This window comes from Eulemur rufifrons, chromosome 1, assembly GCF_041146395.1.
Source record: "Eulemur rufifrons isolate Redbay chromosome 1, OSU_ERuf_1, whole genome shotgun sequence".
Classification (NCBI taxonomy): domain Eukaryota; kingdom Metazoa; phylum Chordata; class Mammalia; order Primates; family Lemuridae; genus Eulemur; species Eulemur rufifrons.
The window spans coordinates 15,039,939-15,328,296 of NC_090983.1; the positions used below are offsets into that span (position 1 = coordinate 15,039,939).

The 288,358-nt window shown below is 39.2% G+C and overlaps 1 protein-coding gene across 1 annotated transcript; it reads left to right on the forward strand.

Moving 5' to 3' along the window:
• The first annotated feature begins 54,536 nt into the window (after positions 1-54,536).
• Positions 54,537-193,232, forward strand: EPHA4 (EPH receptor A4). The gene is made up of 18 exons (XM_069466889.1): positions 54,537-54,627; positions 57,772-57,839; positions 61,900-62,563; positions 119,208-119,363; positions 134,797-135,135; positions 160,545-160,669; positions 161,692-161,851; positions 163,061-163,172; positions 171,516-171,574; positions 173,479-173,592; positions 174,102-174,287; positions 178,241-178,302; positions 178,755-178,964; positions 181,025-181,174; positions 184,654-184,847; positions 187,662-187,817; positions 188,141-189,065; positions 193,122-193,232. The coding sequence occupies exons 1-17, from the start codon at positions 54,537-54,539 to the stop codon at positions 188,253-188,255; spliced, it is 2,961 nt and encodes a 986-aa protein (XP_069322990.1). The 3' UTR covers positions 188,256-189,065; positions 193,122-193,232.
• The last annotated feature ends 95,126 nt before the right edge of the window (positions 193,233-288,358 follow it).

The following is a 288,358-nucleotide window of genomic DNA, read 5'->3' on the forward strand; positions in this document are numbered from 1 at the left end:
TTGCACTATGATGTTACAATGGCTATGATGTTGTAACCGGCTTCACGAACAGAAATGCTTTTTTGCAGTTCGCTTATGTTTCGAGTTCCCAGGCCCGTAAGATTTGCTGACTAGAACTTTGTGATTTTCTGTTTCACTGATCCGCTCCGTTTTGAGTCGTTTTTCAGAAACGGGGGAACCCTCCGTGCAGCAAGGAGATAATCACAAGGCCTTACACTACCCGTTGTTCAGCGAAGTCAAGGTGAGTAGTGTTCCACCACAAATCTTGCCCAAGGGCCCACTAAGCAACCCACTCCCCCTACCCGCATGCGCACCAGGCTGAAAGGATGACCGGTATTAACCCCTAGCCCGTTACACTACTAAGATCTCTGCCCTGGGAGGGGCTTACCCACAACTTTTTGATCAGGCCACGTAGGTGCGATTTCTCACTGCGCTTGCCTGCCTTGCAGTCCACCCCAAACGTGTAACGCTGCTCACTCACTTCAATGCGTTATTCATTTCACCTCTAGAAAAACCTCTGACTCCATCAGGCGGGGAGGCGGATTTGAGGCATTCCTCCCACTTCCTGGTTGATATCCTCCACAATAAATTTCCTTTCTTCCTTGACAAGCCTCATTGTCTCGGTAATTGGCTTTCTGTTAGGCGAGCAACTGAGTCTAGAAATAAAAAGCCCTTTTTCGGGTTCCTTAACAATGTCGCTAAGTGATAGCCGCTTTTCAGCTTTTGTTGTAATCTGTGAGACCACCATCCTATATGCTGTTCTGTCATTGCCTAAAACGTCATGTGGCACATGGCTATATACATGTGTGTATATATACAGGCAGTCCCGGTCATGGACGACTCAACTTACAGTGTTTTGTGCTTACAGACAGGATCCCAAGGCTCCCCATAAGGATAATTTATAATTAAATAATTAATCATTTGGGAACTAGTTTCTTCCGTGCAGGTAAACAAACCCGCGGGGCATAAGCAGTTCGTTTGTGCAGCATCTTTACACCATCAGCTGGTCTCACAGATAGATAAACAGCTGACAGAAGCACAAGAACATGAAGAATCAGAAGATCCAGAGCAAGAAAGTTTGTGACAAAAGAATGAGCTGAAACCTTCCGTCTCACTGAAGCAGGATTTGCTAAGTTCAAGGAGCAAGATCCTAACACTGAGCGGTTTACAAAGGTTTACCATGCAGCTAGTGAGAACATCAGCTGCTACAAGGCCATTTAGGATGCAGAAAAGAAAAGCTGTACAAGGGCCGGGCGCGGTGGCTCAGGCCCGTAATCCTAGCACTCTGGAAGGCCGAGGAGGGTGGATCACTGGATGTCAGGAGTTCGAGACTAGCCTGAGCAAGAGCGAGACCCTGTCTCTACTAAAAATAGAAAGAAATTATCTGGCCAATCTAATACATAGAAAAAATTAGCTGGCCATGGTGGCACATGCCTGTAGTCCCAGCTACTCAGGAGGCTGAGGCAGTAGGATCCCTTAAGCCCAGGAGTTTGAGGTTGCTGTGAGCTAGGCTGATGCCATGGCACTCAGCGAGACTCTTTCAAAAAAAAAAAAAAAAAAAAAAAAAAGAAAGGCTGTACAAACAACCCTAGATATCTTTTTCAAAAAACTGACTTCAGTGGTCAGCTCTCCTCCTCCAGCGACAGAATCAAATCCTGATTCTCCAGCACCCACTCTCTCCTCTCCAGCACCATCTCCGCCAGCATCTTCCCGTTAATGTCAGCTACCTTCTTGCCTCAGAAATGCCCCTTCCAGTAAGTGAGACATCGATGCAACATTGAGTATTAACCTTTAATATTCTTCTTTTAAATTTCTCCCATCTCAGGCCGGGCGCGGTGGCTCACGCCTGTAATCCTAGCACTCTGGGAGGCCGAGGCGGGTGGATCACTCGAGGTCAGGAGTTCGAGACCAGCCTGAGCAAGAGCGAGACCCCGTCTCTACTAAAAATAGAAAGAAATTATATGGACAACTAAAATATATATATACAAAAAATTAGCCGGGCATGGTGGCGCATGCCTGTAGTCTCAGCTACTCGGGAGGCTGAGGCAGGAGGATCGCTTGAGCCCAGGAGTTTGAGGTTGCTGTGAGCTAGGCTGAAGCCACGGCACTCACTCTAGCCCGGGCAACAGAGTGAGACTCTGTCTCAAAAAAAAAAAAAATAAATAAATAAATAAATTTCTCCCATCTCCCATCTGAATTTTTGTGTGAGTTTGTTTTTATGTTGTGTGTGTTTGAATTAAAAGCAAGAGCATAATAGTTTCTGTAACTTAATTATTACAGTACCAGGGTATTATCATTACCATAATTATAATATTACACTGTATTATTATTACCACATATGAGCCATTATTTTATTGCTATTATTATTTATTACTGTATATGTGCTGTTCATCTTAGTTGCATGCAAATCCAATCTAAAGACGTTCTCAGGAACATATCTCATCCTTAACCGCCACCTGTGTGTATATGTCTGTGTGTGTGTGAATTTATTATAATAAGTAATTGGATTCCAAAAGGAACTGTGTCACATGATTATGGAGGCTGACTAATCACAAGACCTGCAGGATGCGCTGGCAAGCTGGGGACTCCGAAGAGCCAATGGTGCAGTGTCAGAGTCCAAAGGCTGGAGACCAGGAGAGCCGATGGTGTAGTTTTACTCAGAAGGACGGCAGGCTGAAGGCACAGGTCAAGCCAGTGTGTCAGTTTGTTGGCATTCAGGCAAGAAGGCTTTTCTCTTGGCCTATTTTGTTCTATTCAGGCCATCAACTGATTGGATAAGACCCACTGGTATTAGGGAGGGCATCACCCTCACTCCATCAGTATATTTAAAAGTTAACTTCACCCAAAAACACCTCAAAGAAACACTCAAAATAATGTTTGACTAAGTATATGGATACTGCACGGCTCAGTCAAATTGACATATAAGGTTAACCATCGTAACCTCAAAATAAAATAAATAATGAAATATATCAAAATAAAAGGTTTAGTTTTTTGCAAGTGAAAAGGAAACCAACTCTAAATTAAGAGGAACCAAATCTGACCTGATATAGAAAATGAGGTCCTGGACTTTGAACTTGATACCATGATTAGATAAGACTTTGAAGGCTGTAGGATGGGGGTGAATGTATTTTTCGTGTGGGAGGGATGCAAATAATTGTGACCAAGAGTGTGAGAAGTAGTAGATTAAATCATTGACCCCAGCTCTTCACTCCTCTCTGCACCCACATCCTTTGCCATGTGGCTTAGCAGTAGCTCTTTCCCCTAGAACCTGAGGATTCCCTCTGCTTCTTGTCTTTGGCCTTGGCCATGCAACTACTTTAACCAATGGAATATTAGAAAATATAACACAAACAGAGGCCTGAAATATGTTTGCAGCAATGACCTGAAAGTTGGCCATGTCTTGGAGCCAACCCCAGCTTAGTGGACCCTCAACCAGCTCACCCCACTGACCTACAGGAACATGAGCAAGAATAAATGTTCATTAAGCCATAGAATTTGGGGCCAGCTTGTACCATAGAAAACTTACCTGATCCTTCTAACTTAAAATACTTCTTAATACCATGAACTGTTTTATCTGCTGAGGATAGGATCATAAATAAAAGGAACATGCCACTTGATCTAACAGAGCTTACAGTCATGAGTCTGTCATTCTTTATGTTAAAAAGAAAAAGTATTCTTTTATATAGCCAATCATTTCCCTCCGTTATCTACTGCTTTTAAAGTTAAACTCAATTCTTAAAAAACATTCCTGGCCACAACATTTAAAGAAAAAAAGCTATGGTGTATAAACTAGACAAGACACTGAGGTTTTGTTTTTTGTTTTTTCCTAGACAGAACAGTATGGATAGGAAATATGGTGGCTGAATGCAGTAAATAGCACAGTAGCTTTCTGAGCATATGAACATTGTGTGTGTGTGTGTGTGTGTGTGTGTACACACATATGCATTTAGGAAATCTCAGTAAATGGTGTCATCATCTACTCACTCAAATGAAAAAACTACGAGCTATGTTTGACTCATCTTTTTCCAAATTTTCCTACATATATCTTGAATATGTAAACTTCTCTTCTTCTCTGTCATTCTATCATCGTAAATGAGCCATCACCATCCACCCCCGGGAATATGAGGCAATAACATCTTAACAGGTCTCTCTGTCTTCTCTCAGTCTTTCTCTGTCCATTCTACATCAGAAAGATCTCTCCAAAATATAAAACTGACCCTTAACTCTCGTGCATGATGCCCTTTGATGTTTTCCTGTTGCTATAGAATGAAGTCCAAACTTCACAGTGCACCAAACAAGACTCTCCATTATCTCACTCTGGCTACTACATCTCCTACCAGCCTCTGCATCAAATCCATTCAGCAGTAAGTAGACACATCATCAAAGCAGGGCTTAGGATATGCAAGCAAGGGGTCTATGGTGCAAAATTTATAGAGTTACTGACCCTCAGGATCATAGAAGCACACTTGAGAATGAATTATCCTTTAATCTTGTGCTCTAAGCACCACACTTGCTTCATTCTGGTCTCCACCCTGCAAAAATTCATGCTGTTTTGTATCTTCCACTAATTTGCTCATCCTGTTGCCTTTACTGAAACACCACTTTTACCTTCTTTTTCCTACTAACTCTAATTCACCTATTGTAGATTTGGTTGAACTATGCATTTCTTGGGAAGCAATATCTGACCTCCAGGCTGGCGTAAGTTTACTCACATCTTCTGTGCTCCCCTAGGAGCTCTGGGCTTACTTCTACCTTAGCATTTAACATTTTAGGTGGAAACTGCTTATCTTCTCACTCTCCCTTGACTATGAACTCTCTTAAAGTGGGGTCTTATGTTATTAATCTTCATAGCACAAAGTGCTAGTCTAGTCATCTTTGAAACCCTCTCTCCCCAGTCCCTCATATCTAATTCATCACTAAGTCATGTGGTCATTACCCTCTAAACACTGCTCAATGCCATCTACCTCTCTGCATCCCTTGCTGCAACATTACAATAGCCTCTCACCAGGCCTTCCAAAGTCCATATGCCCTCCCCTCCACCCACTTGTTCTTTTCATTACAGCCTTGGTAATTTTTGTCAAATGTAAATATGAGCATGTCACCACCTTTTAATGGCTTTAATGGCTTCTTATTGTGCTTAGGACAAGAAATCACATCCTTAGGATGGCCTAAAGCCACCCAGGCATGGTCTGGCCCAGTCTGACCTCTATAGCTAATCTCACTAAACTTGAGCCACTGTTTATATTCCAGTCATCCTTTAGTTCTAGAATATTCCATACAGTTTCCCACCTAAGGGTCTGGACACAGGCAGGTACCACTGCTCAGAATGCTTCAGTCTCTCTGTTGTTTCACTGGAATAACAGCTCTTCTTCCTCATGTCAGTCAGGAACTTTCTTGATGGTTCAGTCTGGGTCAAGTTCCCTGCTACGCATTTTCTCAGTTCTATGGTCCTATGAGTATATTCCTTCAAAACTCTTGCCTCAGTTCATAATATTTCATGTTTCTGGGCAATCATTTTTATTCAACAGCATCTAGTTTTTTGTATGTTCATAAAGTAAACCATTTTTCTATAGAAATTTCCGAACATGCACAAAGGAGAGAGATAAAATGAACCCCTGTTTTCTTCTTCTTGCTTTAACAATTGACAACATATGGACATTTTATCTTTTGTATCTTTTTGTCTCACTTCCTCCTCAAATCTTATCTTTTACCCTTAGTTACTATAGTCTGTCTCTCTAAAATACAATGATTCTTTCTTTTAAAAAAATGCACAAAATATTTTCACATTCTCACACTTTCAAAAATGAATGAGTGTCTTAAAATTATCAAATATCCTGTCAGCGTTCACCGATTATTTAAGGTTTTAATTTAAGTCTGAATTCCCATCACACAGAGAACAGAGACTGTCAGCCCAGCACGATGCACGCCACACAGTGGAAAATAAATATTGCGGCGTAAGTGATTGATTGAATGAATTGCTGCTTAATAAATATTTCTGAACTAAACTGGACACAGGAGCTCAAAGATATCTGGGGAACATGTCCCAGAGAAAACCAGGTAAATAAGCTGTCATTCTTTTCTTCACCCCAAATGGGCCGAACCTTCTCGTCCGGTGGCTATTCTTGGCCTTTGGAGCAAGACGGTGCATTAGGACATACTTGGGGCCAAGGAGAGGTGTCAAAGCTTTGTCTCCCCAACCCCGTCAAGGCTTAGTACACCCTGCTCTCACCCCTGAGCAAGACTAAGGGATGCCAGTGTCCTTCCTGTCACTGGGGGTTTTACTTTCTTTCTTCCCTTCGTTCTCTCTTTTCCGTTCCCAGAGGGCGCTGGGCAGCTGCGGGTAGCATCCTCCAGTCAAAAGGGGCTGGACTGGGCATTGCAGGGATTGGCGTTTTGTCAGGAGGCTCCAAGTCTCCGTACAGATGCTTGAACACAGGCTGGGTGTGTTACCAAGTAATTCAAGGTTTGTCTGATTTCACCACCAGAGAAGAACATATTTATGGTCAAATCTCATCATGGGGTGAGGGGAGTTTTGATGCTTATTACTCCTACTTTCTTGTATTTTTATTTTTAAAAATATGTAATTTATATAATGTTTTATTATAAAAATAGTCCTTATTCCTACTTGTGATTTTTTTGCTCTTTCATAAGCAGTTTTCCATGTTACTACAAACCCTCGGTGTACATTATCTTTTACTGTATAATATTCCACTAAGTGGTATTTCTAAATTTCCTTTAGTGAATATTGCTTCTAGTTCTGAATTATATTATAAATAATGCTTTGATAAATAACTCTGTCCATAAAGCTTTTTCTGTATCAATGATAATTTTTAGGGTAGATTCCCAGAAGTACAATGACTGGGTCAAAGAATATGAATAATTTTAAATCTTATAGTACATGTATACTACCCCATTGCTTAGAAAGCATTGTTGCTCATCTATAAAATTAACTTGCCTTTAAATTAAATTTAACTTTGAAGACTTTTTATTGCATTTCTATTGCATAAATAGTGCATATTCATTATGGAAAATTTAAACAATACAGATATGTAACAAGAATGAAATAAAAATGAGAAATACCATTACTCAGATTTATGTGTGTGTGTGTGTGTGTGTGTGTGTGTGTGTATGTCAAGTTCTGTAAGGTCTCACCCAAAAAGAAACATCACAGACTACTTTCCATATTGAGGATTTATTTCAGGGTGCACAGGGACATGGAATAAAAGGTAAGTGGTTGCATCAGCCGTATAGTCACTCCACATCCAAGTGCTTCAAAAGCAAGGATTTCACCAGGCCAAATGGAGAAGCGGATTGAAGCCTTCTCTTTGTATATCTAATCCAAGTTTATTAAATGCTTTAGCATTTTTAGTTCCCTTAGAAGACTGGATTGGGTCTGTTTGCTACCTTTGTATCATTTTTATGTAGAGTTATCACAAACTGCCTCCAGACCTGTTGTCCTTTATACACAGCCTGTATATATATATTTATGTACTTTGTACTATTGCACGGAGTCCTCCAATCTGCTGTGAAGAGATGACTGGTTTACTCCTACCAGGCAATTAATTAAGCAAAGATATAATTCAGGCCACTTCAATATCCTTGAAGTACAGGATCCAAGGAGGATAGATATTTTCAAATATCATTCACATTGGTGCTATACCAAACATTCAGTATAATGTTTTGTAATTCATTTTACTCACATAACACTGAATCTTCATCTCTAACTCTTTGCATTCCATCCTGTGACTGTACCATAAATTATTTAGCCAGTCCCCTGTGGCTGGATACCAGCTTGCCTCTGATTTGGGCCTATAGTTTTCTTTTAAAGAGAATCTTTGCAGATAAATTATTTTTATTTTCTTTCTATCCTAACATATATTTGCCCATCTTTTTTATTTGAACTCTTGTAAGTAATTTTATTTTAGGTGTGTATCTCAAACCAATCTGAAATTTAGGAGAACTTGACTTATTCACATTAATTTTAATATCTAAATATGTATTGCCAATTTCATACCTGCTTGTTTTATTGCTTTCTATGATCCCTTGATTATTTTTTCCTTTTAAGCTCATTTGTCATATTGCTCAAGTTTTATTTGGAAGTAATACATTCTCTGATTTGGAAATAATACATTCCATTTTTCTGCTAATTACATTTAAAGCAAATATATACATATATATATTTAACTAATGAGAAATAGTATCTTTTAGTACCCTTCATAGAGGCTAATAAATTTAGAAAAAAAATTAATTCCTCTATCCCTTGAAACTACCTGCCATATTATACAGGAATCAACTGCTGAGATATGGATCAATTATGAATAGATATATTCTGGTTCTCCTTGCTCAAGAATTTCAAGAAAATGTGGGAGGCCCAGGTCGGAGGATCGTTTGAGCTCAGGAGTTGGAGACCAGCCTGAGCAAGAGTGAGACCCTCTCTCTACTAAAAATAGAAAGAAATTAGCTTGACAACTAAAAATATATAGAAAAAAATTAGCCAGGCATGGTGGCACATGCCTGTAGTCCCAGCTACTTGGGAGGCTGAAGCAGTGGGATTGCTTGAGCCCAGGAATTTGAGGTTGCTGTGAGCTAGGCTGACACCACGGCATTCTAGCCCCAGCAACAGAGTGAGATTCTGGCTCAAAAAAAAAAAAAAAACAAAAAAAAACAAAAGAATTTCAAGAAAATGTAAAATTCCAAGAATTTTAACATTTTTATTAGGTTTTACATTCATTTTCTGTTATTTATATACAAATTAAGATTTATCATGATCATTTTAGATATCTTCTTCTTATTCTATATTTCCTGAGTACTTGCTTCTTTCAGAATAAAGAATTTCTTGATTTGACCTTCTAATACCTAAATTGGCTTTCTGCACTAGCCAATCTGCTATTCAGTGCCTCCACTTCATTTTAAAATTTAATAATCATACTTTTATGGAAATCCAGCCTTTTCTGATTTCACTTCTTTTCCTTTTTATTACTCATTGTCTTAAGAAATTATATTGATATACATTTAACAATTTCTAAATTTTATTTTTTGTTTCTTATAAGTTGTTTCCATACAGAGACATTTAATCTCATTTCTCAGATCAGTCTTTCTATTTTGACCTTCAGAGTCTTTTCAGATGATGTGATTCTTTTCTGTATTCTCAATTTATGGGTGATAGACTGCATGTAAGTATGCATACATAAGTGTGTAGGGGGGTTGTCTTTATATCTTCAGTTCTAGGAGCATAGATTATTTCTTTCATTGATTCTGTAGGGCCCTGCAAAAACACTGTTTATGCTCAATTAGGGAAAAAGAAAATTTTACATTTGTACCATGTACTGTTGTTTGTTTCTGCATCTTTTTATTTGCTTATTTGTTTGGTTTTGTATTTAATTATTTCCTCAAATCATAGTTCAGAGCTCAGGTTGTATGTGGAGATTAAATGGTGCTACAGTCCAAGGCAGACCTGGTAGAACCAGTGAAAAAAGTCTTTTATTCTTTTTTTTTTTTTTGCATTCTGCAGTCATCTGGGGCACTCTTTTGAATATTTTCTGTCTATCTCTTTTCTACATTTTGTTTTTACATAGGCTTTATTTTTTATGGATTCAAACCTGTCAAGTTTTTATCTTTTTTTTTTTATTCTGCTCCAGACTGTCAACTTTTTAATGAAAAAATAATAAATTTCTTATCTGGCTTATTAAGGCCCCGTCTACCTCAACATTTAACAAGTATTTAGTTATATATTCCTCTGATATTTTAAATTTTCATGGATAGTCAATCCTTCTGCAAGTTATTTTTATCTATTATGAGACAGAAATCCTTCATTAGTTTCTCTCAGATAGCTAGTCAGTTGTTCTGATGCTATAATAAATCATTTTCCATCATTTTTCCATTGGTTTGTGGTGCTAACTTTGTCATGTAGGTCTCCATATAAACTTGAATTTATATCTGTACTGCAAATTTCAATGATGTCTAGATTATAATGATATATTTTGCTAATCCTCTGCCAACATCAAACTCTTCTGATTATAGTTGCTTTTAATTCAGGGTATTATTAAGTTTTCTCTTAAAGTATATCTATCCTTTTATAAAAAATTATTTTTAACACATATTATAATTTATAATTGTCCATTTAAATTTTACTGTACATTTTACACGATTATTCTTCATTTTTTTTATATTGTCTTCCCCCATTTTGAGTTCTTGATCTGACTTAATTTTCATTTGGCTGAATTAATTTCTTAGGACTTTGGTAAAGAGTTCTTTGGTGATACACTTTCTGAACTTCTACATATCTGAAAATGCTCTCCTTTTTCCCCACAGGTGAAAGATATCTTTACTGCTTATAGAAATCTTGGGATTTACAAGTGTGTACATGTTGTTTCATTGTATTTTTAGCTTACAGGTTTAAAAAAAAAAAAGAAAGAAACCCCATACTTTTCTGATTTTATTTTTTATTTAAGTAGCTACTCTTTGTTGTTGACTTATTTTTTTGTCCATAAATTACTCCCCCAGGCCAAATCTGGCTGGCTGCCTCTTTCTGTAAATAAAGTTTTATGGGGACACAGCTATGGCTATTCATTTACATATGTCTGTGATTCCTTTCTATGCTACACTGGTAGATTTAAGTAGTTGCAACAGGGATCGGAGGGCCTGTAAAAACCTAAAATATTCACAACCTGGCCCTTTATAGGAAGAGTTTTCAGACCCCTTCCCTAACCCAAACCACAAGAATAATGCTTCAGCAAGAGCTTTTCAAACCTGACAGGAGAGCAGTGGAAAAGAAATTTTGTAGTTTACTAATCTTTGGATGGTGCCCCTAACATCCCACCATGAATGTGGCCTCCTGCAAATATGAGAGACAAACTTTGTAAACACATTGCTCTAAAATGAAGAACATGCCAAACATCTGATCCTGAGATAGGTCTGCTACCAGCTATAATTCAAAATCACCTGCTGGTGTCAATTTCATTCTCTCTGAGGAAGGTGGGAGCCAGGGAGAGAGAAGAGGATGACCTTTCTGAATGGCTTTGTAAGTTCTGTGGCAGATCCAGCTGTCATGTTATTGAAGCCACTTATTGCCTGAGATCAACACTTCCTTTAGGGCAGAGCAATCTTGCTAGTGGAAGAGGTTTAATTTATAAGCAGTCTAATTTAATTTTCTTTGTTTGGACAAGCTGTAATTTGGTGCTAGAAAGAAACCTTTGGAATAGCTTTGTTGTCTTAGCTGACAATTTTGCAACTTAAGTTGCTTTACCTCCCAGACACGTTACGCACATACACTTGGCAGATTTACATTCTTCTTCTCTTTGGGTGCTATTTCAAATCAGCGCTTGGGTGATAACAACTTAGGTAGACAAGGTAGCTCATCTAATTCTACTTACGCCAAATTACATTCGGTACAAGAGAGCAGAACGTTTTAAATCACAGAATCAAAAAAATACAACTTCTTTTAGAGCTCCTAATTGGAAAAGGTAACATATTCAACAATACCTGGGGCCGGTAGAGGAGCTAATTTGTCTCACCAGAAGGAGCAATTATTCGCAAAGACCAGTGTCCTTAACTCACACCAGGCAGGACCAGGAATGTGGGAAGGAACTGGGCTTTTTAGAATACCTCATTTAATCTAAATTTTCTTTCTGTTCCATCTACAAGAACTTAACTTGCATAAACCACTGAGCAAGAAACATGACTTTCAAGACCATTCTGTAGTTCACTGTTTTCCTATGTGTCTCGAAATAGTCCACCAAACTTAGGAGGGGAAAAAAATGAAGCCCATCTGTTTTGGAGACTCAAAAAAGCTCCCTTTTTCCATCAAAGCACTGCGAGCTATGCATAGAGTTGGGAAAAGGCAGGTTTATTTGGTTTCAGATTCTTATTTATTTTATTTGACAAACACTGGCACAGTGCTTACTAGACATCAGGCACTGTTCCGCACACTTGGCAAACATTGAAATATTTAATGCTTACAGCAGCCCTATGTGGGCAGGAACTATTATTAAAATCCATTTTACAGATGAGAAAACAGACACAGAGAAGTTGAGTAATTTTCCCAAGATCCCAGAAATGGGACAAATTAGGATTGGGATTTGTATTCAGGAAGCCAGGATCAGAGTGCAGAGCCCAAGCTTCTCACCACTATGCTGTTCTGCCTGTGTGCCATTCCACCAGCATCCCTTGCCACGGAAGGAAATACTAAAGCATCCTCAGCTCACCGCTCACCCTCATCCAAGATGCCAAGGTGGCACCTTCCCTCACCATCGAGAGCTCTTCTACCACGAAACTGCTATAGTATTTATCTGTTCCCCTGGATTTCGCCTGAGGATTCTTGTATTGTTAAATTGCACTTCAGATGTATGCTATAAATCTACTTACTCTCTAAATTTCTTGGGGAGGGCACCAACCCAGCACTATGGCCAATAAATACTTATGTACCGACTTCCACATTGATCTTTATTGTTCTTGGAGTTAGACTCTCCAATTATTTTATTTACTAAAAATGAAAGTGTCCTTTTGAGGTATGTTTTGCCTGGGGCAGTTTGCTCATGCAGCATTATAGACACCTCTTAGAAAGGTGAACAGATCTCAGGCCAAGGTATTTTTCAGGGCTTTGGGTCCTCTAGCTTTAGAGGCCCTTGCTATTTTTAAGTGGACATCTGTAGTTATGATTATCTATTGATGAAATTCCATAATTTACAATAATGTTTTTTCCTGTTAGCATGAACTAGAATCCCATATGTTACAAAGCTATTGCACAAGAGAAAGGCAGTTAACTAGAGAGAGACAGAGAGAGAGAGAGAGAGAGAGAGAGTTGCCCATCAGCCAATTCTTTTGATACAGCTCTGTTGATCTCTTTATTCAACATAGGGTCTCATGTAACACTCACAATGTGCTATGATAGAATAATTACTATGACCACTTTACAGATGAGAAAACTAAGAAAACTCATTGTGTACTGGTTATTTGCAAATACTATTTTGGAAGATTATGAAGGTCTCAAGAAATAATCTTGGAAAATATCAAGATTGCATTATAGTTAGCAATTCAGAGATTGATTCTATGATAGACCATGAATTTTCAAATATGTTTACAGCAATGGAACTTCTTCTAAATGATATTCTACAGGGAGCCTCAAAACACAAAACGAATAAGAACAGAACCCCTCAATTTGGCCTCTGTAGACCCTACAGAACACAGTCTGAAAACTACTGCTGCAGGTCCAGGGGTAGCTACCAGTTTTCAGTGTTGTCAGTTAGGCAAGGGGCAGGCAAAAGCTGGAAGTAAGCACACACTTCATTTTTGATGGCTTTGTGAGTATGTACCTTATATTTTTATTGACTACTGTCATATGCAAAGCTGCCAAAAGCAAAATTTGTTGAATTTGCTCAGATTCCAACTTAGATTGCCACTTAGGCATTTATTTTATTCCTACTCAAATTAGATGTTTTTTGTTTGTTTGTTTGACTTGGTTTTTATAGCACAGACATGAATTCATGCTCTTTCATTGGGAGTAAATGCTAAAAAGAATTCATAATAATCCAAGGGATTTCCACTCAAGATGGCTCCATAAATTCATGATTTGAAATATCCCTCTACCCTCTGATCCAAATGCTTTGCAAAGACTGATGAAAAGCAGACAGGGCCCTGGGGAAGCAATGAGCAGAGCTGAAGCCTCTGGTCTGCTAGACTCTATTGCTAAAAACCTGGCAGTCCAATTTCTGAAGGAGAATGGGGATTAAAAATACAAAATGGGACTGGAAGTCAGTGCCTGGACATAGGAGCTGAGTGAGGCTTGCTTGCATGTAAAGAGAGACTGAGAAAAAAAGCTGCCCAACTGAGGTCTGGGATTAAGCCTTTCAAAGGAGTTATGCCCTGACAATCTTATGACCAGGAATCAAGCAGTTCACTGCCTTGGATCTTGATATATCTGATATTACTGAAGAGCAGGTACCCTAAAATTGCATTTTAGGACCTGGTTCTAAATTGGAAGCAAATGGCTTTGGTGGAGGAAACTCAAAATTACAAAACTGCTAGAGAAAAAGATAGACAAAAAGAAAAAAAAAAGCAGAAACAGAAATTTCTCTCAAAATGAACCTGAAAAGCAAACTTTCAAACCTAAGGAGAAAGTTAATGCTAAGAAAGGCAGACAATAAAATTAACATAAGTTTCCTATTCTGTCTCATGAATTTCACAGTCTATCCCTTTACCAACATCACACTCTCTTAATTATATGCTTTGCCATATGTGTTTTACAATATAGAACAAGTTCTCACTCCCTTACTATTCTTCTTCAAATTGTCTTATTTTTGGCCTTTAGTGATTCCATCATAGTTATAAAATGAGTTTGCCACATTCTGTTAAAAGATGTGTTGGGATATTTATTGGAATAGAATGGAATTTACAATGAATTTGTATCTTTATTATACATATATAAGGATATGTATAGTTATACATATCCATGAACATGGACTATCTATGAGGTTATACAAGTCTTAATGCTTTACAGTTTTCTTTAGAAAGGTCTTATGCATCTTTGTATCTTACTTTTAAGTTAACTTACGATTTTTATTACTACTATGAATGAGACTTTTAAAATAACATCTTAAATTAGTTATAAATGTTGTGTACTTTACCTTAAATGAGTGACAATTATAGTGACAAAGGACTTTTCATGAACCATAACAGAGAATCTGGAGGACATTATGCTAAGTGAAAGAAGCCAGACATAGAAAAATACTGTATGATCTCACTAATATAGGGAATCTAAAAAAAGAAAAAGTCAAATATATAGAGGTAGAGAATAAAACAGTGGTTACCAGGAGCAGTACAGGAGGAAGAAAATGGAAAGATGTAGGTCAGAGGATACAAATTAGCAGATATGTAGTATGAACAAATTTAGAGATCTAATGTACAACATCAGGACTATACTTTATGATATTGTATCATACTTGGGAATTTTGCTAAAAGAGTAGATGTTAGGTACTCTTACCACCCCCCCCCAACACACACACACAAATAAACTATGTGAAATGATAGAAATGTTAATTTGCTTGACTATATTAATATTTAAGTATACATATATCAAAACATTATGTTGTACAACTTAAATATATACAGAGGCTGGGTGTGGTGGCTCACACCTGTAATCCTAGCACTCTGGGAGGCAGAGGCGGGAGGATCATTTGAGATCAGGAGTTCAAGACCAGCCTGAGCAAGAGCAAGACTCTGTCTCTACTAAAAAATAGAAAAAAAATTAGCCAAGCAAGTAAAAATAGAAAAACTTAGCTGAGCACAGTGGCACAAGCCTGTAGTCCCAGCTGCTTATGAGGCTGAGAAAGGAGGACTGCTTGAGCCCAGGAGTTTGAGGTTGCTCTGAGCTAGGTTGATGTCATGGCACTCTAGCCTGGGTGACAGAGAGAGACTCTGTCTCAAAATAAATAAATAAATACTTACATATATATACACTAAATTAAAAAAAATGAAAGGATGGAAAAGATATTATATGCAAGTAATAACCAGACGAGACCAAGGTCGCTATAATAATATCAGATAAAATGGACTTTAAATTTTAAAAAAGCATTATAAGAGACAAAGAAGGACATTAAAAATTAATAAAAGGTTCAATAAATCAAAAAGATACAACAGTTATAAACATTTACACATCTAATAAGAGGCCATCAAAATATATGAAACAAACATTGGCAGAATTGAAGAGAGAAATAGAAAGCTCTATAATAATAGTTAAAAACTTCAACACTCCACTCTCAATAATGAATAAAACAGACAGAAGTTAATTTAGGGGATAGATGACTTGAACACATAATAAATAAACTAGACCTAGCCCACATATATGGAGCTCTACCCAAGAACATTAGCATACACATTTTTCTCAAGTGCATGTGGGACCCTTACTTAACACCACAGACAAAAATTAACTCAAAATGGATCAAAGATCTAAACAGAAGACCTAAAACTATAAAACTCTGACTTCTTTCTATTCTTCACCATATAGACTGATGAAATTAACTATGCGACATCTGCATACTTTGATTTCAAAGACCATTTCTCCATGAAGAGACCTGAGCCTGGGGACACAGCAGGCTTATGTGACAGTTAAAATTCCCACTCCCTGTGTCATGGGATAAAGTCTCAGCATCTGGTAATCTGAGATGTCTCTGTCAACCCGAAAGAGCCTAATATGCAAAGAATACCTCTTCTCCCATTTTCTAGCGGGTATTCATACACATCATGCATTATTTTTTGAAAAATGTTAGCCAAAACTATTAGAAGAAAACATTATATAATGTAAACTTCTGAGGATTCTGGATATTGAAAGACTAGGTGTTTATTGTATTATTTTTAGTACTATTCTGTAATTTTTAAAATTTTCCCCCAAAAGAGAAATATTATGAGACAAACAAATATTGTATTCTCCATCTTACAGATGAGACTCATAAGCCTCTAGAGAGGTCAAAATAACCTATCCAAAGTCATAAAAAATTACTAATGAGAGCAATGAGCTCTCTCCCCCATTCTCATTCAAGCCAGACTAGCTGACAGCCCCAAGGTAGAAAGCACTTAGAAATAGCAACTTCTTCCTTGCTTCCAAGAAGGAATAGCTTGGTTTAACTGCCTTTATAGAGAGGTCCCCCCCAAAAGAAAACACTTAATTCCCTCTGGGACTGGAAGGTGGTGGGCGTCTTTGAGGAAAAGTGCCTTAGAATAGGCTGGTGCACAGTAATGGCACAATATAGATTTGGCAAATTGAACTGAACTGAACCCAAGTCAACCAAGTGGAATTAAACTATTGGTCATGAAAGGAGACATGGTGCAGGGAGTCTACTTTCTGCACATCACAGAAGAAACAGGAACTATTCTCTAGGGCTGGTAGAACTCAGGCATCAGCACCCCCAACGTAGCTATAGTTTTTCCAGCTCTAGTGAGTTATGCCTGCTTGAGAAAAGCAGTCCTCTTTCTAATTTAATATGGAACAATGGAACTCAGAAAAATAAAAAATAAAAATGCACCTGGGACACTTAGTCACTTGAAAATTTAGTTTATTCCTCCTCACCACCTCATACACTCTTTATATCCGGGAGCAAATGTGCCAAAGTGTTTATTATCACAGGTTCTTTCATTCTGTTCCAAACAAATTAAAGAAATATTTTTCTTCCAGAAAAATACACCTTAGGTAAGTTCTGAATAAGCATCAGCAAATCCTCACTTTTATCAGAATCTTCCATTATTTTCTAGTTTGCCCTTCACTGCCTATGTACATATTGCCTTTAACATGTCACTTTTCCAGGTGACAACTGCCCTAAAGAGACCAGTTTCCCACAGCAATATGTCAGAAATGATAAGCTTTCTTTGGTTACACACAGCTAAACTTGGACTTTTAAACACTGGTCTTTCCAGTCTTCACATGCTTACAAACCTTTGTTTTGCTGTCACTCGAGGGAAAAAAGTGTACAAATCAATTGGGCTAGGATTTTTTTTTCCTTTGAATTAACTAGTGAAACTTTTCTCTTCTCTATTCCTTTTACTTACACAACTCGAAGTCCGTCTTAATTCCTCCTAATGGTACCAGACAACTGCATTGCATGGTCCTTCAAGTTGTAGTAGGCGCAATCCTTGGGGCCCAAATCAATCATAGCTCTACAAATGAGAACAAAGTACAGAACCCATGCTAAAGTAGCAAAGCAAATTGTCCCTACTTTTAATAATGGAGCACATAATGGCCTTTAAATGAAGAAATTAGTTACATTTCCTTGATGTCTCACATTCTTATTAGCACAACTGGCATACTTCCTTGACCTCCTTATAATTATTCATGAAACATCATCTTACATGAGATGTCTCATTTTCCACTAATTTTTCAGTTTTTAAAAACATTAAATATTATCATTATTGGCATTAAATGGCATATGCCCAGCTATTTATGTAAAAGAAAGAAAAAAAAAGTCTTTGCTATGGGATCGAGGCTGGTAATTATGCTCTGCTAAGCACATCACGGACGCCCAGCTGGCACAATTAAAGAAATAGCTGATCAGTTCCAGTTATTGATTCTGCTAACATGTTTGTTCATGGTTGCTTCTTGTCTAATTAGTTTTTTCTGCTTTCTTAGTCTAAAAGCATACCTTTCCAGACGGGGCTATTTTCAGACAGTAGTGAGCAAGGCTTCCTTTGGTTGCCTTCTAGATTTTTTTTTTTTTTTTTGATGCAATAGTTTGCCTATTCATTTATTCATTTAGCTAGGAGGAGATGGCCTGAAAGCTAGACTTTTCTTTGAATTCCTTATTGAATTTCAAATCTGGATTTTACATGCTTCTCTTTTTAAATGGATATCTTGGTAGCGTTGGTGCAGCCACATTTGAAGCTGTTGTCATCAGGGAATGACGTGGTACTAGCTGTCTCCACAAATTGGGACAAGCTTGAAACTGCCTAAAAGATGCCTGCTGCCAGTCGTATTTGGTGAGGCTTGTTAGAAGCATTCATTCTCCCTTCTGCCAAAAAGGAGAATCTAACTCGATGTAATTTCCATTTCCTAAACCTAGATTGCACAAGAAGTGAAAAATGATTTTGCTACTAGAAAAATCAGGGGGAAAATGCCGTGGTACTTTCCAGGAATGAAAGCTTATGGTTGTAGTCCTGGAAATCTGACCTGCGTGGTTGGAGGAGCAAATGCATAATCTTTGCCTCTGTCAAAGTTTGCGGAATAAAGCTTTAAAAAATATGGCAACAGATGCCAGTGTGAAATGGAGGCAGGGCGTCTGTGGCCCAGCAGAGCAGTTTACCGATAAAGCCTGCCCTGGTTCTACGGCTGTGCTCAGTGGCAATGGCAGCTGTCAGGAAGCTCGAAGCTCGGGGATGCTGGGACGCTGTCAACATTTTAATCACTCCTGAGCAGGCAAAGACTAAATGTTGCTCTTTTTTTGAGCACCGCTAATTTCTTTTTCCAATGAAAGATTTAGAAGCCAGGGCATTTGTTTACCTAAGCATTAAAAAATGAGACAGAAAAGGACTTTTGAGTATTCCGATTGGAATTTCTATTGTCTCAGTAAAAGAGAATGGAATCGATCCATTTTTATCCGGTGGTTTTACTGTTAATTGCTGATTTAGTGGGTCCTGTTGCTATAAACCTTTCAAACCATGGAAGATGAGCCAATTTTCCTTCTTCAACAAAAGAGCATCTTGCAGATTATAATATTCCATTAACTTTACAGTTTTACTTTAGTACCATATAGAGGCATTGGGACACTTTGATTCAAACAATAGAAAATTAATTTTCACTTTTTTTTTATTACATTTGCAGTGGAAAGCTACTGATGACATAGCTGTTATAGCATAAAAATGACACAAGAAATAATGGATTTTATTTCCTTCAGGGAAAAGAAAGTGGACAATTAAAAGCCTTAACTCTCTTTGGATCTATCCTAAAAGTCCACAGAAGACTGAAATTTGTGGAAAAAAAAATGTTGAAAAGTTTTAACATTTAAAAAAAATTCTGCTGTTAAAACCATTAGATTTTGTTTTAAAGTGTGATATAGAATAGGAGTAAAAATGAATTATATCTACTCAACAAAAAAATAGTTGCAAGTAAAAGAATACTCAACAAAGGCAGATTTTAAAGATGATACTATAATGCTGAAATTGGGCAACTCTGGCTTGAGGTCCAAATCTGGCCCACTGCCCATTTTTGCAAATAAAGTTTTATTGGAACACAGCCACACTCATTCATTTATATTCTGTCTATGTCTGCTTTTGCACTACGACAGCAGACCTGAGTATACATAGCCTACATAGCCTAAAGTATTTTTACTATAGGAATGTTTACAGAAACTGTTTGTCCACTCCTTGTATAAAACATAAAATATGTAGTTATTTTGTTCCTTTGAAAAAAGTAGAAATAAGATGGAAGCTCCCTTGCTCTTTTTTTCACATAAAAAATAGTCAAATGTCCAGGAAAATAATCCTGATTTAAGGTACCAGGTTGTGTCTAAAAAGGAATTCCAAAGAGAATCAACACTTAACGGGAAATTGACACTTGGGAGCATCCCTTAAGAAATGAATGTACTGGGACATTATTTACTCACATATTCAGAAAACAGTGTTAACTAATAGGGGATCCTGTCTCCACATTTTTTATTCAGTTTATTATCAATCGATAATACTTTCTCTTCTACGAGAGAGCCTAAGTTCACTCATTTCTCTGCCAACTGCGTACTCTTCTATAGCTTTTTCTCACTACCTGGTTTCTGTCCATTCCATTTGGTTAACTCGATTAGCCCCGCTTGTTCATATAGTCCATGTCCTACTATGCTGCCCCTTGGGGTGAGTGTACCTTTGGTATTACCAACCCCCATGGTTCTTGGTCTCTCTGCCTGTCCCCTCATTCCCACCTCAATCATTTAGTTATCCTAGGTTCTCCTTTTATTCCCCTTCCAAACATATTTGCAGGAAAGGATTCAAACTGCTTTTCACATAGGTATGGGAACCGATAAGATTAAGAGCACACCACGTTCCCCTCCTCCAAAGTCATTTGACTTTATTACAGGAGATAGGCACATCAAGTGCACCTGGCAGCACTTCAGGCTTCTGAGAGTGGGAAACCCACCCTGGGGAATTCTTTGCTCTACAGGGTGGGCTATAGAGGGTGGGGGGGTCACTGAGGATGAGGATGAACCTTAGGTCATGGAACTAATGCCACTCACAGCATGTGACCAAGTTACTGCTCACACTTAAGACCTTTTTGCCAACCATTTGTTTTCTCTGTTATGTCTGCTCCCAGCCTGACATCTCCCTTTATTAAGTGGTACCAGGAACCAAATCCTCCAATAAACTAAATCCCTTGAAAAACAAAGACGGTTTTCACATTTTACCACGGTATCCTCAACACTCAGCACAACATCAAGTCTGAAACACAGGTCACGAAATATTTGAATACATGAGCAGATTTCCACTTCACAAAATGGCCCAGTAGCTGCTCTCCTGACTCAGAGTAAAACCCAAAGCCCTCAATAGGGCCAAAATGTCCCAACATGGTCTGGCTCCTATTTCCTCTCTGCCCTTTTCCCCTCTGCTTCTTCCCACTCCTCTCTCTGCTGCAGGCACACTGGTCTCCCCTCTCCCAGTTCTCCATGTTGCCACCTCAGGGCCTTTGCACTTCCTGTTTCTTCTGCCCAGTGATACCCATGGCTTATCACCCTCATTTCTTTCAAGTTTCTGCTCAAATGTCATTCTTCCTCATCACCTTCCATCCTCTTAAATATGCTGTATTTTTTCCATGGCACTTGTCATCCTCTAAAATAACATATACCATACCTATTAATTTTTCTTGCATTGTATCTCTCTCCATTAACACATAAACTCCACAAAAGCAGAAAATTTGTTTTCTTCATTGTTGTGTTCCCGGGTTGTAGGTCAGTGGCTGATACAGATCAGGCACTCTGTAAGTATTTCCAGCATGAACTGCATCCAAAGCATGTGAACAAGAAACACATTCACCATCACCTGCTCTTTCTTTTCCTCTTTGCTCCACATTGCGCACATTGTTAACATGCACAAACAATGGCTCATTTACAGAAATGTGCCTCTTCCTCCCTGACCTTATTGTGTCTCCTTTGCCATGGGCTTCATCTTACTTTCCCTCTGAAGTCTTCTCTAATTAAAGAGAAAGTCTTCTCCCATCCCAAACTTCATGTGCATTGAGACCCATGTTACAATGGACTCCTTAAGCCCACGCAGCATCGCTGCCCAGCTGCCTGAAAAACCGCAGGAGCTGCACTGTGGGTGGTCCTCTTGGCCTGTCCCCACTCGGTCCCAGATGGCACAGATCTTCCAGACAGCAAATCTAATATATGTAGTCTGAACAAGCCACGGTGCTCTGTGCTTACAGAGCAGAGAACCTCCACAGAGTGATCATCATTATATAGCCATATGACAGTCCTCTCTCCTGACATATGGGCTGGGAATTAGAATGACTGTCACCCCACTTAGTTCCTAAATTGCTGAAGGGCAAAAGAGCATTTCTTCAGACCAAGTAAAACCTCACAGTAGCTATCATGATGCTTTTTTCCAAGGAAGTGTTTGGTGCAGATATACTGATAGACAATAGAAACGAGGAAACAAAAGAGGAATAAGGCTAGAGCTTAGTTATTTGTCTAGAGCTATGTCCTCACTGAATGTAGGGATCGGCTCTAGTAGAAATGTGGCCTGGGTGCACAGGAGGAGCTGTTTGGGCAACATGTGCAGTAAGTACACAGAGGGATGCAAACATGAAGAATGCACGTGCACAGAAAGACTCAAATACTTTCACATCCCGGTGATTTCATGGTCTTTTCTTGCAACATCCAGTATGCACCAAACAGTCGCAGGAAAACTTATTCATCCAATTCTGAAATTTTTTGTTTTTATACCAAATTGAAGTATGTGCTTTTCCAGAATTAAATATAAGATGTACCATTTCCAGAAGCAGCTTCTAATCTCATAATTTCCAAATAAATTCAAATGTAATTAAACTAATTCATCTCTTATTTGTGATGTCATGTATTTATTGTTCAATTGGAAAAAAAAATAACCACATTACCACGGTTCCTGATTAAAGAAAGAAAACACAAAAGTATAAACATTAAAGGATTCTGTGAGTTTACTATGGCAAGCATGGGGCTGAAACGCCCATTTAGGTGTGTCCGGGATCACAGGCCCCGCTGCATTGCTGCAGAAATGCAGTTTTCCCTGCTTCTGCATCAATTCCTTTTCCTCTAGCTATTGCAGACCCCACAGCTCTCTTTCCTTGTCATTCTTTCCCAGTCCTATGTCTCCTCCACTGCCCCCAATACCCTCCTTAACTTGTCAGGGATGGCAGGGAAGGTGGGGCAAGGGAGGAGGTGCAGGCTGTCCTGTTGCCACTGTTCCCGTGCTGGCCCTGTGCCCTGGTGTGCCCTCACAACACACTCATCACTCGAGAGTTCCTACCCTGGTTTCTACACTGACAGCATAAGAATCCCTCATCCCAAGCTCTGGATCATCTTCGTCTGGTCACAGGAAACCCCACCAGTTGCTTCAAGCCTGCAAACAGCACAGAGGAGGCAGAAAAAAACTCAGCTGTCTCTTGCAGGCCTAAGAGCCTCCACGTTCCCGGTATGGACGCTGGCACCGGGAATTGGAATCTTTGGTACCATACACAAAAAGGGCCTCAGTGAGTCAGTGGGAACAGGGGAAGGGAGAATAATCTCCACAAACCCTCACTAACACTTCAAGTTCACAGGGAAGGGAGAAACTTCACAACTGTTGGAAACTCCCAAAGTTGTCAAGAATAAACAACCCAGTTAAAAACTGCTAGCCTGAAGTTTCTCACGAAACTTTTTCTTTCCCCCTTCGGTTAAGGCTCTTTTGTATAGATACTTGCACCACTACCGTCAACTAATCTGCAGTCTACACCTCTTACAGCGTGAATTATATCCTCCTGCCATCTCCCGAGTTTGTATGTTGAAGTCACAATCCACAGTTTCTCATAAAGTGACTGTACTCCAATCAAAATGAGGGCACTAGGGTGAGCCCTAATCCAATATGTCTGATGTCCTTACAAGTAGAAGAGATTAGGATTCGTAGACACACGGAAGGAAGACCATGTGAAGACCCAGGGAGAAGATGGCCATTCATAAGCCTGGAAGAAAGATCTCAACAGAAAGCAACCCTGTTGACACCTCTGAAATATGAGAACGTAAATGTCTGTCGTTGATGCCACTTACCTGTGATATTTGTTACAGAAGCTCTAGCAAACTAATATAATGCCCCTAAACATTGTCATTGGCTTATAAATGATATGACACTAATTATAATCTAAATATAGCTAACTTTGTTTCCTGGTGAAAGTCTTATGCAAGTCCTTAAGCCATTAGAGAAAAAACCTTTTCAAATGCTATTCCTTCCTGTTAAAGACTATTACCTGGAAGGGTAGAATGTTTATAACAGCATTAATTATACTAACCCCAAACTGGAAACATACAAATGTCCATCAATAATAGAGTAGATGAACAGATTGTGGAATGTTCATACAACGAAATACCACACAGAAACAACACTGCTACACAGAACGACATAGATGAATAATAATACCACAAACGTAATATTGAGCAACAGAAGCCAGATAGAAAAGGGTGGAGAAATTTCCGGACTCATTGCACCAGGCAGCTCTTCTAGCCTAAGCAAATTCTGGGTTCTAGTAAATCCTGGCCAGTTCTTCCCTGTTGCTGCCTGAACCTTTCATGATATTAACACACATACACACACATGCTAGTTGAATGAGGACATTGAAGATTTAAACAAAGACAAATTCTTCTACCTAATCTAATTTAGCGAAATAAAATAGAAGGAGAAGCTAAGTAACACATTATCATAAGGGAGGGAAACTTTACAATGAGCAAATTTGTAAGAAACAAGTTAGTGGGTTTTCGATTAAGTTTCCAGTGTCTGCACTGCAAGATCAGGGCTGCAGTTGATCAACAAGAGATGATCTGGGCAAACGAATGTGTTGGTAACAGACATAGAGAAGAAAGGTCTTACTAAGAAGTAATCTGAACACAGAGTAGGAAGAAACTCATGCTTAGAAAAGCGAGACTTTGCAGCTAGATGACTCTAGGTTCTAATGTGGGTTCCGCAATTTATTTATCTGTAACTTCCGGCAAATTACTCTACTTCTCTAGGCCTTATCTGCCAAATGGGGAGAATGATTATTTCTCTCTTGTAGCGATGTTGTGAAGAAAAAATGAGGCTACAGAGTACCTGGAATATACATAGTACTCATTTTTTATATATATAATCATTTCTGTGGTTACTATCAATTTTATTATTACCATTATATGCACTGCTTAACACAGATAATTGCCATTAAGCTACATGATTCATTGTAATTCTACTTTGCACAATATATCAAGTGCTTGTATGATCAACAGTACTGAATCTTAGGAAGAGATTTAATATTGAGATTTATTAACTGAGGTTCTTATAACACTTGGAATAAGTTATATTCTGGTTGTCTTTATCCATTCACATGGTCTGAGTTCCCTTTAGAGGCCTTCATCCTACTATACAAATATAAAACAAACAAAATGCCATTTGACTTTTGCCTACCAGACCATAGAGTTGTTTGAATTCCCTTCTGTCACTGATTCTATGGAACACAAACAAATTAAAAAAGAAAACAAGGACAATTATCCAGATAATTCAAGGACCAAACAACCGGCTAGAAATGAATTAAAAAGAAAACTGTATTGGATTATATTTTCCACGATGGGGCTCAACAACTGTTCAACTTAAAAATTTCTTATAGTTACACCACCTTTCTCTGCCTTCTAATTCTGGTTTTACTTGCTTCCATGAAGTGATGTTTAGTGTTTGCATAAATAGGCTCCTAAAATACGGAAATCTTGTTTAGAGACATGGCTTTATACAGAAATACCTGTGATAATGCTCACAGTCTAAGATCTCTAGGAACAAAGAATCTTCTGGCTTGCTACAAATTGGAAGCCCTAATCTTACCCTCAAAGAAAGGTGTATATTTTGTTATTGCAGTCTGGATTTATAGACTGTTTTGGATTCTCACATTTCTATAGTCATTTGCATAGTACTGAAAACATATTACATAAGAAGTCAGTCAAGCTAAATTATAGGCAGTTCTTTTCAATCAGGCCACTGCAGCTCTGTGTTGCTCAGTTCAGCTCCCTGTCTCCCACTGCTCAAATGTTGCCATGGTGACCAATTTTTGTCATGTACATTCCTAGGTCCCATGCAGCCCCCTTATTCATTGCACTTTGCCATTACTACAGCGACCGCTAGCTGTTATCTTATTATTTAATCTCCCCTTAGTAATACATATCATCTTTAAGCTACCTAGGTGAATTCTTGAAACCTGAGTATAAAGGATACATTATACATAAACAAGAAAATAAATTTATATTAAATTATATAAGAATGGCAATAACAAATAAATAAGACTCGTTAAGCCATCCATAAGCAGGAGCTCTATGGATTTATTCCCTTACTATTCTATAGCTATATCACATCCAGATAATTGGAAGACCAATTTTATTCTTTTAAAATAAATGGAATAACAAGATTGCAAAACTGTCAAGCTGAATTTGATCGACCATATTGTAATCTATCTGATTGTTGAGATTTCCACTGTTATGACAGCTAAAAAACACAAATTATCAGTATATTGGAAGAAGGAGCTGAGAAGTACAAAGACAGCCTAATTTATCCATATGCTTAAAAAGACAATGTCATATGGATAAACTAAATGTCACCTTTTTTCCTTTTTAAATATTGTAGGCTGAACGTCTTTCAAATAAAAACACAACCTTAAAAAATCACAAGAAACCAGATCAAAGACATAAATAGAACAAAATATGCACAAGAGATCTCATCCAAGATCAAAGATGTGAACGTAATTGCCATGAATAAGAAGTGCAGAGCTCACCAGAACAGAATGTCTTCAGTGAACAGAGAATTATACCCAAAAAAGAAAAAGAAGAAAAGGAGAAAAAAAGTCTCTGGGAAATCAAGCCCTCCACAGAGCAAGTAAAATGTCTTTATTTTCCGCTTTGTAGTAAGCGAAGTTTCTTTGCCGTTCCATTGAAATGACCAAATATGGGGTAATGCTTGCCAAATCCGAGGGAGAGAAGCACATCAGAACGTTTCCATTTTGTGGGCTAAGTATCTTTTATGTTTTTCCCTGCCAAAAGCCACCCCTAAAACTTTAATCTTTCAAAATGTTTCCCTGTAAATCAACCTGGTACGGAGAGAGTTTTTAAGAATGTGAAATATTGAGGTGGCATTTGAGAGAGCAGTTTTGCTTGTTAAAATGAAGTAATTAATTTAATGGATATGGGGAAAAGAAAAAAATGGTAGAGGGAGTTTCCTTTATTAAATATTTATCACTGGCGCTCTGGGTGGATGCCACTCCAAGAAGCAATCGTTAAAGACGGGACATTGATTGAAGTGAATATTAAGTAATGTTCTACACTAAATAACGATTGCTGATTTCTTGAAAAGAAAGTTCTTGAGATTCTTAGACACTGCTGTTTTATAGTGCCTCACCGCATGTACTTAATTTTAAGTAATTCAGTCTTTTAAAACGTGCCTCTGTCTCTGACCTTACAGAACTTTCATCTCCTTCAAGTCAATGGACCTAACTCTCTCCTACTGCTCAATAGTAGCAGGATACAGGAGAGAGAGGAAGAGGGAAAGGAAGCAGGAAACAGAGAGAGAGAGAGAAAGAGAGACAGGACGTGAGAGCAAGAAATGCATGCTCTTACCTGCAGAAAGAGGAGAAATTGTAGATTAATAATCAATGATTCCATTCTAGGGGAAGACAAATTTATTATTCAAGGTAAAATCTGATCAGATGTTAACACTGAAGTAAATTTTCTGAACTTCATTCTTTAAAGCAAAAAATCATTTGCAAAATCTAAGCAATGCATTTCCTAATGATATTTAGACTTAAATTTCTACATTAACATAGGCACACTTTTTTCACCAGTAGAATATAGATATTATAATTGCAAATGCTTTTTTGAAAAAATAATACAAATTTGGGACAATCTATTTCTATGATGCTAATATCTGCAACAAATGTACCTGCATTTGTTTTGAGACTGCTTCTTATATTGTAATATTACTATGGAAAACAATATTTTCGTATCTTTCTAGATCCTGAGTATTATCTGACATTTATTTTGACCCAAGGTCTTTACATGTTTAATAAGCTAATTTCCTGGGCTCACTTCACCTGAAAGCAAAATTCAGCCTTCACCTGCATGAAACAAAGCACTATTCAAGGACGTGGGATTCCTTACCGCAGCAATTTCCATTGCAGTGTGAAAACAGAGGAAAACCACTGTGATATCTAGTGGAATATGCAAAGGACAATATTAGGAAAGAGGGAAATGCAAGATTTTATAAATAAACACAGGATGTTATAAATAAACCCTGAGAGACAGAGGGGCTTGTGCCTCATATTGTGAGAAAAACCAATTTGTCCAGAGGAGGGAAGTCACCTCCCAGTGGCAATATTTTTGTACTGTTTGTGGGAAGAATAAGCATAGATTATTGAGGAAGTGTGTCCACCTCCTTCAGCTTCTGCAGTTTCTAATGAAGTGGTCTTTTCCCCCCAATCATCTATTCATGTTAACATTACTATGAGTAGGCTGCTTTCTATTTTCCAGGGCTTTAGAAATGTCAGGATAAGAAAAAAAAAAAAAAAATGAACACGTCTCATAGCCAAAAAGAACAATGTTATACTAACATTGATCACAAGCACATTTAGGACCACTTTCTTGACAAGCCAGTAAAATGGGTCTGGTAAAATGAGATCACATTCCTGTGAGTGATGTTCACGCAAGAGAGTATTTCCCAGCCAGAGGTGATGCTCCCGCCCTCACCAGGGGGCAGGTGACAATGTCTGGAGACACTTGATTGTTTATTTGTTCGCCTCTGTCCATTTCTGTCTGCTGGAGACATCTTTGATTGTCACACCTGGGTGGGTAGTGCTGCAGTCATGTAGTAGGTAAAGAGCAGCGATGTGGCTTCTCAACACGCCGCAATGCACAGGACAGATCTCCCCACCCCCAAGAAATGATTACTCCACCCAAAATGTCAATAGAGCCAAACTTGAAAATGCCCACAATAGAGAGTCCCTTCCATTTTTTTTTTCCACTTATTCTTTAATTTCATGGGAGAAGTTTTACCAGGAGATAAAGTTGAGATTCTCTTTAAGAATAATCAACTCACAGCTTTGCTTAGGTAATAACAATGTATTCATAATCCATTTACAGTAATGATGCTTATGGTGTCTGTAATTCATGAATTGAAAAATTCAAAGTTTTATAAATATTCAGCTTGAATTTTGGACTCATAATTTAATGACTGGGCTTAAGCCCAGACCTTTTGTTGGGATGAAGTAATTCTCCACACCGTTTTACTTTTGCATTGCTATGGTGAATAGGGGTCTGGTGCCCAGAAATGGCTTGGCAGCCCTGCAGCCCATACTCCTATGTTTTTCTCTGTGTGGTGACTTTTTGGAAGCCAGACATACTACAGATAGCATGTTTTCTTTGCAAATTATTTGATTTTCATAAATATGGCTTTTATAAAAAAGAAGTAATTTTTAAGCACCTTTGTACCCCATTTTCTTTTGTAACAGAAAGGTGGACTGGTGATTTTCTCATAAAGTGCAAATATCTTTTTTGAATAAGTGACTTGCTGTAGTAGGAAATTCAAAAAAATCCTTTTTTGTAGTCATTTTAACTCATAGAGCTTTACTAGTTCAAGTCAGACTGCTATATGATTTGGAATTGCTAGGGAAGGAGGCTGTTGAGTTTGCCTATGTGGTTTAATGTGGCATCACATTAGAATGAAATATCCTTTCAGATCTTTCATTGTTCGGTGAAGGAAACACACTAGGCACTGTCATGGCCACAGAGACCAGCCGTGGTCCACAAAGTTCTACAAAATCCACTGTGCAGTCAGTCATGAATTATCAGTAATATGCAATGTACTAACTGCAAGTTATTTATTTCTGAGAATTCTAACCAAGACAGATTAGGCATGACTTTTACTTGAAAATTCCTTTCATCTATTGTCAAGCTACTCTGTAACTTTAAGCTACATTTCTTTAATGATATTCTCTAATCCAAGGTTTTCATGCAATCATTCAAAGATAGGTATTGAGTGTACACTGCCTAACATATATATTATATTATGTATACATATATACTATAAACTTTTGCTCTGCTTGCTTCTGAATGTGGAAGTATGATCTATAAAGGCCAAAATCTGGAAAGCCTGTTAGTTTTTCTGTAGTCAGAATTTTCCTAAAATTTCTGAAAATAAAAATTATCACAATTGCTCATTAAAAGAAAAGGCTCTATGGCCCAAGATCTATGTGAGAGGGTCCTAGGAATCTGCATTTTTAAATAGCACTCAAGGATTCATGTGCTTTGGCAGTTCGCGAAACAATGCCTTGGGAGAATGCATACATGCAGGAGACTGGAAGAGACACTATTTTAAACTATTAATTGATTGGGTATCCTTCAAAAGATTGTTTGATACATCCAGAGAATTTAGAAAAGTGTCGGGCATGTAGTAAGCTCTTAGTAACTGTTAGATATTATTATTTTCCCTTGTCATACTCAGTGTTAATAAGAGTTGTCACTTTCCTAAGTCAACCTTCAAAAGCCATTAGCCCTTCTCAGTCAATGACCCAGAGGTCTGTGTTTATTAGGTCCTTTTGTCTCCTGACTCAGGTACTTGTCCAAATTCCTGTCTTTTTTTTTTTTTTTTTTCTAACTTCCTTTTTTGGTTGCTTTCTTATCTCTCCTGTTAAAAGTCCTCCTGATACGGACTTTTCCAAGAGTCTTTTAATGTTTTATCTGTGCTCACAAGGAGTGCTTACTGGGAATTTTAACATTCCATTGATAACCATCAAGGTATGTACCTTGATCCTACCTTCTAAGCCCAATTTACCTGTAACCTGGCGTCTGAGACTGATTATTTAAAATTAATCAGAGATTTCCAGGGATTTGTGTGGCTTTTGCCCTCTATAACTAGTGTCGCTTCAGCCCACAAATGTTTAAAGATTACCTTGGGGACTTCCATTACCTTGAGGAGTGTAAACCACCTACATGCTGCACATAGCATGGAACACGTGTTGAACATGGTAGTACCTGAAGGGCATATTACTTTTTTCTTTAATTTAGAAGAAAATCCCTGTGCCCATTCGCTGGCTTACCTGTAACTACAGCTCATGTTCACTTTTAGCATAATGCCTGGGACAATCACAAGAAAGGAAGAGGAAAGGCTGTGTATAACCAATCTGCTCTTTTCCACATTAGTCATCATTGTAGCTTTTTCTAAGTAAAAACATTTACTTCATAAATCAGACATGTAAAATCTATATCATTGAGCTAAAAGAGGGGGAAAAAAGGAGAAGCTATAACTTTGGCCTGCTACCAATTTATGTATGTTTAACCTCTGTACCTAATATGAATTATTATATTGTCAGGCTATATTTTGCAATTGAGAGATCGCTTCACATTTTGTTAAGAATTTATGTGTGAATATAAATGACTTTACTCACAAAAATAATATTTTTTTCTTGCTAAAAGATAATTTAATTCCAAAGCAGGTAGAAGAAAATAGCAATTGCCTTTATTTAAGCTACTGATTCTATCCTTTCAGATCTTAATGAAATATATTTGTGGCACCTCAGGAAATTCCTAAATGGCCAGAGTAACTACCATTACTCTGTGTTAGAAGAGGTTAAACTGCCCAAAGCCATAATTTCAAGTCTTAATTGAATGCTAGCAATTCAACCATGAGCAGCATCCCCGAAGAATGGCGACGTTCTCTGTAGGCTTCACACAATGGGAATGCGTGGGCAGATGCCATCTGCAGCTCAGAGGTGGAGGAACAAAAAGACATTTGAGGAAGAGGGAATTTCTTACAGATATGATATAATGGGAGAGATCTGAAAGTCATCCATCATGCGGGTGACATTCATCACACTCAACAACAGCCAGAAGCCACGAGATGTCACGTACTGCCTGCAGCGTGTCAGTCCTTCCTCATCAGCACTTCTGTGCGTCCCGCCACCTCCCCTTTGTTGGGCGCTCGGCCGCCCGGCATGGGGAGGCCCAGGAATGCCTCTGCCGGCCCCCGCCCCCGCCATGTGCTAATGCAGGCTTTATGATCACACAGCCCAACAGGCACTCAGGACACATTCATCCGGTGACACGGAGTGACAATCAGAGTCCAACGAGGATGCCAACGCCGCCAGATGTTGCTGCATCTCATAAGTCGGCTTAGCGCAACCGCAGTGTTCCGAGAGGGTGGGAACAACGCGAGCCGGGCGAGGGCACACGGCGGCTGGGAAGGTCTCGTGCGGGCAGCTGCTCGGGGACACGGAGAATAGGCCAAGGCTGCCACCCATTTCCTTTCAGCTTTCCTAACAGGCCTTTCTGTTAAGTCAGTATCTCAAAAAGTAGAATACAGATTGGCTTAAGAGGAGCAAGAAAAATATACAAGCTAAGTTTTTACATCACTGTGCAATAGCAACGTGCCACTTATACCCAAGGGCTGTTTGATTTCAAAGCACCACGTGACATGTATGCACGCATGCACATGCACAGATGCAAATGCATTTAACATTAGAATAAGTTATAATGAAAGTCTAATTATGTTCTCTTTCTTTAATCTCTGTATACTATTTGTTTTCATTTTATCTTCCCAACAAAATTACAATCTCCAAGTGCAGGCGCCGTGGGTAGCAGTTTCCCTTTGGTCATCACAGAGCCCAACATCGATTTAATACAATATCAAACACACACTAGTTTCTTGATGACTGATTGGTTTATTTTAGCAACTTTTGTTTGTTTGTTGGGTTTTAAAATATTTCCAAAGGCCATATAAGCAAACTGAAGACGACTTACAGAGTGAGAAAACCAACGTTGGAAATTGTTGGCTTGGGTTAGACTAGAAAATATGAAGCCAAGCAGTTAGATTTTATCACTTGAACTGAGAATATTAGTGGCCTGAAATTCCCATGCTTGTTCCAAATGATTTCTCTCCAGGTTAATATCCTAAAAATTGTGCCAACATTTCATGTTCCACACTTGTTTATAACTACAATATAAATAAATAGCCCACTTGCAGCTATATCTAGGTGCTTTGGTTACCAACCCCTAGAAATCCATAAAATCTACAAAAAAAAATGACACTTATCCAAGGCAATAACTTCATTGAGTGTAAAATAATTGGAACTCTTGCTGACTGAATGAATTGAAGTGGTTAGAAAGAACCCTACAAAAATACCAACCATATCCTGAAGCAGGGACTTCAAGTTTAGCTGGGAAAATCCATATTATTAATATCTAGGTATAGTGTCCTGTTTTCCTATCTATTCCAATATCCTCTGTATTTGTCCACAGTAATTACTTATTCTTAGATGTTAACTATTATTGTTTCTTCTAGCATTTTGTGAATCTTAAGCACATACATCATATCTGTTCCCAAATATATTCTCCTGTTTGAGTTCTATGCATTGCTACAATTTTTAATATTGTGTAGCATTCTGAAACAACATTTATTTTGGGGCATGGATACAATAAAAATATTTCATATTTACCATATATACAAATGGTAGAGATGTCCTAATGGAAATAACAAGTTCTTACTCTGTTTGGTGGAAAGTTTACATTTAGTTCCAATTTATAATTGTGGACCCAATGTGGGTTGTGGAAGATAACAAAAACAAAGTCAATTGTATGTTATTAGTGATTAAGATTATTTAGAACAAATTTGATGTTATTTAAGGCACAGTAAAAATAGTGTATCCAACCTGGCTCTTAAACTCTAAGTCAAACAAAAAATGTGAACCTAAGGACAGTAAGGATTTACTCAATGTATGTTTCCATTAAACAAAGTTTACATGTTAGAATTAAGCTATAATTTAAATAACTAGATTTAAATGCAGGCCCAAGATTACATTAAAATAAATTGTGTTTTAAATATCTATTTCTTTTTAATTAGGCAATTGGAGACAGACATTTTAACTTAGGTGAGTAAAGTTTTGTTTTAATTCAGCATAAAAAGATACATGGAAATATAATTTATATATTACATATATAAACACAAAGGATATACCAGAGAACATATAACATATATGCATGTATTAATACCACCTTTTCCAAATGGCCTTCTCTGACATTCTATTTCTGTAGCAGCAATAACCTTTCTCATTTATTATGTGATTTGATCATTTGCATTTTTGTTCCTCTCTTGCCTTTAGGAGGACAGAGATTTTGCTGCTTCTGTCCTTATAGCAACCCTAGCACTTAACACAATATCTAACACTCAAAAACTATGCCTGACTGAATATATATGGGATGCATGTGTTCTTTTGCAAAAAGATAAAAGAAAAAGAACACCAAGAAGGCTCTGCATGTGTATAATTGTGCTCTTATAATGTCAATAATAATATAAAATATTTCATTCAAATTAAATGCTTTACACAAATTATTTTATTATAGAATGCATTGCATGAATAATCTTTTTCAGTGAATCATTTACAATAAGCACTTTTCCACAGAGCAACTGAAAAGGGAATATGAAGGAAGTTTTAGATAAAACATAATAAAGCTTTAGAATAAAAATTTCTGAAATTCTCAAAGTATTATTCCATGACTCAAGAAATAAAGGCCCATAAAATCAATTAAATAAAACCAAGTTCGGCATGTTGTATTCGATACTTAGATTTTCTGAATTTTATAAAAAGTTTGTTTGCCAAAAAGGATATATTATTTATGCCTACATTAAATTTGCTGGTGGTAAGCAACTACAGTGATGAATGGGGAGGTTTTCTTGATCACTGAGAGTAGCATATGTGCTGTTTTAAAAGTTCCAGTGAATGTGTGTAATTTTAGAATAAGTTATAACAATTAACAATAATCTGGAATTTTTGTATCTGGTAAGCACCTCTGATTCTAATGTTCTTTAAATGCATAGAAAAATGGAAATGTTGATAAAAATGGAAAACAAATTCCATAATGAAAGATTTTAGCTGTTGAAAAGTCTTTCCTTTGGGAGACTCAAGATTATATTTCCAACAAACTAAAAAAAGTGGATGATCCCATAGACTTAAAATACACTTTTCTTATAAATTGTCTGAGATATTCCCCTCAGCTATACTCCAGCTTCAACATCCAAACAACTGACTGAGGCAATTGGCAAAAGACCAATGCTAGACAGTCTCACATTCACAGATAATGTGTTTTAAAAATTGTGAACCAATTTCACTAAGACGTAAATTTGTATCTTTGTTTTCTGTTCTATGGCTTGCTTTTGGGAGCGTCCAGGAGGAGGTGTTTTCATAGTGATGCTCATCTCAGAAGTTCTGCCTTCTCGTTTGAAGGATCAAATCAGGGTCCTTGAACTTTCTCCAAGACCCTGGCCCTCTCAGTTGCCTCTCAACGATTCCTGATTGTCTTTCCCAAAACTTGCTTTTTTTTATATCTTAAAAAGGCAAATTTGCCCTTTGTGATCGACCTAGCCATTTTCTAATTGCCGGTGCCAAAGTTCCGCAAAGAATAATCCAGCCAGCCTTCTCTTCATAACCATCCATTCGTTCTTTAACTTTTTGAAATTTAGTTTTAACATCATCACGCCCTCCCCCCCACCTCCACCACCAAGAGAGCTTAGTGTGATTTCTCTTTCCAGAATCACTGAGACTTGCTCCTCATCCTAACCAACAGTTTCTATCAAACTTGCTGTTCAGTTGCTCCTGGAACTGCAGGTTTTCTCTTCCTGCAGACAGCTCTCTCCCGTGGGACTGATCACATTGCCAAACCTGGCTTCCTTCCTCTTGTCCTCAGGACACTGCCTCTGTCTCCTTCTCTGGTGGTTTTTCTTTTTTTGAGTTTCCTTTATTCCAGAGGTTCTATGCTTTTTTTGTTCTAAACCCCGACTTCAGATGCCTGATCCACTATTGCTCCTTTACAAGATAATACAAAATCTTCAAATCTTCATGTTCAGCTCTGACCTCTCTCTCTCTCTCGCTGGAATTTCAATTATGCACTTCCCAGTCCTTCTGGGTATGTTCACGTGCCTGTCCCAATACTATCTCAGAGTCTACTAAACTCATAGTCATTTCCCTAAACCAGTGTTTCTCAATCAAGGGCTATTTTGCTGCTTTCCCTCCACCACCCATCTCCACAGGGGCCATTTTGCACTGTCTGGAGACATTGTCACACTGGTAAGTGGTGCCACCAGCATTGAGTGGGTAGAAGCCACGGGTGTTGCTCAGCACCCTGCAATACACAGGGAAGCAACAAAGAATCATCTGCCTAAAATGTTATAATATTAATGTCCAGGCTGAAATTCTGTCCTAATCCAATTGCCACTGAAACTTCCCTTTGTCCATCATTTCATAACTTTGGCAGAAAATCCTGGATTTAATCCTAACTTGTTGTTCTTTTCTGTTTTCCTCATTTCTCCCACTCCGTTCAATATCCAGTTTCACTTGGGTTTTTGTCTTGAAAGTTTCTGTTCACTGATTATTTTTTTCATTCCTACTACTACCATTATTACATGCATGCACTTGGGTAAAAAACTATAGTTTAATTTATCTCAATAACTCATCTCTTTCCTTTCCTATACTTATACTCTAATGCTAAATCAAATTTCCTCAAATACTGTTTTCCTCACATCAAAAGCTTTCATGGCATCCTTCTGAAATCTTTCTGTTTTAGGATTCCTTGGCAGTTGGGTCCTTATCAACACCTTCCTCTTATGCTCTACATGAACCTTCTATTCCAGCCAAAGCAGCCTATTCATTATTCCGGTTATTTTTGTTGTTGTTGTTTTTGTTGTTGTTCTAAATGTGATAGTCATATTAAATAATTTTACTATACTTATTAGTAGTTCTACTAGATAGGAAATGGTCAGTCAACCATTAATAAAGATTGGTTTATCTTTTTGAAGGCTCTATCCTTGATATCTTATAATACATATCTGTGGATTCTGGAGCCAAACTAACAGGGTTCAGTTCTTAGCTCTGCCACTTACTAACCTGGGCAAGTTACTTTATTTCCCCATCTGTCAAATGGGCTAACCATAATGCTTACCTCATAGAGCTGCTGTGCAACTTACAATAGTCCCTGGCATATAGTAAGCACTAGGTAATTAGGCTGTTATTCCAAAATAAAAATAGTGCTATATTATGTTTTCTGTGAACTCATATTTGAATGCCATATATTGATATATATTGTTAATAATATTATCATGTCTATTGGTATGGTAGCCAAAGTGATGTACCCTCCAACACATGTCTAATTGTTTGGTCTGAATATTTTCTGAACATATCATCGCCATATTTTTTCTCCTCTATGTATTATTTACCTATATATAAGTATATATATATTTTTTTTTTCTGAGAGACCCAGCAAGATTCTGGAAACTTAAAAATTCCTAAAAGATGCAAAACCTTCCACGTGCAAATTCCTACAAAATGCAAGACCTCAGTATACACACTATTCACTATTCCCGTTATCCATGTTGCCAGGATTATCAAGTTTCTGAAGTTCAATATTCAACTTGTTCACTATTAATTACAGTGTGGCTCTGAACAACTTGGGGAAAACTGCAGAAAGCAATTGAGAGCAAATCAGAACCAAGAATAAAGGACAAGCTTTCTGTCTCCTTTTTATCTTTTCCCAGAGTTTTGATGTTGTTTACTGCAGCTCCCCATGGATGGGCTGGAGGTAGAGCAAATCAAAAGAAATTTTTTTTTTTTTAAATGGGGGTGGGGTGAAGGAGGGAAGGTAGTCAGCATTTCTCCCCAAACCTGTGCTTTTCCTACAGAGTTGCTGTTGTCTCTCTGTGCTTTTCCCTTTTTCCCTTGGGTGGTCTCTCTCCCCCTGAGTGATGGTAACAGCAGGCAAAGCCAAACAGATGTAACATGTGAATATGTAACTATGTGACTTTATTGCCTGGTATATAGTCTCCGGATAGTCATTTTATTTTGGAACTCAAGTTCTTTCCTTTCATGATCTCCTCTGTGCAGTATCCAACTCTCCCCAACTCCTCTCTCCACCACCACCCTCTTCAGTGGAGTTAATAGAACAAGTGAGGATCTGCCTGTAATTACTGCTTAATTCATTTGCATGTGGATGTTCTCATTATAATGTCATTAGCATGGGGAGGGAGTCTGGTTGCCAGAGCAACCAGGAGTGGGGCAGGTGCAGTTCAGCCTCAATTCGATTCTCTGCTCCGTTTGGTCAAACTCCACCTGTATTCCTGGCACTTCTCACTCTTGTGACTGCCAGTACGAAAACATTCCGCAGCGATACCCTCTTTATTTTGGCTGTGTCTCTGGAATTTTTTGGTAACCTGTACAGTTCAGCCTGATTTTGCTAATAACCCCTTTTATTTTAACTAGCCATGCTTGGGGACTTGAGCTTCTCGTCTGTGCTGTCCAATGTGGTAGCCATTTATCACATGTTGTTATTGAGCACTGAAAATGGGATTAGTCTGAACTAAGATGTGCAGTAAGTGTAATATACACAGAGGGCCTCAAGGACTGAATATGAAAAAAAGAATGTAAAATATCTCATTAATAATTTTATTAATTTTAAGTCTACATTAAAAGGGTAATATTTCAGATATCTGAGGTAAAATAAAATATATTATTAAAGTTAATTTCACCTAGTTTTTTTCACTTTTTAAGTGTGGCTACTGGAACATTTAAAATTACATATGTGGCTTACATATATGGTCCACAGTGTATTTTTACAAGCACTGTCCTAGATAACGGATTCCTCTTCTGAATCTCTCCTCTGATCGGTACTGCCTTTTTAATCCTTATAGACATTTTCGATAGCTGTCATCCTACGCAGAACTTCCACATCTAATTCTTTCTAGACTGCCTAGCAATTTGCTTATTTTAGTCATCATTTCACAAATACTCTTAGGGGTTAAGGAATTCAATTTTCCCATCAACACAGCAATTCCTTTGTACAATGGTGCTGTTAGATTGTTAACCAAGTCCTGCTTAGGGGCCACTACTTAACAGAAGAGCAGATATAGAAAAACTCAGATGCTAAGAAGGATTTTCCTTACATTGACAAGAAATCTGCTTTCTTATAAAGCTATCTGCTGCTCTTAGTTCTGCCCTCGGAACAAAATAGAGTGAGGGCGCTCGTCTTCCACATGACAACTCTGCCTTTGCTTGAGGACCTCCGTCATGGTTTGCTAAGCTAAGCTTCTCTTTGTTAAACATTCCCCACTCCCTTCCGCAATTTCTCATAAGACATGGCCTCGAGGCTCAACCATCCTTGCTGCCCTCCCTCAGATTTTCGTCATTTGTCAATGTCCCTGTAAAAATGTGGACTCCAGAAGTGGACACTCAGCTCCAGATGTGGGGCTGCACACGGTGCAGAGGACAGTAAGACTATTCCATCTCTTCATCTGGACACTGGAGTGGTTTATTTGTTATAACCTAAAGCTGCATCTGATTTGTCTTCTCCTCTATCCTATTGTTGACAGATGTTGAGTTTTACATCCACTAAACTTAAAGATCTTTTTTTTACATAGTGATATAAAGTCATAACTTCTTTATCATGAGCTTATATAAATGAAAATTTTTAAAGTCTGAACCCAGGACTTCATGTTTATCTCAGTAACAATTTTACTTTTAGGCTTTATTCCACTGTTCTAGTGCACCAAGATAATTTTAAGTCTAGTTCTTGTTCAGTGAATTAGCTATTCTTCTCAGTTTTGTATCCATTAAAGACATGATAAACTTGCCTTTGATGTCGTCTTAATCACTGATAACTGTGTTGAACTAGACAGAGCCATCTTGTCCATTAAGATACGAGATAAGTCAACTCTCTTTCTAAGATCAAGATACGCTACGGTGTTATCTGATCTATTACTCCATCAGAAAACAATAGCAGTTAACAAGTGTGCCTACTATGTGCCAGAATTTGTCTTTGTACCAGGGTATGACTTGAATTTGGTGAAACAGTTCCGATGCCTAATAATCACCTCTTCCTTCTCTACATGTTCCCAAAGCTGTCTGTTTAACAATCTGTTACAATTGTTAGGACATTTTGCCAGAGATGATCATTAATATCACTGGTTTATAGTTTCTGTGGTCCAGCCTTTTTACTTTCCTAATAACAAGATGCCATTTCTCATTTCCCAATTTCTTCATATCTCTTTCATTCTCAGGATGTCTCAGAGACTATCAACCATGATTCCTCAATCGCACCTGTAAGTTATTTTGTTTTCTTGGGAGACGAGTTGGACTGTACTTGGAGATTTATGGTTATTTAAAGTTGCTCTCTATTTCTTTCTTTTCTCCCATCCTGGAGAAATTGTTTCTGCCTTAGTCAACACCATAGCCTGGCTTCTAACACAGGGCCTGATTTTTGACTGCTTCAATTTTGAATCTTTTTTCCTTCCTTTCCCTTTCCAATTTGAAAGTCATTTTCTTCATCTCAGTGAAAAAGAAGGAAAATAAAACTATATAGGTCTTCTGCCTTCTCTCTTTTGATATTAATATTAAAGCATCTTTTCGCAGCCATGATCAATGAATCTATTCTTTGTTCATTTTCTGAAGAAAAAAGGTACACCTAGTTTTATATATGCAATTTTCATCAAGACAATGAAACTAGATTCCAGGGGGAATCTTTTAGTTTCTACACCTGGGTTTACTAATAGATCATGTGGAGGTTTTGTATAACTGTTTATTCCTCTCTGTTCTGTGTTTCTAACTTATAAAAATGTAGTCATATAAAATGAAAATTTTAAACAAATTGCATTTACATTTACTGTAGAAACATTCCATTGAATTTCCAACTTAGGACTGATGGTTTTTTTGTTGTTCCTTCTGCAGAGGCATATAATAATTTGACATTAATGCATTTTGTTAAATGGACTAATAAAATATGAAAATCATAGTTCATGTAATTATTTGCTCTATGTTTGTTTTGTTACCTATATTTCATATATGCATACGCCACAGTAGTTGGCAGTAGTTGCATGGTTACAATGATCTAGGGTCATACATTAAAATCTTTGGTACAGCAATGCTACCGAGTCTCAGAGGAAAAGTTCTAAACAGATGCTTTTGAAGAAGAGGATGATAAATTGTTACTACCTGTGTTGCCAAAAGGTAAGTGATTATATATAATTGGATGAATCTTGAAAGGTACTGTAAGCTATGAGTTTAGAGTTCTGCATTTATAAATGTTACATCCACACTTAGATTGTATCTACTCACATAATGAGAAGGCAAACTGTGAAAGAGTAATTTGACTAATTCAGTCAAAATTATCATATCAATCATTTGAATATTTCAGAGGAAAGTTTTAAGTGCCTGGATTATTGAAATAATTACTTCATTTCTCCATTGCCTTTACACTATGCATATGAAGAGATAATCTGATAGACTATTTTTTTTCTTTTTAGAAAAAGATAGTCATTTCAGATCGGGAACCACCCAGTATAATCTCTGAAAACCTTTCACAGTTTTGCATCTGGCTTCTTTTGATAGTTATTATCTTCTCATTTTTACAGCACTCTTTCCAAAACAAAGAGCATCTTTTCCCAAAGTTATTTGTCAGTATAATGCAAATTAAAAATTGAAGCACAATATTATAGATTCTTTCCTTACAATATTGCAAAAACAGACTTGAATTGGATCATACTGACTTACTTAACTCAGTTAAAATTGGTATACATAAAAGAAACTAGATACTGATGGCAATATTATTCATCTCTCAGGTTTACAATAACCTCAAATTATTTTGCTTGATTTGTTTTTCCACCAATAATTTAGTTTAATTTATCACTATACAAAATCTGAATAGGTTATTAAGATATTGAAATATATAATTCTTTTAGGAAACCTGTAATTCTGAGATTGTACTTATATTTCCACCCAATGAAAGATTTTGTTACAACCTGCAAGAGAATTTTCTAACCAAAAGTAGCAATGGATTGACGAATTAAAAATGCATCCATCTGTTGGTTTGTTTATTGCCTTGCTGTTCGAAACATGCACATCTAAGTGGGCTGTTTTACTTATGAAGACCTTCTAACTATGAGAGTTATGAATCCATAAGCTTGCATTCGTAAACACAGTAAAGGTTAACGTTATAACAAAAGTTAAATATACCGAGCATTTCACCTTATTTAGTAGGTTTGAGTTTTAAACAAGTAATTTTGGCAAACAGACCTTTATTACATCAAATTCAAAATAGGATTCAACTATTCTCCTTACAGAATTTTTATGGAAAATAAGGGGTTTACATACAAGAACATTAAGTTACCTATGACCGGTTCGATTTTACTTTGTCTATGAGTAGTAGATAATTACTTTGAAGTGATTAAATATGAACTTTTATTCTTTCCCAAGGAAAAAATGGGGAAATTGCCATAACTAGAATGATGTTATTTTTGAGTTGAAAAGGACCATCAAGATGATCTAGAATGGAAGCTAAGGCTTAAAGAGATGCAACTACTTGTCCAACATCAAACAACACAGAATCCAGGGCTCTTGCTTTAAAATACGATGTTCCTTTCATTGCTTAACATGTTTTTGTAATACCTTGAACTAAATTGTTTGATTTCCATGCTCTGCTTTGTTATATTATAAAGAGAATATACTTTCTATTAATTGAGATTGCATTATCTGTGTTTGGAAGAAAGCAATTTTGGCTGATATCTGTGTTTCCATGTAGATTTCAGGTATGAGAAAGAAGGTGTGGCTCACACTTTGTGATAACATGTGCACACACACACACACACATTCTGCAGAAGATGAGGCCTAATGTACAAAAAAAAATTTTATTTTTTTAGAGACAGGGTCTCACTCTGTGACCCAGGGTGGAGTACAGTGGAATGATCATAGCACACTGCAGCTTTGAACTCATGAGTTCAAGTGATCATCCTGCTTCAGCCTCTCAGCCTCCCAAATAGCTGGAACCACAGGCACATGCCACCAAGGCTGGATAATGTTTTTTTTTAATTTTGGGGTCTAACTATGTTGCCCAGACTGTTCTTAAATTGCTGGTCTCAAGCCATCTTCCCATCTTGGCGTCCCAAAGTGCTGGGATTACAGAGGCATGATCTACTGTGCTCAGTCAAAATATCTAAATATAAAAACAGATTAATCTCTGCAAGAGACAGTACATAGGAAGATGGTTCCGTACGGACTAACAGTTCATTCCATCTCTGAATTTAAGACTACTGACAATGTGGAGAAAAGGGAACCCTTTTCCATTGTTGGTGGGAATGTAAATTAGTAGGCCGCCATTGAAAACTGTATGGAGGTTCCTCAAAAAACTAAAATTAGAAGTTCCTTATGATCTAGCAATACTACTTCTTTCTGGCTATTTACCCAAAAGATGTGAAATCAGTATGTCAAAAAGATATGCATTCTCATGTTTATTGCAGCACTATTCACTAACACAGGAGTCAACCTGTGTCCATCAACAGATGAATGGATTAAGAAAATGTGATATATACACAAAGGAATACTCTGCAGCCTTATAAAAGAAGAAAATTTTATCATTTGTGACAACATAGTTGGAATTGGAGAACATTATGCTAAGTGAAATAAGCCAGGGACAGAAAAATAAATACTACATGTTCTCACTTATATGTGGACTCTAAATCAATCAAACTCACAGAAGCATAGACTAGAATGGTGGTTACAGAGCCTGGGATGGGGGTGAGGGAGTGGAAGAAATGAGGAGATGTTGGACAAATGGTACAAAATCTCAGTTAATTAGGAGAAATAAGGGTTTTTTTTAGATCTATTGCACAGCATGGTTAATATAGTAGATAATAGTGTATTGCACATTTCAAAATTGCTAAGAGAGTAAATTTCAAATGTTCTCACCACAAAAAATAAGTATTTGAGGCAATAGATATGTTAATTAGCTTGATTTAATGATTCTACATTGTATTCATAAATCATAAAATTGCATTGTACCACATAAATATATACAATTTTAAATTGTCAATTTACAATTAAAGAAAAAAAGACAATGACAAATGAAAACAGTACTCTTTGGTAGAAAAGTACTTGCAAGGCTCTTTAAAAATATCTTTCAATTCTATTAAATAATAGAATGTATGGTCTAATTTTATTTTAGTTTTTAAATTTCAGAATATTATGAGGATGCAAATATTTTGGTTACATGACTTGCTTTTGTACAGTTTGAGTCAAAGTTATAAGCGTGTCCGTGTGTCCATCACCTAGATAGTGTACATTGTACCTGTTAGGAGTGAATTTACCCATCCCCTCCCCCATACCCTGCTTGAATTCCGTGGAATTCTACTACCATGTGTACACATGAGTGTTGATTAGTCTAATTTTAAAAAATGGTTTACTGAAAATATCTATGCACTTATTCATTGAACAAAAAATTAACGTGCAATCATATTTACTGCAAAGAATTATTTTGTGCCAGGCACTCTGTTTATAGCTCTATATAGGGTGTCTCAACTTCTATAACAATCCTGAGTTAGGCGCTACTATTAGCCCATTTTACAGATGAAGAAACTGAAGCTCTCTCTTAGGCATACATTTCCATCCTAGAATACAAAATATGTAAAGAGAATTACTGTGCGTGACATGAGCAGAGAACATGAGAGCTGAGATGAGTTGAATTTGAGTGGTCAGCTAGGGTCCTTCAAATGTCTCCCTTCCCTGTTTTTAGTCTTAAGGCACTTGAGTCAAATTTGGATTTCAATAAAGTTACAAATCATGTCATGGGCAATCAAGGTTACTCTCACAATGGTCAAAACTGCCAACATTAAATCTGTATATGAGTCTATTATACCATATCCATGAAACAATAGATTTTTACACAATGCTTAATTCCAACAATATTTTTTTTAAGTTCAGCCAATTCTAATTTACCTTTGATTCCTGGAAAAAATAAGAACAAGTATAAAAATTTAAAAGCACTAGTTTCTCTAAACCTCGTTTAATCCCCAATTTGAATCTTCTAAACCATCAAACTTTTAAGCACTGTTGCTAACAGTGAGCTAAGCTATTTGTGTTTGTTTTGGGTTTTTATTCCTTTCCTCTCTTTGTTGGGGGCAAATAATCAGCTAGATGTCTATGGCTTTGGGAGACAACCTTCAAGCTTCTGAAATCAAAAGCTGACTGCAGAGACAATGGGAAATGTCACGAGATATTCTGTTTATAGAAGTGGGCACGTTTGTCCAATATGGTCTAACACAAGCCATGCATTCTGCTGTGGCAGCAAGTGAGTAATTGTGTGAAAATTTACATTTATTCCCCAAATGGCTATAATGAATGGGCCCCATAAAGAGAGTCCATGCAAATCCCATGTGATCACAGAAAAGAAGTAAATCTTCTAAGGCTTGGGGAAATTTTTCGCCATCTGCTAGTTCAATTTTATTTCATGGCTTAGTTATATGCTAATCATTTATGAATACATATATAGGAAAATACTATTCCACACAGTATACATTCTGAAATTTATTTTTATGGTTATTATTTCCCTAATAAAATACACTGAACATACATGGAAAATGTATGTTTCCTATCGTGAAGAAAGAATTAAAGAGAAATTCAGTAATATGGACTTAAAAAAGAAAATCAACAACTTATTTTTAGTTTTAAAATGCTAATTTTACACAGGTGCTGACTTTTAAAGAGTTTTTTTTTTTTTCATTAACAATCAATATACTTCCCTCTCCTCCTTAGAAATTGCTTTTCTTCTGAGTTAGAAGAGAAGCAGTATTACTTAGAAGGCATATTCTTTGGAAATAACGAATCTCAGTGACTTAGAGAAAGTATTTCTGGGATTGTGTGAGGTTGTGCCTGTGTGTGCATATGTGTGTGATATTTGTACAGATAATCTCCAGGTACCACATTTTGTATTGAAAGACACCAAACCAACCCAAATTGAATTCTAAAGACCAATATTATTCTTGACATTATCTTGCTAAGAAGACAATTTACTAAAAGCTTGTATCTATCCACAACCAACTGTAATTTATTGGGGGTTTTCAGAGCTTTAAAATATTAATTCTGAGTACTATTTCATTTGTTCTCACCAATTTCATCATTTTGAAAATTAATCAACTGTCAAAAAAGTTGAACTCTAAGTAATATTAAGTTTAAATTATGCATGCATTTTATCAGACTATGAAGAGCAAAACATATTACAGAATTATAAATAGGTAAATTATCTTTGAAGAAGAATCTGTGTAAGATGAGAATAATCAATATTATGGCTTTAATTTTAAAAGTTGAAAGCTTTATACCTTTGCAACACTGCAGTCCTCTGTGTGTGTGTGTGTGTGTATATACACATATTTCCCAGACTTCTTTACATTTCTTAGACTTTCTCTATTTTTATACTAACTATCAGAAAGAAACACTGTTTTTGAAGATTAACTGTGTTCAGAAAAAAAAGAATCACAAAATTATTTTTTTGGTAATTATTAGCTTTCCACTTAACAGGTTGAAGGCACTGGTCAATCCAACATTTGCCAAACATTCCCCATGGATTTGCCAAGCATCTGTGTTAACATCCCAAATAAGCTCCAGGGTTATAAAGTTATTTGTTCAGGTTTATTGGCTACACTCTTGCAACTGCTGCTGCCTCTCGCCTGTCTAGATGAGTAACCCAGTTTTTACCAGGGACACTGCTTCTAGACAGACAGCAAAACAAACAATGTATATAGGAAGATAAACTACAATATTCAAATTTATATCATTCATAATTTTTACTTTTATATCTTCTTATCTCCAATAAAATAAAAATAGAAATAGAAACTACTAGAAAAGTAAAACTTGAATATTGCTAATGTAAAAAGTAAATTTTAATGCATTATTACTTTACAACATATTAAATATTTTGTGTGACAAGTACCTTAATTAAAACAGACACAAATATATTTTATTTATAGCAACAAGGTAAAAATTGTTTTTTAAAGAATATCAGGGTTCCTGGCGGTTTTAGTGTAAACTTGGAACATTTTGTTTAAAGATCCTGTAACTTTAGCTGATGAAGAATATGGAGTCAAATTTAAGAGACTCTATAATCAGAATGCAGATAACACAAAATAAAAACAAAATAATTCAAGGCTCCTTTTCTAGAGATCAAAACCCAATCTGTGTTACTGACCTATCTGACTTTTCAGGGAAGTGATATAATAGAAATGTCTTAATAGTGTGGCTGCATATTATAGGATGCAACCTCCCTTCAATATTAAGACATTACGTTATACAGGGTGAAATCTGTACAAAGTAATAAGCAGAACATTCCTGCAGCTCCTCTCCAATTAGCAAAAACAAATGTTTCCGAGTAATTTTAGGAAGAGACGTTAATACTTACAGGTCAGCTAAGAGTCAGTCAATCCAAGAAAGGGAAAGCTAGATACATCTGATCACTCACACACTAGGAGAGAAGCTAGGATTATTCTTGGGCTGCAAACCCCCTTGCTTTATTCTTTGCCTCAACAAGTCTTGGAATGCTTGACTTCACAGGGTGATTTTACATTATATTGGTGCTGGGCTGCTGATGTGGGGGTTTGGTATATGTGTTTGCATTTTTGCGTGTATTTGAGAAAGCAGTTTCTGAAAAAGCTGTGCACCAAAACCCTCCTACCAGTATTCTCCCACCCCCAGCTTTCGAAGAATCCGTTGTGTTCCCCCCTCCTTTTTCCATCTAAATGTAGAGCGGGGCCTCAGGAGGCGGTGGCACACAAAGCTTCCATCCAAGGCTGTCACTTGACTGACAGCAAAAAGGTTACGGGGAAATGGACAGCTGTGTGTAGGTGGACATGGAAAAAGCAGAGGACGGAGCAGATTAAATCAGAATACAGCAGGAGGAAGGTTCTCAATCACAGACCTTTCCCCTTCGAGCTAACCATGGGAAGTATTTAAGTATAAGAGCTTTAAAGCCTGCTAATCTTTTTCTTAATTTAAGTCAGGTTTTCAAAACAAGTACCCAAGTTTATAAATAGATGGCTATCTATATAACACATAAATACATATTGTAAAGTGGCAAAAGAAGTGTATTGGTAGAAAACGCTAGAAGAGGGAAAACCCAAAGCATCCTGAATATCCTCATCACCTTTGCAGTCAGTCCCCTGTGATTTTTACTTTTGCAGTGATTTCTGCATTGCAAATTTAGTTCAATGAGTAACTTAACCGGGGTGACCAAGCTAAACAGTATGGACACAACTAGGCATTTATCAAAGTGTTTTAAATTGCAACAATCCGAGTGAAAATTATACAAGTTTCAGATGAGAAAATAATGAGACACACAGAGGAAATGGGACCCAGCTTTACTGAGCAGCAGTAAACTGACCATTTAATGGAACAGACTTGATTAATTTCCTGCTGATGTTAAATTACCTCTGATAGGTGTCTAATGTAATATAAATAGGCAGGCTGAAGTTGTAGCAATGGGACCTTATTCTTAAAGTTAATATATGTTGGAGGCCCTCTCCATAATCACCTGTGAACATTTTAGTTCAATTTTTTTTTTAATTCAGAGCAATAGGAAATGAAGGTGATGCAGACGTAAAGAGTGGTTACATACATGTTATCCCACATGTTAATCCCGAATGTCAAAATGAAGCATTAAATTCCAGGAGACAAATCCTGTAATATTAATAATGTACAAATATTTTACAGGAGAAGGATTTATCCCAAATTGAGACAACTCAGCCTCCAATCCAGCTAGAGATGGTTAAATGTATTCTTCTTAAAAAGCTAGTTTTATATAGAGCCATAAATTTAAAGGACAAATACTGTAGAAATATCATTCTCTGTATTGTAAGCCTAATTTTTAACTCCTTCATTACCCAGCAAAAGAAAACCCTAGAGTGCATATACACACAGAGTTGAATACAAAGAAAAAACAAATGGTTGAATTGATATACTTTACATGTCAGTTTGAGTCAAATGATCCGTTACTAACCGAATTTCTTTTTACCTTCCTACTTCAAATAATACATTGTTTGCCTGAATTAAGCCAGTTTATTTGTGCAGATATAGTCAAGGTCTAAGAGAAAGTGATTCCACATATCACTAAGTTTAACAGGGCTGCTTAGTACATTTTAAAGTTGTATGACAAATGTTTGTCTATAGACTCCCGAGTTAACACTTATTTTACGTAAATTCTTCATTGTTCTTAAACATAATATTCCTAGAAAGTCCACCAATAATGCCAATTTTAACCAAACCATATTTATAAATCTCATTTTTGTATTTCTTTATTTAGGGAGTTTATTTATATTCAATTGATTTTAATAAGGTTTCATTAATTTACAGTGAAGCCAAGTACTATATAATTTAGAGAAAAGCTTATCCTACGTCCGTTGGAGTTTTGACTGAGCTTCCTCTTTAGTCCATTTGAATAAATAGTCAAAAGTCATAATCTTTTGTAGGGAAAAGGCTTTTTTAATTTTCAGCTGGCAGAAATAGTTAGGTTAAAGACATAAAATATAAATATAATTTCAAAAGCAAGTTTCCTCTATAAACACACTTATAAAATTCCATTATTGAAACAAGCATTTAAAGGATTTGTGTTGTACATAAAGAAATATATTTTCTGTCATTTTAGACATCTTTAGAATATTCAGAGATCTTTTGAAATTATAAAATAAATGTTTGCAACGTAAGTGCTGTGCAAATACTTTAGACTATGATGGGGGAAGGAAAAGTTAGGTTTCCAAACTTACATTCCCATTGTGCAGTAAATCATAAAATTATGTTCATGGTCATATTATTTTCTTACAACATTTCATTTTAATTGCACACTGTTTTTCAGAAGGCTGTTACAGTACTTCTATAAATTGGTGCTGCTCTGACCAGATAGTTATTTTTCTCTTAAAAGTAGCTAAAAACATTGTCCTAGATTTATGTTATTCACATATATATTATCAATAATTTTTCATTCTAAAACAACTATAATTCCAAAAGCTCTTTTGATAACTATAGATTTATCTAGGTATTAAATATTAAAGTATTTAATAGCTAAAATATATAATAGCTGTGACTTGTAGCTTTATGTTAGCATTTTGAGTTAGAATGAATGAATCTTATTTCATAGCTCTGGTATTGAAAGTAAAAAGCATTTTATGCTTCTTTTGGGGCCTGGGTTTCATGCCTAAAAAATAAAATAGTTCTGATGTTTAACTCATCTTCCCAATGCAGCCAAAACCAGATTCAAATTATCTCCTCTAATTTCTCCTCCAGAAAGACTCATTGTCTCTGCAAAATGTTCCTTCCAGGGATTCAGAGATGTTGCAGGACTGAACTGAACATCTTGGCATGTGTCAGCGCTCTCTCTCCCTTCCCTCTTGGGCCCCAGGGCATGGAAAGGTTCCTGACAGTTTCTGCCTGGCTCCCACATCCCCATGTATCGGGCATCATGAATGGTCAGGGTTTGTAATGTCTTCAACATGTGGTGTTTGGTACATAGTAGGCATTTGAAAAATGTTCGCTAAAATTGAATTAAATTCAAAGACAGCACCAAATGAAGTTTCAGAAAAGTCTTACCCCCTTAAGAACTGCTACCTTCCTGTCTGCCCCTTTCCTCCTCTGGCACTTGGAAGGCCTCTGGCTTTGTCTTACTCTCTCACCTTCCTGATCTACCAAAATCTGAGCTCTGTGGCCATTTCTCCCACTCTGGTGTAAAGGTCTCATAAGAGTCCTGCTTCTTATTTGCATAAGAAACAGCATGAAAACCTTGACATCAAAAGCTGCAGTCTTCAACTGGGTTTCCTGGAGGCTTCAGCGAGCCTACCAAATGTTGTGTCAGGCTACCATATTACGACAGTAGCTTGTGGTAGGAATGTTTTCTAACAAAGGAAGAAATTTCATTAGGTGAAGCTTTGGTGATTTGTTATCACCTGCTTGTGGGACTTTTGATTCCTTACTTCTTGTTTCACTTATTTTTGAAACTATTTATTTGAAGACAAGTACAATCTCTAGGCTCAAATCCAGTTGAATCATCTAGGAATATAAGAGTTGGATGTAAGCTGTCATAAATCAACAATGAAAGAAAGGAAGAATTTAGAATTATGACCCTTCCCTACTCCAGGAGTTGATAAAATAAAGCTTTCTCTTCTTACAGAGCACAAAAGGTAAATCACAGTGCTTGGTTTCCTTGTGTATGGGATAATTCAAGCCGAATAAATGATTTCTCCTTTAATTATGTTAATAATTATTAATTACTTATTATTTGAGGGGAATAACAGCTGTCTACCACATGCCAGATACTATATTGTGAGCTCTACAAAATTCATTCGATATTCAGAAGAATCATATAATGTTAACTAGCTATAATTTATAGGTTAGAAAACCATATCCCAGAGAGCCTAAGTTACTTACTCAAAGACATACAACTAGTAAAAGGCCAGCTAAAATATTAAACCATGGTTGTCTGAGTTGAAAACCCTGGTTCTGGAAGAGACAGGGAGTCACTGGAGCATTATGAACATGCTCTATTTTATTGATAAAAAGACTGATGTCCAAGGTAGTCCAGGTAAACTAGCTAAAAAATCTGCCATAGTGTCTAGAAAAAAGTAGAGTGGATTCATCTTCTCATTCTCACCTTCTCTTTGGTCTTCCACACACCCTCTTTATCATCGCTCATTTGTGCACAGGTCAAAGGCCCCTTTCTCATTGCTTTGGTGAAACTGGCCCTCCACGTAGAGGTGGAAACCCTGAGATGCTTGGTGCTATTTAAAAATGTGTTTTACAGATTAGAAATACCTTTGAAATTCAATCTTAATTCAACTCAGGATTTACAATGTACTTTGTAGCTCAAGTCTTTGTGGTAGGCACTGCACACAAAAAAGTATACCAACGTTTTCAAATTATTTATTATAATTACTATTTTCATTAAGCTTATAAGCAGATGTATTTTGACATGCCTCCTACTGCAGTCAAAGTAACCTCGAATTCTTACAGCAGCGAGGGACTTGTTTTACTCAAGAGTCGAGCTATTTTGTTTTAAAAGTAAGGTGATTTTAGGTACTTTTTGAAAGTATGGTATTCTTTTGTACCCTTCTGACTCCACTGATTTATTGTGAACATTTCCAAACATTTGAAAATTCCAGGGTATTTTCCGACAATGGGGGGGGGGCAGCATTCTGCATTGATGGTGGACCAGGGCTACCATCTTTTTTAGAATTTTTTGCCCAGTTCTTAGAAGGACTCCTGTCTGTTAGGTTACAACGGTTTTACTGCAGGTAGTCACAATGGATGGAAGCATTTTCAGCAGCTCATTTCTGATCCACAGCCCAGAAAAGCTTTACAGAGGAAGCTATAGTTCAGTTTTTCCAAGTTAGCATTTCCTGGTTCTTGGTTCTGCTGTTTATTGGGCTGCTTTGGGGCCCGAAATGAAAAATAGCAAGAAAAAAGGGAAAGTCAGGGAATGTACTCTAGCAAATGATACCTTGTTCTCAGGCAACTGTGTCTGCAGAGACTTTGTTTAATATTCAATGTGCATATGCTAGGGGAAAAAATGGTACATACTTTAGAAATTTTATTGTTTTTAACAATTCTGGCAGTCAGCTTCCCATTTCAACCACAGATACAAGCAAAACTCAAGCTCCTGCAGAGCGGCAACGAGCATCTATTGTTTAAAATGGTTTTAAAAAGAATTCGATTGCTCTTTTCTCTTTTGAATCTGTGTGCCAAATGACAGGGACCGATATTCATCTTCTTTTACTGTAAAACTCAGAAAGGCACATGAAAGAACCTAGAAATGCATTTCTTAAAGGGACTTAGTGCAGTTATTTTAAATAATTTATACACACACGTATACACATACATAAATCCCCTGAGTGCACATTGTTCCCCCCTTTTTACTTGTGTAGTATCAGTAGCTACAATAACTGAAATCCAATTCTTAGGACGGTGACATTTCAGTAGGTCTTCCACCTAGAAACCGAAATGTCCAGAGCGGCACAAGCTGTCCCTCTGGGCCACCGACTCACACAGCTACTGGCCCAGAGCGCTCGTCTTCTGTGAAAGTGAAAGTTGCCCGTGTTATTAGCCCGGGTCTGAGTTTGCATAAGAAACCAAATGCAGCCCTCGGGCCAAGGGGGAGCACGCTCTGCTGCGGAGGCCAATGCCCTGAAACCGCGGCCAGGGACTCGCGGTCTCCTCTGTCCTCCACGCTGTCCTACACCCTGCAGCTACCCACGCCAGCCCTCCCTCGAACATTGACTGGAAGGAGTTTCTCCTTGAAACGTTTTCCGGGTCCATCTTTCGCAATCCAGCTGGCGAGAGGCTCTACAGACTTCCGGGACCTCCTAATTGCCGCCCGCCACCACCCTGCAGGAGAGGCCCTCGTGCGCGGGACGTGGGCGGGTGGATAAAAAGATTGCCCCAGACACGTACCACCCCTCTGCCGGGCTGTCGGTTGCGGTCTTTGTCCATGCGTCCTTCCTCGGGGCCGCGCACTCCCGCGTCTGGCCGGCAGGTGGCGCGGTTGGTTCACGATGAGCCACTGCCCTGGCTGGCCAGGCGCTTCCACATCCCCGCGGTCGCCCTGCCGTTGGGACCCAGGCTCGCGAGGAAAACCCGGCCCTGTCCTCGAGGGAGCCAGAGGAGGGGAGGTCTGGGAGGGGGCAGGGAGGCCTCGTCACTAAGAATCAGAGCACCGAGTCGCTTTGGGGAACGGTCCCCGGGATGCCGGCTGAGTTGCCGTCGCTGGGCAGCGCTCAGGTGGCTGCGCCCGTGGCCTGGGCATCGGGGAACAGATCGCGGCGAGATGGTGCCAGCGCCCGGAGAGGTCGTCAATGACACCCGCGGGGCCTGAGCGGGGGCAGTCGCGCCGGTTTCTGCGGGTCCTGCCGTTCACTGTCGCCTCCTGGGGTCGGGAGGGCTGTCCCGACCGGCGGAGGGGAGCGGTCGGAGCGCACGGCTTAGGCAGTCGCTCTGGGCAGGTCCGAGTCCCCTTGTGCGTCGTCTGCGAGGCTGCAGGTCCCCGCACTCACACTTAAGCTCTCCGCCCCTACCTCCTGCTGCCCGGAATTGCTAGGCCTGGTTCCAGAGATCCCCCTGCCTGTTCCCCGGAAAACACACAGTTGGTTCCCCGCGGCTGAGGCTGTCTTGGGAAGTCTGGCGAGCGGCGGGAGTCCCGTCCTGGGCCCGCGCAGGGCGCGCAAGGCGACGGGGCCAGCGGGGACTGCCTCGCTGCTAGAAAGTCATTTGTTCAGTCTCTGGAGACAAGGCCTGAGCCCTCCTGCGGACTGGACGTTGGGGATCGAGTAAGTCCCCGCTCTCCAGGCGGCTGAGGAGCCAGGGAAGAAACGAGAGAGATCGAGCCACAAAACTCCCCGCAAAAACCGACTGGGACAGAGGAACGCCATAAAGACACAGCAGGGCACGGCAGCAGCCGGTGGCGGTGGCAGTGCGCGTGCAGCCCTGGCCCGGCCGCGCGGGACGCAAACACGTCGGCCCCCAGAGAGGAGCGACAGCAGAGGGGCAGGTCAACTTTACACTTATTTTATTTCAATAAAAGAGCCTTTTCCTCCATCTCGAACCTCCGGTGTGTGTAGGGGAGCGGTTGCCAACCTTTTCTCCGGCTCCCCCCAGTCAATTCACAGCCTTTCGAAGCTGCCTTTGCCGTCCAGGGGTTCGACCCCTGAAGTGACGTGGGGGACCCCGCTGGCCTCCTCCCGCGGGCTGGGGCGGGGGACCCGCGGCGCTCGTCCCCTTCCAGCCTCGGGAGACCTCGCGCCCCGCGGAGCCCAGAGGGGGCAGGACCTGGGGGCGGGCTCTGCGTGGTGGAGGCGGGGCCGCGGCCGCCCCGTCTGCGCAGCCATTGGCCGCGGGCCCCGGACTGGCGGGCCTACGTCACCAGCCGGGCCCACCCCCTTGGCAATGTCTTCAGCCTGCTGCACTCCTAACTTAAGCATTTATTCCACTGGGATAGAAGCGGCAGGAGCAGCGCTGGCACCAGCGAACCATGGCTGGGATTTTCTATTTCGTCCTCTTTTCGTTTCTTTTTGGGATTTGCGAAGCTGTCACCGGTTCCAGGGTGTACCCCGCAAATGAAGGTAGGAGTCGGGTGGCCTTTTTGCGGTCGAGGTCAGAGAGGGGACGATCCGTGGGCGAATGGTCCACGGGAGCGCGAGGCCGGCTGGTGTCTGGAGGAGCCCGGTGCGAGCGGCGGGTCCCGACTCCAGAAAAGGGGGTCACAAAGGGGAGTGGGGACCCGCGAAGGGGAGGCGGGGAACGACCAGGCGGCTTGCCCCAAGGCGGTGACCCAAGCAAACGGGTCTACCCAAGTTTGTAACGAAAGGCCAAAGTTTATCTGCATCCGCTTGCGAGGCCCGCTTGAGGCTCCCCAAGGGGATGCACTGGAGCCAACTCCAGGATTTAAAATAAAAATAAAAAAATCTATGGACCATGTCCTTCCCCCCACCAGGCCCGGGAGAACGGGAAATGCAAGCCTGGAGAGGAGTGAGGGCTTGGTGCTCCGGTGTTTTAGCGAAAGCCTCCCGAGCTCAGGTTTCTGCAAAGTTTCCCGAGCTCTGAGCTTCCCGGGACCCGGCTGCGGGGCCTCTGCAGCGCAGCGGTCGTGGCTCCGCTCTCTGGGGGCCAGTGACCTGATTTCTAGCACCCAGCGTCAGACACCTTTCTCCTCGCCGAGCTCCGCACCCCGGGGGTGTGATTGCGGGCTAATGGGGCCCGAGCTACTCAGATCACCTTGCAGACCTGGGGAACCCTCCAGCAAGTTGAACGTAGTCGAGTTTTCGTTTTTCGCCCCAGAATTGTACACTGGGCTAGTTTGGAGGGAACATGCAGGATTGACCGGACCCGTCTGGGTGCTCAGTTTTCTGCGCGTCTATTCAGACGTGCTAGGAGGATCGTATGTGCCTGTGTGTGTGTGTGTGTGTGTGTGTGTATGTGTGGAGAGGGCGATGATCATTTAGTTTGTGATGAGCCCAGAGAGAGGGTAGCTGTGTGTGTGTGCGTGTGTGTGCGTGTATCTGTGTGTGCGCGCGCGCGAGCGCAAATGCATGCATGTAGGTGCACGAGTGCCTGCGTGGAAACGGACGCGGATAACTGTGTGTTCGTGAGCGAGTGTCCTGAATGTGTGCGCGTGTGTTCCAGCTTATGTTCATGTTCTGGCCTGTGTGCATCTAGCCTTGCATCCATCTCTCGGATTCTTACTCCCTCCCCACATCCATCCGTCTATCCATCTATCCATGCATTTATCCATCCATCTATCCGTCCATCTATCCATCCATCTATCCATTCATCCATCGCTCCATCTCTCCAGGCATTCGTCCATTCATCCTTGTGTAATCTATGGTTTTCCCTGTTCCGAAGGAGGGAGCCAAAAACCAACTTAGCCTTGGCTGGGCAGCCGGTACCCAGAACTCTCCAGAAGGAGGCTCGGAGAGATTCATACACCTGCCCACAGACATTGCTTAGGAAGGAGGAAAGGGGCGCTGCGCTCTCTCGCGCTCTCTCCATCTCCCCCCTCTCCTTCCGACGTGGCTTCTGGTCCCATCTCAGCCGCCCGCCGCCCCTCGGTCCCTAGAGTCATTCCCTTCAGCATAATCGTGGATCCTGCGTTCTCCTGGCTGCTTCGCACACTTGTTAGGACGTCCCCTGAGACCTCTCTCGCCCCAGACATAGAGACTGTTTTCTTTATTTTTACCTCTTTTTTGCTTTTCCTTTTGGAAGCAAAACTTGGGAGCCCCAGACAAAAAGCGCCGATGGAGCTGTAGGCAAATGTTGAAAGAAGGGGGTGTCTATCTTCCTCCCCGACCCCACCTCCCCCTTAAAAATTAATTCATTTTGTTGCTTTTTATTCCCATCACGTTTCCTTTTCTCCCTTTTACCCTCCCTTTCTACTCCCTCCCTTTTTTTGTAAATTGGGTCTTATTGTTCCCTTTGTGTCCCTAATCCACCTTACATAAATCCAAATGGATGTAGCTGGCTTTTCTCTAGGGACCGAGAAGACAGAATGGGTGGGGGCGGCGGGGGGGATCCAGGCGGGAGCGACCCGGGGAAGGCTCTACATTTTAAAATAATTAACAGTCCCCAGGAATTCAGGCTCTTCGGGAAAACCAGCGGAAAGGGACTGATTTTTAGCTCCATTGACTTGGGGGTGAAATGAGAAGGGAGGTGGGCAAAATTCAGGGTCCGGGGGTAAGATTGAGAGTTGGGGTGCGTAAGAGCAAGGATAGAGGCTTCCCATTCCCACCCCTCCCCCCACACTGAAGAGACAGCCTCCTTGATCAAATTAATAACCCAGTGGTTCCTTTGAGGTGGGCCTTTCGACCCCCAGGCCTGCAGATCTCGGTGGGAAAGGCAATGTGGCGAGGTTTCGAATGCATTGCGTCCCTTTCAGTGTCGTCTGTACCTAGCACAGTTCCAGGCTAAGTTGAGTATGGCAGCTCTGTAGGCTCCCTTTCCCTTCCCCCTAAGCTTTGACGCACAGTCTTAGGTGAAGCACAAACGCACTAAATCCATTAGGCAGCACTCCATGCCTAAAATTCAAACCAGTGATTTCCACAGGGCGGAGGACGAGTCCCGATTGTCCTCAAAAAGTCCTGGGAAAGAGAGAATACTTTAGTGCATTTGCATTCTAATTCTACACCTCTGGCATTATTATTCCTTTCTGAAACGTTGATATTTAAAAAAGCAGCGCATGCCTATCTAGAGACTATTTATTTGGTGGTCGAAAGGGGAAAAGTGTTAGGGGAGAGAGCCTTTTTGTGACCCTTCAGATACTCTCTGATAGGAGATAGAATTCACTTGTGGCTCTGTCACCATGATGAGTTATGTGGTCATCTGAAACTTGCAAAAACAAATAATTCTAGTAGATGCCAGACAGAGATGAATGCAACTTTTGCTCTGGAGTGTAACTGCCCTACATAGATATATTTATTTTTTTTGAATTGTACTTGAGATTCTCTATTCATCCTTTTTGGAAAATGAATCAACTGAGTCCTGGGATGGAATTTTAAATGCTAAGCAAGTTAAATAAATAAGAACCTTCAGATTTAAAGAGGAGAGAAGATCAAATGAGTAATGATTATTTACATAACTGAGACCAAGTTTAGGTTTTGATCAGAGTTGGATATGTGCGACCTCGGCACATATGGAAACGCTCAGCCAAATGGTTTTTGTATTATTGGCTTTTTACAATTGGAAATTAATCTATTTTCTTTGTTTTTTTGCAGTTACTTTATTGGATTCCAGATCTGTTCAGGGAGAACTTGGATGGATAGCAAGCCCTCTGGAAGGAGGGGTAAGTTCTGAGTTGCTCTCTGATCCAAAGGGTGAAAAAAAGGCGTGATTAGCAACTTTCTGAGAGTCCTAATGGCTTGATTCTCCTTGATTGTGGAGAGGGGGTCAGATTTCTGCTGTGGCCTATGAAGTGAATTACGCTTTGTTGGAGAAATCCTATACTCCCTTTGGATAGCTCTGTCATGGAAGAACTGGAAACCAAAAGGGCAGAAAGGAGTTTCAAAATTAGGAGATTGGTGGACTTAGATGCCTATTTAAAGCTAAAATACCCACAGGAAATATGATCGGCGGACCAAATTAGAATTTATACCTATTACTGTGATGGCCATGAAGTCCTGATGGGGTTAATTTTAGAGCAATTGTTCTGCTTCCAGATGAGAAAACTGAATAAATAAGGATACCAGAGAGAAAACATTTCTAATTGTACCTGAATAAGCAGCGGGGAGGCTCCTTACCTTGCTGTCACAACCTTAAATCAGCTGCTGTTCTCTTCTGCACACTGAGAGAAAGCCACATGAACTTGTGTCAGGGGCGTACTGTATGCAGAAAATCCCAAAGCTTGTGCGTTGTTGGTGTTAAATGGGAAAAGTTTAAGTGTTTGGAATCCTGGATCTTTGAGGCTCCAGGAGGCTGGATTATAAAGTATGAGCACATCACTGTTCATTTCTTCTCAGATTTGTAGCACTTACCACAGCTGCCCCCATGGGAAGATTCAGAGAATATTACTAGGTCAATGGCCACATTCTCCTACTACCCTTAACAACAAGTCAGAAAAAATCAATTTTGGCAAGAAATCAGTACATGTGACTAATTTCTGCCAAATTGAAATAACTCTCGAATTCTTTAAAAATTAAGCAAATCATCCTTCCTTTACACGCTTCATAGTTTATGACTGAGTCAGTTGATTAAAAACAATGGGGATAAAAGATTAGGAGTCTTATTAAGCAAAAATTATAATGCTGGCACCCAGCATGGTGCTCTGTATTCATCCATTGAATAAATAATAAAGGATTAAAAAAAATAAAGGTTCATAGAAACTGTTATAGAGGATGTGTTTCAAAGATAAAACTAGGCAAGAAAATAGTCATGAAAATAGAGAATTTTAGGCTGTCTTGTTCCAAAGCAGGTTTTGTAATCCATCTGGAATAAAACAAAGATTGCCCTGCCTTCCTGTTTTTCTGCCTGAACTTGACTGCCCATTGGTTTGGTCTCTGCTGAAAAATTCTAGTCTGCCTTGAAAACCATTTTTTTAAAGGGATGGGGGAGAGTGATTGGCAGGCCGCTGGCAGTGTAGACAGGCTGTATTCACCACTGATTGCAGGCAATTGCCCTCATCCTTTGAATGTGAAGAAAGGTACAGCTTTATCTTGGTGAGAGTCAGACTCATTGTTAATCCTATACCCTGGAAAGGTCACTGATTCAGGCGAGGCTTTCCCAGGCTACACCAGGGATATTGCTTGGGAGGTGAAAATGTATTAGAACTGCTAGCAAAATTCAGGATGGAGGGTATCAGTACTTAATAAATTTAATGAGCCTGGTTTTTCTTAGGTTCTTAGGTTCTGGCTGATCTTGGGTTTAGAGAGAGAATATGTCTAGTACAATTTTGAACCTGATTTGTTTCACTAAATATACATGTGACCTATATGAAAGCAAGGAGTGACACATTTTAGGGTATAAGGTGGTCTATCTAGTTTCTGGAAAGCCTATATTACAATTTAATATGCTGTAGACATTTTTTTTCCCCTCTCCAGAATTGCTGAAAGAGCATCTGATCACGTTTTCTAGACACAAAACTTCTTTTGGTTGTCTTGAAGTCTGTTAGGAAATACTATGCATAGCTGATTGTATACAACCCAGAACTTTTTATGGGCTGGATGTAGGCAGTTTTTTTCTTTTCCTTAAATATTAGGCATATAACATTTTACATATTATCTTAAGAGGTTAGCAATAAAATTTTATTTGTCTATAAAAAAATGAGTCATTCCAAAATACATAGTAGCCATTGAGAAATTGTATGTCAAATTATAAAATTTGATTTCTAGATTTTATAATTGAAGAGGACTTTTTCAAGCTCAGAGTGAAGGAATGAATTGAACATTTACTACCAAGAGGTGGATTGATTATCTTTAGAAAGTTCTTTCTAGCTAAGGGGAAAAGCATACTGAGTCTTTTGATTATTCTGAAATCTCTACTTGTAGTTATAACATTTCACGTCTTTTTTGGCTGAAAACTCGGGACAATAGTTTGTCTGATAATGACATTTATTAGTTGTTACTGTTGCTATTTTTAAAAAGAAAAAGAAACCTGATTTGACATTACTACCAAGTAAATATGAAAGAGTCAGAGACAGCTGACTGTATGAACAGCTAAACAGGACATGAGAATAGGGGAAAGTGGTAGCTCCTGCTGGCAACACTGTAGCAAAAGCTGCTGACACTGACTGTAAAATATAAAACTAAGGGAGGATTTGTCATTGTCCCAGTGAATTGATCAATGTGGTTACACAATTAAGTTCAGGCTGAAATGTTCACATTAGACCTGAATTATCCTGTATGAACCCTGTGGAGATACCCCTATGTGCCTTCATTTACATTGATAAATGTGTTTTTCCATATTCCCTTTGTTCTGAGAGGAGAAGCATGCTGAGTAGGTTTTTTTGAAGGTGAGGATCTATTTTTGGATTTACATGAATTTCCTAAAATAAGTAAATTACTGGTGATTTATTGCCTACTGGATAAAAAGAAATTCTAATCACCACAGGGCACTTACCCTTCCCAGTTCCAACTTTTATAATGGTAGCAGATGAAAGGGATGCAGAATTTTATGCATTATGGCCCTTCACATAATAACATTTCCATCCATTAATAGTTTTCCAATGCACAGATGGGAAACCCGTTAAAAGATACATTATGATTCTATGTACTTCATTGGATTGAATGGAGCTATAAGTGGAGCCATTACAGAATACAAATTTTTTAAAACTATCTTTTTTTCTTCTAATTATATTCATGTGTTAAATACTTAAACTGATTTATACCAGATCTATATCAATGCATTACTGTTGATGTTAATGAAGAATTGGAGGCTGCCTACTAGCCTATAGCAGCCCCAAAATCATCTGCTACTTTCAGGATTATTTTTAAAAGTTGTAACGAGAGAAACTATTACTTTAGTCACAGTGAATTCTGTGAAATTCAGACCGTCCCACCATAATACTCTTGGTGTTAGGAAGTAGAATGCAAAGAAAACACTATCATCATCCTTTAATTTTCTTGGGCCTTCAATCCTAAATACCAATTACTATTTTATTTTTCATATCCACAGAATAGTTAGAAGCAAAACATATATGCATTCGTGTTTTGCTATGTGTCTATGTTTTAAAAATAAGAATGTGTACAAACTTTTTTATTGAATACATGTTCTTGAAAAGTTGTCTACTGTTACAAATGATAGCATATTTGAGAAACACAACCATAAAATTTACTCCCTATCATCCCAGGATTACCAAAACCAGAATGGTGGGATTTTCTTTTCCCCTTTAAAGAATAGTGATGGTGCCAAAAAAATCAATCACCTTTTTTTTGAGGTATTAGAGAGCAAAGTTCTGACAGGAGCACCACTAATTAACTGATAATTGTCTTCCTCTGGCAAGCTCTACTCTTCCTGCCCTTAATTTGCAGGTTTGTGTTCAGTAGTTGAAACAGTACACACACTAGTTTTTCATTTGTGAGTAAATTTGAACTGTTGCCACTTGAAATTGTAGCTGTTGTAATAGGTGAATCTGAGGTTGTTAGACCACCACCAGGAACTGCTGAGAACTCACAAGCAGTAAATCCACCATTGCCTCTGGATTTTAGGCAAAAGATTGAAGCAATTAAAAAAAAGAAAAAAAACACTTCCTCAATAAAATAGTGCCTTATCACCCATAATGTGCTTTATTAGTGATGATTGATGCTGAGTAGTTTTTCATTATTGAAAGAAATATAATCAGTGTCCTATGAGAGTAAAATTACCATATGATGAAACTTTGTAATTGATACATTTCCTTTGGATCTTTGCAGTGGGAGGAAGTGAGTATTATGGATGAAAAAAATACACCAATCCGAACCTACCAAGTGTGCAACGTGATGGAACCCAGCCAGAATAACTGGCTACGAACTGATTGGATCACCCGAGAGGGAGCTCAGAGGGTGTATATTGAGATTAAGTTCACCTTGAGGGACTGCAATAGTCTTCCGGGCGTCATGGGGACATGCAAGGAGACGTTTAACCTGTACTACTATGAATCAGACAACGACAAAGAGCGTTTCATCAGAGAGAGCCAGTTTGCCAAAATCGACACCATCGCTGCTGATGAGAGCTTCACCCAAGTGGACATTGGCGACAGAATCATGAAGTTGAACACCGAGATCCGGGATGTAGGGCCCCTGAGCAAAAAGGGGTTTTACCTGGCTTTTCAGGATGTGGGGGCCTGCATTGCCCTAGTATCGGTCCGCGTGTTCTATAAAAAGTGTCCACTTACAGTTCGCAATCTGGCCCAATTTCCAGACACCATCACAGGGGCCGATACATCTTCCCTGGTGGAAGTTCGAGGCTCCTGTGTCAACAACTCAGAAGAGAAGGATGTGCCAAAAATGTACTGTGGGGCAGATGGTGAATGGCTGGTACCCATTGGCAACTGCCTATGCAATGCTGGGCATGAGGAGCGGAGTGGAGAATGCCAAGGTAAGAGGAGCCATATTGTACTTTTTTCATTAGGGCTTAGTGCACGTAATTAAATCAGAGATGAGACTAAATGGAGTAAAGCCAGTAATTAGCAGCCCCTGTGGGATGTGGTGGGACAGAGGGGTCTAATGAGTAAGTGCTATAGCTCCAGGTGGCAAGGCTAAGACGTTTCTAATACTGACAAAATAAATGATGCTGCTGTAATCAGCAGAAAGCCAAACACATTTGCTAACAGGCACTTAGAACTGAACTGGCTTGATGCGCCCTCTGAAATGTAAATGAACAAGCTGAAGAAATGGCCTTGATTGATCCTTACTTAAAGAGGGCGGACACATTTTCGAGCCATAGTTTTCCTGTCTATAGACTTGGTAAAACGACAAAGATGGTAAATATCTCTTGTCTTATGTATGTGTGCATGAATGATGTAAATGTGAAATTAGGATTGCGTTGTTCCAGTTTCCTCCCACTGATTAAAATCGAGCTGTGTGAAGAAAGTCCATTTTTTTTTCCTGCCTTGTGCACCAGTGGCGATGTGGTCCACAAAGTGGAGTGACAATGTTTCAAGTAGCTTCTGTTCCCTGAGTACTCACTGATAGGGTCTCTAAGTGAAATTAATCTTGACAAAAGACCTTTATTTCTCTCAGGAGGTGATAATAGAGCTAGCAAGAGTCTTATTTGATCAGTGGTCAAATTGGGTCACAATTTGCTATTGATTTTGGTTATTGAGTTTCTGAAGAAATCAACATGAGAAATATTTTTAGCATGTTAATTACCATTTATCAGATTACTAAGGTGATTTTTTTTCTCACCTAAAGTTTAGTGTGTGCAATTTATTCCCGCCTTATTTCTCCTTCCTGTCAAAATACTGGGGAGTTTGTAAAGTCTTTTGCTTTATAGCAGCTTTGTAGCTGAGTAAGGGATGAGTAATCCATATTTATATGGATCATTCGTGTCCTGTGTGGATTAAGGCTTACAAAAAGCAGTTATCCCAAGTTTTTGTCTTGATTGGTATTTATTTTTAGTGGTTATCAATAGTCTGCTGCCTCCAGTACTGTTACGGTTACTACTAAACAGTTACAGTGTAACTCCGATCTCATTTGTGGAACAGTCAGAGGAATCTTTTCTCAGGGTGATTGTAGACTGCATTGCCACATGGTTCATCAGATTTGGTGATTAAAGAGCCTGAAACAACTGACTGCCAAACTATTTGTCTGGCATTTCAACCATCTTAATGACAGGGTGGGATTAACTACGGGGCAATCCACTTGATTGACTGGAAATCAACAGTTATAACCTAAAGAAAATTGCATTTTTAGTAAATTGGTGTCATAGAGTTATGTGTTTCTTCTTTTGTAGTTTATACTTTCCTAAAGTGTCATTCCCAATTTGCTACAGTTATTTCTGCGAGTAGTTAACAATGAATGTCCTTTAATTTCATTGTAAATAAAAGAGAATAAAGACTGGCTATCTTTTCTGTTGACCTAGAGTAAAAAAAAAAGAAAAGAAAAGAAAAGAGAAAGAAAGTTGTAAACTTGAAAATGTACAAGTTGGAATTTAAAGTTTTAGAAAAAGATTAATGTCTTGCTTTTTTGTGTGCTCTTGACTTAAACTACTCGATAAGCTTTACTAAATTGAAACCCTGAAGTATATTCTGGTATTAATAGTAGAAAATATGTGAGTGCATTGTTATTGGCAACTAAATTACAATGATCATAGCAGGAACAGCGAAATCAGCAGGGCAATGACACGCCATCACATTTTAGAGTAAATTATTCTGCCTTTCTGATTTTTATAAGATAGGCCTTGCACATCTTCACATGTCAAGATTCTTATATATGTTTTTTAATAAAACACCATTGGCTTCCATTTCCTGCTAAAATGTTCACTCTTTTAGCATTAGCACATCTTCGTGTATCTAACGTCATTGATTTTCAATTGTCACAGAGCCTAGTAACTCATACATTGCCAAATTGTGAAACTCCTTGACGTTTTTACAACCCAAATTAGAAGGAAAAGAGAAAAAGATGGTGGGAGAAGTGAATGTAAAGGCAATTGAACATTTTAGTGGTTTAGTTTATGGAAATAATCTTGGGAATCCAGTTAATCATGTGGTTCATGGCAGGGAAGGAAGAGCTGCATGTTTCAGGTCCGTTTCTGAGCACACTGTTAGTGGAAGGGGAAGCTTGAGCCTTTTTTTTGAGAACTGTCAGTGTTTTCAGGCATGCTACGCAGGTGTTTTGTTTTGTTTTGTTTTGTTTTTATTTTTTGCTGCCAATAAAATGATTAACTCTTTCAAGACACATCTTGCACAAAACCTTGCACTTTGTGTGCTTATTTATCTTTATTATTACCAAGTGAGAATTTCTGATGAATTTAGGGACGAAGGAAAAAACGCGAATGACAAGGGATTCTCAAACTCCAAACTTGAAGGAGACTTTTTAAAGACTACTCAAGACTCTAAAAGTCTTAGGAGTAATAACAATGGTAGATCCTATTTTTGACATCGTTACTGGTATCAGAGAAGCATCCAGGTATAGTGGAAAGAATATGGAGACAAGAAAATGCATCTCAGTTTGGTCCCTTAGCTGTATGACCTTGGCACATTTCTTAAGCCCCCTGAGCTTTGTTTTGTTCCTCTATAAAATGGGATGGTAACAATTATACTTAGTTTACAGACTTGCTCTGAGGACTTGATGATATAAGATTGTTAAAAATCATCTTGTAGATCATGAAACTCCTTAACACTAGCATTTTTTGTCTTCCCAAGGTCATAGCTGTTGACTTTTAGGAGTGTTGAGTTGAAATAATAAAAGGAAAATCCATCTCCTGACCACTCTTTGAAGTCAAGGCTAAGGATAGGAAGCATCCCTATCGTTTGCCCTAACTAAGAATAATATACATTTTCACACTTCATATTGAAAGTAATATTTGGAGAGTGTCATTTTTTCCCTCCTCTGTAGGAAAGAGAACTTTCTTTTGAATGAGAAAAAGGCGATTTGGGGGTAGAACAAGAAAGAGGGTGTAAAGAGAGCTTAAGAAGGAATATAAAGGAGAACTGGCCAAGTCTTCAGAACTCTGGCAGCAGGTTCCTCCCCAATTGTCTTTTCAATGGTTCTACTGTGGCAGGACAAATAGAAGAACAGGTGAAAGGTCACCTACTTCCTCATCCATCTTCCTTAGGGTCTGGGAGGTCAGAGTGAAGATTGATTAAGATCTTAAATGTTTGACAAAGGATCCTTGGGCAAAAATGGCCAGGGCGGGCGGGGGCCTGGGGTGTGCTGTTGTTTGAATCTAACCCTGATCATCCTCCAGAGTCTTCAAGGGACCTTGGGGACAGAACTACACTTCCTCTTGCAGTTTTTACCCCCAGCAGTGCATGCTAATGGAGAGGAAGGATGAGGGATGGGCAAGGGTGGGCTTGCCCTCTGAAGAAGCTGCAAGTTCATTCTGCTTTTGAGTAACATTTTCTGAAATGATTTGGTTTGGTCTCAGTAAGACAACAAAGAGTGTTACCCACTTATCCGTCCTCTCAAGGAGAATGCAACTGGAGTTAGCAGCCCTTTGAACTTGCCTAGTGACTGGGTGCAGAGGATAACTAACGTAATCACTCTAGTTAGTTTGATTACCAGGCCCCATAAGACTTTTGGAAAAAGAAACAAAATCCACTTCAGATATCTCCTTCCCTGACACAGTGAGAAAATGTTTTACTGGGTTGTTTTCATTTCCTCAAAAATATTAAGCAAGAAGAAGAGAGGAAAAGACTCTTCATTAACTATTTTTTTTTTTTTTTTGCCTAATTAAAAAGCTGAAAAATGAAAGGAGAGCTCCAGATGTACTCTTTGGGAAATATTAATCAGCAATATTTTCAGAGAGTATATGTAAAAATAATACTAATAAAGAGAAAAGATTCTGAAGGAGTCATTTTTAAGGCCAAATAATCACAAATGTGACAAAGTTAAGCCAGGTAGGAATCAAGCCTTGCTGGAATATATAATTTTGCTATAAATTGAGGTCATAGATCTCTAAAACCTGTGTTGTATATCATCACATATATAATACATTCATATCAGCAAAAGGTATGTTATTAAAAGTTCTTTTAAGAAAGAACAAAACAGAAATGCTTCGATGGCTGTAAAATAGAGATATTTTAAATTCATGCTCTGAAAAGAGGGAGAGAGCTGTGTCAAAAAAAAAAATGATTACTGGTTTTCAAATATACTATAGAAGGACCTTGGGAGAAAGAAGTAATGGAAAGACAGCATTTAAAATATAGTTCACAGAGAAGCTGTTTCATATTCTTTCCACTTTTGAAATTTTTCTTCTACCTTTGAATCGTGTCATTAAGAATCAATTGCTTGAATCACATGACTGCTTTTATCTCCGGCTTTGAAGCATGGCTGTGATCATTGAAAAACGTAATTCTTTATCTACTAGAAGAGCAGAGTTTAATTATTGTCCTTTTTCTGTTGTACTTTTTATTTTTTTCTTCTTTGTGTGACTAGGCTTCTTTTGTGAGTGTGAATCATGCAATGGTCTCTATTTTGGGTTCACCAAAGCATCACATGGGAATTATCTTAGGGATTTTTTAATATGATATTCAAGATTTGATGACTTATTTTAGTCTAACTGAGCTTCCTTGTACCTTTCAAAAATGAATTAAGACGTAATTATTCTGTTAAGACTTAAGCCTCTAGGAAAAAGACTGATTAAGTGGTTTTTCAGTTACTGCTGTGCAAAGCAGAAGTGGTCATGATATAAGTTTGACTTTCACATCACTGAACTTCACTACTTAATTTTTGGGGATTTTATCGATGAATTTCACATTACCAGAGAACTGCATGCTTGTCAAAAAAATTTCCAATGCAGAATTGTGTAAAGGAAAAAGCGTAAGTCTGCCACCCCATCCATACACACACTGTTTTCAAAATCTTACTCCAACTTTTTATAAATTACCATTTTTCACAATTTTTCAGGCAACTCAAATATACTATAGGCCAGGCATGGTGGCTCATGACTGTAATCCCAGCACTTTGGGATGCCGAGGCAGGAGGATCACTTGGGGCCTGGAGTTCTAGACCAGCCTGGCCAATACAGTAAGACCCCATCTCTACCAAAAAAGTAAAATAAGTAAATAACAAAATAGCCTGTAGTCCCAATTATTTGGGAGGTGAGGCAGGAGGATTGAGGCAGGAGGATTGAAGCAGGAGGATTGCTTGATGAGGCCTGGAGTTGGAGGCTACAGTGAGCTATGATCATGCTACTGCATTCCAGCCTAGCTGACAGAGTGAAACCCCATCCCCCCCCCAAAAAATCTTATATACATGTATTTAAAAAATAATAAATGGAATCATCCTTTTAATTGTCATCTTGTTTTTATGATGCTTGACATTTATCAGGGACATACATTTATGTTAGAGAATATAACTTCTGTATTCTTTTTAATTGAAGATTAATATTCTGTAGGATAAATATACTGTACCATATTTAACTTTTTCCTTATTAGTAGATATCCTGGTTGTCTCACTATTTCCTAGTAATATTTTAAAACAAACCTTTTAATTTATAAATCATGCCTGCACACTTAAAAAAAAATTGAATGATTAACCTTGCTTTTTTATTTTTGTGGCTTTATCTTGGACAAGTGAGTTTAGGAAACTTCCTTATCATGAGAATGTGAGTGGAGGAGTGCAGTCAGGCATAACTCAACTAGTAAAGACGAGTGATGATTATGAAAGATATGGGATTTCATTAAATATTTATTGAATGAATGAATGAATAAATGCATAAGAAATTGTGGCCTGTTTCATACTAAACATTTATTTGATGGAGTTATGTTTCATGGAGTCAACATGATACATCCAAATCTTTGCATGTGCTAAAGGATTAATGAGGTCCCTGCTTATAATTACTTCAATTGGGTCTTAACTATTTTTTTCATGTTTACCAATCATCTCTACATCTGAACATGCAAAATTCTCCACAGCACATGAAGTTAACATAGAGTCAGTACAAAATGTCTAAGAACTGCCTTTGGAATTTGAGACTTGGTTTTAGTTTCTAGTTGAGCCACTTAACCAGATATGTGATTGTGGATACTAACTTAGCTTTCCTACCCTCAAGTTCACGTTTGTAAATTGGTGATAATAGTATGTTATTATGGATGATATATACATATAAGCATGCATGCATAAAGGGCTTAAACTTAGCACAGTGCCTAGAATCATCCACCACTTAGTAAGTGGAAATTGTTACTTTTATTTTTATTGTTGTTAGGTAGAAATACGATGATAATATGGGTGTTTGATTAGTGTCTATCCAACAATGAAACTATTTCATTTAGGTTCCAGAGTAAAGGGGTTTTTCTGTTGTTTTTGGGTTTTTGAGGAGGCAATGGTGACAAATACAGGGGAGAGAGAAGGGGTGCTACAAAACGGCTGGTCTTGGCTACGTTGATCAAATCCTCTGTCCCCCCAAGTCACTGTCCTAGGGCAGTGGTTCTCAAAATATGGCCCAGCTGGGTTCCCCAAGACCCTTTCATGTGGTCTATGAGGTCAAAATTTTCTTAACACTAAGGTGTTATTTGCCTTTTCCCTCTCATTCTTTCATGAATGTACAGTAGAATTTTCCAGAGGCCCCCTGATGTATAGTATCTTATTAAACAGAACACAGAAGCAAATACGGTGGTCCCCCCTTAATCGCAGAGGATGCATTCCAAGGCCCTGGGTGCCTGAAACCCCAGCTAGTATCGCACCCTATACGTATTATGTTTTTTCTCTACACATATATACCTATGATAAAGTTTAATTTATGAATTAGGCACAGTAAGAGATTAACAATAATAATAAAACAGAACAACTACAACAGTATCCTATGATAAAACTTATGTGAATCTGGTCTATCTGTCTCTCTCTCTCTCTCAAAATATCTTATTGTTGGGAATCATAAAAAAAAAATCTTACTGCATTGTACCTTGGGTAGCTGAACCCATAGAAAGCCAAAGTGTGGATAAGGGGGGACAACTGTATGAGAATCCAATTGTCCTCTAGGAAGCCAGACATTCGAGAGATATAGGGAAAAAAAATAAATAAATAAAACAATGCCAGTGTTCTCACTAATTTTGTTTTGGATTATATAGTGTTTTTTTTTTTTTTAATTTCTTTTTTTCCAGTTTTTTTTCTTTTTGAGACAGACTCTCACTCTTTTGCCTGGCCTAGAGTGCCGTGGCATCAGCCTAGCTCACAGCAATCTCAAATTCCTGGGCTCAAGCAATCCTTCTGCCTCAGCCTCCTGAATAGGTGGGACTACAGGCATGTGCCACCATGCCCGGCTAATTTTTTTCTATATATATTTTTAGCTGTCCAAATCATTTCTTTCTATTTTTAGTAGAGACTGGGTCTCGCTCTTTGCTCAGGCTGGTCTCGAACTCCTGACCTCGAGCAATCCTCCCGCCTCGGCCTCCCAGAGTGCTAGGATTACAGGCGTGAGCCACCGCGCCTGGCCTGGAAAATATAGTTATTTTTTAATTAAAGTATGCTATTTGTGTTAACAGGTAATGGGTTTATTATTATTATTATTTTTCAATGAATTAAAAATACTTTAAAAATTTCTCAGTCTCAATTTCTAATGGTCAATATTGATAACTCACATAAACTAAAGCTCTTTAGCATCCTTGACAATTTTTAAGAATGTAAAGGGGTTCTGAGACCAAAAAGTTTGAGAACCACTGCACTAGTCCATCAGCCTTTTAGTGTCTCCGGCAGGGAGCACAGAGTCCACTTCGGTCGGTTACTTACATGCTTTAAAATGAAATGAGAGTACTCTGAAAACTTTTTCATAATCTGGGAGATTTAGGTAGTTTAGGAGAATGACATTTTATTTACTCAACCCTTAAGATGATTCTATAAATTAGGCAGCAATTTATGGCTCTTGGTTTTTTAAAATTGGTTATCTGTGTCCAATAACATGGCTCAATGCTCTCTTTAGTTTTATTGTGCTTGTGAGAAGGAATGATTAAAGAAGGCCTCAGCTGTCCCCTGGACCCTGAGAGACTGTATTTTTTTCACTTAGGGTGTAAAACCTTTCTCATTGTATCTTGTTACAGCTGGTACCTCTGAGCTGTTGTGGGGAGGGGAGCAGGTGAAGTCACTGGGTTCCATGATCTTCAGGGTAATTAATAGTCCCAGGACTAAATGGACATTTTATTAATATTCAAGGTCTATTTCATCTTTCTGGGAAACAAACAAGTTGGTACCGTTTCGTTTACAGCTCCCTTTGGAGACCCTGAGCATTCTCTGGGTGAATGCAGGTCGTCAGCTGTCTGCCTGGCATTGCTTTTCCAGGCAGCAGATTCCTCATTTGCATATTCTGTATGCACCCTCATGCAAAACAGCACACCCATTTCCCCCTTTCACAAAGCCAATGAGGGCTTCCTTTGGAAACCCCAGCCAAAATCTCCTTCTGTTTATGCAGAACCCAATGATTTAGACACCATGCAAATTAATTCGGTTTTGATTTGAATGCTTCCAGAGCTTGGGGGTGGGAGGTGGAGGAGAGTGGACTGTTTGCACAGGGCTCTTTTTATGCACACACCCCCTGCCCCCGTGTGGCTGGTTGTCACTCCTCCGCCCCTTGCCCCATGCCCCCATGCAAAACAACCCCGGCCCCTGCTGCTCATTTCATTTTGACCCTTGGAAAAGGACCCCAGCCTTGGTGAATCCCTTGGCTTGTCTGTTTAGTGACAGCTTCAGCTGGAATCTTGCTGTTCTTTCTGAGGTGGGAGGAGATGGCACTATTCAGATTATGCCAGGAATGTCTAGAAGTGTCCCAACAAAGGGTGTAAAAAAATTGTAAAGTAAGAAGATAAAATTCTTTGAAAAAGAATTGTCAGATCTCAGGAAGTCCTGAAAATAGGCTTTAGGTCACTAATGGGCTGGAATCCATTCACTCCTTCAACAAATAGGTATTGAAAGTGTATAATGTACAAATCACCACGGGTATTTTCAGTGTGTTTCTACATCTACAAATGAATACATCAGTCTTCTTCATACCTAGAATCACAATTAAAATCTGTTATTTTCACTCGTGTCCCCAGATAAGATTCTTTAAGAGGCGTATTGACTATAATTCTGTTCCTTATGACATTTGTGTGTTCACTTTTGGTTGAATATTGTCATTTGAATTCCTGTCTCCCCACCAGGCCTTCCCACCCGCTCCAGTGCCTCCAAATTTACTTAACCTTTACTTTCTTCCTTCTAGAATGCAAACACACTGCATATTGTGCCCAAAAAACTTCACTCTCTGCTTGAAAGCAGCACTATCTTCAGAAAGGCCATGATCATATGCATTCTATAAACTGGAAGAAGAGGACTTTGCATGAAATGTTTTTGAAGTTCAATTAGTCTTGAGTTCAAACTAATTTCACAGGGCAGAAAACGGGCATAGGCAGACATTGCAGTGTAATTAAGTGGGGGCAAGGTCAGTTAAAACATCTAAATGTGGAGGAGCTTGGTTTTTGCTCCACACGGTCTGACAAAGTTTGATGACGCCATTCAAAGTCCATTTGGGATGGATTATTAGGATTAAAGAGCAGCAGAATGCTCTGTTCTTGGTGTGTTCTCTGGTGTCATTAGTGGATGAGAAAATTCAGCTGCTTATCTGGCTCTTGTTTCTAAGGATGGATTTAAGCAGACCCACACTTCTCAAAGGTGATCTTCCTAACCTCTTCTTAATAAGTTACAGATCTCAAATTGCTCAAAATCCTTAAAATACCATTTGAAGTAAGCTGATTGATAATTATCATTTCCCTTACGTGTACAGATATTTTCTGCACCAGTACAAAGCTGTGGTACAGTTTCTTAATTACCCAGATAATCCTGTTTGCTTGTATTTTTAAACTATGAAGTACTGGGTAATTATTCAATTCTTAATAGAAGGCAAATGGCAATGTAAACAATAATTAGGATGTTAGACAGACTAATGTGCTTCAAAGCAAATTGGATTTTTTTCATACTGTTCAGCATGAAGTCCCATAAAGCTAACAATTTAGAAGCAAGGCGAAAAAGGTTCCATTTTGTTCATATTTTATGGCGTTATCTCTTCATGGCTTGTGTCTGTGAATAGCAGTTTGCCCCAATGAAGCTGGCTGTGCCCAAGCCAAATGTTTCTGTAACAATCGCCTCCCTGCTGTTTGACATTTGGCTGTGTGCTCCCAGGGCTCCAGATTGGGCCTTTGTCTGTTTTAGACCCCAAGGGTCAGAGGTTAACAGAATACTGATTTCCTCCCATAATACCCATGGCAGGTAAATATGGGCCAACCTCATGATCAGTTAAGACACAGCTCAGTTAGGAATGCTTTTCTCTCCGGCTTTTGTCCTTAAGAACTTGCCTGATTTAAGACTTCACGTTTCCCAGCTATTGCTTTTCACAGTGGCTTCTTCATGAGTGCTGCCCTCACTTTTGTGTGACTTCTTCCTTCACAACCAATAGTACATCCCCAGATATGCATGACCTGAAAACTAGGAGCAAATCATTGCTTTTGATGAATTAATTTTACAAACTTAATATGGTAATACTTTGCAATCTTTAGACACTTAATTATGTCTTGTAGTCTTATCTGTACTGTATGTTTCATTGATGAAATAATAAACTGATAACAAAAGCAGTAAACAAAGATCCTCTAATAACGTGGCAATTCCCCAACCCCTCCTTTTTCTTGTCTAGCCTTCATGATGTGTTGCCAGTTAGAAGTGCAATTAAGTGAACAACCAGCTTTATTTTTCATTTTCATCATTTATGGAGATGCCCAAGCATTTATCAATATCAATGTTATTAATGTTTTACATCAGTTTAATTATATCAGCCTTCATTTTTCTCCCAAAGATGAATGTATCTCCGTAGGTTACATCCTAATTGGTTATGATGCACACACGGCCTTTAGAAGTTTAAAATATGTTTCAAACTTTCAAATTTCTAGTTACCATTGATTAATTTTAGGCCTCCTTTTTATACATTAGCTATCCTCTTTCTATTTGGCCAACCTCTTTCCCAGTGCACTGTGAACTTGATGCTTGGATTCATTTGTTTTCAGATTTAAGTGTTTGAAAAAGACATCCCCACTTTGAAAAACAGTTTCCTTTTGAAGTGTCCGACTTGGCAATGACTGAAGCAGCCCCAGGCAGATTAGCATGTTAAAAGAATGGATCAATACCTTTCTGGCTCCTCTACCCTCCTTGCTCTTTTCCAAGGGAGAAGAGTTTTGAAGAACCCTAGGAGGCCCTTGACGGAGGTGCCAGGAGGCTTCAAGAGGACTGTGGATACCGAGTGGGGGGACACTGACAGCTTGATCTAGTGCCCAGACCACTTCTCCGCTGGCCATTTGAAAATAGATGCAAGAGGAATTGACAGCTTCAGGGAGGCTCTAGCAGTTCATGTAATTATGGAGAGGATTAGAAGAAAAGTGTTGGGAGAAATAAGAGATCAATACAAGGGCACTCGTTGACTGGACTCACCTTTAGGTGTTAGAGCACTCCCTTTTGTAACATTAGTCTGTGCTTGGAGAAGAATATTTTACAGGTTTTTTTTTTAAAGGGATGTGTAAACTTGTACATCAGGGAAAAAAAAAAAACGATAGAAGCAGCCACTGGTTTTTGAGAGCAGACTTGTAAGTAATTAACAATATAATGCTTCTAGTCCTTAAGATGTAAAAGTACTAATTAATTAATAGGAGAAATTGAGATTTCATTACTCTGTGTTCTTTAACGAGGTGCCAGCAAAAAAGTGCCGCTGAAAGTAATATTTGAACATTCAGGTTTCCTTTTCAAGCACTTTCTTTTGGAACTGCCTCTCTGTATCCTAGAATTTAAAATTAGCACTGATGCAGGGCTACAGTAAAACGATATAAGAGTGTGGTTGTCTTTGTACAAAAAGGAACTCATGTTGATGGAAAAATGAGAATGCTATCTTTGCATGAATGAAAAGAAATGCATTTTTAAAAAGTTTGAAGTAGACCATGACTTCTGGAAGTTTTTCTCCATAGGACAAAAATGGCTACTGTACTTAGCTAAAATAAACCCAAGTACCTATTTTATTGTAGCCTTCATAAATGATTCTGGGATCCTCTTTCACAAAATGTTGTAACTATAACTATTTCATTAGTTTTTAAATGGTTACTGGATATGGAAAAAATTCTGCACTATGATTTCAGCAATTGTACAGAAACTTTTTAAAAAAGCATTACTAGATCTTTTCTTTCTTTCTAGTAGAGAAGCATAAAGTCTTTTACTGAAGAAAAGTAATATCTTACCTTATAAAAATCACAACTATTATTGCAACTTAAAAAAATAGATACACCAAAAAGCACCCACTCCTCTTCCCAAATAGGATTGTTGACTCCTGCTACAGATAATGATTGATAAACACAGATCCACTGAGTTTTTCCAATATTTTCAATATTTCCAATATTTCCATTATATCTTCTAGCTGGTTATCACTGATCTATAGAAAGCAACTGATTTTTGTATGTTTATCTTACATCCAGTCGTTATATTGAACTGTCTTGTGACTAACAGGTTTTCAGTTAATTCTCCAGGGTTTTCTGGAAAGCAAATAGTTTCAATGGCAAGCAATTACATATGTTCTTCCTTTTTCCCAAAATTAGAACTCTTATTTCATCTTACAACATTGGTCTGAATTTTCAGACCAGTAATAAATAAGACCGTAGACTCTGAATATCCTTATTTTATGCCCAATTTTAGTGGGTATAATTTAACTATGATATCAGATCTATTTTCTTAATATCATATTTCCAATTTTAAAATACTTCTCAGAAAGAATGAATGTTAAATTTCGTTGAATTACTTCAAGTATTTCTCTTGGTTATGTCACTTTGTTTGGTTTATTTATGAAATCTAATATATTAGTAGATTTTTTTCTGATAATAAACCATAAACTCTCTTTCCATTTGTGGAATAAACCCCTACCTATTAGATGGCAGTGAATTTTGACAAAGTCTCTTGGATTGGATTTGTTAATTGAAAACAGTGATTAAGAGCGAGAACTTTGGAATAAGATCTGAATTTTAATCTCAGCTCTGCCACTCACTACTTGCCTATGGGCTAGTTACTTCACTTTTGCAGTTTGCTTTTTCCCTCCGTAAAATGGGAATAATGATACCTACCCCAGGGGTATACTTTATATTAAATAAGACAATATATGTAAGACTCATCTGGGAAGTGGTATCTATTAGGTATTCAGGAAATATATAAATTTTTATTGTTATTTTATTTTGAATTATTAACAAATATCCATGTGACAGTAGCCTGAATTTTCTTTTTCTATCTCTTGCCATGTTTAACTCTTTCTTTCTCTCCTTTCTTTCCTCAGCAGGTCTTAGCAGTACAGTTGATTCATTAAAAATTAATTAAGATAGTTTTCCATTTTTTAAATTAACATCATAGAATGTTAATGTGCATGAGAACTATGGAACTCTTTTTTCTTTGCAAGTAGCTCTGGACTGTGCACTTAGAATTTGGGCAATTTTCAGTATATTTCTTAGACTTCGATAGAAAGTGCAACAGCCATAATGGTAAAACTAGCTCTGGAACCTTGTTCAGGTGGTTTTCGAATCACACAAATGCATTTTCAAGCCCGACATAGTAGACGTGTTCATTGACTTTGATTTGGGCTATTCTTAGCCTCTATTGACTTCATAGTGAACAGCAAAGATACCACGTTGCTCTCATCCATAATTATATTATTGAAATTTCTCATTACTTGTGTAGATCTTAAACATGTGAGTTAAAGGTAATGGGCTCGTTAAACGCAGAATTAGTTCATAGGCATGGTCGAGCTATTCATTAATCGGGAGCCTGGCTGTTAATGAGAATCTGGTTGAGAAAATATTTAATATCCCATTAGGGAGAGCTACTTTTCACTGCAGAGTGAATGTGGATGCAGCCCCTTGGAGCTCTCTCTCTCTCCTTTTTTATTGAGAGAGAGAGAGAAAGAGGAGATATGAAATGGCTATTTGGAGAAACATCTGGTGTTCCTTACATCAGCAACATTGAAATAATAATTTGTAAATATTTTACATCAGTTTTGAGGCTTGGTAAGTTTCATTGTTCACTTAACCAAATAGACAAATGATTCTGTGGGCCACAATGGGCAGCATAAACATCAGAGAACAGATACTGCCTGGAGGAAGTTAGGAAGAACTTGTTTAACATTTTGAACTCGATGACAGTGGAATGCTATGTCTTTGAGGCGGTGAGTTCAAATTTTTGGATGTGTTCCCGCTGGCTGGTTGACACCAGGCGCCTCAAAGCAAAGGGATTAAGGGCCCTGTGTTTCTCACAAGGGGCACCATTGGTATTTTGGGTGGGATGATTCTTCATTGAATAATACCTCTACCAAGTGCTGCAGGTATGTCCTGTGCACTGTGGGCATACACGTTGTGAGGCAGCTTGTATCCCTAGTAGTCCCTGGGCCCTAAGTGCTGGTGTCACCCCCTAGTCATTGTGACAGGCCAAACCTCCCCTTGCATTTCCAAATGCTCTAGAATGGACACTAATCTCAACTGTAAACTTCTAGACTAGACAAACTATAAGGTCACTTACAACTTTAAGATTCTAAGATAGTAGAATTTGGGGTACTCTGTTTTAAATATTTCATATTTTCTATGGTAGCTAATCTAGGTCTAAGATCATATAACATAAAAAAAATGGAGAAGCCCTTTCAACCACAGCTTGCAACCTCTCTATTTTTATTTTCCTTAAATCTAAGTATACACCATAGCATCTCAAAATCAATATCGTGTTTCCCTGATAAACATAAATTGAAGGAGAAAAAGAATGTCTCTGGAAGCAACTGCTAACATTTTAAAAAAGCATCTGTGATGATGGCCATCAGCCAAGTACTCTAATGGCTTTAATTTATTTAATACTAATACTGCCTTGTAAGTCAGGTATTGCTATTATCCCCATTTTATAGGTGGGAAGGCTGAGATACAAAAGGATGCCTAGGGCCATGTGGACTACTTAAGACAATTTGAACCTAGATAGTCTGGCTCCAGCCTCCACACTTACCAACTCTGTTATCGTACTTTTCTTTGGTAAGAACTTAGAATCTTCTCCCCCAGTTAACTAACAATCTAGGATCTGACTTGTATTCTTACAAAATAAGAGGAGTATTTAAAATGCCTGAGTGACAGACTTACGTTAATAGTGTTAATAGTGCCCTGTACTTATGTACTCCAAGATTTATCAAATATTTTTCTGCCAATGAGTGGCCTTTGAATTAGTTTGAATGGCTTTGCAAAAAGCAAAATGTAACTGTGAAAGGCTGGAGACCTTGTCATAGGGTATATTACTGAGCAAGTTGTTCTTATTTTGACTCTGTGTCAAAGTAGAAAGGGGTGGTAGGTTTTTTTTTTTTATTTTATTTTGACCTTGACTAAGTAATTGGAAGGTTATAAGCATAGACCCAATTTTACAAAAGGTAGAACATCATCTCATCCTAACAGGAGGACAGCCTAACCAAATGAGAAGTTTTTGATTTCTCAAATACTTGTACAATAAATGTAGAGATTTAGAAGGAAAAGCAATCTAAAAAGAGGGTGAACTTTTAATAATGGAAATGCTGGGTACATGATTTTAAGCTGATTCAATTAGAGTGTTTATTTGCAAAATGTGTACAGAAAAAAATGACAATGAAACTACTTGGAAGGCAATTCATTTATGTAATAAGAAGAAGGGAAAAACAATAGAGTAAAAAATTGCAAACGAAGGTTAAGTCCCTTCCTCTAGCATTCACACATACTTTCTACCCTTTCCCTGTTGTGTGGCTGCTACCTTGTGAATTCAGTGGAAATGGCTCACCTTTCAGCTCCTTAAAGCCAGTTACACCCTGAATTGTTGAGTTGCATGAGCCACAAAACCTCCTCCTTTTTTCCTCCTTTACCATTTAGGGTCAGATTTTTCATTTCTTGCAGCACAACCCTAAGGAACACAGAAGGTCAGGCAACATTATTTTAACATGCAAACTAGTATTCTATATACTGATGTTTCACATATGGAACATAATGTTTGCTCAGGCTGAGTAGCTCTTCTCGAAAAAGGTTTCTGTATAGTCCTGTAAACAATGGGGACATTTTAAATGGTTAATTATGCTCTCTTCTCAGCCTGATGGCAAAATGGAATAGTTTTGAGTTCTGTTTTAATACTAACAGAGGCAGAGGGAAAGCCTCTTCCTTACTGTGGCTTAGATGTGGAGCATCTCTCTTCATAGCATTGGAGAATATTCAAGTGAGAAGCACCTTATAAATTCTTTCATTAGTTCATGTTTCTCATTTACAGATGAGGAAACTGAGGTACAAATTAATAAAGTATATAATAAATTAATAGATACTTGTGCCTGAAGTCTAGATTTTTTGAGTTTTGCACTGTTCCCTTTCCAAAAGATCATAGTCTAAGGCAAGTAGACCAATCTATAAAAATGTTTATAATATGTGATAAGTAAAGTAAGCTCAGGTGAGAACCTGGAGGAGAGAAATGCTGAGTCCTACCAGAGGTGAGGTATACAGGAAGGTTTTTGGAAAATTAAGCAGAGTATTGAACGGTAGTTGATTTCAACCATAAACAGTTTTTAAGTATCTACTGTACCCAGGCATTGGAACGTCAAAAATGCATGGCGTGGCCTTCAAATACAGAATCTTTTGGGTAAGCAAGTACATTCCAGGTCTACAGAAGAGGGGACACATCGTGTAGGGGTAGGTGTGAGTGTTTGTTTTAGGTGAACCCGTCAATGGACATGGTGGCCCATAGGTTTAGGGGATGTATGAAAAGGAAAGTTTTGAGTAACTTCTAAGCTTTAGGCTTGGTCCATCAGTACATGGCTTTCCATTCTTTGTTTCAGGAAATTCTAGAGGAGGAGGTAATTTTTAAGGAATGGTGTTTGGCATGGCAAGAAAGAGGATCAGTTTAGTGCTCAGGATAGAGGATCAGTATAACGTTATGCTTGCTAAAAGTCAAATATATGAATAAATGAGCGTCCAGGAAAGGAGGGTGATTATATTTTTATTTGCTTTTTGATTCTGAAAGTTTGACTTTTTAGAAAAACAAGTTTTTTGAGGTTTTAGATTGATACTTATTGGAAGATGTATCAGTCATCCTGGGCTGCTGTAACAAAATACTAAAACAGGGCTTTTCTAGGTGTGTGGATTTTGTAGAAATCACTTAATCCCTCTAAGCCCTTGTGTTCCCCATCTGTGAAATAGAGATGTATTATATCTATCAATCTTTGATCTATTTCAATTGATTAATATTTCACTAGACTGTAACATAGTCAGATTTATCATAAATAATACTCTGGCTTTATTGTATGCATAGCTGCTAAGTATGGCATGGAAAATCCTACTTATTGAATCATCTAAATATGTTTTAAGATACATTCAAGAATCCCACTACTAGGCATCTACCCAAAGGAAAAAAAACATTCTATAATAAAGACATCTGCACTCAAATGTTTGTGGCAGCACAACTCACAATTGCAAAGATGTAGAAACAACCCAAGTGCCCATCAATACATGAGTGGATTAATAAAGTGTGGTATATGTATACCATGGAATACTACTCAACTACAAAAAACAGTGGTGATCTAGCACCTCTTACATTATCCTGGATAAAGCTGGAGCCCATTCTTCAAAGTGAAGTATCACAAGAATGGAAAAACAAGCACCACATGTACTCGCCATCAAATTGGTACTAACTGGTCAACACTAAGGTGCTCATGTGGTAGTAATATTCACTGGGTGTCCGTCAGGTGGAGGGTGGGGGTGAGTAAACTCACAACTAACGAAGACAGAGTGCACTGTATGTGGGAAGGGCATGCCTCTAACCCTGACTTGGGTGAGGCAAAGGCATTACTTATAACCAAAATGTTTGTACCCCCATAATATTCTGAAATAATTAAAAAAAAGATATATCCAAGGGAATTTATGAATCACAATGTTATTGGGCTTAGAAAAAAAATAACAAATTCATGTTATTTGTAGAATATGGGAATAAAGGCAAGTATCAAGATGGGCAAAATCATGTATAATCTCACCCCGTAATGAGAGCCGTGCTTATCATTTTGCTTTTTAATGCTTCTAGACTTTCACTGATGTACACATACACACACACCACTGAATGAGTTAATGATCATGCAGCATGATCATAAAATCTTTCCAGATCAATAAATATAACTTCCTAACATTATTTTCTAATGGCTTGCAGAGTTTTCTGTTCCTTGAATGCACCACGATATCTTCGGCGATCCTTTATTGTTAGACATTTAGGTTGTTTTCAGTTTGGTGCTTTTAATAACGTTGCCCTGAATATCCTCAGCAAACCTTAAACCATAGCCTTAATTATTTTCAAATAATTGCTGCGTTGAAAAATATGCATTTTTAAAAAGCATTAGTACATGGTGGAAAAGGCTCAGTTGTGAGATATATGCTTACTGAGCTTGGAACAAGCATAATGAGAAATAGCATACATGTGGGGTCAGTGTATGTTAATTTCTATGCAATACTCATTAATGGAATGAACTCCAAAGTGGAGATAGTTTTACTCATTAGCACTTGTATGTGAGAAAACTTCTTTTAAGGATTTACCTTCTCAAGGTTTTTACCATCAAAGCCTTTCTTTTCATTCTACAAACTCAATTAATTTTAAAGCTTGTTTTAAACAAATGTAGGATCCTTTGCCTACCTGCGACAGCTGTTGGCAGCTGCCCTTTAATATAAAGGATTATATGTGTAGATGCTTGATGCAAATTATTACCTCTAAATCTACTGCAAGTTTTCCCTCCCACTAGTTCAGGAGCATCACTGCTTTTGAAACCCAGAGGAAAGCTGCTTTTCAAAAAGACATTGTTAAAGCAAGCTGGATGAGGCAGATTGTTTTTATATAATCGCTTGGACACTGTTGTCTTATAATTTTACAAAACGCCTTTAGGGTTTCACTAACTGGAAAGGAAAATGACTTCATGGTCTAAATATGGACTTTAAAATACCTACACATAAAGAAACCAGGAGTTCAAATCCCTGTAGAGTTGGCTGATTCTCCTTCTTCATGAGTTAAATACATTAATTGCTGTGTAATCAAGTGTTTCTGTGACCTTAAAATTCATCTTGTTACACTTCGGAGCTCTTCCACCTTGAAACTGGGTCATTCAAGTGCCTGTAGTAACATTCCATATACTTATCTCCCAGGTCCTACTTAATCACCGTGGGATATTAATTATCCAGTTAAATTTTGCACCTTCGTCTTCTTCTTCTTAAAACAAATTAAACTTCTTGCAAGTTATTTTTCCAATTGTGTGGGCGGATTGTAGAAAAATACTTCACTCTTTCTTTCTCACATCCCCTACTCCTTTTCCCTCCGCCTTCTCAGGGAAAGACCCTGGGCCACCCTGGCTCTGATCTGGAAGACCTTGTCATTTAGAAGCAGGGTAGCGTTTCCAAGGATGGTAAAACCGTGGATATATTTTCTTGAACTGAAAAATGTTCATTCTGCTTTCTATAACTCTTCTCTTAGCAGTAAGAAATATAAAATCGTATTATTTTTTGAAACTTTTTCCTATTAACACACTTTGCTGTTCATTGTAGAACATTTGAAAAATGCAGAGAAGAAACACTGCCCCATACCAAGTAAACCTGAAGTCACATTTGGTAACATCCTGGTACCAATTCCCTGTCTCGTTATTGCCCAAGCCCAAGGAGAGAAGAGTTTTACTCCGCTTGGGTGGTGGCATTTGCCATGTCCTCTCTCCTGCAGGTTTAGACCAAGGAAAATGGTTTGTTGCTAACCTCAGAATCACCTACTCACTGGGTAAAGACTTCATTTGCTGTTGTAGGTTGCATTTCTGTTTTGCTTGGGATGAATATTGTCATCTACATGCCTGTGGAGTTACAGCTTCCCACACACTTTATTGGCCCAGAAACTACAGCTACTTCTCTCTGCCTCTCTCAACATTCCAGTTCTCCACTGGGACCTGCACATTTGGCTGTAACCCCGAAATCCTCTGTGAATGAGCTCTTGCCGTTCCCTTCCCCTAGGGTGCTGCGCCCTGTTTCTCAATCCCACAGAATCTTGTTCTGAATCACCAGGAACTTGAATGTGGCTTACCGATCTGATGCTAATATGCTGTGTTCCTGGGCCGCCCCCCAGCTGCTTCTTCCCATTGGCTGGAAGTCCTGATAGTTTGATGTTTTCCTAAATGAAGACTTAGTTTTCTACAACACTTTGGACTCTAATTTGGCCCTACATCCGTTTTTCTTAGATCTAGTCTCCTCCCTCCCCCCCGCCCCTGCCCCAAATTCCAGTTTCTTCCCATCTCCCTCTGTTGCCTATGTCCCTGAGGTGTGTACATGCCTGGACAGCCACCCCGTCAGAGATAAGCAGTAAGCTCCATGTCACGGAAAGTATTTAAGCAGCAGCTAGCAGAGGTCTTTAATAAAAGGAGCATCAGCATGTATGTCTCCCTGGAAAGAGGGACTGGAATAATGCTCTGGTCCCTTATAATTCTGAGATTATTATAATTCAACAGTAGTTACCCTTCCCAGCTCACAGAGTCAGTAAAAACTCTCTTACTATATTCCCCGTCCTGTGCAGTGGTGAGAGCTTGATTGGTGCAGAAGGTGGTGTTGTGTGCTCAAATGTAAATTCAAATTTTAAAAAAGTTTATCAATACAAAAAGTGGGGCAGAAAAACAAATTGATCAAAACCGTTGTGTTTGATCATTTAAATGGTACTGACCAAATTATTTCAGTTACCTAGGGATCCTGTTTATTCTGTCAGATGGTTTGACAGCTGAGGAAGATGCTTGGATTCACTGGTGACGATGCATTGCTAGCTGGGTGTATATTTGTTTTGTTTTGCACGTGGAGACGTGAGTGGTCACAAGAGGAGCAGCAGGATATTTTGCTGTGAATAGAGAGAAATGATTGAACTGAATTGGAGAACTGGCTTGTAAAAATGCCCATAAATGAAGTAGTGTTGGTGTTTAATGGTAAATCTCTCCTCTTCTGTCTGCACCCTCCTCCACACCCTTCCAGCCTTCATTGTAGGGGGGATTACAAATCCTCTCAAACCTGATTGGTGATCCTGTGATCACTCCTACTCTGAGACCACCACTGGCTTTTAAATATGGCTTCGCAAGAGGACATCTCCAGGCTCTTTTGTCAATGTCCCTTCAGAGCTCTAAGCTTCCAGCTGCTGTGCTTTTTCCTACCCAGTGAACCCTGCCCCAAATGCCTTTCTGCTGGTCACAGTTTTACACATTCCACAAGGTCCTGCCCAAGCATCACTTTCTTCTCCTTTCTAATGCTTACAAGTATTTTGATGGCCTTCCTTAATGTCATTCATACTTTCTGATGACATTTTATCTTACTTTTCAGGGCACACGATAGTGTATTACTTAATGAGTAAATGCTCTGCCCCTTACTAGCCGTTTGACTTCAGGCAAATCAATTAGTGTTTCTGCATTCAGTTTACTCATATATAAAGTGCAGATAGTAATGGTACCTACTCCAGCAAATTGGTGTGTGAATTAAATAAGTAAATACATGAAACACCAATGAACCATGCTTAGAACATAGTAATCACTCAATAAATATTAGCTCTTACTACTATCACTACTGCTACAATTACTGGATTGTTGTGGCCCTGTGTAAGGGCCCTAAGTTTGGTGACAAGAGCTTAGGCTGCGTTTTAGACCCCCTTTCTCCTTTAGTTGGATACCCTTGTTCAGTGAACAGCCTATACAATTGTATATTGCAGTTCTGCACCAGAATCTATAGGCTTCCCAGGCTAAATCTATGTTCTATTTATCTTTGCATCCCTGACGATGCCTAAAACAATATGGTCCACAAAGTCCTATTCAGTCCTGGCACTCCGCGTTTGATCATTAAAATGAGTGAGGAAATGAATGTAAAAAGAACAATGTAAAAATGTCAATATGGTTTTGTTTATTTGTAACCAGTCCATTGATTTTTGAAGCACAGTCGCAGAATGTATCATGTATTTTCAGTAAGAAACCAGTATTTGTCACCATCCTATTGCAATACTGGATATGTCATAAATTTAAAGAGTAATTGAAGCTGAATTTTCTGCAGCTTTATTTACTAGATCAAAGAGTGACTTCAACTTTCAGCACGTATTTTATTTGCCAGCATAAACTTATGCGTTCAGTCAAGTGCCAAGAAAAAAGTTAATCTTCTGAATTATGCGGATTCTGACAAATCGCTCTTTCTTTTGGGGGGGGGAAAGAGAGGGAGCTTTGAGTTTTTATCTTCCTTCAGCAAATCCAACTGATTATAATAGTGAGAATAAAACTCTGACAATTAATCTAATAGCTCCAGGCTGCTAATCATTCCAGGAAAGTGACATTACCCAGAATATACTGGTTACCCTTATTGCATGTCATTGATATATAATTCAATTGATTTTCACACTTTTTACGTTCAGAAATGAAATACAACTTTTGTCATGTCACTAGATTGGAATTCTTTGACAATACATTAACATGACAAAAATAATATTGCACACAAGAATAATGTGGAAATAAATTACAGGTAGAGCTGTATCCCTAAGGAGGTTTTCATTTGTGTCTTAGAACAGAAGACTTATAACCCTACTCACACATCTATTTCATTCCAGTGTGTTTTAGGCTCTTAGTTCAATTCAATAAATTACTCATTTTGTGCTTGCTACATAGCCAGCACTGTGTCAGCTTTGCTGGGCTGTGCACTTACACAAAAGATCCTGTGTAACTCTAAAGTACCACACCATTTTTTTTTTTTTAAGAGCAAATACAGAGATTTTTTCATACAAATAAATCCTTGAAAAGGACAATTTGTGGATGATTCTAAAATTCCTACTGCTTTTTTGGAACTGTCTTCTTCAAAATGTCTAGGGTCACCTTTTTAAATGTGCTTAGTTCTGGAAGATTTTGTACATTTTAAAAGTGGATTAATTTTTGGAAATCTGATAATTCATAGACCAACTTTTTGATAAACGAGAAGATGAATCATGCTGTGTAATATTGGGTTTTAGTCAAGGACAATGAGTGATTGCAAAGTAACAGACTGTTCTTATGAGTGACTTTTAACTTGCTTTGAGTGCAGCTTCAAAAGAAGTATTGGAACATCAGAAACACAAGTGGAATAAAGATGTGATGGATCTCCCTCATTCTTGGATTTAACTGTCAATTGCAATGTAACCTCCATGAGAGCAGGACCTCCTTGTGACTTGGTTGTTTTCTCAGAGCCTAAAACTGAGCCTGACACATAGTTGCCATTGAAATGTATGAATGAGTGATTAAATGCTTGTGTGAATGAATATTCTCAACAGTTCACAAATGTACTCAAAGGCCCATGGGTGAACAGTGGTTTATCTTGGCAACCCCTAACCCTTTTTTCTGGCATTAATTTAATTCATTTGTGTTGAGGTTGCTATGTACTTATCTGATGAAATTTTGGCTTTGTGCTAAGGTATTTCATTATAGTGCCACAAATTGGTGAAAAAGTGACTGTTTCATTATCCTCTTTTCATAGATGAGGAAACTAAGGCTCAGAGAAGCTAAGCAGCTTGCCCAAAGTCACACAGCTAATAAATGAGGAGTCTGGATTCAACTGGAAAAGTCTGGCTACTGACCAAGCCTACACCCTTAACCATAATTCTATGCTATCTATCAGTGCATCTTTGTTATTCTAATTTGGTACAGGTTCTCACATTTATGCTTTCAAGTATTCTAAACTAGGAATATAATAACCCCCCTTCAGAGCTAAGAGAATTGACCAAAGCGCATTCTGTAGAGAGATTTTCCAATCTGGGCTTTAATGGGGGTTTGGGGCAAGTATTCTGAAGGGCAGCCTTGGGTGAAAGGATAGGCACTAGTACAAGTATTAAAAAGTCATTTCTCATTTAAAGCCTTGGTTTCCAAAAGGCCTATAGTCTTCTGGAGGAGAGGAGTATGGTACATTAGGGTCCAGAGCCTGAGTTTCTAATCTTTATTCTGAAAACATCTCATTATTTGATCATGGCCAAGTTCCTTACTTTCCCACATCAGTTTCCTCCTCTAGAAAATAGTTAACTGGAATAGGTCATCTATTAGCTCTTTTAGCTCTTTAAGCTCCTTTTAGCTCTTTAAGTGTCAACATATATGATATGATAAGTATTCTTTTCCTGAAGATTGTGAAGAACTCTCTATCTTGACTGCAGTTATCTGGAAAGGCTTCCAAGGAGAAGAGGAACATGATAAATGGCAGATAAATAAAGATGGTAAAAGAGGAATGAGCCTCCCTTGAGCCAGGAACTGGAGTTATCAGCCTCACCCCGGGGCTGAAGGGTTGAAGAGTAGCCTGGGCTGGATTTTGAAAGACTCAGGAGCAGAGGACTTTGGTCTCTTCCCCCTGACTCATTTATCAGATATTCTTTGATTGCCCGCTGTCTTATAGCCATTGAGAGACATTGATCATGGGAGGTTCTTTCTGTACTAGAATTGGGAAAGAAAATATTTCATCCAGCCCAAGGGAATGTGCCATTGATATGATAATTTGTAATGTTTACCAAAAATCTTTGTTCTACCACTTCAGGCATGCAAAAGGAAGATAAGGAAAGCCTCAGAGTAAAGTTTACTTGAAGGTTATAGTTAAAGGATGATTGGCTTTGTTTAAGCAAAAGGGGAAAATAACTAATCAGTTGTTTGAAGAGCACAAGAAAAATAGTGCCTTTGATTTGGCATGATTGATGCTGTATTATCTTGTAGATAGGTGGTTTAGGGTAGTGGACCAGAGAGGATGATGTTTATTTAGTTTTGGAATTTGGAACTATTCTAGAAAGTCAACACATGGCTGTGAGATTCTGTAGGTGTAAGGATGGCCTGAGATAAATTGGTGGGAGGTGAGTGTTTTCTGGGTTTTTCTGTCTGATGAGCCCTAGTGGTTCCAAAAATGAGTTTGTACATTAGAATCACTTGAGTTGCTTGTTATAAGTTGCTTGTATGTTTTTAAGGTCATGTCTCAAGAATTTGGAGTTTGGAGTTTGTAATCTGCATTTTTCACAAGCTTCCAAGTGGTTCTGATTAATTTTGGCTGAGGAATAGTATTTGGAAGCCACTGGTAAACTATTGCCTATACCAGTGAGATATACCACTAAGATTAAAACTGGATGACACAGAACTGAAAGTCATTTGTGGGTCTCCTTGCTAAGTATAAGATCCATGGGCGATAATAGTGCCACTTGTTTATTTTTAACCTGATAGGAATAGAAAGGTCTGTGGATCGAGAGGGATGGAGAAGTGCAAATCCTGCACCCTGAATAGCTGATAAAGTCAATCCCACATAGGTAGAAATTAGCTAGTACCACAGATGTTTAGATTGGATGCTGCGAATAATACGCTTTTTGGTCAATAAAAAATTAAATCATGTAGATACTCAAGTGAAGAGAAGTTCAGTCTAGTGGAGAAGTGCGAGTTATTTACCTTTTCTCTTTCTTGGGAGGGAAAAGTAACCGGAGATACAACTACACAGAAGTGAAAGACTATTCAGTTTGATTATAGGCATAAAATTAAATTATCAGCTAAATGTGGCAGCCCTGGGAGAACAAAGAAAAACCAATCAAAAAGTTACTGACTATTGAGACAGAGCTAACAAAGTGACCACGGTTTCCAGGGATAATCACAGCCTGGAGCTTGTTTGTTCTCTTCCTTCCTTATGGTAGGGAAATTCACACAAGCCCAGCTACTGCCCTGGATGAAAGAAGGAGGCCAATTTAGGCTGTTATCAGGCAGCTGTGAGAGGCAATTTTTCAGCTAAGGGAGGAGATCCTGCCTAGGTACCAGTGTTAGAACTTGGAGCATTTGCAGCTAAGGAGTCTCATGATCTTCTGGAGTTAGTACAGCATTCTGTTTGAAAGGAAAACTTGTTTAGAGGAGGACTGGATGTGGATTAGGCCAAGAAGACCAATAAATCAAAATAGAATCAGGGCTGGTGACAGAGGTACCACCAGGGCAGAGAAATTTTCCAAAGCCACCTGTAACTGGAACACCAAAATTTACTAATAATAGGTATATTTTTGCACAAATTGATTATTTTTTTTCTTGAGACAGGGTCTCTCTCTGTCATCTGGGGCTGGAGTTCAGTGTCATCATAGTTCACTGCAACTTCAAACTCCTGGGCTCAAGTGATCCTCCTGCTTCAGCCTCCTGAGTAGCTGGGATGGCAGGCACAGACCACCGTGGCCAGCTAATTTTTTAAATTCTTGTAGAGATGAGATGAAGTCTTGCTCAGGCTGATCTTGAACTCCTGGCCTCAAGTGATCTTCCAGTCTCAGCCTCCAAAAGTGCTAGGATAAGAGGTTTGAGCCACCACGCCTGTCCACAAATTCATTCTTCAGTAAACAACATACAGTTTATTCTACTTGTGGACCATTCTTAAATCATCCTTATAGGTATCCTTTTAAAGACACCACTTAAAATGATCCCTGCGGATATCCTTCAAAAATCAAACCTGGGTTAATTTTTGAATTGAGTCTTTGCTCACCCAGATTGGACTGACCAAATAGGAATTACCAGTAGATTACAGTGCCCCACCTAGGGCTGTTGTTATATGTATATTTTATTTCCTTAGTTGTGAAACACCTGGAATGTCACACAGATGTGGGAAAAGGTAGTCCCACAAGGGCCTTTTGCCAGGAACTCTTCTGGCAGTGTCCTGTCCTGCTGGCTCTTACAGGATGTCCTCAAATTGGCAGAGAGTCTGGGAGTGGGAGTGCAGGAGCTCTGGAGAAGGTTGTTCTGATTTTCATAAGGAAGAGATGATCATCTCTTCAATCTATACAATCCAAATCCTCCCCTCACCGGCATCTTTTTGACAGTAGTCACAAAACTAAAAGTGAGGATGCATTTGAAATCAGACTCATTTCCTTGGAAGAGGCACAGCCAGCCCCAGGTACCATCATTATTATATATTTTTTGAAACTTCATAGTCTGGAACTCTGTCCATTGTCCTATAATCTGTGTTTCTAGAAGTGGTGTTAACTTTAGGAGTCACAGATGGGTGTAGGCCAGCATTTCACCAATTGTCTTTCAGGGACACACCTTGGCAATTGTGCTTTGAGCACATCACCTTCCTCCTTCCTCTCAGTCATCGGCCCCTCCGCCAAGTGCACTTCTGTCCCCATTATTGACACATGGGGCAGGAGAGAGGTGGTTACTACCACTGCCTCCATCTCCTCATTCAACTATTAGCAAAGGGCCCCAAATAGAAATAGAGAAACCAACTAAAAAAAAGGCAGACCTTTTGCTCATGATGGGCTGTAACATATATTTAACCAAATAAAGTGTTTGGTGATGTGGAGCTGCCTGAGAGTACGATAAATACTGTTTTTTTTTTTTTTCATAATGTATGTTCATTATTCAATGTAACTTTCCCATAGTTTATATGTCAAGGCCATTTGTGTGACTCAGATGAAATGCAATAGATAATTTTTTGTTGTTTTTTATTTGCCTTTCTCTTTTAATCCTCTCTCTCTGTTCCACCTCTAAAAAAATTAATTAAACACAAGGGAGCTCAAAGAGCCAGGGCAAGCCCACCCAAGGGTAGCAGGACTCCTCCCACAGGGGCCAGAGTCTGGGCACTGGGGGTCTTTACTCAGAGCTTGGTACCTGGTGCAGAACGAGCTGGTTCTGGAGGTTGGCAGCAACCTGACCCAGAGGAACTTTCTGCAATGGGGCACTCTTAACAGTGCCAAGCTGTGTGAGAAAGGGTGTTTTTTGGCCTTGTCAAAGAGCTGCTTGCAGAAGCCATCCAGGAACTGGGTGCCATGCGCCCCTTAGGAGGCCAAGCCTAAGGCACCTGCTCCAGACAAGGTGCCCAGATGGCAGGAAGCAGCCCCTGGCTGGCCACGGGTAACACACAGTTTTGACACGACTGCTTTGACTTTCATCTTGGTTTTCCGGAAGCTCATAGAGTGGCTTCAAAATGTTGGTTCCTTGAACACGAACTAAAAGTTTATAATCAGCCCTTGTGATGACTAGGAATTTGGTTAGTTCATGTGCCTGCTTAGCAAATTACAGTGGCCAGCAATCAGAACCAGCTTGTTAAAGCTCAGCTGATCCAGGTTGTTCTCATCTTTCGAGAGGATAAATTGAAATATCTCTGTGACAATTGGCCAGTGTTTGAAATGCCCCCTTGCAAACACCCCAATATGTTTGGTTTGTCTCAGTGGGCTCCCCTTTCAAAGGGCACTGGCCACTCCCTTGATAAAGCAAAGGGGTCAGTAATGTAGCTGTAGGTCCCTGCTCATGACACATGCTCATTGGGGAATTCAGAACAATGTATCTTTTCACTTATTCCTCCCTTTGCTCAGCAAACATTTGTCTTCCAAAAATCTCTGCTTCTCAGAGGGCAAAATCAAGCCGTGGCCTTTGCACAAAGGCAAAATTCTGTTTGAGTTTGAATAGCTGTAGTATAAAAAATAAAATAGACATCTAGATAAAATGTTTTGATCTAGATCTAGTTATGTAGAAATTATTTAGACCAGAAATAGGTATGATACAGATAGGTGAATACAAATGTTGTTATCCTATTTATGTTGGCTTTTTTTTTTAATTTTAAAAAAGGCTTTTTATATACATCAATGAAGAAAAAGGATATGATCTGAAGTCAGCCCTGAGCTGGAAGACAAGTGTGCTTATTTGTATAGGAAGTAGATTTGCATATTTTCCCTTTCTTTCATGATTCAATCTTGAATTAGACTGTCTTTTATTTTTCTACTTCCATTTGTGATTACTATGAAATTCCTGGCTAAGGACTGCCAGGAATTTTGTAAAATTATACAATGCAAAAGTTTTTTGAAAGAGGATTTTGAGTCCCAGGCATGCTGACTCTTTAAGCTCAAAAAGTACGCATGGCTTTTGCAAGCAAAAACAGGTTTAATGCTTTGAAGAATGTAAAATATAATCAGTATTTCAGAGGCATTGAAGTGGTTAATCTATTAATCTATACTAGAGTAATAAACCCACCAGTATAAACAGCTTCTAACTAAACTTTGGTGTTCCCAGCTTACCTTAGAGAGAAAATTTAACCTAATTTTGCTGTTTCAATACTAAGCACAGGTTAGACTTTTCTAGTAATAGTCCTTGCTTTCTCCAGTAGTCTTAGAACACATTTCTTTGCTGCAATTGAAGCAATTATAGTCTGGTTCTTAACTTGATTGTAGCTGGGTACACTTGGCTGATCATGTGATTCTAAATTAGCCCTTATAAGTTAATTCCCAGGCCTTTGAGGTGTCAACTCTGTCTTTAGCCACTTACAGCTGATATTTTTAAAGGACTTCCAGGGTCCTTGGGGGTGGGGGTGGGATGGTGCGTAAAGAATCCCATTTGCCTACGGCACAAGTGCAATCTGGGCTGCGTGTAGGATGTACAGCTTTTTGAACTACACAAAGCACTATCCCCCTGCAGACCACAATGTCCTGCTGTAATTCTTCCCTTCCTTGGCTGGAACAGGGCTACAAATACACCCCATGGAGCTGGAGAACAGAAGTCCCTCTGTCCCTCATTCCCAAATCATATACACAAAGCTCTCAGCCCTCAGATTTAAGAATTCCGAGGCAAGCTGATTTTCCTGGTGGTTACTCTGCTCCTGAGAAGGATGTTTGGGGGTCCACGTGACCTGGTCCCCTGCCCTCCACTGGGTTTTGCCTTGTATCAGAGCCACCTCTAGCTTCATGCCCTGCACAGCTATTCGCCCGTCCCTAAGTCCTTCAGCCCACGGTGGTTACCCGTTGCTGGTTTGTTCCATTCTAGAATTTGTTTCCTACTGTGCTCAAATGTTCCATGTTAGAGAACGTTAGCTGCCATCTCCTCTGTAATGGATATTGCTGAACATGACTGCAGATGAAAGTAACAGTATGATCACATCTTCTCTCTTCCTGTTCTGAGTCATGAGTCAGTCTGCTTGCCTTAATGTTTACACAGATCCTTAATAAGAAATAACAGCTGATGGTGACTTGCTGAGACACGTACAATAAGGAAATAAATTGCAAAGTAAAAGATTTGGACTTTGTCCCAATTTTTTTTTTTTTAAAGAAAGAGGAAAAAAATATAGGCAGGGAGAGAGAACCTTGTTCTAATACCAGTTTCTGTAACAATGTTCCTTTTTTCCAACCTAATGAGGTCTGATCCCCATAAGTATTATGATTTATTACCTGCCCTTACTGGACTGTTTGCTTTTGGTGTTTATTATTTTGATATTCAGTTAACATAACACTTGAAATAATTTCACTTTCTGAATCTGCTTTTCTCTCTTTGGGTGAGTGGTTCTGTGGTAGGTCGGACTTCGTCACATGACGGCAGCAGTCAACATGAGAACACCTTTTCTGTACCGGTGTTCTGTCTTCGCATCAAGGAAAATATACTCATGGGTTTCCTCAAATGTAGGGGCAAAAAGGTTGTTTGGTTTGTGTCGAAAAGTTCCCTGGTGTAGCTCCTAGAAACCTTCACAGTGTTTGTGATGAGTGTTTCCTACCCTCATCAGTCATGTTGCGGAGGCTGTTGCTGTAGAGATGCCAGAAGTCAAAGAGCTTATGTGCTTCAGCACCGGCTCAAATTTTGTTCTTAAATCCAGGCTTAGTGATCGTATGTGATGACCTCTCCGATCATTTGCAGTCAAAGATTTGATACCAGAGGGATCTCAAAACATTAGGACAAAATAATTAGCTCTGGTCTGCAGAATAATCAACTCCCTCTCTGACCGGATCCGAACCACTGTTAAACTTGTTTTAGAAGTTAGGCATTCTCTGTTAGTACAAGTCAGCATGCTCAGGTGTGGGCAGGGGTGGCTGCTTCCCAGAAGTCGCGGTTGCTGGAGGAGCGAGGAAGCTGTCTGCTGGGCTTCCCTCCTGTGCTTTGTGGAGGGTGGCCGCCGCCCTCCCCCCTCCTTCTCCACCATCCTCCTTGGGACTGGGCAGAATCAGCCTCCTGCCTCACCATCCCTTTCCTTCCTTTCTCAAGAGACTTGGCATTTCTCAGTGCTTTCATGGCTGAACATTTTTTAAATCACTTTTTTTTTTTCTCGTGTCAAGCAGTGTAATATATGTTAATTATAGAAAATTTAGAAAGTACAGAATGCTGCCATGAAGGAAACCCCTCACAATTCTATTACTCAAGCAGAACCACTATTACTATATTGTGTTTATCCTTGGCGTGGTTTTTTTTTTTCTATTATCTTTTTTTAATGTTTTGCATTTGAACACATTTCTTGGATCCATACTTTTGATGTATTTGAGACTACAAATGCTAATTTGAGTCTTTTTCTCATTATGTCAGAGGGCATATCTGACCGAGCCTAAGGGCATGCCTTTAGTTGTGTGGGCATTTGAAAAATATTTAAAATCTGGAATGTGGCCTGATTTGGTGATGACACAGAAGAACACAGGACCCAGAAGCCTAGGACAGAAAAGGAAGGGTATGGAAATGGCTACTGAAGCGAATGAAAGTGGTGGGATAGGAGCAGCATTGGCTTTAGCATCAGAAAATCCAGTCCCTGCTTCCGCTGGCTGGGTAATCTCCCTGAAACTCAGTTTCCCAATCTGGGAAACAGAATAATTACTACTTAACTGGGTTGTATTGATGATTCAGTTCATTAAATGAGCTACTGTTTAGAAAAATACTTTACAAACAGGCACTGCAAGAATCAGATAATAATATTATAATGAAAAAGGTGTTCAGACTTGGCCATCATGATTCAAAGGGAATGAAGACACAGTGAGCGAGTGCTGGCTAGGAGTTGTATGTGCCTGAGCAGAGAAAATGTATAATTGGCTGTTTGAATTTTTGGGAGGGTTGATGCATCTAATGGTTAATTTATACTTTCAGTTAAGGTGTTTATCCAGCCTGGAAATAGAATTATGATTTATATCCGGGAGGCAGCTTAGGAAGGCGGCTATTTGCTATTTTGTGCTGGTCACTCTTTCTTCTTTTTAGCCTGTGTATTTTTAACTCAATGAGTACATTCTCCTGTAATGCTAATATGTTTGCTCTTTCACCTAAGAGACTCTTATCAGACTTTTACTACGGATTACAGGCCTCCATGGCAGGAGTCTGGCTGCATTTACCCAAGAGAGAACAGGATAGGCATAACTCTGTGTTTTAAACAACAGATAAGGTTTGTCTGTTGTGTTGTGTGTGCAGAGAAGGGAGGGGAGGGGAAATGGGGAGTAGCTGAGGAGGGGTGGGGCCTGGGAAAGATGTATAAACACCTTTAACTTGTGAAAGAATTTCTTTGTCTGTGCTCATGAGCCTCAGAAATTGAGGAAATATTAAAAGGAAGGGTTTGTAGGGCAGCACGGTGAGCGCAGGAGTCAGATTGCCTCAGACTAAAGCCTGCCCCACCAGTTACTTAGCTGTGTGACAGATAAGTTGCTGCATCTTTTTGTTCCTCCATTTCCTCTTCTGTAAAATGGTGATAATATTATCTACCTCACTGGGCTACTGTGAGATAAATATAAATCATTGATATCTTCAGGACCGATCCATGCTAACTTTGCCTTGAATCCTTATGAAGGGCATGAGAAAGTGGCCCTAAGAAAGCTTGGACGCCCTGCTCCCACCCCAGGGTCTACAACTCTGAACACATCTGAGGGTCGAGCAGATCCATGTGGACCTTCCTTGCTGGGGCTGGGGGCCACTGTACCCAGATGACAATGGCTAAGTGGGATTAAGAGTGGACGGGCAGTGGGTTCCACCTCAGACTCTGCAGCCTCTGTCCTGTGGGGCTGAATCGTTGTCCTAAATCGGGAGATTGTGAAGGTCAGTCCAGGACACTTTTTGAGGAATGTGTCTGTCCATTTCAGCTACCTCTTCCCAGGGTCATAATTTTACATTTCTCCTCTTTTGTTCTCTTCCTCTTTAATGTTTTCTGATGAGAGACCGGGCAGGTGGGCATGTGCACATGGTCATTAATCAGAGACACTTGTCATTCTGAGGAGGACCTTGAGAGCGAACAGCCTGATTAATAAGAAGCCTCTGAACCAAGAGAAGATGGGGGAATGTTGAATTTATCCTATTTCCACAACCTTCCTCTATTCTTGTATTATTCTGAAGACAAACTAATAGACTCGGACTTTAATATTCTCATTTTAAATGTGTGTGTGTGTGAGTGTGTGTGTGTGTGTGTGGGTGAATTTTTCTTGACCCTAGATCCTGTGATTTCCTGAGCCCACAGAGGAAAGGTCGGGCTTTAGAGGTGCGTGCGTGTGTGTGTGTGTGTGTGTGTGTGTGTATTATGCCAGTGGTTTTGGAATTACACTGCCTACATTCAAATTCTGACTCTGCCACTTACTAGCTGTGTTTACTCAAGCAATCACTGAACTCTACATGCCTCAGTTTCTTTAATTTACAACGGGAATAATGTGTTTCCTTATTTATAAGTTTGCCTTAAGTATTTAGTAAGATTAAGCATGTGAAGTGCTGAGCCGAAATCATTTAATAAATATAAGTTATAATTATTTTTGGAACGTGATAAACCTCAATTTGACTCTTGTGTTGGCCATTTAACTAGTTGGAACCTTTGCAGAACCTCAGTTTTCTTATCTAGAAAATAAAATGTGAAATACAGTATCTCATTCAGAATTGTGAAATGATCGTACACGAGATATACCACCGTGGAGACAGCCCCTAAAGTGCTCCATACGTTCTTTTCTTCTTCTGTGTCCTCTCCTAGCCTCTTTCCTTGGCAGCATTGTTTTCAAGGAATCTCAGTTTCAAGAAGAAACACTTCTATATAGAAGATACAGGCTCTGAGTTCATGTTTCCTGGAGAGGGCCTTGAGGCACTCGGGTAGCGGTGTATTGTGAGTGCTATGCCAAGTGCTTTGTGGGCAGTTTCTCATTATTCCTCACCCAGTGTCAACCCCATGTCACTGAGGAGGCTGCAGCTGAGAGCTCAGTTTCACTGCTTTCTCAAGGGGTGGCACCATCGTTCAGTTCAAGTCTGCCTGACTGCGGAGCCCGTGTCTAGCCACGGAGCCATTCTGCCTCCACTGATGAGAGGCGGGGAAGCCGTGACCACGAGCATCCCCACTGCCGGAACTAATGGCGCTAAATAAAGGACGTAGCCCGCTCTCCCTCCCTTATCTTGTCTAACTGAAAGGTAATTTACAGAGCATATGATAACTCGTTTTCCTCCACAGCTCTACTATCCAGACCACGAGTTGGAAAATTAACCTTTTAACTTAATCTATACGTTGTACATTGAGTTTAGCACCAGTCTTCATCCGCCTAAATGGGCAGTTTCACGCAGCATAATAGATGTCCTCTGCATGCACACGTTGCTGGGGACAGATGACTTGCAGCTGCTTTGCCCTGAGGCCATTGCGAATGCCACCGGCCTTGACAGATTGGTCTAGTTTACATCGTCAATTTTTATCACACTCTTTTATGAAACAGAAATTTCTATCACGGGCATGTAATTTGGTGAGCATTGAAAATAGTAAACTCTTTCAAAAGGCTATAAAATTACATATTTATAGATTTATAAAATTTGCCTGTTTTTTTTCCCTCTCCCCAGCACTTATTCCAGGCAAATGAGACAATAAATAGACATTTTTGAGAACTTAACAGTTGCAAAAATATGATTATTACTTGGAAAACTTAATTTTAAATCTCTGAATTGGGAAACACATATCTTAAATATGAACATGTACATCTTAGTTCATGAGCAGTAGCCAAATCAAGGTTTTGGATGCTAATAGCCTAGATCACGTGGCAGCTGATCCAGGTTGTGTGTAGTGATCGGAATTTGCACTTGACATGTTGAGGGTACTGAGAAGTTCAAGTACAGATTTCTTATATGTTGTATCTTCCCGGGTTAAGTAAAGCCATTAAGATATATTTAAACTTTATGTAGTTAGTTAAGCATTTGGTAAATTCTGAAAGGTCACTGAGTACAATATACTTCCTGGCTGTCTTTTCGAGTTTGCCTTTTCATGTGACATAAGCTTCATTAGGAAGTTACCAGTGTACTTCCCAGCTAACACTCTTCCTCACATGAGACTGATTATAAGTGTGGCTCGGTGGGTTATGACGACTTACACTGAGACTGAAGGTGAACTAACTATTGCCTGCATTCTCATTCTCATTCCTACTTCAGCAAAATGCTCTGAAAAGATAGGCAAACATTGTGGGAATTATAAGATATGTTTAATTTACCACTTGACTCATTGACTGTATGTAGGTGATTATGACTCCTCAAGTTTTAATTTTTCTTTCTTGTAGCCAGAAGCCTGGCTTTAAAGTGTGCGCAGGCAGTATCTGCTGTGTGTATTACTCATCCGTCGTGGAGTGCTGGTGCTAAGAAGTGGAGTTAGCCTCTGGCAGGAGAGGAGGCAGCAGACAGAAGCGGCTGGAAGCCTTTGCTCTGGAGCTGTTCTCTCTGCCTCTGACCTCTGCTCTGCCACTTAATAAACATGGCATTGCCCCCTGTAAGGCAAGCACCACTTAGGTGCCTCCGTTTTCCCAGTTGAAACGTACCTTCTTATTTTCCCTCCTTCAGAACACTTCTCACCACATGCCATGGTATATATTTGTTTTGTCTTGTTTGTTTCCACTCCCCTCTGGCCCCATCAATTTAACAAAAGGGGGTTTGATTTATCCCAGCACCTGACACATACCAGGTGCTCAAAAAATATTTGTTGAATAAATAAGTTAACCACTGAATGATAGCCCCCACTTCTTAGGATTGTTGGGAGGATCAGACGAATTAATGGAAGTGCACATAGAGAGCCCCAGTGACTACTTGCTGTTCTTACGACCCGAGCTATCACCAGTGTTTCTGTGAGTCTGGGAGCCATATGGCATAACTGGGGCTTTCAAAATCTGCATGGTGATAGATAGCTTAAACATTTTTTTTAATAACTAGGATTTTAATTTAATCATTGCTTTCAATTTATTAAAAGGATATTGACTTTTAACTTAAAAATATCAAGAACATAATTGAACTCTTAGAAGGTAAAACTTGTGAAAATGAAACATAAATAAATAAAGCGTGGGAAACCCTGCTTAAGCCATGTTTTAGGGTGAAAGTGGAGTTTATTGAGTATGCCAGTTTGGTTTCAGAGGACCTAATTTCACCCAATGTTCAAATTTCTGTAATGAAGAACTTTGCTGTGACAATAGTCTATTGCCTTACACCATTCCTAGAATGGTCATTGCAATAGGTACTTTTAGCTAACATGTTGATTCATTGTGCTTTATCAACTGGACCAACTCCATCAAGAAATGATTTTCTTTTTTTTTAATTCTTTCTTTTTTTTTTTCCCCCTTGATTTGAGAACAAAAGTTCGACAAATGGTTTTCATTTGTTCATAGTTACCAAGTCATGGGGGTGGAATCAGAGATTACATGACTTTTCAAAAATAAGATTTGAGGGAAGAGAAATTAAAATGGAAAGTCTCAAAATACTTGGCTATTACGTTTAAAACTCCTACTTCCTAAAAACATATCTATTACATTTAAGATAGTGGGTACTCTGTGTGTGTGTGTGTGTTAGAGGGGATACGTCTTATCCTCCGAGTCTGCCAGTTGCTTGCTGGATAATAAAGTAAATAAATACTATATATGTTCAAGTAAGCATAAAAGCAGAAGTATTGTGCATACAGAAATAAATTTGAATTCTTATTCCTGAATATAGTAATGCCTGATGAGAGAGGTGGTAGCTGACTTTAGGCTTTGAAGAAAGGATAAGATTTCATTATTTGTAGGTGATGAGGAATGTGTGAACAGTACAAATGAGCACAAACGGTGCTCAGTCTGGTTGGATTGAACTGTAGGGTGCTTGAGGGACAAATTGAGGCTGGCTGTGCGGTCCCTTGAGTTTCTCTACTCTTCTCTACTCTCCCACATACACAGTGGGAGCCATTGACAGGTTTGAAACACAGGAATGACACGATCAATATGAACATCATGTATTTTTTTTTTTATTACACAGGATGGGTATTTACAAATTAACCTTAAATTTAGATAATGGCCAATAACGGAAATAGGAAAGGAACAAAAGAGAAAAGAAGAGAGACAGAGAAACTGAGCAAGCAACTACAGAGGAAGTAAAAAGATCTTGGTCCGGACAGATAGGAAGGCCAGGCTGGCAATCTGCAGGTTGTGTTAGAGGTAAACTGCTATTCTTTATTTGGGTTGTGAGTTAAGAATGTTTCTTTACCTTGCATTTGAAAGGCTGATTTGGTTGTTCTACCACTATGCACAGGTATTTTAATATTCATTATTCCTAAGCCCTGAGAGGCTCCCTTCCTAGGGAATAGTTAGTTGTAGGATTGACTTTGAGTGGCAGAGCCAGGACCAGTCTCCTAGGCAGGATGTCTTTACAGTTGGAGCAGGAATTCTGTCGGATTAGCCTGAAGAGCTGAAGGAAGGGAGATGGGTTTTTCTCACTGCTGAATATCCCTTCCTCTTCTCCACCTCACTCTTTTCCTCAGACTCTTGCTTTGGAATCACCATCTGTTTTCCACTCCACAGAATCCTGGGATTAATGTCAGCTCCGTTGTCTCTGACTTAAGGTCCAAATGCCCCTTTTTAGAAACTGTGCATCGTTTAAAGTACAACGAGGAAACTTGGGCTTCCTCTGTGGTCGTAGGACCCTAGTATTTGCAGATTTCCTATGGACCATGTTTTGTTAGATCCTGCCCCCTTGAATGCTTTTTTAAATTTTTTGTATAAAATTACATTTGTAGCCACCCTAGCAGTTAAACTGCACTGTTTTTTGGTTAAAACATGCACCTGCTTTGTTAGTAAAGGAATCTTTGCCAAGTGAATTGTATGTGGGAGGGTGTGACTAACTCTGCAAAGGGACTTATCTCGTATCCTATCTGCCTGGGCTCCCAAGGCTGCCTTTGATATGAGTTATTTCTTCCCCCACCAACCCCACCCTCTCTAACTTGTACTGTTATCATTTCTCTGAAAAGCATTTATATCTAAATATTTTAACTTTTCAAAACGACTCTGCTCTCTGGATTAATTTTTTGTCGAGTGATCTGAACCCCTCTTCTGGGGGGTGGGGGGCAAGTGCTTCCAAGCAAGAAGGCATTAAAATTCTGCCTCCCCTCTCCTCCGCCCTTTCAGTATTATCAGCAGACCCTCTTGCCTGCTCATGGTAGGATTGTCCTGCTTCCCTTTTGGCAACATTCAGCAGAGCTTATAACGTCGCAAGGCTGTTTGAAGGGAAATCTAAGTCACAATGGCAAGGGACAGGAAAGGAAACCTGAAATGGTCTTTGTACAGCTTGGTTCACAGCAAGGGGTGCTCTGAGTTGCTGTCCGTGTCCAGACATTTAGATGCTTAAAGGCAATTGTGTCATTGCTCATTCACTCACCCATGTATTTAGTCGGTGTATTTATAGTGAGCAACTACCATTACAAGACACGGTACTAAGTGCTAGAGGTGTGTTGGCAAACAGGATAGGCATGTTTGCTGTTGCCACTGAGCTGGGGACGTGTTCTACCAGGGAGATGGACAACAGACCCCTAAACACACAGTTCATGACTGAACCGCAGTCGTGCAGACGGAGGGGTAGAGAGTGGGTCTGAAAGGGACAGACTTGTCACCGAGGCTACAGGTATCAGGCAGGATTCTCATGTCTTACAAGCTGGAAATGAGATTTTGCCCTAGAGGAGCAGGACTGAGTTCCATGACAGCTGGAGCAATCAGGAAAAAAAGGATTGAGCAGTTTCAGATCTGAATTAATCCACTCAATTTCTCAGTTTTCCTGGAAACCAGCTAGCTGCCTGCTGCCTCCCAATTAGGTCAAATTCAGCTCTCTGGGGAAACAGGAAAGTGAAGACCTCACTTGAAAAACAGCACAGCACTGCCCACACCAGCAGCTACCTAACGTCAACTTGAAACCTAATAAGTCTTCGTTTACATCTGTTGCTGTTGACAAATTCTTTTCAGCTGCACTCTTAGATCCGGCTTGACTCACCCTCAGGAATCTGGCCCCTGGGAGGGCTGCTTGGACTCTGTACAGGGTGCTGTCAAGCAACTGCCGTCAAGGAGCGGCTGGCCCACCTGTGAGCCGTCAGGACCCAGGGCTTGGTGACCAGCCTCAGCCTCGTAAAGGTTGTTGTGGTGGCCCATGCGGGAGGCGTTTCTTGAGCTGTAATTAGCTGTGGAAGTGACGGCCCCGTCTGCTCAGGTAGATCCAGACATGACTCATTTTGAAGGAAAGAGTCAAGGAGAAAAATCAAAATTTGTTCCCATGTCACTTGTTTGGAATCTTAAGTCCACTTAAAGGAACACCTTGTGACCGTGTCCCTCATGTCACTTACTTGGAACCCAACTTTCAGCTCCACCTCCTCTCCCTCTCCAGGTGACCATCCTCTTTCCCCTGGACCCCATCAACCTCCTAACTGGTCCCCTGCTTCTAACAGTACTTCCTATGATCCATGAGTCCCAGCAGCCAGAGGGATCTTTGGAAAATCTCTAGGAAACCACATCGCCACACTGAGAATAAAACCCAGACTCCTCACAGAGTTCGGGTCCTCCGATGCGTCCCAGGATGTCCTGTTGGATCTCGGTCTTGGTATTGCTCTTGCAGCATTCCCCAGCGACAGTCATCTCCTTCCTGTCTCTCTAATACATGCTCACCACATGGCTTTGGCAATGTTCTCTTTTTCCCTGAATGCTTTTCCCATATGACCTTCACCTTTGCTGGCCCTTTCTTAGTTTGGGTCCCCACTCAGGTGTTACCTATGAAACGCCTTCCTCGTCCCAGCTTCAGCCCCTTTCACATCACCCGTTTTATTCTCCTGTTAATTCTATCCCTGCCATTAGAACATGAGCTCCGTGAAAACCAGACCTTGTCAGTCAAATCTTCCCTGCATCAGGCACATACATGTAGGTGCTCAGCGACACTGGATGAACGAACCTCGGCACCACAGAGAAAAGACATTTCTTTCCCTCGCTTTCTTTTCTGATCTGGTTTTTAGTAAGTGGCACAAAGAGCACAGGAGCACTTGGGACTCTCTGCTGAGACAGGTAAGAGAATGTTCAATAAGGAGTTTGAATGTAGGGAATTTACTAGAGAAGAAAATTGTGTAGATATGCCCGTAACTCGGTCCCTTGCTCGCAGTCCCAGGGCTGGTAAGTGGTGGGTCTCAGACCCTGAGTCCTGTGACGAGTCCACACCAGACCTGGAAGGACAGAGACAGGTCCTGGACTTGTCTGCTGAAGAGCATTTGGAGCCAATTGGAAGTGACTTTGACGTTTATTAAAACATCTTAGGTTATTTCAGATTCATTGCGTCTATCAGATCATGGGAACAGTATAGACTTGGAACTTTAGAGGTTTGAAAAGAGATATGTTAAATTATTTAGTCTGGTGCCGTCAGAGGAAACTGAGGCCTAGAAACTATAAATTGTTAAAAGCCAGGACTGGAATCCGGGTCCTCTCCCTGTTGGGCCCAGGCTCTTCCCATCCTTGGCGTTTCTGGGATTCACTTCCTCTGCTTCTACAGATGCGTGGAATGGATTCTTGAGTGTGTTTTTGACAGGACAAGTGTAACCTTAACACAGCCTTGAGGAAAACAGCTATATTTTGTTCACGGAGATGATCATCCACCTGCCAAAATTGTTACTGCTATTTTTTTTTTCTGGGGAAAGGAGTTATGACTTCATCTTCCTCCCCACTCCAACCCCACAGTTTCAAATCTGAGCCTCTTTCAGAATGATCCTGCCTCAGGGGTAGAGGAAAATAATTTCTATTCTAATAAATAAAATGCAGATCTTCTTATGGTGTTAATTTTTCAGACACAAAAATTCACTTTTGATGGCTGACTGGAAGGGCTTTTTAAATGATTTTCAACTGCTTTATGATGTACAGAAAGAAACAGTAATTAGTAAAGAGATAGCAAGTGATGTTCCCTTAATCTAGGTAGGTTATATCTTGGAAATAGAATCCTAGAAAAAGTTTTCAACTTCCCACGCCTTTTGTAATTATTTTTGAAGGTTGGTCTAGAGATCTGTTTGGAGTGACTAAAACTTATGTACATAATTTTTATGAATTTAGGTTGTTAGTAATATGCAGTTCTTTTGTGTTTGATGAGAGGCCTCATTTGTTCCTTTGCTTTCTTTAAATGGTTCGGTTCTGGTTTCTATCTCATCCCTATTTTACAAAGGGCAATTGTGCCACTTTTATTTCCTTCATGACCGCAACACTTTCAGAACATGTCAGAATTGTGTTCTGGTCTTGTTTTTGTTGCTGTTACTATCAGTTTTCCTCCAGATTGTTCATGTTTAATATTTGGGATGAGATATGGACAAAAGGGCAGATATGACTTGATATTGCCCCTGCATCCCCGTTTGTGATTGATGATCTATAGCTGGAAGAGATTTACTGACCTACCTGATAATCCTTCCCAATAAAAGAAAAAAAAAACAAAACACACTTACACATCATCAGTGTGTGTCAGATGCACTCAAAAGGGACAAAGAATTCACCTGTAAGCACTTTTGGCTTCTTGCCCTTTCCCCTGAAATCAAACTGCTGACAGAGAATGCGGAAGCTGCCAAAGCAAATCCCCTAGAACCTCCCAAATTCCCCCAAGGGTGGGACCAGCTCCACCTGCCACACTGTAAGGAGATCTAGAGACCAGCCTTTTGTGTTCTGCAAAAGCAGATCAATGGAAGCAAGAAAACTGTCATAGTGCTTTGGAGTGCAGGCCTTAAATGAGCAGTTCCCTTCCCTTCCCTTCTGTGCATGGGGTCCTATAGAAAGCTTGCAGGTGAGCCTGACGAGTTGCTAGGTCATCCTTGTCAAGGTGGGTGCAGATGAGCTCTCCACCATCATGCTGCATATTTCTCTAGCAATTTCAACCAATTTCTTGGGACAATGTTCCATCAAGCTGATGAGCTAAGAATGCATTGAATAGATTTTCAAGCCACCCCCACCCCTGCACCCCCACCTTGCAGAATTGTAACTGAGTCAGTGGGAGAGGGTGGGTTGGTATTAGCACTATTTTGTGTAAAAGCAAGATCATCATATGTCATCCCAAGTATTTGGGCTGCTGGCCTTTGCTACCATCCCTGGGACTTCCTCTGTATTGTACCAAAAACAGACAGTGCAAATTCCCCATAAATTTCACTTGGTCTAGACTTGGTTTCTTCAGGGAGCTCCTTGAGAATTTTTATTTTGTTCTCCTCAGGCGTAAGCAATGTTGTAATAGTCAAACACATATAAATGCTGGCAGAAAGTTATATAAAATCATTAAGGCACTACATGCAATACAAAAAACAGATGTTTAACCTGTTCATCTCTGTTCACTATAAATCACTTTTTTTTGTCATGCGTACTCAGAATTTTAAAATTCTCTTTCAAAAAATTCTCAACACATACGACTAATTTTTAAAAAGTAAACCACAAGGGGACCCCTGATCAAAAACCTCAGCAGAGAATCACAATGCATGGCTAATAACCGTAACATTGGGGAATTCAGTCTTTTAAAGCTGTTCTCCTTCTTCTTCTTCTTCTTCTTTTTTTTTCAAATTCTCAGGCTCCATCAACATAACAAAAAGGAGAGGCACACTGAGCAGTTATTACTCCAGTCATTTCAGCCACATAAATCACGATTCCTGACAAGTCAGGCTATAAAGTCGTTTGGATGACAATGACTAGCAACGCTGCTGGAGTTAATCAAATAATTATTTAACACGTGTTTCTCTTGGTCTGGTCCTGGCTTCAGAACATATTTCATTCTTTCCCAGTCTCACGTACGGCCTTTATTTCTAAATAAAGAGAGGAGCTGAGCAAGTAAAGGATATGCATGAAGTTAATGACGGAAATATGTATGTCTCCAAGTGGGCTGTGATCTCCCTATAAAGAGGGTCCTTGTCTAAACCAGTATGGTAAATACCCACTGTGCCTGCCACAGCATATCGCTCTAGGTTGGCGGTCACTAACTATTATTGTAGCTTCTTCTGGGTGGAACCAGCTTCCTGGCTAAACTCTTTTACTTCTGATCATACTCAGGGGTCACCTCTTCTTGCAGATGGTTTTGTCTACAAGCAGACAGTCTGGGTTAGGTGCAAAGGAAAGATCCCCATAAAATTCTGCAGGCACCTCTCCCAGAGGGTGCTCCTTAATCTGTGAGAGGGAGCAGTGATCTGCCCCGTCCCTGACGGCAACAGCTGCGTATTCTCAGCCTCTTAGATCTTAGTATGTGCTCAATAAATAGACACTCTCATTATTGCTATTACTATTATTATGTAGAGGCTTAATAAATGTTTGCTAAAACATGAATGGCCCAATGAATGAATAAGTGCACATACCTAGTAATGGATGAAATTTTTACATAATGATGCTAATCTGCATAGACCCACATAGTAAATTCAGATGGGGTAGTGTGAGGAGTGGAAGAAAAGAACAGCTGCTTTATTCAGTGCTCTGACCTGTTATCTGTAATCAGTGGCTGTGTAATGAGCCACTAGTCTTTATGTACCCCAAATATCAAAGAGCGAAGAAGACAATAGCAACTCATCAGAAAGCCTGATCCTCTTGCAATGTCTTGGGTAATCAAGTTGGGTGTTAATGGCTCCTGATTTGCATCCCACGGCTGGGATTGATGTGCTGTCTGTGGCGAGGATTGATAGTTTATATGGCAGCACTTATTTAAATCTTTCAAAAGTATTTCCAGATATTTTCAGTAATTTTACATTCAAATTAAAGGCAGGGATTAGTTTTTTAACAGGATTAAATGCTTTCTGCATTTAGCTCATTTAAAATATTTGGTTTTCTTGGTTTTGCTTTATATGGTGGTCATTCGTGGTCTTTAGTTTTCATTCGTTTCCATTTCTAATATAAACTTCAACATATTAGGCATGAGGCAAACACGTTCACATCTTTTTTGTGACCATAAAACATTACTATAGAGTCATTCAGTTAAATTCTGCTCAATCCACTTGAAGTTATTTCTGCAATAGAATTAATAAATTTAAAAAACTCAAATTAATATTTCTTTGTTTATCAAAGAAAGTCATACTCATTGTGATGTGAAATTCAGGTATAAGGGGAAAAAAGGGGGAAAACAAAATTAGTAGAGCTCTAGGGATTAGACCATTTCCCTGAATTTATTGTTTTCTAAGGCAATATTGAAATCCATGATTTTTTTTTTATGTATAGCAAATTTTCAATGCCTTAAGTGAGAGAATTGGAAGAAAGATTAGAACAGGAATAAAAGATCTTTAAGGAAATACATGTTTGTTAAAAATATATATATTGTGATTACAGGTTGCTACTGCCTTCTATTTTTAAATTGTCATCTCTTATCAAATTGAAATAATTTATCTATTTCTAACAATGCTCTATGTCACTTATTACAAATTCATATTAGCTTCCACCTCAGACACAACTGCAATGATCAAACTAAGTGAAAGTTTCTGTCAGCACTCTTCTCAAACCCAGCAGCAACCTCCAGGCTTCAGAAGAGAAAGCATGCTGCCTTTTTACTTGTCCTATCCATCATGTCCCTGTAAATTCAGAAGCCTCATTGCCTTTGTATGGAGCCCTGATGAGAGAGGAGCCCAGGACTACCAGCCAGAGACAGGAGCTAGTAATCTTCGGTCCCATTACCTTTACATATGTATGGAGCAGGGCTGCTTTTAGGCAAGAGTTTCTGACAATGGAATTAGGTCTTGTAAATGTGTGGAGTCTACTAATTAATTTGCTTCTCTTCGTCATCTCGTTGAACTTTGTTTGCTTTGAAACCTCTACTGTTCAAGCTCGCTCCCTCCAAAGTCACCAAATAGCTCCTCAGATAATTAGACTGTGTGTTTTAAAGGCAAGAAGGAAAAATAGTAAGTGATCTCTCCATTACATTCTTTTGTTTTCATTCAATAATTTTTACGGAGTTAATTTAGATTGAGCAGGCTTTATGTGAATTTGCTTCTAGAGGATTTACTGTATCTTTTGTGAAAGCTATCTACGTCTGACATTTTAGAATTACCCACCCATTTCTGGAATTATACTGTAATTCTGGACTTGAAAGAGCAAGTCAATTTTCAGCCTGGTTTTTTTCTGTCATTTTCCCCCTTGTCTGTGCTTCTGAAAGCTAGCTCCAAGGTAAGAGGGGAAACAATGGAACAAGATGGAAGGTGGAAAATAGAACTGTGGCTTGCTGGAGGAAGAAACCTCAAAACCCAACCCAATAATTCATTTAATTTTAATGATTGTTTACTTTTTTTTTTTTTTTTTTGAGACAGAGTCTTGCTCTGTTCCCCGGGCTAGAGTGCCATGGCATCAGCCTAGCTTACAGCAACCTCAAACTCCTGGGCTCAAGCAATCCTCCTGCCTCAGCCTCGCAAGTAGCTGGGACTACAGGCATGCACCAACATGCCCAGCTAATTTTTTTCTCTATATATTTTTAGTTGTCCAGATAATTTCTTTTTATTTTTAGTAGAGACGGGGTCTCGCTCTTGTTCAGGCTGGTCTTGAACTCCTGTGCTTAAGTGATCCTCCTGCCTCTGCCTCCCAGAGTGCTAGGATTACAGGTGCGAGCCACCACGCCTGGCCAACATTTTTTAATAAAAATAAATTTTTACCTGATACTCCTCTTGCCTATGGTTACTAAATAAGCCACGGATGCTATGAATTCAATCTTGGATTTTCTTCCTTGGAAGAAGGAAAGAGGAAATAAAAAAAATAATGGATAAGGTATAGCAGCGTGTTTTAGAAATTATATCCAGTTTTATTTAAAAGCAAAACAAGAAACCTGAGATTTAAAACAAAAAAATCATGGCTTATTCCCATCTTCATCTCATGCAGCCATTTACACCAGGCTGTAGTAATATCACAAGTAATAGTGCAAGTTGCCCTTTTAGTGAGTAGCTAATACACACCACACACTGTGCTTCATCGTCGTGTGGATTGTTCTGTTGAATCACCACATCAGTCCTGCAGATGAAAAAAATTGAAATTCAGAGTGATAAATAGTTTGTTTACACACCTAATAAATGGCAGGGCTAAGAACCAAATTCATGTGTGTGACTCCAGACCGAAGTTCAGGCCATTTCCATTATGTGTCCCCCTGCCCTTGCTATAAATTATTATGCAGTATAAAAAGAAATCAGACAGTGGGTATGAATGTTAGATGGAAAACAACCAGTGATTTGTTTGTAGTTTATTTTTTGCCTTTGTCATTCTTTTTTTTTTTTTTTTTTTTTTTTTTTTTGAGACAGAGTCTCACTCTGTTGCCCAGGCTAGAGTGAGTGCCGTGGCGTCAGCCTAGCTCACAGCAACCTCAAACTCCTGAGCTCAAGGGATCCTGCTGTCTCAGCCTCCCAAGTAGTTGGGACTACAGGCATGCGCCACCATGCCCGGCTAATTTTTTCTATATATATTTTTAGCTGTCCATATAATTTCTTTCTATTTTTAGTAGAGGTGGGGTCTCGCTCTTGCTCAGGCTGGTCTCGAACTCCTGAGCTCAAACGATCCGCCCACCTCGGCCTCCCAGAGTGCTAGGATTACAGGCGTGAGCCACCGCGCCCGGCCTGTCATTCTTTACTTACATTCTTGCTGTTGTTGCTTATAAAACATCTCTGTTCTAAATATCTTAACCTTTCTAAATGTGTGTGTGGTATATTCCTTTACAAACTTGATTAAGGTAACCAAAAAGGAAATATTTAAATTTTATGTGAATCTTTCTGTCTCCACCATCTCCCCTAAAGCCATTTAAAATAATATCCTGAGGATTCTAAAGACCAGCATCAGGTGAGAGCCCTCAAAACAACACAGTACATTTTTTCAAATTTCTCAGATGTTGGATTAGAGAAAGTAAAACTTTGTATGAATGGGATAATCTTGAATTTCTAGTTTTGCAACTGTCTTTTGAAAAATAGTTTCTGCAGAGGGCAAGAAAAATCCCAAAATGATTAAGTATAATTACTTAGTATTTTTTAACATTCATCAGAGTTTATCATCCTGAACTTACAGAAAACAGAGGAAGAGTGTTCTGAAATCAAATAAATGAGAGTTAATTGTGCCATTTAATAAATTGTGAAACATAGTATCAAAAACCAGCAATGATCAGTTCACAGTGTTGGTATCAGAGGACAACTTATTTGAGACATGTTAGTTTGGTAACTTTTCTTTGAATTTTACAATGTAGCCTTTAACATAGCAGAGTTCTGTGTGTGAGTCTTGTCTCTTTTCCTTTTTCTTTTAGAGCAATCCATTTTTATAACGATATTCTACCCCAGGCTCTGTTCTATAATGTTGGGGGCACTATAAGGAGTGCTTATATTGATTTGAAGAATAATTTAAGTTTTATAAGGAACTCATTTATTCTTTATATTTCAAAAATGTCAGATTTCTGACTTTCCCCCTCCCAACTCCAAAACCAATTACTCTTCTCTTGATAATAATTTGGCCCATGGGGGCCAACCATGGTGGTGCACACCTGTAATCCCTTTGGGAGGCCGAGGTGGGAGGCTCGCTTAAGTCAGGAGTTTGAGACCAGCCTGGACAACATAGTGAGATCTGGTCTCTACAAAAAATAGAAAAATTTGCTGGACATGGTGGTGTGTGCCTGTAGTCCTAGCTACCTGGGAGAAGGAGGCAGAAGGATTGCTTGAGTTTAGGCATTTGAGGTTTCAGTGAGCCATGATGATGCCACTGCATTGCACTTCAGCCTGAGTGACAGAGTGTGACCTTGTCTCAAAAAAAAAAAAAAAAAAAAAAAAAATGGCCCTGTAGCATTTGGATATTGGAAAAAGGATGAAGTGGTTTGAGCCTATTTGAGACAAAGTGCACTTTAATGCTTTTACTTAGAGATAGGTCTCTGTACAGTTTCGTAGTTGTTCTCAAAGTGTGGTCCCTGTGGACCAGCAGCATTGTCATTAGCCCGGGAGTTTATAAGAAATGCAAATCCTCAGACCTCACCAGGAAATTATCAATTCAGATTGGGACCCAGCAATTGGTCTTTGAACAAGTCCTTCAAGCCATTCTGACGTATGCTAGAGTCTGAGAAGAAAGATCAGAAGCTGCTGAGATTAGAAGTTTGGCATTCTAGCTAAATTTGGATCCAAGGCATCTCTAGTCTAAAGGCTCTTCTTTTAGTTAAGTATGACCCAAACGAGAGCTTAGGCCACACTTGGAATGATCTGAGAGACCAGTCACATCTTTCAAAGCTCTCAAACACTTTTTTTGTCTATGTCTTTATCCCTCACTTGAGGTTGGGAGTAAACCATCTTCACAGGCAGAATGTTATGGCATCATGTGTCTGTATCAGTCATCGATACAAAGCATTTTGACTGCTGTTATAGTTGTTCCATGAGCTTAGTGGCTCAGAAACCAAGGCTCAGTGGCATTCTCTTATTTCATAGATTAAAATGGTTCAAGCTCGAGATTTCCTGGGAAGAAAAACCCTAAAACAATGTAAATGTAAAATTAATCATAATATATAATTGCAGAAATTTGAAGTCCCTAAAATAAATTCCAAAAAAAAAAGTGGTGTAGGAATATCACTCAAATCATGCTACATCATTTAATCAAGAAAAAAAAAAACCACTTTAAAAATGGTTTTACTTATAATAGTACTGAGTCACATCAGTTTTTCCAGTAGGATGCTTGATGGAAAGTTTACTCTTTTGCAGCAATGGTAAGAAAGTGCTCTTTATTAAAATTTGTCATTCAAAACTCAGGAAGGCACTGCAGGTTAACAGAGATCAAGGAACTATGGATTCCACACTCGATCCTGGCATAGCCATAGAGAGGAACTGTGGACAAGTCATTTATTTTGAAAATGAATGTGTCCAACTAGATCAGTGGTCAGTAAAATATGGCCCTGGGTCCACTGTGGCCAGCCACTGGCTTTTGTATGATTTGAGAGCTAAGAATGTTTTTTAGAGATGACATTTGCAGTTGATTTGGTAATAGTGAACACTTTCTTTGAACCTCCATTAAGTGAAATGTTACCTCTCAAGTAAAAAATTCCATTCTCCTCATTAGTAAATCTGTATTACAAAAAATAATTAATTACTATTATATTTTGAATTCCATCACTAAAGCAAATTGTGAAAATTATTTTCTCTCTTGTTCCATGAGTACCCTCATAACATCCTTGGTCTTCCTCTTGGTCTCTGGTTCTTTATAGAAATATTTGCCAATCCCTGGACAAGATGATATTTAAGTTTCCTTCAACAATGACATTTTTAATGATTCTCAACACATAGCAGTAAAACCAGATGTGTAATACAAGCAATTTACACAATATGGGTTAGCCAGAGTTTGGCCACATTTTGCTATTCCAGAGTTGACTAGAATCATGTAAGTCCAATAACAGATCCTCATTTTTCTGTAGCAGTTGTCCATCTTCACTCTGTAGGTTTGAAAAGTAAAAAAAGAGATCTGTGTATATTGGTTCAAGCAGCATTGCCTGGGTTAGAAAATCAACCCTGCCTTGGGCAAATCCTTAGTCTCTCTCTGCCTCAGTTTTCCCATCTGTGTTATGGGAAGTCTATTAGTTAATGTTCATAACTTCCCCAAAGATGGCTAGGACTTCTACATTTTTACAAAAACTTCAAAGCAGCACCCTCTTTGACAGATATTTCCTATTATTTTTTCTTATATTATTAATATAATAAATAGTCTAACAAGTGAGCAATTAATCAGAGAGCTAATTAAATAATGACCATTAAGTGGCTTTGATATTTCTAAAATAGATTCCTAAGCATACTGGATATACTATGTATCCAGTACACAAAAGGCAGAGTTCTCAATCAAACCTGTTTGGAAGTGTGTACCTAATATCACGCCCACAAGATAAGGTTGGAGAGACATATAAGCCCCCTTTGCCAAATATTTCTTGGAGACCAGTTTGCATAAATGGTTCAAATTCCCCAGTAGAGAGACACTGTCAGAATTTCAGTTTTTACCTTTAGGAGACTCCATGTTAAAACACAGATTTTTTACCTGGGAAGGTAATTTTTAACTCCCCATTAATTAATGTCTATTTGTTAGAACTATAGCTCAAATTAGGTTTTTCAAGTGAGGAGTATTTTAAGAAAAAATGATATTCTTTGAGGTAGGCTCAGGGTAGGTTTTGGGAACAGGTCCTTGGGTGATTGTGATACGTCTCTCAGCACATTCAGTTCCTGCATTTGCAGGAGTGCACGTGTGTGCACACATGAGCACACACACAAGACTTAATGCTCTACTTTCTAGAGCAGCATTGCCCAATAGAAATACAACCCAAGCCACATAGGTCATTTTAAATTTTTTATTAGGTCATTAAATATGAAATGTCCGATTTCAAATCAAAAGCATAGTTTATTATATCTCAAACAAGAAGCAAAGCAATTAATCAAAGTATGTGCCTAAACTATTGGCACAGTTTTGCCATCTTAATGGTAGCTTGTTTATGCCAGCAGCAAAGAAGCCTGGAGAGCAAGTGGTGATGAAATCACAAAAGGTGTTTTCCACAGCTTGTTGAGAATTGAATAGTTTTCCTTGCAAGAAGTGGTCCAAAGCCTGGAAGAAGTGGTAGTCAGTTGGTGCAAGGTCTGGTGAATACAGTGGATGACAGAGGGTTTCCAAGTCCAGCCTCTGTAGTTTGAGCAGCATTGTTTGTGGGACATGTGGTCGAGCACTCTCTTGGAAGAGGATTGGCCTGTCTCTATTGACCCATTTCTGCTGCTTAATCACAAGCATCCTGACCATTTCATCCAATTTGGTTGCAGTGGACATCCATAATTGATTGACCAGGTTTCATGAAGCTGTAGTGGGTAATACCAGTGCTGGACCACCAGACAGACACCATTAGCTTTTTTGGATGAATATTCAGTTTTGGATTGTGTTTTGGCACTTCATCTTTATCCAACCATTGTGCTAAATGCTTTCGATTGTCAAAAAGAATCCCTTTTTCATCACATTGCTTTTGTGTTGTGACAGCAAAGAAAGGCAAGCTGTGAGACGATTTCTCTTATGATGCTCATTTAATTCATGAGGTACTCATCTATCAGCTTCTTTACCTTGCTGATTTGTTTCAGATGGTCCAATATTGTTAGAATGGTGATGTCAAACATTGCTGCTAATTCACATGTAGGTTGAGATGGATTGGCTTCCACTACAGCTTTCAGCTCATCATTATCCACCTTGGTCTCATGTCACCCGTGTGGCTCATTATCCACCTTGGTCTCAGGTCACCTATGTGGCTCATTTTCAAGATTAAAATTACCAGAAAGGAACTTCTCAAACCATCGACATACTGTGCCTTTATTAGCCACATCTTTCCCAAACACTTCTTTGGTATTCCGAGCTTTCCGCGCTGCATTAGTTGCACCAAGGAACTCATATTTGAAAATAACATGAATTTTTGACTTGTCCAGGATTTCACAAAAATTGTTATAAAAAAAAATTGAAAGATATGGTTTTCCACCTATTTACATGCTCTGTGATTTCCTTCCTCAGTGTTTCATAATTCTCCCTATAGAGGTCCTTTACCTCCTTAGTTAAATATATTCCTAGGTATTTTATTTTCTTTGTTGCTATTTTGAAGGGTATTGAGTCCTTAATTTGGTTCTCCATTTGACTGTTATTGGCATATATGAATGCCTCTGATTTGTGTGTATTGATTTTGTATCTTGAGACTTTACTGAATTCATTGATCAATTCCAGGAGCCTCTTGGTTGAATCCTTGGGGTTTTCTAGATATAACATCATATCATCAGCAAAGAGTGAGAGTTTGATCTCTTCTGTCCCTATTTGGACTCCTTTGATTCTTCTCTCTTGCCTGATAGCTCTTGCAAGGACTTCCAATACTATGTTGAAAAGTAATGGGGACAGTGGGCAGCCTTGTCTGGTTCCAGTTCGAAGTGGGAATGCTTTCAGGTTTTCCCCATTCAGTATGATGTTGGCTGTGGGTTTGTCATATATGGCTTGTATCATTTTTAGATAGGCCCCATCTATGCCTATTTTGTTAAGTGTTCTTATCATAAAAGAGTGTTGAATTTTGTCAAATGCTTTTTCTGCATCTATTGAGAGGATCATATGATCTTTATTTTTGCTTCTATTTATGTGGTGAATTACATTTATAGATTTGCGTATGTTAAACCATCCCTGCATCTCTGGGATGAAGCCCACTTGGTCGTGATGGATTATTTTTAATCATAAGCCAATACATGAGTTTGAAAGACTTAGGATGTACCTTCACAATAAAAATAAAACAAGAAGTGTGAAAGTGAAATGTCAGAGGTATCAACTGCCAAACTTAGTACTTGAGGAATTTGAATAGTTCATTCTTAATAATCTAATAGTAGCCACACTGAAAAATAAATGTTTAAAAAGTCAAAATTAAATTTAATGATATAATTTCTTTAACTTTATTCAAAATATCATTGCTTTCAATATGTAATCAATATAAAAATTATTAATGAGATGTTTTACTTGTTTGGCTCTTAGAAGTCTTGGAAGTCTGGTGTGTATTTTACCCTTACAGCTGGTCTCCATTGACCAGCCACATCTGCAGGGCACAGTAGCCACAGGTAGTGAGTAGATACTTGAATGGACAATGCAGCTCTGGAGGGCGTTGAACTGGAAAGTGGATCACAGATAGCAGAGTGTGGCTGATGAAGGCAGCAAGGGGATGGGCTGAAAGGGAAGGCGAGTGGAACTTGGGACCACCCCTCCATTATATCCAAGCCACATTTTTGCTGAAGGTCAGTCCTAACCCCGTGCAACAACTTAAAAGTATGTATATAAAAGCTTTTAGAAGAGCATAAGCACTGGAGTTAGATGCTGTTAACTTCACCACTGAAATGTGTGACCTTGGGCAAGTGACTTTAAACCCTGAGTTTCTTCATCTGCAAAATGGGAATAGTGATAGTGCCTCAAGTTCACAGAATTATTGTGACAACTGAATGAAATAATGCATGTAAATACAGTAAATACTCAATGGATGCCTGATATTTGTCATCACAATTGCTATTATTAGATACTTTTACAAACTAAGTTAGTTAAAAAATGAACTATAAAGACAGTCAAGTGCTATCAATCTTTCTATATTTCTTTTAAAAATGACCATAACCATTTTCATAGAATATTTTTTAAAGAGTAAATATAATCAGCTCATTCAATTGGACACTACACCTTCATGTACACACGTCTATATGCCAAGAAATCCAAAAGATGCTATGTTACTTTTAAAAACATTTTTGTCTTTAACTAAAAGTAATTATGTCTAAGTATTCTACAAAGTAACTCTACTGAAGACTATCTTAAACTGCAACCTGGTTATGGTAGTGGGTGAGCCAATGAAAGAAAAGAGTTTTTCTTCCTCCTCCATATCCTCCACCTTCTTTTATTTAAAGTCAGCAGAAAGAACTAATTAAGGCAAAGCTAAAGGAATTGAATGCGAAGTTTGCATTGCACCTGTGAACTAATTTTCTCACAATGGCATATTCAGGGGGCCAAGTAAGGAGCCTGTTCATCTGGTCCCTCATCTAGGGAAGCCTCACTGGAAAGAGGGCAGGAGAAAGATGTTTCTGGAGCTTGCACTTGGGACTGTTCTCTAGACTGGCTTACCAAGTCATTAGTATTCAAAAATACAGTGTAACAGTTCTCACTTAAAGGAGAATGATGGGAAATAATAACACGTGTCAGTACTTGTAACGCCAAGTACATCTTTCACAGGGGTTTTGTTTAGAATGAAAGAGGTAGTGAAAATTTTAAGACGCAAGTAAGTGGTAAATAAATGCAGAATGTACTTACACATTTATGCACCAAATGCCAGAAGGCTGTGCACCACACAGAGCAAAGAAATGTACTGAACCATCAATTTAGTGGGTCATTTTGAACGTAGGCAGCAGAATGGTTGTGTGCATGAAAAGCCACTACTATATTTTGAGAGAGCCTTTCTAAGAATCCTGAAATATTAATAACATGGTCTTAATGTGGTTGAAGACAAAAGAATGTGTTAAGGGTAGCAAGGGCTGCCGAGAATAGCACAATGACAATTTTGTATTTTCTGCTTGCGCTTGTAAAAGCAAGAGGAAAAGAGTAAAAATAGTCAGCGTGTTTAAAGAACAGCAGTCTTCAATTTTCCAAATTGGTGTAAAACTCTGTGTTCCTAAATGAACTCACATATATTTATTAGTAGTGGTATATTAATACTAGCTTTGAGGAAAAATAGAAAAAAAATAAGCTTGCAAATGTATTTTTCCTTAAATTCACGTAATATATACCCCGAATTTTTGCACTTTAAGAAATATAAAGAAATAGGAGAAATATTTTCCAATTTGATTTTTGTGGACTATGAGTTTAATTTTTTAACTGGAAGTAGTCACATAGGAACAGAAGTTGAGGAAACAGCGATGCCTCTTTTTTCTTACAAGCTTTTCGAATGTGATGTTTTGACATTGCAATGATCAGTCATTGGCCAATTTTTTTCATCGAGGATCTCCCACTCTCACTGCGAGTTTTTAGATTTTGATGCTTGATGAAATGGAGGTGCCCACGAATCAGTCAGTAGTAACATGCAGTGCTTTCCCCAAACATTCACAGAAGAAATGAAAGCAATTTGCGCCTTCTTGGCAGTTCTAACGTGAGATGCCACAAGTCGAGATGCCACAAGTCGCTTTTGTCAGCCAGGACTGACTGAGTGCCAGGTGGGACCCGGTGGGTTTGTGTTTGTGTTCAGAAACTCATTGTGTTTGATGTGGGAAGGCCAGTGGACCCCTGGGCTTCTTCCTGCCTAAGCAGGGCTTTCTGATTTTAATCGAAACCCTGGGGCCACCTTAAGCATGACCAAAGAGCACCTTGCAAGTTGAACCTTATCTAATTATGCAATGTGTATAAACTTGAGACACATAAATCTCAGTTATCAGAGCAACTTGTTTTTCTAAGATGCTCTGGTCCAGTGAAAGACGAAAGCAAAAATAAGGGAGAGATTGATCTCCGAGCACTTTTATTGTCGGTGCTCCACACGTCATAAACTTTTGGCTCGTTAAAGGAAATTCCATAAACAACTTTGGTTAATAAGAGTGAAGTAACTGTGTGCCTTTCTGAGCTCCTGCTAAACTCCCTTTCCGCTTGCCATTACAAGCGCATGATTAAGAAAATGCCAACAGGATATGCAAGTGGGAGGAACAGACTCCAACTGGAAGCCATACAGATGCTTGATGGAGGAGAAGCAGCAGAGGGATTATGGCCAGAGCTCCACAGAGAATCAAACAGTTGTGTGGATCTCTTTTTACGTACTTATTTCAGTAAGATCTGCTGGGTTGCTAGCACAGTGGGTTTGTTCTGGTGACCAGACACATGAAAAATGCCCAACAGGTCCTTCCCTGAGCTGGTGTTTCTGATAGTGTATACACACCTCCTAAGGACATGATAAATAGAATTGAGAGTGAATTATACTGCAAAGATTGTGGACAACTGTCACATTTTCTTTTAACCTCTGGTGTCATGGAATGACTTTATTTTTAATGGCCTTGTCTCTGTGGGTTTAATACTGATGGTGTTGGTCAATTTTTATTTCAAGTTGAGACAGATTTGGGAGCTGACCATGAAAGGCAGAGGGGAAGAAAAAATGGGGGGAGCAAGGCCCTAGTCATTATGTTTTATTATGAGTTTTCACTGAATTAGTGAGTTTTTCCACATTAGTAAAAGCAGTCCTCAGTGTCAGTATGATGTTTATGAAGATGAAGTCATGGAAAGCATGTCAGGTGCACAAAGAACTATATGGCCCATGTTCCCTGCACCGGCCTCTTGGGAGGTGTGTGCGCTGCAGGGGAGGGGTGCTGAAAAAATGGAGACAGGGAAAACCAGGAGTGTTTCATTAACTTGAAAATAAACACAAAGTATTTGCTGCTCAAAAATTTTTTTTTTTAGCATATTGTATTTCAGAATCTGCAGTTGGTAGTTTTTATGATTTTGCTCTGAAACTGTGACCTGTGCCTTCCCAACTCTTGGCTTTTATACTTGGTCGCTTTTGTTGGTTTTTTGATTTGGTTCTTTCTGTAGCTATAATTAGGAAATAATCACCAACCAATTTTTTTTTTTTGTTAGCACTTGGATACACTTCCAACTGGTTGGTTAAAGACTGAACTCTCAAATTCCATAGCATGTGGCTAAATGTACAGGCTTTGAGGGCAGAACACGTGGGGTCTACGCTAGTTGCTGACGGTTACCAGATGCATGGTCGTGTGCTGGTAATTAACTGCTCTAAGTTGAAATGCCTCACTTCTAAGGTAAAGATAGTGCCTATGAAAAGGAATGCTGTAGGGACTAAACAGCACGAGGCTTTAAAGGGGACTGACACATAGAAAGGCGTTCAGTAAACTTTAGCTGTGATTTTACTTGATAACACAAGTTTTAAGAAAATTTCTTCCATAAGGCTCCATGTCACCTCACCAGGAATGTTAATGACCTTTAAAGCGTGACTATAATCAATTAATGTTTTGGGTTACTTCCCTTGCATCTCAAGCCACGTGATCACTAATGATTAGCAAAAAATGTCTCCCTTCTGAGTTAAGGAGGTAGCTTTGGATTTTGCTCTGCTAGATTCTCAGGGTGGTTTATATTTGTTTGTTTTTGCTCCTTCCCTGCAGCTTGCAAAATTGGATATTACAAGGCTCTCTCCACGGATGCCACCTGTGCCAAGTGCCCGCCCCACAGCTACTCTGTCTGGGAAGGAGCCACCTCGTGCACCTGTGACCGAGGCTTTTTCAGAGCTGACAACGATGCTGCCTCTATGCCCTGCACCCGTAAGTTCCACGCTTGTCTCCCGTTTCTACGATGCCAACAGCTTTCATTACCACCTAGAGGGGCACTGCCAGATCTTGTCCTGGGATAATCATGCAAGGGCAAATTAGATAAGCATGCATCTTCTCTCCATCCTAGTAGGGGAAATGCTTAGAAAAAGAGATGATCTTTTTCACTGTTTCTGGTTGCCTTCAAAATGCACAGCTACTAATAGACTCCTTGGTGGAGAAGAGATTGAGTGTTAAGAGGTTGTCTGGCGGAGAGCTGAGATTGGAATTAATAAATGGATTTACTACTGCGTGAGGGAAGCCTGACAACTGCAGGGGAAATAGTAGACGGCAGAGTTTAGGAATGTGGTTTCAGAGGCAGCGCAGTGTGCACTGAGATCATTGCTGGCATTGTCATTACACCTCTTCCATCTTTCCTCATAGTTTTGTATTCATAACCCTTAGGCCCAGATCCTAATAAATGCTTGTTTCATGATAGACATTTAATAAATGCTGGGTTAATGAATGGATGAGGTGGGCAAGCTTGATATGAAGTGGGTGGGGAGTTTGGGGGAGTCCAGAAATCTCTTCTCAGGCTTTATATGGACAGTGTTCCCAGGTGTTGCCATTCCCTTCATGTGTACTCTGGGCTTCACAGGCCCTGCAATGGCCACGATTTTGACCAGAACAGGGAGCTGTGGGCCTGGGCCTTCCACCCACAGGTTCCCAGTAGGTGAGTCTGTGTTTGGTGGGGCAGCCTAGTGGTTCAGTGCACAGACAGACCTTCCACAGGTTTTGTGTTTGTTTCCCAGCCCACTGTTGAGTAGTTGGGTGACTATTAGCCATGTAAGTCTCAGTTTTCTCACTTGCAGAATGGAGTTAATAACAGTACCTCCCTTATGGCTATTGGTACTCAACAGCCTCAAGTGGTTATATGCTATGTAAAATGCATAAGATGACGCTACTTGACATTTTTTAGCTCTTACTGTTATTATATTATTATTTTGTTTCTTAACTACTACAAACAAACTTCATCTTGGCTGGCCTGTAGCTAATATCACTGCAAACAAAAGTTTTTTTCTAGTTTTTGAGGAGTCGGAGCTGCTGTGAGGCCATTGCCTAGTGCAATCCAGTGTCACCTTTAAAAGGCGTGGGCAGACAGATTCCAGGTCTATTCCGAATCTGTGCTGAAATTGCCATAACCTCCTGAGTTTTCTGTATAGCAAGAGACAATAATAATAATGACAATGCTATAATTATGCCCAGCTAATATATTAGGCACTTTTAATAAATAGTGTCACATGGTTCATACTATAACAAATCTGTAAGGTAGATATTGTCTTCATTTTATAGACAAAGTAACTGCAAGCTCAGAGGTGTTAAGGAACATGCTGAAGACCACACCCCACCCACCCTGGAAAAAGCTGTATCACCTGAAAATTCACACAGTTTTTATTACTGGGAGGTTCTCTGGCCCGCTGCATCAGGTCAAGTGTAAACATCCAGAATTAAGGAGAATCTGGGATCAGCCTTAGGTGTAGACATAAATAAGGAAATATTTCTTTCCTTTCTTCTTTTTCTGTTCCTCTCATAGAGTAAGTACTTTCTCAGGAGGGCCACTTTGGTTTGACCTGCTCAGGTCCCAACCCTTTGCCTTCCCAGGGTAAATAATTTTATGCTATGTTCCATTTTCTGTGATTGTTTTAATAATAAACTCCCCATCTCTATCCATACCACTACCAACAACTCTCTAGTTGTGGGAATTTAGGGCACAATAGCAAACTCAAGGGGAAGTATTTTTGGCTGACATTTTGATTATTGCCCTATATTTGTACCATGCAGTTCACCACCTACTTTCCATGCAGACAAAACGTTCTTTAGGCTGGGATTTGATTGTGTTATAAATGTCACGAAATTTATCTTTGATAGCAGTAGGGCCTGGCTCTTTCTCCCAGGTATTTTTCAGTCTTGTGATTCCGACTTCTTGTCTAGCATTCTAGGGGGCCATGTGCCAATCACTTCATTACTGCATCTTGCTGCTTGGGAGTTTAGGGAACCTCCAAAGATGGTCATATGCCTGTGTTACTGGAACATTCGCCATATGTGTAGTAAAGATGTGGTAGTTGAACTCTTTGAATTTTATTTCTGTGAAAAAGACATTGTTAGCTTTACCTTGAGGATGCAAAGGGAAAAAAAAGAAAATACCAATTTTAGAATATGAATGGACCAAAAAGTGCAAAAATTCAAATAATTTTTGCATTTTTCAGAGATTGTTTTCAACATGGTTAAGGGAGGAAGACTGGTGGATTTTTGCATCATTGACAAAAGATCATAAAAATACCAATGCAATAGTTGATCCTTTTTCTCCTGCTCTTGGAACTTCTCCCACATTTCACTACTTTAAGATCTACTTCTGGGTCACTACTTCACGAGCATTACTCTGATGGTGATAGCATCCCCCTGACTGACACACAGTGGTTCGGTTAAGAGGAAACAAAGTGCCGATGGCAACACCACACAAACTTGCCACATTGAGAGGGTGTTTAGCCTCTCCAAGCCCCAATCTCTTCATCTGTAAAATGGAATCCTCACTAGTTACTTCTGGAGTTGTTTTCAGAATTAAATGAGAAAATATTTGCAAAGGTCTGGCACATGGTAGAGATCTAATAAATATTTGTTCTCTTACTTCTTTATCCCCAGATGGTCATTTCCTTCCCCAAACTACCTCCACAGCAGGTTGACAATGTATCTCATTGTCTCTCTCAGTGATTTTCACCCTTGACTGCATAATTAAATTACCGGATGCTGCCCGGCACCCCGGGATCTCTGGGGGTAGGACTTAGGCATCAGTATTTTCAAAAGTCGACCTGTTCATTTCATTGTACCATTATACAGTCAAGGCTGAGACCATTTCTCTACAAAACTAAATTTTTAAGTTTTGAGTTTTTTTTTTTCTTAACTTAAACATTAGCTACATAAGTCTCTTAAGACTCCCTTTGAGATAAAGGTAATCAGGGAAGTCAGTGTACTTTGCTACTAGATGTAGTAGTAAGTCAGGCAGCAGAATTGGACTCTAATTTTTAGCCTATGGCGCTCCCTCTCCTTCTCCCTTCCTGTTGAATATAGTGGACAAGCACCATCCAATACCATAGCCACTTGGCACATGTGGCTATTCAAATTTCGAGTCATTTACATTAAATTAAAACTCAGGTTCTTATTTAAGCTTGCCATATTTCAAGGTCTCAATAGCCACGTGTGGCTAGTGGTGATTATACTAGACAGCACAGCCATGGCATGTTTCTGTCATCACAGAAAGTTCTATTGGACGTCACTGTAGTGGACGTTGCAATGGAGAAGAGAGTGGGAGTTTCTCAAAGGACCTCTTGTTCAGGTAACTCACAGCGTAGCCCTCTCCACTCTCACCCTGCCCACTCCCCACCCCACCCGGCTTTATCAGATTCTCTTGACAAGACGTGAGGATGGAAAGGAACATAAACATCAGGGATCCTTTCAAACTGATTCCAGCCTCTAATCAGTTCTTACCAGTTCGTTAAGCCAGGTGACAAACCCAATTCCCCTGTGCTGACAGCCATGATAATCAGGCACCTTCTTTGTTCATTATGCTGTCTTTAACCCCAGCATTCTTATGCGGCTCTGCATTTAGTGATCGCTCACTGTGACGGCACACTAATGAAGAAATAAAACACACTCTCTGAGACTCATTCTTCTAGCCAAAGAGAGACTGCTCCACTGGCCTGTAAAATCAGGTTTTTGTTCACTTGGAGAACGATTAGACCAGGTGCATACAAGTAGCATTGGCTAATTTAGAAGGAAACGCCTAGGAAATTCACACCATCTACATTGCTGGAGGACTTAAGAGAATTTAGAGTAAATAAAGTTTATCTTTGAGAGTACTTTTGATGGAGCCTGTGGTCAGGTTAACATAAATGGCTGCCTGTGAGACGTACTCAGATGTTTCCATGGAAGCCTCGTCTCAGTGTTTCCAAGAAAACAGCCCATACCTGTTTGGGATAGGGCGTTTAGAACAATGCCCCTTAAACATTGATGTGCATAAAAATCACCTAGGAATTAGGAGGACAGAGGTTAGGCTGAGATTCTGCATTTCTAACAAGTTCCCAGGTGATGCTGAAGCTGCAGATGTGTCAACCAGTTTTAGGGACCAAGCAGGTGGATTCTCCATCTGATGGCTTGGCAGGAGACAGGCCATCCTCTTTTTCTATGCCTGTGACTTTCAGGTCTGTTCTTCAGCTCACTTGGTGACTCTTGAAAGATATTTCAAGAATTCTGAACATTCTCCATTCATGGAAATTAAATACATCATTTGTCTCCTACATGAAGAAAATCCAACCTGGGTGGCGTCACACAACCAAATGCACTCACCGTGAAATTTTTCTGGTTTATTTTTTTGTTGTTGTTTGTTTTTTTTTTTTCTTCCAGAAGCCTAAGTTATAGTCATAGAAATATAAGTGTTCACTTGAGACACTGTTATCAGTCAACAGGCTTTTCCGGCAACATTGCCAACAGGACAGACACCAATACTTCTACACACTCAAGGATGCCATTCGAGCCCATGATGGAATTTCGATTTCATGAATCATCTCTTAACCGGGATTTTGATGTGACTTTTATTAATGAAATTAATGTCCTTTACCTCTGCAGATAACCAGCCTCTTCCTCTTTCTCCTTATGTTTCCCTTTCTCATTAGTCTGGAACGTAGTTGGGCAATCAGCCCTGTTGGGAGTGGTCACCTGCATGCCTGTGCAGGAAGACTTGTGAGCACCTCAGTCGTTTAGTTGCTTGTTCGATGATTATAGTGAGAAAGGTCTTCTTTTCCCCCACTGAGAGGCAGTGCCAATACTATATTTAAGGTAACTTTTCAATCCTTTAATATCTTGCAAATTGTGCTAGAAAAAAAAATGCCTTGTAAAGGTAGTACCTTGGCCTTGTATATCTAGAAAAACATAGCTAATTTGTTATTTTGCCACCTTTACTCCTGAGCACTATTACCAGAGAGATTTTCCATATTTTTCAATTGGAAATCTGTCCTTGTGTGTTTGGTTGCTCTTTATTTAACTTGTTTGATGAAACTTATTAGAGCCTCGTGATTGGGAGCGCCCCGTAAATGAGAGATTATTATTTTAGATTGCCAACTTGAAGGGCCTTCACAAATCTGTCTCCAAGTAAAGGGCCTTGAATAATTCAGTCAGCTGTGCCAAACAAACAAAGAGTGATTGATTGATACTTAGACATGGCCTAAAATATTCCAAAATTGCAGCTTTTAAGACAATTTATACTAGAAGAGCTTAGAGCTAATGAGGGTAAATTCACCAAGATTCTAGGATGAAAGATCCTGATTTGAAAAAGCTCTCTGCAGGTTTAGGTTATCAAGAAATTGAAATAGCCAAGTTCCAGACAACAAACATCACTTACTTTGTCTTTACATTTGCCTTTTCTAATTGAATTTAGTGTTCTGCTGTATTTCCTCCAGAAAGTGCATTGTTTTAAAATTACCATTTCAGTTCTATTACTCAGAGCCCTCGCTTCTAATGCTTTCTGACAGTTATCAACATAATGAACCATAATGAAATGATGGGCAATCTTCAGTGGAAACCCAACGTCTATTCCACTGGTGCTGTGTGACTGTGTTGTTAAAATTTGAATGCAAATTAAAATAACATCGTCCTTACTTGTTTCCAAGGTCAGGAGAAGAGAGAGACTCTTTTCCTTTTTTTTTTTTTTTTTCCAATGCTTTAATTTTGGGAATCTCACATCCATTTTCAAACAACCTCTTGAAGAGGCTCCTGATGTTCAATTCGATTCTCTATCCCAAAGGTTTAGATGCTTAACAGTCTGGCTAAGGGATTTGGGGAGGGAGATCTAGAGTGAGGCTTTGATGTATAAACCACAGGATAAAAGGCAGCGTTTGGTTTCAAGCAAACTACACTTTTTCCCCACCTGAAAGCATATTTCTTTTTGCTTTAGAGCTGCAAGTAACTAATAATGTAATGAAGGGGGAGAGGTACATTTCTATGAAATAGGTCAGTGAGGCTGCAGTTAGCTCTAGTGAAAGCCTTGTTAGTTAAAAAGGGAGAGCCAGGACCAAAGATTCCCTAAGTGTCATTCATGAAAGTATTTCGGAGGATCCCTTGGTTGATCTCTAAGCATTTTATTATCCATGCAATCCATCATTTTTGTGAACATATTTTTACGAAAACTGTTGAATCCAAGATTTCCAGGGGAATTTCTTATTTCATGTCATTTATCAAATTTGCAATGTCATAGTGTAGTTTCATAGTGCATTCCATTTGTCAGCGGATGAAAACTCAAATTGAGATACGAACTCCTCCATTGCCAGATTATGTGGTTGGTTTTTAGTTCAGAACATATGGTTCTGCTGCCTGTTAGTTGATAAGCTGGCTAATGTGTCTGTCCCCTGGACTGTACAAACTGATCAAAGCAACCAAAGACATTTTGACAAGTCATATGCAGCCTTCAACTGAGGCTGCTTCTTTACTTAGATCTCAATAGTTCTAGTTTGACATTAGTTAGTGAGTAAACCACATCTCGTTTCTTTCTTTCGGATTGCCTGTCAGTATTTTAGTACTAGTAGGAAAAAATACCTTCTGGAGAACCAAGTACATGATTCTTGCTTGAAGACAATTAGAAATACAGGGAGAAAAGTCCCCAGCTGAGCTTCATGGAAGGCACTAGATGGACACCAGGCTGATCACTTGTCATTGGTTATTTGCAAAATTTTAAAAACTTCGTGATATTTCATAAAGATTTTGTATTCTCTCATTGAATTTGTTTTCCAAAAACAATGCTGTTTTAGCCTCCTCTTTCCTCTTCAACCTACTTCTCATTTTATAGGGGCAAATAATCCAATGTGGATTCAGCTGGAAAATGCATAGGTTTGGGGAACACTAATGTATGCCCAAGTGAGAGGCTTGAATAATCTGCCAGTACCATTTAGCCAGGTTATTACAATGTTGCTACCGCCATGAATAATTAAGAGTGGCTTGTCATCCACCGAGCCCCATCATTTCTGGATGGTGTTTTTGACACCATTCACGGAAGTCATACAGTGGATTTTCACAGCATGCTTCTATGAAACACAGTCAATTATACATATTTTCTGAGATCCCCTGGGGTGAGAACTGGCTATCTTCTTTGCTATCAGCATTCAGATTTTTCTCTCATAGTTGACTCCACATATTATCTAAAACCCAGCAAAAGATGAGCTCAGGAAAGAGTCTGTTGCAGAGGTATAATTGCCCCTTGCCCTCCTCCTGTGATCTTCCACCCAGAAAATGAACCTTTTACAGAAACTCCTAACTACCCTCTTGCATGGAAGATAGGAACCAGGCAGAGAGGACAACCCAGCTAGGAAAGAGCACCATCCTGGAGGTAATGCTAGCCAGTCATCTTTATCGTAAAGGGAGGGGAAGCTAAGAGAAATTGAACTCTGGGGTAAATTGAGAAAGTTTCCACTGTGTTCCAAAAAAGAATTCATAGTTATGCGTCATTATTTTCTTTAAGTCATTTATATCTCTGTGAAGAGGGGAGGGAGGTTGTTTAGCCTTGGAGTTAGGATTTCTGACCATAGCTTTGCACATATTGGCTATGTTAATTTGAGTGAGTTGCTTAACTTTTATTATCTTAGTTTTTGGTCGTCAGATTGCTGGTAATAAATACTTTCCTGTCAGATTTTATGATGGGGATTAAATAAGATAAAGTATGAAGAACTGCTTTGTGAAAAATGTAAATGGATGTACAGGCTAGCTAATTCTAACATGAAATACTCAATCCTACTTTTCTTGGTCTTTTATATTGCAGATTTCTCATATATCACTGAGAACTTACTTTATAAAATACTCCAGCCATAAGCTGGTTATCCTAATATAAAGGAATCAAACCCCTAATTAATTCAGTAAAAAAAGCCAAAAAAATTACTGGAGAGGAAGATGGAAAATTAGATATACCAGAAAAATAGGTGATGGGAAAATCTCTGCAAGAAGTTAACCTCTATAGGAAGCCAAGAATTTTTCATGGTAGCACCAAGTGATTTATGCATCCAAATGGTTCTGTTTCTAAATAATGGACAGCTAGCTCTGTTTGTCTTTATTCCTTGTTAAAAGCCATAAATCGCCATGATAAAAGGTTATGCACTGTTCATATATCTCAGAAGAGGTGTCCCTGAACAGCAGTCTTTATGTAAACTAAACCACTGTAGCAAGGGCTGAGAGAAAGCAATTAGTGGTGGCAAAGTATACAACTGTCCGGGGAAGCCTGGGCTCTATTTCAGAGTCAAAACTTACATACCCCAGTTGTTTACTCTGCCTTACAACCTGTCTTTCAGCTGGAGAGAGATTAACAAGAAAGGCTTATCTGAAGGGTTGAAGGGTTTTACAGCTAAGACACTGAAGTATTATTGACAGTCCAAAAGTTGTACATGATTAATGAAACCTTATGAAATGAATCCAGAGACCCAAGGTGCTGCTTCCTCGGAAGACAAGTGTTGTACTGGTTACCTTGTCATTTTAGTGAGGTGATAGTAACACTGAAAGCGATTGATCGTGTAGGAGTTACGTTTCTGCTCATGGTCTTGGGGGATGCTCCTTTGCACATCCAGAATTAATCTCATGGCTCAGGCATTGAATTTTAAAGTGATGATTAAAAATCAGTTCAGTATTAAAAGTCTGTGTGAGCTCTGGAAACCACTCTATCACATGAGGCCAGAAACTTGGGTTTCTCTGTCAACTATCTCCTTGCCCTGGTTGCAGACTTTTTTTTTTTTTTTCCCCACATTTCAGCACGTGATCGCCTTTTCTTTTTCTTTCTTTATTGTTATTGTTGTTATTATTATTATGTTGCTTGCTTTTTCATGCACAAGTGCTATGACAGTGAGGCTTCTGATGAGTGAGCTGGACTGGGCTTTAAAGAACCATCATCCATTCATTTATTCATTCAGCAGATACTTACTGAGCATTGGCTACATGCCAGGTGTTGTTCTAAGGGCTGGGGATATTCTCTTGAACCAGAAGGAAAAAGATTCCTCTTCTCCTGGAGCTTATGTTCTAATGAGAATGCAAATAACAAACAAATAAACTAGATAATTCAAGATTCTCACAAGTAGGAAATTTTTTTAAAAAAGTGATATGATGGGGTGGGGTGCGTTGGGACAGGGCGGGTCAGGATTACAGTTTATATGGAGTAGTCAGAAATGAGAAGGTGAGACCCCAGGGATAAGGAATCAACTAATCAAAGAGCCAGGGGTGAGAGTTCCAGGCAGAGCTACCAAGTCCAAAGTATTTGAGTTGCACATTTCAAGTTTTGCTAACAATTTGAGCTTTAAACTTATCTTATTTTTTTCCCTCGGCCTTGGAGTCTGTTAGCACTTTAATTCCAGTTGTTTTAAGAAATAGAATTTTCAGGTGTATATGGCATGTTACACCATCTGTCCACATGTATTTAAACTCTTTGGCAGAACCCATTTCTGCCAGACCCACTTTTAAATGCAATTATCATAGCAGCTTTCCATCTTTTGCTAAAGTTCCAGTTGCTTCCTATGAGAATGAAGGTGCATTTTCCCTAACTTGTGGGGATGGGGTGGAATGCACAGGCTGCAGTTATCTTTGCCTGGATTTTTCGTAGAATGGTTTATATCAAACTTAGTAGTTCACACTGGAGACATTTATGACTTTAGGTTCAGTGTTGGATCATGGTTTTTAAATGATGTTATTAAGGCTTATACAGATTTCACGTGGATATGTAAATATTGGGTTATCCTAAAGGGGCTGTTTTAAATACTGACATAAACTACTAAGTGTGTTCTCTAAACAAACTACTCAGGAATTAAATTTTAGTCTAATCCATGGGAGGAAAGAATTAAGATGTGTGAAATTACTGGAATTTTTTTTTTTATGCTTGGAATATTGCCCTTCTTAAATGTCACATTCAATGAATTTCTCCAGATAGCGTGTGGTTCATTTTCAGAAGCTGGTCTTTTTGCAGAGAAGAGCACATGATAGGTTAAGGAAGATCAAGACTCCTTTTATAATATAACATGATACGATGTGATATTTTATGATATGGTATGATTGTCCTTTGCATCTACTATAACTTGGCTACAGTTTCTTTGGGGCTTCCTACTGTCAAACTCCTGTCAACTGAATGCAAGGTGACATCCCACTAGAAAATAATAATTACACATTGTAGCACCTTTCACCAGTACCTGCTGTGTGATGCAGAAAGTATTTCTCACCAGTGAAGTGAATGGATGTTCATTAGATTTACCAACAATGACAAGAAACGCAGTGTCCATTTCTTTCTGAGCAATGAGAAACTCATGAAATAGGCCATATTTCGCATATTTTATTCCTTCCTTAGTCGATGCAGGTAGATATAACTTGGGCTTTAGAAGCCAGGGTTGTTACTTGGGCTGTATAAATGTGTTAGGCTGTGCAGCCTAACATATTTAATTAATCAGGGGTTCCTGGACCGAGCCCTTTAGATAGGCTCTGGGTGTGCTTTAAGTCCTCCCTAGAATTGTGGGTGAAATTCTGAGGGTGCCTCAGAGCATCTTCCTAGGAAGAAGGTACATTGTTGTCATCACACTCCCAACTGTTAATTTCAGCTGCCCCCTATCTTTGCAAATAAAGTTTTCTTGGAACACAGCCATGCCCATTTGTTTAGGTATTGTCTGTGGCTGCTTTGGAGATACAATGCCAGAGTTGAGTAGTTGCTACAGAGACCAGATGGCCCATAAAGCCTAAAATATTTACTTTCTGGCTAGATAGTAAAATTTCTTTACAGAGAAATTATGCTGACTCCTGCTCTAAAGATTCGTAAACTAAAGATTATTGCATTTGACTTTTGTTTCTGGTAGTACAGCTATTATCTGTGCCACTAAACTATATTAAAAATGTGAAGGACATTCTAAATATAAAAACTTTAAAATAGTTTCATGTGCTAAGCCTGATTCTTGCAGAAAGACAGTGAGAGACAATCCTGAGCTTATATGTGAATTTCATGGGAGGTTTATAAATATAACCAAAAATATAAAGGAAGGAACATTTAATTTTTTGTTAAATACATGTTAGCATATGATTAATTTATGTTTGAAAATGTCTTTTTGATTAAAAAATAAAATTAATGGAAAAAGCTGTAGTTCTATAAAGGCTAATAAGGAAAATGTGAGCCTATCTTTGGAAATGCTAAAATTAATTTTCTTCCAAGGTAAAGTCTTGCCCAGGTTCATGCCTGAATAAATCATTACCAGAAATCAAGGTGGAAAGAAAAAGTGGTAAAAACCAATCCCAACTTGAAATACTTTATTTGTTGGAGCCCATATTTTAAATTCCCAGCCATGATGGTTGGTTTGGCAGCTATAAAAACAGGACGGAGCAGGTTGCTTGCCCTTCCAGCCAATGCACACATAATCCATATTTAGTTCCCTGCCGTTTCTTCCCTTCCCCTAGGTTTCCTACCCCTTCCTTCAACTCTCCAGGAAACTATCAGGAAAGTATCAAAATGAATCAGAATATTTTTTTCCTCTCTTCCTTAGAACAGATGACAAACACTAGACACTCAAAGAATATTTGTTGACTAAATGAATAACTCCACAGTCCTTCCCAGTGGAAGTAACCAGTAATATTTGATATATGGTAGCCTTTCCTGCTTTTTCAAGGTAATTGTAAACTATGAAAAAAGAGGAACTTGAATTAAAGTAGTTACTTTACAGCCTTAATGCTAATGAATCTGTATGTGAAAAGCTGACTCGTACAACTTCAGCTCCAAGAAGCCTGCATCCATTCACATACCTCAAAACACTGCAGTTATGGGAGTGTAGGATGCATTAAAGACTTTGTTAGTTTCCTGTTCATTCATTCATTCATTCCTTGACTCATCCAGCGTTTAGTGAGCTTGCTCTGAACTAAGAACCATGGTAGCCCCTGGGGAATGATGAAGACATCAGTTCTCTTGACGAGCACTTAGACTGGTGATAGAAACACACGTGGAATGGGTGTTTGATTAGCAGGATAACATTACATATTACAGACTAAGTAAGAAACAGAAATAAAGAGCTAAAATGTGGGGGACGATACCATAAGCAGGATTTGCTGCCAGTTCTATATTCAGGCTTAGTAGTGGATAGTTCCGAAAAGCATAAAACCTTGCCATGCCCAATGACCCTCCAGCTACCTGGTGTCAGTGTGTGCTTGGTGGGGAAGATGTAGATGTGGGGATAGAAAATTAGAACAAGTAGTAAGTACAGTTATCCCTCTCTGTTATAAACCTATATTTGTAATTGGAGATGTCCTTGTAAGTGGACATATTTCTGATGAGAAAAGCAATCGCTGTGTCAGAAATTTAATTGCTCCTAAATATCCAGATCTGATACCTAAATAAATGGAAGAGAAAATAATCTAAGAGTTAAGTTTTTTTCCTTCTGGATGCCTTGTATTTATTGAAACAGAGCTCATGGTACTTAGAATGCCCGTTTTTTCTTCTTTTTAGCCATCTCTGCAGGTAATTGTTTTAAGGTGCTGCTGTTAAGTATAACTGTGGGCCCAGATTAGCTTTTGGCTGTATTCAAGTCTATATATTTTTTTTTCGTTGTCTTGAGAAGAAATTGCTTTCTTTTCTGAGAATGACATGGGCCTGCCCTTTAAATGGAAAACACATTTGTAATCTATTATCTTTTAATTGGTGAGAGTTAAAAAAAAAAAAAAGAAACCACAATATCACAAACACAACACAATTATCATTATGTTTTTAATTTGTCAAGCATGCGTTCTTTCCCAGGCCTTTACAGGCCAATGTTATAATCATACTGGGTGGATATTTCTATATGTCCTTTCCCCCTCTGTCATATGACTTTGTCCTAATTCAGTTTCTAGGCTGCTACTATATGCCCACATAACCATCACTCCATGATAGCAAGACATAAAACCTATGTAGTTCAGTTCCTCAAACTGTTCACGGGGCAACATTGAACTCGAGCTTCCCTCGAGCATCAAGCTCAGAGCCTTCTATGAGAATCACTGCTCGCAGGAAGAAGGCTGTTCCAGGTTGGCACTTGTTTTCGTGCCAGCCCTGCATTTTGAGATCCTCCAGCATCTTTGCATTTTTTTTTTCCACATGGCGGTGTTATGTCTCCAAGTCCTGTGACCATTTAGTTTTCTGCTCCATTTCTTCTCTGTTTAGACACTGCCATGCCCCATCCTACATACTAATTACTGACTTTCTGCTTCTGCAGTGCTTGATTCATTGTGTCACATTTTCCCATGTGAAAGTGGACCGGGAACCTTGGCCAGGAGGTTAATGGATTTCAGAGTCACTCTTATTTAACCCTGGAAGTCACAACAAAATAAGAATGAGTGGCTGACCCATTTTATAATATAACCAAGCTATGGTCAGCCTCAGCGGCACGCTGGCCACGGGTCCCTGTGGTGGCAGGCACTGCAGAAGGGAAACAGGCATGACATCCACTCCCTGGCCTACCTTGCTTCTCAGACGCCAGCTGAAATTTTTGGTTTTGTTGTCATTATATCTTTTGTGGGGAATACACGGTGGACTAGAAATAACCCCAAATGTCAGATAGTACTTTTGGATTTTAGTCAAATCCTGACACTAATTAGATTGCATGAACTTTCAGTACGATCAGATCCACTTTCCACATCTCAGTTTCCTCATCTGTAAAATGAGGGCATTTGACCAAATGATTGTAATGTCCAATGTGGCTCTTAGACTCTGTGATTTTAAATAACTCCATTCATTTATTCAAAAATCATTTATTCATCCTTATAGATTCCAGTCACTGTGCTAAGGACCATAAATACAATTTTGAGATCTAAACAAGAAAGAAATTTATATTTTCTTTCCAAGGACTTCTGTGAGATAATCTCACCTTAAATACAAATTTTACAAAACTTCCGTAAAATTTTTGGTTTTTTTTTCTAAGTTTTGCAGGATGGGGAGCCAATCTTAATGCTAAGAGAGGTTGTTGGTAATTAATTAGTCCCAAGGGAAGATTGGGAGGGCCTGTTTACCTTGTTAAAATAAAGTCTTCAATAAGCTGTATGAAGAGAAAAGGAAAGGGAATTACCCTTATTAAACGTTACCACCAAAAAATCCTTTGGCCATTAATCACCACAAGCTAAGAAGCTAAGTAATAAATATTGACTCTGACTCCTTACTTACAGGTTACCTCTTCCAATTCTCCAGCCTCTCTGGAACGGTGGCTGACTAGGTGAAGCTCTCCCAAGTAGTGCAGGCATCCAGTTAACTTCCTTTTCCTGGGGAACAAGTACAAAGTTGGTTCAAAGTAGTCATTCCAAATACATTACCAATAGCATGCATAACAGTGATCAAGAAACCTCAAATTTTCATCAAAACTTATTTCGGTTCATCTTTTGGAAGACCAAAATGGGGAAAAAAGAAAGCTTTCCAGTTGTCACCTTGAGTAAATCATTTCTCATTAGAGTGCGGCAGGTGTCTTTTAAACCTTTGGAACTGGCTCGGACCAAGAAAATTCCCTCTCCTTTCTCCCAGCCTGATTCTTCTACTTGAAGGCAGTTCCTGTCACAACTTCTTGGCATATAAAGTCTAATCTCCAGCAAGAAGCAAAGGGTTCATCGTGGTCTCTAGTCTTATTTTTTATTATTATTTTTAAACCAACCATTACGTTGTTAGGCATCAGTTCTGTTTCATAACAACCACTGCTATCATTCACATTTCAGAAACTCTTTGATGTTGGTGGGAAGGAGCCTGTTGGAGGGCGGGGGGTGTCTGGTAGGCTTGAACAATCTCCCTGCCTAGTTTTGAGTTCCCTCAACAGCTCTATCTTTGACATCTCTGCAACCACGTTGAACCAGTTCCTACTAATTGCCCATAAACAGCTTAGCCCTCAGCGGCCGTGTTGAACTGCAGAGGCATATCTGCACAGTTCTGTTAATTTTATTTGCGATTGATGACATGCTGTCCCTAGGAATTATAATTTATCTGCAGAAGTGATGTATAACTATTAATTTACCAGAGTCTCACAACAGCCCTGGGAACTAGAATCACATTCGTTTTTCAGATGATAAGATGGAGACTAGATAAGTTATATTTTCCTTCCACTTCAGAGGGAAAGTCTGGGCTTGGAGCCCATTTGCTGTAGAGTTGCTTCATATCTCGGAGTGGCAGTGGATGCTGGGTGTTTTGTTTTTTTGGACAGGAATGAGAATGACACTCATGTACAGCCTTCTCTCATATTGTTCTTTTAAAAGATCTTCCTCGCTGGCTTGGTTTGCTTTTTTGCTTTCTTTGCCAAATGGATCCACTTTACTTCCTGAAGCTGCAGAGAATAATATAAACTCTGAGAGATTCCAAAAGGATATTTCAGTTCTTGGTGTGACCATATGGTTTTCTTTTCTCCAGGCCCACCATCTGCTCCCCTCAACTTGATTTCAAATGTCAACGAGACATCGGTGAACTTGGAATGGAGCAGTCCTCAGAACACAGGTGGTCGCCAGGACATTTCCTACAACGTGGTATGCAAGAAATGTGGAGCTGGTGACCCCAGCAAGTGCCGGCCCTGCGGAAGTGGGGTCCACTACACCCCACAGCAGAATGGCCTGAAGACCACCAGAGTCTCCATCACGGACCTCCTAGCTCATACCAATTACACATTTGAAATCTGGGCAGTGAATGGAGTGTCCAAGTACAACCCCAGTCCAGACCAGTCAGTGTCTGTCACTGTGACAACAAACCAAGCAGGTAGGAATCAGGTCCACTATACTGTATGATCTGGATGTGTGCAGAGAAAAGGCTTATGGGGATAACCATGAATGGTATTAAAGTTCTTCCACTGCAGTAGAATCGATTGAATCTAGGAGCTGTGTTATAATGTAACAGATACTTAGGACATTTATTTATTCAGCATATATATATATATATATATATATTTGGACTTCAGCTGCATAGCATGCCCTGTACTAGGTGGTAAAGATAATGTGAAGACTAAGACAGTATCTGATTGAAAGGGGATGACACTCCAGTGGCTGAGTCATTCGAAGCTAGATTTCTCTCTCTCTCTCTCTCTCTTTTTAAATTTATTTTTTATTTCACCATATCACAGGTGTACAAATGTTTAGGTTACATATATTGCCTTTGCCATGCCCAAGTCAGAGCTTCAATTGTGTCCATCCCCCAGATGGTGAGCACTGTGCCCATTAGGTGTGAAAATACCCATCCCCTCCTCCCCCCTCCCACCTGCCAACACTCGATGAATGTTACTACTGTATGTGCACATACGTGTTGATCAGTTAATGCCAATTTGATGGTGAGTACATGTGGTGCTTGTTTTTCCATTCTTGTGATACTTCATTTAGTAGAATGGACTCTAGCTAGTACGGGATTCATATCTGCCATTTTAATCACAATATCCATGGCTGGACATCAGAACATTTACAGATTATGTAGGATTATAAAATTGATTTTTACCAATACAGAGTGCTGTATTAGTAATTGCTGTATTTTCTAACAAAAGCATTAGCAGTTAGAGTTTTGATCTTGTTATTTAATGTAAAGTTTTCATGGACCTATGCTAGAATCATCATATAAATCTTTATGTGTGTGGTTAACAAAGTTTGTCTTAAGACAATACTACTTTTGCAGCTACTTTCACAGTTAAATCTATGATTGACGTGAGGGCTGGGGTGGAGGAGCAGTTTCCCTCAATTCCTACATCACTTCCTTCTAATTCAGATGACTAGGAAACATTTTCTGTTCATGAAGTATTTCTGCTGAGTTAACCGCAGAACTGTCACAAAATCTTGCATATCAAATATTTCCAAAATGTAGATTTCTACGCTCTGGCTCCCAACCCACTCATCTGTATTCCTTCCCCAAAGAAGTTCCCACCCCGCCAGGAGTTTTACATTGCCAGTTCCCTGTTATTTCTGGAGAGTTATAGAGGAACAGGAAAAAAGGACCGTGGCTTACCCTTTTGTGAGGCCCTTCGGAGAGCGAACATCGCCGGAAAAGGATTATAAATTGCTAACAATCCTATTGCCTCTTACTGCACTTTTCTCTTAAATGAATGTTTCAGTAAGTGCACTCAATAGTTAAGTAAAATATCTTTACTAATTGATCCTATAGTGAAAAGTATTCCAGCATCCCAATCCAAAGCCATTATTTTTCCATTTCCCCCTGAACTTTCTAGAATAAATAAAAAGTTAAGACTTGGAGAAGATTTTGAATGGAGGCTAGAATGGCAAATCTTACTGGAATGCATCTTTAGCTTTTAAAATATGTAATGTGGACAGATCATCCTGTTAAGCTTTTGTCTTTCATTTCTGTACTTTTAGGTTGTGAACACTGTTAGTGGTGGTTAGTTTTATTTTTCTACATAAAATAGTATGATTTAGGAATTTTCTATAGTGACACAAGTGCTCTGATTGCCAATGTTTTATTAGTTTTCTTTTGGAAGAACACAATGGAAATATTGCACAGAGATCCTGGGAACATGCATGGGTGCCACTGGTCTCTCTGAGTTAGGAGACAATGTAATGCAGAATGATCTCTGCACCCCCTGGAGAATTTGGTTTATCACCCAGTCAATATTCTTACATTCAACCCCCTTATACCTTTTTGGCTATTCTCAAACATATCACTACATCATGTTCTTAACTAAATTAAAACTAGAAATGGACCCTTTGAGCCTCAGCTGTACAAGGTGAAATCATTCTCTTTGGCAGAGAAAAGCCTATGGGAGAAGTGCTGGGGACAGCCTTGGCTCCCACAGATTTGGGGGAGACTTCTATGACCTTCTGTATACTTAGGGATTTGAGCCAAGAAATTATGTCAACACCTACCAGGACAAAAGGTCCAAAAAACACAAAGAAGACATACTTAAAATCCTGCAAAAGAAGAAAATGTGCAAAACCATTGCTAGAGAAGGGAAAAAAAGTCAGTTTTATTTAACATGTAGGTGTAATTCTTTTAGAGCTAGGACAAAAGTAGACAGAGAATTCCTCTGACACAATAAGGTTTTCTCTGCCATGACGTGCACTCCTGCCAGGAGGTTTGCTGAATAGGACAAAATTCCAGCTCCTTATTTTAATTTTCATGAAAGCTAATGCTGGGAAGCTGTTCAAAATTAAAAATAAATCTTTCAATAAGGAGACCTCCTATGTGGCCAGCCAGAAAGCTTTCGCTTAGGAGAGAATTGTGTGTGAGCACAGCACTGCCTCGTTATCCTACCATAATTTGAAGTTCACTAATTCATAATCATCAGGATAGTTTATCTTTGATTAACAAACCCTTTCTTCATAGTACTGCAAATTAATAATGTAGGCCAAAATTCTGGGTGAATGTAGCAACCATAAACTCTATCAAAGCTCCCCTAAGCATATTTGCATGCATGCAATTATATTCTAATTGCAGTTGTTCCTATCATTTCATTAAATTAAATTCCTTAAGGACCACTATAGGCAATGATATCTCACTCTGTAAGGAATACACAGAATTAATGAATGTTAGCATTTAGCACCTGGAGGCCAAAAAGGTTAGGGACTCTTTTCACAAGGTTCTTTCTCTCATCAGTAACATGTTTTGAAAAATAAATAAAACCAAACACACAAGACCTAGAATTCCTGGTCCTATGCTCACTACCTTTGAGATTTCAACAGTTGAGGAACAGCTCCATGAAGGGGAAGTGACTCACCTCAGCTAATGTCAACACCAGCAGTAGTGGAAACAAGGGCAAATCCTACCCCTGAAGGTGGATAGTTGCTTTCTTTGAAAATCCCTGGGTAATTAATAGCACCCCGTGGAATTCTCCCTATTGTGAGACCAAACTATGTGAATATCTGGGCATGGAGGTGTAGACTTAGCTGGGCTTTGATCATTTAATTGTACAATGTGGTGTGAATGGGTCTGTGTTCTCACATGGTTATTTAGACTACTCTAACCCAAATCTTACTCTTTTTTTTTTTTATGATTATACCACAATTTATTTTTATTTATTTTTTTTATATGAATTCTTTTTTTTTTTTCAAGTTAAAAACAACAGTTTCATATTTTTTTCCCCACCCCCCCCTTTCCCGAGTCAGCACCTTCAAGTGTTACCACTCCCCAAACGGTGCGCAATGCACTCATTGTGTAGGCATACCCCCATCCCCTCCCCCACCCCCCACCTCAGTCTGATGTCCGATTGGTGTCGTTCCCAGATTTGTATTTAGGTGATGTTCAGGGAAACCAATTTTCTGGTGAGTACATGTGATGCTTGTTTTTCCATTCTTGGGATACTTCACTTAATATAATGGGTTCCAACTCTCTCCAGGAGAACCATAGAGATGTTGTATCTTCATCATTCCTTATAGCTGAGTAATATTCCATGGTATACATATACCACAGTTTACTAATCCAATCATGTATTGATGGGCATTTGGGTTGTTTCCACATCTTTGCTATTGTGAATTGTGCTGCTATAAACATTCGGGTACATGTGTCTTTGTTACAGAATGACCTTTTTTCCTTTGGGTATATGCCCAGTAATGGGATTGCTGGGTCAAATGGCAGGTCTACTTGAATCTGTTTAAGATACCTCCATAATGCTTTCCACAGGGGTTGCACTAGTTTGCAGTCCCACCAGCAGTGTATTAGTGTTCCTGTCTCTCCACACCCACGCCAACATGTGTTGTTTTGGGTTTTTTTGATAAAGGCCATTCTCACTGGGGTTAAGTGATATCTCATTGTGGTTTTGCCAAATCTTACTCTTAAGGGGCTAATAAAAACCCTTCCTCCCCCACCCCGTCCTGGGTTTAAAACCAATTGACAGAGAAGACAAAGAAAATCAGAATGTCTGTCAGCTTTATTGCTAAAAAGCTGATTGAAAGATGTGACCTTTATATCTGGGCCAAAAGGGATGGCTTTAGGGCCATTTGCAGCCCACCTGGGTGACTTCAGTCTCCTTGGCACTTGAAGAACCTGCCCTGCTCCAGTTGCTAGAGGGGACATTCTGCTGCACAGGTGGGCAGGCAGGCAGGTATGAGAGAGCAGAGCAGTTGAGCTGAGGGCGTAGGACTTCTCCCAAATTCTGTAGTGAGATAAGTCACCCCTATCTTCACCCTCATGCTAGGAGCAGTGAAGGAGAGACAGGGAGCAGGGAGAGCTGAGGGTGTTACTCCCTGAAGTCCCACTACACTAGAGCTGGGAAAGAAGAAACTCCTGAAACCCCCACTCCCCGAAAAGATACTTTCCTACATTACAGGCCAATAGAAGCAAAGTGAGATCCCACTTCCTCCATCTTCTATCCTGTAGCCACTGTTCTGTCTTTTGTTTAGAAGGAGATAGTCCTGATGTTTATGAAAAATGGATAAGCAAACTGCTGGGTGATTTGTTTCCTAGATGGCTTTCCTTTGGTTTACTTTCACTTAAGTGGACCATCTCAGGCAAATGAATACAGGATGTGTCACTAAGAAAAAGAAATGCTGTATAAATGAAATGAGGTTTTCTGGCCAAGCAACGGAACTGTGAATATTTTTTTTGTTAAAAACGCTGGGATGGCAGCCAGCAGTAGCTGACTATCACTGAGTTGTTTTTTACCATACATCCTCTACTGCCCATGCTTGACAGTCTAGCTATAAGGCCGGACCATACTCTGGTGTGTTTCTTTTAAATCATTATGGACCCAACCCCTATGAATGGTGTTCTCTACTAACCGCAAATTGCACCCAGGAGCAGTGATATCAATTTTGCATTTTTACTTTGCATATGACACTTTTCTAGATACTTTGCATCCAGTCATCTATCTATCTAGCACAGCTATAGTGTCCTAGTGACAAACAAATATCTATAGCACTCTGAGTTGGGAGGAGTTAAGATATTTAATGGACTACATAATTATTTAAACCTAGCTATCCTCTGAAATCTTCTCCAATTCTAAAATTCTATGATTCCAAGGATACAACAATGAGCTATGAGCTATGAACATGAAGAAGTGAGGCTTATTTTCCTATTATGTTCAGAAATGGTCTCAAAAGGCAATTCTAAGAGTGGGGGAAAAAATTCCAAAAATGCTTCAGCAGAATTATCATCTGAACTCTGCCTCTCCTCCTTCTCTCCAATCCTTCTCCTCTCCAAAGTATTTTCTTTGAAGGGAAAAACAGTAAGATAGTGTACCTCTAGTGCAGTTGCTCTCAATCTGGGATGATTTCTGCCTCCCACCCGCAACCCTGGCATTTGGCAACGTCTGGATACACTTTTGGTGCTGTCGCATCTAGTAGGGAGAGGCCAGGGATGCTGCTAAACATCCTATAATGCACAGGACAGCCTCCCTACCACCAGGGAATTAGCTGGTGCAAAATGCCCATAGTGCTCAGATTGAAATATTCTGCTCTAGTGGTATGTTTGAAAAACAGACTTTATAGCAATGCCCATCATTTAAGAGTTCCATAGCCAACAGGCCTATGCTTGGGCCGGCCTGTGGCTCAACACATAGGGAAAGTTCCACATTTCCTGGGGTCTACTGTTCTGTGCTGAGAGTATAATGCTCCCATTGCTGTTTTCAGCGGACAAGCTGTCTCTCCTTTCAGGAGAGCCCCTCGTGAATCCCCTTGTAGTTTTGCTATCAGATGAACTGGTGCTGCTCGTTAGACTGGCGTTGTTCTCTAGCATTGGACAATTAAGAATTAACTACAGGAAAAACCACACCAGCAATACAGTGGCATTACCCCTCATCATAATGCCCTGTAGGACGGGTGGTAGTAGATATTCAATATCTGTTTGTTGATTAACATTTATTTACAGTAAAAACAAATCAGGTAACTTTCTTTGTCAAGTAGTGATAAATTTAATAAAGCCTAAATAATGAATAGAAAAAAGAAAATAACTAAGTACAAGAGGCACACTGTCTTTTATTACTCAACTGGTAAGTTCCCATTCTCTCTCTCTGCCATCTTTTAATTAGACATATTATGTTATTTGAGTGGGATAACGGAGAACAGTAGGAATTCTCATCCCCACTGAGCATAATTGCTACCTGTCTTCTAGATAGTAAGGGCAAAGCTTCAAGGAGATGGTGGGAGAAAGGGAAAAAAGTCTGAGAGCAATTGATTTAGGTAATGTGCTATAGGCACAGTAGAGCCAGGTTTTGCCAGGTCCAAAGCATGGACAATTTTTGTGTGATGAAGGAAAAAACCCTACAAAACTACAAATAACAAATTAAGAACAGAGCTTCAGAAAGGGTTCATGCAAAGATCTTTACCTTCAGTCTATAAAACTCTGCCTCTGTCTCTACTAAAATAAACGCAATTGTCAGACAAGGGGACTACTGCATAATTATGCCTAAGAGTAGAAAGGAACAGGAAGAAAGAAAAGAGATATTGGGAAGTCCAGTCTGGCCTGATAGGAATGGTGTTGAAGACACATGGCCATAAAAGAATATGGTTCTGGCCCATGATTATGTGTGAGAGGCACCTCTGAAGTGGACCTGAGGTGTAGTTTGAGATCAAAGGGACAAACAGAGAACACATTTCTGCTGATTTTGAGAACTATATTGTCAAACTAAACCCAAATGAGATATGTTCATGATGCAGGCTTGTTTGTAAGCTTGAATAGATACGGAAAAAAAAAAAAAAAAAAGATTTGTTGATATTTTTAAGGCACAGATTTTGCTTCTTTTAGTGCCCCTAGAGCAGGGGTCAGCAAACTATGGCCCATAGGCCAAATCCAATCCTAATCCGATCCTCTACCTGTTATTGTACAACCCCTAAAGAATTTTTTTTTTTTTTTTGTATTTTAAAGGGTTGAAAATAATCAAAAGAGAAATAATATTTTATGGCAGTCAGAGATTATGTAAAATTCAAGTTTCCCCATTCAAAAGTAAAGTTTCACTGGAACGTTTGTTTATACATTTTCTAAGACTGCTTTCGCGTGACAACAGCATAGTTGAGTACCTGCAACAGAGAGTGAATGGCCACAAAGCAAACATATGAACTTTCTTGCTCTTTACAGAAAAAGTTTACTATCTCTGCTCTGGAGTACTAAATCAAGAAACGGGACCAGGGAGAAAGGAGGTGGAGAAGATGTTGAAATGCTGATGTCTCTTGTGGGAAACTGCTTTGACAAAGGATGCAATGAAGTAACATTTAGGTTCATCTCACATTGGAAACAATTTTATATTTGGCAAGATACCTTATTTTTTAGAGGTTTTGACTCTGTAAAAAAATTTAACTAAAATAATTAGGATTTTAATCATGACTTTGCTCTTGAGCCACAATTTTTTCCCCATTGACACTCAGGTTTAAATGGATCATGTGGAACATGTTCAACTATTGTAGTCAGTGTTCTGGTTCTCTTTAAAGTATGCATTCTTAACACTATTGTGTTGGTCCGAGATGCTAGCAGCAATTTTCTTTATAAGTAATTATACACTGTGCTCTTTTATATTATCCTCTCTCTGAGATGATTTCCTGTTTGCCTTTGATCTTCAATACATCATGGTATTTTTTCTTACCCCTAAGAAATTTAAAAGAAAAACAAATGATGGAAATAGCGAAATCTATAAAACGAACAACTCTTTCTCAAGACACATTTTAAAATCCTTCAAACGGATTCTAAAGCAATTCCGCTGAGAGATTTTGCTGAAAAGTTGTTTGCACATCCTTGGTTGGTAAGGGACCTGTAGCTGGTTGGAGAGTCCTTTCTGTGCCTGGGTAATTATAGGCCTAAGCAAGCATACAATGGGCTTCAGAAGAGCCAGGCTGTGGTTTTCTCATTAACAGCTCTGGTCTAGCCATGGGCTCCTGGTGAAGTTCATAATGCCTATGAAATATACATTTAAAAACCATGCAGTACCATTTTTTAAAGAGGGAACAGTCTCTTGATTCTTAACTTTATACTGAAAAGAATTTCATTTCCAGAATACTGTTGCTACCACCATAATAAATAAACATACTCACTAATTATGATCATAATTAAAAACAAAATGAGCCAGCAGATACACAATGGTGCGGCCTCTTGTGTGTGGCAGCAGGGTCTGTGAATTTGTATTCAGGGTGGGCACCACCCGTCCTAGAGAGGAGGAAAAAAAATAAAAGCCTTCCAAAAGAACCCACTAAATTATCCAGCTTCAAGGTTGACTGAGCAGCACAGACAAGTGGTATGTCTGTAGAGTCTAGTGGTAATTATTGCATATAAGTGAAAGTAAGGTTGCATTTTTTTAAAAAGATTTTTAGATTCCACTCTCAGAGAATGAAGGTATTATTTATATATCCAGGACTGAGAACACTACTTTTCCTGACTCCTTTCCCCTTGCTCCTACATAAATATACACACATGTTCAATTGTAAGAAGGGAAATCCATTCACCGGCATTCATTTGACAGTCGAATTCTGATTTGTTTTTCATCTATTAGGGTTGTGCTTGTTCCATTGAACAGACTCTTGCCAACTTTTACACCCTCTGGAGAAGCCATCAAGAGATTTAAAAAATAAGTGCCTGGCTGAGATGAGAAATGGACAACGCAGGGCTAGCAAAGGTTTTAGATGGGCTTCTAAATTATCTAATTGTCACTCCAACTGGCTAAATTAATTACTGTCTCCTCTGAGGAGCCAGACGGGTCCCTGGAAACCAGTCTACAATTGAACATCGATGAAAAGATCCAGAGAAACTTTATCAAAGCTTCCATTAACCCCCTGCTGATGTCTTTAAATAGTTTTTTCCTTTAAACACTGTGAAAACCCAAAAGCCATGCTGCAGGACTAATCTTGCATTAAGAGATCTTAAATCTGCAAGGACTAATTGCAATGCCTGTCCATGTCACCCAAATATGCAGAGCCTTCCTCTGAAATCTCAGCATTCCTGTGGCGTTTTTTTGTGATGTGGGTATACTATAAGAGGGTATCTTATATGTTGTCTTCGGGGAAAGGCGCATGAGGATGTTTTTAGGATTTATATTTTAATCTTTCAAGATAAGCAAACCTTAGCTTGATCCGTCGGCATTAAAAACATCTCTGTTATGTAATGAGGCTTCCCCTACCGTCCAGCTTTCCCCTCCTGGCAATCTACACACCAGCTTTCTCTTTCTTCGCTTGTGCCAGAAGTAAAGAATGAAAGAAGTTTCCTAGGCTCCCCCCAAACTGCAATAATCAAACACTAGAGATGGTACTGGACATCAGTGTGGTCTCTTGCCTGGTGACCACAATGGCTTTCACTGGGAAATGTCACTAGTGATTTGGTTCCCCAGGTGAGGGCTGGTACCCAGCGCGTGGCGTCAACACTCACCAAAGTGGCCGCCAATCTAGTCACAGAGCTGAAGGGATAACGCTCATACTATAAAACTCCTTCTTTCTCTATTCTTATAAATTGGTGAGCCTGACCTAAACGGTGAACTATATCGTGGTTCTCCTCTGAACCATCTTTTGCGTTTTGCCTTTTTTATGACAAAGCACGAGAGCCACTTTCTAAATAAAATACTTTGTGGGTAAAATTAACAGAGACTTAAAATACATGTTCTTTTTTGCTATCACTTTTGGTTGGGGAAAGGGGAGAAATGAAGGGGCACTATGGTCCACTCCTCTGTGCTTTACATCTTCCAAATGTTAATCTGTGTCTACAGATTTCTCAGGCAGTTCCTTCACCCACCGCTTTCAAAAAGACCTTTTTGGTGAAGGCTGTGGGACAGATAAGTTTTTAAAAAATCTTATCTGGGAACCTTTTGTCTGCGACATGTGCCTGCAAACAAGGCTTGAATACTCAGCTTCAGCTTCTCAGTGGGTGCTAAGTAGTGACTGTGCCACCAATAGACTGGCTGTGTGTGTAGCAAGCTGGGTAAGAGCCGTCCATTAGCACAAACACTGAGAAGGGGCCACTCACAATGGCTCCCCGGAGAGTTTGTGTTTGTCCAGATAACACACTGCAAGCTGTAAATCTGCCTCCTGAATCAACTCTAATTTTATCTTTTAGCATAATAAGTGTGTGTTTTGACCATAATAAGTGTGAAGGTGGGTGGGAACACAGCTTCGGTCATGTTTCTTTATCAAAGCTAGGGGCACACGTATAAACTAGCCAGGGACTTTGAGCGTGCAGCTAGCAGAGGTTTGTTGCTTTGTTTTACACTGGAAGTGAGGATAACAACTACAGCAGAATCCCACCCTGTGAAAGTGCCTTCTTGTAATCATTACCAGTGGATAGAAGATGTAGATAGCATGAATCGTGTTTACAGCTCTTGTATACGGCTGTGTAGGCTAGTCAGCTGATTCAAGTGCAGCTCCAAGAGTCTGGGAATATACTGAAGGGATCGTCATATAATATAAAAAGCATATTCTTATCTTTTGAGGAGAATGATGAAAGAGAAACACTTTAAAACTCAATGTTAACTCTTCAAAGGTATGCCTTAACTGTACTTGTTCTTTGACGACTTTTTCTCTTTCCCCCCATTTCTTTCTCCTCTTCCTACTTCAGAACACACTCAAGATCATATCCATAAAACTGTTCAGAGTGTGCTGGAGCCCGGCTCCAGTGTCTGTCTTAGACACCATGCTGTGGGACTCTTCCTGGGTGAGATGCTGTTCTAATGAGGTCCTTTCAGTATTTAAGGCTTGATTGCTGGGTGGAGCCAGTTATGCTGAATTTCACACTTCAGCAAAGTGTAAGATTGCCCCTGTGAGAGGCTGTGAACCCTCAGTTAAAAAAAAAAAAAAAAAGTCAAGCCCTAAAACAGTTATAGCTTTCCTAATACATTCTTTATTATTTCTTTTTTTTAAATCTTTTTTGTTTTTTATTTTGTTTTGTCTTGTTTTGGAGACAGGGTCTCACTCTGTTGTCCAGGCTATAGTGCAGGGGTATCATCATAGCTCACTGCAACCTCAAACTCCTAGGCCCAAGTGATCCTTTTGCCTTAGCCTACCAAATAGCTGAGACTATAGGTGCGAGCCACCATACCTGGCTAATTTTTTTTTTTTTTTTAATTTTTTGTAGAGATAGGATCTCACTACATTGCCCAGGCTGACCTCGAACTCCTGACCTCAAGCGATCCTCCCATCTCGGCCTCCCAAAGCACTAGAATTATAGCCGTGCACCACCTCACCTGGCCTCATTATTCCTTATGACTATAATGACTACTAAAGTCATCTCAAATTCTTAAGCACAGATCCAGTTGAAGACATCTATTGGCCTTAAAAACATTTTAAAAATTTAATAGCTCAGTTGTTTCTGGTTCAGTCTTATAATGCCTGTAGGAGTTTAAACTATCTGGCACATATAATTTAGTTTCTGGCTGATGCCCCAAAAGAAAAAAATAATAATATTAATTCTATAGTTGCAAATTTCTAAGCTTAAACTCCCTTCTCATAAATGATTTTCCTGTTTCTAACCTATATCATAGCTTTTAAGAGAATTGTCAAAAAGATAGAGATTCAGATATGAGGGCTGCAAGAATATTGTTTCATGGCCACACTTTGTAAGAGCATAGCATATGGTGACCATTTGTATATGAAGCATTTTCAGAATGCACTGGTTATGATTTAACTCGAAGTCTCTGTCCTTTTTCTCTCCACTACCAGTCACTTCTTTGTGCTTATCTATATAGCAAGCAAGAAACTGACAGGAAAGATTTGTCTACACATAAAACAGAGGCTTCCTTATGTGATACTAAAAGCTCGCTTCTCAGCATTCTGTGGTTCATGAATATTGTCCTCTGAATATTTTGATTTCCTGTGTTCAGAACTTTTCTAGACTTCCATGCAGTAGAACCAAATTGTAGTAAGATGAAAAATCTCAGAACTTCACCCCAATAGCTCTTCAGCCCTTCTTTCTCTCTCTCTCTCTCTCTCTCTCTCTCCCCTACTGTCCCACTTGTAACACTCTACTTTATTATCCATGGGCATCACTTCTCAACCCTTAATCATTGTTCTTTAAGCCAAGCACCATTTGGACTTGGAAAATTCCAAGTAGCACAGAGCACATCATTTTGCAACCCAAGTTTTACTGATGTGCTTCCTTTGCCTATTTGGCCCTATTAGTAGTAGTCTATAGACTATGATTTCATACTCTAATTTATTCATTGTCAAATATTTTTCATCTTTTTTTCTCTATCTGCTGATGTGTTTTAAATGCAAGAAAAAGAGAAAGAAAGATAAGTTAATAAAATACAGTTTTAGAGATAAAAAGAACAATGGCTAGTAAAGATGCTAAGGAGCTTATATCCCCAATTTGTGGTCACCATGACTTTTTTTTTTTTTTATCAGCTCATGTGATCTTTTTAAATCACCATTAGAAAAAATAGGTACCTGTTCCAACTGTATATGTGATGGAGAATTGGATGGCTAGGAAGATGACTAATGGGACTCTGGACCTTTCTGTCTTTAGGTCACCTCCTTGAATGTGGACTACGTCATAAGTGGTCCAAGGCCCAAGCTATAGAGTGACTATGTTAATGGAATTGGTCTCAGTCCAGGTCTTGGTCGACAGGTGCTCACATCATAAGTGACATTAATTGACTTCCTCGTCCTTCAACTTGGAAGACAGTGGATCATGATTGAGACAGTGATGGGTAGGACTTACTCATGATATATTCAGGCTCCACTGAAAGCCAAGGAATTCAGTTTCTTTAGCTGGCACCAACCTGGCACCTTGCAAATATTGTACTTGTCTCTCATGGGTTCCATTAGCTTAATAAATGAAAAAAAAAATAGGAATCTAATTTCAGAGGATTTCCAATAACTCAGAATGGCTAATGCTTTTTTTCTTATGAGGTCACATGAGCCTCTTGTTTTGGTTGAAGCTTTTCTCTTCTTTTTGCATTAAAGCAATTAGATACCTCCTATGGAAATTATTCGTTTTTCTTTGTTGGTTGGTTTGGGGGTTGACTACGAAGTCACTTATTCATAACAAAAGCTATGGATGATACTGTTTAATGGAGAATTTAGTAAGGCTGCCTTCGTGCCCTTGTGAAATAGAGATCAATGAAAAAATAACATTGAGGCCCTTTCATCCACATAAATTTCAAAGCATGGAGTTAAAAAGGGTTCATCCAACATATACTCTTTTTTTGTTGTTACAAGCAGCTGAATCCAGAATAAGATGTCTTTCATTCACTGTCACTAAGAGTCACAAGTGGAGGGTGATTTGGCCTGAGTTGGAGGAGATTGTTGGTATTATTAGTGTTATTAATACTTTGCCCACTGAAGTTTCCTGGGTTCATCTACTGGAATTTTCCTTTTTTTAACTTCACAGATGATTTGGATTTCCCTAGAGCAAGTGGGTAAAGCCACAACCCTCCTGAATTAGTTATCACACTTAAAAAGTCAAGATGACAACAGCCATAGTGGATCTATTTATTGAAGCAGACAGGCTCTTTTAGCAGAATGATCAATGTCATGTCTCTTTCTGAAAGGCTTTTCAGAGGTAGGAAATCATCATGCATCTGATATAAAGTAATGAACAAGGCTTTTTATTGGTCAGTTTCTGGAACAGGCTTTTAAGGATTTCCGCCTGTAAATGTAGAAATCTGAGTGTGAAAAGGAAAAGGCAAGAGCAAAGATTTACTGGGTGCATCTATCATCCTGGCTTTTAGAGTCTTCATGATTAATACGTGTTTAATTGGGGACTGATCTAGATGCCTTGGATGTCAGAAAGCTAAATGTTACAGCATTGTCTCAATGGTTCCTCACACAGCAGGACGATTAGCAGCTGTCTGAGTAACAAAGAGAACCTGAAGCCCACAGCACATCTTTTTATTTTCCAGATTGGGAATGCTTGAAGCTCTCCAGTAGAGTTGACAGCTAAAGGAATAGAAGCCTTGAATCACAGCGGCAAATCCCTTTCCTTTCTCTTCACTGTATTTCTGCTCCATAAAAGAGAACCTTTTCCTTAAACTATTCTCTGTATCCCAAATTAATTTGGGGGGGGGGCACTGTAGGTCATGAAAGTCTTCACTTTGGTCAGAGCTCTCTATCCTGTCAAATAAGGCATACATCATATAATTTCAACGAAGAGTTGAAAAACTAGATACTTTTTCAACATATTTAGGTCCAATGAGAAGGTCCATCTTACTAGAAGCATTCAGAGGGGAAAAAATACATTTAAAAAAATAATTTTATTGTCATTGCAAGCTTTACCCCGTTTTCTTCTTTTCAAACAATTGTCTTGCTCAGGCAAATTCTTCTAAGTTGCCTTCCAGTGGAAAGACTTGTTTTCCTGTTTGCCTCAAACTGGCGTTCTTACTTAACAGGAAATACACACACTGAATCCTGCCATGTTTCTGTTGGCAAGTGTTGAGCTATCCTTGTCAGAACCTGCCAACAAATTTCTTAGTAAGCAAGAAGAAAGTAAAACAAGTAGCCCTCAGACGAAACAGAGGACACACTTGAACTGCAACAGAGACACTTGGATGGCCCTGAAGTAATTCCCTGTTAATTCTGGTGGATGTGCGCTTTGGTTTCAAGATGAGCTGTCACCCACTTGTAATTCTGTAACTAATCCTATGACTTTACCTGTAGTAATGCTAGTACAAGATATTAGCTCCCTTAAAAAGTAAAACAGGCGTTTAAGTAATGCATTTTCCTCACTACAAAGACCAAGGATTGCTGGATGGCTCAGGTAGTAAGCACAATGATTAAATAGCTGCAAAAACTCTAATTTGCAAAAACTTAAATCTCTCCTGATACCTTTTTAGCTCTTTACCCAGGAGGTTTACTAAAGATTGTGGATGAGTCTTTCTAATAATAATTGTGATACTTCATATTTAATACTCTTAGTTAGCATTTATATTTGTTTTATAACCTTTTTATTATGAAATATATACACATACAGAAAAGAAGGCAAGACTCAAATGTATAGTCACTGAATTATCACAAAGTAAGCATCTATGTGAACATCACCCAGGCCAAGGAACAGAATAATAGAACACTGGCAGTCTTTTGGAAGTTTCCCTTTGACCCTTACCTCTTCCCTAACTCCAAAGACTATTATTTTATTTTGTAATGGAATTTTTTTGGTTTTATTCTTGTCTATTGTTTTAGGTTAGTTCTAATGTGAGTTGTTTCATCACCAAAAGCTTTACAGTTTGTCTCTGAGCAGGGATAATGTCTAACTTACCTCTGAGTTTCTGGCAGCCAACAATGTGCGTAGGTAGCCCTGTACCTAACATGTGACAGACCTCAGAAAGATTGACTGTTGCTGCTGCCGCTGCTGCTGTGGGAAAAAAGTCACTTAACCTTCAAGTCTCCAGTTGTTTACCAGGGAAACGAGGAGTAGAGACTAGTCACTTTCTATAGCTCAATCGTCAAGAATGTGGGCTCTAGGACCAGATTTTTTTTTTTTTTTTTGAGGCAGAGTCTCCCTCTGTTGCCTGGACTAGAGTGCCACAGCATCAGCCGAGCTCACAGCAACCTCAAACTCTGGGCTCAAGTGATCCTCCTGCCTCAGCCTCCTGAGTAACTGGGACTGCAGGTGTACACCACCACGCCCAGCTAATTTTTTCTATCTTTAGTAGAGATGGGGTCTCACTCTTGCTGAGGCTGGTCTCCAACTCTTGACCTCATGTGATCCTCCCGCTTCAGCCTCCCAGAGAGCTAGGATTACAGGTGTGAGCCACCATGCCTGCCTGGCCATAGGACCAGACTTTTGAATTCACCACTTATAAGGTATAACATGGGACAAGTTATTCAAACTCTCTGTACCTTATTTTCCTCTTCTATAAAATGGGAATAATATTATACCTGTCTCAAGGGCTTTTGTGAGGTTTATGTGAATTAATTCATGCACGAGATTCAAAACAATACTTGGCACATCGTAATTACTTAATGAATGAGAGTCCACTGTGTGTGTTATAATAGACATGTGGCACCAGAGGTAAGATCACATACTTTGGAGTCAGGCAGACTTGAATCTCAAATCTCATTTTATAGTTTTGATCAAATTATTTAATTTCTCTGTGCCTGATTTTCCAAATCTGAAGTATTAGGGTGATGATTATAACTACTTCAAAGCATTGTGAGGATTACATGATAAGTATGTGCAAGTGCCTTGCAGGGCAGGCCGGTAGCATCTGTTTTGCTCATTTCTCCATTCTCTCTTTAGCAGGGATTCGCAGGCCCTGAGTCTTCAACTGCTTAAGCTGTTAATTGTGCAATGAAGACTAAACTCTCTTCTAAAAAGGAAACTCAACCAAGCCATTTTGAGAACCCCACTGTCTTTTTCCATTTGAAATTAACACAAGCTCAGCTGAGTCTTTTCGCCCAGTATTTTGTGATTCTGCTGAATTCATCCACTGTTGGAAGACTGGTGTCTGTGATTGTGTCCCTGCAAAGTTGCATAGCTTCTGCCACTGGCTTTGCTGACCTCAGGGCAGCCCGCTCCAGTTTCTCACAAATAAGTGAATATTTCCTCATCGTGTGTTACCAGGAGCTAGAGCTCCCGGTAGGGGACCTGAAGGCCATTCAGGCAGCTTCAAACCACAGACCCATCTTCTGGGGGCCACAATATCACTGCACTTCATTTAAGGTAGTTATTACATAGAAATGTCTCTTTTTTTGCTAAATGGCTCCACTTCACTTGAATAGGTACCTGCTGTAACCCCAAATGTCAGTGGGCTATCGTAATAGAAAAGTATTTCCTGTTTAAGTCACATCCAGTTGGTGGTGATGAGAAGAGGTTGATATGGGGCTTCTAAGATGGGCCTGGGGCATCAGCCTGCTCATGGCAGATTGTGGGTTGGGTTCCAGGCGATTTCAGGTCACAGGGAGCTATTTATGGATCAGGTCTAGAAGAGTAGTCACTTCAATCCACATTCCATTGCCTAAAACTTAGTCACAAAGGAGTGCAAAGGAGTGTAGGGATGTACTCCTTGTCCGGGCAGCTCATCCAGAAACAGGTATTTAGAGGAAGACAGCACATATTTTTGAAGCTTGGCCAAAGAGGCCAATCCCAACACCTTCAACTTCCCTATGCACTTAATATGAAGGCTAAGAATAGCCTCACATGCCATTATTGAAAATTTTATCAATAGTTCTCTGTAAAGAATCTGTCAAAAATAATCTGCTGCTCATTGCTGGGGGGAAAAATGGGCCATCTCATCTATCTGGGGGAAAATAAAAGTCTTGTACAATTTTGGTCTCGTATTAAACCAAAAATAAAAACTCCGTTAAAGACTTTGCAAAGTCTTACTCTTGAGTGAGTGCGTTAAAGCATTCTTAGTTCTTGAAATTCAGAGTGTTAAAATCATTGGAAGTATGGGTCAATTGTATCCTTTAGTAAGTGTTACTGGCCCGGCTTTATTTTATAGTATTTGTTTACAATAGACTCCGTATTGACCTTGGAAATCACTTTAAGGGGAAAAAAAGATAGATCCCTCCTACATTTTAAGTATAAGCTTAATAAATATAAATACTTCCATGTTTAAATATAAGTGAACTTCATTTAATTCAGTCTTCTGGTTTTGGTTGAAAATTTGGTTCTAAATTTTTTGTCAAATAGGGAAAATAATCTGTATCGATTTTGGAATAATCAAGTTCTTTCTATACCTTTTGCTTGTTTGTTTTAAAAATTATTTCACTTCTTGACTATGAGAAAATTTGCACACATGGATTAATAACATAGCAACTAAAAGCTGTGGGATGTGGAGCTCAGTTTTAAATGAGTGATGTATCCAGGAGGGCTGGTTTGGGGATTGAGTCTTTTAATGATTTTACTTAAAAAATAGCAGAGGGGTTGACCCAGCTGATAGAATGTGCTGCAAACAACATCATGTGTGTGTGAAAGCACTTTGTAAACTGTACTATAAAATACTGCAATGATAATGTTAAAAAAAAAAAAAAAAAAACCTTAGAAATTGTTTGGTGATGTTTGGTGCCATAGGTATTACTATGCTTGAAAGGAGCAATCCTTCTCTCCAGTTGGTGGAATGTGGAAGAAAGCAATTAATATTAGCACCAGAGTTCTTAGTATCTCTGAGACGCAAAACTGTTAATCACAAGGATATCATTAGTGCTCTGAAGCATTTAATTTTGATGCTTGACAGCATTTTAAAATGCACAGACCTTTGATAAAGAGCAAATCAGAGCTGCAGCGTTATTGAGAAAGAAATAGGGAACAAAAACCACCTTAAGTTCCAAGTAATTAAATTTAAATATGCTATTTGCATTAAGCAGAGAGATGTATACACTGTGGGTTTATTTTTCCTAACAGTGAAAGACCCCTTGAGTAAACATCATCTATTTAAATCCAGATCCTGAGGAGGGGAAAGGTAACCCCTGCTGTGGTTAAGAAATCATCTTCCCTCCAAACACTGCCCATTGTGTACCGCTGACATCCAAGAGTTCAGGTTTCTTGACTTTCATAAAGGGCTGTTTTCACTCTTCCTTGCCCACAGGCTGGGGACCTTTCATTGCATCTGTTTATTTCCTGCCTCACCTCCCCGCCCCCCACCCCCCTAATTTGAACCAGTAATGAAATGCAGTCAGTCTGTTTCAGCTGTTTCCCTTTTCCCCACCAAGTTCCCCCAAACTGTTTTTAATTCATTGCTTGCCATGCTGGACTCAAGAAAACAGTTGTTTTCTAGCCCAGGAACCAAGTGAATCCTTCTTTTTCTTTTCTCCCTATCTCTTTTTCTCTTCTCCATCCCATTTGGGTATCACAAGCACCAAACTGCTGCGGTAAAATGACTTGTAGGTGTTTAATGGCAAGTCATTGAGGAAGTGAATAAAAGAAAATTGCAGCATTTGCATCAGTGGGGAGCAAGGAGAACTGCTGAGCTTTGAACCAAAGAAAGTTAAATTTACCATTTTCTTAAAGGAAGCCACCTCTGTTTGACATCAAAGCATCTCCTGTAATTTTTCCTTGTGAAATGTACCACTGTTAGAGAGTCACGATAGAGCCCCCTAATCTGTGTGTTTCTGTTTATCAAAAACACACACAGAGATAAAGCCCACATGTGCCTTCTGACTGCATTGTGGTCTGTGCTCAAACCAAATGTAACCACAGGTACATAGCAAATGGGGATTCTATTTAGAAAGCATTCTCCGTTTCTGAGGGGTATGTGGAACTTTGAATACAAAATTATTTGGGGGTGAAATTTATCTTGGCTTTCTGTTAGAAAGCTCAGATATTCAACTGCCAAGCTTTGGTGAATTTTTCTTTTTATCCTCTTTTTCTTTTGCCCTTAATATAACATTTTTAATTTTTTTTATTTTTAATTATTATAGGTACATAATAGTTGTATATATTTATAGGGTACATGTGATGTTTTGATACGGCATGCAATGTGTAATAATCAAATCAGAGTAATTGGGGTATCTATTACCTCAAGCATTTGTCATTTCTTTGTGTTAGGAACATTCCAATTCCGCCTTTGTAGTTATTTTAAAGTATACCCTAACTTATTGTGGATTATAGTCACTTTGCTGTGCTACCATATATTGTTCCTTGTAACTATCTAATTATGTTTTTGCACGCATTAACAATCCTCTTTTGGCCGGGCGTGGTGGCTCACACCTGTAATCCTAGCACTCTGGGAGGCCGAGGCGGGTGGATCGCTTGAGGTCAGGAGTTCGAGACTAGCCTGAGCAAGAGCGAGACCCCATCTCTACTAAAAATAGAAAGAAATTATCTGGCCAACTAAAATATATATAGAAATAATTAGCTGGGCATGGTGGCACATGCCTGTAGTCCCAGCTACCCTGGAGGCTGAGGCAGGAGGATTGCTCGAGCCCAGGAGTTTGAGGTTGCTGTGAGCTAGGCTGACACCACAGCACTCACTCTAGCCAGGGCAACAAAGCGAGACTCTGTCTCAATAAATAAATAAATAAATAAATAATAATAATAAAATCCTCTTTTGGTTTTTGCTCCATCATTTAAAAAAATGATATTTTACTACAATTTCAATTGTTTCCAATGGGTATGTAGAAAGAGAATCTGTCCCAAATGCTTAATCTTGCTGCCTCTACTGTGACTGGAGAGGGCTGTCCACTATACCCTCATGTTTCAACAATATGTCCTTTTGGTGGCTGTGCAGGGGCTTATGCAGTACCTAATGGCTTCTGCTGGCAGAGACTGGCATTGTTTGCCCTAGTGCACCTTTGGAGGAAAATTGTGGTCTTAGAAAACAAAGAGTTGCTTAGGATCCTTGCTAGATTTAGGACTGTGACTTGGGCATCTCAACACCACTGCACCTTGGTAGTTGGGAAATCGGGAGAACTATTTGCATATGCCCTACAGAGACGGAGGAGAAACACTGAGCAAATTGTCAACACTTTCGTCAACCGAAAGAGCAGAACCTCAAAATGCTGTCTATAGCAGGTGCGGCGAAGCCTTGTTTTAATGTTAACTTACATTTGAATGACATTTTACAGCCTGTGTGTGTTTGAAAAATGTTCAGAAGCATCGCATACACTTTCGAAACAGAGGCTCCATTTATAATTAGATCCATCATTTGCTTCACCTCCAATTGTCAGTGTCTCAGTTCACCTAAATAGCAAAAGCAAATCCACAAAAGGTCATCTGAAACAGGTGACGACGGAAAGTTGTTTTCGGGATGGCTCACTTCTGGTACTCTATATTTAGAAAACTTTTTACTGTTTACAAAGAATTTTCATGTCAATTTTAACATTTAGTTCACTTTTATTCATTTGAAAAATTTATTGAGCACTATTTAGTGGATGTGTCAGTATGATTTGTAAGCAAAAAAGAAGAAATGAAGGGCATATTTTAGATTAAAAACTGCTGAAATCCCCTTGGGCATAAGAGGAAAAGATGGTCTGAGGTACAGGAATCTCAGAACAGGAAAATTGACATCTATCGGTCATTGGAAATTATGCTTCAAAAGTTTGAAAAGTAAGGACTTAACTGAATTAAATCATACATCTTTTTTAAAAAACTACCCTTTAGTGTAGTGCTCACCTTTGTGACCTTTATCTCCATCTTCTTTCTCTAACCAGAGTGCTGTCGACTAGCATGACAGCACACTGTACTGTATATTGTATCTATATTCTAACCATTAAAGAATGCTTTCTTTTGTCCAGGGGCACAAAACTGTCTAACACGAACACTTCCTTTATGAAGTCAGTCTGCCGGTAGATAGGAATGCTTTTCAATCTACAGTGCATCTCTGTCTCTCAGTGAGGATGTGTGCATCGGCCCCTAGCTATTGAGTGTTTACAGATATAGTGAGGAAGGGCCCTTCTCCCCATTGCTATCAGAGAATTTGAATAAAAAGAGTGCTAGCAGGAACTGTCTACTCTTGAATTCCAGAAAAATGGGTCCTCTGAGTTAATAACATTAGAAAGTCTAGTCTCTGTAAGACTATTATAAAAACGTCCTCACCTTTTTTTTTTTTTTTTTTTTTTAAGTTAAGAGGAGGCTAAAGTATAAGATGGTACTTAATCAGATACCAAAGGCTGTATTCTATTTGGTCTTACTTCCCTGTTCCCCATCTTGGCTTTGTTGTGTAAGTGCTCATGAAATATGTGTCTAGTGGATGAGTCAATATTGAGGAAGAACCTTCTCTCTACAAGGTTCCAGGATGCAAGGCAAAGAACTGAGCAGCAACTGAGGACCTTTTTCCTGCTGGATCATTTTATGTTGACCAGAATTCCTACTATGATTAGGAGCCCTCTTTTGAACTAAGACATTGATTGGTCAAAGCTCCTATCGAATCATATATATTTAGGGGGAACATTCAGAATGTTATTTTATTGTTCCATTAACTCCTCTTCTAATTCTGTTAGCAAAGGGCAGAGCCCCTGAGGTATAGCAATTCAGAATCCAAGACATTTCTAAATGGAGTTGGGTTGGGCATTGTTTACTAAAATGTGTAAACATACCAGTGGTGGCATCGGAGATGATTTGAGGGAAAACACAGATGGGATGTTACATAATCCTGAATTGCCCTGTGTGCAATTTAGGTTCTTTTCAATTCTCTCTCTCAGTAATTCTGAGCACTCCAAGGCCAAAATCACAAGCTGGTGGCTGGATACCCTTTTTTTCTCTAACACTAGCTAACCTCTCTTTTTCACAGAGCTTGGAGAGGTAAGAATGTCCAGTTAACATTGGTAACATTGTTTCATTTACATATTATATTCATTTTTATGGTTACTTATTATTTGTGAGTGATCACAGGGTTTCATTGATACCAGTTAATGGGAAAGTGCTTTTCCAATATAACTGTGGACGTTAAAAATACTGCATTTATTCAAGAAAAACTGTTACTTAAATCATCTTACAAGTTGCAGAGGGATGTGGCAGCAAATGTATGGCATGGAACTCTGCTGCTTGGGAGCCACCGGGGTAGAGGAAAGATTGGAACATGCCATTGGCAAGTGTGTCGTCTAGAAAACCGAGCCAGGGGCAGGCACACAGAGTGGGGTGATGGCTTCCAGAGGTAGAGCTGGAGGCTGCCTTGGAAACCGGGTAGGAAAGGTGAGGGAAGTGCCGTTATGTGGCTTATGATGTGGAGGACATCCAAGTTGCCTCCTTTCCAAAATGGCCATATGGCAAAACCCAGCTTATATCAAACTGGTGTTCAAACTGGTAAGAAGCCAGAGAGGGTAAGAAGCTCTCCTTCCAGGGTGGGGAGTGACTGCCACATCACACCGCAATGCAGTTGCATGCTTTCGGTACCTTTCCCAACCTCACTTGAGCATGCATTGCTTTTGTCACTGTGCCCTGATAACATGTTCTTCCAGAGAACATCTGTCCGATAAAGAATTCAGACTTTACAGCCACACAATGTAATACTTTTTGTGAATTAGATCTATTTATTCTACTTTTCCCTTGCTGCATTTATTTATATAGTAGATCCTGAAGACAAATGTCGACTTAGCAGTTTTCTGATTGTCCTCAGCATAGCGTTCTATTAATATTTTCATACAATCCTTCTTTCCTCGTACTCCTATTTCTCTTTTTATCTTTCATTTTCCTCCATGTTTATGACAGCGGAGTCCTGGTACACTTCACTGGTTTTTTCTCACATTTGTGCATATCATTTTTCCAAGTAGGGCTGACTTAGAAATATTCTATTATTTAACATGATTATATTGCTAACTCCCTACTTGAGATTTTTTGAGCATCTTAGTGGGGCTCATATTCTCTTTGAATGGTCGCAGGAACACTGCTGCTCAAACTTCTAAAATAGAAATCAGATTTGCTTCCTACTTGCAGCACCTTAGTGATAACCCAACCAGAGAGGGCCCTCAGCGCACTCCGAGGGCAGGCGGCAGGTCTTCCCCCAGGAATCTGGCGATTGTCGGGACCTGACCCAGACCATCTCTGGGAGAAAGTTCGTTTTATAATTTTATGATTTTTGTTCTCTCCTGCTTTCTTTCTAACGATTTCACTTTTCTGTTTCATTTCCCAATCCTGAACATCAGAGTTTAAAGAGGCGCTTTTATGGAGTGCACGCTAAAGTGCTCTGTTAGGCAATATATTTATTACCCAGAGTGAAATGGCTTTTCACAGCCAGGCAGTTCTCTATGCCTCCTTGCTACCTCTATATTTAAGAAAGTTGCTCCTTGCAAGTTGCTGGACGATGGCTCTGTGTCAACCAGTAGAGAAAGAGAGAGAGAAAACGTGTGTCTGCGTGCATGAGTGTGTGTGTGGGTGGGGGGAGCCTTAATGCACGTAATGAGCCCATTTCCGTTTTTCATTTCCCTCAGATGTTCGGTGGCTTCCATATGTCTGCTGCGTGTAGCTTTGTTCACCCAGTTTGGTGTTACTGACCTTGGGATTGCCTTTGACGGAGGACATGTGTATCCACTGTGTCTTTCCCTTGTGTTTATGCCTGACTGAGATCCAATCTGGAATAGCTTTGGGATTGAGAGAAAGAGAGAGAGAAAGATAGAAAAGTAGGGAGGAGTGTGTGTGTGTGTGACCATCTCGAGGCATCCCTAACAGAGATGCCGGGCTGTCAAATACTCGCCTCCAGTAGACAGTCCCTGTGGGCTGGATTCAGCTGTAAGACTCCCTTGTGTGACTGTCGTGTGTCTGGTTGGTCTCTCTGCCATCAGTGTACCCATCAGATATGGTCAAGCAGGTTTGAAGCTTTTCCCATTCTATTTTCAGTGACAATTTATTTCACTTTCTCTCCTTTTCCCTCTAAGTTAGGGGTTGGTAGTCATGTGTGTATTGGGGAAGGGCAGGAAGATGACCCAACATTCATTTGTTGTTCCTCAGTGGACATTGTTTTGATGTTTTTTTGTCACATATTTCCACAGTTTGGGAACAAAAAAGAATATTCATTGGATTCAAGAAGACCCCGTAATCTCTGGTTCTACAGGCCAGCTTTGTTAGATAAGATTAAGGATTTCGTGAATGCTCTCTTTTCCCTGGAGATTGCACATTTGTACCAGCCATTGTCTGTCACGGCAGAGCTTGATGGCAGCTGGCTGGAGATGCAGCCACCGCAGCGGAGAAGCAAGCGTTAGGCAGCCTGGGTTTATAAATCTCAAGCCTGTCCCCCTCCCACCTCCAGTAATATGCCCAGAAGAGGGCTGCTTTTGTGTCCTTCTCAGTGGAAAGAGGAAGGTTTGCTACTCAACAGGAAAAAGCAACATGTCAACTCCTGTAAAATAGTTGTAAAGCACCGTACTTGTCCAGGGAGACAATCATTGCTTTATTTGTGCTATTCGTTATTTGCATGGTTGTGTTCAAACTGAAAAATCTTACCACAATTAAGCAATATTTTTATTGATATTGGAAAGTATGTCAATTGTTTGCCTTCCTGCATTTCTTACAGTACTCATGGAAGACTTGCAGATTCTCTTGTTTATATAAAAGTAAAGACAAGTAAGATGACACTTGTAATACTTAGAGGTAGGATGAGATGTAGCTTTACTGAGCTTAAAAGAAGTCTTCCAAAGGCTGACATCACTTGCAAAGGGTCAAAACCAGACAGCCCTCTCTGCTTCCACAGCCTTTTATAAGGAGTGGTATAGGTGACACAGACCCACCAGGCTTACACTTTAGAGGTTGTAGTTTTAAGACAAACTGCATACAAAAAAATATATTGGAGAGAATGAGTAAAAATGGTATGCTTTTTATGGGAGAAGAGTAAAGTGGGCAGGAGGAAGACAAAACAATCCGTCACATTTTTCTCAAATAAGATGAAATTATTGACTGATACTACCAAAACCATTTTTTCTTTTTCTTAAAGTAAAATGTCTTTTGTCTTTTGTTTTCCCTGATAGCACCATCATCCATTGCTTTGGTCCAGGCTAAAGAAGTCACAAGATATAGTGTGGCACTGGCTTGGTTGGAACCAGATCGACCCAATGGAGTAATCTTGGAGTATGAAGTCAAGTACTATGAGAAGGTATGACTTGAATGAACAAGGCCTACCCCTTCCTTCCTTCCTTCCTTCCTTCCTCCCTCCCTCCCTCCCTCCCTTCCTCCCTCCCTGCCTCCTTCCCTTCTGTTTAGGTGTTTGCCAGTTATAAATTGTAAAATACCAGCAAATCCCAAAACCAAACACGTTTTGTTTCCCAATTAAGTCTGATTATGATATTTATTATTTAGTTATTTTGAAAAAATAGAAAATAATATATTGTGTTCTAATACAACTATATTTTTGTTTCTAGTAATAGACATCAAGATAGCTAAGAAGTTTTAATCTATGAGCCTTCTATCAGGGAGAGTGACTCCTAAAAGTTGAAATAATGATCTGTTTAAGTAGCTCACTGCTATTCAGAATAAAGGTGTGGGTTTTGATGACTTTTAATAGAAAATTGGGGAAGGAAAATTACATTCTTCAACCTCTTAAAGTTATAGAAAGGCATTATTTTTACAAATAACTTGTCTCTCTCTTAAAGGACAGAATTCTAAAGAGAGCTATTTGCATTCAAAGTTGTCTAGAAAATGAACAATTGTCTTCGCTTTCTTTTTAAAGATAATCACTTATTGGCTTTATTATTAAAAGCAAAAAAACGGATAGGATTTTTTCATTGAAACCAGATTACAACATTTTTGACGTTTTCTGGATAGAAAATAGAAAAAGACAAGGGACCTTCTTACAGTTACTTCTTTTAAATTGCTGGATGTGGAACTAGAAAAGCCACCAACCATCATTTAATGTTCTTTTCATAAAAGATTATGAATAAAGATCTGGATGTGGTCAGTGTCAACAATAATCATATCTGAACTCCACATTTCTTTCAATATGTAAGAAGTGATGACAGTACTTATAACTTTCCAGAGAATATAGGATTTAGAGAGTTTATCAATCTCCATTTACTTTCAACATCTGAGTGGACTAGCTCTGGTCCTTTAATATTGTGCCTAGAGTAAGCAGAGGATTTATTTTGCCACTTTCTCTGATTTTATCGTCTCGTAATATAGGATCAGAACGAGCGAAGCTATCGTATAGTTCGGACAGCTGCCAGGAACACGGATATCAAAGGCCTGAACCCTCTGACTTCCTATGTTTTCCACGTGCGAGCAAGGACAGCAGCTGGCTATGGAGACTTCAGTGAGCCCTTGGAGGTCACAACTAACACAGGTAACAAGGACCACCCAGATTCAACGAGTTCTGAGGCTCTGTTTATAGTGCAGGGTGAATCCCATTATGCTGAAATCTAAGGAGCTTAGATAATTTTTGGCTAGGCAAATGTTCTGCTGCAATTGAACGTTGCTTGAAATAGGATAGCCAATGTCTGCAACTCAGAAAATTTCATGCTACTTAGAGAAGAGCATTTTTCATAATAATATCTGATCTATCTTTTCATATAAATGAAAAATGTTGCCCATTTTCCCCTTATTCTGAGCCTTCTATAAACCATGAAAAATGGGATTACTAAATTGACTAATTGAGGGTTGTGTAGCTACCCTGTATTAAGATAGAGAGCTTTCTCCCTGAGAAGACTAAAGAAGGGGCCAAAAATATTTTTCTTTTTACTTATTTCTAGGAATCTGTTTAAATCAAGTCAGTTTTTTTTTTTGTTTTTAAAGCTCCTTTTAAAATGTATCAAACATGTCAGCACCGTGAGTTGAATCAGCTGGTTGATTAAGTCAAAAATGTTTATGGAGGGGCCTACCCATGAACAACAAGTTTGCCTAAGACATCTCCACTTCCTTAATTAACAAACCGAAATTGGACCCACTTGATGAGGAGATGGTGGGGCAGAATTTTTGCCATGGGGCAGAATCTTCAACATCAGTTCTATAAAGTAATTTTGTTCACAGATCATTAAATAACATAAAAATGAGACAAAAAGCAGAAAGGAAAGTAGAGTTGAGTCTGAAGCAGATTGACGTCCTAGGGGATCATCCAGGAAGGCTTCCAGGAGGAAGTGGCTTTTGAGTTGGGCAATAACAGGCAGGTTTTTGATAGCTATGGAGGAAGCAGGTGCATTGAAAACTACTGTCCTTTCTGAAGTGTCCAAGTGTCTTTCTCACTAAGGAATACATTTGATCATTATGTTTAATGTTAGGATGGGGCTAGAAAGGAAAAGAAGAAAAAAACAATGAATTATGTTTGTCATGCGATTTAATGAGTCTTCTGTTTGAAGTTCTTCATACAATTATAAAAAGAATGTCTTTGTCTCATTAAAGCTGTCTTAGAAAATGCTGTTGCATGAATACTTAACGAAGGGCCAGAGAGGCTTGAGCATTCCGAATGACTTCACAAAGTTGAAAGTTGTCACCCATTCAGAAGTTCTACCTCTTAGTACTTTCCCGAAGGTGACCCCTGTGTAACTGTCATTCCCAGTGCCTTCCCGGATCATTGGAGATGGGGCCAACTCCACAGTCCTTCTGGTTTCTGTCTCAGGCAGTGTGGTGCTAGTGGTCATTCTCATCGCAGCTTTTGTCATCAGCCGGAGGTAAGCACTGAAGCCACTCAACTGCACTGCCCCTCCCATTCCCCATTTTTTTTAGGAGGGAGCTTTTTGTCTCCTCTGCACAAAGCTAAGGCTTTTGACTAGCATCGTAAACATGGCCTTTGCATCCCGAGCTCCCTCCTGGTTGCTTTGATCTTCCTCTCATGTCCCTACCAAAGCTGCCACCTGTACCCTGGTGACAGTCCTCACTGCTGAGAGTTCTGGAAAGACCTAACTAATTCCGGGAAACCAAACTGAACAGCGAGCCAATTCGAGCTTTCTAGAGCCTCTAAGCTGTAAGGTGTTACATTTATCCTTCTCTTAAGCCTCGGCTTACTGCGAAAGGCAAGAAAAAGCTGGGCCCAAAATTTGAGCTCTGCCATTTGCCAGCTATCATCACATAACCTATTTGAGTCTTTATTTCTCTTTTATAAAATAGGGATATTCATTATTTTCCTTGATCAGTTATTGACAGAAGAATTCTGATAGGCAAAATAGATAATACAGCACATAGTAGGTGTTTCAGCCTGACATTGGTTAACAATAATGGTAACTAAAGCAAAGAAATAGGGACTACAAGCACCATCTTCCCTCAGGACAGGGCATCAGCATTTCCGGAGAATATCCACAGATAGACGGTGGGCATGGCATTGCTCTTGGAAATGAATCTCAAACCGCGGACTACTCATCCTATGAGCCCCTACAGTCTAACCTGATTCTTAAAAAATAATCTGCAAAGGAGAGAGAAATAACAGCAGCTTGGCCTCATATTGTTTTGAACCAGTTTCTCTTGTTGTTGCCTCCATTTGCTAATTTTTTTTATTAACCCATGAATGGAGTAAATTTGCTTGTCCACACTGCCCAGAGGCTCCTGAGGAATCATCAACCTGTGCCCACGTCTAGGCCTTCTCTGTTTTCTGTCTGTGACAATCTGACGTTTGCATCAACTGTTTCACAAGATGGGGCTTTTGGTGAAAAAGGGCAGAACCTGGGGGTGTCAAAATGATCCTCTTAAATCGAAAGATTTTCACGTTATAGAAGAGGAAGGTGACGCTAGGAAGATGTAGGGCTTGTCCAGGGTCGTTACACTGCAGGGGTGGTAGGTAGCGCCACTACTACTGGCCCCACCGGTGGCTGTGCTTGGCTCTCAGAATAGCGTCTGTTCCATTGTCCCTCTCTGCCTGTGGATGATCTCACCAATGTCACAACAGTGCCTTTGGCTATTTTCACTGGCCTGGGCAAGTCACTGTGCCTTTACTTCACTCTGACACGCATTGTAATTAGGGTGATAATCATATAATCTAGTTTGCCTGGATGGTCCCAGTTGTTACATGTATTTCTTAATATCACACCCCCACCCTCACTCTCCAAAGTGTCCCCGTACATAGGGACCAATTATGTTCACGCTAATAACAACACAGTGTAGAACAACTCCACATTTGTCATTGTGTTTATTCCTTTTGGTGCAAAATCTATCAATAGGTGTTTGATTAGAGCAGTGAGTCCCATCTTGAAGAAGTTAAATCCACAATAAATACTCATCCCTGTTGCTGTAATACACACTTACAGAAACATACATGTAGACATTGACACGCCCACCGTACCCTAAACAGCAGTATACCTCAGCCTTTGGAAACTTCAATTTGATCTGAATAGAATTTCGCTCCCCAGTGTTCTTTCCTTCCCTGGCATTTGATTTTGGGAGCCAATCAAGATGACCCTCTTTCTTGTCCATTGCCACTTAATGTTGTGTATTTACACGTGCCATGCATGTAAATACTTGGGGAACTATAAGCACTAGAACATATCCATCTGATAGTGGGGACAGGGAGCAGGATGAGGGGGTACGTAGACATTGCATGAGCTTTTAGTGCTACGTATTTCTGTCTCTATAATTTTTACAGTGTATAGAAATACTAGTAAGTTTTGTTAATTGCCTCCACCTCAAAAAATATTTGATGAAAATGCAGCACAGTGTGATGCTCAGAACACTTCTTTGCAGAAAATGGGTCTTATCTGTGTCTTGACCATCTATCTCTTTGATGTTGGTTAGAAATATTCTCTACTTGTAGTCCCTCTTTCATTTAGATTTTTGTTTTAAGTGGTCCTGAATATAGCCGTCAAACTCAAGTAATCAGAAATAAGTTGCCTTATGATAAGTTTCTTTTGGATGTTCTGCTTAAAACATTGGCTTTGACAAAAAGAAAGGAAAACCACATGAAAATGTAATACAAAGAGACAAGTTTATTAAAAGCCATGACAATAGAAAATCGCATCCTCATGTTTGATGACTTAATTTCCTCTCTGCTTTTATTGATCACTTTATTATATAAGGCAGGATTGATAGCAGGATGCATCGGATTTCCAATTATGAGTCCCCACCTGAGAGAATTGAGCCTGCCGAGTTACCCAGCGATGATTCCTGTCCCTCTCCCCCATTAAAAAAAAAATGTCACTTCCCAAGGCTGATAAACAGTGCTTGGTGATTGGTCCTCAATGGATCACTTTTTAGAAAATGAAATGTCAACCCCTTGCCCTTATATTGATTCTTCTTTAGTGTCGGCCATAAAGCTGTCATGGGAAAGGCCGCCCGGAGCCAGGTAGCTGACAGGCTTGCAGTGGCTCATGCACACTCAGCCAATTCTTCTCCTCACGCAGGTTGTCTGCCCTGTTATCTGGGACTACAAATGTTTAAATGGGACAAGAACAGGTGAACAGAGAGGAGACAGGTGGTGCAGACTAAAGCCTGGCCCAGGCTTTTAGTACAAATGAAAGGCAGTAAATGGTACCCTTGAAATAATCTTGCCAGACTTCGGCCAGCGGTATGAGACAGCAACAGATTAAACCCCCTAACCTGTAAAACTGGAGTCATGTCCTTTGCTGGTGGGGCTGCTGCTTGCTTCTCAGAGCCACAAAATTTTGATGCCAGAAAGGATGCTAAAGATAGATCCCTCATAGGGGTCCACTTGAACTGAATCCCACACTGCTGGTAGCATGTGAGATTTTTAAAGAAGTCTTTGGGCAGGGACTCACAGAGTGAGAAAAGTTTCAGTCCTTTGGATGACCTCAAAGAGAAAATCTGTTTGGTGCTAATTTCTCATTTAAGAAAGAGGAAACAGCCTCCGGCTCACTGTTGGTATCTTGCTAGTTTTTTTAATAGCAATCATTCCGTTTATTTCATTGTACATATTTCATTTATACCGAGAAGCCTCAGCCTTACCGCAAGCCAGAATAATCTCCAATTTTTTAGTGAGAAGATCCACTATTTTTTGTTGGCCAACTCGAACATGTAAGCATTTGGGGATCTCAGTGAAAGAATCAAACTACTAAATTTATAAACTTTATTTATATGCTTAAAATTAGATATTATACAAAGTACCTTGATTTTAGACATATTGTATGTTTTTTCCATCCACATTATGTTAAGCAAATTAATTTATAATTTTCAGAGGCATCTTTGATCTGTGTTCCTAATCACTCAAGTTACAATTTCAAAATTCTGTCAGCTTCCCAGAACACACAATTGTACCTGCTATCCAGGTTGTTTTAAACTGCAACACTTCTTGATCCTATGTGATGCTGTCCCTAGAAATTTCATCCCAAACCACATGTACACATTCTTTTAGCAGCAAGGCACCATTTCTTTATTTTACATATTTATATATTTGTGAGGCGAACATGATAGCCACTACACTACGGAAACCAGATATTTATATATTTGTGATCTCCACCGTGTAACCACTTTCTTTATTGCTTTTTAAAGTGATGTTTAAAGGGACTGTTAACAATGACATCAGAAAATGCAATTATAAGGTCATAACCTTCAGTACTAATGATTAAATCTGTGTTAAATTTCTCTGACATCCCCTCCCCTTTTATAATGATTTCATCAGGTTACCTTCAAAACCATCCCGAACTAGTATTAATTCAGATTGTTTTAAGCTAGTGTGTTTCCCCCAAATTGTATTTTCTTGTTCAAAGATGAGAAACAGTCTTGAGGACTAGAATACAATAACAGTCCCTAATTCTTAATGGAAAATTTGGTGGTCAGGAGAAAGTATTAATTAACTGATAACAGGGCATCATAGGCTGCTTTTATTCTGTTTCTAATGATTACTAGTGATACTGGTTTTTATATGTTAATGTTATAAAGTACCCCCCTTTATCTGAATAAAGAAAAGAAGTGAATTGATTTTAAGAAAAACAATGAAGAGTCTATGGCAAAATTTACTATTATGTACTGGAGGCCTGAAGAGGTTAAACAATGAAATAAACTGAGATCTCACAGCTCGTTAGTTGGCTGATCAGGACAGGAGTCCAGCTCTCCTAACTGTGAATACTGGCATACATATATTATTTTAACATCTTCTTAACTGAAAAAATCGACCTACATAAAAAGCTGACATTGGCAGTTCTACCGAACCAAAATTTCAAGAGTTTCTTAGTGATGTTGGTAAGATTTGTTGAATTAATATGCAAGTCTAATGCACAATACATAGAGTTTGCAAGTTTGTTTTATCTTATTGAAAGTTAAGATTTTCTGCTTTGGAGCTAAGCGTTCACATAATGCTGTAACAGTTATTGCTCAGCCTGTATCTATCTTCCCTGGTGTTCTAATTTTCTTCCATGGAATATTATGATCACATAAGAATGAATGCACTTAAATGTTAGCCTAAATCGACTCTGATGAAGTCATGTAAATTCACACAATTAGGGGGCAGATGGTACCTCGGGAACATTTCTAAACAACTTGCATGCAATTGTATGGTTCAATTCCAACCACTTCAAAATGTTGCTCGCGAAGAACATTTAGACATCATTTGGTGCAGGAACAATGACAGCTTAAGGAAGGGGAAGAAGAAAGATGGCTTCTATGAATCTTCATGGGTGATGCCATTTCAACACTGGGAAGGGTCCTCCTGGAGCCATGCTAGTCATTACATTGCTTTATCTTCTTTAATATGCACTGCAGCTGAATAATTACTTACCTTTTACTAATTAGCTTCAGAACAGTGAACCACATCAATCAAATCTGTCCACTTAATCAGGGAAGTTAGTACTTTAATAAAAGCAGGGTTTATGCTGCCCCCTGCCACGCTCCCTCATCTCTATTCTGTTTGTTTTATTGAATAGTCAAGGTGCCAGCAAGGACCCGTGGGTTGGGTGGGCTCCTGCTGTTCCCCAACAATGTGGGTTAATACCTTTATTACCACGGTCTTGGGCCTGGGGAGGGCTCAGTTCACACTCTTTCAGTTTCACCTGCCTTTTTCTATAACTCCTGCAGTTGAAGGGTTCCATGTTTCCTTCTGGAGCATTTGCTAAAAAACCACTCCTCCTTCTTCCCCTTTCTAATCAGCTTGTCCACGTCTCTGTAATTAGAAAATCTTCAACAAAGATTTCCTTCTGCCATTCAGGTGATCAGCCTTCCATGTTACTTTGGAGTTAGCACTTCTTCAGGCTGTGCGGTTTCCTCTGGGCGGGCTGACCCAATAGTGAGCGTCAATGGGCTTTCTTTCTTGGGACAATAATGAGCTACATTGTCCTACCCTGAGCCAAGGAAAAAGGACCATCAGGTGGCAAATGTAGAGAGGGACATAGGCACTTTTGTTTTCAAGGTATTATTAAAAAGCAACTAGGCTATAATTAGCCTTTGAACAGTAATCTTTGTGTTTCTTTTTTAGCATTCCCTGAACTCTTGTAGGGTCTTCTCCAAATAACACTCCAAGTAAAGAAGAGTCTTTAAAAATACCCCTTCGCCACTAATTTAATTCCTCCTTCTGTGTTTAGAAGTTCGAGGCAGGGATGGGCATGTCAGCCTTGTAATTAATGACCCTGCCATTTTGTATTTCCTCTGGCTTTGCACATATTGAATGAATGTGCTTGATGTCAAACAGATAACCACACTCCTGGGCAGCTTCAGGCCACGTGTTTCTATGGCATGTGCCACGTTTTTGACTAACTGACAATTTAAAGTTGGTACCAAAACTCTCTGGTGCTATGCATTTTTTTTTCCTTCTTTAAAGAGAAAAATTTCAATCAGTATTCTAGATCTTAAGTGGTTTAAAAGATATGCTTGTAATTTTAGATAATGCTTTTAGGAGCTCTGATAAGACACAATCTCTCAGGCTGGCAGGACCCTATCACACCCTGGGGACCCAGCAATGGCATCTTCTTGACATAAAATGTTATTTTTGCAGTCTCTGACCTAACACTCTTACATTTCCTTTAAAAGAGGAGAGAGAAGAGGGGTGGTGGGGAGAGGATCGCAGAGGATTCTGTGTTTTATAGAAAGTTGTTTCGTTTCAGGGTATTTAAACCTGTTTAATTTCTTTGATGAAGCAATGGAGTTTAAGAGCAGTTGAATTCAATTTAAGTGGATTTACTGATATAAAATGTAAAATACTTATAATTAACTCTTGTTGGGTATCCTTGTGTAACTAATCTACACTGTGAGAATCACTGTGAAGTTGTGGGCTGGATTAAGGCTCACAAAATCCTGTACTTGCTAAGACGGCACATGTATGAATCACCTGCCCCTCTGGCTCTACGTCCCCATCTGTACAATGAAACTGAGTGTGTCTGTCCACCTGATTGTTTTCGTAGGGTTATTGTGAAGATGCAATTAAATAATAGACCCTTTGAAGGCCCTTTAAAAAATGAAATGCAAAGGAAAATGCAAGCTATGATTTGGGACTGAAATATGCACTTCACAGTTAACTGTATTAACTGGGGTCTCTTGTTTTGCTAAGCTGGTTCCTGCTTTGCAAACAGTTCAGGGAGGAGATAATATATTTGATGAGAGCACTTTGAAAAGTTAAATGCAGTGTAAAAGTGCAAGGTATTATTACTTGCAAGGGAATTATCCACACAGAGAAACATCTGTGGGCTCTGAGGGTCTGATTGCCTGGTTCCTACACTGCTGACAATTAGGAGAGGAATGTGGGAGGGAAGCTTTGAACACGTGACCCTAGTTGGGCTGCCTCGCTGGTGGCACTGCCTGGCTCCTGTGGGTTCTCTGTTGTTTTCTCTCTTACCTGGTCCTGTGGCCTTTCTGCCTGTTCAAAGTTCAGGAGTTACAGTGTCAGATTCTGACCACACTGCCAAGATACTCTGTGGCCTTGGGGGAATCTTTTCTCACTTCAGAGCCTCAGTTTCCTCTTCTGTAAGAGCTTTGGCTTAATTTGTCTTTGAAGCTCTAAGAAAACACAAGATGATTGTACATTTTACATTTTTCACAGAAACATAAATGTATACATTTTATTCACTAATTTGGTCTCAACTGCTTAAACTTAGACAGCTGTAATATCAACTGAGTTGATTCTCCAATCCCTTTAAGTAATATATATTCTGCTGATTCAAGAATTATATATAAGAGTGTATAATATTTTGCAAAAATGAAAAAAATAAAAAAAAGAATTATATATATTCAAGATCTTTAATTCCCAAGGCTTGAGTTGATTTTCCCGTTTATATAAGTGATAGACGTGTGTGTGTATGTATCCCTGATTCCAGATTTATATGTACTAAAGATTTCTAATTCCCAAAGCTTTATAACAGAGCCAAATATCACTCCAACAAGACATAGGAGCAGAATGCCAACTTTGAGCTCATATGCTATTTTATTGAAAAAGAATTAGATAAAGCAAACAAAATTTTCTCATTTTTACTCTTACTAGTTTTTTACAAAATCCTAAGGAATGTAATCCAGTACAAAGCAAATATTTACTTTCTAAATTTTTATTAATAATTTAGGAATTTGTGTGCAGCAGTTAAAAACAGTAACCAGAAAACTATTGTTTCAAGAATATCATGTGTTATGATAATGAGTTTTGTGGTAGTGGCTATCAGAGTTATAGCAATAGGACTTACTCTTACCCATCACATACTGAACATTATTGCCATTTGACTTATGCAGAATTATGCATGGGAACTTATTTTCATTAAGTATGTGTGTATGTGTGTGTGTGTGTGTGTGTGTGTGTATAAACTAGCCAATAAACTTATCTTTCAATAAGATAAATTTCCTCTGGGAATTTGAAATTATAATTATAAAAATATTTGCTTTATCTATTGTAAGACACCTCAGTTTAAAATTGTGGTCAAGAGCAGAAACTCTAGACTATGACTGCTTGGGCCTGAAACCATGACTCACCACCCAGGTGACAAATTATTTACCTTGTTATTAATATTTCACTTCTTGTAAGTTTCAGTTTCTCATCTGTGAAATGTGCATAGCAGATCTGCCTGACTTACATTATGGTAGCAAAGAACTTTGTCCCATGGCTTGTGTTACAGCTTTTGTACTGGACGAAAATAATTTTCCTTTTTAAAAAAATTTTTTAACAGACGGAGTAAATACAGTAAAGCAAAACAAGAAGCGGATGAAGAGAAACATTTGAATCAAGGTACAAATAATTCGATTAAAATTTTTATTTTTCGAGTAGATCTCATATTTTCTAGTTTAGAAAGGTGGAAATAACATTAATGTGGCTATGAATATTATATTACATATTCCTTATTCAAATAATGTACTTCAAGAATATCAAAGTGAAATAGGTGATTCAGGATTATTTCAAATGAGATTAAAGATCGGGGGTGACTGGAGAAATTCCTTTAGATTCTTCTTTTTCATGATTGTATCCTTGGCCCTGAAAAAGCCTTGGTCTAGTTGGCTTATTCTCATAGCTGGATTGCAAGATTTAACAGGTAATTCTTCTCATAGAAGCTAAAAATGTGTGGAGAGGTAAAGAATAAGAATTGAAGAGTAATTACTACTTCCCAAAGAACAGCTATATGTGGTGTAGAATATTTTGACTGTCAATAATTTTTTAGTGGATTCTAGTTACTTTGATGTTCCAAATGGGTTCAAAGAATAAATTGAAAGTGGCTCTCAAATGCTTAAAGCAAGGTAGAAGACTTTTAATTGGACAGTGCTGACAACTGACCAGGAGCACCATCCAATAGAACTTTCAGAGATGAAGTTCCTAGATCTTCACCGTCCAATATGTTAGCCAATAACCACATGTGCTAACGTGAATGAGAAAGTGATTTTTAAATTAAATTTAATTTTAACTTATTTGCATTTAAATAGACACATGCTGCTAGTCACTCACACTAGTGCAGGGAAGTGGAAGGAAGACAGAGACTGGGAGTAATCAGAACTACCTTGAGGAAGATTTTCTGGGCTAGAGCATAGAAATTGATGGGGGCTATGGAATGTCTGACAACCTTCCATTTGTTCACCTTGTTTGTTTCTATTCTTAAAACATGTTTTTAAAAATTTTCACGTGGTATATGTGTTTAAAAGCAAAAACGACATATTAAAAATAAGTAGCAAGAAAATGCTGATTTACGTAGGTTACTCCTAATGGCAGATGCTGAGATGAAGACAAGCCTGACAGGCTTGGGTTATTAGAGGGACTGGGCCAATTGGTGTCCTACATTCTCTCCGTGTCCCAATGCCTCAGGAGCTCTAGAAGGGAGAGGTGCAAATTTAGGAGAAAACTCCCATAATCTCTTCTTCCTCTTGGCCCGAATGTCTGTCACTGGGCTGCCTCTGAACTCACATTCTGAATGTAGTTTGCAAGTGAGTATGAGGTATGTCTGAATTACACTCCTAGTGGACAAACTATTCACAATTAGGTTTCAACAGTTATCTCCACTGAAGCTTCCAGGCGAACTTCGGTATCTTTGCTTATAACGCCTTGTTTCCAAAACAGAATAGAGGTGGAGGTCCAATCCAGAGTCCATATTCCCAAATCAACTAGCTGATATTATCCCTCTTGTCTATAATAACCTTGTTTTAATCACAGTTTGTTAATCCAGTCACATATTTAATTGGTCCAGATATTGGACAAAATGTGACACCATGTAGACAGGGCCAATTGGAAAAAAAAAAGTTTCTATTATCTTCCATCAGGAAGAGTAGCTGAAAGTGGTAGGTAAGACTTAGTGCAAGGACAAAGGAGCTATGAGCAACTGCTTGGGACAGTAGTATTCAGCTGACACATTCCAGATTTCCTTACAGAGACATTGTCTTTTCCTCCATGGGATGGGTTGTTTTTAAAATCTTGTCCTTGAAGTGTGAAGACATTCCAGGAAGTCAGTAGAGCTTCAGCCTCCTAAGTAGCTAACAACTCTTTGTTTACCACTAATGAAAACCAGAGTGAGAATTTACCATTTTCCTATGTCAAGACTGTGCAGCTAACCCAACTTTTCTGGTGTTAAGTATTTTTAGACCCAGATGACTTATGTTTAGTAGTGGTTCCTGAGAAGTGTTCAGCCAACCTATCACATCTTTATCACTTAGGTGTTAGAACTTACGTGGATCCCTTTACATATGAAGATCCCAACCAAGCAGTTCGAGAATTTGCCAAAGAAATCGACGCATCCTGCATTAAGATTGAAAAAGTTATAGGAGTTGGTAAGTATCCGATTGTATGTGAATGAGTCTATTTTCTTGGTAGATGTTAAATATATATGCATGTGAATTATTTAAATATATATGTGTATGAGTGTTATATATGTATATATGTAAGTATCTGTGTACATGAAATTCCCTTATTTGAAGTATAAAATGCAGTATGCTATAAAGGACTCTGGGGGAAAATGTGATTTTTATTCTTAGGAAAAAACTTAATGAATAAGCATGTGCAATCTGAAGTTGGACTGATTGCATTCAAAATTTTCACTCTATGTCTTAGTAACTATAAGACTTCAGGCAGGTTTCTTCATTAAGCCTTAGTTGTCTCTGATAAAATGGAGCTGATGTCAGCACCTACCTCGGGGTTGTGGGAAGGACTAAATTAAATAATCTATGGAAAGCACTAACACAGAGCCTGACATGTACCAAGCACTCAACAAATGTTAGCTATTACTCTTTCATCTTGAATGTGTTTCTGGTCCATTGTAGATTTCTTTTCTCTTCCAAAGGTGAATTTGGTGAAGTATGCAGTGGGCGTCTCAAAGTGCCTGGCAAGAGAGAGATCTGTGTGGCCATCAAGACTCTGAAGGCTGGTTATACAGACAAACAGAGGAGAGACTTCCTGAGTGAAGCCAGCATCATGGGACAGTTTGACCACCCAAACATCATTCACCTGGAAGGCGTTGTCACAAAATGTACGGGGGTCACTCTCTTTACAAAGCCAACTTAGAAGTTACTGGGAAATTAAACACACATTTTCTTTCCAGGGAAATGACAGATGGAACAGACCCACTGATTGCTAATAGGAGGAAATCAGTGCAGGACAAGTCATTAATCTTGTAGTCAGCTCTAAGTGGTCTATGGTTTCAGCTGATACCCTATCTCCAAGGCAGCTTGTGTGAGATTTTAGAGAAATTAATATTGCAGATTTTTGGTATGCCGTGCCATCTTTCAACTCTTTGCTAGGCCAAACTGGTTGTCACAGGATAGGCACAAGCAGATGGTAGGCAAAATAAATTTTAAGTACTTTTCATATAAAGCACAACAAAACCTCGCCACACCTTGCACTGGAAGCTTCAATTCCAGATGCAGGGAGTGAATCTTGGGAATCTTGATTATTTTGGGGGATTTGCTTGTCTGCTCTGCCTGATTTATGGCTGTTGCAGTTCAGCACCTATTTACAGTAACACCTGGTTGAACTTTCCTTTTTTTAGTCCATTAGCATTCGCTGGGCCTGTGAACCATGCTTCAGTTAAAATACGACACAGCTCAACAGATGCATTTTGCGAAGCAAACCCTGAATACCTCTGTAAAGCTGGCTAAGACCAACCTATAAAGTGCCACACGGACAGTGCAGCTGGAGCAGTCACTGTGTGAGGTGGCTATGTTCCAGAAGCCATAGTCCCTGCTACAGTTACTGTGAGTCAGGGATCGTGTAAGCCTGGGGCTGTGTCTCCTGGAAGGCCAAGGCCTCTCCTATTTGATCTGAGGCGTCTGTGCAAAGCATCTTTAATCAACACATGCAGCCTGGCTCCAATATGGCTGCTCTAGTGGGTGAAGCAGTCAGGGGAGGATAGGTTGAAGAGGAAAATGAAGACATTAGGTCTAAGTAGAGGGCCAGTAGGACCCAAGGTACAAAATCTTTAGGAAGAAGAAATGAGGAGGTTCCTAACAAGCAAGTGAAAATTTAGTTTAGAGGTCACCAAACTTAAACACACATAAGAATCTTCGGGAAAACTTTGTTAGGACAGTTTTCTGGGCCCTATTCCCAGAGGTTTGATTCAGCAGGTGGGGTGGGGCCCTTGAGGTGGCATTTCTAAAGGGCTCACCACAGGCAAGCCAATGCCACAAGCCCAAAGGTCACACTTTGAGGACCCTTGGCCTAGGAATCAAAGACCTGCCTACTGTCTCAACTGCTGTAAGACTAAAGCACGTGACCTTAACTAGTTGCTCAACCTTTCTGGTTCAGTTTTCTCATCTGTAAAATGGAGATTAAAAACATCTTATAAGGTTATTTTGGAATGAAATGGAATATTTAGAGTGGTTAGCATAATAGCAAATTAAAAAAACAAAAACCTCTTAAGTGTTCACTGATGTTATTATGTCTTAAGAAGTACATCTTTCCCCATCTTTAGAATCTTTCAAAAAAAAAGCACCTTGGTGTTAAGGACGTATGATTTTCTGCCTAAGGTGAAGGCTATAATTAGCATAGAATAGCTCTATTTGCTTTTCAAGATTAGTTTTACAGACAGGATATTTTTCTGTTGCCTGTGGCCTTCAGAGCTGCCCAGAGCCCTTCACTACTTTAATTAAAAGATAACATTCCCTTTAAACACTTCTGCAGGTCCATTTTCTAAAAAGGAGGCTCTGTTCAGCTTAGGGTGTTTTTCCTGCCGCAGACAGTGATTTTCATAGCACCTCTGCAGAAGAGAGAAGAAACAGGGGATCTTTGTATTAAAGTCCCACCGCGCCTCTAAAACCCGTAGCTATTACAGCTGTAACAGTTATAAACGATTGGATGCATTTGCATAATGCAGTTGTCACTGAATTAAAATGATTTAACATTTCCACCCGAGCAGATCCCCTCCTCCTCCCCATCCCTCCCCACCGCATCCCTGCCTGTTGCAGGGAAGGAGCCCCCTCTGCCCACAGGCCCGGCCCAGGCCCATTTTACAAGCCCCTCTGCTTATGGAGACATTCATCCATACTCCTCTTGTAGAGCTCATAAAAGATTCTGACAAATGGATACTTTTAATAAACAGAAGAAAGGAATGCAGACAAATTGGGAAGATGGTGCCAAGAGTGGGACTAGGGAGGTGCGAGGGTGAAAGGGTAGAATGGAAGAGTGTGAATTCATTACCAGCAGTTACTTGAGTAACTTTTCAAAATTGACAGGAGGACCATAAATCCTCCCCCCTACCCCACTCTTTTAGATCCTCTGCTCTCTTCTCCACTGCTCCGGAGGAATCTGGTGAAATGGAAGTAGGTGTTAATGGACGACCAAGAGAGGCTGCCCTTTCTCATTAGTTGACAAAGGATCTTTTGATGGAGGCAGGTTGATTAAAACATATTTAGATGTATTTGTTCTGTCAGAAGACTGTGGTCGAAGATGTAGAGGGCAAATGAATCTGAGAACTAAGCGCTTCCTATTTCTACGAATGGAAGCTCCAGAGATGTCCAGGGATCACCCTGTCCGGCCAAGGGGAAGTACTGGAAGTGGTTTTATCAATCCTTTGGTCTGCACCAAGATTCCTACTTTGTCTGCCAGCTTTCATTCCTCACTGGAAAATAAAATCTCCATGGTATTGTTTTCTAGTCCAAAATGTTTGCCTCCAAAAGATTTCTAAGACGCAACATCAAAAACACAATCAAAGAACAAATTGATAAATTGGACTTCATTAAAATTAAAAACTTCTGCTCTTCAAAATTGTTGCCTTGAAAGTGAAGACATTTCCCCTTTCTGTACTCCAGAAATTACAAGCTGACAGGGTCTCTGATTGGAAAATGTATTAGTTTAGAATAATTATGGGTTCTTTTTAGCAGTGAAATATCTCAGCCTATTTTCCCTGACTGCATGTCTCAGACCAAACAAGTGTGGCAACAAAAGTGTGAATATTTTTGATGTATCAAACAGACATTTTATTTTCTTCCAAGGGAATCTTTTACAGACTCTTTACTATTTTACCTTTTCCTTAGTAGAAAAATTCAGGATTACCACCTCCATCCCTCAACAATACCCTTTAGAAAGTAAGAATTTCAGACTTTGAGTTCATTGCCAATGATTAAGAAACTGAAGAATCACTCTATTTCCTAAGGTCCTCAGAAAGAGAACTAAAGTGAAATGAAAATATTGTTTCTACCCTACTCCTCCTAGACCTTAAAATCATTTTCATTTCTTTGCTAAAAAAAGGGAGGGGGGAAAGATTGTTCTAGTACTGAATTTAAATTGCTGTCTTAGATGAAATAATTCACTGGACCTTTTCTCTGATGGTTTTGGTTTTTTGTTTGTTGTTTGAAGTGGGTAGTTTAAGGAAACAAATAGAATAAATTTATTCATATGTAGGGAAGGAGAAGAGAAAAGATACAGCCCTGACCCGAGCAACACACGGGGAAAGAAGTTTTTCAGTTTATGTTGTGCATGCTTGGCCTTTAAGATGGGTCTAAGTAATGAAATATCCAGCACAGCTACTGCTCCCTGCTACTTTGGTTTCTCTAAATAAAGAAAAAAGTTTCTCTGTCCATTGCCGTCTTTTAGCATAGCACAAGTGGCTCTTCTGGGGACAAAATAAATTAATTATCCTAAAGATTTTTTCTTGTTTAAACAGGCCTTCCCATTTATCGTTTTCCCCTTTGCTTGAAAGAGCAATTATCCATTCATGTGCTCCCTGGATACCAGAGGCCCCTTTAGTTAAAGACCTTGTCAACAAGCCACCCAAAGGGTTAACCTTCCAGATGGGACTTAAACCTACTCCTCCTTTTAATATTTCATTCCTAGCTCCCCACAGCTGAGGCATAAGCCTGGCTTGTTTTAATTAAATTAGATCGCACAAGACAGGTGTCTTGGCAGTAAAATTGTGCGCAGCCCATTTTTATCTCATTAACTGCAGTGCTCATCAAGGGTTTGTGTTTTTCTTTCTGAAAACTCTAGGTAAACCAGTAATGATCATAACAGAGTACATGGAGAATGGCTCCTTGGATGCATTCCTCAGGGTACGTGTCTACTTTATATTAAACCCAAGAATGTTGGTGTTTAGAAAACTGTAGCAGATTCCTTGTATCCATTCTGTTTGGAGGTATTCATAGACCTTTTTAATGGGGTGAAGGAAGAAAGAGGAGAAATGGAGAATTATGTGATTTTTAAGGCTATTAAATAATCCATGTTCAATGAGGGTAGTATTTGATTTATTCTTGAATCGTGGAGCTGTTTGAGCTATAGATTCATTACAGTTGGATTCTTTCCATCTATCACAGGAAGCAAATCCAGCTTCGAGAGGACACTGTGCTAGTGAATTAGTGACTTTGGTCAGAAAGGCCCGGAAATAGTGTTGAGTTTCATTGCCTACCGGATACAGATATCAAAAAAGATTCAAGTAATAAATGCTTGGTGATAATTAATTTGGCCTAACACTAATAGGACTGTTCCTTACCCCTTTCCTCTGCAGAAGAATGATGGCAGATTCACAGTCATTCAGCTGGTGGGCATGCTTCGTGGCATTGGGTCCGGAATGAAGTATTTATCTGATATGAGCTATGTGCATCGTGATCTGGCTGCACGGAACATCCTGGTTAATAGCAACTTGGTCTGCAAAGTGTCTGATTTTGGCATGTCCCGAGTGCTCGAGGACGATCCGGAAGCAGCTTATACTACCAGGGTAAGGAGGCTTTGTGACCTCTGGGTTTCATGCTGATGAAACTGTTCCTTTCTTCTCACCTTGATGTTGAAGCCCCTTTCTGATTTTTTAAAATGTTTAATTTTCCTCATCCTTTGGAGCCTCTTCCTATTCCCACATCCCCTGTTTAAATCCTGTTTCCAAAAAAGAGGGATTTTGAAGCTGACTCTACATGTGTGACCATATTATAAAGCCACAAACTAGAGGCAAAAGGAATTATCTTCCCTTCTACATTTTTTTGGGCAAAGTGCTAATGAACAATAAGAGGATGTCTTAAAAAAAAAAAAAAAGAACAAGCTAAATGAGAAGCAAGTATCAAGGGTAATTTACACAACAGATGATCAATTATTGAGAAAATCAGAAGGTAGTTTCACTTAATGTATTTTTTTTATATATATACTTAAGCTTGCCTTCCTTCCTTCCTTTCTGTTTTAGATTTTCTGTTTGGCTCTTTTCTATTCTTTAAAAACTCCTTATTCTAAATAAGACATAGCAGTGTTTCTAGTTGGTTGGCTACCAAATCTGAGAATGCATATGCAGGGTTTATAAAACATGTGCACTATGCAAGGTTTTCCAGTACCTAATGGCCTTCATTTTACTCGGGTAGATAAGCAGGGATTAGGCACAGTTAACAGTTTTCAACATACAGCTAATGGCTATGCTATCTTAGCTTGACAATCTGAATATAAAATACTAATGGAGTAAACACAGAATCATAAAAAAGTTATTGGCCATTAAGGCTGACACTGTTAAAACCAACATGAAGCAGACAGTTACCAGCCATTTTCCCCCATTAACACTCACCATTTTGCATCTGCAATCCCAAGCATTGAGGGGTTTTGTTTTGATTGGTTGGTGTGGAGGTTTTTGGGTAGTATTCAATTTCTTTGGCTCTAATTTTGATTCTTATACATATCCTCTTTTAAGTTCCAAGTCCATTCACTTAGAAAAGAATATATCTTTGTGAATGTTGAAGATCTTTTATTTTTTCCCAGATGTTAGAGAGAGGAAAGGTAAAGGAACCTTCTAGAATCATACATTTACATAGATAAAACCTTAGCCAAATATTTTTCAAAGGCAGAAGGCAGCACAAGTGTCCTTGTGTTTATAACAAGTATGGATGTAATGCATTGGGTTTTCAGAGTATAGTACAGTGTATCAAAGCAATTTCCAGTACAATTTATTATCGTGTGTACTAGCCCTACCTAATAAAGCAAAGAAAACTTTTAAATGATGACCGTTTGGACAGCTCAAGGGTCTGAATTTGAGTTGAATTAATTTCCCCAGATGGAACCCTAGGAAATTTGAAATTTGATTAACAATACCTTGCACACAAGTATAGACAAACAAAAGACATTTGAGGCCAAAAAAAAAGTGCATGTTAAATTTTCCCTGGCTAGTGTTCAAGTACTATATCATTTTTTCAGGTTTTTAAAAATTAAATAACAACTAAAATCCTGCCCTTACTCCATTAAAATCAGTAATAGCTCTAGTATCTGATATTATTTGACTACCTTTAAGGGCCTATTTAGCATAATTCTAGCTGTACTGGGCATGTTTCTTATGCTATATAAGAGTAGGTAGACAGGATGATGGATAGAAATTTTTATATTTAAATTCCTTCATTCTTTATTTCTGAAGCAGTAGTAAGCATTGCCTTCCTTTGTACTACTTGGTGAGAGAATCCAATAAGAATGTCAGCTACATGTCCATTGATATGCCATGTAAAATATATGCACTTTATAAACCCTGAGATTCCCTCTTCTACAATATTGCCTTAGCAGAGCTCAGATAATAGGTAGGCTTTTAAAAAATAATTGGACATATTACTTATTCACTTCCCTATGACTAAAGAAAACATATGAGGAGAACTGCCTCAACCTAGAAGACTTTAGTTAAAATAAACAAATCTCTTATTATTGTTTTGAGAGCTATCTCACAAATACTGTTGTCCTGCTTGGCAAGCAGTAACTACATTCAGAATCTAAAATGGCACAGCAGAGATGTACTTAGGGAATAACTTATGACTCAAATGTTCACAGGGTGGCAAGATTCCTATCCGGTGGACTGCGCCAGAAGCAATTGCCTATCGTAAATTCACATCAGCAAGTGATGTATGGAGCTATGGAATCGTTATGTGGGAAGTGATGTCGTATGGAGAGAGACCCTATTGGGATATGTCCAATCAAGATGTAAGTCTCTATATTCAGAAATATATTCATTTACATTGAGACTCAGGAAGTTCTGTATCATTGTATGATGGAGTGAGAGTTGGGTTTGAAATGACACATTGAATTCAAGGTTCTTAGTACTATGTCTAGTAGTCTAGTTCAACGTTGTAACCAACAATGACTATAGATTTCAAGGACCAAAATTAGATGGCCAATATGGTACATAGTATGGGACATAGATGCATTGATTGGTAGATAAACAATACGGAATAGTATTTTTACTTGGTGCACTTTCAAAGTCATACTGAAAATTAAACTTTGTATTTTAACAAAATGCAAAAATATGAAGAAAAAAAGTTCACATGTGATAAAATTGACATGAAAAGTTTCTTGAAAGAAAACTAGTGAATATTTTAAAGCTGGCATAGTTGTAATTAGAGCTTGCCCCTTGAGAACTCTAAAATAAAGCTTCACTAAATGACCCTTTGTAAATTATGCACATCCCTTTAAATGTACCATCTGGACTACATCGTAAGGACGTATCCATGATGCCTGCAATTTCAGAAAAGCATTCAATAATGACACTAATAAGATTCCAGAGTAATAGAATTTAATTACAAACATCTCCAGTGAGAAAGAACAAAACAAAACAAAACCAAAGAAAGCTCTCTAGATTAAGAGGTCTTCCTAGAACACATTTCAGCTAATTTTGGAAAAGTTTTAGTTAGTTCTGGAAGGATTGGAAATCATATCCAAATTAAATGGGCACCTATACTTTTGAACTTTTCTAATTTTCTTATGTGTGAACCAAAACATTATCAGAGAGTTTTGACAAACACAAGGTATTCAGTTTATCAATTAGAATTATATATTGGAAAGTCTTCTTTTCAAAAATTCTCTCTGTTACCTAACCATCTGCCTTGTCCTCCTGAAACAACAGGAATTTGCAAAGCCTTGACAGTTCAAGGAAGAACCAGGTATACTTAAGAAATAGGATGCAGTTTGCCTTACCAATAAAAGAATGTGAAGGACAATAGAAAAACTAATGTACTCCATGTCTAGTGTGGCAAAAAGAAATCCCTTTTCACCAGATTAAAGGGAATAATTGTGTTGACAATGTATTATCTGTAAATTATAAAGGAAGATGCACAGCAGATGGGGAAAAAGACAGCAGCTAACACAAGTAATAGATAATTACAGGCTGGAATAAGATGGCAGAGGTGAATGGTGTGTAATCTATTGTCTAATGTGATTATGCTACGCAGACACCTTCAAGTAGCTTCTTGTAGCAACATTTGGATTCAGGTTAGAGATTCTCAGAGGGACCAATAACCTAAATGAGCAAGTGGTGCACGTATTTACTTATTTACTGTAATTATTTGGTACTTAAGCTCTCCTTTACTTCAGTTGAGAGTCGTAGCCAAATGTTCCTAAGAGCAGAGTATCTAAAGGTGTAAGTTTTCTCACCCTAAATATTTTCAGACGTGTAATTTTTACAATGTCCATATATATAAACCAATTTTGTTGTTTTAAACTTTCAGTCGTCTCGCTTTATCGATGAGAAAGCATCTGAAGCTATTTCTTGATCACAAATAATATTGAGCTATCATTTGTCTCTGTGTTGGATTCCGTGTAGAACAGGAATCAATAGGAAACGTATGGGGAGAATTACTTTCATGAGTAGAATTCATTTTTGGCATATGGTAAATGGAGTGAAAGTAACTGTTGAAAATATGTCAGATTTAGCAAGTTTTTTGTTTGTTTTCATCCTCTGCCCCCCAAAAATATTCAGCAGTAAACTGAGAAAATATGCTTTGTTAACCCCTGAGTCGTCTTCTAAGCTGGCAGCAGATAGGGAGCTTATGAAAGAGTATTAGTCAGTCTGAGGGGTAGCAGCAATTGTGCCACCCTGGCATCAGCCCAGTGTTGCTTGTGTTCTCATGGATCCAACGGAAAATGTTTTCATCAAGTCCGGAGTCAACATCATGCACCTGAAAAGGTAAAGAAAGCCACAGGATCAAACTGACCTAGTGTAATTGCTGGAAATAAATAGAATAAGGTTCAGTAAGACAGCATAGAGAAGTCTACCTTAGAAGGAGAAATAGATAATACTGATACAACAAGACACTGGCAAAATACATGAGAGGAAAGGATCAGAGGGCTTCATAAATCACAAGATGATTTGTGAAACTGAAGCAGTGCACTGGTTTAAAAGACCACAGTCCTACTAATCCAGGGAAACTGGACCAACTGAGTTGACTATTTTCTGTTGAAGGCCAATGACCAAGCAGTCAATAGGCCCACCGCAGGGTGAGTCCAGTGTGGTCACTGGGATGGCTGTAACCACTGGTTGCTTCTCTAGCAACTGTCATTTTGGGAGAAAGAAAAAACCAAAATGGACTCATTTAAAACAAATAAAACTTTTTAAAACCCCAAACAAATAAAATCACCTCCAGAATCTCCGAGGATACCCATAAAAAAAGCTTATAAGTAACCAAGAAAGTATGACGTAATTCTCCTCTTTAAATTTGGCATGTCATACCATGTTACATTACTAGAATTTACAGCCCAAAAAAGGGGGAGTTTAGAGAAAAGCCAATAAAATATAATATAATGCTTTTGAAGACAGATTAGAAAAATTAGAATTAGTAGAGAAATCTATGAACAATTTATTTATGTCTTATTAGGCAATGACACCACTTTGATAGTCTTGGACAATAAGACAATTAGCATCTACCATTATGGTGTCTTGCCTTAGATATGGGTAAGGGTCTCCATTAATATATTAGATGCCCTACAATAAGGGATTTTTTTGTTGTTTTTTGCTAGCACTTTTTTTTTTTTTTAAATCTACTTACTAAACCTTTAGCAGGGTCATTTGAAAGCCTGCAGAGACCAAGAAAGAGACACAGAATTGATGTCTGAGGGTAGAGTCTTCCAAAAGGAAAAATGGCTAAGAATCATCTGGAAGTGGGCTGTGGTGTGGATCCCATTAGCTGTCTGAGCAAGGGGACACAGGCTTAAAAGGATGCAAAGGGAATTCCATTTTGGAGACAACCATTGATGGCTTCTTAAGGGAAGTCTTTAGCACTAGGTCAGAGTCTCTTTCACTAAGAGTGTTCAGGTGTTCTGGTGCTGAATAGCACGATGGAGGGGACAGAGGCAGGGCCATGTGATCTCTGAGGGCCATGGCCAAAGCTCTGATACCACGTGGTTGATCTAGTTGGGCTCTAACACTTTCAACAGTGATGCATCTTCACTTTTGAGTTTCAGGTTGGCATTGCTTGCCATTTGAGAACACCTCATAGCAACAGCTGGCTTCCCTCTCCTGTTGCCAGCGATACTCAGGTCCAGCTTTGGCTTCTGTGAAGGAGTTGGAGCTGTTCCCACGCTCAAGCTTGCTGGCAGCTTAATGTGCAAGAAACATGCCAGTCGGGAGGGTTAACCTCGAACAGCAGCTTTCCTGGCAGCTTAACGGATCATCCTGTTGTCTTCCACAGGTGATTAAAGCCATTGAGGAAGGCTACCGGCTACCCCCTCCAATGGACTGCCCCATCGCACTCCACCAGCTGATGCTAGACTGCTGGCAGAAGGAGAGAAGCGACAGGCCTAAATTTGGGCAGATTGTCAACATGTTGGACAAACTCATCCGCAACCCCAACAGCTTGAAGAGGACAGGGACGGAGAGCTCCCGGTCAGCTATGCTTACTTACTAATGATGTATGAAGGAACACATTAGAGGTGGCAGGCAAGCCATGACTCACTGTAATTCCTGCCTTTTTGTCGGAAGCCACTTCACTGCTCTCTGAAACCTGGGTGGCTTCTTTCTCAATCCACAGAGTATTTAAGGTAGTTCTAGTCACCATTTTGAAAAGCTAATACCTGTCAGGCCTCAAATAGTAGTAAGAAAAAAAAAGTTAAAAAAATAATACCAACAGCAAAGAAATAATAACATGCTTATTTTATGATGCTGGACCTGAAAATTTAGGAGGAGAGATGAAATACACTTTTAGAAGACGTTCAGATCAGTAGATGCTCTATTTTGAAAAGGGACAAGAACGTTGGAATAGTAAGAAATAGGGCATAAGGACAGCTTTTTAAGCACTGCAATTTTAAGTTGACTTATAAAGTGTTAATTGTAGCAAGAGATTCATTAGGTTTCAGTTCTTCTGGTTTCCCTTTTCTGTGTCTTTCATAGCAGAAGGAAACAAGGCCAAGATAGAAACTGATCAAGTTACAAAGCATGCAGATGAATGTTTGAGAAGGGTTTTAAAAATCAGAATGATCAGACCACCTGGGAAAGAGCAAAATGAAGACGTGTATTTATTAGTCTATAAAGAACATAAAGATACTATAATTTCTATATTTTAATAGGAACTTTTCTACATGGAGACTGGGCTTTACTGGTATAAGATTCAGACACCTAGATACCGGTCCCATCTGGACCATCCTTATCAATTAAATTATTTACAATGACAGGAATAATAAAACCAGGTGATGCAGACCTGCAAGAGCTGAGCCACTTACTCATCTCCTTGTCTGAGCTTCTCAAAGTCTTCTCTTTCATCATGACCCTGAGTTAAAAATAGAACATTGGTATTTGGTGCTTCCTCTGCTATAGCATAAACTGTTCAGCCATTAATACTATACAATGTCTGTTTTGTACCAAAGTAAAGAACAAATCCAGGTATTGGATACACAATTCTCAAGGCTAAATTGTTCTCCCTGATGATACTTAAATAGCTGTGGTGCTTATTACTGCTTGCTATAATGAGATGCAGTACAACACAGTATGTGACTCAGCACGAAATTAGACAAATGTCATAGTGTTCCACAAAAAGCACAAAGACTTCCAGACGAGCTCGAGAATGACCCTTTGAGTTCATTGATATCATTATTTCCATGCAAAGGATATTTTGACTTTGTCAGGCACCTAGAGCCTACATCTTGCCCTATTAATGCTCCCGGATTATAGTTAGAAGTAAATGCAAACTATTAACAAATATTGCTGTACATCCTACACACAATTAAATGTCTAAAATTCTACATGGTAACATTTGTTATTGACTCAAAATTGGGAGAAGAAATTAAATCTTGATTATTGTGCTGTAGACATCTGCAGAATTTACTCAGAAAATTGAATGTAATTGAAATAATGGATATAAGAAAGGTTATAAAAGCAAGGTATTATCTGGACACAAAACTGATAAAACAAGTCTTTAAAAATATTTATATAAAGAAAGAAGTAATACAAGTCAAATTAACTTAGGTGAAAAGGAAAATTTAAAAATGGAATTGGATTAAATCCGATATGTAGAAAATTAATCAAGGTATTATATTGACTTACTTTTGTTTTTACAAGAAAAGAATCTTTTTTGTTGAAAATTCAGTAGTAACAATATAATTCTGATTTAAATGTTTGTGCTTAAAACATAGTCTCAGGATGAAAACTGAGGTCAAAATGTTAAGATCAAACACATTCTGTAATTTTTAGGGAAAAGGTAGGTTCAAGGAAATATAACTTAACAAGTAGTAGTGTTACTCTACAGGTAATTATATAGTAAAGGTGGTATAAAATACCCTTGTAAAGTTCTTTCCTATGATGATTAAGTAGTTTGATGATGAAGACAACTATAATTCTCTTCATATATACTTTCTATCAATGTAATTTATTATATGTCAAGATCATTAGGAATGGCAGAGTTCTTGCCTGGAGATGCTCTCGATAGTGACCTAATATAAAACACCTGGCCTGAGAAATGAGTAAACTAATAAATAAGTTAATAAGGAGTGCTTTGAATTTGTTGAAATCATTATTTAGGAGCCCCAGCAAGGGAATACGAGAAGCACATTCCACAATCCAAACAGTGATCAAAGTGGCCATTCTTTCTGCCAGCCTTGGCACACGTGCTGGTCAGGCATGGGTTGATTAAAGAGGGGATTAACTCCCTGCTGTCCCAGGTTTGTTTGAACGCACTGAGCCTGCCTGCAGACCTGGCTGGGAGCATGCTAGACTTGAATTCTTGCCGTTCTCTCTGCTTCCACCCAGTCTGGCAGGTTGCAAGCTCCCGTTTTTCCTTACTCATACTTCACTAAGGTTTCCATAGTTGCCAAACTAACGTCTGTAATATTCGGTGCTGGCAGGGACTGGACTCTTTCCGCAAAGACGTAACAGGTTTCAGCCACAAGGGCTCCCCCAGTCCTCACCCCGGGCTCGGATGTTAAAAGACCTGCTATGTGCATTAGTGCACTAAGAGGTCCACATAAAACAAGTGCAGGAAATGTAATTGAGAAAAAAAAAATAGGGTGATTGATACATGCTTTAGCAGCTTTGTGAAATTAAGAGCAAAAAAAATCACATGGTTACATTTAACAATGGTTATTCCATTTGAAGCCTTCTCCTCCTAGCTTTTCAGCTCCCCTCGCCTATCTTGGGCAGCCTGACTTCTGAGTCTTCCCGGCTCATGGATAGCTAATGTCTGCTTATACCTCCTTGTTCCATCTCCAGACCTAACACTGCCTTGTTGGATCCAAGCTCCCCTGAATTCTCTGCAGTGGTATCAGTGGGCGATTGGCTCCAGGCCATTAAAATGGACCGATATAAGGATAACTTCACAGCTGCTGGTTATACCACACTAGAGGCTGTGGTGCACATGAACCAGGAGTAAGTACTCAGCGATGTAACACGAAAGGGTAAATCTAGATTTAATAGTATTTTCCTTTCTTGCTTTGAGCTGCATAATCATCCTACTCATTGTTTTAAAAAAATAAGAAAACTGGAATGCCTCTCATTTTGATTGAGTATAATTTTACACAGCCTCTACCAAGCACCTACATTGTTGCATTAATTAAACATTTTTAGTACACCTGCCTTGTTGTGCTGTATTAATTGTGGCTGATTCAAATGTGTGTCTGCATGAAGCCCAGAAAGACAGATTCTCAGCCCCCATGACTTTCTCTCTCCCTCTTTTTTCGCCCTCCATACAGTGACCTGGCAAGAATTGGCATCACAGCCCTCACGCACCAGAATAAGATTTTGAGCAGTGTCCAGGCGATGCGAGCCCAAATGCAGCAAATGCACGGCAGGATGGTTCCTGTCTGAGCCGGTACTGAATAAACTCAAAACTCTTGAAATTAGTTTACCTCATCCATGCACTTTAATTGAAGAACTGCACTTTTTTTACTTCGTCTTCGCCCTCTGAAATTAAAGGAAAAAAAAAAAATATCTGCAGCATTGCTTGGTGTACAGATTGCTGAAACTGTGGGGCTTACAGAAATGACAGCCGGTCATTCGAATTAGACCTGGAACAAATTGTTTCTCGGAAGCACGCTGTCCATCACCCGTCTGTAAAATACATGTACCTGTAGAAATAGAACACTGCCTCCGAGTTTTGATGCTGTATTTGCTGCCAGACACTGAGCTTCTCTGAGACATCTCTGATCCTCTCTCCATTTGGAATTACAACGGTAGCGTTTTGTTTGTGGCATAAGTTACAGTCATCTCTCTTTCACTGGAATGAAGACCAGGCCCAGGAACATTTTTTGAAGGATTCACTTGTGGCTTTTAGGGCTTGGTTCATACCGTGGAAAAAAATGTTGCTGAAAACCACATGGCTCATCAGTGTTGCCACCTTGGTGGTCAGGCCACCTGGTGGATTCTTATACTATGACATGGTGGGGGCTGGAAAGAAAAAGAAAGTGGATTAAAAAAAAATTCAAAAACCCAACCCCCATAACCCTTAACTGGACAAATGAGGTCTGTTTCTTTGGGCCTGAGGCTGTGCCATATAAAGTCTTATTTTGGGACTCTACAAACTTGTCGTAACTACCTTATGGATAATGGGCTGTGACAATCTTGACTAGGGAATTTTCACACTTTCCTCCTTTAAAGAAGCAACCCCAAATCTACAAGGTGAGTCAAAAGGACCAGCAGTGAATCTTTCTCCCATGAAAACTTTCTCTTTTGTCTTATTTTTAAACTTGATCTCATATGAAACACTGAACAGAAAATACTCTTTCCCATCTCTCAGGTAGGTTTGGTGTTTTTCAGGATTTCAGTCCTTTTTTGTCAATGGGAGAAGAGACTAAAAACAGCATGGCTTCCTCCTGCTGTCCTTCCAGGAAGAGAGGAAATAGGAACTGTCTGAGGTCAGGTTCAGAGGGTGGGTCCTAGACCCCACCGCCTGTGCCTTCCCCCACGAAGGCCTCCCTCCGTCTGTCCTTTGGGGCCATTCATTCCTGCCACATGCATTTATTGAGTGTCTTCTAGGTACCAGGTAGCGACCTCAGGAGACTTTCTCTCTCCCTTCGTTGGGTCATGTGCCCCATCTTTTGGAGAATTTGCTTCAGTTGAGAAGTCCTGGGGAGTCATTTCCATTAGCCTCATTTTCTGTCCTGCTTTAGTAACCTCTGTACCAAACAGGAGCAGCCAGAGAAGATTGACCACGATGACAATGGTGAGACTTTGGAACTCACCTTGACTTCCTCATCATCAGAAAGTGATCTTCTGAAAAGCATAGTTTTCATCCATAAGCCTATTAACTTTGAATGCTTCGATTTTGTGTCCCAGAATTTTCTTATTGAAATAAGGTGAATTTAAATGGCTTTGTTCATTCCTAGAAGCAAAAGGCCTAACTTTAGACTGGACAAATGTTAACTTTTTATTTTCTTTTAAAACTCTATTCCATTTTTATCACTTTTAAACAAGAGCTTGGCTGGCTTTAATGACCTTTTCCCCCACCCTTGGTTTTATCCTGAAAACTATTTCTTACAGAGCAAGAAATGTTAAATTTGATGCTGTCAAATCATGACAGTTTAGTAAAAACCTTTTTTGCAACATTAGTTGTAAAAGCTTTTCTGTTCAGAAGGAATGTGAAAATTTATTTTTAAAATACTCCAACAATTTTTGTTTTACCACCATTTTTTGCTAAAGTCTAAGAGTCCCGGATATTCATGTTAAGAGTTGACAAATGTAAGTTTTTGTTTTTTTATTTTATTTTTTTTTTGCTTGCTTTCTAAAAGATTTCACTATTTATTTTTTATTCAGCAAAGCTGTAGAATATTTTTGTTTTTCATCACCACAGTCCAATTCCAGTAAGATAGCATTATGTCATTATATTTTAAGTAAAAACAGAATGTTACCTTGCATACATTGAATAATTAAAAGTTCTTCTTTAAGTTAACAACTTAAGCTATTTTTGTAAACATTGAACATATTCAAAGCCCAGAACATTTCAAAAGCAAGAGTGTGTCAATTCTAAAATATCCTAACAAATTAGCAATATATACTAAGCTGGAGTCATTTTGAAATAATCAGGAAATGATTGAAAGAAAGTTGGAGTATGAAATCTTATCCCCTTCAAAGGTCGGTCACCTTCTGAAGGTTAGCAATTTTAACATATGCATGTGTCAGAGTCAAGGCCAATGGAAAGGCCCAAAAAGGACTTTCCAAGTGTCTAAAATAATATCTGGCAGCAGTGAAAGTGTTAACTATCGCCACTGCCTCCATGAAGTTTGAAAAGAGAAATGTAAGAACAATAGCAATGTTGCATTGTTTCCCAGGGCGTGGAGCCAGACTCCTGGCATCTAGACAGCTATGGATTCTGAAGCCAACTGAAATGTTGACACTGGGAAATTCACTCCACTTTTCTTCATAACTCAGTTCCTCCACCTGAAAATTAGAGAGATAATGATACCTTAATAATAACACCTTTCCTAAGGCATGGTGGTGTTGTTGCAAGTTTATATGAAATATTCTTATGTAAAACACAGTGAGCTCCACAGAAGAAAGGTGCACTTCTTCCTCCAGCATTGTCCAAGTGTTATTCATCTCTTTCACTTGAGATCCCAAACGTTTTATTGCAACACAGCAGAGCAGGGTGAAATGAAGTTCAGTAGTAGGCAGCCATGCACATGGAGCATCTCCACTTTAAGTGGAGTTATGAGAGTTTAGGGGTAAATGTATATCTATACAAAAGGTGGCAGACCTATCAAATTGCTCCTGGCAGGATGAACATACATCATTTAGTCTTGGCGTTTATGAAATTGTTACTTAATACTGGAAAGGCAGTGATATGCACAAGTAAAACTCTATTGCAATGAAAAGAACTAGATGGTAAAGACATTTTGATGTCTTCATGCCTGACTCCAAGGAACGATGCTTTGTTTGTTTAGTCACAGTGAATTCTCTAACTCATGACTCCACATGGACCACAAGCTTTGTCTGGTCTCTGTTTCAGAAATCCCCCATGATAACGGAGTTGCCTGAATTCGAAGGGGAGGAGAAGGCTTATTTTTCTCAGTTCTTGTTCTGGCATTAACTAGATAGAAGTCTTCACATCCCCACACTTCTCACTTCCAGCACCCAATCATTTTCACATACACACCAGGTCCTTAAATTGCCCACTTACTATTCCACACATATTTATATAATATATATTGATATCCAGATATTATGTGAATAAGAAGGTTGGCAGAATGCAAGGGACAAACATGATTATGAGACCACCCTTTCTCCTCTAGGGATGGAATTGCTAGTAGCAAAAGAAACTCACCATCAACAAGGTTGTATATCCACATGGTATCAGATATACTCCAGAGTTTTAGGATCACATTCATGTTCTCCTCGTCCTTCACATAATTACATGCCACTTGATGAAATCCCTGCACATTCAGATTTGACAAACTACATTTGATGGACTTGCTAATTTCCAGAGAGGAAACAGTTGGAAAAAAATATATCTGATTGCTTTTCTTTCATTTTATCATAATTGTCAAAATGAACAGCCTTAGTGCTGATGAGTGGGTTCTTAAAGATATTGGTAGATACACCAAAACTCACATTTATAATTTTAAATTGCTTAAAAATACTTTCTATCTGAATAATTTATGAGAATTTTTATTTCCATCTCTCCAAATAGACTAAAGGGTTTTCTACAAATATGATCACTTAACCTCAAATTAAATTTTATTTATTCTTCCCTACACAATAAACACATACATACACAGAACAAGTAAGCGGTTTGATAAAATAAGCAAAATTATCTGTAAAGTACATTTTGGTGTCCATCCATGCTCTACGCTTGGAGGCCACCAACTGCTACACATGGCCACAGTGGTGGAGAGTAGGGTCCAAGGAGCAATCTTGGTTGTCAGTTGTCACAGATGAAAGAAAGGAAATTGCTTCTTTGGGTTTGAGTTCATTACTAAACAAATAAGAGGACAATGAGGAGCCACGATGATGCCATTACTTTTTGCCAGCCTTGTTTGATGCTGGGCTGATGTCTAGAATTCTAGGCTGTGGCTGATTGGTATACCGAGGGAGGCTGGAGTCCGGAAGACCCCATCACTGGCATAGTAAGTCTCTCACTCTGCCCTTGGCCCCAGGATCCCTTCCTCCCGCCTGTTTACATGCATATTGTGTGGATCCTTCACTAACTTTGATACTTTCACTTATCAAAAGTTATTTTCTTTTTAAGAAAAATATCCAAGGCTTTCTATTTCTTAGTATGCATTTTGTTCAATCATTATTGTTGACTGTGGGTGGATTGCGAACCAAAACAAGACAGGATTTTCATTTCAAAGAGAGGTGGCTCCAGATAGAGGTTAAAGCATGCCTATGAACTCAGACTTCGTTGGTTTTAATCTCAGCTTTGCCACTTCAACTGTGTGGCATTGGGCAGCTTACTCAGCCTCTCTGTGCTTCGGCTTCCTCGGCCATGTGATGGGGATAAGAATAGTATCTATCTCAGAGTTGCTGTGATTAAGCTGTTAATAATTTTTTGTTGTTGTTATTGTAACTGCTATTTTTCAGAGGAGGAAAGTAACATTTTTTGCTCTTCCTTCTGAAATACTTTTGCTGGGCCATACCAACTTCTAGGAACCTATGTTCTTTCTCACAATAGTGTTTGACAACTGGCTGCCAATATTGGCTGACGTCTTGTCTAATGTCTTATTCTTTTCTCCCCAGGGAGTAGATTCTGCTATCTTGGCCTCACAGCCCTTCCTGTTGATTACAAAGCCCTTGGAAGAAAACAGAACACACCCTCCTCCGTTCCATCTAATTGTGTTTCTTCTGCTTCTAATACACCAGTTCTGGGGCAAAGACACTGATGAAGCAACACCCATAACCTGAAAAGAATAAGTGTGTGATTTTCAAGTCCCCTTTCCCAGTGAAAGAAACAGCAAACATTTTAGCTTCGGCATCTGTTCTCCAGTTGCACTGAGGAATGTACTGCCTCACAGCACCAGCTCTGCAGAGCCCTTGCTCCCAGCTCTTTGTGGTTTTATTTATATGTATTTCCATATTTCATTCCTGTATGTCACTGCTGCATTGGTGTGGCAGCAAGTGACCAAAGGCTACAGGTTTTACTATGGACACCAGGTCAGGTGCCACCACACAAAACAAAGCCAGTTCCCATGAGCTGCCTATGATATGCATTGCTGAAGTAACATTTTACCCAGGGTGTGCCATTGCAGTGATATAAATATATTTTTTTCCTAGACTAAATATGAGCTGACTATCTCTTTTGATGTGTGTACATAGGTCTGAGTGTATGTATGCGTGTGTGTGTGTGCGTGTGTGTGTGTGTGTGTACAACCTCATGCATAGAACTGCCTGTGAATGTTGTGGAATGCTACACCTGGAGGGTTCTGGTTTCCCACCAGTTCCAAGAGAAAGAGCCACATGACATAGTGGGCCTGGAGACCATGCCCATCCCCTTGGAAAGACCACCTGGAAATGTTAAACGTCCTGTATCTATAAGTATATTTGATAGCTGCCACACTAACCTTAATAAGAATTCTACAGCTTTGGACAGAGGCATTTTCACTCCGCTTAATGGTGGAGTAATTTAGAATATAAATCCATTCAGGTGACAACCTATCACCAAAATTATAAATTCCGACTGAACTCATCTGAATCACCAGTTCCTTGATGAAGAGAAAGAAGGAGATGGGATCTGTCTGGTAACCCCAAATGGAGTACAAGTAGCCTTTGTTTTCCTGCATAAATGAACTTGTTGAATGAGAACAAATATATGCAATTCATATACTTTTGGAGATGAACATAGATATGTGTGTCAGCTTTGAGATGATGTGTCCTGGATTAATACTTTGTCTCCCAGTATCACAGAAAAATACATGCCAGTGACTCTTGAGGTTAAGGTAGTTGGGATGAAATGGCCTCAAGCAATTTCAGGTTCCCAAATTCCATGGAAAGTTCTACAGTATGCAGCTAACTCTTATTGCCCTCAAAAGAGCATCAGCCTTCTAGAATCAGAGTTCTGGTGTGTGAAGATTCGGTATTGATAGGATATGTATACCAAACTCCAGCCAACATACTGCCATTTTTCATATCTGAGTGGCTGCCTTGCTTATTGTAAGCTATGGTTGCAGAAACTGTGGCCATTTATATAAGCTATAACATCAAATCAGGGAAAAATGAGGAAAAAATAGATTCTGAACCGCTTATTGTTGAATAAATAGAGAAAATCATCAATAAATATTTATTACATTCTGACAGGGTGTGTGGCATTGTATTCTATGCCAGAGTGACAAAGTTAATTCACCCCTTTTTGGGGACCTTAATATATTTTTTAAGGGATGTGCCTATGCATTGATGCCTGAAAAATATGTATAAAGAAATGAGGTTGAATCTCTGAGCAGGTCATCTTTCCCAGAAGTAAGGGTAGGAGGCCAACTTCAGGTCTGTGTCTAGCCCGTGAGCGGGCCCTGGCCTAGTGAGCTCCAACGCTAGGTCATGCGCAGATCTGACGAGCAGCGTGAAGCTGTTCCTCTGCACCAAATCAAGTAGCTTCACCTTGTGTCTGCTGGCCCAAGTTATTTTTAGCAATCTTACGAATGAAATGTTCTGGTGTGTTTTAAAAAGTTATTATTTTAAAGAAAGATTGTGCTCACTACACTGCTGGTGTGTGTGTTTTGAGACCTCTTGTACTCAATCTGTGAAGGATATGTGTATTAATCCATACACACGTATAGCCTCAATATTTGTCTGAAGACAATTAAATTCTGACCACTAAAGGAAAGTTCTAGAAGCAATATTTTCACTTATTTAACATTCTCCAAACAACATCAAGCATTGATACACACTGAAGAGTGCATTTATTTTTTTGTATCACTCTAAGTATGTTGGAATATGCAAGGACTGTGGTTAAAATTAGAATGTATAAGGCATATTATAATTTAGTTCATACTGAAAAAGAAATTAACAGAACATTGCCTGGTTCACACATGTTCCCCAAATTTGAGCGATGTCTTGAGTTAGACATAGATTTTCTATTTTGTTTTAATTTGTCCAGGTATTTTTCTTCCCTTCATGAACTTTAGGTACACATAACTTATGTCATTTATTTATGGTCTTTTATACCTAGTTTGTAAAGTTGTAAAATAGCAAACTAAATGCAAAGAGTTTGCATTTGAAAATAATAAAGTAGTTGCCGTATACAAACTTGGAATCTGGTTGTCTCTTTTCAATAATTTTTGCCATACGTGTGGTGTTTCTAAATGAATCAATTATTGTTTGTCATTCAGTTTAAACACAAAATCTTAAGTTCTAATTGAGCATACTTATTTCGAGGATGAAAAGCGTTGACTTCTAAATGGTCCTCACACTTGAGAACAACACGTTAGGAGCTCTGGCTTGGATTCCATGAGATCCTGTATCCCATTGTAATTAAGACGATGGACTTTGGTTGGAATTCAGGCTCCACCACTTACTAATTATGCAGTCTAGAGCAAGTCTCTCAACTTCCCTCTGCCTATTCCCTTGTTTGTGCAGTAATAATTACAATGCCAAGAGCTTTTATGAAGATTAAATATATTAAAACGTCTAGCATCCAGCCAGAATTCAACAAATGGCAGCTATTCTCAGTAGCCATTTTGATGGTATAAACTCTCTTCTTCAATATCCCCAGTTCTACATCCTCCCCTGCATCCTTGCTGCTGATCCAAGTGACCAGCTGTCAATCCTTGCCTCCTTGCCAGGGGCTTTTAACCCAGGATCCATGGGTCCTTCAGGGTATATTGTAGCTCCAAGCGGTCCAACATGGTCCCTAAAACTGTGCTAATGTTCATGATAACATTTGTATATGTATTTTGATGAGGGGGTTTTATAAATTTCATCAAGTTCTAAAGTGTTATGGGATACAAAAATATTAAAGACCATAGTTTTAAGGATGAATGCTCCTCATGATGCCATTTCATTAAATAATTTATCAGTCAGCAAAAGTATTCTTATCCTCATTTTATAAGATGAGAACATCAAGGCATAGAGAGGTTAGATAACTATCCAAGGTCACTCTGCTAATTAGGGTTAGAATTTGGGATTTAAGCACAATCACGTGAACTCCAACAATTTGCCACTAATCTCTACACCACCCTGACATACTCTATAATGAGCCCAAGTTGCTCTATCCTGAGTACAGAATTTGTCAGGTGAGTATGTTCCAGTTTGATGACGGTGCTATGCGCCATTGTTAGCAGGCGTATATGCCATTGCGTTCTTCCCTAAGCACTCTTGTCTATTCTGTTGCCAGGTGGCTTGTTTTTGATGGATTTGTCATGTTGATTATGTTTAGTAAGCTCTTGGAACAAACTATAACTTAAATACAATGTTCACCTAACCCACTGAGTTTTATAAGAATTATTTTCCACATTCTACTTTTCACTAAAAGCAGAGCATACTCTATTATCATTAAGATACCGCCATCTAATATACACTCAGGGAGGAGGTAGTGATTTTCTCTAATTATCATTTTCATGTTCTAAGCATAACAGCCATGGGCAGCACTTGTCAGACGCCACTCTTCACTGTGATGATGGCCTGTGACAAAGAGAGACTAGTCATGAACCAAACAGAAACAAAAGATGGATCCCAAGACAAGAGGAAAATTAACTGAGGTAGAGGCTGAGCATGATGTAATAAAGCTTCATGTGAACCCTGCTTTGGCTACTTTCTTGCTGTGTCACCTTGGGAAAATCACTTAGCTTGCAAACTCAGTTTGCTCATCTTTAAAATGGGACTAAGTGCTCCCTACTTTGTCAGGGTCTTTTGAGAATTCTATGTAATCGGTTCTATGGAAAACTGCTATGGACAGCAGGAGCTACAAACCCAGATGTCTATATGGTCCAGGCAGACCTGTGAATGAGTGATGCTGTCCTAACGTAGCACAATGGAGAGTGGATATTTGTTATAGATAAAGCATTAGATTGATAAGATATGGATGAGCATTATTCAGTGGATGGTGGGTTAGAGCAAGGAGGGCTCTATGGCCAAATAAGATTGGGTGACGGTGATGCATTCCACTCCCCCCTTTTGTAGATTCATAAAACACACTGGTATATTACAGGCTCTGAGAAGTCTTGTAGTAAAGAAACCAATTTTGCCAGTTTAACCTAACATTTTACAAATATCTTTGAAAATGAAACCATTTTAACCTCTCCATGGAATGAAAGTTCTCTGAAATACCTTTTGGAAATCTATTCCTTGGAGTTTCAAATGAGAAAACTGTAAGAGTAGCAGACAGATGCACCCCAAGGTGCACAGCGTTTATTTCTAGGCTCCATAGAAAAATTCAAGTCTCCCGGAATTCTGGCCCACTATGGCTTCTACCTGTGCACCCCAAGGCATATGCCAAGTACTTCTCTCAGTTTGCAGCTGCATGGAATTTCACCTTTTTGCATTGGCGATGTAGTGGCTGCAGTACTGGTTGTGGATAGAGCATGTGAGGTGTGGAGCAAGTTTTGAAGAGATCAAGCTACTGGAAGGTAGAAATGATGAAGTCCTGACTTCAGAGCTCATATAGGAGGTTTTAAATCATGAACTGCACTATGCGTACCAAGTCATCACCCGGGCTAAGATGTCTGAATTCTTCCAGTCATAGAAAGGAACCAAATGGATTTTGACAATGAAAAAATGCACGCCACGCTTAAATCAACAACCTAATTAAGACTTGTAGCTATATCGTGGGCTCTGGTCTCAGTTATTGTACCCTTTCCCTTTGGAGGAAGTGCCTTGAGCCATTGACTGCTCCCAGTTGAGTGGGTAATAGACCCCTGACATATCTTATTTCTGGCAATTGCCCTAGACATAGTTCTTTGTTTACAGCATTGCTGTAGAAAACTTGATGAATACTTACAAGAAAATACAATTAGGACCTAAGGACCCAGTTAAAATCAACTTAGTAGAATATAGATATTCCTTTGTGTAGAGCTGGAAAAAATAGCCACGAGAGAAAGTGGCTTTAACGTACACCCAGAGAAACTATATATTACACACATAATATGTAAGAGGCAATTATGGCCTAGTAATCTGCAGTGTATCACTACCTAGCAATCAGATTGACGTATTCTAATGAGACCCATGTTGTTTGTAATCAGACTGGCATTGCTTATTCAGATCTCTATTCCATAAGATGCACTTTTAAATGGCTCAGATTGCACCAGATGCTATAAGAAATAGCATTCCATTTTATTCCATTACCAGCATTTTTCCCTCTTCCAATTAGCATAATTTAAAATCAGCCTAAGGCAAATGTGAGGGGCTAAAAAGTTGCAAAGAAGTTCAAGAAATACTTGATAGAAAAAGGCAAGAAGACACTCATGTACAACAATTTTTTAAGTGGGCAAGAGAACATTGCAATTAATAGAGTTCTTGTTCTTTAAATTGCTCAGAATTTATTTCTGTGACTTATTGAAATATTAGAATCTCTCAAGGGGCTAATTGCCCCTAAGTTCTTCTTGCTTACGCATTATCTTGTGGCTGACATAATAGAATCACCACCTCATTTACCATTTCGTTAAGGTTTAATTGAGTTCGTCTCCCTCTGCCCCCTCAAAATGTACAGGAACTTACAGAATCAAAACAAATCATCATTTGTAAAATGAGAAGATCCTCATATATTGCCTCTTCATAAGTTAGGTCCTGAATGTTTGTAAAATGTCTGAAGTTAAAAACCTGAGCTAACATAATAAGCATTTTTCCCTGATGCAAACTGCAACAATGCTAGAAGTAGTGCTTGCTTTTAAAGTGAGGATTGGCATCTGATATTAAGAGACTAATTTGCCAATAATTCTCATTTCCCATATCTTTGCATTATCCTCACAATAAGATATAAACTCCCTGGGCTGTGTCTTGAGGTTTTGCTGGTAACTCAGCCTGCATTCATTCCCCCTTGGTTTTCTTCTTGACAGCACCTAACAGATTTTGAGGGCCCATGTTCTCTCTTTATGTGATTTGAATGGGCTTGATCTATCTCGAGCTATAAAGTTATACTACTGGGTCTGAACCATAGTAAACCCTTGACACAGTGACTGGTTCAGAGGTGGTTCAATCAGAGTGGAAGTGACGTCTCCTTTTCCATGGTGTGGGAAACAATCTTTCTTGCACAATACATTTTTGTTCATCCGCATATGAGCAAAAGACTCCATTTCTTCTGGCAGCCATTTTGGCATGAGAAAAGTGCTCTTCATCCTCAGGAGGAAGGTGATGTGACAGTGAAGAGAATCTCAGAGAAACAGCTGGGCCCAATGGTGTACTAGAGCCAGCCTGTACCACCTCATCAGAGCTGACTGTTACATTTTCAGAAATCTTGTGAGCCCATTAAGGTTACCTTGGTTGCTTGAAATTGGCCATGGTGGGCATATTTATACCACAGAAATCTGCAAAAGCTAAAAAATCAGAGCTGCTGCTTCTTTTTCTCCTTTTTCCTTCTCATTCTCTTTTTTCCTCTCTCCTCCTCTTCCTCCCTCTCTCCTTCTCTTCCTCCCTCTCTCCTTCTCTTCCTCCCTCTCTCCTTTTCCTCTTCCCTCTCTCCTCTGAACTGGGTTATTAAACATTTACCAGCTTAACTCAGGGTGTGCCTCTGATCAAGCCCTGCCTGAATCTTGGCTTACTCCTTTATTTTTCATATTAGAAGCCCAGAAACTATTGGATAAGTCAGTTTGACTGAGATTTTCTGTTACTGTTAAACGAGAGCATATCCACCCACAGCCTACAAGTTTCTCCATGGTAACAAGAGCTAACATTCATGGAGCCTTCACCAAGGACTAAGAACTGTGTTAAGTACTAACTCATTTTAGGTTGAACAAACCATTCATCTGTATGAAGAAGGTACTTTTATAATTCTAACTCACAGATGAAGAAACTAAGCCTCAGAGTGCAAGAGTCATTTATCCAAGCTTCAAAGAAACCTACTTACAGTTTTCCAAATGCACCAGGCCTTTTCATACCTCAGGGCTTAACCGGTGCTGTTTCCTCTTTGCATAGACCATACCTACCTGGTAAATGCCTCTTCACCCTTCAGGATCAGGAGTCAGGGCCTCATGGAGGTTTTCTTCCTCCTCTTAGTGTGGGCTGGGTAACTACTCACATCATCCTGTGTTTACTTTATTTACAGTGCTGTTAACAATGTAGAGTTACTAATGATTTTATTGTTGGTTTTCCCATTAGACTTTAAGACCAATAAAAGCAGGGACCTTATCTTTTGCTTGTCTATATCTTCATGCCTAGGACCATAGCTGCCACACAGTAGCCACTCAAGCAAAGCTGGATGAATTACTTGAATGAATGAATCCTTGTGATTTGTTTTTACTGCATTGAAATTCAAGGAAGGAAAAGATACTATCATTAACACATATTCTTAGCACATATTCTTATATTAAATAAGTGAATCATCATAAAAGTATCAAAAACTCTTTGTCTTCCTTCTTCATTTCCTTCCTCATCTTCAGCATAACCATCTTCTCCATCATCATGCATTTTCCCAAGTAGGAGGCAGATGGAAGAATGTGTTAATATTAGAAAGGTCATTGGCTTTTGTGTCTAACAGATTAGGCATAAGCTCTAGTTCCTGTTACTGGCTCGGTCATTTTAGGAAAATTTCTTCATTTTCTCATATATAAAATGAGGATAGTGTCTAACATTTCAGTTTGCTGTGTGAAAGTAAACAGTTGGTAAGTAGTCAGGGCATGGCATAGATACCAAAGAAATGATAGTTGTATCTTCATGTTCTGTAAACTTAGCCACATTCTGTTTTTCTGATGACTGCCAACTAAGATTTAGTATTTAATCTCCACTTACTTAATTTGGATATTATAAATTACTACTACTGTTCTTTATATCCTCCTAATCAACATAATAATAAGTAAAAATAGCCACAAATATTATTAATACTATATGCCATTGGCGATTGGAGGCTTAAAAAAATGCTTTAAGCTGAAATCTGGCCAGGCCTGGTGGCTCACACCTGTAATCCCAAGGCGTTGGGAGGCCAAGGCACAAGGATTACTTAAGGCCAGGAGTTGGAGACCAGCTTGGGCAACATAGTGAGACTCCTGTCTCTACAAAAAATTAAAAACTTAGCCAGGTATGGTGGCACACACCTGTGGTTCTAACTACTCAGGAGGCTGAGGCAGGAGGATTGCCTGAGCCTAGGAGTTCGAGGCTGCGATGATATGTGATCATGCTACTGCACTCCAGTCTGGGTGACAGAGTAAGACACTGTCTCTAAAAAGAAAAAGAAAAAAAGAAAAAGTAAAAGCTGAAACTCTATCACTTATGGGTTTATGGGAAGTTTATGATTTTTAGGGTGAGGTTATGATTTGTCTTTGCATTTCTTCTGTTTTTTTTTTTTTTCTATTAGATCCTGTGCATGTGCACATGTTTGTGCATGGAGGTATGTGTGTGCAAATGTATGTGTGTGCAAGACTGGGTCTTTTTTCCTAGGAGATCAGAATGTGAGATTAGACCACGACAAGGTAATGTCTACTTTGTTATGATTTTGTATTTCTTTCTGAAATAAAAACTTTGGGGAAATTAAAAATAGAAACTGGGCTGGTCTTAGTGACTTGGACTGAGCTACTCTTGTCCTACATGAGGTGTTATTTAATATTGAGTAAACCAGACTTTGGGAAATACCTGTTGACTCTTATGAATGTCATATTTGAGCCATTGGGCCAGACCATAAGCAACGGGTTGTGATTGTGCCCTGAATGGAAGGCAAATCACTGTCAATCAACCTTAGGAGGAGGAGGTCCCAGGGCTGTACATGAGCTGGCCCTTGGATGGCTAGAGAGAAGGATAACGTTCTTCTGTGGTGCCCCAGGTGGGGAAGCAAAGTTAATCCTGGATTTGAGGCATGGAAGGGTTTGGAGTATTTCTAGTGGTGACAGTTAACAGCCCTTGCACAAGGAGGCAGGCAGAGAGATAAGCAGAGTGCTGACCTAGTAAGGAGAACTCAGGTAGAATTTGGGCATCTGGGATAGTAGCAGTTTTAAGTTACTCTCTGAATCCCTAAACCTCAGTTAAGTTTGGAATAAACCACATCCTTCCTAATCCTTTCCCAATTGTGATTTGGGAAATTAGGTTGAGCAGCAAGCTCACGATAAGACCAAGAAGACAGAGGGGACTGTCCTAAAACATAGCTAGTCAGAAGAACAATGCTATCATGATGTCTGTCCGCAGCATAGGGGAGCCCATGGGGAGAACCTGACAGATTTGTTTTACACTACATGGGAGGCAGGATGCTGGCAAACTCTCAGAAAACTTTGAGGAGGCTATTTGCCAGAAGTTGTCTGGACAGATTTCAGAAGATAATAGTCTGGACGTGAAAAGAAAATGGAACATTATTTTGTAGCCATAGGCAGGTGAGTTTGGCCACTTATGGGTTACAATAGATTTCTTTTCTTATTTAATTATTACAAAAACCAGATTGCAAGTATTATTGCTCCTATCTTATAGATTCAGAAAATGAGAATTAAATAGATTGAGAATTGCCCAAGTTTTAACTGCTATAAAATCACTGTGCTGAGATTTGTGCCATATTGTCCGCTACCAAATATGATGCACGTTCTATAATAGCAAGCTGCCTCTTAAAGCATGGTGAGTACAGAACTGGAGAGGAATGTGATCTACTGGTTAATTTCCTGTGGAGTTCCCACAAAGTAGACCAGAGAAAGTTTTGCTTTCCGTATGTTTCAGCAGTTCTGTTGGTATAAGTTGCCTATCATTATTGTTATCTGTCCAAATGTCTTAATAGAAGAGTGGGATGTATGGAAAATTTGTGTTTTCATGAGAACTAGTAACATTTTACATCTTAAGTAAGACTTTTAATTCTCTGGTCGATAGCCTGAAATTGATTTTCCCCCAGCTGTAGACTGATGTGATAGAAAATCTACTTAGTGTAATAGGCACTCTCTGTTTGATGGTATTAAAGAATAATATTGCACAGTTTAGAAGACACTGGATCTGGCCCAAACTCTGCCACAAAGAACTTGTGAGTGTGAGTATGTCACACATGACTCATTATTCTAAATCCAGGTTTTGGGCTTTGTAGTCTCTAGTATCTTTCAGCTCTAAGATGGAAAGTATGCTTTAAATGCCTTGGTTCCTAGGTATGCGTTTCTGAAAGCAAGTATGTTTATAGACATACACAGAAATGAAAGGCAACATTGGTATTTAGCAGACACACACTGGTACTGCTGTAGCAGTGGTTACAATATTTAATATTTCCATGCTAGTTGGTAAATGGCTACTGTCCGGAAGCATCCTGAGTAGTCCCTGTCACCCCCGCTGTCCTAACTATCCCCCAGTGCGGCCCCATAATCACTCAGTCATGGTATTTAGTAGAAGTCTGTCATTTTTGAGGGTTTTAAAACTATTGTCACATATATAAAGCAACAATACTCTTGAGCAGAGACTTGGGACATAAATAAAGAGCTTAAGAATAGGAGAGAGAGAGAGAGAGAGAGAGAGAAGGAAAAAGAGAGAGAGGCAGAGAGGAGACAGCAATGGCTACCACTAAAAAGCAATGAGGGCAACAGGAAAACTTAACACCATACTAGACACAGAAAGTCTAGTGTCATTCTGTGACTTTTCTCTTTTTTCCTTTTTCTTTTTCTTTTTCATCCAAGAGTTAAAGGAAAGAAAGTTCTGTTTTCAGATTTTTCCTGAATCATTTTTTACCTAGGATGGTCAACAAGACAGAGTTTTGAATAAGTAGACATCTTTCATTAAGAAATTAGACTCCCAGGGAAGAATGCCATTGGTATTTTGATAGGGATTTCACTGACCCTGTGTCTGATTGCTTTGGGTAACATAAACATTTTAACAATATTTATTCTTCCAATTCATGAGCATGGGATTTCTTTCTATTTTTTTTTTTTTTTTTTTTTTGTGTGTGTGTGTGTGTCTTCTTCAATTTGTTTCACAGTTTTCCTTGTGGAGAGCTGTCACTTCACAAAAATAAAAAAAACAGTCCTAAACTCTATATGGAACCACGAAAGACCCCAAATAGCTAAAGCACTCGAGAGCAAAAAGAACAAAGTTGGAGGCGTCACATCACCTGATTTCCAATTATACTACAAAGCTTTAGTAACCCCAACAGCCAGGTGCCAGCATAAAAACAAACACATAGACCAATGAAACAGAATAGAAAAACCAGAAATAAATCCACACACTTACAACCAATTCATTTTCAACAAAGTCACCAAGAGCATATTATACAATAAAGAAATGACAGTCTCTTTACTATTAATACATGGTGCTGGAAAAACTGATATCTAGAGGCAGAAGAATGAAACTAGATCCTTATCTTTCACATACAAAAATGAACACAAAATAGATTTCAGACTTAAATATAAGACATAAAACTATGAAACTACTAAAAGAAAACACAGGAGAAACATTACAGGATATAGGTTTGGGCAAAGATTTTTTGGGCAAGACTTCAAAAGCACAAACAACTAATGCAAAGATAGATGAATGACATTACATCAAGCTAAAAAGCTTCTGCACAATAGAGGAAACCAGCAACAAAGTGAAGAGACAACCTACAGAATAGGAGAAAATATTTGCAGACTATCTATCCAACAAGGGATTAGTAACAAGGATATATAAGGAACTCAAACAACTTAATCGTAAAAAAAAAAAGCCAAATAATTTGGTTAAAGAATGAGCAAAAGATCTGCATACACTTTTCTCAAAAGAATACATACAAATGGCCAATGGGTATATGAAAAACTGCTCAACATCACTAATCACAGGGGAATGCAAATCAAACCCACAAGGAGATGTCATCTCACCGCTGTAAGAATGGCTACCACCAAAAAGACAAAAGAAAACAAATGCAGGTGAGGATGGGGAGAAAGGGGATCATTTGCATACTATTGGTGGGAATGTAAATTAGTACAGGCATTATGGAAAATAGTATGGAAATTCCTCAAAAAACTAAAAATAAAACTACCACATGATCCAACAATCCCGCTGCTGGGTGTATATCCAAAAGAAAGGAAATTACTATTTCGAAGAGGTATTTGCATTTCTATATTTACTGCAGCACTATTCACAATAGCCAAGATATGGAATCAACCTAATTGTCCATCAATGGATGAATGGTAAAGAAAATGTGCCACATATACACAATGGAATATCATTCAGCCATAAAAAAGAATAAAATCCTGTCATTTGCAGCTACATGGATGGAAGTGGAGGCCATTACCTTAAGTGAAATCAGCAAGGCACAGAAAGACAAACATCCCATGTTGTCACTCGTATGTTGGCCCTAAGAAAGTGAATCTCATGGAGGTAGAGAGTAGAATGGTGGTTGCCAGAGTAGGGAAGGGAGGGGAGAGAAGATGAAGAGAGGTTGGTTAAGGGGTACAAAAATACAGTTAGATAGAAAACAAGATATAAACAAACAAAAATGACGGGCTTGACGAGCACTTTTGTACCGCATGGCTTATTGTCATTCATCTGTATGACTATTGTATATTTTATGAATTTTTATTTTATGAAAAAAAATTAGACTTCCAGTGCTTGGGTAAGGGAAACACATAAAAAGAAAGCATCTCTAGTGCCATTAAATGAACTCAAAGTGACCAAAAATGAACAAAATATTCAGTGGTGCTTTGGACAGTGAAGAGAATGAGGCACTCACAATGCAAGGTCTTTTACTGATCTGCAGACAGTGCTCCTTGCAAAAAGTAATCTAATAATCTTCTATTCCATTCAAGGACTATAGGAGCTTGTACATTTCTAGACATTTAAAGTGATTTGCCCAATGACCCTTCAAGCCCTTCTGATCCGAGCATTGTTATTACCCTTGCTTGATGTGTATTTAGGTGGACTGAATTCGAGTGAGATCTTGGAGGCTAATATAGATAAGCTCTGCTGGCGTGTGCTTTTCTTTCTCATAAGTCAGGCACATTGTCCAAAAAGGTCCCCCAAAATTACAAGATGCATGGCCCCTAGTTTTCATTTTTCTGATTGACGTAAGTTTGGGAAAGCTCTCTGAAGTTTTTTGAGGCTCTATTGCTATTCTTGACAGAGTTTTGTTGTTGATTGCTTTGAAGCCCACTTATCTTCCCTAGCTGATTGAAGATGTCGCTGATGTGCTTTTTTTAATTAGTTTGTGAAGTGGGTGGAGTTGGAGCAAAGTCAATTTCATCTTGCTAAAATCCAATCAATGCTAGTTGACTGAACGACTTTAGTTTATTTAGTTGATTGACCCTGGACTTCTTCAGAAGTTGTTTTCTCTTATTTTCAATTTTGATGATTAAAAAATGATTTAATTACAGAAGTCACTTCTATGTTGCTTAATATGTTTGTATGAAATTCTACTCCACTTTTCTGCCTTACATGTAACTCATAAAGCACACGATACAGTTTTACTGAATTCAATAATGTTTGCTGTTCCAAACTATAAATGAGACAACACAATTTTTCTTCTGACTTTTCATTTCCCTTGCTGTGCAGACACGTATTTAGAGAAAGAAAAGATTGCCCAAACCTTTGCAAAAATATTTACAGTGTGCTAACTTTTGTTGCGATTTACTTCAGAATTTTTATGATGCAGTATTTTGCAAATCCTTTCACTGGTTAAACTTTCCTTATTGAAGTAATGAATAGAAAAATGGTGGTTCCCATTTTTTTGAAGAAGAATTATTGTGACTGCCTGCCTGGGCATCAAGCTGAAATGCTTACAAAACCATTTCACATCCCAAACAACAACCAACCAAATTTTGTTTCTGTCAAAATAATAGAAACAAATGGCTCCAAAGCAGAAATGCTGCTGGTAAACATTTTCATCAGAATCAAGCACTGTGGCTATTAAAATTCATCCAAATTAAATGTTTATTTCTGAAACAAATGCCTTCTTTGTAAAATATTTGCCAGCAAAGATACCACTAACCTTGCAGGGTGAGTTCACTTACGTGAAAGACTTGTGATTCATAAGAGCCTAATTAAAAAGAGAAAACTTTAGTAAGCTTCTCTCTAAAAGAAAATATTAAGCCTGCATTTTTAAGGTGGTAGTGAAAATTTGTTCCAAAGCTTTATTTTCAAAGGCCTTTTCTTTCTTTTTTTTTTTTTTTTTTGAGACAGAGTCTCTCTCTGTTGCACAGGCTGGAGTGGAGTGGAATCATTATAGCTCACTGCAGCCTTGAACTCCTGGGCTCAATCGATCCTCCTGCCACAGCCTCCTGAGTAGCTGAGACTAAAGGTGCATGTCAACACACCAGGCTAATTTTTCTGTTTTTTTGTAGAGACAGGTTCTCACTATGTTGGTCAGGCTGCTCTTGAACTAGTGGCTTCAAGCAATCTCCCCACTTCAGCCTCTCAAAGTGTTGCAATTACAGGCGTGAGCCACTGTGCCTGGGCCAAAAGCCATTTTTAAGAAATTCTACAAGCTGACTCAAGAGGAACATGGTCTGGTCACTATTAGTCAAATGCACCAAGATATCATGGGTGAGTCCCAAACTAGATTCAGGGCCTTGTTTCATTTTGTTTTTTTTTTTTTTTTTTTTTGTTGAGACAGAGTCTCACTTTTGTTGCCCAGGCTAGAGTGAGTGCCGTGGCGTCAGCTTAGCTCACAGCAACCTCAGACTCCTCGGCTTAAGCGATCCTACTGCCTCAGCCTCCCGAGTAGCTGGGACTACAGGCATGCGCCACTATGCCCAGCTAATTTTTTCTATATAGATTTTTAGTTGTCCATATAATGTCTTTCTATTTTTAGTAGAGACGGGGTCTCGCTCAGGCTGGTCTCGAACTCCTGACCTTGAGCGATCCACCCGCCTCGGCCTCCCAGAGTGCTAGGATTACAGGCGTGAGCCACCGCGCCCGGCCCATTTTGATTGGTTTGATCCTGGAGTGTCTGAGGAACACAGAGGGAACAGAAAAGTACTGGAGTAGAGGGACTGGTGTCAGCCCCTGGGCTCAATCTGAGGGACTGATTTTGAGACCAGAGAAGAGACTATAAGCCAGCAATTGCCACATAAAAACTGCATACAAACCACCCTAAAACAGCAATAAGCATTTATTTCTTTCTCATACACCTATGGGTTGGCTGGGGTTCAGGTGATCTAGCCTGGGCTTGTCTGGCTTAGCTCTGCAGCTTTAGTCCAGGTGCACACTGTGTATCTCTTATCTACCTTGGACCAGATGCTATGTGCGGGGTGTTCTTCTCATGGCAAAAGTAGAAAAGCAATGGACCAAGCTAAACCAAGCATGCACATTTCAAGCTCCCGTGTAGGTCATACAAACTAACATCCTACTGATGAAAATAATTCAACAGTCAAGCTCAAGATCAAGGTGTAGGGAAGCACATTCCACCCACCATGGGGTCAAAGCTAGTCACATGGCTAAGACCAACATCAATGGGTAAGGTCATATTCTCCTGTCCTGAGGGAGGGAGAAAGGAGTAAATACTTCCTAAACAATATTATAAACTACCACAAGTGGTAAAGCCACAAAGAAAGTACATGTCATCATGAAATACTTCATGAGTTTCAGAATCCAAATAGTAGACCCATGGACCATAGTTCAGCTTTGGCATTCTCAGGGTTTGGAGTAGCCACCAGTGGGGAACTGACAAGCACCGTGGAATAGTCTGCCAAATGTCAGTGCCCAGGTGCCTGATGAGGTGCTGGATCTGTGGAGTGAGGGTATGGTTGTTACTGAGCACAAGATGCTACTGCACCAGATGCTACTAACCTTGGGGACCTAAGAAATACCTGGGGAAGACTTTGAAGGGTGCTCAGCTCCTGAACAAACAGGAGAACTAATACAGAGTAATTTGTATCCATAGGCTTTGGACATTGTTGTTCCTAAAATGAAGTGGGAGATTGGATCCAGTCTCTAGACATTTTAAAAATAAAGCTTCAAATGAATTGTACATCCATGTTGTGGTGAGGAAAGAACAGGTTTGACCTGCAACTACATGTTTATATATAGAATGACCTAGAAAGCATTTCTTTAGACATTACTGGAATTGATTTGTGTATCCAGTGGTGGTTTTAGTCAACAAAAAGATGAACAATAAAAAAAAGCATAGAAACAATCTAAAGTTTCAAAATGTGGTTTTCCACTTTATTCTAAAAAGCAATGAAGTTTGTATTTGTGAAAGCAACCCACAATCCTATCTGCTTTTCCATCTGACATCTTTCTGTTACCAACACATAAATATGCACATTTTTACATCACGGGGCTACAAGCATGAACCTGGGATATTGCTAACTTCTCACCAAACCTACTTCCTCTCTTCTTAAGCACACAGCTAGACTACATTTCCCAATGTTCTTTGCAGGTAGTTGTGACCATGTGGCTGAGTTCTATGCAATGGAATTTGAGCAGAAATAATGTTATGTCAACTTTTAAGACTGACCCATAAAAACCTCCCATGTTTGATTCTCCATATTCCTTTCCCTTCCAGGGCTTGATGCAGACAAAAATGTTGACCTTGGAAGCCACATAAGTGAAGATGGCAGAGCCAAAAATGGAAGCATACTGGGTCTTTGGGTTACCACTTGGAGAAGCATCCACTGATATAAGGAGAAAATAAAATCCTTTCATATGTGAGATTGAACATTGTGGCCATCAATTTTCTTATCTCTAAAATGGTGTGGTTGATTGAAAATATACACATAAACTCTTTGACGCTTCCCCTTTCAAAAATGGGAACCTAATTTTTCTCCTTTTGAAGCTACACTGGACTCAATGACTTGCTTTCCAACAAACAGAACATGGTGGGAGTAGCGGTGTGTGGCTTCCAAGACTAGATCATAAAAGGCATGGTGATTTGCTGCTTACTCTTATTCTTGGATCACTCACTCTGGGGGAATCAACTGCCATTTTGTGAAGACACTCAAGCGGCCTCATAAAGAAGTCTGCACAGTGGGGAAATGACTCCTGTCAACAGACATGTGATTGAGCCAATTCAGTCCCAGTCAAGTTTTCAGATGACCATAGTTCTCACTGTCATCTTGTCTACAACTGATTAAGAGACTTATGAGCCAGAAATATCCAGCCTCTCTCCTTTCCTGGTCTATAAAAACTGTGTGATTCATGGAATCTAAGTCGGGGAAGGAGAGATTTGAGGACACTAGTCGGACTGATAGGTATGTCAGAGTCAATATATTTGAAGTCTCAATGAAGATCAAAGAATTGTTGAAATAGGAAGGCTGTTAGCATCAATATATGTGAGCTGGAAAGTTAGAGCTAATGTTCGGAGAGTACAATGCTTGAAATCAAGATAATGGAGGTAATATAGTTATGGGTAATTATGAGATCTAGGTTACTAATATCATGAGAGTTGATGGCTAAGGTGAACTGAAAGAACAATTGTTGGAAGTGATAGGCCAGGGTTATGGGTGAATCATTTTGTTAGATGTTGAGGCTACCAAGAGAGATGAAAGGCACAGGATTAATTTTGGCAAGAAAGGCAGTAAGCTGGGTCCTAAGGTTTTCAATCAATGTGGAGGCCTAATTGGATGCTTGTTAGATGAGCACAGCAAGGTGGGATGGTGAACAGTGTTTCCTGATAGACGTGACTCAGAGGAGCCTGTGTGTTTGAGGAGGGAGGGATAAAAAATTGTTTGGAAGTGGTGAAAAGGAGCAAGGAAGGTGCCACCTCACATCCAGGCCCTAGGGTACATGGGAGCAGTAGAAACACATCACCATTGCTGCTGAGGGCTGTTAAGGAGGTAGTGCTGTCAGACAATGGCCAGATTCCAGGTAGAGCAAGAAGGAACAAGATCCACCTTGAGGTTAAAAAATTGGGCTGATAATAGACTTAATTCTAGATGCAAGAGCAAAAGTGTTGAGAGGCAAGGAAGTGATGGGAAGCTGGGTAGGATTGGGAGATTATAGGGCCATGGGAGAATAAAAACATAAGTAATAAGGGAACCTAGAAATCTTGAACTTCTGGAAGTGGCTAAGGTAAGCAGAGATATTAACTCATAATCAGATTAGCTGCAATGGCCTTTTAGATGAAGGTACATAATAAATTCTGCATATATCCTTTTCTAAGGATTATTCTAGGTCGGTTTGCAGTTGTGAAGTGGGTGGCACTGTGGCTGCACGCAGGGGGATCTTACCAGGGCCACGTGGAGCTTCATGGGCCTCCCTGAATCCCCTTGAGTGGGTGTCAGTGTTGCAGGAGGGACTCTGGAGGCAGTAGGTGCTGCCACAGCCTGACCAACAGGGATGCCCGCTGCTGGCAGTCTCCATAGAACTCTGGAAGTCTTACTCCAATTCTTGTGCTAAGTACTAACTGCTTTCCCTGTTGAGAGATCAAAGTACCAAACATCCTCAGGGTTCAAAATGGTGGATTCAATAACATCTTGCTTTACCCCTGGTTGCCACTTCCTAAGAAAGGAAAAATTGAGTCAAGACTCAGCATTTTATACTTAAACGCTTTTTTTTTCCTCGTCTTAAATTACTTTCAAAAGGCTAAAGTCATTTTCCGGAAGGTCTTCAATTATGATTAAGCACAAGTGAGTGGATTCCAGTCTTTGATGGCTTCTGGAAGCCAGACAGTGCTGCTTCACCTCTGGCAGAAAAGGCTGATGAGAGGGCCGTGGGGACCCGAGCACGGGAGTGGAAACTATGAGGCCAGTCCTCCTCCCCCTCGCTGAAGTGCTCCGTAGACCTGGCAAGGCACTTGATCTCACTCCGTGTGTTTCCTAGCTTGTAAGATCTCTCCAGAGTGCCTTGAGGAATAAATAATTAATGGTTGCAAAGCATAAAACCCAAAGTGCTATGGAAACAGAAAAGCAACAGTAAAGGAACTCTCCTTGTTGTTCAACTCTAGCACTTGGCGGGGCAGAGTCTGGAACCAAACCCCACTCACGCTTCAGCCTGGCCAGGCTGGGAAGTGATCAAAGCTTCCAGGGTCCTAGCAGCACCCCTACGGAATTCTTTCCTGACTCGGCTTTTCTGCTGCCTGCCTGACACCCACCCTCCTCCTTTTCCTATCCCCATCCAATCAAGAAGAAAATAGATCAGATGAGACACCATCACATTGGTGTGGCTTAATTTTCCATATTTTATCATTTCCTTTTATCTATTTAGCATTCATTGTATGCCTGCTCTGTCTGGGCTCAGTACTTGCCCAGGGTTACAAAGGTGGAAGGACCTAAGCTGCATGGATGGCCAGGCGTCCACGTATCTGTGCATGTGGGAGGGCCAGTGAGGCAGGCTCCTCAGGAATCTTTGCACTAGACCCTGAGAAGCCTTGAGAATGGAGGGAGGTGGGGAGAAGGACGACCTTGACCTAGAAGCAAGGGTTTGGTCCTCTGTCTCCCGTTTAGACTTTATTATGTCTGGTCTAAATACTAGTATATTAGTCAGAAGGCCCAAGAACCAGGGGCTCTGATATCCGAGGGAAGGAGGAGATGGATATCTGAGCTCAAGAAGAGAGAGAACATTCTCACTTTCTCCACGTTTTTATTCTATCTGCCCTCTTAACAGATTGGTTTATGCCAGCCGTCTTTGGGGAGGGCAATCTTCTTTAGCAGGTCTGCTAATTCGAATGCCAGTCTCTCCCAGAAACAATCTCACAGACACACTCAGAAATGATGTTTTACTGGCTGTCTGGATATCCCTCAACCCAGTCAAGTTGAGACATAAAATTGACCATCACAATTGGGGTTTGCAGTTCAAAAAGGTCACTCTGAATTTGTAAGATACTGCGGCCCAGAAAGCATCCTTATCTGGCTTGTGTGACATATTTGACACCTAGAGCAGACCACTTTTAATATTCCCCTTCCCTACTCTACAAAATTATTGTTAGTAGTAATCATGCAATAATGATCTTTATTTTGCTGATTCATTCTTTAATTTAAAATAATTTTTAAAAATTCAATTTAATATTATTAAAATTCAGTAAACTATTTAACGTACGAACTGCAATTTGCACTTACTGAACAAAACTCAAAACTTGCACTATGCTTTGCTGTTTTTAAATTTCAAACACAAAAACTCCGAGAGATCACATGGAATAACAGAGTTAAAGTAGCTCAAGTTCTGTTCTTTTCATCTTCACAATCAACATGCCATCATTATTTTGAATCTACTGTTTACATGCAGGCATATGTAGTATTCAGGGGATTAGAGGAATAAACTCCACCCAAAAGGAGGTGGACTAATTTCAAACCCTTCCTTATACTTCAAAAGAAATTACATAGCTGAGCCTGTGTGTTTGGAGGCTGACTGTATTCCTGAGAGTTCTTGGAATTAACTTCCATGTAGAATGCCATGTATCTTGAAGGATAAGTAAAAAAACTTGACAATTTGAAGCCTACATTATGGCTACTTTTATTGTTACTGTTATAATTAAAAACTTAATAATAACTTCAGCAACTGTTTAGAAATTAGATCAACTGAAGATTTCGTTTTTTCCCAGGGAGGAGTAGTTTATCACCATCATTGCTAGAATTGCTGGTATGTAGTGAGAGTAAAAAGCAGGCTGACTTTAAGTTGGTTTTACTATTTTCAAATTCTCTGCAAATTTGCACCCGTTCATTAACTTCACCTAAGGTAGACCACTCCCATTAGTTCAGCATTTGTACTCTACTACAACTCTGGGAAACCCCAGAACAAAGCAAAACAGAGACAAGAAGAGATTCTTCCCCACTTGTTCACAGAATGCTTCTCAATTTAGATACCAAGAGTGCTCCAGCAGGGCCTGGCAAGAGGTCACAGTCGTGGACAGAAGTGGGACCCAGAGAGAGAGGCAGCCATATCCACAGACCTGGGCAGGGCCCAGGTGCCTGCCAGGCAGAACAGCACTGGGGAGATTCCTAGAAATGCTTTGCAGGTGGAGGGGCAGCCTTCCACAGGTAGGGCCTTGTACCAGCAGGTGTGGGCGAGAGCCAGCACTCCTAGATATACTCAAAGATGGGCAAGAGTCAAGACAGGGAGAATTTCTGCCCACAGAGAGCACAGAGTCTAAGTAGGGCAAAAGTCAAATAAGTAAACATCATAATACATTATAACAGAGGAGACAGAATTTATTTTAATGTTGTGTATGTTCTGATCGCAGAATGCAAGACAAACATGGATGGGATATCTGAGAAAGATTCCTGGGAGAAATGATGTTTCAACCGACTCTTTTAAAAAGAAGTAGGATTTAGTGATCCCCTAAACTGAATTTTCCCTGCTGTGGTGGCTTCAGGTGTGGCTCTTGGGTAGATAAGATATTTTGGGGGAGACAGTGCTCCCAAAGATACTCTTACATTAAACAACATCATAATACTCAAGATTTATTGAACTTTCACAATATGCCAGGTAGTGTGCTTGGTGAATTACACTCATTATCTAACTGTATCCTTAATGCAGTCACACGGAGTAGATGCTATTACCATCCTCATTTTATCAAGGAGGAAACTTAGGCTTTGAACAGCCAAGAAATTTACCCAAGGCTGTGAACTATGAAGTGGCAGAGCTAGGATTTAAATGCGAACAGTTTGACTTCAGAGCTTAGGATTTAATCTTTCAATTGTCTTCTAAAAATGAACACAGGAAGACATTTGGATCATCGTTCACTTGAAACCCATAGTTCATTCTTCCTTGATAGGGTCTGAATATTTGCCCCCTCCAAATCTCATGTTAAAATTCGACTCCCAATGTTGGATTTGGGGCCAGGTGGGAAGCGTTTGGGCCATGGGGGTAGATCCTTCATGAATGGCTTGGTGCCCTTTCCACGGTAATGAGTGAGTGCTCATTCTATTAGTTCACGCGAGAGTTGGTTGTTTAAAAGAGCGTGGGCACCGCTCCTCGCTTTCTTGCTCTTTCTCTTGCCACATGACGTAGCTGTTCCCGCTTCACATTCCCCCTTGATTGGAAGCTCTTTGAAGCCCTCACTAGAAGCAGATGCTGGTGCCAGGCTTCTTGTACAGTCTGCAGAACCGTGAGTCAAATAAACCTCTTTTCTTTATAAATTGTGCTTCTTTATAGCAACACTATAAAGGACCAATACATTGCTCTTCCCAAGCTGCCTAGAAGACTGGCATTGCTCTACTGTGACAGCTCCTGTAGGTATTCAGCTGAGCTGTTGTTGGCAAAGACAGAGATCATCACTAGAGACTACCCCAAGGGGCAAGATTCAGACTTTGTGTTTGAACTCAATCTCCATTAATTCTTGGCAATATAATCTTGGCTAAGTCATTTACCCATTCTAGCTCAGTTTCCTCATTGATAACATGAGGCTACTAAGAACTAAGACTCAGGATTTTTCTGAAGATTACATGCAAGTAGGTGAACTAGCAGCTAGCACATAGTAGGCACTTCATCAAATGCTGCTCTAAATTTCTCAGAGTTAACTAAGCAGGGCATATCAAAATTTGTTTTGGAAGAAAATTCAGCTGGCACTCAATTTAGTTCTTCCACTGTGACTTATTTTGAATCTGAAGTAAAAGACCCCAGGATTGCTATTTATTTTAAACAACAAGCACCTGTCATTGCTGAAATTAGAAACACTTGCAAAACCATGCTACAAAATATTTATAAATTCACAAATGTGTTTTAATTGCTCCTAAGTAAAATGAATTCAGCTGTAGTTTTTTTACTTTATGAAAAATATGCCTTCATTTCTTTCTCCCAATTTTAATTATAGCTGTTGAATATTGAATTTGCACAGCCAATTGTACAGTATTTGTGCTAAATGGAATTTTGAGGATTGGAAGGAAAGGAAGAGGTGCTGGAGATAGATGACTTAATGTGAAAGAAGCACTTCGTGTTTCAGACAAAAATTAGGCCAGGACAGTGTATCTTTATTTGGCCTCATAGCTCCTGCCACAGAAAGAAATTCATTTAGCTAATTTTTGAGTCATATTTTCCTTTTACTCTAATAATGTGTGAAGGTATCCGAGTATTTACTCACCACAATTCTTGTTTCTTCCTTGAGTCCAGGGAAAATAAGTTTTATCTAATAGAACAAATAATGCTGTCAACTCCACTGTCTATGGCTTTTTTAGAATTGTATCTCTGACCCAATTCCTTACCCGACTTGTAAACATTAAGCTTTTTAAATATTTTCCTCTAATTTAAAGTAATTTCTTTGTGGGAGAGTTATAAACCAATAACATCTAGGACAAATCCAGCCTACAAATATGTTTTGATTGGTGTTTAAAAACTTAATTTTTTTTAATTGGAAGATTTCTTTTGTCTTTTTTATAGTAGTCACTATTAACAGGTGTGAAGTAATATCACATTGCGGTTTTGATTCCCATTTCCTTGAGGATTAGTGATGCTGAGCACCTTTTCATATACGTGTCAGCCCTTGTATGTCTTCTTTTGAGAAATGTCCACTCAGGTCCTTTGCTGATTTTTTAATAAGATTATTTGCTTTCTTGCTGTTGAGTTGTTTGAGTTCCTTATATATTTTGAATATTAGCCTGCTATGATTTGAATGTATATGCTCCTCCAAAATTCATATGTTGAAACTTAAATCCCATGGTGATGATATTCACAGCTGGGCAATTTAGGAGGTGATTAGGTCATAAGAGCTTTGCCTTTATGAAGGAATTGGTGCCCCTATAAAAGTGCTGTAGGGGATTAGAACCTTTTATGAGGGCCTTTCTGTCCCTTCCATCATGTGAAAACACAGCATTGATCTCATCCAGAGGATGCAGCAACAAGGTGCCACCCTGGAATCATTGAGTAGCCCTTGCCAGACACTGAGGAATCTGCTGGCACCTTGATCTTGGACTACTCAGCCTCAAGAACTGTGAGAACTAAGTTTCTATTGTTTGTAAATTATGCAGTCTGTGATATTTTGTTATAGCAGCACTAATGGACTAAGACATAGCCCCTTTTCAGATGCCCAGTTTGCAAATATTTTCTCCTATTCCACGGCCTGCCTTTTCATTCTGTTGATTGTGTTTCCTTTGCTGTGCAGAAGTTTTTTAGGACATGGATAAAAGAGAATTCTCGTACAACTTTTGGTGTAGCCATTATGGAAAAAACATGGAGGTTAAAACTAGAACTACCACATGATCCAGCAATCCCACTTCAGGGTGTATATCCAAAGGAACTGAAACTAGTATCTCAAAGAGGTATTTTTACTGCCATGTTCATTGTATCATTATTCACAATAGCCAAGATATGGAAACAACCTAAGTGTCCTCATCAGATGAACAGAAAAAGAAAATATGATATATACACACACACAGTGGAATATTATTTAGCCTTTAAAAAGAAGGAAATTCTGCCATTTGCAACAACATGGATGAACTTGTAAGACATTATGCTAAGTGAAATAAGCCAAGCACAGAAAGACAAATATGTGCTATATAATCTCACTTATATGTGGAAAAAAGGCAAACTCATAAAAGCAGAGAGTATAATGGTAGTTACCAGGGGTGGAGGGTAGAAAGAATGAGGCGATGTTGGTCAAAGAGTACAAAGGTTCCGTTATGTGGGATGAATCTGTTCTGGAGATCTAACATACAGCATGGTGATTATAGGTAATAATACTGTATTGTATACTTGATATTTGCTAAGAGAGTTGATCTTAAGTGTTCTTACCACATACACACACACACACACACACACAGTCATAACTGTGTGAGGATTAGCTTGCCTGTGTTAGTCATTTCATAATCTATAGGTATATAAAAACTTCATGTTGTATACTTTAAATAGATATGATTATTTGTGAAAAAAGTTGGAAGATTTCACATAAAATGTGGATTTTCGCTCTTGAAAAAATTGGACAATTAAGAAAACCGGCCCCACTGTAACCTATGGCAGTGGTTCTCCAAGTACAGTTGCTGCATCAGAAGCATCATTATCACCTAGAATCTTGATAGACATGCAAATTTCTGGGCTCTTCCCAGACCTACAAGGTCAGAAACTTTACAGGTGGTCCCAGAGACCTGGATTGTAATCAGCCTCCATCCAGGTCATTCTGATGCACACCAAGTTTGAGAACCTTTGCCCTGTGGCAGCCATCTGCAGGGGGTCCTTGGAAGCAGGCATCTTTCCACTGATCTTTGATGGTCTAGCTTGCCCTGGACCTATTGTGGACATGATGTGTGTTCAAATACTCACTTGCCCTTGATCTTCTTAGGGATAATTACCTAACCAGTGCCAGGGGTCAGCCAGTTTCATGGATGTATGACCTTTCTAGTTGCACAGGTTCCATGCTCAGCAGAGGCCCAAGTTTGCTTTAATGCTTTGCTGTTCTGTCGTGAAATTCTTAATAATTTTATCTTTGAATTTGTGTTTTGTAAGGTCTGTGAGTAGAAGGGACACACCATTTGGCAGCACACATAGGCTTGCGCTCACGGACACAGAGCAGATGGGTAGCAGGCGGCCACAGGCTGGCTGCCAAGGGTGCATGAGGCAGTCCAGGGGACCACGGATGCCCCGAGGGGTGAGAGAACACACAAACAAATGTTTTGATCATATACAAACTGTATGGAAACTATTGGTGCTCAGGCAATAAACCTTATTAGTAAATTACTTCAATAGTGTACACAAAGACATTGCTATAAAGCATATCAAAGAATTTGCAGTAAGCTGAATGTTTGATCTCTCCAAAATTTATACGTTGAAATTCTAACTCCCAATGTGATGTTATTAGGATGTGTAACCTTTGGGAGGTGATTAGGTCATGAAGGTGGGGTCGTCATGAATGGGACTCCCTTGTAAAGGAGACCCCAGGGAGCTCTGTCTGCCATGTGAGGACACCACAAGAAGTTAGCCGTCTGTAACCCACAAGAGGACCCCCACCATAATCTGACCATGCTATCACCCTGTTCTTAAACTTCCAGACTCCAGAACTCTGAGGAATAAATTCCTATTTTTTTTTTCACTAGAATAAAATCCTCTTTATTTAGGGCAATTTGGAGTACACACAAACAAGTTTCCTGTACTCAACCCGTGTATTCTAAAGTGAAGCTGTCCAGATAACACTTCATTCACACAGAAAATGCAGACACCCCTCTACCCACCACCACCTCAACTATGGGATGAGGCTTATTTGAGAAATCAGTTTATACCAAGCCATCCATCCAGTCTGTGGTGCTTTGTTATAGCAACCCAAACTGACTAAGACACAGGTAATGGAATTCTTCAAAGAGTTTAGAGTCTCTGGGTTTGAAAACCACTGCACCACTGCAAACCAAACATCCACAGGTTTACAAATAGAAGTTAAATTTAAAGACTATCACCATTGATGAAAAAGACCACTATTTTCAGATAAAGCTTTGGATGAACTGACTATTAAGAAGAAAACAATTTTAAGATTAATGTTTCCCTGTAATTGAAGATACAGGAATGCAAGGCACAAACAGGTGTTTGTATTATATGCAAATCATTAAGCCACTTTTGGTTTCTTGTATGACCTCTACAAGATACAAAAAATGTCAGAGGAAACATTAAAATGCCATTGTATAAATTTACACTTAAAATTAAATTCAGACTTATACAAAACTGATTTATACAAAGAGCTAAAACTTTTCAGACAAATTATTTCTCAAGAATTATCAGCTCTAGATATACCAAGATTTATATTTCAAATAATTTATCAAGAATTTCTCCCAATATTGTCTTTAAAATTATTCTTCATAGTTCTAGTAACAGTTGCTGCAGGAGAAAGATCCTTCTCAAAATCAAAAAGTATCAAAAGTCATTTGTGATTTTTTTCTTTTTTAAAAATTAATATATCATAGCCATACATATTTTGAAGGTACATGGGATATTTTGATACATGTACACAATGTGTAATGATCGGGTCAGGGTGATTGGAATATCCAGCACCACAAACATTTATCTTTGTGTTGGTGTCTTAATTATAGTTTGTTTTACATTGCTGTAAAGGAATACCCGAGGCTGGGTAAATCATAAAGAGGTTTATTTGGCTCATGGTTCTGTGGGCTGTACAAGAAGGTTGACACCAGGATCTGCCTTTGGTGAGGGCCTCAGGAAGCTCCCACTCGTGGTGGAAGCTGAAGGGGAGCTGGCCTCACATGGCAAGAGGAAGGAAGTGAAAGAGAAAGGGGGAAAAGGTGCCCGGCTCTTTTTCACAATCAGTTATCAGGGGAGCTAATAGAGCAAAAGCTCAATCATTACCTGGAGACAGCACTAAGCCACTCATGAAGGATCCACCCCCACGACCCAAACACCTCCCACCAGTCCCCACCTTCAACATTTCATTCAAATTTTAACATGAGATTTGGAGAGGACTAATGCTGGAAACATTACAACTCTTCTAGCTATTTTGAAATATGCAATAAATTATTGTTAACTATAATTTCCCAACTATACTATGGAATACTAGAACTCATTCCTTATATCTAACTGTATTTTTGTTCCCATTAACCATCTTCTCTTCATCTCCCCACCCCCTTCCCTTCCCAGCTTTTGATAACCACCATTCTACTCTCATCCTCCATGAGATCCACTGTTTTTAGTTCCCATGTATGAGTAAGAACATATGGTATTTTTCTTTCTGTGCCTGGCTTATTTCACCTAGCTAATATCCTCCAGCTCCATCCCTGTTGCTGCAAATGACAGGATTTCAGTCTTTTTTATGGCTGAATAATATTTCTCTGTGTATACATACCACCCCTATTCTTTATTCATTCATTTGTTGATGGACACAGTTTTGATTCCACATCTTGGCTATTATGAATAGTGCTGTAAAAACGTATCTCTTTGATATACTGATTTCCTGATATACCGATTTGCAGTGGGATTGCTGGGTCCTGTGATAATTCTATTTTTAGTTTTTTGAGGAACCTCCATACTGTTTTCCACAATGATTGTACTACTTTACGTTTTCACCAGCAGTGTACAAGCACTCCCCTTTCCCCTCATCCTCACCAGCATTTGTTTTGTGATCTTTCATTTGCCAAGAGCAATTGCTGTCAATTATATTGATTGAAAATAAAGATGCTAAAAGTATAAATTTGATTTACTTAATAAATGAATAGGCAGAAAATAGAGCTAGAGAAATCTTATGATTAATCAAGTCATTACATTAATATTTATTATTAATAAAGTGTTGAGTTTATTAGTATTTACTATATTGTATAAAATTGTGACAACAAATTTTGTTTGCAATTTGTTAAGTTTATGTTGTTACTCTTGTATTACTGCCACCCCATTGAGTTTCACAGTAGTAAAATATTTTTAAAAGTAAAAGCTTTATAGATAATTGTCTTAAACAGCAATTTCCCCTACCTTTTCAGCCAGAGGCCCTGCATTTTCATTTTGAACAGCTCCCTCAAATTAGGTAGCGGGTCTTGCCTATGACATTTGAGGTAGCCACCTTCAGGTATAGAAACTAACAAACAATAACAAGCAAAAACAATCAGAAGACCCACTTTCAAAACCCAGCACTGGGATATTCTGTAAGACAATTTGTGTTTTCAATGTCTTGTAGATGAAAATGGTGGTGAGATGGCTTTGTAGTAAAGAGGATTAAAGAGACATAACAACTAGAAGTAATGCAGAAACACTGATCGGGTCCTGGATGTAGAGAAAACTATAAAGGAAATTTGGGGACAGTTGGAGAAATTTGAATTTGAACTTGATGTTAGACAATGACACTGAGTAACATCTAATTTATTGTGATAATGGTTATGTAGAATACTAGTGGTATAGGAGAACATACTGGTCTTCAGAAATATGTGGGATTTTTTTAGGAGTGAGATGTTATGATGCTTATGGGCCAAATGATAACCATTGATGAATTTGACTGAAAAGTGTGCAGGTATTTATGGTGCTATTTCCACTATTTTGAGGGATTGAAGTTTTTCACAAAAAAATTGGAGAAGGTACATGAATAGGGCAAAAGGGGGCTTTCTGGGGAGTTGGTAACGTTCTATATTTGGATATGGGTGGGAGTTGCAAGGGTGTAACTTCGGTTCAATTTGTAATAATCCATTCAGTTGTTCACTTAAGGTTTGTGTATTCTTTTGTGTATATGCTATTTGTCAATTAGAATGTTTCAAAATAGTAATTTATAATTGAGCAAGCAATGCCCAAATGTGATTTATCGTTATACCACTGTGTGCACATATTTCAGCGCTCAGTGTTTTTGTAGTACGAGGGTTTTGCCAATTAATCAATCACTTTTCTTTTGTTTGTTTTGCACATCAGCTTCCAGATTCCACATTCAAAATTGGAACCAAAACTTCAGTGTGGAAGAGGAGCAGAAATAAGATGAGGAAACTTAATTAGAGATGACATTTTCAGGAGTGGATCCTGGTGTTGTATAAATAGCTTGAAGCGTATTCAGTTTTGAGGGCCCTCCTTCAGGAAAATAATATAAAATTAGGCCTGGAAGTAAATATTGATTTAGGATAGTCTAAGAAGTGAGAAATCTGCCTCTGGTATTTATTGTTTACTATTTTGAGGTAGGACAAAAACCAAAAAAAAAAAAAAAAAACCTTAAACTATTCTCATTTTGATTCCTCCTATTGCAGCCAATACTATCCTGTGTGCACTATATTCCCATTGCTTCTCCCAGGCACCTGCAATAACAGTTCTTATTTTTTTCATGACTAAGGGAACAAACTCCCTCTATTTGTTTCTAAACAATAGCTGGAAAAGGAGCAGTAGATCTATAGACATATGTAGCTAGTATTATGGAAAAGAGGATTAAAGTAGAATCTCTGATTTGCTTCTATCTAAAGTAACATAAAACAATACATGCCTCACCCTTCTTGCCGAACTCAGAGCCTAGACATGGTCCACGTAGCAGGTACCATGTAACAGCTCACAGGTGACCAAATTGAGCTTCATTTAGTCTTCCCAACGGCCTTCTGAGATGAGAATTATTACTCCCATTTTGCAGCTGAAAACATTTCCTTGCATTCAACCAGAGAGGAATGCCTGAGCCAGAATTTAAATTAGGGTTTTTGCTCTTGAGGACTACGCTGTAACCATTACACACTGCTGTGCCAGCCAACTGGAGCACTTTCTTTCACAAGCTGTGACACACAAATGATCATGATCTTTTTTTTTTTTTTTTTTTAACTAGTACATTCTAGAATGATCGCACTCTTAAGTTCAGGGATCAGGTGTCTGCTTCTCATGCCTCTAATAAGAGAGATGAAATATAGAAGAGTTGAATTTTAAAGAGAATGTCTTAGGCAAGAGGACAAACAGAATAAACTTAACATGGCTATATAGCTTAGGCTCTTGCTTCTAACAAGATCAGTCTTTCCTGCTTAGCTCCTATAAACTCTCCCTATCCCAAAAGGGAAAACAAGAAAATGGTACATTTTATGAATAGAAAAATGCATCTGGCTGATGTACATTTGGTTTTTTCTCCTTAATTTTCATACTTAAGTCACTAAATTAATGCAATTTCCTGGTTCCTTTTCCTAATTAAATTATTTTCCTCCTATACCCGCCAACTAAACTTACCAAGAGAGTATAAGGGACATAAACATTTTGGTTTTATTTTTTTCCAACTCATTTTGCTCCATTGTAGAGCAGTTTTATGAAACTTCATGCTGCAAGGGCAATCAACTTCTCCCTCTCTTTCTCTTTCTTTTTAAGGAACTGACAATCATAAATAAATAAACCTCACAATTTCTCTTATAAATGAACTTATCCAGGGTCAGATGTTTTTCTGTAAAAAATCATATGGAAAATTATGTAGTCTTCCTGCTTTGTTTGTATAAAACCCAAATCAGCGTCAATCAGCTTGTCTTGATTTGGTTTCAAGCCCCAGAAATGTGACTGGCAAAGCTTAAATAGGTTTCAGGACCAGCTAAAAAGGGACAATCACTGGCGGATAAAAAACAGTTAATCTTTTGAAGGCAGGTATCGGAGAGCATTTGGTAAAATCAGGCAACCCTAGGTTCTCATTAGGCCTTTCTTTCCAGCACGAGAGACTTCTGCCTTCATTTAGTGACATTGTCCATGGACCAGTTTTCTGCAGTACACAAAACAGATATGTTTGCCTTACAGGTCTGGCAAACAAGTCTTGTCTTTCATTATTAGGACAAGTTTATTGGTACTGAGACAGGCCGAGTTCCTGCTTCCACTTGTGTTTGAATTCCTGGGCTGCGGCTGAGTCTCTTCTGGAAGGAAGTGTAAAATCATTATTGGCTGCTAGTTCAGACCTGATTCTTTGGAGTTAAAACTTCTTTCTAATAACTCAACATGCAGAGCAAATAGTAAGTCCTTCAACTTTTGGCAAAATGTTTTTGTAATTCTAGGGGCAGCGGGTGGGGGAAAGATATTCAGCCATCAATTGAAAAAACTGTAATGTTAGAAATACACAGAGTATTTATTCTCTCTCTCCCTCCCTCCTTTTGAGAGGAGTCTAGCCTCATGTTTCTTGAGAGTAGAGAAGGCAATTCTTTTGGATTGGCACCTTGAACCACATTTAGGATGGGCAAGGCTGAAGTTTCATGGCAACCATCCTCCCCTGTGCCTCTTGGAGGACACTTAACCACCCTGTCCTTGGGACACTGGACAGACACGTCCCCTCCAGGGTGCAGCCGCAACCTTGCTGCCCACCCTCCCTACAGGCCACTCAAGAACCCTTTTGGGAGTGGCAGGGGGTGTTCTCTCTGGAAAGGAATTTTTTAAGAGTCTATTTCACAATTTCCTCTCAGGTTTACAAAGGTCAGTTGGAGACGAGAAAGTAAAAGTTAGGCCCAATTACTAGCAATCTTTCATTGCAACTGATAGTAAAAGAACTCTAAAAATGCTACATGATCTTTCTTTACAACTATTATGTCAATGCAATGGTGGTTAATAACATAAACAAGGTAAATTTACATTAAATTTAATAGAAACCATGGGCTGTACATGAATAGTTTCTTTCTCCCTAGCCAAATGCAGTCATTATTCAACAAGTATTTGTTCAGCATGCCACCATGAAGAAAACTGACCTAAAATTTGGCTGAAACCTTGCCCCGGTGACCAAACACCCTCAACAGAGGTAACAGTGAACAGTGATAGATGGTGAAACATTGATTACAAGAAGCAGATGTCAGTAGTAGAGAGGACTGAACTTACAAATAAACAGTGGCTAATTAACCCGGAGTGAATTCCTGTAGGCCACCTGGCTATTTTTGACGTTATGAAATGGAGGCCAAGGGGAAGTAAAGGGATGAATTGGACAACCTCAAGAAGCTAAGTCAGAGATTTTGTTTAGGGAGCCATCTTACGGTTGACAAACCATGCCTGGAAATTATGCAGAGATACCAGGAGCTGGAGTGCAAGCAGGGAATGGAGCCCTGAAACTGTCTGGACTTGTTTGCTAAACATGTAAATTACGACGGGTGATTGGTGGCGACAAAAGTCAATTTATTTGGGGGGTTAGACTGCTTGTGGTGAAAGGTGTGCTGAAAATTACCTAATAGAGTTATCTTGTTTTTGTCTCAGGATTCACAGCAGTAGAAACTGTGATCAAGGAAGTGTCCTGCCTCAGGTTGTGTATCAATTGACTAGCAGACTCAAAACCCGTCTCACTTTAATTCTTCTTTTAGAATCCAATAATCCAGATACACTAAAACTTGGCACAAAGGAAAATGGTAAATTTCTATACACATAGCCCCTGACACAAAGACCACAAATATTTATGAAAGTATAGTTATCCCGGCATCTCTAGGGTTCCATCTGATAATTTTGTTGATGAATTATATATATGCAGATATATGATTATATGAGACAAATGGGATAAATGGAAAGGGGAAATGCATAGGGCTGATATAATTCTTTGCAACCCTTCTGAAATTTCAAACTCAGTTTCTGACAATGGAAACATAATAAGAAATGCTGTAATTTTTTCAAAAAGGAACTCCGCCCCCCCCCCCAAGTCTTGTAGCCAAAACACTAAGATGATAGAATTGATCCTGTAGAAGCTCTTAAAAAATGTGGTCAGTTAAAAGCAGACTCCCTAATGAGTAGAAAAACTAGATATCATTACCAATGTGGATTGGTCAGGTCAATCTGGTACTGGTTAGGTTATCTTGTATGCAAGCAGTGCATGTGATATCCACTTTAGATAGAAGAACTGCGGATGTGTGTAATGTACTCCTTACTGTAGTATCTGTCTCACTCATCTTACACCACTTTATTTTTTTAAAAAAATGAAGCCTGCCATTCTACCCCCCAGATGATGAGGTTAGTTTTACATTCTGATATTTTAAAAAGACCATGCTGACAAATTTCTTATGAGATACTAATATACTGATTTTGGTTTGTTGGCTTTTATTCAGTTAGATGTGGAGATTCATTCAGAAAGTGTAGAATGATTGAATTATTGATTGATGGAGGGATTGGATGGTAAGGGTTGGTACTGCCACGTGATAATTGAAAAGGAGCATTAACATTACTTGGCATTTGGAGTCTTTTTTATTATTAAATTGTTGACCCAGTATATGTAATTAAGCAGAGTCCAATGAAAATAAGGGGGTTCAAAGATTTGTCCCCAAATGTTTCTCCCTTCTGTGTTGTTTCTAGCTACTAAAAGGTAGAAAACAAGGGTGAATGAAAAATTGACCTTGGCAGCCAATCAGATGAATTTTTGTTGGAAAATTTTCCTCTGAACTCTAAATAAAGGTAGGTTTGATTATGTATTAATATCAACAAACTTACCACCCACAGGGATTTGCACACATACCACACAAGATATCATCTTATGGCTCTGTGACAATTGTGTCTCCATCAGCCAAGCGTTTTCTAGCTATTTTAAATTTATACATCCGATTAGTTAGTGATTTTCTCTTGCAAACCCTTTTTCCTCTAACTGCTCATTTTTACTTGTTTTTATAGCAAGGAAGAAAATAGAATAGGAAAAAATGTTACATCAAATAAGATGGTGAGATCCAGTTCAAGTTAGCACAGCTTAAGTAACTATTATGTATTTAATATAAGACCTGTGCTAAATTCAGGAATTTCGAGTCTAGTCATTTTCATGGACTTTGTTTCTGCACTTCCTGGGGTCCTGACCCTGGGAATGTTTAGATTCTGTCAGCTCCTTCTTTTCAAATTCATCAAGAAAAAATAGCCCTGAGAGAGGTACTTAGCCTGTACCATGGGTTTTGGGGGGGCCTGCTGGGATGTATTGTGGAAACCAGCTGCCTAGCAGTGAGCAGTGGTTGAGGGGTTTCACTGACTCACATCGTAACAAACTTGAATCTCTCTTTTCATGGGAAATAATAATGCAGGATCCAAAGTTTACACTGAAACTATTATAGAGGAAAAACTTTTTAAGCTATTGCCCTTCACTATCTAAATGCTTAACTGTATGCATGGGGTCTATGTGAGATAATTATTTCAAACCATCTTCAAGAGAGAATAATTTAGCACATTTGGAACTATTAATAACCCAGGATTGAAGCATTAAAGTGCTAATTGAGGTAGGAAGGATGTGACTATCATGGAGAGGAGTTTGGGACTGACTGGAGGTGGGACACAAAGCTGTGTAAAGATTTGAGACCAAGGTTATTTCAAGAACCTCCAAACCTGTTCTCTTTTTCTGTTTTACCCTCTCCAAGGTATCCTATATAATGTTATCAAATTGTTCCTCTTAAAAACAATTTTTAAATTTTATATTACTTATAATCTTGAAAACCTTCAATGGATAAAACGCAAACACTTTCTTTACAACATCCATGCACGTTCTCATACCATCAATTTCCCATTCTCACCTCCACCCTTCTGCAAAGCTCACCTCTTCCTCTTTACTCCCGTGTCCATTTGCGGGCTACCTTGAGGCCCACAAGGAACTGGATCTAGAATAAGATTTAGATATTTATTGTCTGGTCCCTCAGCACCTTCTCTCTCCTCACTCTTCTCCTCTCCACCTCTCTGCTTTGGCAATTTTCAGAATGAATCCTTGCATTGAAATCCCAAATTATACCCTCTTTTCATTACCATTGTTAATTAGCCCACAGAAGGTTCAGCCTGAGAATTAGATATGCAAATGCAAATTTGACTTTCAAGTTTAACTACTTGTGTAACCCCGTTGCAGTGTACACTGTCAACATATATTGAGATACAGTGTATTTGTTGTAAATCTCTGTAGACAGCCAGCCTAAATTTGGACTATAATTTGTAGATGCATTACCTTGCCAGGACAATCCAGTTCTGCTCCTTAAAAAACACCACACACACACCTGAGTCAACATGGCCAATCCCCAGCAGAGAGGGGTGTTGCTCTGAAGTGGGTGATTCACTCTCTGTTAGCAACTTACTCCCCAGCATGACCTGGCCAAATCAGTTTATTCCTTCTGAATCACGAGTCATATCTACAATTAACTTGGGCCCACCAAAAATGAGGGAAAATGAAAGATGTTGAAGGAGCCAGTGTAATCTTCCTCAGGGCATAGATTCTAGCACTTAAGACAGAGTAGGGAGTTACAAGACTCAATTTTTAGAAAAAGTATAAAACAGAGACATAAAAAGAGAAAAAATGAGAAATAAATTTTCGTTTGTTTTTTAAAGATAATAATGAGATGCTACTACACACCAATTAGAATGACTTACAAAAACTATCAACACCAGATGCTGGTGAGGGTGTGGAGCAACTGACATTGTCACACACTGCTGTTGGGAATGTAAAGTGGTCCCTGCCACTCTGGAAAACTGTTTTACCATTTTTACTATAAAGTTAAATATGCGCTTACCATATAACTCACTATCCCATTTTTAGGAATTTACCCAAGTGAAGTTAAAACTTATGTTTCAAACAAAGCAGGGTACATCAATATAATGGAAAACTACTGAGCAATAAAAAGTAATAAGTGTTGATACATGGAACAGCTTGGCTGGATCTCAAAGGTGTTATGCTGATTGAGAGAGGGCAGTTTCCAAGGATTGTGTACTGGATGCTTCTAGTAAAATAAAAGCCTCAAAAGACAAAACTATAGTGACAGAGAACAGATTAGAGGTTGTGGGGTGGGATGTGGGTAGAGGTGGAGGAAGGAGGATATAAAGGAACAGTGTGAGGGCTTTGGGGGATAGAACTGTTCTCTACCCTGATTCTTATAGTATTTTCATGAGTCTATACACATTTTAAAGTTATAGAGTTGTACATCAAAAATTAATTTTACTGTAAATTTAAAAATATTAAACCTTAAAAAGAGGTAAAATGCATGGACAGAAAAGAGTATCTAGCATAAATTACTCTTTCTTTAAAATTTAAGTACAATTAAAAAAAAAAAAACAGTGCTTAAAGGATTTCTTTCTAGCTGCACAAAGAAATTGCAGAAACCACTGAAAACCTAGCAGGTAAGATGTTTGGAATTTGTCATTTGATTTTTCAAGTTGAATAAAACTAGTTTCCTGACATGCAAAATAGAGAATTAGATGAGGAATTTGTTTATATTATGATAGAAACTACAAAACCACATTTTTTCCTTGCATATTTATTGCTTGACAAAAAGCCTTTACTAAAACGCGAGCCTATAAAAAATATTTCCTGTGGAAAGTTTAAAGTTTAAATGGACATACTATCTTTGGAAATGACATTTGCTAATGCAAAACCGTCGGCCTCTTTAATGGCAAGTTTTTCTCTCCAACTTGTATGGCTTGGAGGGTGGTTATCATGGATAGAGACCACAGCAAAGTAAGGCAAGGCAAGTTTCATTCTTTGTTTTGTTTTGTTTCTCCCTTTGGCTTTAGTTGTTTATGCCTATCATTCCCCAAATTTATGGGCTTAATCAGCAATCAAGAGACACAGCTTTGTTGCTTACATGGAGAGATGTGACTTTATGCAGCTATGCTTTCAAATATTTATCAATTCAGATAATAAAGTAATGCCTTTATTGTTTCTGTACAGAATCATCCTTTTCACTGTGTGTATGTGTGTGGTTTTATAATTAGGCTACACATTTACCAGATCTTTATTTTAAATATCTAATACCAAGAGTTTACATTAACACATATTTTCCCTTTGTGATTTTTCTTTTTTTACATGGAAGAATATTTATTTACTAAGTAATTTAATTTTTTTGTTTATTTAGCAATCTGATGCTTTTGCACAGAGAGAAGCATTTCACAATTCTAATGGCTGCACCTTCTTGACTCATGGATCACCTATAATTTCAAAGCAGCTACCATTGTTAAAAACACAACACAACAAAGCAAAACAAAGATATCTGTGGCAGAATATAAGGGCCTAGAACAGGAATAAATGAACTACAACTTGTGGGTCATCTGCCTGTTTTTGTAGATAAAGTTTTATTGGAACTTGGCCATATCCATTTGTTTATGTTTTATTTGCAGGTGTTTTCATGGTATCGTGGCAGAGTAGAGAAGTCGTGACAGAGACTGAATGGTCCACAAAGTCAACAATATTCACTATCTGACTTTTTACAGAAAAGTGTGCCAACCCATGGCCAAGACAGTTATCTCAACCACTGCTTCATTTTTGTTATGCCAAATTTTATCTTAAACATTTTAAAAGCTCAAGTTATATTTAAATAAAATCTCAGTTCACTCACTTTGAAAACACCTTGAAAGGATGTTAAATGGAATTTGAAATTAAGCATTGGACAAAATCCATTGAGATTCTGCTTATCAAAGCCTGAATGTGGAACGTCTAGGACTGGGCCTCCACAATGAAATACACATGTAATATTCACAAAGCTGTTAAACATCAAAGGTCTCGCTGTGCCCAGCCTTGCTAAGTGATGGGAAAAACCAAGACACAAGAATGGGCATTTGAGTAATGAGAGAGTATGCTAGGTAACACTTAACCTGGAAGATGTATGTATTTTTTTTTCAGCCTAAATCCTTCTATTTCTTTAAGAGAAACAACCCTTCCATCTCTGAGGCATAAATTGGAGACTATTAACAAAAGGAATTTTGAGTATTTAAAGGTAGTCACTCAGGGGAGTTAAGTCTTCAGCATTTCCTTTGTTGCATGGATTTGGGTAATAGCCAACAGGAAAAAACAACGCAAATGGAACCAGTTCACTTATCTTTCTCTATTTGGGTGTATGAATGGGTTATATTGACTTTAATATCCAATTTCATTGACTTTAAAACCTCCCTGATTGATGTCAGGAGATACAGTATGTTTAACTCTCCCACTCCCCTAACACGTCTAAGGCTTCCCAGGTTGGGAAGTCCCCACTAAACTGCAATACCCAGTGCCAACTTCCTGTAGCTCAAATCTAGATGGTGCTGTGAACTTGCCCCACTGAGGCAGGACCTACCTCCTGCCATCTTGCTGCTGTTGCTATACTCGATGTTTGGGAGACCCAGCACTGCTGTTTAAAGGGAAGTGTCTGCTGATGCATCCTTTCCCATCCTGTGATGCACATGCTGCCAGCTTGGCTGTCCCAGGCTGGGTTCTAGAACCAGCAGCACACTGTACCCAGGGCATTTCTGTTCTCCCTTCCTGTGATCCTTAGGCCTTGATGTTGTTGTACCTGGCTAATGTACAGGTGCCCGCACTTGTGTCGAGGTCACTCCTATGGCCAATCATGTCTTTCCTATAATCTGGCCTCAGTCAGGGTTCTTCTAAAAAATCAGTAATGCATATTTGAATCTCTAATGGAAACAGCAAGCAGTCTTGTTTCTCCCCAGGAGGACTCCTTTGCACCTGTGTAAGTCAGAAGCAATCAGATTCTTGGGAGGAGGAATCTAACCAATTCTGCTGTCATTAAAATCTAAGCCTTAAACATCAATGGATTTTTCTGGAAGGAGCTGTTATCAAGGGCTTTGACCACTATGTTTGAGTCCCATATCCTCTCCATCCAATCAGGAGTGAAGCAAAAATGATGTTGTTGAACTCTAGGTAGTAGAGGCAGAAAAACTCTAGGCGTTCACTTTTGAACTTTGTAATTATCAAAGCTGAGGGCTACTTCAAAAATGTGGCCCTAGACCATCTATAATAAAATCATCAGGGTGTTCTAGAAATACCAATCCCTGCCTTATTCCCCAACAACCCAGGGTTGTACCTGGGAACCCATTTATTAGAAAGGGTGGCACTAAGCAGGAAGATCACACAGCAGATCTATTTATATAGTAGGCACTTCCCATCTGTGGACTCCACCAACTGGGGATCAAAATATTAAAAATAATAATACAACTATAAAAAATACAAATACAAAAGCAATACAGTATAACAACTACATAACATTGACATTGTATTAGGTATTATAACTGATCTAGAGATGATTTAAAGTATACAAGAGGCTGTGCGTAGTTTATATGCAAATACCATGCTATTTTATATAAGGGACTTGAGCATCTGTGGATTTCAGTATCCATGGGGTGTCCTTGAGGATACTGAGGGTTGACAGCAATTTTCCATACATACGCATATTTGCTAGAAAACTGCATATGGTTAATTTTATAGCATGGAACTGAATCTTTTCAACCAATCCTTTAGTTGGCTAGAAAACTAGGTCCCTACTGGTTCCCTTCTGAGTTTAGAATGACCATCTGGGAGCATTCCTTCTAGCAACATTCACACCAAGAACAGTATCTTACATTGAAGCCCAATAACAGATATATATCAACAAACACCTAAATGGTTTAAAAACACCCACCTAAGAGTATATTCTTCAGATTTCATCCAACTGATGAAATCTGAATATAGATACTGTGTAAGAAGCTCATTCCCCCCACAGAAAGATTGCCTATAATAATAAATAAAACTGCAAGCAGCATTTTTCTGCTGAACCATTTTTTATTAAAAGTAGTGGTGTCTGTGTTGGGCTAAAAGCTAAAAAACAGATTGGCCACTGACCCCAGGCAATGCCATAGTCTGCTTTCTCTTTCCTCGGTTTTTCTGGGAACCCTGATGTTGTCTCTTAAACCAAGAGGCACTGAGATTAAAAAGGGAAATTTGAGATTATCTTTTTGTCAAAAAGAAAGGCATAGGTTTAAGATGATCCACTGACTACACACTCCAGATCTGGGTCCTGGGAAATTTTTCCCTCCAATGTGATGTCTGCCCATACAGAAACACAGGAATTAAATTTTCAGATATTTGTGGTGCCTGGTGTTAGCTATCGCCACAGTTGAAAAAAATTAATGTAAAACTTATCTCCCTTTCCTCAGTTTTTACTGGATTTTTGTGTTATTAGACTGAGCTGGTCTTTCAATGCAAGATGGTTACTCTTGCATTGAAAAATATAAAATTATGTTTATAAATATAATAATATTCAAATTTATAATATTTATTCCATGTTCTGATCACCTACCAAAGAGCAACTTTAAGGCAGTCATTCTCCCTGTTACAGTATTTCATCCTAAATTGTTTTCTGATGTCTTGTCTTTTCTTCACTCCACCACGTCACCCTCTTTCTGTTTTTCTTCTTTTTCTCCAGTTCTTTCAGTCTACCTCTCCTTTTTCCTCATTTGTCACTCTTGTATAGCTCTGTGCCTGAAACTAGGTCATGAGGCTGTCAAGATGTCAGCTTCAAATTTAGTTCTCAATTCCCTGTCTTAAACCACTTTATACTTTGAGAATGATTTGCTCTTCTTTGTGGTTAGATGGAACAATTTGAATACCCTTTATATTGCACATGAGTTTTTCTCCAGATATACCTGTGTCAGTGCCTTCTTATAAGTCCTTGTGTGTTGGTATTCCCACACTATGGGATCCAGGTTGACCTACAGACCTTCAGGTCTTGATAAATACATTTTTAAAAATTTAAAAAGCACCTTACAAAAGAATCATGAAGTTAATTATTGTCGCCACATTTATAAAACAATTCCACTAACCAAACACAGCTTACTTCTTACAGATGCAATTATGGTTATGCCTCATTGAGGGAAAAGATTTTTAAATATTAAAAATAAGAAGAGCCACAGAAAACTCAAATATCCTCCCCTAGGAACCAATAGTAAAATCTGGTATTCATTAAAATACTTGAATGCTAATGGAAGAGAAAAATGTAAGCCCTGTGTCTATTTCGTTGGACCAAGACAGTGTGGTTTCTCAGTTTTCTCAAGGCCTGGCCAACTTAGGATCTGGTGAGACTCTTTGGAGACAGGAAATGTGAGGTTGGATGTAGAGTAGAAATGGGTGAAAGGGTTTGGGGCTGCCTTCCACTGTACATCATCTTGACCTTTGCAGTGGGGAGGTACTTCCAGACACAAGAACCCCACTTCCCTTACTAATTCCCTTCTACTGCCAGAAACTCACAGCCACCGATGTGGAAGAAATGGTCTCAAAACAAAACAAGACAAAATGAAATGCAGAGACTTTAGAGCTGTGGTCCCCAACCACTGGGCTGCAGACTGGTACTGGTCCATGGCCCATTAGGAACTGGGCCACACAGCAGGAGAGGAGCAGAGGTGAATGAGCAAAGCTCCATCTGTATTTACAGCTGCTCCCCATCGCTCGCATCACAGCCTGAGCTCTGCCTCCTGTCAGATCAGCATAGGCATTAGATTGTCATAGGAGCATGAACCCAACTGGAAACTGTTCATGTGAGGGATGAGGTTGCATGCTCCTTATGAGGATCTGATGCCTGATGATCTGAAGTGGAGCTGAGATAGTGATGCTAGTGCTTGGGAGTGGTTGCAAATACAGATTATCATTAGCAGAGAGGTTTGACTGCACAAGAAATGTAATGCACTTGAATCATCCCAAACCATCTTCCCATCCCCCTGGTCAGTGGGAAAATTGTCTTCCACAAAACCAGTCCCTGGTGTCAAAAAGGTCAGGGACCACTGCTTTAGAGGATCTGTGGGTTTTGAAGTATAGAAAAGGATGAAACTGAAAACCAAGAGGATCCTAAAAGGAAGCAACCTTCTCCCATCCCCTTGTCCTACACACACCTGCCCTCCTGCCCCCACCTCCACGTAGACCATGAGCCGGAGCAGGACTGTCCAAAGATGTCTGCTTGGGTGCTTTTCACTTCAGGTGGCCATGCTAATTAACATTCCACCAATGAGAGCCATTTGGGAACAGAGTTCCCTCCTCTTTGACATCTTAATTTTATTTTCAAGGCAAGGTCAAAAGACTGTCAGCTATTAATACTTCAGAATAAATTGATTGAATCAGACTGCCTTCCCCATAATTTCTAGGTAAGACCAGCTGTCCAAAGGAAATATGACTTCTCATTGCTGGTAAAGAGGAGATTTGTTGATGAGAACTCTGGATGGGGAAGGTAAGGAAGGTCCACACGGGTAATAGAATCTAAGGCTGATGGCAATTCACTGGTTTGGGGGACCTAGAGGCTTGGGGAGTGGAGAAAAAGGCAGGTGGGAGGCTGTCAAAGTCAATACTGGATTGTTTCAAGTGTCTGCCCCTGGCTAGGAAAGAAAGGAAAGCTCCCAGCCTGATAGCCTCTGGGAAAAGAGCTGGAACAGTTTTACAAAAGGAAGTCACCAGCCAAATTTCTGACTTGCCAATTAGATGAAGAGCAGTGATAACTCCATTATGTGGTTGTTGAAATATCAAAAGCCAGGACTCTATCCTTTCAAACTGATGTACACATGGGACACATTTTGGTGCACAGTATGTGCTAAATAAATGTGAGCCATTAGTAGTAGTAGCATACATTGGGAAAATCATAAATGCTCACTTATTAATGCTATACAATTTAATTAATTAATTTGATTAGGCAACATATGAAGGGAATACACAAACTTAAAAGTTAATTGAGAGATAAAATACACATGAAAAAAATGTTTACTCTTTTATTACAGAAACAGCAATAGACTAAAAAATATAGTTGTTAACATAGGAACAGTTTTCCCAAAAGGGAATTATCCTATAATAATATTTTGCATTTTTTTCATGAACTATACAGTAGAGATTGTAGATTTTTGTTCTAAAGCCTTAGTAGTGGACAAAGACTTTCTAAACATTGTACTAAAGGCAAAATCATAAAGGAAAAGTCTAAATTTCTCTACAAAAAATATACTACTCAAAAAAGGAAACTGACAAACCCTATCTTATAAAGAATTTTATAAAAGATAAGTGACAAATAGAACTATTTGCAATATAATCAGGAAAAGCTTTAATATCACAAAATATAAAGACTACTCATAATTTTTTTAAAAAAGACTATCCTAACAGAAATATGAGGAAAGGCTTTATACAGAAGATAATAAAAAATCAAGTGGCTAATAATGAGATTTTTTTTTCAAAGATCAAGTATTATTATTATTACTTTATAATAATTATTAGGGTCAGTGATGACATGGGAAAATGAGGATTTTAAACACATTTTGCCCTTTTCTTTTTATATAGGGTTTCCATATGATTACATCCATCCTCATCTTTATTTTATTTTGTGAGACAGAGTCTCACTCTGTCACCCAGGCTTGGGTGAAGTAGCATCATCATAGCTCACAGCAACCTCAGCCTCTGGAGTAGGTGGGACTACAGGTGTGCACCACCATGACCAGCTAATTTTTTATATTTTCATAGAGATGGGGTCTTGCTTTTGCTCAGGCTGGTCTTGAACTCCTGGTGTCAAGTGATCCTCCCACCTTGGCTTTCTGAAGTGCTAGGATTGCAGGCATGAGCCACCATGCCTGACCGATCCTCATCTTTAAATAACTTATATAATATATTCCCACTACTACCAGTGATGTACATTTAAGCCATTTTCTTTGGGTCTCAGCTTCATATACACATCTGCCTACTTGAGCTAGTCACTTTATTGTCTGACAAATATCTGAAAATTTACATATCCAAACAGTACTTTTAATCTTTGCTAGCCTGTTTCTCTCGCAGTCTTTGTTTTTTCAGGAATCCCAGTCTCAGAGTATAATTATTTTTGATACTCCACTTTCTTCCTCCTCACACCCAGCTGCACCATTTCCAAAGACATTCTTAGTCCATCCACTTCTCTCTGGTTCCACAAGATCACCCTGGTCTGAGATGCCATCCATTCTTTTTTAAATTGCAGCAAGAGTTTTTTCTTTGGTCCCTACACCTTCTTCTTCCCTTTTCTACTGATTTTCCACTCAGCAGTCAGAATGATATTTTTAAAATATAAATAGATCATGCTTCATACTTCGTCAGAGATTGAAACTCTTCAATGGTTTTTCTTTCCTCTTCACTAAATTCAATCATCTGGTGCCTACTCTGTGCCTAGAGGAGCACATAGTAGGCACGCAATAGACATGTGTTGAATCAGTGATTATCAAAGCTTTCCATGGTGCGGCCACTACCCATTGCTGGAGCCTCACTTTGGGGTAGTCCTCTTTCCTCCCTCTTTCTCTCGTCCTTCCTTGTCTTTCTTCTTCTCCCAGGTCCTCAAATGGGCCCAGTCTTTTCCTGGGTTGGGATATCTGCAAGCACAATTCCCGCATCCTGGGGCACTCTCACTGCACTTCTCAGAGAGCTACCTCCTTGCAGTTAGGACACAGGATGTAGGAGCTGCCACCCCTGCGAGGCCTTCCCGGAACACCGAGTCTATGGTAGACTCACATGTAATCCTCTCTCATACCACTCTGCATTGTTTGCCTCCACATAATGCATCAGAGTTGGTATTTATGTATCTGATTGTGTAATAATTTGACTACGAGACCTCTAGGGCGGTCACAATGACCCTGTTTGGTTCATGATTATTTCCTCCATGCTTCCCATAGTGGTGAAAATTATAAGCCAAAAAAGTAGGTGGAGAGAGAAAATTACAGCTAATGATTAGTACATTTTGAAAACTTTCTTTGTGCCAGGCGCCCTGCCTTGAAAGAAGTGATACTCATGAATGTAGGTAAACCATGCGCGGGATTGGAAGAGTGCCTGACATTGGCGAGCCGCGTTAGTATCTGTAAGTGTATGTTTTCTCGTTGAATCCCCACAATTACCCCACAGAGAAATCTCTATGTCTCATTTGAAATGTAAGAAAGCAAAGGCTCAAAGAGGTTAAATAAGTGCCAAAGCCTGGACCCAGACTCAAGTCTGTCAGATCCCATAACCTCCCTCTGTCCCCATTTAGGAGTATCTTTGGCTCACACCGTTTGTGAAGGAGCTGCCATCTTTGTGAAGCTGCCCTTGACCTCAGGTGCTACCCAACTGCGGCAGTATCTCTTATCCTTTTTCCAGACTTCAGAGTTGGATGGGGAGGTTGGATCAGACATCTGTCAAGGAGAGAAGGGCTAAAATGATGTCACTTCCATTTTCTTTCCTGACATTGTCCATACTAGAGTGACCCTCCGTCCTTGTTTGCCAGGACAGTCCCAGTTTACTCCAGTTGTACAGGCATAATTATTAACAGAAAGCATCCCTGTATGGACAATGAACCACATGGCCACCCCATGGCTGTCCAGTGTGCCTGGTGGCTGGTTTGCCAGCCTCCACTTCCTGCTTTCCTCCTTACTCACCTTTGGTGACTTGCTCTCTCTGCTCTAACACATTGGGTCTCCCAGATGGCAGCTGACAGTTGCCAGCTCCTAGCTTGTCTTCCCTGTTAATCCACCTTCCAGCAAGCTCATAGCCCAGCCATGGTCAGAGAGAACCATGAGGCCCCAGCACCTGGCTTCAGTATCCTTCCCCCGGCCTTGCTCAAGACACCAATGCGCTCTGCCTGCACACCCACAGAGTGGAGCACTCATCAGAGTTTCCCAGCAGCCTCTCCGATCCTGACCATCTTTCACCTTGGTTCTTGCACAGTTGACTAACCTCGGAGATACTTTGGAAATTTCAAGAAGAGCAAATACAGTTCGCCACTTCTTTGCCTGTTGGGGCTGCTTTGTGTCTTCAATGGGGCTGATTTATTTTGCCCTGTCAAGCCCTTCCAGGGAGCTCACGTGTCCTTGCGTCTCATCTCTGCTTCCTGTATTCCCTGCACAACACTCTGCTTGGTTTTTGAAATGGTAATGAGCTGCTGGTTTTCTACCCTGTTTTGTCAATTTTGTTTCTAACAGAGAATTTTGTATCTTGATTCATCCTCATAGGAAGATGAATGCCGTGTGCTGTATCTCTACAACCTCTTCCTGCCTGCCTCCTTGCTCCGACACAATCATCAGAGGATAGATGCTGGGCAGCCTGGATTTATTTTTCTCTGCATTCAATCAGGCACATGACGCCATGCGGGGAATGTCAGTTTATTGCAGCTCAAGGTGAATTTCTTTCTCCTCAAGGCAATGACACAAAAGTTCCCTAGGGGGCAGCCCCCTTGGAGTCTGCCTGATTGTATTTTTCTATAAATGAGCTTTCAGGGGAGGGTCAGGCTTCTGGCGGTATAGAGCTGGCGGGACTGGTGATGGGATTGGATGTTGTCACCCCACGCTGTCATCCAAGGCTGGGCCGGATTGATTGCATCATTTAGAGTAAGCAAAACCTGAAAAAGCAAAGTGCATGATTTTCATGCTTTTCTTTCAAAAGGGAAGAGCAGAAAGGGATTTTGTTTAAAAAGCGGGGTAAGAAAACTGAGCATCTGTCTTATGGTCTGTTGTAGATAAACTTCGTCTTTACTTATTGCTCCATTCGACTACATTCAACTCACAACGCTGAGCACTTGTGCTGCCAGGACGCTGCGCTTTGTGGGTGGGAGGCTGGCCACATGTGTAAGGAGGACTAGTCGGAGGCCAACACAGCAGCGGTTTTTAACTAGTGCTCAGTGGAATCTGGAGGTTTTCTAGGAGGTCAGCAGAGAAGCCTGGAAAATAATTTTGGAATGTCTGATACTTTACTTCTTTAGCCATTCCACTTCTCCAGTTCTTTGTTGTTTCTTTTATTGCTGACCAGACTTGCCCGTAGAATGATCTCTGAATTCTTAGGTTTGCTAAAGTATGGAAGGAGTCCAGACCTTCAAAATTTGAATATAATTTGAAAAGGAGAAACATTTTCAATATGGATGCATGGTATTTTCACTGGAAGCTATGTAAGATACTTAGGGCTATTCATAGGAAAAAACATAAGTTTCTAAAGTGACTCTTGCAAATATAGTTGAACTAGTAACTGAGGGATCAAGCCCTAAGAGTAAGGGTTTGGCTCCTTAGAAGGTCCCTTTCCTCCACCTCCTCACCTGAGAATGCCTTTGTGTCACAGAGACACCTGGGAGCAGGGGCCTGTAGGTGAGGCCAGCTGTGATGGGCAGGGTGAGGAAGGATGAGGCTGGGGCAGAGATGACGTAGAGCCTTTCTTCTCGGTTCCATTTCCATCCTCATTCCCCAACCTCAGAGTCACCCAGTGGTCAGGCAGAGCCAGGATGCATGACCAGGGTGAGGAGCGCCCGTGACACATGCTCCGGGCCATCCTGCTCTGCTCTTTCCTAAGGAACAGCTCCTGGTGGACAAGGGAAGACTCCGTGTGTCGTATTCCAGTTCATGGAAAAACGCTCAGGAAGAAGGTTTCTCTGAACTTCTTTTGAGGCTCTTTCCCTTAGATACAATGGTGGCTTTTTCTTGGCAAAATTCAAAGAACTTCCAAAATGAATGAGGAAGCACTTTAAATCACTTTGCAATCCATAGTTTGTCTCTCCTGATCGTGTAAGTTTATTGTATTATTTTTAGAATGTTTACTTAAGCAGTGTGCAGAGATGGCTGAGCAGAATAGCTGAATCTTTTATCAGAACATGTCTGTGTCTTCTATCACTGGGGTCCACTGGCAGGAGGCTAAAAATAGCCCACTGAGCCCTCTTCTCCACCAGAAGGTTGTTTATTTGCCAGGAGAAGAGAGAAAACAGAAACTCCTCCATCACTTCTCTCCCTAAATTCCTTCTGGAACTGAAGAAATCCTTTGCCCCAGAAGTAAAAAGTTATCTTCCTTGAAATGGGGGCCATTGAGTAGTCGACACCTTCAGTCTGTTTCTGTGAAGCCGATGACAACAGGAACTTTCTGATCACGTCACATACTTGGTCTAAAAACTTGAGCAGCTTACCCCTGCCCATACAGCGGAGCTCATGTGTCCTGTATCTGGTGTTTGAGGCTCTTTATAATCAACACCCCCCCCCTTGGTTTTCCAGCATTATTCTCCAATGTTCATGAAATTTCAGCTTCAGACTGGTCTCTTCAATGTCCCTCCAATACCCTGGTGTTTGCCACATTCCTCTCTACCAAATGGCCTGACCCTTCCTATAAACCAGTCTGGTCTCACTTATCTTTCTGGGAACAGACACCAAACTCCCCTCCTGGAAAAGCCCCTTCCCACTGCCAAAGTTAATTCAGGCTTTCCTGGCTCTGAACGTGCTCACAGCCCACACCAGTCAGATGTCTTTGCCACTTAGCGCATAAGAGAGTCTTTTGGATCATTTATCTTTTTATGTGGACAAGTTTTATTTTTTTTTAGTATTATGTCTTCTTTTTTGTTGTGTTTTTGAGACAGGGCCTTGCTCCATTGCACAGGCTGGTCTTGCACTCCTGGGCTCAAGTGACCCTCTCCACTCAGCCTCCCAAGTATCTGGGATTGTAGACAGGCGTGTGCGACTGTACCGGGGGTATTTTTTTTTTTTTTTTTTTAAGTATCTTGAAAAATTCTGAGAATAGTGACAGTAGGTTTCAGTCTCTGCATCAGCTGTGGCAATTGACAAATAGAACATGCTTAATTAGTGTCTGATGATTGATTTAGGGATACTTGCTCTATCCCCACAGGGTGAGTTGAGCACTTTTATCATCCCTACTGGGACCACTCAATCCCGGGGCAGAGCTCTCCAGGGTTTTTGCAAAGTAATGTTTGACAAACACTGCTCCTCCTAAAATGCTTGCAGGAGGAGCGAGTGGGTGTCACGAGGAGGAAGGTCACCTCTGTGTTTAGGAAAAAAAAAGAAACTGCTTTGTACAATGTCATTATTGAGTAACAGAACCCGTGAACCTATTAAAGTTGCAGAGAAATCCTGCAATAAAGAAAGCTCTATTATTTTGTTGAATTTACCACTTCCCCAAATTTAATCATAGCATTCTAATTCGGGAGTTCTCTCTTTTTTCCTTCTGTGATCTAGTAGATTTAGCCCGCAGAAATAGTAAAAGGAGAAGGATTTATACAGTCTGAAGAAAAACAGTGGGACTGTGCTGAGCACAGTTTGAGAGAGATTTCTTCCTATCTGGCTTCCCATCCATCCTCCCTCTAAGCCACATCGCCAGTGAGTTTTTCTGGTCCCTGACTGTGGTGTGATCTCTTGGACACGTGGGCTGCAACACACTGTGAGGTGTTTATGATTTGACCCTTTCCCCCAGCTTTCACTGCTGACAAACTCCTCCCACTTCTGCTGCTCTGTTTTACATACTTTTGAGTGAGTACAAATGAAGAAAATTAACCAATATTTCTGGCAACTTAAGTAACTAGACAATTTCTACTCCCTCTGCTACTAGCTAGTTATGTGAACATTTTCAAGATTTTTCTCCTCAGACAAAACATGTTTAAAACATAACTTGGACTTGCAAAGTAAGTAATGGATTCTCAAGTCGGGGTGGGGGGAGGGGGCAAAATTAAATCCAAGCCTGTTGGCTTCCATGTACGTAAGTGGGATTTCCCAGATACCCCTCAGACTTCTCAACCATATAGAGTCTTCTAACTCTTAATTTTTCTTTAATCTCTTGAAGTCAGCTGAGATCATCCCAAACAGAAAAGAAAGTTATATCACATTTCACAACTCTCCTGGGTTACTCATAACCAGACTTCACTTCTTCCTTGCATGGTATAATTTTCATTCACGCCTCTCCACTCTGATCACCCTCCCTCTGGATGCTTTGAAGTCAGTGTCCTTTTTAAAATGTGGCCTGGAGACAAAACTCAGTTCTCCAGATGTGGCCTGACTTGACAAAGTGCAATGGGGGTGCCCTTGCCCCCACAATCCAGGCACTGTTCTATTGCTGTAGAAGAATGGTGTTAGGATTTTCAGTGGTCCCAGATTTTTTTCCAAGCATGCCCTTACCTGCCTCCAGACCCGGACACAGTCTCCCAGTCTGGGGCTTTAAGCCCTCCCATTGTTCTTTTCCTCTCTTGGTTAATTTATCTCATCTCTTGTTACAGCTCAGGCTTTTGTCCTCCTATCTGATGAGCCTGCCTGACATTTCCCTCCACCTATTACCGCTTGATGCTTACATCTCTGACCTCTGGGCAGTGGTTCCTCCTGCCACACTACCCTCCCCTCTTTCCATATGCTAAATGATGACTCTCCTCTTCTTCAGTCCTTTGTTCACGTCTCATCTTCGCTACAAAAACTCTCTAGACCAAGCTCTCCCAGGGTGTAGCCCTCCACAAAGGTGTGCTCTCTTCCCTATTTTCTCTGTAGATCTCCAGCACTTGGGGTATATTCTTTGCATACTCTGATAATGCATCCAGTAGGTTTCTATCTCTTGACTCTGTAAGTCATCTTCCTATTTCTCTCACGACAGCAATGATTGCAATAGTGAGCATTTGTGTATCGATTGACATGTCACAAAGCACTTACACAGACACACAGGCAGCTGACTCACCTCAGCCTTGTTCATGGATAGGAAGTATGAACATCTTCCTTGTTCTCAGATGAGAACAGTAAGCCTCAGTGAGGTTACACAACTTGCCCAAGGTCTAGTAAACAGTGCCACAGGGATTTCTAATTCCGAGATCATACTTCTACGCACTTTCCACTGTGGCTGATGTGATAAAGTTTGTTAGGAGCAGAAAAACAAGATCAGAAAATCTCCAATCTGATGCAGTAACCTTTTGATTTTGAAGTTTTCAGAAAGAGAGGGGCAGAGATCAGATAGCTCTTCCCCAGTGGTCTGGTGGGAAGAGGATTTGCTTATCCTGCAGAGAACTTGGATTTCAGGTCCTCTTTTTGGTCTCTTCACTTCTCCTTCATTTTGTTCCAGTGCTGCCTTTTTGAATTCCCTATTCTTTACTTGACTATTAGGTTAACATTGTGTCTAAGAACCAAGGTTTTAAAAATCATTCCTGAAGCATTCATTGAAAATCAGAGCAATTTTATATCACTTATGTTCTAGCATTTTCTAACACTGAACAGAGTAGGTTAAGGTTGAGCCAATGTCTGCTAGGAGCAGGTAAAGTAACTTGAATACCAGGTATACAGCTAACTGGTAGTATTTAGTAGAAAACAATAAACACGAGGCCATGCCACTTTGCCCCACTCTACTCTTTTGCAGTAGACTAGTGAATCAAATTCAGCAAAGGCTGTCTGAGTACCCACTATGTGCTCGTGCCATTCTAAGGACTGGAGAGAAAAGAGTGAATAGTACAGACAAGATTTCTGATCTCATAGAGTTCACATTCTAAATGAGAAGACAGGTAGTAACAAATAAAGAAATAAATGGTGTAGTTTGGATAGTGATAAACGCTAGAAGAAAACTTCCGGGTAAGATGTGACAGAGCACGGCTGGAGGGGAAGGCATTGAAGAGTGTGGTCAGGAAGATTCTTTCAGAGGGGCTGGTGTTTGAGTTGAGATCTGAATGGCAAGACCAGGGCAGCCAGGTAAATACTAGGGGCAGAGTGTTCCAGGAGGAAGAACAAGAAGACCAAGAGGTGGGAAGAAGATGTGTTGGAAGCTTAGAAAGATCAGGGAGGCTCATGCATCATGAGGAATGGGGATAAGGACAGGACACAGCCAGCCTACCTTGGAGCCTGGTAGATCAAGGGGGTCATTGGTGAGTTTCACGAGGGGAGGGCATGATGTCATCTGATCTGCATTGTGGAAATATCAAACTAGCTGGTCTGTGTACAAAGGGATTATTGGGAGGCAAAAAGGAAACAGTGATGTCATTCCATTAATATTAATCCAGTTGAGAGATGATGGTAGGTTGCACAAGGTATTGATGATGACAGAGAGAAATAGAGAGATTTGAGATATACTTTTGAGATGAAAATGACACAATAGGTTAATGGATTAAGCATGGAGGTAAGGAAAGAATGGAATCAAGGGTGTCTCCTAGGTGAGGGTGCTAAAAAGAGATATTTGCCAGTACTGTGGGGAGTAGCTACACATAGTTTGAAGTGAACCACAGTGTTGTATTATCCAACACAGCCTGTTATATCCCTTCTGGTTAGCTCTGTGAATGGAAGTATCTCAGACATTTTGGATAAATACCTCATATTCCTTCCTTATCACAAAGCTTACATCATTTCATTGCAAATCCTAAACCAGAAAAGATCCAGAAGGACATAGTTTTTAGTTTAAAAGCAGAAAAACCTTTAAATAATTGCAATATATAATAGTCAATGTATACAGTGAGTCCTGTAAATGAATCGACCTATGCAATGATTTACCACTCACTGATTAGACTCAGCTAGAGGTAGGATAGGAAGTTGTTTGCTCTGATGGGCAGACTGGGCTTCCTGGCATTTCAGGCAAGGGCAGTCCAGTTCCAACAAGGGCAAGGAGCTCACTGGTCTGATATCAGGGCTTCCCTAGGAGTGGTTGGAGGACAACCAATTGATTGGTGGTATGAACTAGAATGTGAAAGAGAGACCACCCTTCTCTGATCATTGGACTGAGGTTTCAGAGTCTTATTTTGTTATGACTTTTTCTAAAGTTTTTTTTAAATTATGGCTTTAGCAACTGTCATGATGCATACTTTAAGCAACTTAAAAACTGATGACAAGGACTCTTTTCTAGAGAATATGCTAAGAAGGAGTTGTCTGCCTGCTCCTTGCCTAGCTGTATGTATCTGTCAGGATCCTCGAAGACTTTCCATAGAAGGACTAATGACAAAGAGCCAACCTGGGATGTTGAAGCGCACAGAGACTTGCAGTGGTGCTAAGATCTTACAGGTTCACAAGAACAAGGGGTATAAAATGTCTCTGGAGACCAGGAACATGGAAGAAAGGCCTTTCAAAAGAAGCTCCAGAGGACACAGCTACCTCCAGAGCTAAACCTCAGCAGAGAGGGAGAGATGAAGTATGCCCACACCTCTCCCCTCCTGCTCTCAGATTGGCTGCTGGGGTTTCTCACCAGTTGATCCTCAAAGAAAGAGGGTCAAGGATCCTGGCTCCCCCTCTTGGGACACAGGTCAGGGCACAAAAAGGTAAAGAATAGATTTGGGATCAAACAGAAAACTACGGTTGTCCTTCTAAGGGTGCTTTTGGTTATATGATTTCATGTTTATTCATTCTGATATTACTTGTTTTATGTAGTGCCTTTTATATGCTGTGTACAACATGATCTAAATGATAGTTCTGACCACTACAGAAATAGCAGGTAGTTATTGATTCTGAGGGGCCTGCAGCTATCAATTTGCCGTGGATGTACAAAGCTTTGTTACTAAATGCACAGATCGAAGGAAAAACAATAACAGTAACAACGAAAGAAAAGCAAATTCCATTCCAAACCACACTGTCAGAATATTTTTATAAGAGCTAGAGAACAGTTCACGTGAGAATACTTAGAAGAAGAGTAGTGAGACTTGTTGCTACTTCTCATGCCTCTTCCACTTTTTCGGCACTAGGGAACTGCTTCAGGGATTGTATAGCAAGGACTTGGTGCCGGCAAGGAACTGAAGTGACTGGAACTTGGCCCAGCTCAAGAACTAAGAATTCTACACCATGTTGCTTAATCTCCATCCTACTTGGCTACTAGACACAGCATAAATCTTCCCAAGTCTTCCCTCTTATCTGAACTGTATTGTGGTTATTAAATAAATCGTGGATCTATTCCACATCCTCTCTAATACTTTGAAAACTACACAATATAAGGCTTAATGAAGGTGGCATGCCTCAGAATGACTTAGAACTGAAAATATGACTACTTCAAAAGTCTTTAGAAGGCAAGATTTTAATGGCTGAATAATATGCTGGAACGGAGGAGTAATTTCTTCTCGAATGCTAGGATGAATTATTTATGCTTTGACAACATTATGTGTCTCTAAAGCAGCTTTTAGTTATTCGCCACTTCTGGGCTACAGCTGATCCTGCTGCCCATTCTTGTAATTACATTAACCTCTTGGCTTTACATGACAAGCTTTTCCTGTGCACTGCGATCAATAGCCCATAACTACACCTCTTTAATAGGGCCACAGTTATACTTCAGTTCAGATACAATTAACTTTTGTCCCCCTTTTCTTTTTTGGTAGGGCATCAAATAAAATTTCTTATTTTAACATCTGAAGCAAAGGAGATCATTTTGAAGGGAAAAAAAAACCACACATGAAAATATGCAGATCGTATGGGAAGAAGTGATTGCAATGATAAATAGGCCAGTTGGAAATCCATTTCTGCAAGCACATGGGATTAGAAACCCTGGGAGAAGCAGTGAACTTCAAAGCCCTAGATTCATGTAGTGGCCTTTAAATCTTTGCTTTGATATACTTTTTAGTTTCAGTAGGATTAAAGGCAATGTGGACCACCTCCTTTCCTACTCAAGCTATGCCAATTAATGATAGTGTATAAATGTAAATAGAGAAAACATTCTGTTAAATGTTAAAACACCTTCGAGGTTAGTTAAATCCTCCTCTTTGTCAAAAATCCTCCTTTTGACAAAGAGAAATTGAGAGAGGTATATCACAGTGTTACACTAGAGCCAGCTCCTGCTGGTTCAGGAAAGCCAATTGTGCATGTTCAGTCATGCTGGTAGCTTTAAATCATCCATGATGGGAGTATTTACACCATGGAAATTGGCAAATGCTATAAACTAGTGTCTTTCCCCCAAAGAGTGAGTTAAACCTCACCTGCATACTACTGTACATATGTATGTATGCATGTATGTATATGACACATATGTATGTCATTATGTGCTACATTACGTAGACATATGATCTGTTTTTCACACAGGAGATGGCTTCATAAAACTTTCCCAGATATTTTTATGATTATATTTTAATCTTATTTGAATGCAAAAGCATAAATAATATATGAACACACACAAACACAAATATACACACTCGCAGTAGCTATCCGCACAGACTTGCAGGGACTTGTATTTTAGATTAGACTTCAGATTGCCTAGAAGACTTCCAAGCATATGAATCACTTTGAGAAACTCAGAGGAAAGCGTGTGAGAATCAACTCTGCCAAGAGTTAAGGCGGTAACCAGAAACATTTGAAACACAGAGGACTGTGGATGCAAAATGAATTAATTTTTCCTCTAATTCTATAATGCTGTAAAGGAACAAAGTCTGCCACTGTCTTCTGTACCATATCATCATGGCCATATATCTATGAAATAATAAAATAAAACTTCCCATTACTGATAGCAATAATTTCAGACCCATCCAGTGTTCCCTGTAGATAATGCATCTGGTTGAACATCACCTTAAGAAATAACTGGTGGCTGCTTCATCCTGTCAGATGACTCTAATTTTCTTTTATGACACTGTCAGACTTGCTATATTGCAGAAAAGTGATCTACATAACAGAGACGTTGGCTCCCTACACATATTACATGATCAGCAAATTTAATGTGAAGAAATATCTCCAGTGGGTGCAGAATCAGTGGAAGGAAAGTAGAGTGTAGTAACTACCAAGAGAAACTAAGAATAGAGAGTATACTCTGTCCTAGGGCTTGAGCATCCCCTGTTCAAGTCAAGTGGGGAAATAGGACCACATACATCAATATCTACTCAAGTGTTAATTAAATATGCATACCTCTGGCCCCAGTTCTTGACCCACTGAGTCAAATTTCATGAAGTGATTCTGATGCCTACTCGAAATTGGGAATGACTACTATTGGGCTGTATTTCCCACAGGAGGAAAGTCCAAGAAATGTGGGGTTTTCAGCATGTGCTGTGGTGAGGTTAAGTTAGGAAGAATGTGTTTTACTTTTTAGTAAAGGGAGAAAGACACATTCTGAGTGAGACCGGGGCTCCTCTGAGCACATGGGGGCCACCTCTTCCTCACGCTCTTGTCCCTCTGGGACCTCGTCCTCTGACTCTTGCTGGAGCTCCAAGTTAATGTGGGGATCGGGATTTCCAGATATGATTTCAAGGCACTGTGAGATGATGGGAGAAGCTACGGACCCGAAGACATGAAATCAGTGTGGAAGACATCACTGTTTGGTACGGCCTTTGAGAAATTATAGACTTTTTGTGAGTTTCCATTGCCTCATTGGTAATATAGGAATAATCATATTTATTCTTTACATATCATAGAGTTGCTCTGAACACTAGAGTAGAATATGGAACGTAAAACGTTAACCCTAAATGTTAGGGTAAAGGGCCATGTCAGGGTTCCCACAGCTTAGCTCAGGGACAGCATCATGTTTTCTGAAATGGGTTTTATGGGGAATCTCTGCTTCATGGTCAAGGATCTGAAGGTCTGAGTGAGAGGTACCAGACTAGGGTGAAAAGGGAGGGATAAAGAATTAGTGGTGGTAGTTTTAAACACACACACACACACACACACACGCACACACACAATTGTAGCTAACAATCTTTGAGTACTTGCCATGGTAAGCCCTTTACACAAATAATTTGTCTTTACTTCTTAAAACAATCTATTATGTATTATTATAACCACCATTTTCCAGATAAAGAAACCAAACGATATCTTGATTTGCCCAAAGTTGCATAGCTGGTAAGTTCAAGAGTCTGATTTGAATGTGGAGCCTTAACAACCAAAAATGGCAGGGACGTTAGGTTATCAATGGGATTAGATTTACCCAGTGGCAGCCGCTATTGCCCTACATCCTGGACTGCAGGACCAGATAGGCCTGAGGGTCAGGAAATGTAGAGAGTAAGCAAGATAACTACTTCCCTTGCTCCCCTAATATCCTAGACACCATAGAATGAGGAAGGTGAGTTGCTAATGCCCAGTGACTCCAAATAAGCACAATTTCCTTTTCATTGAGGTTTTGCAAGAACTGGCCTGGACTAATGATAAGGATTATACAATCTGCTTCTCTAGGGGACTTTAAAAGTGTTGTATACTTTATTGGTTGGATTTGTTGTAAATAGAATCTGCTCTAAAGGTGAGAATGGAGATATGTGATAGATCACTTTGTTGGGCCTTTCTGATTCATCTAAGTTTCTTTTAGTTTAGTTCAATGGGAATAGCCAATTTTTGTGAGGATATAGTAACTAATACAGTAGTAAAAGTTTATGCTCTGCATTAAAGTCTAGGGATGCTCATTTTTCTTTTCTTTTTATGGGTGGTCTGTAGGAGCCATCAAAGAAACAGTCTCCAGATCCATCAGAATGGAGCACACACATTACAAAAAAAAAAGCATTTTGCCTTTCCTTTGGGTCTAAATCACATAGAAATAAAATCTGGTCCCTTTCATGTAGATGAAGCTAAAGGGTCTGATATCAGTCTACGAAATAGCACTTTGCCAAAAGGATCCAGATTCTTTCAGATCCAATACAAATTTTCCTAAAACATCTGGATCCATTTCCACATGAAAAACTTGTGGGTTAATGAAATTGCCAGATGTGACTACTTGCCAAAATATTGGGATGCTTTTGTTCATGAGTTGCTACTTTAGGGGTGTACATGATAAGGGTTGAATTACCATTCTGATCTTATCCGCCTAAACAAATTAACATTTTCAAGCTTTGCAGGCAGATATCACTATTTGAGCAACTTACACCAAAAGGAGTTCTCTGCTTCATGGGTACCTAGATAAAACCCTGATTTCAAAGCACCTTTCTTACTTTCACAATTAATTACTTTTTTCAATAGTTACTTATGCCATCTCCAACCCAGTCTCCAACATACCTCTTGATCATTAATGTATAAATCAATAGAAAAAAATCTACATATCTAAATTCAAAATTGTCTAGTTTTAATCTTGTTTCTCTGCCTTAGTTTCAATTATGAACATTATGAAACAATCTCTCTGCTCAGGAGAGGCAAATATTTCCTTCCTGAAGGGTGAATCACTCAGACAATAATAAATCCTGCTCTGGTGTTCTTGTTTAATGTTACAATTCCTTCCCTAATGGGGACATCTGACCCCAGTAACCCCTTTTCCCATTCCCAAAGTACAACCTCAAACCAAATAAATAACTTCTCCCATCAAAGAGCTCAGAAACAAAATACTTTAAAAAAAAAAAAAAAAAAAAAAAACAATGGGGACATCGCCTTAAGACTTACTGTGCCAAATAACTTTAACAGGATCCTTTTAAAACCAAGAAAGATGTTAAAACAATAATGCAGACAGATGAGTGGCAACAGAAGTCAACCTAAGACTCTAAAAGCAGGTTCCTTAAAAGATCCAACAGTTTTCCTGAATGGGTACAGAGAAGGCTGAACAATAGACGGAATTTTGAGGAACTGGGAAACTCCTTATTTTGGTCTCCAGTAAGAAAAATGAAAGGCAGTAGCAGGTAAAGACAGATGAGCTGAAGATGAGGGAAAGCCGGTAATACAGCTCTGCCTGCCGTAGGACACAGGCTGGCCTGTCCTGGAAACCAGAGCAGACTGCTTTCCTGGTGTGGGAGGGGTTGGCCTTTGTCGTACAGAGGAGGTTTACTATGGTCTTTGAAGCAACTATGCGCAAACCATAGCTTGTAGGTTAGATGAGCTCCCACTGTTTCGGGATAAGAATCTCTTCTTTTAGGATGAAGTTGTTACCAGTGTATAAAACAATACCTGGACCAACCCAGGAAAGGCCTGTTATTCAGGAAAGAAGCTGGAGGGCTGGGTCCTAGCCAAAATGTGTCAGTCTTGACATAAAGGCCAAGATTATTTGCGGTTTGTAGTACAATGTAGTTCTACAAAGGCTTAGCCTTTATATATAGAGAGAGCACTGGCTGGAGAATCGAGAAACCTGTGTTCTTCACCCCATGGGTGTAATTTCCCCGACTGAAGATTGTTGCAGTTGGATTTGGGGGCCTTAACTTCGTTTCTCTTAATCCTAGTCATCTTCTTTAACCTTTTTGGCAGGTAATGTTCCCTCTCCTCCTTTTTTTTATGTGCTGCTTTGCTGCATTTCATGTTTCCCCTTTTATGGTATTGGTGTTTTTTGTGTTAGTTTTAGTGGGAGACTGACTAGAAGTCTATGAAAACCTCTAGTGGCAATGTTCATTTGTTATATTGTTATGCAGTTTTCCAATATGTTAATGGCAGGGTAGTGTATACATTTTCCTGTTCTTAGCTGAGTACTTTAAACCTCTGCAGTGGTCTCCAACCTTGGCACCAGGGACTGGTTTCATGGAAGACAATTTTCCACGGACATGGTGGTGATGGAGGGTGGAGGCAGAACTCAGGCGGTGATGCGAGCGATGGGGAGTGGCTGTAAGTGAAATTTTGCTCCCTCATTCCCTCTCCCGCTGTTCACTTCCTGCTGTGCAACCCTCCCTCCCCACCCTGCCAAGTTTCATGGAAGAGAATTTTTCCATGGACAGCATGGACAGGGGGTGAAGGGGTGGATAGGTGGGGGCAGCAGAGCTCTGCAGCTTGGTCCCTAACAGGCCATGGGCTGGTACTGGTCCACAGCCCAGGGGTTGGGGACCACAGCTCAATAGGACAGATTTTCTAGAATGAAAAAATATCTTGATGTGATTTGTCACTTACCCTAGTACTTAGTTTTCCATACTCAATTACTAACTCTAGCATAAACTGAATAACCAAATATTTCTTCAATCTCAAGTCTGGTATTCAAATAATAAGACAATAGTATCTTCTTACATTGCTCTTTTTTGATATTTTCATAGTTTTGGGGTATGTGTGATAATTTAACACATTCATATTATTTATAAAGATCAGTGTACTTGGGTTAGCCATCACTTTAAATATTTGTCTATTCTAGAACCAAATTCTTCTGTTCTAGTTATGTTGAAATATACAGTAGATTATTGTAAACTTTGATCACCCCACTGATCCATCTAACACTAGATCTTATTTCTTCTAACAAACCATATATTTGTACCCATTGTCAACTACTCTTCATGCTCCATCCCCTTCCACCCCACGCTCTCAGCCTCTGATAACCACCAATCTACTCTCTATCTTCATTAGATCCACTTTTTTAGCTCCCACATGTGAGTGAGAACGTGGAATATTTGTCTTTCTGTGCTTGGCTTATTTCACTTAATGCACATTGTTCTTTTATGATCTAAAATATTTGGAGAGTTTCAGACAAAAAGAATTCAAGATTAAATCATTGCATTTTCCCCCTCTTCCCTCAGGTTCAAGCAGCACATCCTTCCATTTATTTTCTCTGCTTTTCTCTCTTTTGCATGGACACTTCTTACAGACTTTGAACATTGAAGTTTGGTCTTTTCGTATTCTTAAAATGCTAAATGCTCCTTAGAGGACTTCATATAAAGAACAAGTCACCTTTCTTTAGAGACATGGATAATCATTTTCTATTCAGACAGCTGTCTCAAAAGACCTTGCTATTACATATCTTGTAAGTTGAAGAAATAACATTTCTATGAAAATAAATGACCAAAGCCACTTCAGAAAGCAGCAAACTTCAAACAACTTGGTAATATGTAGACCCCTCTGACATCCCAAGTGCATAATGGATTTGCAAAATCATTGAAGATTAAATAAATTGACTATGAAGTCACAACTCTATTTAAACATTTTTTTCTTTAAATTTTTTTTTCATTTTTTGGAAAATACATTTGGTGATAAATATTCCCCAAGAAGCCACTGTGGTTTTCACTTCTGTCCCAGATAGTCTATCCATCCAAAAAATGCAGTTGATAAAATCCACAGGCTTAAGGCCAAATTTAGCCCTTGTGGGTCATAGAGTCCCGTTACAAAACAGCTTCTGATAATCTGAGAGTTTCCCCAGAATAATATTCAGAAAGGGTATTTTCTGCTTGTGTTATAGATATTGGGAAAAAAAGCTGTGGTATGTCTTAAAGTGAATCATTTGAGGCTTCCATGCCAGTGATGGGGCTATTTTATTGAGTACCGTCACCCACTTTGAATTTATAGGCACTAGCTGAAAGCCGGGGACTGTAAATTCTGAGGCCTGCTTATTAGAACCCGGGAGCATTTGACAATGCACATAATTAATGATCATTTGCTAAAAGTATTTTGGGGGATTTTATTCAAACAAAGTAAAAAAGAAACACATTAAATATTAGTCCTGTTATATATTATGGGGCATTATATCCATTTGTGTGCCCATAAATCATTTAGCTATGAATACTTAAGAAGAGCAAGAAAATGATACCCTCTGTTCACTTTGAGATAATATTGTCTTAGTATTTGATTACAGGCACAGTGTCCTTAATGGACATTCTCATGCTCCGTATCCAATGTCCAGTTGGAGCTGGGACACTAAGAAATGGTAACAGGAGGATGTTGGACCAGGATCAACTAGAGTTCAGGACTGTGAAATTGGTGATGATGTAAGACTTTTACTGAGCTCAGCAGAAGGTTGTCTTTGTCTTTTTTATTGTATTACTTTCCAACAATTGATTTTGTTGCCCCAGCTTGCATGTGTGTGTGAATGTATAATGTATATGTACTATTTTGGGGGGACAGATATTAAAAATATTTGGCCTCATTTGACTATCTTTTCACTGGGTCCAAGACACAGAGGGGGCAACAATTGCTTCCGTGAGAGCTAGAGGAATAAAGCTGACTACTAAAACAAATATAAGATTTATTCTTTTTTAATAGCTACAAAAAAAAAATTGCAGTTTGAGTTAAACCAGAGCCAAAGTGTTGTCCTCATATACAAGGTAAAATAGAAAAGTTTAAAGAAAACAAAAAAGGAGAAAACAGAAAGAAATATTACCTGAGAAATTTAGATCCCCAGTACAGGCTTTGTGGAGTGATGGGAAGAGTCAAAGGGCTTGTTTTAAGTGCTGCCTACCATGGACATGTCACGTGGTTTGGGGCAAACCACTTAAACTTTCCTTCTTTAGTGTACAATTCTTAAAAAATGAAGAAAACCAACCAATGCCATCACTGAGGACTACCTAATTGTAAATATTTATGATTCTAAGTTGACATTTTGAGGAAACACACTATCGCAAAAAATAAAGTGGATTTTTGGTCTAAAAGATCGCCGTAATTGTTTTATGTCTTTAGTTCGGTAGACACAGGCACGCTATGTCTGACTGCCACCATATATCATTTCTAGGTGTGAAGTCTAAGTATTTACTGCCTGCCAGGGAAGGAAAAAGGATCTAAAAGAAAATTATTTAAGGTCATACAAGCAAACTGTGGGAGAGCTTTAAAAAAATCTTTAAAAAAATTGAACTGAGTGCAAATCTTTAGAGTTTAGCTGAAGAAAGCAAAGAACTTCAGATATTTATTGAAACAGATGGGTGAATAGAACAATGACAGGTAAATTTGACTTCTTCGGGTTGATATTTCTTGCTAGTTTCTAGATGCCAATAGTGGAAAATTTAGAACTCAGGACCACTAACTCAAGTTCTTTAATTTATGGTAATCCAGGCATAACAGCCCAAATGAAAGTTATAAAAGTAAAAATAAACCATTTTTAAATTTAAATGCAATGACAAATAAATAGGTCATGTCCAGTTTTATACCAATTATTTGAAGAGAATGAACACACACACGCACGCACACACACACATTTGTCTGCCAATGTTTTCCCCTAGATCCTCAGCCTCTCTTTATAATGTTTATTTATTTATTTTTCTTTTTTAGAGGCAGGGTCTTTCTCTGTCATCCAGGCTAAAGTGGCTCACTGCAGCCTCAAACTTCTGGGCTCAAGCAATCCTCCTGCCTCAGCCTCCTGAGTAGCTGGGACCACATGCGTGTGCCACCATGCCCAGCTGATTTTTCTTATTTTTTGTAAAGACGGGGCCTCACTCTCTTACTCAGGCTGGTCTTGAACTCCTGGCCTCAAGCAATCCTCTTGCCTCAGCCTCCCAAAGTGCTGGGATTACAGGTGTGAGCCACTGTGCCCAACCATTACAGTGTTAATTAAATGATGAGTTTAGGGATCAAACAACTAAAGCTTTCTAATTTCTTATTCATGAAATTTAGGCCTTCTTTGGTTTAGAAAAATTCTTTTACATTTTGTGGCTTCCCAGAGTTTATACTAAATAGGATGTGGAAGAAGGTGAAGAGTGTATTTTAAATCAACACATACCCATGTTCATGAGATCTTGAATCCACTTTAATTTCTTAAATTTAAAATTTCACCATTGAACTATGAAAAGGTTCACTTGCTCAGAAAGGGGCACCTTTGAAATAGATATTTTTCCAATATATCTTATTCATGTTCAGCCAAGTTGAAGAAAAAAAGAAATTGGCCAATCACACATTGTGTTTTGAGTCACAAGGGATTCTTTGGTGTTGGAGGTGGGGCAACTGGCACTTGCCCTTGTCAGAAGTTGGCAGATGAACCAGCAGCTGAGCCTTTTCTTCTCCAGGGCAGCATTAAGCTTTTAGTCCCCAATTGTGTCTGTATGCAAGCCAAGAATAAAACTAAAAAGTGCACAATGTGTTTTAAATAATGCAGCCCAAGCCATTTTGGGCAAAGGCAGTTAGAGAGTTATAAGAGAAGGCAGCCAGGAATTTTCTCTGCTGGAATGGTTGGGAAAAAGCAATCTTTCAATCTTTGTTGGCCTATTTCCATTTTTTAGACACCAAAGAGGCATTAAGAGGAGGAAACTTGGTGTACTGACTAGAGCACAGGAAAATGTTAACATTTGTCAATCTGGATAGTGGATATACAGTTGTTTGTTATAGTCATCTCTATCTCTTTCTAAACGTTTGAGAATTTTCATAATTAAAAAAAATGAGAGAAGTTTGGAACCAATCCTTTGTTTCAAATCCCTATCACCTTACTTTCTAGCTATGGTGGCCTTGTACCGGTTATTTAACTTTTCAGAGCCCTAGCTCCCTCATTAACATAATATGAATAATAATTTCCACCTCCAGGGTTGATCTGAGGATCCAAGATAATGTGTATAGTGGCTGACACGTGGCTGGTTTCTCATTGATAGTGATTGGTACCCACTTTTAAATCAAAACCCAGCTGAGAGAAGCCATCTCCAGGGGAAACTTCTTGCAAGTTATGTACCGCATCTGTTCTTCCATGTCTTTATAGTCACTTCTGGATGAAGTCGGCTCACCAGAGATCTGTGTGTCTGCACCATATCATGCATTCCATGGCCTGTCAAGACGTTTACTCTGCATTGTCCTTGGGAAGGATGCTAGGAGCTTTTGGGAGGGAGCACGGTTCAAATGGCCTATAAAACTGCATGCTCCCTCTAAGTCTGCTGTGGGCATGTGGCTCACTGGACACTTCGATGGCTCCCGTGGTAGACATTTCTGTCTGGTCTTAATATCCCAAATAATTATATTTCTTCTAAATAACTTCTTTGTATTTCTCTTACAAACACTATAAAGTGTTAAACTGATTGGGCTTTTCTTTTTGGAGCTGATAACTAGGAACTTGAGACCCAAATTAGTGATCCACCCAGAGCACCTGTATGGGTACTTAGGGTATGAAACTTTGTATTATCTTTATTCCAAAAGCCTTTATACTGTACTTATGTTTTACTGACATTTTTACTCACCTATTTTAAATTTGTGCCATATTGCTGTATTTTAGCTATTTTTGTAGGTCATCTTAAGATCTTTGGTAGAATAAATAAGCAGGGGCATATAAATAAATCAACAAATAATTAATATACAACAATCATTTTTATTGACAATAATAGAAATATCAGGTACAATTAAAAAGAGAGAAGGATGAAGGCAGTAAACGTCTCTGAAGAAGATGCCTAATATCACAGCAAGGCTCAATATTCTTAAATGGCTGAAAATAATAAAATACTTTAGATACTGGGTTCCCTAAGAAAAATTGTTAATTAAAAAAATATTTGTGGCATATGTGATACATGCCAGGCACTCTTACAAATTATAATGAGAAGATCATGGTGGCAATTTCAGAACACATTGCAGGGTAAAGGCAGTAGGTTTTAGAAACTGGAATTTGGAAGCAGGCATGACTGAGGACCACAGACATGGAAAATGGAAGAGAAGTGTTGCTGAATTATCATGTTGTGGTTCAAGAAAAAGAAAACAATGAAAGCGCAAAATGAAAAGGTGACACAAATTATGTTGCAATGTGGGAGAGAGATGGTGGTGTGCTGGGCTGGGTGACGAATGCCTAAGGAACAGGTCATGTCTGCAGGTGGCCAGAGGACGGTGGTCTCTGTGGTATGTTTTTAGGGAGGGAGCCAAGGAGCTAGCTGAAGACCAAAAACTTGATGAGGAACAGAAATATCCAGATCTCAAAGTGGAATCTGTTTCCTGACCACATAGGAGGTGGCAGCCACTTCACATCAGAGGTGAGGTGCAGGATCCTGGGGCCAGTGGTATCTGGGTTGTTCTCTACCATTTCCTACTATTATAAGAACAGGGAAATTGTTATCAAGGCCTTGAAACAGCTTTTTCTGTGAAAACTCAGAGCTGCTTGGTTTATGGTACTCTTTACTCAGTCTAAAGTTGTCTCAAACATCCCCTTGCATCTTCCTCTTATTTCAGGGTTAAGGAGATTTCTAAGTGTTTCTCAGAAGGTTCATTTTCATTCTAGATCTTGGTTGATCTCTGGGAGCCCTTCAGACAACCTGGGATGATTTGAGAGTATACTGGGCTTCAGGTACAGGTCACAGGTAAAAGCAGAAAAATAAAAGCCCTCTCATAATTTTTATAGAACATTGTTATTTATAAAACTCTTCCATATCTACAACTCTTTCACTATTATCAATAGTATGATCTTCTCTACTGGCTCAAGGTGCATATATAGTCACCTCTGTATATTTTTAAATTATTTACCTCTCATTTGTACTATACACATAAAATCTGGTACCTTCTTTATGGGATCTACTACTGCAAAATAGTCCAAGAACACTGGGGATTATTTAGTCCAAAGGGACTTGGTATTTTTTAAAGTGCCAAAGAGAGTAGGAGGCAGTGGAGGAGGAGGAGGAAGAGGAGGAGGAAGAGGAGGAGAGAGAATGAAAATTTCAACCATCTACTACTATTGTTGCTTTTTGGAGCCCCAGAACGTTTCTTTTGAAGACTAGTCATGCACATCCAAAGGTAAGGCTTGCCTACTGCTGCTGCAAACACTAGCCCTTCCTGTCCTTTCCCAGGGTACAATGGTGACACAGTTTGAAAACAAGTTTGCTTCTCCTTAGCCCATGCACCATTGCTCAGCTGTTGTGCCCCAAGGCTTAGCACTATACCGATCTGATGCCCTCATTCTTCCCTGTCACAGAGTCCCAAGTGCTACTCAAGTCCTGAGTGACTTGCTGGCCGTGGCAACAAGTCACTTTGACTAGTTATCATTGTGAATAGGCACTGTCGGCCTTGGACTATTCTCCCCCCAAAACTCTGAATTCCTTATGCAAATTTATCTGCTCCTCTATAATGAGCAGATTTTCGTATCAGAGGTCTCAAAAAAAAGGCAGTTTTGACTGAGTCATGTAAGATTTTGTTACACCTTTTGTCCCAGACAATGGGAATCCATTCACTCTATATTTGTATAAGTCAGACATTTAGGAGACTCTTCCTAGAACAAGAAAGGTCTGCTTCAGTATGATCTGGTCTCTATCCTGAGACATAATGGAGGCTAGCATATGTTTTCAGTATCTCTCTCACTTGGTACCCACAGCCTGCAAGGCAGCTGCTACTATTTATGCCCATCTCATAGATGAGGAAACTGAGATTTAGGAAGCTTCAGTGAGTTGTTCAAGGCCACATGGTGATACACTGTGACTTGATCCATCTGACATCTCAACACCATGGCATCAGCTAAAGGGCAGAGGCCTCCGTAGTCCAGGGAATTGTAAAGCATATTAATCACATTAAGCAATAGAATACGTGTGCTGGTTAGATACTTTTGTATTCATGGAATATTTAACAAATACGCATATGGATATATTTTTATAGAAACATGGCTTTACGGTAGTAGAATATAAAAAGAAAAATGAGGATTTGTTCTAGAAGCATTCTGTAAGCAAGATCTTGCTCTTTATAGCAAAAACAATGAGAAATTATAGCAATAAAGCAGTGGACTTTTCTAGAGTCTTTTGAGTCAGCCTCTGCAGACAGAAAGATTAAGCTGAGAAGGATCTCAGAGGCTCTCTGGACAGTGAAACGCTGAGCCCATGTGACATGAACTAGAGTGGATGGCTACAAGTGATCAGAGAATGCCAAAAATACAGACGGCAAAGACTCTCTGGAGAGTACTATTAACTGCTGGAAATAATAGTGTCCTTCTTTATACCCTTAATTGATGGGTTATTACTCAGATTTTCCAGCAGAATTATAGTTTTTTTCCCGTGAACCAATGAAACCAAAAGTGTTATATAATTGAGGAGGAATTTTGTAGGCAATGCTTAAGTCACCTTCTGAGGTTGGGCAACGAAAGGGAGGACTTGGCCATACCAGAAAAAGTCAAGGCTGCCTGCAAAGGCTGCACACTAGGTGTGTGTTGGGAGGAGGGCCAGGGAAGGGTGGACAGAGAGGCAGACGAGTGGGAGATCCTGGAGCTGTGTCAAAGTAGTCTGCGTATCCTTTATTAGGTTCAAACTAGTCACATCGGGAATATAAAAGAGCAAAGTCTATATTCAAGAGAATCAATCACACTGTTCAGGAAGTCAATAAAAGCAAGGACAGAAGTCCAGCCTGGAATGGGATGGTCAGATACACAAGAGACAGATGAATTTGATGGGTGAGTGGGAACTAATTTCACAAACTTAACAGGTACATAGCCCATTACTCTCACAGCTGATTGGTGATTCTCTTAGAGCTGGGATCATGGTCTTAAAGTGACAAAACCATTAGCACAGTCTGACCATGACCCAGCTTGAATTCCTTTGCTTTGTCCTTTTTATCCTCCCAGATGCCAGGGAACCTACATCAACTTTCCAAACATGAGAACTGCCAAGAAGTTAAGAATAGATTAGAAAGGCTTGATTAGAACACAGATGAATCAGCAAAGAGTATAAAATATTAAACTGTCCTCAGAGGAATTTTAAATAGGTTCTGAGGCAAATGCCAAATGGTGTCCTACATTACGGAAGGAAACTTATTCAACTGGCAAATATTTATTGAGCATCTAGTATGTGCCAGGCACTGTGCTTTCCATTTTGTACAATGTGGAACAAAACAGACAAAAATACTCAACTAATAGAGCTTACATTCTAAAGGAGAAGTTCATACATTAAATGAAAGAACCTATTAAATTATAATGGATGTTATGAAAGAAAGAACAGAATATTCTGGAAGAAAAACAAGCACATAAATTAGATTGATCTTATAAGGGGGTGATCATACAAGTTGACACTTGAGACCTCAGAGAGAAGAGGAGGAGTTACCCAAGTCGAGAAAGGACACTCCAAGCAGAAGAAATAGATCAAGCAAAAATTCTGGGGCTTAGTATATTTGAGGCATTAGAAGAAGTCATCTTTGGCTGGAGATCAGGGAGAATGGCATGAGATAAAGCCTTAGGGGAGCCCAATCCCACCTACCTTGTTAGTTTGTGGGCCATTTTAAAGTGTTTTAAGAGGTGAAGTGACTTTATTTGCATGTGAAAAAGATAACTTTCTGCTGAATGGAGAAAAGCAAGAGCAGAAGCCACAAGACCAACTGTGAGATGATGATGGATAAGGTGATGAGGCTTGGATTTTATTGCATGAAGTAGAGATGGAAAGAATTGAATTGAGTTGAGACACACCTTGGAGTTAGAATTGACATGATCTATCAGGATTGTTGTAGTTTGTGGACAGGTGGAAAAAGGAGAGCTTCTGTAGAGTTTAATTTCCCTTTATAGATGAGAGCTCCTCATTTGATCCCCAGAGAATTAAAACAATGTGTTCCAGATCACCACATTGAACAGAAGTTTAAACTATTATAGATAGGTTCTAATCTCACACTCTCTAGCCCACTGAAGATGACTGTTTTTAGAGTAACCATTTATTATTATGCTTTCCCAGACTGTGGGTCACTACTGACATGTGGCTATTTGAATTTAAATTAATTAAAATGAAATAAAGTTTAAAAATTCAGTAGCTTAATTATACTAGCCATAGTTCAAGTGTTCAACAGCTACACATGGCTAGTAGCTACCATATCGGACAGCATAGATGCAGAATATTTTTATTAGCACAGAAAGTTTTATTTACCAGCTCTTATGTAATACATAATTTAAATCTAGGCACTTTTGAAAGTACGTGGGAACATTCTTCACAATCACACCAGGACAACAGGCTTAAACCATGATTGCCCTGGGCAAACCAGAACATATGGAAATCTCAGCTAGATGGATAATTTCAGGAACTTTATTTCTAGTCTTCATACCTCTTAGCTGACAAGACATGAGTAAAGCAAATGGTCTCAACATCTCCAAGCCTATAGGTAGGTATCATAGGTTAGCCTCTAAGATGGTCTCCAGTGATGCTCACCATTTGGTATTCATGCCCTTGTGGGATTCTCACCCCTTGAGTGTGGGCTGGACCTAGTAACTCATTTCTTACAAAAAGAATTATGGCAAAAGTGATGAAATAGCTCTTCAAGATTAGATTACAAAAAGATCATGGCTTTCATGTTAAACATTTTTTTTTTGCTTACATGCTTTGAGGGAAACCAAGTGATGCTGTGATATGCCCCATGGAGTGGCTCATATGACAAGGAACTGAGGCAGGTCTCTGGCCAACAGCTAGCAAGAAAATGAGGCCCTCAGTTCAATGACTAGCAAGGAACTGAGGACTGTTAACAACTTTGCAAGCTAGCTTGGTAGCAGATCCTTCCCAAGGTGAGACTTCAGCTGAGACTGAAGTCCCAGCCAGCAGTTTGACTGTGACCTCTGGAGAGACTTTAAGCCAGAGAGACCCAGCTAAACTGCACCTGGATGCCTGACCTACAGAAACAACAGATAATAAATGTTTGCTATTTTATACAATGAAGTTTTGGGGTAATTTGTTATGTGGCAATAGATAACTAATACATCTGAGCTTCTCTGGGCAAGATTTCTCAAATTTTAAGGAGCTGTGTGTTGATATACAAGCATTTTACCTTATTGTTCATCACCTCTAAACTCAATCATCTTTCTTCTTATGTCTTTTCCTTCTTCAATGGGGGGAGACCCCAACTGAACCATAGGAAGTCTTTATGTTTGCTGATTAAGTGAAAAAAAGAATAAATAATAATATAAGGCAAGCAAGTCTTTTCTCCTCCCACCCGTCTGCAGTAGATGGCCAATCTTTGTCTTGGGAGGAAAATAACTCAGCATAAAAAAGAAAAAGGTTGGGGAAACCCTTGGAAATGTATTTAAAATGAAAGCAACCCAATTTCTAGTTCTTTGTTTTCTTCCCTCTCTAACACCTATTTTGCTCTTGTTTCACTCACCATTATTCCATGTATATCGGTGGCCATGGGCAAACTGAACTCTGAATACAGCTGTTTTACTCCAGGTTCCTTGGAGTTCATTAAATGAGAGTGCTAGTGAATAATGCCATGTGTCAGCTTCAGAGCCCTTATCTCCAGTGTGAAGTCAGTAAACCTTGCTACGGTTCTATTCTCACCCAAGAGCATCTCTGACAGCTGTAGGTACAGTATATACATCTGCTCTATGGCCATGAGAGTAAGTCTGTTATGTCTTTTAAGGGTTCCTGTGCTAGAGTAGCAAAAGCCCTGAAAGTCTTCATGAAATCCATTATAATAGAAGTTTTATAATTTCATTAATTCATGGGGTGGCATGGGCATAATTATGCCACAGAACCAATTTTTAAAGGTAGAAATACATGAATAGTGTTAAAATGAGTTCAGAAGCTAATGACTGAAATGTTGTAAGATTTGGAATTAATACTCAGACAGCCCAAGCCCATTCAATGTGAATATAATCAAGACACGGGATAAAGGCAGACTTGAAGTACTATGAGACCAAAGATAAGATGTGGAAAATAAAATCCACCAAGAGACAGACGTAAAAACATTTATGATGCTATTGAGAAAAAGAATCATCAGTCGTCTGATGAGATCAGGACAGTAAACACCTAAGTCTCGCAATGAAGGACTGAATCACTACAAAAATTACCCACCTACCTCTGATACTTCAGGGACAGCACAATTACCATGGCTGGCATCATAAAAATAACATTGCAAACAGGCTCACAAAATGTGTTTTGTTAAGAACCCTCTTGGCATGTAAATTAGAATCCCTTAGCTACCTTCCATATTGTCAATGTAAGTTTCCCTTTGGGATTTTTCCTCCCTGCTCTGTGTGGATGAGGAAGCTCAGAGATTTAGCAAAGCCCCAGGGGGACTATGCCTGGAAGGTCTCCAGGGATTCTAGAACCACTTTCAGGGAAATATTTTTTAAAACACCAAACAATTGAGACATGTCTTTATAAAACTGGGAAAGAGAGTTTATATAAAGTGTAGTAATTTGATTAAAACATAGTTTGATGGTGAGGATCAGTATGTAGATTCAAGATGGAAGAGGTTACAGGGAATTTTGAGGGACTACATGACACATCAATACTCACTTGCAGGTGGCTTAATGAAGAAGAAGATAGGGAATTCACTAGACAGGTGAGATATGGGGAAATCCATGGATTTCTTTGGTTCACTGAAAGCTCTGGATATTTAAAATAGTTTTCTCCAGCACACACTAAAATATTCTTATTCTATCCTGTTTTGTTTTATCCTAGATTATTTGGATAGACTCCTCTCTCTTTTCTTTCCCATTTGAATTATATTCTCCCTTTAATCCTCTTCTCAAGAACCAATATTTGGCATATTTGTTCTCACTTCCCTCTTCCCTGCAGGTACTTCTCCCCAATGATCACTCTATCTTTGAGCTCAAACAGTCCTTCTTGGGCAGTATACTCCAAAGTGTAATTAACTTACTATTTGTATAGGTGTAGACACGTCTGCTCTGCCTTTGTACTCTGCTCCTCAACTGAATTGTAAGCTCCCAAGAGGGCAGAAAGTGCACTTCACACTTTCTTGTGCCCACCTTCAACGTTAGCCTGTTCAAATGCTTTGAACATAGCAGGCACCCTGACCGTGATAACTTCTCAACTGATGAAGCTCCCCAGGAAAAATGAGTTTGCTTAGAGAGAATCTCAATAGTATAAAGGTTGGAGGAGAATATGTTTGAGAGGAATGTGGTTTATAGTTATGGATTAAGTTTTAGAACCCAATACAGGCAACCTTACCCAGAACTGCCAGTTTAGAAGTACTTAGGATATACAGTTGCCCTTTGAGGACAAAATAGTGATGGAGGAAAATGTGATGTTTAATAGTTTATAACTAGTGGATGAAATCTTGTAAAGAGATAAGCATTTAGATTTAATAGTCATTGAGTGCTTACTGTGTGCCAGGAACTACCACATTTTACACTCAGAGACATCCTGCCAGGATATTATTGGCTCCAAATCACATAGGAGGTGTCTGGGCTTGCAGCAGAGATGCCAGTAGCCAGAGTCCAGAGAGAATAGGTGGTAGAAAAATGACTGGAAAGCAGGATTCTTGACTTCATCTCCTCCAGGTCACAGGGCCCTCCCTCCACAGCAATATTTTTCCATGATTTTAAGTTGCAACAATGAAAAGAGGTATAAATTGAATTGAAAGAGATTCTTTCCTATATCACATTGGTTATGAGTTGTAATTTCAATCCAAACCAAATATCTAAAACTAAGTATTCATATACTTAAAACAAATAAAAAGAAGCAAACTTAGAGACTTGGGAATTAAAGAAAGTACAATCATCACCCTATTTTTTCAATCAAATAATTAATTAAATATCTATAAATCTTATTTATGGTGAATAGAAACTTTTGAAAGAGCCTTACAGAGGTACTTATAGTGGACATTTGCCTCTTTTTTTTTTGATGTTCAGCAAAAGAATCCCCTTCCTGGTTCTTGGTTTTGGTGAGACTCCACTGTATAAGTCTTAATTGGGAGGCCAGGTTACAACTGCACTACAGAATTTATTCAATTTCTCCCCCTCCCCTGGAGACCAGATGCAAGCAAGTACAGGTGACCTAGGCTTCACCAATCTAATACCTTCACCCAGGACTTTGAATGTCAAGAAGGTGATCTTGCTCTGAGAAGACATAGCCTAGCAGAAGTGACCACACTGTGGAGTTTGCATTCAGTGGTGTCAGACCTGCGCAGTGGCAGTGGTGATGATGTTCTTTCAGGATTCCCATCCCTCACCTTCCTTGCCTGCTTCCTGTTTTCCAGTTCTCATTCTTTACCCTCTCCATTCAATTTGTTTAGCAATTAGCCTTCTGAATCACTAGAGCTTAAGTTAACTCAGATGGTTGTGCTTGCAACCAACAACGTATTTACGTGAGAGTGCAATGAGGAAAATATACCTTATAAGCCATAGTACTAATGGGAATCATTAAGTTAATCTTTATCTCTAATTTTTACCAGGGACATGTGGATGGTTTTCAAAACACAGTGATTCACAACCTGAACAGACACCTTAGGGCGCTCAGAGTTAATGACCAATGTCAAAATGGATGAGCCATTTACGTCTGGGCTAATGTTTAGCCCAGAGATGTTGGCTGTTTCCCAGGATGAGGCATGTCAACACAAGGTGCACAACATTGGGAGGCAGAAAGGTGCTGTACAAAGAGCACAAGCTTTGAGGTCACTTCTTTCTCCGCCAATAGCTGTGCAATCCCTACAGTTGCCCCCTTCTCTAAGCTTTAGTGTCCTCATGTGCTCAATGGGGGTAAATGCCTATACTCTTCTAGTTGTAATTAGAATTCATGAGTCTAAAGTACCTGGTAGATATTGAATGAATATTGGTGCCTCAACCTTTCCTCTTCTGTTACAAATTCTATTAATTATCATATTCAGCCAAAACCATTGTCCATACTGGGAGGAGAATAAAGAAATAGATCAAAGAATTGTTCATCAAAAGGCCAGGAGAAATATTATTAATACATATACATATGTGTATCTCTGTGTGGCTACTGGGATTCATAGAAATAATATTTACAATTTTGATTATCTAAAAGTAGTCCTAGAGATCTATGACACAAAATACTTTATAGTTTTGATAAAGTGTATGAATGATTGAACAATATTCTGCAAGGGTGGCATAAAAGAGCAAACCACTTAGCTAGTGAGTAAACTCAGCTGATTTCTCAGCATAACATTTCAGCTCATCTTTGTGATTTTCTACTAACTCTTTCTATATACTGTAACTCTCATGAGGTGATCAAATTACAGATTCTTCTTGGGAAAGCACCTCTAAAAGAGGAGGACAAGGAATGCAAGGCAAGAGAGAATAAATAGATAGAAGAAAAAACAGATATCCGCTTTTCTCTAAAAGAACACATATCCTAAAGAGTTGAATTTGATCTCAGCAGTAGCTTGGGCTTGTGGGGGAAGTTCCACATGTCTTCTGTGTAGGAGTAGGACATAGAGTTGCATGAAAACATTTTAGTGTTTGCTTCATCCAGCTCAAAACTGTTTCTCAAGCAAGAGAATATTAAGAGACTGAGGGCTTCTTTAAAATTTTATTCACATTTTCATTGCAGTTTATGTCGGGAATCATTTGCTGTAGTAGTATTTGGAAATTTGTTGGTTGGCAAGAGCTCATGAATAGCAGATTTTTTTTTTTCTCTCTGTGGGTTGAATTAAATATAATGCCAAGGGGTCACAATTTATAAAGAAAAAGGAATGCTATCTTTAAAATATAATGATGAACTAATCATCTCCCAAAAATTTCAAGGACAGTCTTTTCAAACCACTGGAATCATCAAATCACAGAGCTACAGAGCACTTCGGTCTCTCTAGTTATATTAGGTGATAATTTTAAAATAACATTTAAATTGTGCTTATAACAGCATGGAGTTTTACACACATGAATTTTAGAAAGTTGGCAATTACCAGATCAACAGATCACAATACAAATCACGAGTTGAGGGAGACAGGGGGGCATATGACTGATCACCACTTGAGGAAATTCTTTGGTTTGGATACATGGCTTATTGGCTCTGAGAGAGTTAAGAAACTATCTCCTAACTGTCCTTCATCACCGTGGGACTCTCGGGCCTATGAAGGAATGTTTGACGGAAAAATAAAGCAAGAAGAATTATGAAGTCTAATTAGAAAATATCTGCAACTCTTACCTTAGACAGTTTCAATATGAACTGGTAAGAACTGCTTGAAATTATAGCTCCAGTCCTTTCTGTAGGATTTTGTGTGAGATTGTGTTTTACAGATTGTGCAACCATTATACTGTCTCTTTTGGTGCATAAAAAATGTTTCTTCCTCAGTCTCCACAATTAACATTACGTCGCTTGATTTCCTCTCTCTGAAGGACACATTATTTTTTAAAGGTTATTTATTGTCCAGGCAGGTCCTCTCTGTGATTCCTTCCTTTGATGAGGTTACTCGGAATATTATTCCACAGACATGCAGCAAAACTCAGTAGCAGGGAAAATAACAGTGTCATTAACCTCCTTAACACTGGAGATAAATTAACGCTAATTGGAGAGGTACCAGGGTAGCAATTGATTTGACAGAATGAAACTCGCCAGCATAAGGAGACAGTAGCCGGTGTCACTCTGGTATGCTCCACGGTTTTGTGTGGGAGCCATGGCTAGGGGTTGGGAGCGGTTCTTACTCCTCCCTTCTTGAAGTTCAAGGCGCACTGCACTGATTTAAAGTCCAGCTGGTCCAGGGGTCCTCTCGCCCACTGCTGCTGACCTTGCTGATGGAAACCAGTGCCACCGTTATTAATTTAAGTCTCCACAGATCAAATAACTCTTCTCTTCTCATTTCATGACGGGATATCATGTCAGTTTCACGGTAAATATACATGCCAGGGGGAGAGTGAGCTCTGCCTCACTGGAAAGCATTTTGTAAAGATATTTAAATGATGTACTGCAAGGGGAAATAGGCCAGAGTAGATGTCTAAGAGAAGCAAGATAGGAAAAAAAAAAAAAAAAAAAAAAAGAAAGAAAGCAACAATCTAAAAGACAGAAATAAATAGAGGTCCCCCAGGTCACTTTCGGCCAGCCATGGATGCATTTTATGTTTTCATTTGTTAATTGAACACTAAATGAAAATGGCAATAATTAATATTTTTACTGCCCATTAATTAGGAAATTGTATCTTGTGTAAGCTACCTAGAAAGATGATATATGAGGCATGACTAAGTTGGAGCGCCACTGTGAATTGATTGTGGTCTCACACGTGGGAATATAAATGTGTTAATCATTTTGAATCATTATCAGAGGAGTTTTTAATAAATGTCCGGTTCTTCCAGTTGTTTCTTTGTGTGTTTGGATGGACTGCAGTTAGCACAAAGGGGGATTTTTTTTTTTTTTTTTTGGCTGTTATTTAGCATCGCCAGCAGGCTGAGACAGTGTGCAGTCTGCGGCTCACAGAAGGTTCGTTTCTGAAGAGTCTTTGCCCATGGCATGTGGAGATTTTCAGGTTTGAGCCTTCATCCAGTTGCCAAAACATCTGGTTCAGTTTTGGGAAAATATTTGTAGTTATTTTTCCATCCGGATTTAATTACTGCCACTGGAACATTAATGGGTTCCCTGCTGGCCTAATAGATTTTTATCTGTGTACTCTCATATCTGTGGAGTGTAACTGACAAATCAGAGCCCTGTTTTGCTGTGACTTCCATAAAGCAGCCACAGCCTGAAGAACTGAGGATTGATGGAATTCAAAGGTTGAACAGATATCAGATTTGTGGGACAGGGATGCTAATTTGCAAAGAAGATTATTTTTGCTATTTAAATAACATTCATTGAGAAAATCATCTACTGTATTCTAAAATCAATGCATAACCCATTCTATTAAGTGAAGTATCCCAAGAATGGAAAAATAAGCACCACACGTACTCACCAGCAAACTGGTTTCCCTGCGTGCACGTTTGGGAATAACACCAATTGGGTATTGGACAGAAGTGGGGGTTGGGGGGAAGGGATGGGTGTATACCTACTTGATGAGTGCGATGTGCACTGTCTAGGGAATGGACACGCTTGAAGCTCAGACTCGAGGGGATGGGGAGGCATGGGCAATATATATAACCTGAACTTTTGTATCCCCGTAATGAGCTGAAAAAAACAAAAAACAAAAAACAAAAAAACAAAATGTCAGTAGTGTCCAGGGAGAAACCCTGGTATAAATGAGCATAGAAAATATCATATTAGCTAAAGTTCTTTTAGTTGCTAGCAATAAAATCTGATAATCACTACTTCAAAAAAAAAAAGATCGATATGTTCATTATCAACCATAGGAGTATATATTTCAATATTAAAACCACTGTAATCTCTAGTCTATTAATGAGAAAGTGCAATAGGTTATGTAGAAAAGAAAACAAAAAAGCATATTTATTATGTTCTATAGAGTAGGCACTGTAATGTCTAAATATCTAATTTCATTGTAATCATCCCAACAATATGAGGTAGGTATTATGATGGCCCCTGTTATTGACAAGGACATTGAATCTCAGTGAGAGTGTGTAACTTGGCCAGGGTCATACATTAAATAAGTGGAATTAGGATTTGAACACTAGTATGTTTGACTTGTCTATTCTTATAACTGTAATACCAATTATATAGCTTTATCATTACTTTATAAGCATCTGTTAACCCCTTGATAAGTTTCGGGTAAGGTACTTGCTGCTGGAGACACAAAAGGACAACAAGATGAGGCTTCTTTTGTGCCAGAGTGGATGGCAAGGCCAGCAGAGTGTCTGCACTGCATCACATAGAGGCTTGACTAGCCTGGCGCAACTCTGCCACGCTTTCCACTAGTTTAAAGTGTCATCCCAAAAAAGGGCCATTCCATTTTAATTATGGCTATTAATATTATCAGAATGAATGAAACAGATCTTTAAAAAATGTCAGAGAATAGTAGTTTATCACCATCCGATATGTAGTAGTAAAGCAGTATGTTATTTTAGAAAGGATAGGACTTGCATCTGAATCTTGACTCAAACTTACTGTACGCAAGTTGTTGAAGGTTTTAGAGTCACACTTCCTCTTCTATAAAATGGGGATAATGTTATCTTTTTCATTGAGTTTCTTTGACAGTTATTTGAGATAATGTATTATAGTGTAGGCATAGTGCTTGCCACATAGGTAAATCTTAAAAATATCATTGCTTTTATTATTAGGAAAATAAAAGACTATCCCAGGAACTGTACCTTCCTCTCCTGTGTTCACTGCAGACAGGTGAGTTCCATGTATTTCAACCTGTAAATCCGCCCTTCCCAGGAAACCTATAAAAGCTCTGAGGATAAGGCAGAGTGGCTCAGAGCAGCTCAGTGCTTCTCCCTGCTGGTTTGAGTTCCGTCTTCACCTTGCTCTACCTCTGTTTATTTCTGGATTGATCACTCATGCTGTGAGTGGGTCTTTTGGTTCCTCATTTTCCTCTTACTTTTTGGATCTGACTGCCTGATTCCTTTACCCACACCTATTTCCTTAAAAATATGCTACCATTTTGAATCCTCCACAGACCATGGTGACTTTTTAAAATCTTGACTGTATCTGCTCCTGTGCTTGCTGTGGCCTGCTGCTCCTTGTGAACTAAAGTAACAAGATGCAGGCTGTGTTGGGCTGGAGCAGGGGGCATATTTGAGATTTACAAATTTGCCTTTGAATGTATTATTAATAGCAACAAACACGCCAGTCATGGTGAGAATGTTAATTTTTGGAGAAGACATGTAAATATCTTGCTGGAAAAATGTTTTAAGTATACTGTACCAATCTAAAATATTACACACACAAAAGCCCAATGGTTAGAAGTCAAGGGAATTCCCACAGCATTGAGAAAAAATTTTACATAATGGGAAGAACGTAAGTATTGGTATGCAGTGGATCAGAGTTTGTACCTCGGCTCTCACAGTAAAAAGGTATGTAACTTTGAGGAAATCACATCGTCTCTCTGAGTTTTGTTTTGTTTTTTCCCTACAACCATGTCACATGTTATTGTGAATATTAAATAAAATGATGCAAAGTGGTTGGTACATTTCCTAGTCTGCAGTGGCTGTGATTACTCTTGCTGCATTCATTAGGATTTTCTTACACAATAGTTGTTTATGTGGTCCAAGGCCAGAGATTGTCAAGAATGGAGTCTGGAACTCAGCTATTTTCAGTTATTTTCACTTTGTTTTGCTACGAAAAGTTTGATGAGTTCAGCAGCCTGCACAGAGTGATGGCTTCCGGGAGGGATTAGTGGGGAAGATTCTGAGCCCTCTGCTTCCCTGTCTTACCCAGCAGTGCTGTTTTATCTTTTTAAAGTAATAGACTTTATTTTTTAGAACTATTTTAGATTTATAGAAAATTGAGCAGAGAGTAAAGAGAGTTGCTTTGTACAGAAACTCTTTCCTCCCCCTGCACATTTTACCCTGCTATTAACATCTTGCACTGGTGTGGTACATTTGTTACAATTGATGAACCAATATTGATACGTTATTCCTAAGTCCATAGCTTTAACTATTTGTATTGTATAATTCTATAGATTTTCACAAATGCATAATGGCATCCACCATTACAGAATCATACAGAATAGTTTCTCTGCTCTAAAATTTCCCTGTGCTCCACCTATTCATCCCCCAAATCCCTGGCCACCACTGATCTTTTTACTGTCTCCAGAGTTTTGCCTTTCCCAGAATATCATAGAGTTAGAATCAGTAGCCTTTTCAGATGGGCTTCTTTCATTTAGTAATATGCATTTAAGTTTCCTCCATCTCTTTTCATGGCTTGATAGCTCATTTCTTTTTATCAATGAATAACATTTTATTGTATAGATCTACCACAGTTTATCCATCTACCTATTGAAGGACATCTTGGTTGCTTCCAATTTTTGGCAATTATGAATAAAGCTCCTACAAACATTTGTGTGCAAGTTTTGTGGGGATATATATTTTCAACTCTTTTGGATAAACACCTGAGAGTGTTATTGCTGGACAGTGTGGTAAGACTATATTTAGCTTTGAAAGGAGCTGCTGCATTGTCTTCCAAAGTGGCTGCATCGTTTTGCATTTTCACCAGCAATGAATGAGAGTTCATGTTGCTCCACATCCTAGTCAGTATCTGGTGTTGTCTGTGTTTTGGATTTTAGTCATTCTAATAGATAGGCAGTGGTATCTCATTGTTCTGACTTACAATTCCCTAATAACCTAAGATGTTGAGCATTTTTTATATGCCTATTTGTCATCTGTATGTTTTCTTTAGTGAAGTGTCTGCCTAGATATTTTGATCATTTTTAAATTGGGTTGTTTGTTTTCTTGCTGTTGAGTTTTAAGAATTCTTTGTATATTTCTGATACCAGTTCTTTATCACTTATGTGTTTTTCAGATATTTTCTTCTAATCTATGCCTTGTCTTTTTATTTTTTTATTATAACCGTGTCTTCTGCAGAGTATAAGTTTTACATTTCAATGAAGTCTAACTTGTCAATATTTTCTTTCATGGCACATGCTGTTGATGTTGTATATAAAAAGTTATCATGAAATCCAAGATCACCTAGATTTTCTCCTATACTCTCTTCCAGAAGTTTTATAGTTTTGTGTTTTACATTTGAGTTTATGATCCATTTTGAATTAACTTTTGTTTATTTGTTTTTAATGCTTAGAATTTTAAAGTAATTTTACTGCTGGAAGGGTTTAAGAACACTGAGATAAACTTTAGAATAACTATCCCAAAGACTGGTGACAATTCCATCCTGTTGAGTTGCTATTTTTTCTCTTGCATGTGAAGCTTTATTTCAATGCCTGTATACAGTTTTTTCATTGTCTTCCTGAATGTTATTGGAAAAGTAGAGTGCAAATGCTTAGATAGTATTACCTAGTCCAGTCTACAGTCAGGGAAAAATGGGCTCCTCAACTCATACATAAGTCTTCTATAATCACCAGTATTATCATGCAACAATGTTATAATCCCCAAAATTATTAGAAAATAATGTCAGGATTCCACCAGTTTCTGTGATCTGTTCTAGGTAGTCAAATATATTGAGTGGCTGCTAGAATCTAGTAGCTGTGTGGCTTCTCAGTGATGTTAAAGGATAAGAATCCTGACATAATTCCCTTCATATCCTCAGTGTCCATCTTGCTGTAGAGCTCTGTGTTTAATAATTTTAGTGCAGCACCAAGGGTGACGGGGATTTTGGAGACACACATTTGGTTGTGCAGCACAGAGTACATGGTAGCATATTTTGGGGATTCAGAAAGCATGAAAAAGTCAGAATTACTTTTTTTGTTTGTTAAGCTATAGTGAATTTTTATGCACAGTGCTTCTCAAACTTTAATGTGCATTTGAGTCACTTGGGTTTTTTTAAAATGTGGATTCTGATTCAGTAGCTCTAGTTGGAGCCTAAGAATCTGTTTCTAACCTGGGCCAAGGCACAGGGGCACAATGCCTAGGGCCCACAATACTTTCAGGGGCCCATGTCAATGTCCTAATTTCTTTTAAAATCAAAAGAAAAAAAACTAAATATTTAGGTTCAAGAAAAGGTTTTAATATTAGTAGATGTCTTTATGTTAGAATAATCATAAAATATATTTTTAAATTGTCTCTATGGAAGAAGGGGCCCATGAATGCAAAAGTGCCTGTGGCCCATGGAAATCATAAGGAAGCCCTGTTTCTAACTAGCTCCCAGGTGACAGCCATACTGTTAGTCCAGGGACTACACTTTGAGTAGCAAGGATTTATGAGGTTCTCTCTTGCAGTGGTTGCTGAGTGGGGCATCTGAAACCATGTAGAATATCTGGGATTCTCTATTTATTAAATAAAGTCTGAACATTCCAACGGGAAATGTAGTTTTGCCAATTTTCATGGCACCGACTTCTTGAAGGTTAGTGTATTTTCTTTTTTGGATGAGCTCCCCAAAATATTTGGCCCAATCAACTAACTCTTTTGACTGGTATTGTTGGCTTTGGTAGGTTTTCCTCAACACGGGCATTCTCTGTGTTGTTAGGAGATCTGTCCAAAGCAGTCTTTGAAATGGCTTTGCTATTTATTCAGTGTTTCTCCTTTCTCAACTAAGAAAGCAAAACCATTTTCCTCCCCTGTTCCTAGTAGACCTTGCCATGTTCTACATTAAACAAATATTAGTTAAGAATTTACTCTGTGTCCTCACATGGTCCCTGCCTTCAAGTTACTCTCTTAACTTTCTTTTGCTTAAAACCTAGAAACTGCTAAGTTAAGGGAAAAACAAAACAAAACTAAAGCACCAAGTAAAGATCAACCAACCAAACCAACCAGAAAAATCTCAACTAGAGAAAAGCTCTCACCTGGATCAATTTTATTTTCTCTATGACAATGATTTTCGAAGTGCAACCTCCAGACCTGGGAACTTGTTAAAAAATGAAACTCTAGGACTCCTCCCCAGAAACTAAATCAGGAACTCTCCAGGCATGGTACCAATCTGGGGTTTTAATAAGCCTCCAGGTGATTCTGATGCACACAAAAGTTTGAGAGCCACAGTTGTAAAACATTGGTTCTTAACCAAGCTGCAAAATAGAATCACCTGGAGAGCTTTAAAAAATACAGATGCCTGGGCTCCCATCCAAACATTCTGATTCAATTACTCTAGAGTGGGGCCTGAGCATGGGCATTTTTAAAGAACTTCCCAGGTGATTCTTAGGTATGTCCAGGGCTGAGAGCCCCTGTGCCCTCTGTTTCATCAGATTGAATTCCTCTATAGCAGGTGTGTGAGTGTGCATCAATGACTCTGTGAGTGTGTGTGAGTGCTGAATCTTTCCTAGACAAGCTTCATTCTTAGAAAACTGTTTGCTACAGAGATTACTCTAGAAAATTTACATGCTCTCAATAGACAAATGCACGTTACACATTTACTACATGATTTGTGCTCTAGACGGTGGTTGGCAAATGATGGCCCACGGGCCAAATGCTGTCCACAGATTATTTTTGTATGGCTTGTAAGCTAAGAATAATTTTTATAGCTATAAAAGTTTGAAAAAAATCAAAGAAGAGTATATATCAGACACCATAGGTAGCCCACAAAACCTAAATATTTGCTATTTAATCCTTTACAGAAAATTTTTCTGACCCTGCTAGGAGATACAGCAGGGATAGCTATAGGAGGGTTCATAAACTTGTTCTAGAAGCAACACACAGAACAGCTATCATGCAAGATCATCTGAGCCTTAAATGATACAACAATAAATGCTATGGAAAATTAAAAAATCAAAAAAAATCATAAGGCAGTTGGAACTCATTTGAGCTTCAAAGCATTTGGGCAGGTATAAGAAGGAAAAGACATTTCACATGAGGCTTTCAGGTAAGGGGGCATTCGGATTTCAGGAAACTCAACTTCAAATACGTCCTAGGAACTTAGAACACAGGATTCCTAGTGTTATTGGGCTGCTGGCATGCCTTGAGTTCTGGCAACAGGATTTCCTTCTTATATTAACGGTCTCTATCCTCCACTGAATCACTTTTTTTAACATATGTGACATAAGGCAGCCTATCCCAAAGTCTGATGATGAGTGACTTCCTCAGAGAGTTCTTGCCTAAGATTAGCATTTGTCCCCACTGCCCCTCTGTCACTTTATTCCTTCTCATGTGACCCTGTGTGTAGTCATAGCACTTAGCAACACCTTAAAAAGACTCGCTTGTGTTTTTGTTGCCTGTCTCTTCCTGCTGGACCATAAAACTCATGAGTTTAGGAACTTGTCTATCTTATGCAATACCACATCACCAGCACACAGCTGCGTGTTTGGTATCAAGTAGGCATTGAACAAAATGTTTCTAGAATGGTGCTTCATAACTGTTAAACATATATGTAATTAAAACAGGGTTTCCAAGTTGAATACATATTGGAGATTGAGTGATATCAAGGAAAATAAAGTTTCTTTAACTGCAGGAGTTATCAGAACCCTTAATATGCTAAGGTTCTAGCTTGATAGGTAAGCATTGTATGTACTATGTAGGCAAGATCCCAAAATGTTTATAACTGCTTGTGTTAGACACAGATACTGTAGGGCAAAATTGAAGATGAAAGTTTATGAGAAAATGAAACTGATGAATTCCTCATCAACTCAGGCAGCTGTTTGTTTGTGGAGCTTTACTTGATAATCTTTTCACTGATACACTTGTAGTTCATGCAGTTGATTGTGTATAATATAATCATGGAGGTTTGGTACCAGTGTAGTCACCTGAATATTTTTACATTGTTTAAAATAGGATGGTCAGTCTTCTAAGAATAATTCTTATCCTTCAATAAAAGGTCTCCCAAAGCAGAGCCTAGTTTATAGAGCCAGTCTCTGCCCTGAGGAGGAATACCTGAGTCATCCTGATATACATACATGTACTAAGTTAAGGTGCTTATTGAATGCCTTGAAGTCTTGCTCTCTATTTTGATTGGAAATGAGAAGTTTCTGGTGTCATTTCATTTGGGGAAAGTTATTCATCCCAGATAATCCTACAGTCACTCAATTAGCCAAATGCTGTCATTCTTTCTTTTGAAATTAGTTGATATTCTCTGGTGAAAATCTGTTCAGACTGAAAATCTACCCAATCATCCAACAAAAATGGGACTGTATTCTGGGTTCAAGGAGCTGTGAAGCTCTCTGTGCAGAGACGAGTGAGGAATGGTTCTGGTTCCTCTAACACCAATAATCTAGCAGAAGAGCTGGCCAAAACCCAAGTTTATAGAGGTATCTTAAAGCAAGAGAGTAAAAACATGGAAACCAGAAAAAATAATAACCCTGATGCTCATTACTCAAAAGTAAGGAAAAGCATAAGATATTTAATCGTATTTGTCCCACTGATAGAAATTTTTCTATATACTAAAGGGGAAACTAAATAAAGCCCTGGAAAGCACTGAAAAGGTTTGTTAGGATGCTTGATAAAAAGACACTCTCAATACACTGCCAGAAAAGTAAAACAGTGCTAACTGAATGCCTCCTATTTTACAGAAGCAGGTAAAAAAAAGAAATTGAACTTTTCCTACATGATAGTTTGGAAGCAACCATTCTGTGGGGATTTCAGTCTTCTTTCAGTAGTGATAATTGGCAATTGTGAAACAACTGGGGAGTCACATGGTTGATAAAATGACCAAAATAACTCTATTGATTGCACATGTTTAGTTTCTGTTATTTTTATCTATCAAAACAGAGCAATCAAATCTATTTCATGGTTGGCAGCTATGACTACGCCCAAAATGCATTTAATTGGGAAATGTTAAACACGGTTTAAGTGTTGAGCTCAGTGGATCTAGTCCATTAATGACAGTTCAGAATAGGAGATTATAGCCCAGACCAAGGCATCCCAACATTTCAGTTTTCAAATATTTTCTAGTCCCTACTGGGAATGGCAAGTGAAAACTCCTTGCCCTTTCTTGATGGTTTGATTAAAACCTTTTTTTTTAGTGTCTATGACTTTTAATAATAGAAACCTTTGCGAAAAGAACTTGAACTTTTAGCGTGCCATAGGTTTTCTTCTGTTTATATTCCCAGTAGGATTTTCCCTAATTGTGAGTTCTATAGTCTTATTGATTTCTTATAATTGAATTTAGAAAAAAATACTGGAGAACACGAATCTCCTGGCAATTACACCTGATGGTACACAATTCTACCTAAGAAACTGCATCTTTTAACTTGATTATTTTTAATCACAGTCCATTCCCAGTGTGCCTTTGAAACATTGAATCCTTAACCTAAAGTTGATCTTAGCCAATGGCTTGGTTATAATAAATAATAGAAAGAATTTGCCACCTGAAAATAATTCTAACAGGATGCAAACTGAGCACTGTTTTTCTTTACCTAAAGGGAAACAGAGAAAATGTGAGTCATGCCACCATCCTGTTCTTTCCCTTGCATTGGGAGTTAATGTTTTACAGAAGTTCTAGGGATGGATTGATTTGCTTAGGTGTTGGTTTTGCTTTGATGTGCAAGAGACAGATGCAGTCGATGTTGGGGAAGACAAGGCAGCCTCCTCTGTCTCCTAGGGGCCTCGGAACTCATTTCACAACTCATTCATTAGAATACCAAGCCCGCCTCAAAAGAGGCCAACCACAGTACTCCAGGGCCCTCCAGTGCAGAGGAGAGCAGCCCTGTATCCCTGGAGGCAGATAAAACTCAACCTCTGAACCTCAAAGAAAGCTTTTGTGCTAGGAGGGAGCAAATTTATGACAGTTGGTGAACCAAAGAAGCCGTGGGCATTTGAAGGAGCAAGGTTAACTGAACATTGTCTTTTTGTTGGTGGGGATGGATTTGTTCTTTTTGTTCCTCCCCTTTTGAAGTGTTTCTAAAAGGGAAGAAAGTCTCCCGCTCGATCACATTTTTAAAATAATATACAGCATATTCTAAAAAGCACACTGGAAATCTCATGCACACTAGGTAACAGTTCCAGGACTGTACTTGAGAGAGGAACTGTACTAGTTCGGCAGTAGATGGTCTTAGCTTGAGCCATGGTCAGTAGCTGGAGATCCACGCTGATCCTTTGAAAGCTCAGGAAGTCTTCCGCAGTCAAGGTCACAGCTTGATGTCAGCCAACTTCAAGCCTCTGCATGGAGACAGCAAGTAGCTTTATCTTTCTCTCTTGGTCAAAAAAGGTGGCAGGAGATCTCTAATTATCTGAACCCTGATATTATTATCCAGAATGAGGATGGCCACAAAAATGGCATTAATAGAAACAACGGTCCCTCAGGGGTGCTAGGTTGGGTGAACAACTTCTGACATATGCTCTCATTCAAAACACAACCTGGTAAAGAATGGTTATGCTCCTTACAGAGAGAGTCCATTGAGAAAAATTTAGAGCATCGAAAAAACAACAGTAGCATAAGAAAGAGACAAACTGAAGTTCACCTAGGAAGCAGAAGAGTCAATATTAGCTAACCTTCATCTTGAGCACCTGGATTTTTGACTTCCTGCCTGTATTATACTATGGTCACCTTTAATCCTAATCTTGCCCCCTTTGAACCTTAACTCTGTTCTCCAAACTCTTCTAGTAGCTCCCCCTATGTTGAAAATCTATTTGTATCCCATTTACCCCTGGAACTCACATTCCACTGCCACCCATGATGAGTCTGTTATGATAAACAGGATAGCATTTTAGAATTACAAATAAAAAGGTTCAAAACCTGCTTCATTTTGGCATCTTTTTCTGCATGTGGGAGTAATGAAAAGACTGTCAAAAGTTCAGGAATGAAAGTGTGTGAACTGTGTGCACCAAATAAATTTCACCCAGGGTGAAATTTTTATTTCTGGTAAAAACAGAGGGAGTCAAGCCTGGGGCCAGAGTTTTTATTACAATCAGAACAGGACTCATGTGCAGTTAAAATAAGCAGGTACCTGCATAGGATTATATGAACAGTGCCAATATTTCAAGTACATAAACATTTTTACCACCCATCTAGTGTTACCTTGGTAACTCTTTGTTCTGAGATGACCAGCGCTCCTAAGAGTTCTGATTTCTCGAAGTAGTTGGGGAGTCCTGATTCACAAGCAAATGCAGTGTCAAGAAATTCAGGATTCTAGGTTTTTGGCTAAAGTCCAGGTATCTAGGGGTCCAGGAAAAGGAAGAGAATTGAACACTCACAAAGTTGACCCATCCAGGTCCATCAAGCTTCATATCAAAATGAGGGTCTCTCCAAAAGACCCATATGTCACAGTCCAAGTCACACATGTTAGAAAATCTACAAAGTTAGGTGAGGAATTATGTAGAAAAGTTGAGAACTAAGGACTTCTAGAAAACATTGGCTGTAGCATCAAAGACGGCATTGTCTGGATGAGAAATTGCTCTGCCAGATGCTGCGATTCTTCTGCCGTTTTTGGTGAAATCTTCCAGGCCTACCTGTTCGTGCAGACAGCATGATCGTGGGCAAAGAATATGTGACTTACAGTCTTCCCAGTTTGAATATTTACTACCCTTTTGGAGCATTTATTCTGTGACACTTTATATGTATTCTCTCTAATCTTCATAATCACCTTCCATGACAGGAATTATTTTTTTATTACATAGGCATGAAATGGAGTCTCAGAGAGGCTAAGTAACTTTTCTAAAATCATATCACTAGAATGTGATATTTGAGCCCATCAATAATCAATGGAAACTTAAGTTGTGAAAGGGGAATTATAAAATAGGGGTTTGCTGTGAGGATCAAGGGAAATAAAGCAGGCCGACCCATTGCAAAGGCAGTGGAGCTCTGCAGATGTTCCCCCTTGTTTGCAAGCCTGCCTCATCTGCATTAAGGCTGAAATTCCACCCTGTGTCAGAGGGGCTCACCCTATCCTTGGGGTGGCTAGAGACTCTCCTGGTGGCTCTGACTGGGGGATGAGGAAGATTCGTGAGAAATCTGGACCACGACTGTTCAACACTCAGACACCAGCTTCAGCTGGACATTGAGCACTTGAAATGGGGCTTTTCTGAATTGAGACATGCTGATACGTAAAATGCCAAATTGTGAAGACTTGGTCCAAAAAAAACTCAGTATTTCAATAATAATGTTTATAGTGATCCCATATTAAAATGATGATACTTTGGCTATATTGTGTTTAAAAATGATTTTACCTTTTTCTTCTTGTTATGTTTTTAATGTGATTTTTAGAAATTTTAATTTATACATGGTTTGCATTAGTGGCTTTTGTTATATTTCTGTTTTCCTGTGCTGGCCCAGAAGCTCTGTGACTTGATTTCCCTACTTTAAGGCTATCTTCTTATAATCTGTGGATAGAGCCCCTGATGACTTATGGATTAAGGCATTAATAGTTCCTAGAAATAAACTAGTATTTCCCTGCTAGCTATACACGTTGAGTAAAAATCTGTTACCTTTTTTTTACTTCATATGGAAAGACTTAGGAAAGTCAGGATGGAAACGGGAAAGGGGACTGAGAAACACAGATGAGGCTGGCCAGCGTGCCATATGGGACAGGGGACACACAGGGCCTCAGACAATTAGGAGCAAGACACACCCACCAGAGGAGTAGGGCTCAGAGAAGAGATGCTACAGGCTTGGATTACTCTTGGAATTTCCTCTAAGAGGCTCCATATCACCACTGGCCTTGAAGTTTTACTTTTGTGCTTTAGGTGCTTTTTATTTTCTATATGCATATATATGAGTATTTTTACACACATACACATATATACACGATATATGTAATGTATATATTCAGTAGCAAGAAAAAGGCAACTGTTGTTTTATTCAGGAAGGTAAGGGAAACTTAACATTCTGGAGAGCTTTTATGTTCCAGGTATCCTGATTAGTACTTTATAAACATTAGCTTCCCTAATTCTCACAATAAGACAAGAATGTGAGTATTATATTATATAGATGAGGAAACTGAGGTTGAGAGAGCTCAAATAGTTTCCCAGACTGGAGCAATTGGTTGGTAGGTAGAAGAGTCGGGATTGGCCTCTAGGTCCGCTGACATCCTAAGCCACATTCTCTTCTACAAGTCAGAAAATGAACAAGGGGTTTCAGAGCGTGAGATCCGGGGTCAGGATATCTGGATGTGGAAAATTGTATAATCACCCTGTCAGTTCAGTTTCCTCATCTGTAAAATGGGGATGCTCATAGTATAACTTCAGGGAACTAATGTGAGTATAAAAATGAGAGAACACTCCATGTCAGGCGCTTACAGGGTTTCTCATACATAGTGAGTGCTCAGTAAATGAGAATGACTATCAATTCACCATATTTCAATTCATCATATTTCAAATAGCCCCACCTTTGGATGGTGAATGAGTCCTATCTGAACTGGCCAGTCTCTACCGCAGGGTATGGAGTCCCATTTTTCTTGATGAGCTTGTAATATGCTTGTCTGGTTCTTCCCCACAGCTGCTGTCTTGGTCCCTGCCTTCTTATTTCTTATGCTCCCTTGGTCTTAGAAAAGTGCAGCCTTAATCTTTAGTAAATCTAGCTTGAAAAAAATGCATGGTCTTGGAATATTTTACAAACCTTCTCCACTCTCCAACTAACTGCTCTAATGAAGAGAAAAATGGTAATTGAAATGAGACTAATTAGATTGTCAATTACTTGCCTCCTCACATAGGTAATTGAAATCCCCCTAATTAGGGTGTCTGTGTGTCTAGATGCTTTGTACTGGGGAATTATTAATGGGAAGCAGCTTTAGATGAAGTAAAAGGAAATCTTGAAAAATGATTTAGAGAAAATTTGTTCTAAAGCATTCATTCTTTCAAAGCAAAGATGTTATATATCCAATCCAGCAATGAAGTCATCCATGAGGAAAGAAAATCCATCCAGTATTTTTCCTTGACTGTACAGTTTAGGTTTAAGGGCAATAAGATGATACTAACCCTTGACTTTGACCTTGTTTTTTATTTACTATTTATCCCTGTTTAAAAAAAAAACTCCTTTTGGATCCACAAGTTCTTTCTTCTTGAAAGGACAGAGTCTATATCAGCAGGCCCTTAGAGGATCTTGAGATAAATATTGAAAGTGGGATTTGCAGATGAGGCGCAAAAATGTACACAAAATTAAATGTATACATCAAACAAATGACTTCCTCTGAGTGCCCACCAGGAAGAGGCTTTATTGAAGTGGCTTCAAGGGTGAGCAGAGAAGGCAGTTTTGATTCCAGAAAAAAAAAAGTTATAGTAATGAAATCCTTGGAATTCTCAGGGCTAGGAAGGTGATTTTCAACTTTAAGTGAAGTATGTTCTTAGAAACACAGACTCTTCCATACCTACTTCAATTTTTCAGTGGAAGAGTCTCCTTAGAGAGCTTTAAGGTCACATTGATGATCATATTATATTTGTATCCAGGTAATTTTAAAACATTTTCTAGCACTACATTTGATATCTCAACAGCCTCATAATGAATTTGAAGTTAGGCAAGGAAGATCTTATGACCTCTGTCTGAGATGTCGAGAAACAGCCATGTGGACAGATGAGGCAACTTGATTGGCCTAACCTAGCTTATTATTGAATAGAACCAGACCTGAGTCTTGGTTCTTCCTTGATTAGATCTCTGTAGTACAGCGTGGCAGGGGCCTGGTTTGGTGAAATATTATTGTTAATTATTTTAAGCAAGTGAAGTTGCAATATAAAATGCGACTGGCTCTTTTTCTATCTAGGTGGAGACTATAAATGGAGCAGATTGTCATTTTATGATTTTAAACAATCTCCTTTTTGTTATATAAATAGTAGGAACATTGGGATTCATAGAAGGTTGAATATTATTCTGGCTTTACAGCTGTCATGAAAGGGCTCATATGGGTACCCTGGGGGAAGCTGACCATGAAAGAAGAATGAGTCTGGAATGAGAATTTAGACCTAGTCCCACGTGTAGAGTATGTAAGGGAACTGCTGGTATCTTGCGCCGTTCATGACTAAGGCTAGGCTCTTGCTGTGGTGCCCACCAACCTTGCTCCTACTCCCACACACAGCATGGTGTTCATATTTCAGAGACAACATATTAAAAAGAGCTCTTACTGTGGGAGTCCAAGGGGTGGAGAAGCACTGTGGTCAGTGCATATTCTGGAAAGTGATAGATGGTGTCATTGCAGCAGTTGGTGTGGAAACATTGGGCTTGTCAATAGCAATGCTGTGTGACAGCAACAGCTGAAAATTGCACCCCCCCATGTCCCAAGTGCAATGGGAAGTACAGTAAAGTCATTTTTAATAGGTTATAATCAACATTTTTTGGAATGAAATAGAATATAATAGAAAACTTCAAGGTGAGAACCACAGATAAAATGAATTTCTTACTATCAGTTGACATAAAAAGAAAACGTTGAGAATCATACACTTGTAGATTTCTGGGACATCTCAGTCTTCTCTCCAGGAGACATTCAGAAACAGGCCTGAAAACTTTGCACTAAAGAAGTAACCTTCTGATTCTTGGTTATTCAGGCAGTGAGTGGAGACTTATAGAGAAATACCAGATTTATAAAGGAGTGGGAGAAGGAGGGGTTCAGCAAGTAAATTTGAAGGAAAAAAACAATATAAGATGCACTTTCTTTGTTCTCTAAACTGGAGACATGGGTCATGGTGATTACAATGATAATTAAATATCTTTGTTTAGGAAATCCTAAAGCTGTTTGGTGGCTTACATGATCATATTCTAAAGCATGATAAAATCCCAAGGTTTCTAATCTTTGTGATGGTTCAATCAATGAGGTGGGAAATTTTAGTTAATAATTTTTCTTCCTCCATCTGTTCACTCTCCCTGAATGACAAAGGCCCAATTAAGCACATTTCTATATAGTCAAAAAAAAAAAAAAAAGAATGAACCAAGATTTTTTCTTAAGGTGTATACTCATAATTACTTCTTGTGTGTGGGCTGGGGACAGGGAAGAGAAGGAACAATGTCAGACAAAATTTGTCTTCAGGCTTTCTAGAAACTGCTAACTGGTTCTATAGTTCTAGTAAGAACAACTCAAATGTCACTGAAAAAGGGATCCAAGAACAGAACATGGATTTCCAGATGTTAACACGTGTCATCTTTTTTTTTGTTGCTTTTGTTGTAGGCAAGGGATAGATTCTGATGGCACAGAAAATCGGTGACAGAGCAAAATTGTGTCATGACGGAATTTGATGGAGGAGTACTCCACTTTCCCATCAATTCTGAGTACCTCCCATTAGCACTGTCAGCCCTCAATCCGTGTTGCAAGCCCCGTTCCTCTCAGGCATCTGTGGTGTGCTTTCCCCTCCAGCCAATGACTGATACATCATTTATTAAACTCCCACTTTGTCCTGAAGATATAGCCAAGAGGAAATTACAAATGCTCCCATACAGAAACTCATACGTATCTTAGATATCTCTAACCTCAATTCACTTCTAGGAGCCTATAGCAGATACCCAACAGCTATTCCCAATGTCCTTCTCCCTCTCCGTCTTTCACTGTAGGATATTTATCTTTTCTGCTTCCTGTGTAGGCAGGGGTGATCATGTGACATTGTTCTGACTCATGAGATATAAGAATAACCTAATGGGAACTATGGAATTTGCATACCCCAATAAAAGGCATAAAAGTGGCTGGCACGTCTCCTTCTCACTCTCTGTCTTGAACAAGTTGAGGTACCTGGCTCTAGGGTAGCCATCTTAAAGTCGTGGAGTGATAAACAGGAAGAAAAAGCCAGGTGAACCACGAAGTTGCAGGGTGTCTTCACTAACACTATTACCATATTTGCTGTTATTTGTTTGATGCCTGTAAGCCAGGTGAAGCTTGAGCTTCATGGTCTACCTGGTGTCCTTACCATGTTGCTGGGTTTTCTATCGCCATGTATTCCAGCTCTACCATCTTTCATTTAAGCCTCTAGCAGGTTATTAGGCAATTAATTATCACTTCTAGGCTACTAGGTAACCTTGGATCTCCCAAACACTTTTGGTCTAATTTCTTTTTTTCCCCCTTTACAACTATTTAAACAGAGTTTTCCCAGGAAAGATGAAAGAAAAACAAATCAGAAGGTATAATTCTACAGAAAAATAGCTTTAGATGAGATAGTATGCGATAACTTCCTGGCACATAGAAGGTGCTCAATAAATGTTGATTTTCTTTCCCTTTCTTCCATTGGCTCTGAAGCTGCTCATGTTAAACAACTGAAGACTAGTCATGGGGTCATGTGGGTGGCACAGGCTCTGGGGCAAAAGCTCCCATTAATGTCATTAATCTGGCTTAACGAAAATTGTTCAAAGTCTGCCCTTTCCTATTTATGAGCCTTTCTCCTCCCACACACTCCTTCGTGTGGTGTTGTAAAAAGAACCCAAGACCATGAGTTGGGAGAACTGTGTCTTAAGCCTGGATCTACTGTTAGTTCACTTTATAAACTTAGCAGGTTACATCAGTTTCACAGACACTGTAGGATCTCCCCTGCAGGCTGAGAAACGGAGATGAACAAAGACATATGGTGTCTGCCATGGAAAAACGTCAGCATCCTAGAAGTGGAAATAGCACAAGCAAAGGCTATTTTCTCCCACATAAATTAAACGTCTTGGATTGGTGATTCACAAAGTCTCTTCTATATTTACTTATCTTGTCTCTTGGGAAGACACAAGAATATTTTCCTGAGAGCTATCACCCTAGAATAAAAAAAGAAAAGTATAGAATCTATGTTAGTAGCGCTGAACACAAGAATTTCTTCATGTCTTCTCTTGCATCTGAAATTTTATTATAGACAAATGACACTTGCCCAATTTTGTTCTCTTCTGTGAATAAAAGTTTATTAAATATGTAAAGTATTATAATTTGGGGGGGGCATTGCTATATTCTGGGGGTGGGGGGGCCTTGAATATAAATGGCTTATAAACTTCAAACAAAGACAACAAAAAAAGGCTCCCTCTTAAGTTAGAACCAAGGCACACTGGAGAAGAGTGCATCAGAACTTTCCTTATTCTATCTCTGGCTGAGGCAGGGTCAATGCCCTATAAATTGTATCAGTGGATCACGGAGAAAGACTGGAATATAATCTCCACGAGAACAATGCCTTGTTCCATGTTGAATCCCTGATATTAGAACTATACATAGTGTACATTAGGTGCTCAATAAATATCATTTTTTCTTTTTGGAGACAGGACCTTGCTCTGTCTTCTGAGCTAGAGTGCAGTGACATGATCATAGCTCACTGCAACCTCAAACTCCTGAGCTCAAGAAATCTTCCTGGCTCAGCTTTACAACTAGCTAGGACTACAGGCATGCACCACCATATTTATTATTATTTTGTGTTTTATTTTTATTTTTTATTACAAGGCCGATCTCGAACTCCTGGTCTCAAGCAATCCTCCCACCTTGACCTCCTGAAGTACTAGTATTATAGGCATGAGCTACTGCACCTGGCTGGTAAATATCATTCAAATGAATGGTGATTGGGATGATCAGCTTCTGTTACCAATGCTTGGACCACAAGCAGTTATTGTAGTTGCAGATAACAATAGCAGATCAAAACTTAAATTTTACTCCACAATATAAGGCAATTGGGCTAAGCTTTTGATCCTATGAAGACCCAAACCTTCCTTAAACTCTGTTGCTGAGAAAGAAATATTGAATGGAATTCTTTATTTAATTTATAATCCATTGAAGTCTTCTCTCCACATACCTTCAGCCTGTAGGTCAGCAAATTTGAACTCAGTACAGCCAGACAAAATCAGCTGTGGTCAATGTTCCAAAGCATAAATCTAAAGATAGATCACTGTGTCAAAGCTCGTTGCTGGTGGAAAGCCCATAATATATTTCTTATCAAATACAAGTTGGATTTTAAGTGTAAGTGTTCAAATGCCACCTTGTTCGTTGGCTGACCTCTGGTTTAGGCAGGTATTTTTATGCATGAACTTTGTGTGAACCTGGAAAGACAAAAGAATGATGAACTACTCAGTGAG

Excerpts from the sequence above, each read along its gene's own strand:
- EPHA4 (XM_069466889.1), top strand. The coding sequence starts at position 54,537 with ATGGCTGGGATTTTCTATTTCGTCCTCTTTTCGTTTCTTTTTGGGATT. Across the intron at positions 163,173-171,515 it reads GCTTTTGTCATCAGCCGGAG|ACGGAGTAAATACAGTAAAG; the intron begins GTAAGCACTGAA and ends ATTTTTTAACAG. Across the intron at positions 181,175-184,653 it reads GGGATATGTCCAATCAAGAT|GTGATTAAAGCCATTGAGGA; the intron begins GTAAGTCTCTAT and ends TGTCTTCCACAG.